The following is a 288,358-nucleotide window of genomic DNA, read 5'->3' on the forward strand; positions in this document are numbered from 1 at the left end:
TAATTAGCGATAGCTCTGAGGTCCATAAATCCTGATTCAGAATACAAACCTGCAATCCCAAGCTGATTTCCTTCAGAATGGATAGGTTTGATCTTCTTGCAGTCCATGGGACTTTAATGAGCACAGCGAGAGAACAAAGAATCCGTTCCTAGAAATGAAGCTGCTCCCAATTAAGGGTGCCACCTACTTACCCCTTGTCACCCACGTCACTTCCACGTCCTGCAACCTGATCTTGCAGCCACTCTGCTTTGTGCACTGCCACCTTACCTACTCTTCTTGACCTTGGGCTGAGCGGTTGGCGCTTTCCAGCAACAGTGAGTCTGTTAACTCTCTCTCTCTCTCTCTCTCTCTCTCTCTCTCTCTCTCTCTCTCTCTCTCTCAGTGCTTCTCCTTCTAGCTGTTCCCCATCCAGTACTTCCCAGCTTCTGCCTTCTGAACTATGCCCCTCTGCAAACCACTGTTCCAAATCTATACTGTCCCACTGCTCCTGGGAAGATCCCGATCAGGAGCAGAGGGAGGGGGAAGCTCCCACCATTCCTCCTCAGTGCAGCCCTCCTTAGCCCCCTGACACCCAGAAAACTTCCATTCCTGCTACCCCCATTTTTGTGTGTGTGTGGGGGGGTGTATTTCACTCCAGTGCTAATTTGGCACCACCTTTGCCAAGAATCCAAGTGGAAGGGTAGCAATGCCTTTAAATTACTGTGCCACAACATACTACACAGAGCAAAGACCCGACTCACTGTAAGATGACTCCGTCTCTTCTTTCAAATTGACTCTACAATGCCAACCCCCCCCCCACCTTTTCTTTTGCCAATAACTTTGTCTCTTATACTGCCAAGGTACTTGAAGGATATCTCTCTGTGTGTATCCCCCACCCTTTCCAATTCTTTCCATCCATCATAGTGTCTCTGCTCTCAATATTTCCAAGGGTATTAAAAAAATGGACCCTCAACCCCCCCCCCCCCCCACAAAATGCTGTTTGGCCTTTCCTGCCTAATTGATTTGACCTACAGGTGATGGTGCATTAGCATATTCATCGGACCTCTTAAGCCGAGAGGGTTTGGGAGGCGAACAGAGGAGCCCACTTTGAGAAGAACGAGTATTGACACCAGGAGCTCAGCGCGTCCTAGCCTGCCAATACCGAGGGCAGTTTTAGGTGATGCCAAATGTGACCAACTCAATCAACTCGACAGAAAAATGAATAATTTCATAATGCGAATCGATACGTGAAGTGTGTGTGCGTGCGTGCACACACACAAAAGCTCCAGTTTTCTTTTGCTTCCCCCATTTTCACTTTGTCACTATGAGCAAGACAGACAGAGGATTGAATTCAAGCCCAAAATGGAGACAGCGGACCTGGGCATGATTAAAGAATGGGTGTGTGGGTGTGGGTTTATGGCATGATGGTGGAGAAACAAGCTATGCATAAACATGAAATATGGACTTACCCTAGGAAACTGAAAAAGGGAGTGATTAGAAAATCAGAAAGCAAAAGGATTTCATGCAATCAGTAGGAGAGGCCCATCTAGCGAATAATGATATGAGAAGCTTTTTAAGCAAATCTTTTAAAATGAAAAGGTTCTCTCTCTCTCTCTCTCTCTCTCTCTCTCTCTCTCTCTCTCTCTCTCTCACACACACACACACACACACACACACAGAGAGAGAGAGAGTAGAGAGAGAGGAGAGAGAGAGAGAGAGAGAGATTCTTTCTAAGAGAGTACCTAAAATTCTACCAGTAAATATGGAGGCTGTGCTTATGACCTGCACTAAGCATATATTCATACGCTTGAAAATTAGCAGTGTAAGCAAGCATACCGGGCATCAACAAGACATTTTATTGCATTTCTTCTTCTGTCACACAAAAGGAAGGAACAACTCTCTGAAGATGGAGCCTGCTGCTATAAAATCGAGGAATAGGAACACATTCTTGAAGCTGAACAAGGGATAGCTCAGCTGGCAGAGCACGAGACTCCTAATCTCAGGGTCGTGGGTTCGAGCCCCACGTTCAGCAAAAGATTCCTGCATTGCAGGGGGTTGGACTAGATGACCCCCCCCCCGGGTCCCTTCTATGAAATGTGGCATTCTGCTGAGGGTGCTGAGAAGAAAAAGGAAGGCACATCCTGAAAGACTTATGTAAAAACCTGTACGTTCCAGCTCTCTGCTCCCTCCCTGCCTCAAGCATACCAGAAGAAAACTTTTCAGCGTTTGTTTACATGATAGCATGGAAGATCCAACAATTGCTTTGGGGAAGCAATTAACTTTTTATAGGTTTCCACTAAGATTTTACATTTTTTAATGGTCTATTTAGTGTTTGTGAGTGTGTGTTCTTAAAGAGAGGCAAAAAAAAAAATTTAGAGAGTTAAAATGTTCATAATGCAACAACGGTATAGCATGCATCAAAATTACGAGGAGCAGGCTGTTCCTTGCAAGAAGGAAGGGAGAAGAAAATAAATTAAAGTGAGCAACGCAAGTACTTTCAACCTTCAGTTTAATTTCTGGACTCCCGCCAGTTTGTGTCATCATTTGTTGTGTTAAAAGAAGAGCTTTTTTTTTCTTTCTTTCAAAAAAAGCAAGGAAACAAATAATACAAAATAATAGCACCTAAAGGTTACTGTATATAATCCCTCCTTATCTTTTTCGGCTATATGTTTTCCTTGCAGGGTTCTGAATATGGACCTCCTCTGTCATCTCCACTCACTCCGACCGGCAGCCCTAGTACAAGGCTGGAGAGCCTTTTCCCAGCCTGTGGGTCAGATCTCCACCTCCCCCAACGAGCCATTCTGACAGGTGTTATTTTAGGTATTTGGGGTCCAAGCCATCTAGGGCTTTGTACGCTGGGCCTGGCAATGAACTGGTAGCCTGTGCAAAGTTTTCAGGACCAGCGACTCAATACACCATACATTTCCCTCTTTCCCTTGAAAGTGGGGGTGGTAGCTGACCTGAGGATTGAACTTGCAATGTGGCATTACACCCTAGATGTTTGCAAAAAAAATTTTTTGCCCACGATCAAGATAGAGATCACGTTGCAAACAAGTAGAGATTGCCAAACGCTATTTGGCAGCAATGCGAAACCAGAAGCCTCACTTTGCTCAGTCAACAACACTTTATGTAAGATGTTACTTTAATTTTTTCTTCCTTTTTTAAAGTAAGTCTCCTCCCCCCATTTTTTTGTAATATTAATTGTATAGGCGAGGCTTTCTTGACAAATGCTTTCTCCCTTTCCCCATTAATTTAATAATTAAAAAGTAAAGGTAAAGAACCCCTGACAATTAAGTCCAGCCGCGAACGACTCTGGGGTTGCGGCGCTCATCTCGCTTTACTGGCCAAGGGAGCCAATGTTTGTCCGCAGACAGTTTTTCCAGGTCATGTGGCCAGCATGACTAAGCCGCTTCTGGTGAAACAAGAGCAGTGCACAGAAACGCCGTTTGCCTTCCCGCCGGAGTGGTACCTATTTATCTACTTGCACTTTGACGTGCTTTCGAACTGCTAGGTTGGCGGGAGCTGGGACTGAGCAACGGGAGCTCACTCCATCGCAGGGATTCGAACCACCGACCTTCTGATCAGCAAGCCCTTGGCTCAGTGGTTTAGACCACAGCGCCACCCGCGTCCCCTCCCAATTTAGTAATTGCATCTTACCTATGAACTGAGACATCTTTTCTCCCTTCTGTAATTCCTAAGAGATATTTTATCAACAAAGACAGACCGAGAGACCCGGCAGATAAAAAAGGACAATGTGTGAATTAAAATAAGCGAGTCAAGAGCACAGCACGAACTAAATCATGTTCCCCTACCTTTCATATTTCAATTGCTCCTTAAGATCAGGAAGAGGGTACAGCCTGCTCTCAGCAGCTGTGAAGACACCCCCTTCCTTCTCTCTCTCACACACCGATTAACTCTTCTGGCACATCAATAAGGGCAACAGGGTGGCTGAAGAAGTCAACCGAAGCTCATTCATTCAAGGCTGGTGCTTGCTTTGGGAATGTACCCAAGTTTCATCTTTTCTTCCTACCACATCCATCGATCATGAGGACAATGTTCACATAGCACACGACAAAGGACACAGTTCATTGCCGCAAGATATCATGGGGCCTTTGAAAAAGGATTAGACCTCACAGTTGTCCTTCAGATTCTGCTGACCTCTCTCGCCCATCGGTCGCAGCCGCCCTGGCCAGTGGTTAGAAATAAATAATGGATGTTCTAGTTCAGCAACATATGGAAGCAGTTGTCGGCGTCTGCCTGTCTCAAGAGACAATGGAGTGCGCCAGTGTGTATGGAGGTCCTGGGCTGCCCAGATGATAAGACACACCCCCAGCCTCACTGATGTGGTGCAAAGGAAAGCAGAGCAAGATGTTTGGCACCAGCTTGGCTGCAGGAATTACAGGAAGGAGGCATAGAAGGTGCCATCCAACAGTCTTAGGGACAGCGACTCCACTCTGGATTTGTGTAGGGTTTACTCCTTAGCCTTTTCTCTCTCCAGAAGATGTAGGACCAGAGTTTTCCTTTTCCTATATGGGCTACCTTTCCCGGTTGATGAGCCTTATCTGCCCCTCACTTCCCTCTACAATACACGTAGTAACTGCCTTCTTGACCGGTGGACCCACTATTGGTCTTGTCCGCTCAATCTGCTGAAGCCTGTCTTCGCATACAGGGGAAGTCCTTAGCTCACAGAGGGTTTGAGTCCCATTGGCTACCCTCCCCTGGTTTAGCTGGCCAATCACAAGCTGTTCCGGGGGTGTGGCTGCTGTCACATTCTGACATCCTCTAGGAGCTCAGGTGAGAAGTGAGTGAGTGAATGCTCGACATGGCTTGTGGCCTGCATAAAGAATACCTGCTTCACCAAGCTGTTAATCATAGAATTGTAGAGTTGGACGGGACCACGAGGGTCATCTAAGTCCAACCCCCTGCAATGCAGGAATCTTTCACCCAACGTAGGGCTTGAACCCATGACCCTGAGATTAAGGGCTTTGTTATCCACCAACTGGGCTATCTGGCACATGCTGAGGTGGAGAACCTTTTTCAGCTGGGTGGCAGGATTCACAGCAGGCCAACCTTCTGGGGGGGCCAAAAGTGGGCAGGTCCTGAGGGAAAGGCAAAAGCGAAAGAACCTTTTATTGGAGCCAGTGTGGTGTAGTGGTTAAGAGCAGTGGAATCGTAATCTGGTGAACCGGGTTCGTGTCTCCGCTCCTCCACATGCAGCTGCTGGGTGACCTTGGGCCAGTCACACTTCTCTGAAGTCTCTCAGACCCACTCACCTCATAGAATGTTTGTTGTTGGGGAGGAAGGGAAAGGAGAATGTGAGCCGCTTTGACACTCCTTAGTGTAGTGATTAAGCGGGATATCAAATCCAAATTCTTCTTCTTCTTCTTCTTCTTCTTCTTCTTCTTCTTCTTCTTCTTCTTCTTCTTCTTCTTCTTCTTCTTTTATTGGTTCCCACCCCTTTCCCCCACTGCACCTTACTCGATCCATTTTATTATTGCTTCCCATCCCTTCTCCCTCATTTGGCCATCGGTTGGGGATGATGGGAGCTGTCATTCAAAATACCTGGAAGGCCCCAGCCTGGGGACGGCTGGCTGGAGTCTCCAGAGTTTGCAAGCCCAGAGCTCTCAGGGACACAAAGGAGAAAGGCCAGTGAATGGGCGGCAGAGTTCAAAGCGCCAACAAAGGGAGCCCCTCACAATGACTAACTGCAATCTATTATCTCCACGGAATTAATGCCCATTCATGGGTGGGGATAAATGATATCCTGTCACCGAAGCATTTTGCTGAGAAATTCATTGTGCTCTTGCCATGCGGCGAGGCTGGTGCCAAAATCCACACACTGGGATTCCGCCGGGCAGAGAACATGGATCTCAGCAAAGTGCCGAGTCAAAACCTTGGTGCTGGATGTTGACAGAGGTCGCTGAGTTTCCCACAGTATCGGCCCCGGAGAGACCCTGCAAGGGAGCGAAGGGGAAGCAAGGTGAGCGATGGCAAGATGGGAGCAGGCTTTGCGCGCATGTGGAATGACGTCATGCAGATGAGTCACCCGTCGCCTATAAAAGAAACTATACAAAACGACAAAAAGGCAGAAGTTGGCAGCCTGAGAGAAAAGTCCTGCAGGGAGTGGGATAAAGGCTGAGGAAATTCCTTTGCTTGGTGCTCAAGTAGAGGGGCTGAAGCAGAGATTCCTAAACATGGGCACAGCATAAGTTAATAATAATAATAATAATAATAATAATAATAATAATAATAATAATAATAATAATCCCTGCTCATATTGTTTAGGAGATTGAAGGGATACTGGGGTCAGGGCTTGCTGTAGGTTTGTGCTCATTCTAGGTAAGATCCTCCACGCCTTTGTGTCCCCCTTGCAATGGGTGATGAACAGCTTTAGCTATCCTCTTCATCTCCTGATCACCATCACTATCACCACTGCCTCCAAGGAGCTCAAAGGAGTGCACATGCTTCTCCTCCCCACTCTTTATTTGACCCTCATAAGAACCCTGCAAGGTAGGTCAGGGAGAGAGAGAGAGAGAGAGAGAGAGAGAGAGAGAGAGAGAGAGAGAGAGAGACTGGCTCAAGGTCACCCAGTGAGCTTCATGGGGATTTGAACTCAGTCTCCCAGACCGTGGTCTTGTCGCTCTCACTGCCACACAACACTTTCTCTCTGTTCTCCATCCTCCATCATATAGATGGGCAGTGTCCTGGGCACGCTCCCCTGACCCATGTTAGTGGCACCAGGATTCTGGAAGATTTATGAGAATGTAAAGAGGAGCCCAAGGCCTATCTAGTCCAACATCCTGTTCTCACAGTGGCAAACCAGAAGCCTATGGGAAGCCTACAAGTAGGACCTAAGTTAATAGCACTCTCCTCACTTGCAATCCCCAGCAGCTAGTATTCAGAAGCACTGCTGCCTCCAACAGTGGAGGCAGAAAAATAGCTGTCTTGGCTAGTAGCCATTGATCTATGAATGAAACATATTGGGCAGCAACAATGTTCCTTGGTCTATGTCTCTCCACACACTGTCAGGTACGGCTAGTGCCTCTTTGAAGAGGTTCATGGCAACAGCAACTGCATGTGGAAACAGAAACACTCCCACATCACCAAGATGTGACCCTGCTCTTCCTGGGACATAGCCTGGGAAACAGGTGAGGTCACACACAGTGGCATAGCAAGGTTAGGTGGTACCCGGTGTGGAAAATTTCTTGTCACCCCCTCCCACACACACATTTTTAAAAAAGAAATATTATTATTTTGCCTGCAAAAATGGTTTGACTTTACTTCTTCTTTTTTGCGGAGCCAAAGATGTGGAGCTTTTTTGGGGGGGGGGGAGCCAGAGTTGTTGAGCTTTTTTGAGAGAGCCAAAGTTGCTGAGCTTTTTTTAGGGATATTGCTGCCCAACAGCTGAGGCGAAAGTGGGAAGCCTGCAGGCACCAAAGCCACAGTGTCTCTCACAGGCATTGACTGCTGCACAGCTTTTTGTCACCCCCCTCAGGGGTCACATCCGAGGTGGACTGCACCCACCTTGCGACGCCTCTGTTCACACACACCGCTGAAATATGTGGATTACTGGAGCTCAGCAAAAGAGTGCTGAATTAGCTCGCCCTGTCTCCAGTGGGTTTAGTTTGTATGTGTCCCTGGGCAGAGATAGATGCATAGCTTGTTAGGTTTTGTATACTGTACATGGAAAGACTGCAGCTCCGTGCTAAATCAACTGTTGTCCGGTCCAATGGAAGCATTTCAAAAGAGCCTGCTAGAATTCACAAGCAAAGCAAATTCCCCCCCAGAAGAGCATTCGTAGGGAAATGCATGGATCCAAGGAGATGGGTGGACATAGAATCATAGATTTATAGAGCTGGAAGGGGAACCCTGAGGGCCATCTAGTCCAACCTCCTGAAATGCAGGAATATGCAACTGACCCATACAGGGATTGAACCTGCAATCAGCCCACTGTTAGGCACAACCCAGTGATTCATTGTGAAGGATCCACGCACAATGGCCCACTAACTCAACTACTTCAGATGCCTCCACTCTAGAGGAGACCCACTCTATGAGCCCATTGAACATACCTTACTAGAGTGTCATGGGACTGAGCCAGGCCGTATTGACTGCAGAGGCAATGTCTGAAATGATCCTGAGGCAGGACAAGACCAGCATATGCCATATTTACTTGAATCTAATGCTCACCTTTTTTGGCGAAACTATGTTGCGAAAACTAAGGTGCGCATTGTGTTCGATGGCACATTAGACTCGAGTAAAGATGGCAGTCGCTACTGTACAGCGCCTAGCATCCTGTGGGCGCTACATAAATATTAAAGATTCATTATTAATCATTAGCATCCTTATTCTCATTGTCCGTGGTGCTGGTGGTAGCGAGTCCCTAGAATCGGTTACTTGGTGTCATGCTTCTCCCCACTCCCACCCCTCCTTTAATCAAAATAAAGAGGGGAGAAACCCATTAAGTGTGAAATGCAGAAGTACATTTCGGAGACAGCCTCCCAGTGCCAAAATCAAATGAAGCAAGGTCATTTAGAGTCTTCCGAAACCGGTGAGATTATTTATGAAAAAAGCCAGGCACTACACTTGCCGCACCTCCTGCTCTCAATGGAGCTCATCATTCAGAGCTGTTGAGCAGTTGGGAACAATTACAGAGGATAAACCGAATGAAATATGTTACGCCGTGAATGTGTCAAGATTCTGACCGGTGGAATTTACATACATGAATAAATATTGAATGCTGCTTAGAATAGAGGCTGGGGGCAGAGCCTTGGTGGTGGGCAAGCAGCAATGCAAAAATAATTGCTGCCTTTATTACCCGTTACTGGCTTTAATAGCATGAAAGAGAAAGGGGGAGAGAGAGGTTGGAATAGTCAAGCCTGGGAGGCAAATTAGAGGATGCATCTCTCTGTTACCTGATCCAAATATTAACAGCTTTCCCCTTAGCATTCTGCTGAATGGAGAGGACAAAGCAGGTATGATACATCCAAGGGAATCTAAATCTTGTCCACACCAGTCAAATTACATATATATGATTTTTGGGAAGGTGGTCAATGGTTGGGGCAGATCTACGATGAAACTAACGAAGCTCAAGCTTCAGAAACCCTAACCCCGGAGTGGCCCCATAAGTAACTTTATTCCACATTGCTTTAAATAAAATGGGTCTAGTTGTTGTTGTTGTTCAGTCATTCAGTCGTGTCCGACTCTTCGTGACCCCATGGACCAGAGTATGCCAGGCACGCCTATCCTTCACTGCCTCTCGCAGTTTGGTCAAACTCATGCTCTGTCAGGAATGCTTTGATGGTGTTTCCTGCTTGGCAGGGGGTTGGACTGGATGGCCCTTGTGGTCTCTTCCAACTCTATGATTCTTCTTCTTCTTCTTCTTCTTCTTCTTCTTCTTCTTCTTCTTCTTCTTCTTCTATGAATGGAAAAGAGGAATGGTTTGAGTACATGCGAGAATAGAGAGAGACCGAAAGGGAGAAAGTGGCCACTTTAAATAATGGCAGAAGTTTGAGTTAAGTGAGGGTAGAGGGACACTTAAAGAGAAAATGCGCCTTTAAAAAATGGCAGAGGGATGGAGAGCAACATTTCATTAACAAAGGTGGAGACATATTGTTTCATTTTGGGGTTGTTTTATAAACCTTCCAACACTGGAAATGGTATTAATTACAGCATCTGGACATGCAATAGTTTGTAGGAAAAATATGGCCCATTCTGAAATCCTGTGCTAATGATATATGTCTCTGAATATCAGTTCTTGGGAATTGCAGGCGGGGCGAGTTCTGTTGTGCTCAGGTCCTTGCTTGTGGGGCATCCCATTAGGGCATCTGGTTGGCCACTAAGAAAACAGGATGCTGATCCGTTGGGCTATTGGCCTGATCCAGCAAGCTCTTCTTAAGTTCTTACGTCCAACCATTTATAATTTTGGAAACCTCTGTGCCTTGTGCCCTATTAGAACACAACGCCCAAATACTATAGCCTTTCCTTCAATTCCTTGGCGGTTTGGTTGCTATCGAGTGTGGGTTTGACCCCCCTTTGAAATAAGTTCCATTGAAATGAACAGGACTTGTTGTTCAGTCATTCAGTCGTGTCCGACTCTTCGTGACCCCATGGACCAGAGTACGCCAGGCACGCCTATCCTTCACTGCCTCTCGCAGTTTGGCCAAACACATGTTAGTAGCTTCAAGAACACTGTCCAACCATCTCATCCTCTGTCGTCCCCTTCTCCTTGTGCCCTCCATCTTTCCAAACATCAGGGTCTTTTCTAGGGAGTCTTCTCTTCTCATGAGGTGGCCAAAGTACTGGAGCCTCAACTTCAGGATCTGTCCTTCTAGTGAGCACTCAGGGCTGATTTCTTTGAGAATGGATACCGTAGGTTTGATCTTCTTGCAGTCCACTTCCCGGTAAATTTGCTTAGTGCTGGGAGTCTGTAGAAAGGCAGCATGGGATATCTCCTTAGTCACTCCTCCCACAGCTGTATTGTTTAGGAGGGAAGTGTGAACACTTGAACAAGGTAAAGAGAGCTTCTTGCATTTGACCAGGGGAGCCATTAGGCTCACCCACCAACTTCATTTAGCCCTTTGCAAGCTCATATCTGCCATTTTCTTGCTTACTGCCAGCTTCCTCCCATTTAAACAGTGTTACCCTTGTAGACTCAGCCGGGAAGAAGGTGGAGGCAAAACTAAAACTCCTTGGTTGTGTCTGACATTAGCTCTTGCGCCACCTAGTGTTGGCCTCCCTGCCTTGCAATGGGTGCCAGACTACGGATAAACGGTCTTCAGTTTAGCTCTGTGCAAATAACTAAAAAACCAGAGAGAAACAGGGTCATCCTTGCTGGTCCTGCATCCAATCTTTGCATGTCAATTATTTTAGCTTTCTAGTAATCTGCACAGGTTGTGGGAACATTTTGGAATTTTTTTTTTAATCCCAATTTACTTCCCCTTTTTCTCCTGCCGTAAAAGAATTTCCACACACTTCACACTATTGCAGCCTAGAGCTCTTGCTTATGCCCATTGAGTGGAAGTACAGTGGTACCTTTGGTTACGTACTTAATTCGTTCCGGAGGTCCGTTCTTAACCTAAAACTGTTCTTAACCTGAAGCAAAGTTCTTAACCTGAAGCGTTATTTCTGGGTTAGCGGAGTATGTAACCTGAAGTGTATGTAACCTGAGGTACCATGTTACTCTTGGAGAAAGCTTATTATGTAACACAGCTAAAAAGCTGATGAGTGTCCCCACGTGTTTTGACGTATATACTGCTCTGGTGAAGCAAGACCTTGGCCCCACCCAGCAGAATAAAAATTAAAAAATCAGGCCCAATACAATTATTTATAGAATTTGGCTGATGCAATGAGGTGTTTTCGTTCTCCCCCCCCCTTTTCCTTTTGGCAGAAAAATATATATTGATTTGTAAGTATAGCTTTGATATCAATTAGTCTCAAAACAAGAGACAGGCAGTCACTTTGCATGGGGTGATTTAATTAAAAAATGCCGTATTTGGTCAGAAGAGCGTTCTAAGCATAAAATTGCTTTTCCCCTTTTGGGTCAGTTTCTTCGCATGCTTGTGTAATGGAACTAAACGAGAAGTCGCCTTGAAGAATATTTAAGTTTGGCTTTAAAATGTCCATTATAAACAAGCGGCGACTTCTGGGCAGTAATGAGCCTGGCCGTTTTATGGCCGCATCTGCCAAACTACAAGGACAAAATGAAACAAGACAGGAGAGATATGTGAACAGATTACTTCCTGTGTTTAGTCTTACCTTCCTAAAAGGAACTATGAGCTACCCTTTGCAAAATGCCATTCATAGCTGCTGCTACTTGTGATAAGTAAGAATCACGTCAGATCAGGCAAGGGAGCTTTTGTAAGATGGAAGAAAGCTGGCCCACGTGCATTTTCAGGCAATAACTGTGTCACAAATATTGTGGACTAGAAACCTTGGAGGACTTGACTGCAGGCCTGGTAAACCTACATGGTGCACTCAAATCTTCATCTGGAGTGCTTGCCCTGAACTGATTTTGAAGTGCAGGTATACAAAGATAGAAGAATGGGTGGCAAATCCTTCAAACCCTTTTCTTGAGTTTATATTTTCTTGAGTTTATATCTTATAGCTGCTGTGCTTTTGATGGGCATGTGTGTCCCGCCCCCCCCCCTGCCCCAAGCAGCTGACAGCTATCAATATGTTTGCAGCTTTGCACAAGCCCTTTCCCCCTGCAAAATTCCAGAAACACCTGTGAGCCCCCAGAACAAAGGACAGCTCTTTTTAACCTAGCACAAGTGAGAACTTTGTGGAAATTGGGTCTGCGGGCGTCATTACTGCGCAATTAGCAACTCCCTGCGATAGCAAATAAAACACAAGGCAGACAGTAGCAGCCTGTGTGTGAGGAAGTGCTTGGAGGAATCAATGTAAATACTAGCATGGCCATGCCAGGGTTGGGTCAAGAATATATGCAACAGGAGAAGGTTTTTGAGAGTCTATCAACCCTCCCATACTCTTTCTGCTTGCAGCAGTGTGTGAAGTGGTAAGGATTTTCATTGATTATCAGTGGTTTAGCTCTTCCTACTTTGGTAGGGAGAATGATACCCCATCCTTATTATCTTTGCCCCTCTCTCCCTTCCAGCCACTGTTTCTCCTCTTCCTTGTCCCACCCCCCATCCAAAACGTACATTGTAAGCTCCTTGGGGTGCAGGCCTGTGCTTCGGTGACATTGCACCGCAAATCCCCATTTACACAGACGATGCTACAGAAAGAATATATAATAGCAGTATCCTTAGGGGAGGAATGTGGCTTGCATGCAAAAGTCCCCAGGTTCGATCTTCAGCATCTCCAGCTAAACAAGGAACTCAGATGACAAGGAAGGCTTCTGCTGAAGACCTTAAGAGGTACCTGCAAGTCAGAGTAGGCTATACTGGCCTGACTTGCTGTTAAGGCACCTTCCCCTAACAAGTGAGACAAGATCAGCATACTATGTGCTTCGTGTATATTCTGCATCCTCTGGTTGAAATCATGATGCATTTATTTTTATTTCAAAGCACAGGTGTTTATGTGTTTCTTTTAAAATGGAATCCAACTTATCTTTAAGCTGTAGGCTGGGGAGGGAAATGGGTTGCAATTTTTGGGTGTGCATTGTCCATGAATACTTTATTGGTTCCAAACTTAGAAAAGAGTTTGACAACGCAGATTCCCTAATACATGCATCTGGGCTTTGTGTCAAAGTCAGCTTTGGAGTGTATAATTTATTCCAGGTCTTCCTATGATCAGAGAGAGATGAAGGAGGTATCAAATTAAAACACAGAACATGCAGATAGTTTGTGTTCCGGGTTTTTGCTTTGTTGCCAATTTACCTCTGAAACCAGACAAATTCAACAAAAGGAGGAGGAGGAGGAGGAGGATCCCAGACCCAGATGTGAACAAAAGCTGAAGACTTTGAAACTTCCATATCTACTTAATTGTAAAATGTCTGACTTCGGTTGGCTGGAATGGGATGTCTCAGGTGCTGAGGTGTCATGGAATGCTTACGAACACCCCAACTTCTTCCAGGGGTTTGTCAAAAACACAATCAGGACACACTAGGGATAGGCAGGGTTGTACTCTGTCAGTGAAAATGGGTTCAATAAAGAAGCAGGCATTGTTAAAGGGGTTGGTCAGTTCTCTCGCATTGCGTGAGTGTGGATGCTGTGTGTACAGTATGTGGACTGTGTATGAGTAAAATGTGCTTTGTTTCAGCATCATGGATGGAGGAACGTGTGAAAGCGAGGAGGGGATGGAGACACAGAAAGCCATATGTGAATTTATGTGATTCTCTGGTTGGGTGGCCAGGTGAGTATATTCACATACACTAAAACAATCTAATCCAGCTAAGCCTCAAGATTCATTTGTATGTTTACAAGATACTGCTGAGCTCCTGATATCACCATTATATTCATTATATTAAAATGCAGCATGCAAAAGGCACCTAACAGAACCAGACAATGAGTAGCTGATAGTTAATTATGGGGAAATTGTGGGGGCTCGGCTCAGCTGACTTTTAAATTCTTTTTCGCTGCTAGATCCAGAGGCTTGTTTTATGGATTCCAATAAATCTGCCATTGGGGAGGAACATAAAAAGAACATTGCCATCCGAGCTGATCTTCAGGGTTATTCTTTAAATATATATATATATAAAGAAGAAAAACGTTTAAGCATAAAAGATCTCTCTCTCTTTTAAAAATTGTTAGTAAGTAGGCTGATCTGTTTATATGGTTTTCAATACAACTAAACAGCTTGCCATTTAAACAAGTTCAATCAACTGTGGAAATTGACATTTTTCACCGTAAAAATCAGACTTCATCCTAGCATGATATTAAATATTAAGGATTCGGTTAAAAGGACAGTATACATTTCAGAAAACCGCCTGCAGAGAGAAGGGAGGGAGGGAGCTGGATGCCAAGTCTCTCCCATTCACAACTTTCTGTGGGGAAGCTGGTTGCTGAAACCCTCTAGCACTATAGAAGCTACACTCTGTATTTATTTCCAGACAGTGAACTATAGTCGGCCCCCCAAGCAAGTGCACAGGCTTTGCAATAGCCTAGGAAGCCATACAGCAATTTGTTCAGGGTTGCCAGCTCTCCAACTGGCCCCTGCAGCTGCGTCTTTTAACAGCACCTTGCAGGCCAGTGATATTTATCTCTGTGGTGTGCAAGCTCTTCCTGTTGGTTTCTGTGCAACAGCCTGCGCCTAAAAGCACAAGAGCAGGGTTTTCAGGGCTAGTTGGCAACCCTGCCTTCTGCCTGGGATGCACGAATCTGACCATTTCAGTTTGTCTTCCTTTCTAATCGTTCCAATCTGAGAATCATAGAACCGTAGAGTTGGAAAGGATGACCCAATGCAGGAATCTCAGCTAAAGCATCCATGACAGATGGCCATCCGACCTCTGCTGAAAAACCTCCAAGGAAGGAGAGTCCACAAACTCCCAAGGGAAACCGTTCCACTGTTGGACTTGTCTCGGCAGGAGGGGGACGCGCCCGTGACTCCTCATCAGTTCAACTCAACTCTGCCTCTTGGCCTCCTCCACCTCAGCTTCTGCCTCTGATTCTGGACTTCTCTCTGCCATAGATTCTCCTCGCTCACTAAGCCCTTGTACCCCTTCAGCTTCCAACACCTCCTCTCCCCAGTCTTCTCCCTCTGACCCCCTCATTGTTGGTCCACCACCGCTCCCCAATCTTTGAGCCTCCTTCAATTGGTGATTCCTCCCACCATTCCTCTGCGTCCAACCAGTCCCTGACCCTTGCGATAGAGTGGGCCGGAGCTCAGCTCTGATATCATTTTTTCACAGCAGAAACACTGACATCATCTCCAGGAATGGTATTGCCACTGTAATAAACTGGGCAGGGTTTGTGTGTGTATGTGTGTGATTTGTACCTGGCAAGACCCGTGTCAGGCTACGCTGGATGACATGGAAGTGCTAGTTCTTCACATCAAATACATTTGAGACTAGTCTTCCCCAACCTGCAACGCTCCAGGAATTTTGGTCTACAACTCGTATCAGCAAATGGAGCCCCTTCCAATAAGTTTGATCTGCTGCAGCTAATGGAAGATTCCAACTTGTGCAGGATAATAGGACCCTGACAGTAGCCACTAAATCTACCTGTCCAGAGGAGGGCAACCAAAATGGTCAAAGGCCTGGAAACGATGCCTTATGAGGAACGGCTTAGGGAGCTGGGTATGTTTAGCCTGGAGAAGAGAAGGTTAAGGGTTGATATGATAGCCATGTTCAAATATATCAAAGGATGTCATATAGAGGAGGGAGAAAGGTTGTTTTCTGCTGCTCCAGAGAAGCGGACACGGGGCAATGGATTCAAACTACAAGAAAGAAGATTCCACCTAAACATTAGGAAGAACTTCCTGACAGTAAGAGCTGTCCGACAGTGGAATTTGCTGCCAAGGAGTGTGGTGGAGTCTCCTTCTTTGGAGGTCTTTAAGCGGAGGCTTGACAGCCATCTGTCAGGAATGCTTTGATGGTGTTTCCTGCTTGGCAGGGGGTTGGACTGGATGGCCCTTGTGGTCTCTTCCAACTCTATGATTCTATTATTCTATTCTATTCTATTCTATTCTATGATTCTATGATCAGTAAGGAGCCCAGCCTGTTGCTTCGCATAGCAGGAGTGGTTATTCCCTTCATATGCAGATTTTTGTGGGAACGCAGGCTGGGCACTCAAAAAAGCACAACTTCAGGAAATGCAGCAAAAAGGAATGGCAGCTCCTCCCCCTCCTGGAAAAGAACTGCCTTGGATGAGGAACCTGTAACTCTCCAAAACGTTGCTGGACTACAACTCCCATCATCCCTGACCTTCGACCGTGCTGGCTTTGGGGCTGATTGGAGTCCAACAACAGCTGGAGGGTCATAAGTTTTCCCCACCCCGACCTTGTGCAAATGCCCCATAAGGCTAAAACAAAAATCCTGTGCCCTGGCTGCAGCTGAGTGCTGCTCCCCGCCATGCAGTCTTGATGCGATGTCAGCACCTCAGGGTGCTGATCGATTATGAACAAGATAGTTAATTGATTAAAAAGAAAATGGAAGGGGAAGCTTATCCTTTGTCATCTTCCCTCTCCTATTCCCGCACACACCTTAAAGACACATGGTAATAATACTATTTGGTTGATTTCCCACACACCCTGCCCTCTCAGAACCTTATCCCTGAAATCATCCTGTGAAGCATGACACAATTTTGTTCCTGCAGTTGGAAAAGAAGTTCTTCCTTATATACCGCAGACAAAAAAAAGGCCTGTTTTCTTCACGGATCAACACCCATGACATGTTCCCTGAGCCAACATGGCCCCATTGTGTGAAAATATTTTCTTATGAATAGGGCCTGGCAAAGCCCTGGGCCGGAGGCTGACTGGGCTGCTTAGGAGAGACAATAGAGCAGCACAAAGGCGAGGCATAGGCCGAAGGAACTGGTCTGCCTTCTTGGAGTGGGGAGGCGGGGGGGGGGGGAGTGACAGCTCTTAAAAACCCAAGCCCTGGAAAGCTGCCGTCCATGGCCTGTTCAATCCATACAGGGCAGATAAAAAGACAGCACTTCTTCAGCACCATACAGGACAGATAAAAAGACAGCACTTCTTCACGTTAAACTTTGGAACTCACTGCTGCAGGAGGCAGGGACGGCCACCGACTTGAATGGCTTTAAAAGAGGGGTAGACAAATTTGCGGAGGAGATGGCTATCGATGGCTACTAGCCACAATGGCTATGCTCTGCCCCCACAGTTGGAGGCAGAGATGCTTCTCAATACCAGCTGCTGGAAGCCGCAGGAGGGGAGAGTTGCTCATGTCCTCAGGTCTTGCTTGCTGGTTTCCCCACACGCAGCTGGTAGGCCACTGAGAGAACAGGGTGCTGGACTACTTGGACCATTGACCTGATCCTGCAGGCTCTTCTTATGTCCTTATGGGAGAGACAGGGCTGTCTCCGGATCTGAGGGGGCTGCAAGCCCTCTACAGGCCCAGGTCACATTTTAATTTCCCGGAATGCCCCTGACATCAGGCCACATGGATACAATGCATACATATCACTTCCATAGTCATGACTTTCCACCCCTCCAAGAGTCCTGGGAGATGGAGTTTGTTAAGGGAGCTGAGAGTTTTCAGGAGACCCTCCTCTTCCCCTCTCAGAATTACAGTCCCCAGGGAGGGGATTCGTGGTTCAACCATTTTGGGAATTGCGCTCTCCGCATTCTTAACAAATGACAATTCCCAGGATTCTTTGGGAAGAGTGTTGAAGTGGTATAAGAGCGCTTTGAATGTATGCTGTTCATGTGGCCTGACAATACGTTGGGAGATTCTGAGTAATTAAAATGGCAGTTTCCATAACCACACTGTGGAGGTGTGGTGGTGGTGGAAACCATTTAAATCCCCCACAATGCACCAGGATGGTGTTGCATTGAGGGGAATCAAGACAGGGGCTTCCAGGCCCAGGCACCCAGGACAAGCTACAACATCAGGCCCTGACTGGGTGCCACCACCTGAGGAATCATGCCAGGCTGATGGGTAGAGTCCTAAGCAGGCCTGGTCTGTCTTAGGCCTCAGCCTAGGAAAAGAACTGTGGGGACACACACAAAGAGAACGAACCATTGTGTATTCTCTGAAAGTCTACATAAATATTCACCAGCTACTAAACTTGTCCTTCCAACGGACCCCCGAAGACCCAGGTGGGCCTCTCACAGTACCATAGAAGCAGGTGCAAAAAGGCAGCTTTTGGGAATACATAATATATATTTTTCAACACATCTCCACAAAGGGAATACCATGCATGAATTCCCTGGAGGCGCTATTCATTATTTCCTCTCTTTTTTCAAACATAGGCAGCATTATTATTGTTGTTTTTACAGAGATGTCAAAACGAACAGGCTGTATCCTTCGGATCCTTGTAAAATCTGTTAACACTTCAAAAGACATTTATGGTTTCATTTCAAAAAAAGGTGGCCTAATAGAGGTGGCATTTTATATTCTAATAAGTCGAGCTTGCGATACAGCTGGGAAGGAAACCAATGTCGAGCTAAAGTCGCATCTGAATTCTAACTAGGCCAGGTAGCTCGCAGACTTCAGAGAGAGAGAGAGAGAGAGAGAATCTGGTCTGTCACAGCAAGTATACTTAAAATGTGCTTACGGATTTAAAAACATAAATGTTTTCAGGTGTCCTTAATGTTTTAGATATGTTTCAATCGCATATGTTATTGCTTTGTTGTTTATTGTTGTTTGCCACCCCAGGAAGGAAGAGTGGGATAGAAAATTAATACAACAACAACAACAACAACGTGGGAAAGTTCATTGTTCTCTATTTGGGTCTTCACATCCTGAACCTCGATGCCCAAGAAGTAAGATATGAGGGTCCTGGGAGAGGGTGCAGAGGTCAGCTCACTTTTTGTATGTAGAAAGCCACCTTGAGAGGGTTGTATTATTATTATTATTATTATTATTATTATTATTATTATTATTAGGGTTTTCTTCATGCAAAGCAGATGCTCTCTCACTGAGCCGCAGCCCTTCCCCTTCTCTCATTCCTGGTCAGCCACCACTAGTTCATATCCTTGCCCAATGCATCACAAACTACCAGTAAGTTCCCATTCCCAAGAAAGTGAGGTCCTGGAAATGGAGAGAGAGAGAGAGAGAGAGAGAGAGAGAGAGAGAGAGAGAGATGGAAACTGTCATTTGACAAAGACACATGGGAGCAAAAGCAGCAAAGCAGGCTGGGAAGTGCTGGGACTACACATTCATTCGGGCCTACTAAAGTTATTCAGGCCTAACTGCTGAGTCACTCTGACATGTGACTCATTCTCCTTAAAAGTAGCAGCCATTTTCTCTCTGTGTTCTCAGTAAGATTTCAGTCTGTCTGTCTGCCTCATTTGTGAGCAGAGTCAGCATGTAATCTCAGTCTGTGGCAGTTTGGAATAGTTTGGAACCATGTTGTTTATGAAGTTTACTTTAACTCAGTAAAGCTCTTATTCTTTCATTGCGCAACAAAAACTCCTCGTGAGGAGACCCTCCCCAGAGCCTGAAGAGATTTTTAAGGCTTTTTTAAAAAAATATTGGTTCCAAAATGGTGCAAGAGAGCTGCCACTGAACTACTCTGCTCAACAGCTGTTGGACGAAAAGCCGTATTGCAGGACACACTTCCCTGCCCTTTCTGGCGCAAAGATACGGTATGGGCTGACTTCATTCGCACTTTTGCTGTACCTCTGCAATTCCTCCAAGCCTGTTGTTATCTCCCTTAGAATCATAGACCAGTGTTTTTCAACCTTTTTTGGGCAAAGGCACACTTGTTTCATGAAAATAATCACGAGGCACACCACCATTAGAAAATGTTAAAAAAATTAACTCTGTGCCTATATTGACTATATATAAAGTAATTCTCTTGAATTTTTCAATTTTTCCCACGGCACACCAGGCAACATCTCGCGGCACACTAGTGTGCCGCGGAACAGTGGTTGAAAAACACTGTCATAGACTTCTGGAGTTGGAAGGGACATTAAGGGTTATCTAGTCCAACCCTCTGCAATGCAGGAATCCTGCCGCAACCAGCTCTGGGTGGGCTCGAACCACCAACCTTCTGGTTAACAGCCAGACGCACTGACCCACTGCGCCACAGGAAGGCAGGTTCTGTGAGTGGATTATGCCATTTTGTCTTCAAAAGGATAGGCTCTTAGAGGATGAGTTTGTGATTAGCACGTAGGATGGAGAAGAAATATTTAATAGCGGCCTTTTCTTCTGAGTATTCACTTTATAAGCCTTTTGGTAATACGCAGATTTATTCAAATGTAATTGATGAATAAATAGGCAGCAGGTTAATCAAGGGGATATGTTTACAACCGACTGGGAGCTACAGTTTTTTTTTTTTTTTTAAATTCTTTTAAATCCACTCCCTTTCCACAGTGCTGTTTTATAACGGACTGACTTGTGAGAACCTTCTGCAACCCACATGGAATCATTTGTGTAGCATTACATCTCCTGTCAAACTGCTGTATTCCTGGTCCTTTGATGGGCTTTCATCTTCCTCCAGCGAGGGAGTGTAAACAGTGCAAAATGCTGCAGTTTGCAATATGAGCCTTGGAAGGGCTGACCATTGAGAAAGCAAGGGACTCCCGTCTGTTATTTAAAGTCTCCAGCAGCTCCCTGGATACAAAAAGCAACACCACAGTGATGGCCATTTGGCTCTTCCTTTTGGCATTGCGATCTTGTCGTAAAACGTATTGAAAAACTCTGGCACGCCTGGCTTTCTCTCTGTTTTCCTGTCTAGACTGGACAAACACACACACACACACACACACACACAGAGAGAGAGAGAGAGAGAGAGAGAGGGAGGGAGGGAGGGAGAGCTGTCTTATTCCACACCAGACCACTGGTCCATCTAACACCATGTCATCCAGACCAAATGTAAAATTCACCCTTGTACAACTAAACTAGCCCCTCTCTATACTCTGTAATAGAAAAAATCTGCCCTTATTCCCTTATGGGTTATACAAGAGGACTTGTAATTTCTGCCCTCCCTTCCTCAGGTGGGCAGGGTTTGCGGCACCGGGCACAGACGCCTGGCCAGGTTCACGCCCCCAACTCAGGTGGGCCCTTGGGCCAGCCCCTGGACAAGGACGACAAAGGACAGTGGCTGGGGGTGGGGTCAAGGGGCCAGGTAAAAGCGGTGGAGCTGCCCAGCCACCCCCCTTTTGGTTTTTCTCTCCTGCAGGTTCAGGAACGTCCAGGATCCAGGAGCGTCGCCAGGAATTCAGGTAGGTAGCGACATCCCTGGATCGGAGCCCCCAGGATAAGGCCGCTTGGCGGCTGAAGTGATGCTGGCGGCGCATGAGGGCACAGGGCCCTGCTGCTGCCCCTTGTCGTTGGGGCCTCCTGCTGGGTCTGGTGGGCGGCGGGAGCCCCGGGATCAGATCACTTGGCGGCCGAAATGGATGCCGGCCGAAATGGATGTCCTTTGCAGGTTCTCCATTGGTAGGAATAAAAAACAGAGGCTAACCAGAGAAGATTGAGAAGCAAAGCAGCTAGTAAGCTTGATCTTTATTGAAGCTGTTGCAACAACAGTGTTTTTCAGGGGAAAAGACCCAGAACAAAGCAAGCATGCTCTTATAAAGATATTTCAAAATCCCTCCTGGAGTCTAGCCCACCCCCAGAAACAGCATCCAATCACAGAAGAGGTGTAACCCAAGACCACTCCCCCCCATACATCAGAGCTACATCACAAATTGGGGAGGGTCAGAGGAGGTAACTTGGGAATTTTCCACACCTGTGCAATCTTTCCTTGAGCCTCCTAGACACACATTTCTGCAAAACGAAAGGATTCCTCCCTGGCCGGTAGGGCTAATGGCTGAGGGAAATGGCCCATCCTCAGGCAGAGACTTCTCACCTCCTCCCTGCAGATGAAAACACTTGGCCAGCTAGAAGTCAAAATGGAGTGAGGCCTGTCTTTCTGTGCTGTTTTCAGACATGTGGCCTTATTTGTTTGGTAAATTAATAACAATTATATATATGAAAGACCTTGAAATTCTTACAACACCTCCATCCAGCAAATTGAGTTCGAGGACACCTTCTAACCAGACAACTCACCTGTGGTGTGAAGCAAAGGGCAGTGAGGTATGCAGTGGCGTAGCGTGGGGGGTGCAGGGGGTGCCGGCCGCACCGGCCGCAACATCTGGGGGGCGCTCGCTCGCGCTCGCACTGCCGTGCGGTAGCGAAACTTAGCCGCTTCTGAACGCCGCCTCTCCTCCCCCCGCCTGTGCAACATCCGCTTTGCTCCCCGCTGAGTTCGGTGGGAGGTGGGGGGTGGCAGCGGAGATGTTGTTACATCCTCCGTGACACCCGCAGGCTTTTGGGATCGGCAGCAGGGCGCGGAGTGGTGGAGAAAGCAGCATCCCCGCTGCATTCTCCACCCCTCGCCCTGTGTGCCGATCCCAAAAGCAGGCTTTTGGGATCGGCGACAGGGCGCAGGGTAGAGAAATCAGCGGGGATGCAGCTTTCTCCACCCCTCGCCCTGTGTGCTGATCTCAAAAGCAGGCTTTTGGGATCGGCAGCAGGGTGCAGGGTAGAGAAATCAGCGGGGATGCAGCTTTCTCACCCCTGCTCCCCAGCTCCCTTCAAAGCAAGTGGGGATAAGCCCTCTGAAGGGGTGTGTGGGCCCCTTCAGAGCGGCTCATCCCCGCTTTTTTTAAAGGGAGAAGGGGAGAAGGGGGGCGCATTCTCCCTTCAAAGCAAGCGGGGATGAGCCTTCTGAGCGGCTTATCCCCGTTTTTTTAAAGGGAGCCGGGGAGAAGGGGTGAGCGTTCACCGCTTGTCCCCAGCTCCCTTCAAAGCAAGCGGGGATGAGCTGTTCTGAAGGGGTGCGTGGCCCCTTCAGAGCGGCTTATCCCCGTTTTTTTAAAGGGAGCCGGGGAGAAGGGGTGAGCGTTCACCCCTTGTCCCCAGCTCCCTTCAAAGCAAGCGGGGATGAGCTGTTCTGAAGGGGTGCGTGGCGCCCCTTCAGATCGGCTTATCCCTGCTTTTTTTAAAAGGGAGCCGGGGAGAAGGGGTGAGCCTCCTTCGCTCCCCCTCCCAGCTAAAATCCACGGGTTAGGGGGCGCAAATTACTTGCCTTGCCCCGGGTGCTGACAGCCCACGCTATGCCACTGGAGGTATGTGGCTTAAGGGAGTCCTCAGGGCCAGATAAAGTGGATGTGAGGGCCTGAGGTTCTCCTGGACCACAGATGAGCAACACCCAGCTTTCTTCCGCATCCTTCTATCCTATCCAAGTCCCTGCCTTTTGGCTAATTTCCACCTTATTTCTTTTGGATTCGTCTCCCTTCTTTCTATATCATTTTGGAACAAATAGGAAGGAGCAGCATTTGGGGGGGGGGTTAAAAGATAAATTGATGCTTGCAATTCTGGATTTGATGTGTTCTGGTTAGTCTTTATTCTGGATTAATCTAGAAGATTTGTGTATTGGCGGCTTACCTGCACTGACCTTTCCTCCGCTCTTCCCAGGCATGGCCCTATGCTTTACAGCTCCATTGTGATGAGATCCTGCACTACAAAATTAGCCACTACCTCGCTGTAGCTATGCATGGCTTATTTCACTCGCCAATTCAGGTTGACACAGCAATAAAGGAATTTGCTGTGAACTGTTTTTTAGATGAAGTCTATATTTTCCTGTAGTTACTCTATCCTTCATATGCAATTGCATACTTTGAAAGGTGTAGTGGCACTCTCTTTCAATCCATTTACCCCCACCCCCACACACCCCACCACCCCCGCCATTCCTTTCCAGGGTGATAATCAGCTCTATAATGACCTGGGAAGTTTGCTATACCAAGACTGTAATTGTGAAGAAATACAAATCGATGCAGGTCTAATCTAAGTTAAACTGAGTTTTAGAGATTAATCAAATCTTAATTACAGGCCAGTTCACACATCCATAGTTATCACGAAATTCATTGATTGCTCTTTCATGCCGGCCCAATAAACTGGGCATCACATTTTAGTATTAATATCATTAAATGCTGCATGCTTGTAATCTTTCGAGTGACAAGTTTATTGCAGTTAGAGAGCACGGCGCAATAACATTAATTAGAGCAAATGTTGGGATTCTGATACCATCACCTACAACTGCACAATTATCTTATCTCACAAATATTCTGGGAGTACCGTAGCCTGTTTCACACTGGCTGATAGCACCCTCACACAGTGTTTGTCCCCTGCAAAAGCACCCCCCATCCACCCACCAGTTCCATTCTCCTAGAATTTCACAGAAAACTACCACAAATCTATACTTGCTAAAGACCTGTGGCTAAAGATCTTTCTGTATTTTCTCTCTGCAAAATTCACCCACTGACCATCTTCCTTGATTTCAGACACTCAAACAGCCACAAAGTCTCTCTACGCCCCCAGTGCTCTATTCCATCACAACCATCACACTGCGCAAGGCAAGCATTTACATGGCATCCACAGTGTGTGTGGTGTTTTAAAAAGGACAAGAATCTCTGCCCCAAGCAGCTTGCAATTTAAGATCAGCACAGGTGGTCCTCCAACGCTTACTGAGCCCTGCCACCATATGCTTGCACTCTCTCTCTCTCATACTTTTGTACATGACAATTGGGCATCTCTTTTTTTAAAAACCTGATTGAGAAGGATCTCAATCTCTGTTAAAGAGTAAGAGGCTTGGAGGTTCATCATTGCATTTCTGCCATCAGCTATGTATTAGTGGGGGGGTTGTGTAACTACACACCAATTTGTAGGTTCCCCCAAGCAGACGCGGTGTTAGGGTGGTGTGACTGGTGGCTCCAGGAGCCACGCTGCAGGGGATGCCAAAACAATGTTGTAGAACAGAGCAAGAGAGGCATGTGTGTGCGTGTGCGTGTGTGTCGAATTTTAGCATCGCACAGAGCACATCTGAAATTTGAGAGCCCAAAGTTCGCCACTGACCCAAGCTGTCAAAAGCCTGAAGATGAATGTTTGTGTGCAGCTCAAGAAATCTTGCTGTAGTATTGCAAACATCAGAAACTGGTGCATGCTGATTTTTCCTCTTGTTTCATGAGCAGTCTGTCCGTCCCTATTTCACACTCACATGGTGAAATAAATTGTGTGAACTGGTGGCACATGGATTCAGCTGGCAGCAATTCCCGTCCTTGCAGTGCCTGGAATAAGTGTTGTCACACTCATGGAAACTGCGGCCAGCTGAACTGGTTTGCCACCATCTTACATAATCTCTCTTTACAAAGGGAAGAATGAGCAGGGCCAGAGGATGATGATGATCATGATGATCATGATGAACTAAAATTCTACACTGCCCTTCACCCAAGGATCACAGGGCTGGTTGCAGTATAAAACACAAAGAATACACAACATAATAACAAACAAAACAATGCACGCACACCCCCCCCCATTAAGACCTTCAGGGGCCCTAAACAACATGGGAAAGGTTATGTGCTCCCTCATATGTAGTTCAAAATAAAACCAATACTAAACTATAAAGTTTTACTGGTTACTTTTCATCCGGCCTCTTACCTTGGTTATCTACGTGGTTATCTATATATATACATGGGGCTACCTTTGAAGGTGACCCAGAAACTGCAATTAATCCAGAATGCGGCAGCTAGAATGGTGACTGGGAGTGGCCGCCAGGACCACATAACACCGGTCCTTGAGAGATCTACATTGGCTCCCAGTACGTTTCCGAGCACAATTCAAAGTGTTGGTGCTGACCTTTAAAGCCCTAAACGGCCTCGGTTCTGTATACCTGAAGGAGCGTCTCCACCCCCATCGTTCAGCCCGGACACTGAGATCCAGCGCCGAGGGCCTTCTGGCAGTTTCCTCATTGCGAGAAGCGAGGTTGCAGGGAACCAGGCAGAGGGCCTTGGTAGTGGCGCCCGCCCTGTGGAATGCCCTCCCATCAGAGGTCAAAGAGTTAAGCAACTTCTTGACATTCAGAAAATACCTGAAGGCAGCCCTGTTTAGGGAAGTTTTTAATCTGTGACATTTTAATGAATTTTAATATTTGTTGGAAGCCGCCCAGAGTGGCTTGGGGGACCTAGCCAGATGGGCGGGGCAATAATAATAATAATAATAATAATAATAATAATAATAATAATAATAATCTGAAGTTTTAAAAACCAATTGCACAGCATACACTATATATCTATATTTGAAAGGAAAACGAATCAAGTACATATAACTCAGAAGAATATATCATTAATAACACGTAGATTTGTTGCAACACATGCCAGAATCTGATTTTCTCGCATTTTTAAAAATCTAGTAGTAGGATACTCCCTTCTTTGCTTCTTCTTTTTTTTTAAAAAAAATATCAAATGCCAAATTCTTTTTTTTTATCACTGTGTGTGTTTTGCTGGTGCCCTAGGCACATGTGTGAGATGTGGCTGGCGCTGTGGTCTAAACCACTGACCCTAGGGCTTGCTGATCAGAAGGTCGGTGATTCGAATCCCCGCAACGGGTTGAGCTCCCGTTGCTTGGTCCCAGCTCCTGCCAACCTAGCAGTTCGAAAGCACGTCAAAGTGCAAGTAGCTAAATAGTTACCGCTCTGGTGGGAAAGTAAACGGCGTGTTTCCGTGTGCTGCTCTGGTTTTGCCAGAAGTGGCTTAGTCGTGCTGGCCACATGACCTGGAAACTGTCTGTGAACAAACGTCGGTTTCCTTGGCCAGTAAAGCGAGATGAGGGCCGCAACCCCAGAGTCGTTTGCGACTGGACTTAACTGTCAGGGGTCCTTTACCTTTACCTTTAACCTAGGCACATGTGTAGTCTGCCTAGATTGGGTGATCCAGCACTGAGCACATGTGTAGAAGAGGGTGGGTTGCATCTCCTCATAGGGCAGGCAGAAGAAACATTCTATGTGAATCAGTCTTAACTTTTCCAACTAAGAGTATCATGCCCAGGCTGCTATATAGCTGACCCCTGGTTATTCAAAGAACGACAACAAAGAAAAACATCAGCATTTTCTCCTTTCTTTTGGCAATTTTCCAGCACTTATTGTGACAGATTATTCATTGACATTGCCATCACTTGCCATCAGTTAGCACAACTGTGATGTATTGTTGTTCTCATTGTCGTGAGACACTTGAACACCCTTTTGGGGGGGAGGGGGGGACAGAAGTAAGTGAAGATGACGCCTGTGATCTCACTACATGTTCAAGTGGATTACAGAGCAATGTAAGCACAGCAAACTGCATACATGTGCAGTCACCACACGTGACAATTGACATGCAGGTTACGTGCTAATTCGTACAAGGCGCTGCTGGTACGAAAATGGCCCTCGCTTGCTTTCATGTTGCTCACTCTGCAAGTTTGTTAATGATAAGCGTGATGAATTTTGCAAAAGGTCAGGTACAAGTTAATTGATATCAGAACTGACAAAACAGAGCTTTGAAACATCAAAGCTCTCCCTCTTAACACGCAGCTCCTGGGATGTGATATGAAGGGGTGCAAAAATGTTGCAATATTACATCTAGGGTTTTTTTTTTTAGCTTTAAGCTGCTATGTGGCTCAGAGTTGAGCCACTTGCCTCAGTCAAACTCTTGCCACGTACAATTACTCAGGCACAACAGGTAGTGAGACCAGGATGGGGTTTGGGTATCTCCATCGGGTTCAAAAGATGCATCCTGCTGCTTCAGCGAACCCCAAATCAGCAGAAAAGTTCCTGAAGGAGCGTCTCCACCCCCATCATTCAGCCTGGACAGTGAGGTCCAGATCCGAGGGCCTTCTGGCGATTCCCTCATTGCGAGAAGCAAGGTTGCAGGGAACCAGGCAGAGGGCCTTCTTGGTAGTGGCACGCGCCCTGTGGAATGCCCTCCCATCAGATGTCAAAGAAATAAACAACTATCGGACTTTTAGAAGCCATCTGAAGGCAGTTTAGGGAAGTTTTTGATGTTTGATCGGGTTTTTAATATTCTGTTGGGAGCAGCCCAGAGTGGCTGGAGAAACCCAGCCAAATGGGCGGGGTATAAATAATAATAATAATAATAATAATAATAATAATTATTATTATTATTATTACTACTACTACTACTACTACTACTTCAGAAGTCGATTAATACTGGAGAGACCTGGGTTTTGCTTTGTTATAGCCATTTGAACCCCACCCATCAAATTCTCAGATCGGCTTACAAAAAGCACATAAACAACTAATAAGGAGCATCAGGAAGGTTTTGGGCATCACACGGCAAGACAGGAGTCTCAAACAAAGATGTGCTCTCCAAGTCCACATGCCCAGCATGTTTGCACTCCTGTCTCAGCGAGGTCTACGCTGCCTTGGTCCTGTCCATGGGATTGAAAACGGCAGGATCCCCAAGGATGTGCTCCATGGGGAGCTGGCTTCAGACACCAGGACCGTTGGCAGACCAACTCTGTGGTACAAAGGTTTCTGCAAGCAGGACACGAAGCCCGGCCATGTGGGAATCCCTTGAAGATGACCGAAGTGCCTGGAGGCAGACATTCAGGTTGCGCATCCATAGCAGTGACCAGAGAATGAATGACCACTGGGAGGAGCGCAGACAGAACACGCCTTCATCTGTGGAGGGTGCAGAAAGCAGGAATGCTTGCTTGTGAATCTATCATGCAAGGTTGGCAACCTGGCAAACCCCCACCAGCACCATTGCTGGACGGGTACGACCCTCTCTCACCCTCAGTTTCCCGTTTGCAATATGGAAATAGTAGCAGTAACACGAGGATGAAGTGACTAAAGCTTGTAAAGCATGCAATATTCATTAGAACCGTAGAAGTGCTCTTCCCTGGGTCCCTAAACTGGGAGTTAAATTAAAGTAGGAAGCTGACTACAGAAACAAATAGCAATAACGGATATGATTTATTGGGCTGGTGCCCATTCACCTGCCAATTGGATCTTGGGCTCTGCATTAAAAACAACAACAACAACAATGCAAATGTATGGTTATGTTCATGATTATGTGCAGATTTATGTTTCAGGGCACTGCGTCGACAATATCTCCCTTAATGCATATAAATGTCATACTGACGGTTGTTCAAAATCAATTCCATATGTCCAGTTGATGTTTACTTAATTGTTTGGCGGCAAGGTTATCTTCCTGCTGGCCACAATCCAGAGAACATCGCAACTTAGTCTATGCAGAGCTGATTGCTGTGAGCACAGGGAGCCCAATTCAACCGGGGGGGGGGGGTCGAATTCCTCTGGGAGCATCTGATGGGGTTCTCTTTATCTTGGCTATTCAGCAGATTTCCTAGCACAACATACCGTATTTTTCTGTGTATAACACACACCCCCCCCGTGTGTAAGACAACCCCTATTTTTTGGGATTCCCGATTAAGGAAATGGGGAAATTGCCCAGAGTTGTTAAGCTTTTTTGGGGGGGGATTGCCCAGAGTTCTTGAACTTTTTTGGGGGGATTGCCGACAATCGCTCACCCACCTGACTGCTGCTGCCAATCACATGCCTTGACAAAGCAAACAATCCTATGCCCGCTTGCCGCCAGCAGCCACCAATCACCCAACCAATTGCCGCAGCAGCAGCCAATCGCCAGATGGCCTTGCCACAGCCACAAATCACCTGCCCAATCGCTGATGACAATCTCCTGCTCGCGGATGCCACCAATCACCAATCTGCACTATCTGTGTGTAAGACGACCCCCAATTTTTTTCAAGCTGCGTCTTGCCTTGTCAGACTACTTGTCCATCCAGTCAAGGGGGCTGCAAACCCTTTTCAGCCTGAGGGCCACATTCCTTTCTGCACAGCCTTCCAAGGGCCACATGCCAGTAGCCGGGGGGGCAGAGTGGGGTGTAAAGCGGGGTCATTGAGCAGTGTGGGGCGTGTTTGGGGGAGAGTTCAGAGGGCCAGGTAGGGCAGACTGGAGGGCTACATGAGACTCTTAATCTCAGGGCTGTGGGTTCGAGCCCCACGCTGGGCAAAAGATTCCTGTATTGCAGGGGATTGGACTAGATGACCCTCGTGGTCCCTTCCAACTCTATACAGTTCTATGATTTGGCCACTGGGCCTGAGGTGCTGTACCCTTGATCTAGTTCAATAGTTCCCTGTGGAACGCAGTCCCATCAGAGGTCAAGGAGATAAATCACTATACAACTTTTAGAAGGCATCTAAAGGCAGCCCTGTCTGATGTTTTATTATGTTTTTATATTTGTTGGAAACCCAGTCAGATGGGTGGGATACAAACAACAACAACATTTAGGCCTACTCCAGCATCTCAAACAGAGGGTATTTCCCACCACTGGGGTCCTGATTCTTTTTTTTTCTTAATCTGGAAAGTGCAAGATAATCAAATGATAAACAAGGAAGAGAGCAAATCAGGGCAAATGTTCCTTGTCCTGTGCACCCTGCAAACAAATCAAAATAAAGTCAGGGCACCCCACCCGCACTGCACATTTAAAGCACCATCATAAAGCTTTAAAAAGAGTCATGGCTTCCCCCAAGGATTCCTGGGAACTGGAGTTTGTCAGGGTGCCACAATTGTCAGAGTGGTTTAACAACCAATTCCTCTTCCCAAATACAGTAACTCATTTTTCAGTTCTTTGCACAAATTTCCCCTCTCTCCCTGCCTGGATAAAAGTATACACCACTCCTTTTTTTAGTTCTTCACTCTGGGAAGTGTAGGTAGTTCTCTAACGGGAATAAATGTCTCCTAACAACTCCTTAGGGACACAGGTGGCACTGTGGTCTAAGCCACAGAGCCTAGGGCTTGCCGATCCGAAGGTCGGCGGTTCAAATCCCCACGACGGGGTGAGCTCCTGATGTTTGGTCCCTGCTCCTGCCAACCTAGCAGTTCAAAAGCACATCAAAGTACAAGTAGATAAATAGGTACCGCTCCGGTGGTAAGGTAAACGGCGTTTCTGTGCGCTGCTCTGGTTCACCAGAAGCAGCTTAGTTATGCTGGCCACATGACCCGGAAGCTGTACGCTGGCTCCCTCAGCCAGTAAAGCGAGATGAGCGCTGCAACCCCAGGATGAATCAGCAGGTCATCGGAAAAGCTTCTTACCTATTGCTGAGTGTCCAGTTCACTTTGAAGTTTGAACACCCCAGGAACAGTGCCTCTCTCCAAAACATTTGTCTTCATTTTCATATACTGCAGTGTCCCTATGGTGTCCAGTGAACAATTCCTTTCCTTCAGCTAGGAAAGGCAGATTTCTTCTGCGAAGAGCTAAATTAAGCCCAACACATGACATTTATTATGTATTAAACCAAAGCCCCGTGATTATTAAAAGCATATTTATTTGAAGATTAACTACAGGTTGGAGTAGTTTTACCCCAGCGAGAAAACAGTACTAATGATCAGAAGACTAATTAGCCACATTTATATTACAAGTGATGATCTAATTTTTGAAAACAACATCTTAAAATAGAGAGTTCATCAAAACAAATGCGAATGTTGGTTCCCAAGTTTCCAGTTTTAGCTTCCTACGCAGTGAGGTTGCCGCAAAGGAGCAATTTATTCGCCATTACAGTAAAGCAAAAAATGGATGTCCCAAAGAATTGTTTTGGGCACAATTAAGCAGGCACAACAAATGGAAGAGAGGCAAGAACATGACTGCTGGGCAAGAAGGCTTCACTATTAACTTTTGCAGAGGTTCCCATCCATCCAATGCAGTTCTCTCGGAAGAACTGCCAGGCGGATTATGCCACATAATGATATTTCATTATATTTATTGATTAGGTTTATAGTGTTATAGGACTGGGGCTGAATGTCCTTTGGGGGTGCCTCCCAACCCTGTTGTGTAAGATTTGAGAGAGAGAGAGTATATTTGTGTCATACTAGTTCCTTTTCTAAAGTAGATACCTGTACCCTGAGATTCTCTTTGCATAACTAAAGAGTTGGCAGAGTAAAGGTGATTTGTTGCCATGGGAGCACGTAGCTGGAGAACCTTCTGGAAGGTGAGCAGAAGGAGGCTACCTCCAGTCTGCCAGTATTTTGCAGGAGAGATTCAAGCTCATTATATTCCTTCAATTAAAGCGGATTATAGCGCTACATCATCCTAGCGTAACCACTTTAAAAATAATCAGACTTTTTGCAGTTTGGAAAGTGATGGGGAAATGTATTTAAAAGTATGGGGCAGACAAATCACTAGTGGGAAGATGTGTAAACACCCCACAAATGTATCATGATGAATTCATGTATGCAAAATGCTGTGGCTAGATTGTTGATTGCAGGGTTGAGCATTTTCACCAAACCCTTGCTAAGCTGCTGTCAGTCAAGGTAAAGGTAAAGGACCCCTGACAGTTAAGTCCAGTTGCAGACAACTCTGGGGTTGCGGCATTCATCTTGCTTTACAGGCCGAGGGAGCTGGCGTTTGTCCGCAGAGTTTTTCCGGGTCATGTGGCCAGCATGACTAAGCTGCTTCTGGCGCAATGGAACACTGAAACCAGAGCAGCGCACGGAAATGCCGTTTACCTTCCCACCAGAGTGGTACCTATTTATCTACTTGCACTTTGATGTGCTTTCAAACTGCTAGGTTGGCAGGAGCAGGGACCAAGCAATGGAAGCTCACCCGGTTGCAGGGATTCGAACCTCTGACCTTCTGATCAGCAAGCCCAAGAGGCTCAGTGGTTTAGACCACAGCGCCACCCGCATCCCTTAACAATGCCTTAGTGACATATAAAGTGGCCCTTTTTGCTCTGGCAGGAAAAGAGTGGGGAGAAGGAACGGGATAAAATTGTTGAAAATTGTAAAGGGGATTCGGAGGCTAAAACTGAAACTCAGGCAGTGTAGCCGTGTTGGTCTCCTTGTTATCAGTTATCTCGCAACATGTGGTCAGTGTTTTAATTTGCAGCTGTTTGAGTTGTATTTTAAACTGTGTGGTTTTTGTCATGGCTTTTGGCTAGTACAATAAGTTTACTGATGAGGAGCAGCCTCCTGAAAAATACACTGTCCCTCAAAGCAGCTTCCATCCGATTTGAAAACGTAAGCTGCAGTTCAGGCGATGGGTGCGCAACTTCAGGCATCAATTGCACATGTACAGACAGCACATGAGCAGATTATGGCTTTATTCAATAGGAGCTTGCGGGTATTCCGGTGTGGGGGAACCTACCAGATAATGTGAGGGGGAAACTAATTAGGTAATGGTGTGGACAGCAAATAAAACACAGCACGGCAAAGGAAAACAACCTTCCTGTATTTTAAGCTGCAAATGTGTACATGCTTTTATCCCCTATACCAGGGTTCAGCAAATTCTTTCAGCAGGGGGCCGGTCCACTGTCCCTCAGACCCTGGAGGGGGGCTGGATTATATTTTTTTTGGGGGGGGGAATGAACGAGGGACGATAAGTGGTGCGCAAAAGGGCTCCAGAGATGGGCTGCTTTAAATAGGCTGGCCGGTTCAGTAAAACACCCGAAGCCCTTTTACTGGGAAATTTCAAGAGAAGATAGAATCGTGTTTATGTACGCCACAACAGCAGCAAGGATTTTACTGGCAAAGAATTGGAAGACAGAAGAAATACCTACGATTCAAGATTGGCAGATGAAAATGATGGATTATATGGAGCTCGTTGAATTGACCGGGAAACTCCGAAACCAGGTGGACAACGCGGTGGAGAAAGATTGGACTAAATTGAAAGTATATTTGAAAAAATATGTTAAAATAAGTATTTAAATGCAGACAGGTAGAAATAGGTAGGCTACAGATATAGAAGTTAGATTAGATTTAGTAATAGAGGAAGTAATGATAAGGTAATTAAAATAAGATAAGTTGATTAGAGTGTGTGAGGGAGAGGGAAGAAAATAGCGCAGCCCGATCCACGTGGTGATTCCCGGACTGTCTGTATGCCAGATCAAAAAAGGCAATTGGGCTGAAATCGGCCCCCGGGCCTTAGCTTGCTGACCCATGCCCTATACCACACAGCCTTTCTGATCAGGCTATGCTCAGGATAATTTCCAACTTTTTTTTTTTTTTTTGATTCCCCTGTAAAATTAAATTGGCAAGCGATTGCCAGAGCATCGATAGATTGTAATGGATTATAGATTGGTATCATGGTACGCAATGTGTATACTTTATTTCCATTACCCTGCTTTAAACATTGGTATTTGAAAGCGGGCGCTCACTCAAATGCCAAAGTGTGCTCATGCTTCCTTGATATCATAGATCATTTGCAAACGCCAGAGCCTCTTTGATCTCTCTGAATGCCCAGCTAGAACTTAAAAAGGAAATTAAATGCAGAGCTCAATTTTTCATTAAGTTGTCGCCCACTGTTTTACTGTTATGACTCTTCAGATCAGCCTCTTCTAACAGGTGGACAAACAGAATGTTAATACGCCGTTATCCGTGGAATTATAAAAGCTGCACAGAAAACAAAATTGTTCTACTCTTGTGGCACCCTTTTTAATTAGCCGCCGTAACCCTGCAACCCATAAACAATTTCAGCCATGAGATTTAATAATGGGGACTACTCTGGATCTTCTACACAAACGTGAGAGAATGTGTGGATGGTTTCTACCATGCTTACTTATCTGTAAATATCCCTAGTCCTGCCAGCTTCCAGATTCTGGGCAAGGGGAAAGATACATGCCATGTTGTGCTATCTTTATATACTGCTTTTTGGCTACACAGCACTTATCCTGACCCTGCAAATGATTGCATTGCACATGCAGTGGAGATGAGCTTCAACAATGCGTAAGAGTGAACTGGACAGGGCTTGTGAAATGCTCCATGGTATAAGACTATAGGGTATCGTAAGCGCACACCCGTTTTCATCTAATAAATGCTGGTGATGGAGGCAGCATTGTAAGGTTGCTGAACGTTCCTTAGCAGAGATCCCTCACTCTTTCCACAGAAATGTAAGGAGGGTTCACGCCTCCCGCTGGTATCTGTGTACAAGAGGACAATCTGTGTACACACACAATTGAATGTGGTTACACTCCTTCACACAAGCACTCAGGCACGCTGTAGAGTAGGCTCGTACCTGCATTCAGTGTAACTTGGGAACAAGCTTGTCATTCCTTATGTTTCCTTGAATGGGATTAGTGACGGAGGTTAGGTTACGTGCCCAGACTTTATTGAGACTTCCTTCCGACTGGTTTGCGGAGAGGCTATAAGACAACGAGCGCTCGTCCTTCACTCACCCTAATTTGCTTGTGGTGTGTTTATAGGCGTTTCCGTTAATCATCCACCCACTCCATACTTTTCAATGTGTTTCCCTATCACTTTCCTAACTGCAAAAAGTCAATTTCTTCTTTGATGTGGAGTTGTTGCACTAGGGTGACTGAACACTTGAATCCACCTTTGTTACACAAACTTAAGTTTCCCAGTATGCCCTTGAGTCCCTCATGTAAAATAATGACAGAGGCCCCCTTTGTTTATTGCAATACTCTGAAAAATCTACTCCTTCCCTGGTAATGCAATCAATGTCTGGAATAGGGATATAAAATCTTCACTGTTCTCCACCGCCACATAATTTGGGTGTATGTGTGTTTCAAGGTGAATATGAACAACACGAATTGCGATTCTGGTGTATAATTGCGATTCTTGTACTCGTGTATATATATTGGGTATGCTTGTTTTGCCCATTTCCCCTCCCAATGCAATTCTCCTCCATTTGTAGTCTGCGGAAGATGGTCGCTGTGGAATTATGGCTGTGAAGATGTGCATTCTTGTTAATAGCAATGGTTGGAAATGATTGTTAGCTGAGCAGAAGGCCTTATTGATTTGAAGTGACATATGGCAAAGATGTATAATGACTCACTTTTTTTTTTGGCTGCTAATTTGAGATCTAAGGAGGGAGGGAGGGAATCTTCTACAGGTGATCCACAGACAATTCTTTCTATTCTCATGTGCCCTTGAAGTATTGGAAAGTGACTCTTATCAGCTTTGCAAAGGCAAGTCGCCTTAGCAGCAGGAGGAATTCTATCCGGAGCTGCCCGTGTTTGCTATTGAGCAACAACAACAAAATCTTTCACTGAGGAACTTCAAATTATTTCCCAAGATTAAGCTTGCAATCCTATGCACACATTCCTTGGAGCAAGTGCCACTGAATACAATAGACCTTCCTTCTCAGTAAACACATATGGACTTGCGTAGCACAGAAAGCAAACAAGCACCTACCTGGTGACTTCAGTGTGCAGCCCCATCCTGGGGCATGTTGACTTGGAAGTCCCATCCTGTTCAGTGGAACACAATCCTAAGCAAGTGTGCATGCAACTGCATCCTTAATTCTAAAAGCCAGGTATTTATGGAAGCTGAGTCTTCTTTCATTTTGGAGAACTTAAAAAGGTGGCAGCATGAATTGATATTCCCATTCCATTCCTCCATACAATTTCCATGCAACAATTAAACTTCCTGGTACATAATTAAGCATCCTGAGAATTTCAACTTCAGTTTGAAAAAGCAAGCTTCTAGTCCTCATCACAGGGGTGGGGGGTCTCAGACCCAGGGGCTGAATATCTGGGCCAAAGGGAGGGGTGGGGACTGCCAGCCAGGCCCCTGTTCCTTTTCAGGTCCCCTGATCAGGCTGAGCCAGCAAAGCTGTTGTACCATCTCTGGCCATTAAAGTGGTGGCACTGCAGCACAGCAGAGATTATTCTGGAACCTTCTCCTGTCAGAGAATGGCTGTGATGGGGCAGAGAGAAAGATACCTGAGGCACTGATCTGAGATTTCCCAGTGCCTTACCCCCCAAGTTCTTGAAATAACTTGTAGAGCCTATGCAAAAAGCTAAATAACTAAATTACACCATCGCTTTGTTTTTCTCTAAGAAAACAAAAATGTATTTAAAGGGTAGACTCCTGGGTCATGGTTATATTTTCAAGGGGATGCAAGAAAGGATGATAAATCAGAGTTGTGGCATGTTGAAACATTGCCTTTGAGGTGCACCAACCCTCCTCAAATTCTCTCTCTCTCTCTCACCACCTAGCTTGAAAAGGGCCACCACGTATCATTTACACATTTATATTACCCGTGATTCACCCCAAGGTCCCTAGGTGGGTTATAACATTAAAGTGCAGTATTAAAAAGCAATGTAAACAACTTATAATCGTGGTGGGCTGTAAAAACATACACCTCAAGTGTTACAAACCAGGGTAAAGAGGTGCATCTTCAGCATTCTCCAGAAGCTGTATAATGAAGTTGCCAGACACACCTCTGTGGAGCGTTTTGCAGCTTAGGGGCCACCACAGAGAAGGCCCTTTCCTGGGCTGCCAACCCCACCAAGCCTCTGAAGGTGGAGCAACTATCAGGAGGGGCCCTTCTGCTGCATCTCAGGTCTTGAGAGGGTCTATAAGGACCTGAGTCATTTATGGCTTTTGTTGTTTAGTCGTGTCCGACTCTTCATGACCCCATGGACCAGAGCATGCCAGGCACTCCTGTCTTCCACTGCCTCCCGCAGTTTGGCCAAACTCATGCCAGTCGCTTCAAGAACACTGTCCAACCATCTCGTCCTCTGTCGTCCCCTTCTCCTTGTGCCCTCCATCTTTCCCAACATCAGGGTCTTTTCCAGGGAGTCTTCTCTTCTCATGAGGTGGCCAAAGTATTGGAGCCACAGCTTCAGGACCTGTCCTTCCAGTGAGCACTCAGGGCTGATTTCCTTCAGAATGGAAGGCTTTTAAGCACCTTCAACCCACCCCCTTACTCTCCATTGCTTAGGATGCACCATGCTGTGCTTGGCATGTGCTGTGAGTTTGGGGTGCGGTGGGGTGGATGACATCCAATGGAGGCTGATTTATCATTTTTAATCAAAAATGGATTGCGGCGTAATAAATCCTAACGAAGCACTTCCCCGCTTTGGGGTGAGGTGAGGTGGGAGGGTCAGCGTATATATCAACGGCAGGAGCTGCACTCGTGTCCAAAGAGGAAAGGGAGGGAGGGCTTATTGCAAATTCATCTGGCAGTTCTGGCTTCCAGACGCAAAGCATGGAAGAATCAAACTATAAACTGTTGGGGAGACTTTTAAGAATATAAGGAGAGGCTGGCAGGGTCAGAGCAAAAGCTCACCTAGTCCTGTTTTCACAGCAGCCAAGCAGAAGACTAAAGGAATCCCTGAAGAAGAAGAGAAGTCTCTCTACTTGTGCTCCCCGGCAACTGGAATCCAGATGTTTACTGCCTCTGATGCTGGAGGTAATATACAACCAACATGACTAGTAGCCTTATAGGCCATTCAAGCTGAGAGACATCGCTACATATTTTGAATTCCACATTCTAACTTGGGTGCACTGTGTGAGAAGCACTTCCTTTGGTCTGTCCTGAATCTTCCAACTTCCAGCTTCCCTGGGTGACCTCTTGGTTTTTACTATTATGAGAGAGACAGATAGAAGAGTGTCTCTGTATCCACTCCTGCAGTGCCATGCAATATTTTATACATCTCTATCAGGCCCAGACATCTTACCTGCCTTTTTTCCCCCTAAAGAGTTTCAAATGCAATCATTCCTCATGGTCGGGGTAGGGTTGCTCCATCCCCTTAATCACTCAGCTCCAGAATGTCCTTTTTGAGGTGCCTGAACTGTACATAAGCCCACTTGCACCACAGACTTGTGCAATGGCATTATGATACTGGGAGGTTCCCCCCCCCCCCCACAAATCCCTGCAGAGCCCAGTGAGGCCAGTGGTATAGCAGTTTTCGGCTCGCCTGGGGTTGCAGCCTGGTGCAAAAACTATCTAGTCACCTACAACTCATGCGGGCAACCTGTTGGCTGAATGTGGCATCTGGCTGTTCGAAGGGTGGCCTGCCACACGGCGAGGAGCCCCACCTACCTTTCCTCAGTGCTCAACTGATCATCCTGCAAAGCGGCATGGGGCGGCCATTTTGACTGTATCCGTGGACCTGAAGCTTTAATCTGTGTTCTCCTCCTCACCCTGGCCCCATAAATCCTAATGCAGCCAATATTATTATTTCAATAGTTTTATTGGGTTTTCAAGAATAAGTAAATACATATGCAGAGGACGTTATCTGTTGAATGAAGTACAGTGGTACCTTGGTTTTCGAACTTAATCCGTTCCGGGAGTCCGTTTGACTCCCGAAACCGTTCGAAAACCAAGACGCAGCTTCCGATTGGCTGCAGCAGCTTCCTGCACTCAAGTGGAAACTGCGTCAGACGTTCGGCTTCCGAAAAACGTCCGCAAACCGGAACACTTACTTCCGGGCTCACGGCGTTTGGGAGCCAATTTGTTTGGGAGCCAAGCCATTTGAGTACCAAGGTACCACTGTATGCTGATGCAATGGCATCACACTATTAGAATCATAGAATCATAGAGTTGGAAGAGACCACAAGGGCCATCCAGTCCAAATCCCTGCCAAGACTTCCCTTACTCTGCAAACAAAAATATGCAGAACCATGATAACAAATAAACTAACTGAAACGAAACTAGATCCCCTCTTACCTCTCCAGCCAATCAACAGACCCTTTTGGTTCCAATCATCATAAGAATATCCCGCAGTAATATATGTATTTACACTCTACCTTTCCAAAGCTGGGATTCAAGGAGGCTTACGACATTTGAAAGCAACGTTCTAAAACAAAAAGTGATAAACACAAACTAGCTAAAGACAGTAATTCAATGCAGCAGAACACATTTACAACCAGTGCCGCAGGAAGGGCGGGGCGTAGGGGGCGGGGTGCCCTGGGTTCCAGGGGAGGGGGGGTGACACTTGGCGGCCCCTCCCCAAACCGAGCCCTGCTGCCTGGCACCCGTCTGTACTGCTTTACGGATGGACGGGGCAGCCCCACGACCCACCGCTCGCTCGGCGGCTTGCCCGGTCGCCATGGGAGCAGCAGCGCCAGCCCAGATGGACTGGGCATGTGCGGCATTTCCACGCATGCGCAGTCCGGCCGACGTCGTGACTCCGTGCTGCCGCCCCGGGCAGCCAAAAGGCTTCCTCCGCCGCTGTTTACAACTAGCTCTCAAAATGCTGTTTGCCCTGAGAGCAGCCCAGAGGTCAAGCACTGTCTGCCCCTTGGTTTAGGATGAGAAAGAGGGAGCCAGTCTAACCTCTCTTAGGAAGGAATCCCACCATCTGGGAGCAGCCACAGGTGTCGATAGGTCCCAGAGATTGCTGTCCTTTCACTGTTAATAGCCAGTGCGGCAAAAATGGGCCATCCCCCCCAAAATGGGGGAAGGCGGGGAAGCAAAGGCATTGGAGTAAAAGCTTATTAACGTGTTTCAGGCGTATCAGGTCCTTCATCCTGGAGTTTCCAAATAGTTCAGTCTCTTGCTACGTGGTCTCCACCTATACCGGTACTAGTAGGGAAATGGCAACCATTTAATGAAAGACTGAACTTCTGTATCTTCTGAAACTCCCCGATAAAAGGCCTGAGAGGTCAGAAATGCATTGGATATTGAACCTTTTCTCTACGCTCCTATTCCTGCTTCCCCACTCCAGCTATTAATGCAGAGAACTGAGTATGGAGACAATGATCCCAGCTGCATCAGGAATGATGGGGAGGTAAAAATGTGTGGGTCTACCCTGCCCACTGGCATGTGGCCCTTGCTCATTCACTGCCCTGCCATGTGTGGCCCCCTCAAGGGCAGAAATGCCGCTTACTGCTGTATTAAGGTATATAGCTAAAAAAAAAGGGGGGGGGGTGAAGATGAAAAACCAGCTTTGCTTTTTGCCTTTCTGGCAATTGGCTCGAAAACAAAAAACCAGTCAGGCAGGTTTCCCCCTGGTTGGTTGGCAACCCTAGTTACGGTATACAGCCTTTGAGTTCCTTAACAGACCTACGATTCTCTTCTTGCAAAGCTCTGTTTCTCTTGCCAGTGAAGGAAATACAACAACCCTCCCCTTTCCCGCAAATTCATTTTAAGCAGCTCATATTAAAAAAAACAACGCATTAAAGCACGCAGAATAATAAACATAACTGCGCGAGAACTACCAGTGCCCGTGGGAAAATTCAAAATATTGGATTATAAAGCACAATAATGTTCGTTTCACATATTCTTCATACAAACGAGCAAATCTTGTTAGTTACCCCAGAAATGCAAAGGCGGCGACTGCGAAGGATAATTTGAGAGATGGAGATAAAGTGCGTGTGAGGAGGTGGAGGAGGGAATGGATAAACGACGCCTCCTGCTTGCCTGCCATTCAATTTGGCAATGAACACGGTTTAATATTTTAACTGCTGTAATGGTCTACAGAGCTGAGGAAAAATGCATTAATTACTATGGGAGATCTCTCTCCTCCCCCCACCCCTGTACAAAGAATCTAATTAAGAAGGGAAAAATTAAAAACAGGGAGAAGTAGATGGTGCCATTAAAGATGTAGGACTTTGAATAGCTTCTAGACTTGAAGGATGTTGCTGCCTCAGAGATGGGCAATCCACAAGTCTCCAGAGGAGACACTGAAACGGTGCCCCATGCCAGATGAGTGGGCTCTCTCTTCACCCCAATTTTTCCCAGGCTCTGCAGTTTTCAATTCCCCCAAATGGCTCCTTCCTTTTCACCACAACACCCAGCCGATCACATCCCTCCAGCAATCTCAGCTCTCTTCCCTGGGCCCTCTTATTGAGTCCTCAGGACCACATTTCCCAAACCTTGTCAGGGAGCTCAGCTCACACATCCAGCCCACTGGAGTCTTTGACAAGCTATTCGGACAACCACAGGTGTTTTCCTGCTGCCTGCCATAAATGTAGCGCGTACACACATCTCTAGCTAGGCAGGGATGCAAAGAGAAAACAGAGAGACCAGGAAGGGCCACATCTCAGAAGCCGATGGGAAAACGAAACACATTGCAGCCTCTCAGATGTCATATCTAGGAACATACCAGTAGTTGCCTTATTCCGAGTCGGGGCATTGCTCCCCTTAGCTCAGTAGTGTCTACACCAACTGGCAGCAGCTCCCTGGGGTATCAGACAGGGGTCTCTTCCAGCCCTGTGGGGATATGCTGGGTATTGAACCTGCAGCTTTCTGCATGCGAAGCAGGAGATCTACCACTGAGCTATGGCACTTCCAGGGCAATGATGATGATGATGATGATTTTATTTATATGCCGCTCATCTGACTAGGTTTCCCTAACCACTCTGGGCGGCTCCCAGCAAAAAATAAAAACGCCATAAAACATCAAACGTTATAAACTTCCCTATACAGGGCTGCCTTCAGGTGTCTTCATGCAGATAACTCAAGTCGTCTAAAGGTTGCATAGTTATTTATCAACTTGAGATCTGACAGGAGGGTGTTCCACAGGGCGGGTGCCACTACCGAGAAGGCCCTCTGCCTGGTTCCCTGCAGCTTGACTTCTCTCAGTGAGGGAGCCGCCAGAAGGCCCTCGGAGCTGGACCTCAGTATCTAGGCTGGACAATGGGGGTTGGAGACGCTCCTTCAGGTATACAGCGCCGTTTAGTAGATAAGTTTACTAATTGTTGTTTTTACTACATCTACGTAAATGGCCACACTTAAACATTATGCAAACGTCAAACCCAAATAAAGTCAGTGCTGAGGTATAGATGTAACTGAGCCAGCCACGTTTGGCTGTTCAGGTGCCTTCACCCTGGTGTGAGATTGTGCGAGTGGACTTTGTCTGATTTTGACACAAGAGCAGCCACCAAGAACACAAAGAGGGCACAGATTTGCACGCGCTAATTCATATGTATAGGTGCACATTTAGAAATAATTACTAACGTTTAAATAGAACTACGAGACACCTCCCCAAAGAACGCAATGAACTGGTGGCCTGTTTGCATACTCAAGTCTGCTGCCCAGCTGCTAACTGTTGATGAGCATCTAAGACCCCTGCTCTCCTTTCTTATTCACTTGATTCCATTTATGCATCCCACAAAATATCTTGAAGCAATTCCACAAGAAAAAACACTAATAATACCGATAATAATAATAATAATAATAATAATAATAATAATAATAATAATAATAATTTATTACTTATACCCCACCCATCCGGCCAGGCCTCCCCAGCCACTCTGGGCGGCTTCCAACAGAATATTAAAAACACGATAAAGGGCCATTCCATGAAAAATGAGCCAGATAAGAATGCTACATGAGCGCTGGACTTTGGTGAGGAAGATTCCAAACGTGCAGTCTAACCATTTTTTTGAAAGCTAAAGACAAAAGAAGTTTATTTTATTGACCTTCTTTTCAAAAGTCCACCCACGTAGTCTTCACAGAAGTGTTCAAGTTAAAAGTTTTCTGATGATTGTCCCACCCGTGACAGCATTTTTTCCTTAATTTTGTATCGTTAAATTTCTTAAACTTAATTCCTGATTGCATAGTTGTAACCAATAAACATTGATTTAAACAGATATGCTGAGTTTATCATTGATTCACCTCCCAACTCACAGAGTTTTTTCCATAAATCAAACTTATCTCAAGCTCCATGTCCTTTTTTTGTCCCACCCGTGACAACACTTTTAACATTTAATAAAATTGTCAAAAATATCCATATAAATAATAAAAAATTAGTAAAATGTTCAGTATCTTATTAAGAACATAGTTTAAATTTTGGTTGTTAATTTTTATGTATATTTACATTGTTACACATGTGTGAATACCAAAAAACATGGTCAAAGTGTCCCACCCGTGACAATGAAATGGCCCTAAAACATCAAACATTAAAAACTTCCCTAAACAGGGCTGCCTTCAGATGTCTTCTAAAAGTCAGATAGTTGCTTATTTCCTTGACATCTGATGGGAGGGTGTTCCACAGGGTGGGCGCCACCACCAAGAAGGCCCTCTGCAATTCCATGTATACAAACAATTCCAAATCCAGTATAGATATAGACTGGGATCTCCACTTAAAAGGTTTCCGTGTGGGTTTTTTTAATCTTTAAAGTAGACTTGGCAGTACACTTTATCCTTAAAGTAGACATGCAGCTCTTGCATTTCACCTCTCTCTATGCTAAGGAGCATCCATCAAAACACACTGGCTACTTCCTGACATTTTACACAGCTCCATTTTTTCTCCTTCTCCACCTTGCACCTTTATCTTATCTTAGGTCGGAGGGCTGCAGGTTACCTGTGCAGAGAGAATCCTCTTTGTCCCACTCAGAGAATTCTTCCCCCATAGAAGTGAAGCACCATTCAAGAGCCCTTTTTACAATCCTTAATGACTGTTTCCTCTCCCTCCCTAAGCAAACATTCGCTCTTGGGGAATGCCAGCTCCAACTGCCACATCTCATTATTAAAAATCTTTTAAATATACATTAATGAGCAATATCTTTCTTTCCTCCTTTCTCCGCCCCCCTAATCAGATAGAAACTAAAAAGAAGAAGAAATAAACCAATCTGGATTCTTCTGAACAATGCCACAGAGTTTTAGCGCTTCCTTTGGTGGTCGTCCTGAACTGCTTACACAAATGTCACAGGTTGGAACACACCTGATGCACATTTTATTTGCAGACCTCTCAAAGCGCTTGCTCTTTGGGGAGCTCAAAGTGTCCAGTCCAAGATACAATCTCACCAGTTATCCTTTCATCAACCAGCCTACAAGTTTGTGTGTGTGTGTGTAGAACCCTATCCCCCCCATCCTATTGTGGAAAGAAGTAATCCTTAGATAGGTGTGAGACAGAGGAAGCCGGTCCTTGGTGACTTGTGACACTGATTAAATATTGGGGGAGACTCAAGTATCAAAGGAGATCTGTCTGGGCTTTTGCAATTTATACTTGCTCTTTATCTGCCCCCCAAGTGTGAAATTTTTCAGGTCCTTCTCAAAGTGATGGGGACCTTTTTTATTGCTCTACCAAGAAAGACTTTGTTTCTCTGACTGCCTCTGAAGCAGACAATTGGGTACAGACTACAGTTAACTGGTGATCTGTGATTTTCATGTGAATTGTATATATTTGCAGTGTGCTGACTTTTTCGGGCCAGTTAAAGCCACACAGGATGCCTGCCTTATGTAAGGTCAGAGTTATTCCCATCTAGAGTATTTGACATATTGTCTGTTTCGGGGGTGGTGGACTTCTTGCTGCCATTTTTAGTTTGATGATTTGCGTTTTAATGGTTGAAATGTTGCTACTTTTACATTTGTAAGCTGCTTTGAGCAACTCATCTGCAGAAGGGAAAAGCAAGGTATAGTTTTTCTTAAATAAATGACTGTAACATTTCCGTCATATAAATATTAGCTTCCCCCTCTTTAAAAAACAAAACAAAACAAAATTCAATATTACCAGGCAAAGTGATTGGATTTCGTTGTGTTTCAAAGCAAGGATGTGTTTATTTTTCCTGCCTTGGTGATGAAACTGGGTGGGAATCTACAGATACAGAGCAACTTTGGTTCCTGTTGATCACTGGCTTTGAGGCCAAAAGAAATGTGGCAGAGATCCTTGACTGGGGCTCTTGACAACATTTCCTTTGATTAAAAGCAGATTTGGGCAGGGAGTCTGGGCTGGGGAGGCTTTTTAACTCCTTCCCTTCCTGCCATTTCCCTGATAGATTTTCCTTCTGTTTCCCAAGCTGTTTTAGCCACAGAGGGGAAGAAATAAAAGTATAATGTGTTGGGGTTTGTTTTTTGTTTTTTAAAAAAAACAGCTGTAAAAAACGGTATCTGTTTCAAGTGGTTTTTAATTGATGTCTTCTTAGTGGACATGCTTTTTTAAAAATGCTTTGTACTAACTGAACCATGTGATTGCTGCTTATTTTTATGTTAGAAACTGAGATACGAAAGCTAGGAGCTAAATGGCACCTTAAACCTAGGTTATGGGTGCCGCAATGGAGTGTTTAGGTGTGCTTTATAACAAGAATACAAAGCTGAAAATGAATGAACTGCAGCTTAAGTCTTATGTTCATTTTTCACATGGTCTAGTCCTCACCTTAAGACTGCAAAAAAAAGCCTACTTCCCCTGCCTGCCCCCCTAATATTCTTATGAGGGTCCTTTCTCCAGTCTTCAGAGAGTGGCTGGAAGTGGGGAGACAGAAAAAGGTCCTCTTTTCCTTCCAGCAGTGGCAGTTATAATCTGAAATCTTAGGCGCAGTATTGTGCCCAGAGCTTGCATTAATGAAATTCCCCGTCGCAAAATGCGCCTAGAACAATGGGAGTTTCGGATGCTGAGGAGTACCTCTGGTGGGGGTCACCTAGTGCTCCTTCTAGGGTGGTTTGTCTACTTTTGGTCTCCACCCTGCACTCAGCTCTCACCTGTGGCTCCTGGAAGCTGTCAGCACATGACAGTGACCACACTCCAGGAATGGCTTTGACTGGCCGGTTAAACCAGTTAAAGGTAGCTGATGGGACTCAAACCCTCAGTGAGTTAGGGACTTCCTCTACATGTGAAGACAGGCTCAGGCAGATTGAGCGAACGAGACCAATAGTGGGTCCATCAGTCAAGAAGACAGTTTCTGCAGGTGCTGTAGAGGGAAGTGAGCGGCAGATGGGGCTCATCCACATGGGAAGGGAGCCCGTCTGGGAGAAGGAAGACACTGATCCTAAACCTCTGCTGCTTTTTGGGATACCTTCAGGAGAAGAAAAGTCTAAGGAGTCAGTAAACCCTACACAAATCCAGGGTGGAGTCAGTTGGAAGGAGGCGTGTGCAAGACTCCTGCAGTGCGAAACGTCTTGCTCTGCTTTCCTTTGGACCACATCAGTGAGGTCTGGGCAGCCCAGGGCCTCCATGTACACTGTCCAGGCTTGTGCCCTGGGGAGGTCGCTTGGGTGCTGCTAACGCAGCAGTTTGATTTCACCTCCGGAGGCACACTCCATTGTTTCTTGAAACAGATGGATTCCAAGAACAACAGACATACCCTGCCGTTTTTTCAACATGGAACCCAAGGCCACCGTCATGTGCCACCCAAGAGATTCTCCCAACTAGGCACCAACCAGACCCTGGCCTGCTTAGCTTTGGCAAAGAAGTAGTGCTCACATGGGCCTTTGCATCGTACCTTTGGGAAATTTTCAGTGCCGGGTTGAATGCTCGGCATCCGCAGGTATGGTTGGTAGAGAACCTCTGGAGAGCCACACTGCCCAGCAGTGTGTTGAGGGATGCCTCCAGATTGTCCCTATTTTGCAGAAAGGGTTCAAGGGATTCAGCAAATTAAGGTTTCCGACATTAAAATGGATTACAGTGCTCTGCTACCTTATAATGGTTCTCAAACTTGGGACTCCAGCTGATGTTGGACTACAACTCCCATCAACCCTTATCACTGGCCCTGCTAGCTAGGCACGATGGGAGTTGTAGTCCAACAACAGCTGGAAACCCAAGTTTGAGAAACACTGTGAGCACAGCCATTTAAAAATAATAATCAGACTTACCGTATTCACTGGAATGTAATGTGCACACCTTTTTTGGCCAAATTACAATGTGAAAATTAGGGTGTGCATTAGATTTGATGGCACCAGCAAATACCTTTTTGGTTTCAAGGTTTTGAAAGCTGAGGTGTGCATTAGATTCGATGGCACATTAGATTCGCGTAAGTATGGTAATAATCAGACTTTTTGCAGTTAGGAAAGTGATAGGCAATTGCGCCAAAAGGTGTGGGATGGATAAATGATTAATCATAAGAGGCGTAAACAACCTACAAGCATATCCGGAAGAATGCAGGGCTGAGATTCATTGTCGTACAGCCACCGCACAAACAAATCGGAAAAAATGCTCCATGAAGACCAGATATAATCTAACCTCCACGTAAGCTTTTCAGCAAGAATGAATGCTCAAGGATGAACGATCAAGAAAAGGTCATATGGGTGTGGCTTGACGTAGGCAGCAGCCTATGTTCAAGGTATATAATACCCAAGTCCAAACATGTGAGAATCTCACAAACACCTCTCCCTCTCTGAGGCAAGAAATATACAACCATGATAAATTAAACAATTTGCTGCCCTTTTCCTGACATTCAGCATCAGCTGCTGGAGGTGTTTGCCTCACTCAGCCAGCAGCCCACACCCCTTCTTTTTACACCAGCACCACTGCATTATAACCAACCAAGTGTTCTCCGCTTTCAGAAAGACGCCCTCAGTGGCTGTTCCACAACTGTGGACCTCTTCTCTTCCCGAACAGGCATCAGACCCTGAACCTAGATCAGGGCAGCCAAACTTCTTGTGCCAAGTGGGCTGCAGGAGTCCTTCAACACAGAACCCAGGGTCTTGTCGTGAGGGGGAGGGAGCGAGGCCAAAATCTGATGGCCCCCCACCACTGCCTTCTCAAAGCCAGCTAAGCGAGGGTCCTGGAGCTCTCTAACCTCATTCCCAAAACTGGGAAAGTGCTAACTAGGCTTTGAGAAGGAGGCAGGAGGACTCTAGGACCTTTTCAGAGCCCTCACACCTCCTTCCCCAAGCCCAGCACCTTGCTTACTTGGCTTCTGGAAGGCAGAGCGAGGGCTGCAGGGAATGTGTGTGTCAAATGTTGCTTAGGTCCACAAAAAAGGGCTTGAGGGCCACATGCGGCCCTCGGGCTGTGCGTTGGACCACCCTGACCTAGATGCTTCCTAGAAGAGCCTTCAGACTTTTGAATTTGAGCTGGGCATCCTTCAAGAGCCGGGGTGAAGCAGGCAAACATGGAATCATTCTAGATAGATAGATATTTATTACGGCCATTGGCCCATCACGCACAATTTTTCAACCAACATATGACATACAACATATGTATACTTAGCCTTTCTACTTAGAACTTCGAAGGGACTTTAAAGTAACAGACTAAGCAATAAAATTTACAACATAAAACATCACCCCTATTTATAAAATTATAAAACTATAAAAACTATAAAAAATTATAAAAACATCAATTAAAGTAACACATAATTACATCCTGAGTCATGATTTAAGAGGAATGTCCAATCCGCCCAGAAGTCCGTTTTTCTTCTTTTGGGATAGGACGGTGATCAGAAATCTGGCAACCGTAAGTGATCTTGGAGGGTCTTCATCATTCAGTAGGTATCTCAGTTTGGCTTCGTTCGAGTCATCGGCAATTCCCTTTAAATATGGAGCAAGAAACTTACTCCTGGACGATGAGTGAAGAGCACAATCAAAGATTATGTGGAATCGTTCTAAATTCAACTGGATGTTTCGTTTCTGTTCCATGCTTCGTTTTATTTGTTGCTACCAACTTTGAGAAGAGTGGAGGTGCACAGGGGCAAGCTGCAAGTTATACACAGGTGCTTGTGTTAAAGGAGGCACGACTTTTGAAAACAATAAAACAGCCTCAGGAAGATAAGAAGGTAGGAAGATTCCTGCAGACCAGTGGACCATCTACTCCAGCACCCTGTTCTCACACAGTGGCCAACCAGATGGCTGTGGGAAACCAGCAAGCTAGCAGAACTCTCCTGCAATTTGCAGTTACTAGTATTAAGAGGAAGGCTTCCTCAGACTGTGGAGACAGAGCATAGCTGGTAGCCACTGATGGATAGCCTTATCTTCCATGCATTTGCCTAATCCTCTTTCAAAGCCATCTAACTTGGTGGTCATCATTGCCTCTTGTGGGAGAGAATTCCAAAGTTTAACTATTTGTTGTCCTTTCTTTTGCCTACCTCAAATCTTGCAGACATTCAAGCTCCATTGAATACTACTGTTACAGTATTATTGGAGAGGGCTGAAAACCTAATCTCTGTCCGCTTTCCTCACACCATGCATAATTTTTATACACCTCATCATTTTTTCTAAGCAAAGTTGCTCCTTCCCTATCGATCCAGCTGCATTTTCTTTCTGTGTGGTGCCAGATGCCTGTTTCTAAGGATAGGCATGCAACTTGGATGAGAAGGAGATGGAATAAACAATCTGGAGCTGGGAAAAGGTCTGGCGGGGAAGGGTGAAGTACCATCCGCTAGAAACTGCCTCCTCCCAGGGCAACGTTTTATTTTATTTTTGAAGCCGGAGCTTCATTATATATGTTTGCCAGGTCAAATGTAATTTGCCTGTTACTAAATGGCACAGAACTTCAGCTTAAGGGCAGTAGTGGAAATGAGCTTTCTGATAGAGAGGAGAGATCTTACCAAAAGAAAAATCACCTGGTTTCTGAACAAAAAAAAATTGATAATTTTTCGCACATACCCTGCAAAGGCTAACGGTGAGGAAATAAGATGCCCTTGGGTTGTATGCTTGAACATACACGATTGGAAAGGATGGTCTTTTCTAGGTTTCCCAGAATGCATTATCAAAGGCCTCCGGGGCATATCTCTCCCTCACCTCCCTGCGTTCATTAATACAGTCCACACCCTGCCTTATCAATGCCAAAGCTCCTGTAGATTAAATCATCCGGCCTGCACCCAATTTACACTCAATTTAGCATTCTGTCAGGGGCCAGTCCAGGGGCCTTCACCAGGAGGGTACCAGGGAATATTCAGGATTTGGGTTCACGCCTTACATTTTGAGACAAGGGCGGCCTCGCATTAGGTCAACTCCAAGCAATTCTTATAAGCGCACCATTCCAAACGTCAAAGCGTGCGCGCAACAACAAACGCGTGCCAGCACTCGTGTGCACGACACTCAAGTAAGCGGCTCCGAGGGTCGTTCTGGCCTCGCAGGGGCAAATCCCGGATTGCTTCTCTTCGTTACATGGGAATCAGTTACCTGAAGACCGAGTCGCGCGCAGGAGAGGGGGAAACACACTCGCTCGAGCTTCGCGCGCTGCCTGACAAGCCGGTCTCCTTCGCCTCCCACCCTTGCCTCTCCTCCCGAGCCCTGCCCCCTCGGTGCGCCTTGACAAACAGGCGCCCTCCCCCAGTCATCGGCTAAGCATCCTCCAAGACCCTTCCTTGGTCCCGCCTCTCTCCCCCCCCCCGATTCCCTCCCCTTCTCTCTCTTTGTATCAAACATCCGGGTTTCCCCTAGCTGGCTCCTTGTGTGCGTGTGCGCGCGTGTCTGTGTACATACACATACTGTATACCTAGATCCATCTCTCATAATTCTCATATTATATATATATATGCATGCATGCACACAAACACTCCCCCGCCCATCATCTCTCCAATTCAGATCCCCCCCCATTGCAGAAGCCATTTTGGAATCGACTCAGGGTTTTGTTTTGTTTTCTGCGAGCAGGGAGGGAGGGAAGGGGTAATGTATATATGCGCGTGTGTGAGTGTGTGTGCGCGCACCGGCAGGCGGGCGCGCGCCTCTGTACATGGCAACTGCAGCGCCAACCTCCTCTCCCCCACCACCACCTCCTCCTCCTCCTCCTGCTCCGGCTGTGGCGCGCGCGCTGCCAGCCCCCTTCCCCGAGCGCCAAAGCCAACGAGCGATGCCTCAGAGCGGACCTCGCTACCCGCCAGTCCTCAGCGCCCCTAGCAGAAGCGGCGGTGCCAGCAGAAGCGGCGGCGGCGGCGGCTCCTCTCCTCGCTCTCTCGGCACCACCGATAACCACAGCCCCGCCACAGCCGGCTCCTCCGCTCTCCCTTCGTCTCCTTGCGCGGCAGCGGAGTCTCTCTTTTGCTCGGTGGCTTCTCATTGCAAAGTTTGCTCCGGTGCCGCTGCTACCGCCTCCTCGCTCTTTCCCTCTGAGAGAGGTGGCCGGACTTGGGCTGTGCGCTCTTCTCTCTCGCGCGCGCTTGCGCCTCTGCGAGGGGAGATTTCCTTGAATTTTCTTCTTTAAAAACAAAAAGAGAGAGGACAATTCCGCGAAGGAGAGGGGGTCTCTCTCGGTCTCTCTCCTGTTCATGTCGTGCCCCCTCCCCCTCCTTGGATGTCTTATCGGCCCCCCTGCTGGTACTGCTGAAAAAAAGGCCGGCGAGGGCTTCTTGGGGAGAGGTCGCCGAGGGAAGCCTTGCGCGCCTGCCTGGCTCTCCGAGCAGCGCCACAACCGCCACCCCACGGTCGCTCCGGCGAGGAAACTCTTGGCCAGCTTTATTTCGGGGTTGGCCCTGGTGGGGGACGCCTGTAGCCCTGCGCCCCCGAACCGGACAGGAGCAGAAGCCACCTGTCTGGAGGATTTTCTCTCGTTTTGAATCGTCTCTCTTTCTCTCGGACTTCGGATACGTTGTTGGAAACTGTGAAGGATTTAATCTCCGGTGTCGTTGTGTTGTTGTTTTTTTTAAATTATTGTCGTTCTTAAGAAGGAGCCTTTTCTATTTTTATTTTTAAAAAAAGCCTATATCTATATCTTATCTATTTTTAAAGAAAAGATCCCATCTTTCTCTCCCCCCCCCCCCGTATCCCGTTCATTTCTTCTCGCCCCTCATTTTACGCGCTCCCTCCTCCTTGCTGAGGAGGAGTAAACAATAGCCACGAGGAGAAAAAGGAATATGATGGTTTCGTGGTTAACTTTCGCCTTCCTGTGGGGGACTTTCTGCACACGTAAGTAACGAAAAAGTTTGGGGTGGGCACTTCGATTTTGTCCCTACCCCCTTAAAAAAATTAAAAGGCTTGCAAACATTAATGGCGTTTAAAGGAACAAATACACAGGAAGCGTTTATTTTTTAAAAACACGTGAAGTGGGGGAAACATAAGAGTTAATCCTGTTAGGCTTTAAAAAGGGGGGGGAGAACGACAAAACTTTGCATTTGGTGGCAATCGTGTGGTGTTTTGGTGTTTTTTCTCTTTTGCTTTCTAGCCTCTCCTTCCTTTCTCTCGCCGCGTGTTTTAATTGCAAGTCGCGAAGGAGGGGTCTTTTGCTCAGCTTGATATTGATCAGAAAGGTGGATAATTATTGTTATCATTTTTTAAAAGGGTGCTTGCTGAAATGCTCGGTGTCTGGAGGCGTGCATTTGGAAACAAATATAATAGTTGACATCAGTTGGAAAAGGAGGCATTTGGGGCGGAGAATAAAACGTGCCGAGTTTTCCCTTCGCCTCGAGTGCCATGTGTGTTTTCACCCCGGGGAAATTTTTTTCTCCCTGGGTGAAAACACACATACACACGACACTCCAGGCCTTGGATTTTTACTATTTCTCTATAGTCTTGTGGTCTCTTTTCCCCGTTTGATTTTAAACTTGATCCCTTTAAAGCCTCCTTTCCCACACCCCATTAGCTTTCCTCTTGTTTCGGAAGTTCCCTTGGGGTAGATTTTAAAAGGCACCTTTGAATATTGTGCTTTAACAGGTTTGAAAGGCTGCCCACGTTTAAATCCAACCCCCTTTCTCACCTGCCTCTTCGTGAAATGTTGTGATTCCTCAAGGTTTCGGGGGCTGCCTTTTTGCAAAGATGGTTTATATTATTCTTGCTGTGATTGTGTTAGTGTACTGCAAAAAAGGGGTGAGCCTCCTTTTTAAACTAACTGCAAAACACCAGGAGGTAAGTTAATTGAATTTTGGAGAGGGTGGGGACGAGAGAACATATTGTACCGCCCCTCTCGTGTTTGCCCCCTTTGTGATACTTTAAACTTTCGCTTTTATCTGGTAGCCGTTTTTTTATTATTTAAACCCTGCCTACTACTAGCATGTCACGATGAAAGTTACAAATGTAAACAATCGGAGGAAGAAGTGAGGAGAGGCTTGGAGGGCCTTTCCCCCCACTCAAGAGTGACTGTCCCAAAGGAATTTATTTATATTGCCTTGTGCTTGGCTCCTGGCTTTTTCTTTTCTTAAATTCTCTTGCTTTTGTTGGGTGCATGTGTGTGCGCGCAACTTCATTTACATTCGTGCCAGCCTGAGCGTTGTCTGGCTTCTTAATTACTTTTTTTACACTCCCCTCCCCCCCCCTCCGTGGGGGTGGGAGGTGAGGTGGAGAGAGCTCGGTTTAAAAAAGGGGAGCGCAAAGGGGGGACGGGAATGTGTATTGTAGTCCCGAGCAATGGATGTTTCGCAGCCCAGGGCTGCAACTTTTGTGCCAGACCCTCTCTCTTGTTATGGAAATGCAGCCTTATTGTGGCCACCACATTGATCCGCAGTAAATCTGCTTTTCTCTTCCCGCCTCCCATCCCCAGCCTTTCCTCTCCTGGAGGAGGGAGGAGGTGGTGATGATGGTGGTGGTGGGTTTCGAGGTGGCGAGGGAGGGAGGAGGGGGTTGCGCCCTTTTTCTTTTCTTCCTCTCCTTCCTCTCGGAGACATGGCTGGCTCCTCGCCTTGCTTTTGTTGTGCCTCCTTGTTTTGATGGCATTAGGAGGTGGGGGAGGGGTCTGGAGAGAGAGAGAGAGAGAAAATCTCGCCCCTGATTTTTTATTTTTTGGTGGTGGTGGTGGGGAGAGTGGTGGGGGGGGGGCTGGCTCTGTGGAGAAACGTGGACGGCGATTGCCGCCCCCATCGACGACAACGCAGCGCGCGCACAATACGCGCACACCCGCACCAATCTCGTGGCCACGGAATAATAACAGGCGCTGACGTAACTGCCCGGCCCCATAGCAAGCAGCATGGCGCGGAGGGATAGATTTGTATCTTTTAAAGCAGCAGTAGCAGCAGCTCGCATTCCCCTCTCCAGCCCCACTTTCCCACACTAGGACGCTTCCACCGCCAGCCCCATTCTTGCCAGCGTAAGGAAAGGGGGGCTAATTCGCACATCACGCGTTTGGTGGGGGCGACGGACCCGTAGCTTTTGCCCCCCCCCAACTTGTTTGCCTGCAGCACCTCCCTTGCTAGCTCCCTCCCTCCCCGCGTTGCTCTCTTTTTAAGGTTCCTCCTGTGTAGTAACTTGTCACGCTCTACACCAAGCATGGAGAAGAGTAGGCAATTTTTTTATTTTATTTTTGCTGCTCCGGGTCTATTGTATAATAAAGATCGCAGCAGCAGCAGCAGCAGCAAAGGCTTCTGGTTTTAAACCGGGTGTGTTGCAGCTGTTGTTCCCCATCTCTCTCTCTCTCTTTTTACACACCGCGTGCAGCCTGAAGATGAAGGGGACTCATTCAGACACCTCCTTTCTTCTCATTTGAGGTTGTGTTTAAATCATATCTAAGCAAAGTGAGAAAGAGAGAGAGAGAGAGGAGCGAAGAAGCCCTGCATTGGAACAGAACCGTCTCCCTCCCTCCCTACCCCTCCCATTTGCATTTAACCATTTTCTCCCTCTCGTTTTCCGAAAGACAATGATTCCCTGCCTTTGTGGGTTTGTTTTGGAATGTGCTGTGAAATCCTGGGGAGGGGTTAAAACCAGCAAAGTGGTGGCGGCGGCGGCGGCAGTGGCTGTTCCTTGGATGGTGTTCCTTTGTTCAGGGTACCTATTATATATTCACTGTCACAGGCTTCTCTCTTTCTCCCCGTTTTTTGTGTGCTGTATTGTAAACAGCGATAGCTCTTATTTCCCCCCCCCCTTCCCCCTGCCTGGTTCTCAAACACCCGCCCCACTCCTTCAATCAAACTGAAAGGGGAGAAGGAGGGTGCCTTTACACACACACACACACACACACACACACACACAATAAACGACAACCCCTGATATGTGGCAGTGATCAAAGCAACAACGCATCTGTCTAACAGGGTTGTGCATTTCCATAGATCTTTGTCCCCCTGTGTGAAGGGGTCCTTTTTCCACAGGAGCTCTCTGTGCAGTCAAGATATTTCTGGAAGGAGCAGGGTAGCTTTGGACAACAATGCTAGGGATGTGTGCTTATGTTTCTACTCACGAAATTCAGCCTGCTTGTAACCATACACCGCTCTGCTGGTTGGAAGCAGGGTTTTTGTATACAGGAGCAATTTTTAGACGATTTGTTTCTCCCTGCGTACGTATTTATTTCGTTTTCTTGTTAGCTGTAGTCCTGTGTGCTTATTTGCAGATAAGAGGGGTTGCGGCTCTACTGCTTTGTTGTTTAAAACATAACCGGGAATACAGTAGTACACAACACTTGCACTCCTAGCGGGGATCAAATTGAAAGTTGCCTTTTTAGCCTGCAATCCTGTACGCACTTACCTGGGAGTGAGTCCCGTTGACCTCGCCGTCCAAAACCACTTGGCGGTTTGCTTCGAGGGAATTGCTTTTATTGACTTTTAGGAAGTGTAATTTAAAAGGAAAAAAGGAATCGCGGGCTTCGTTTGTATTGTGAGAATCTTTCCAGGGTGGCCAGTTGAATCGGCGAGTGACGTACATCTGTTTTTATGAATGGCCTTGGCTGTCTCTTTTTTAATTAAAAAGTATGGTATATGTGTTTTTGATTTGGAACAGGCCTGCCTTCTAGCCCTCTAGAAGACGCAGTTAATAAAACTAAGCTGAAGCTGTTGGTACTGATGAAAACTCAGCACCAAAATTCTACTGTAGTTTGTCGGAAGATTAGGTGAATGGTGTATTTTTTTGTACTGTGAGAAAAAGAGTGGGCTATTTAAAAGCAGCTTGACCTCAGCTGCATGTGTTGGGGTGATTTCTAGTAATAACTTGCTACAAATAGTGAAACATGACAGTCTGTCACTTTTTGAAAAGTAGCAGCAGCAAAAACACTGTTGTGTACTTTGAATTTTTTTTTTTTAGTATCTGAAGATATGTTGATGAAAACATTATGTTCATGCCTCGTGTTTTGTTTGCAAATTTCCCTGCAGCCCAAATGTTCAGACATTGTGTTCATCTCCACCCCCCACCCCCAATAAAGCCCCATGATATAAATACGGTTTGTAGAAAAAGGAATTCTGTCGTACACATATTGCTGAAGTGTTGCAAAACTTAAGGTATATATTTATTTGATAAATATTTCATTACACAACAAAGAATTGAATTCCAAACAGGTAAGTCCACTCTTTTCCCCAGAGCTCTGCATTTGTCCTCTTGTGGTTGAAGGAAGGAAGGAATGAGACGGTCTTCATTAGCTTGCTAATTAAACACAATGAAGTGCTGTACCAAGGTTAATGGTGCTGGTCTTTAAAAACACAACATTCCTGAACTAGTGTCCAGGATCCTATTAACAAAAATCTATTGTTAGATATAGATTATGCCACTCTAAATATCAGGACTCTTGACTGGTCACAATGTTTACAGTGAAAGGATGGTTTTATGCACACATAACATTAAGGCTGCAATCCTGAGCACATTTGCTAAGCGGGTCATGATATAACTTAGTCTTAGAGCATGTTCTATACACCTCATGTAAATGAGATGGATTTAGAAAGGATGAAGCATTCATGGAAGGGGGGTCTATCAATGAAAGTTAAGCATTACATTTATACTAATAGTATATTTAAGATACCACGTTTCAGGTGAACCTCACAAATCAGCTTGTTTTGAAAAAAGTTAACACAATAAGCATAGATTAAAACTAGAAATGAAACAGCAATGACTAGCTATAATGAAAAGAAAGCTTTTTTGAAAGTAGAATAACAGAATTGATTGTAGAGTTGGAAGGGAACATGAGGGTCATCTAGTCCAACTCCCTGCAATGCAGGAATATTTTGCCCAACGTGGGACTCGAACCCATAGCTCTGAGTCTCATTCTGTAGCTATCGTGCACAGGAAGGCCCCCCCCCCATTTATGCTTGGGTTACGTTCCGAGGCACCTTTCGCGTTGGTGAAATTGCGTATCATTGAAGCAGCCGTTGGAAAAACCTGCAAACACCCTCAAAATCTATGGAAACCCCAGGAAAACCCTGCTTCGTGGGTTGGTCAGCACCCGAGGAAGATGACAATGCTTTGCGTTTGGGTGCCACCTCTTTTAAAAAAATCCTAACTCTAATAAACCTCCCCCCCCAAAAAAAACCCCTCAAAAAAGCTCATATAAATTAAGACCAACAAAATATTTTTAAAACTATCCAAAAACCTGCAAAAAAAAACCTCTAGAAAACTCGTGTACACTGTATGTCTTTCCCAGAAACTCCTGCTGAAAAACCTCCTCCAAGCTTTGCCAAATCCGAAGACAGTTGCTCTCTCGCAACCTCCTTGCTCAAACTCTGTGCAAGCGCTCTTGGGATTTCAATTGCAAAGGCTGATGGGATTGCTAGGCGCTGATTTTGCACCTTTCCTGACCTTTCTGTGCTCTTCTGGAGCTGTTCTGGAAGATTCAGCTCAATGCACGTATACTACGTATGTATACAATACACATATGTATATTGAACGTGCATGAACGGGGGCGGGGGCTACCTGTACTGAATCAGACCATTGGTCCATCTAGCTCACTACTCTACACCAGGCACCCCCAAACTCGGCCCTCCAGCTGTTTGGGGACTGACTACAGTTCCCATCATCCCTGACCACTGGTCCTGTTAGCTAGGGATGATGGGAGTTGTAGTCCCAAAACAGCTGTAGGGCCGAGTTTGGGGATGCTTGCTCTACACTTGACTGCCGCCAGCTCTCCAGCTTTTAAGAAAAGACACGCTCCCAAGCCCTACCTGGAAATGCTGGGGATTGAACCTGGGACCTTGTGCATGCTCTACCCATCATGACAAGATTGTCCTCTGATAGCCCTGTGGGGATTGTGGGAGGAAGAGGCCTCCTGAGCTGGAGACAGATGGTGGAGGTAGATGGTGGGCAACTCCCTGGGCTGTTCTGTCCCTCTCTCTTTCTCCAACCCTCAGGGCAAGATGATTTCTGAGTAGCTCTATGATACCTGTTTTGGGGGAGGGAAAAGCCAACCCAACCTGAGCTTCCATCTAAATGAAACCTCCGTGTGCAAAAACAGAATACCCCTGACTTTCAGATGCTGGGGACAAACACCAGGGTGGGGGGCAGTGGGGGGGCACCACCTATATGCCCTGCAAGTGAGCTTCCAGAGGGGGGTGGGTGTATACACCTGACCACTTCTGGAAACAGAATGCTTTTGTTTTGATCTTGCTACAGAGTTCTTATGTCAGCGTTGCTGTGTTTAATTTATCTGCACTTAAATATATATATAAAAGTCGAAATCTGCAGCTAGGGGGGAAATGAAGCTGGGGCGGCAAGGTAGAACTGAAATTAGCCTTAAGTGCAGACCATAAATATGGTTGGAGATTAATAATAATTAATAATAATAATAATAATAATAATGCAAAACACCTAGATGAATGTAGTAAAGTGACATGACATGCAGACAGAAGCACCAACAGCATTCCAATGCTCAGTGAAAGCAAAATGTCCTAAGCTTAAAAAAAATGCTTACATTGGTTCTTAAAAACCTGGGAAAACAGAAATGATTTCTCCTGGTACCTAAATGATAGTAAGGACCCAGTGGGATATGCTCTTGTCCAGTGCACCCAATGCGCCTGATGGAACCTCAAATGGTGTAATAAAGACCTCGTGGATTGTTACGGAAGAAGGTAGTCCATAAAATATCTGGGTCCTAAGCTGTGTAGGGTTTTTAATGATTATCTTAAGCCCTGCATATGCGGCTACTGCTTGCTGAGTACATGCTTTTGCTTTCTAGGGCTGGGCGATGTTGTGTTTCAGCATCGTGGTGTATCGCCAGCCAAACATGCCATGTTGAATAAGGCTGCTTGGCCCCAGCCAGCGAGACGTCGGGTGAAACTGCCGCAGCTCTCTCATTGTGGGAGCTGAGGCGCTTTCACCCCAGTGTCTCGTGGGCTGTGGTCAATGCAGCTGGCCCCAGCCTGCTGCTCAGCCGGGGGGGGGGGGCAGTAAGGCTCCTCCCCCCAGCTGAGTGAGCCCTAAGTCCCCTGCTGCTTGGCTGGAGCAGCAAGGACCTTGGTGCTCCTTGGCAAAGCTCCCTCTGTCTTTGCACGTGTGGGGGGCGGGCAGGCGGGCGAGCTACCTTGCCTGCTTGCCCCCCACTCCCCAAAGACGGACCAAGCGGCAGTAGCCAAGCGCATGGAGCCTGTCAGGCTGCCTTCGCCTTTTCCCGTGTGGGTGCGCTGTCTCTTTCCTCCAGTGGGGGGTCGATCACCCCAGGAGGAACGACGCAGCCCACCCTCCTGGGCAGAGTCTGCAAGGCGCGGGGTGCAAAGCCACCATTTCTGCGCCTTGCGGAGAGGGGCTGCAGGAGGCTGCTGGCGATCGCTGGGCCCGCCAGCAGCATCAAGGAGCCCCTACACCGCCTGGCTGTCTTACACCGGGAGGGAGAAAAGGCGGAGGCTGCCAAGCGGGGCAGGTTGGGGGCTCTGTAAAACTGCTTGGGTGAAGTGAGGGCAGCAGTGCGCTCCTCAGCCAAGCAGTTTAAAGAAGCAGAGGAAGGAACAAGCTGATTCAGCTTGCCCGGGCAGAGTGCAGTGGCGTTTTCACCAGCGATGTACCGCTGAGTGAAGCTGTCATTGCAGTCTGCCCCTACATACCTGTCCTGAGCGATATATTGCCAAGGCACAGGCAAACTCGGCACTCCAGATGTTTTGGGACTACAACTCCCATCACCCCTGGCTAACAGGACCAGTGGTCAGGGATAATGGGAATTGTAGTCCCAAAACATCTGGAGGGCCGAGTTTGCCTGTGCCTGGCATAGTGCTTTCATTCAGTGGTGAGGAGCTCTCCCCCCCCCCACACTTTTGAAATGAAAATTTGTTTACTTCCATTGCTCAGATGCATTTTGACAAGCCCCCCCCTCTTTTCTCTCCATCTCCCTTCCCACCGCTTTCTCCTCTCAATAGTGAAAAGGAAAACCCTCTTGTCGGTTTTACATTGTTAGGTGTGCAGCACCACAACGCACAAGCTCCATGCCCTCTCACTCTCTCCAGATAAACATTTAATGGAAATTTCCTCTATTGCTGTGTTATATTTAGAACTCTTATCTTGCTCCATCCTAAAAAGGTCAGGGCTAGAAGCATATACTGTGTGTTGTAACACACAGGCTGCATTTGCACATAAAACCGAGCCACAGTTTCTTCAGCGAACAGTCTCGCAGGTGATCAAGCAAGCCATGGCTTGTTTCTCCAATGCTTGATTTCTGCCCCACACCCCACAAAGCTGTTCTTGCCTTGTGCCTCTGCCTTAGGAGAGTATCTGAGGTGGGTTGGCCAAGTAGACCATGGTTAAGCAAGGCTTTTGGGTTTGGGCAGAACACCAGGCCATAGTTAAAGCAAGCCTCGTTTCGTAAGCCAACAAACCATGGCTTCACATCATGGTGTTGCTAGAAAACAAACCACAGTCTACTGAGCAGGGTTCAGATGTTCAGCAAATCACGCTTTGGCTATAAAACCCGTTATGTGTGAATCAGACCACACACACAAACGTAGCAAGGGGTACAAACGGATACCTGTTTACTGAGATGTGATTCCCACTGAGCTCAATGGGACATGCTCACAGGGTTGGCTGGTGGAGAATTGCAGTCCAAGAGCCCTACAAGTTTGATCAGCACAACTTGCCAAGAGCAGATAATAAGTTCTATGCAAGTGTGTCCTGGGACACATTAAAGACTTACGGATATATGCTCGATGGCAGGGGGTTGGCTTGGGAAGTGAGCACCTTGCCTCATTGTCTAGTGGTCAGGGATATTATATTTGTAGGGTCTATGCATACAGGCCTTGGACAACCCATAATATCTTAACAGGCAAAACTCTTGCTGGACCTTCGAGTTTTAATGATATTTATTTAAACAAATCCGTTGATCTTTCAGTTTATTTAACTTCAGAAACCACCTCTTTAAGAATTGTGCAACAATTCACACATTGGCAAAGAGACAGCTGTTGGCGTGTGTGTGTGTTTTCAAAATCCTCATTGTGAAGTGGATTTTGTTTGGGGGAGCCTGCTTCAAAGTCTGTTCTTGCCTTTGTTTGCTCATTTAGCTGAACGAGTTGGTATTTTGAGTCCTTGGTCAGCTGCACAGAACAGTGTGAGCATCATTCAAAGCACATTTTGCTCCTCAAAGAATTCGGGCCCTGTAGTTTTTTAAGGGTTGCTGGGAATTACGAGGAGTAAGCAATGCACAGAATGCTTTGAGGGGTAAAAATCACATTTGACTATGTTTTAAAGGTATACAGTGGTACCTGAGGTTGCGGAAATGATCCGTTCCGGGGTGCCATTCGCACCCCGGAAAGTCCGCAACCCAAACGGCGATATCGCGCATGCGCGGAAGCTCAATATCACACTTCTGCGGGGGTGGCGAAACCCGGAAGTATGCCGCGTTCGTAACACGAAAAAACACAACCCGCAGCTGTCGTACCCTGAGGTATGACTGTAGTTTATATATATGCAGCAGTCATTAAGAGCTGTTTCAGCTCAGTAAGAGCTGGTTGAATTTATTTACTAAAATTTGTATGCTTTATTTCTTTCAAAGAGCTCAAGATAGTGTCCATGATTAATTCTACCACCACCCCTCTCATGCGTGCACACATACAATTTTATCCTCCCTACAGCCCTGTTAGTTTGATTAGGCAGGGAGACAGTGGCTGGACCAACATTACTGAGTGTGGTCCATACCTGAATTTGAACCTGGGTGTCCCCAGTCCTAGTCCAGCACTCTATAATAACTGCACCACACCTTTGTTCTCAAGTTTTGCAAACCTCCTGCTAATCCAAATGGTCTACTTGCATAAATGTGAGCTCTCTGCCTCTCTTCCATGAATTGCAAAAACGTAAGTTGATCTTCCCCCGCCCCCAATAAAAGATCTGGTTAGAAGTTGTTCTGATTTTACACAGCTCAGATGGAATAGACCAGTTGCGCACAGTTTCTTGCAAAAATCAGCCCTGCTATTCCACTGGAACTGAGTCCTGAATGTGCAATTGTTTTCAGGATGTGCGTACTGTTAACTCGGCCTGGTACCCTTCTGCTGTCTGGAGTTTTTAATGGGGCATTTTCCTTGCTACATTTGTGACTCCTCCATATTTCTGGAATGTGCTATGATGGGATTAAGCCCCTTTGTCCTTTTGAGCTTTGCTGGAATAGTTTATTATGCCACCTCAAACAACAGTAGCATATGATTATGTGCACATAGCGAGGTTATGTTAAGATACTCCCTGTAACCATTTGTACAAACTCCCACCTTTGTGTGTGTGTGTGATATTGACTCTCTTCTCTGGTGACAAATGGCAGGAAAGGGAGAAAAGATTGAAAACACATGTGGTGTGTTCCTGCTTTGCAAATGCTAGAGCGGTGAATACGGTAATAACATCCAGATTTGCTGTAAACCGTAATCCTATATAATAATTGCTCTTGCAGCAAGAGTTAAAGGCTTGCAGTGGTTGAAATACTGATCCATTTAGGTCAGACGGTTTGTGAATGAGCTTAATATATACACTAATAATAAGTGGGAAGTTCAGGCAGTGAATCTGGGCAGGTGCCATGAGTTTAGTGTGAGAGGGAAGGAATCTTAAGACCCTGTACATACTCTCACCTGTCACTAAGTCCCATTGAATTCACTGGGACTTGTTTCCGAATAGACTCCAGACAGGCATAAGGGTTTGCACCATTAGGCTCACATGTTCTCATGTGTTCCTTTCCTGGGATCTCCCTGAACCTGATAAACACAATTCTCAGCAGAGTTAGATTTTGCTTTCATCTCAGGAAGAGGCTGGGCAGCGGCAACGAGCTGGAGATTCCTTCTTAAAAGAACCTTGCTGTGTGCACATGATCATACACTACTGTTGTTTGAGGTGGCATAGTAAACTATTCCGGCAAAGCTCAAAGCGACACAGCGGCTTATTCAGGAGCAGCCCATGTGCTTAAGAAAGCACCCCTCTTTTTCCTGAATCTCCATTGGTTATGAAGCAGAAGTTAGCTTCTCGCATGCAGCATCCAAAATTTGCCAGGCGCATTTTGAACCTGACTATCGGCCACTTGCGACCAAGTGAAGATGCTTGGGCACCAAGGTTGTACCTGACATCTCCACCATCTGGAGGGTGCATGCCTTGGATCTTGGCTGTTTTCACACACGGGCAACACATCCTGCAGTATTCTATCTGTTATATTTTATCTGCGCAATCAGAAAGAATGTCAGGAACCAAAAAGTTGTATCGGAAAAAACACGACTTTTGAGCCATCTGGCCCCAAAAATGGCAACTAGGCGTTCCGTTTTGTCGACTGTAACCCTGGTTTAAGGAGCCATATGGTGCCTAGCTTATTATATATCTGAGTTTCTAGCACACATGTAAATTGCATTTTGTTTGGCTTTGTGTTGTTTTTAAGCTTACTTTTGGAATTTCCTTTCTTCCCGCTCCCAGTTCCTTTGTTTCAGCATCCTCAATGGGTTCTAGGCAAAGTTGCATTCAGATAGAGAGCTAGAACTTCTGCAGAGCCACCTTGTTATGAGCCAGATCAAAAGGGCATCTAGCCATGCTTACCTTGGGATGCGGGTGGCGCTGTGGGTTAAACCACTGAGCCTAGGGCTTGCCGATCAAAAGGTTGGCAGTTCGAATCCCCGCGACGGGGTGAGCTCCCGTTGCTCGGTCCCTGCTCCTGCCCACCTAGCAGTTCGAAAGCACGAAGTACAAGTAGATAAATAGGTACTGCTCCGGCGGGAAGGTAAACGCCGTTTCCGTGCACTGCTCTGGTTTTGCCAGAAGCGGCTTAGTCATGCTGGCCACATGACCTGGAAGCTGTACGCCTGCTCCCTCGGCCAGTAACGCGAGATGAGCGCCGCAACCCCAGAGTCGTCCGCGACTGGAGCTAATGGTCAGGTGTCCCTTTACCTTTACCTTGACTGACAGCAGCTTAGCAAGGGCTTGGGGAAAATGCCCAACTCTGCAATGCTTTTCTGCATAAGGAACTCGGGACTTAATCTAGTACCTTTCTGTGCAGAGCGTGTATTTTTGCACTGGAGCTGTGCCACTGCATCCTTGTCTCAAGCACAGGTATTATTTATTAATGGCATTACTTCTAACACTCAGAAATGACTCCTAAGGAGGAATGTATTTTTGCACCTCTGTGCAAAGTAATATTTAATCATTTCCTGGCTTGACAGCGGTAGCGTGCTCTCCTACTGCGAGTGGGAATTGATTCTCCAGAGAGGTATAACTGTACAAAAGACAGCTTAAACTCAAGTGTATTGTCTCAACTGGCAGCAGCTCTACAAAGTTTTCCCCAGTCCTCTTATTCATTGCAGGGTTCTTTTTGCCATTTCATTATCTATTGCAGGGTTCTTTTTGCCTGTACAGCATGTATAGCTTTACACTGACTATACAGAGAATGTAAAAATAAACAAAGAAAAAAATATTTTTTTTTTCCCTTGATGCCTTTTAGTAACAAAGAGCCAATAATAATAATAATAATATTTATTATTTGTACCCCGCCCATCTGGCTGGATTTCCCCAGCCACTCTGGGCGGCTTCCAACAGAAACCAAATACAACAATATCAAACATTAAAAACTTCCCTAAAAAGGGCTGCCTTCAGGTTTTTTCTGAATGTCAGGTAGTTGTTTATTTCCCTGACCTGTGATGGGAGGGCGTTCCACAGGGCGGGCGCCACTACCGAGAAGGCCCTCTGCCTGGTTCCCTGTAGTTTTGCTTCTCGCAGTGAGGGAACAGACAGAAGGCCCTCGGCGCTGGATCTCAGTGTCCGGGCTGAATGATGGGGGTGGAGACGCTCCTTCAGGTATACAGGACCGAGGCCGTTTAGGGCTTTAAAGGTCAGCACCAACACTTTGAATTGTGCTCGGAAACGTACTGGGAGCCAATGCAGATCTCTCAGGACCGGTGTTATGTGGTCTCGGCGGCCACTCCCAGTCACCAGTCTAGCTGCCGCATTTTGGATTAATTGCAGTTTCCGGGTCACCTTCAAAGGCAGCCCCACATAGAGCGCATTGCAGTAGTCCAAGCGGGAGATAACCAGAGCATGCACCACTTTGGTGAGACAGTCCGCGGGCAGGTAGGGTCTCAGCCTGCGTACCAGGTGGAGCTGGTAGACAGCTGCCCTGGATACAGAATTAACCTGCGCTTCCATGGACAGCTGTGAGTCCAAAATGACTCCCAGGCTGCGCACCTGGTCCTTCAGGGGCACAGTTACCCCATTCAGGACCAGGGAATCCTCCACACCTGCCCTCCTCCTGTCCCCCAAGAACAGTACTTCTGTCTTGTCAGGATTCAACCTCAATCTGTTAGCCGCCATCCATCCTCCAACCGCCTCCAGGCACTCACACAGGACCTTCACGGCCTTCACTGGTTCTGATTTGAAAGAGAGGTAGAGCTGGGTATCATCCGCATACTGATGAACACCCAGCCAAAACGTTGTTGCAAAAATAGCATGCAATTTTTTCATCTGTGCTTAAATGTACCCTGCATTGCCTATTCCATAGCAGAGGTATCTGCCTTAGCAATATAATGCAGATCTCAATCGTGGTTGCACATTATATGATGTATAATGGTTGTAGCCACACTTTTTTTTTTTTTTTACCCTGGCCTTGCCTATTCTTGTGAATGAATTTTAAAAACTTTTTAAATAAAATAAATCTGAATTTTTGAAGGTGTCGCAACCTCCGCAGCAGACGAAAGGGCAGACGATAAATTTATCCATAATCATACTTGATCTGTTTTTAATGTTCCGTTTAAAAAGGTAGGAGAGGCTCTCTTTCTTTATTTTTTTATTGGAAGGCTCACATCACTTATGAAACTGCAAACTGTATCTCTTAAAATAAGCGTTCTTGCAATTGTAGCTTCTTCCTAGAGCACATGCATTTTCTGTGTTGTTGTTGTTGTTATGAAATGAGAACAAGTGCCTTCTGATCTGAGGAGGAGAAGGGGGTGTTTTTTGTGTGTGCAGAACTTCTGACAATGGGTTCTTCAGCTTTGCTTCTCACCCTCAGCTCCGCTTGCTGCCAATACTGCTTTTTTGATCATTTGGACAGCGACGCCCTGTGTGTAGAAGGAGGAGGATCTCAAGGCCCTTCTTGAATAGAGAAACCAAATACGCCGTTATTAAAGTTGCAAAGATGCCACGGTGTTGGTGTCAGATACAGGTTGCCAGCTTTTGAGTATTCTGTAATCAAATACGCAAAGCGTTTGCTATATTGCCCCCCCATCCGCACTCCCTGTTTTTGGAGAGAACAGTACTACCGTACTTCCTTTCAAAACAGTTGCAAAAATTGTCGGGGTAAAGTTTGAGCACTAGCTAGGAAGTGCCGAACCTGTGAGCATTGAACACGGTCGCCAAAATTCACAATTGCAATCGAAAGAACGCAGCAGCAAGTCTGACCCAGGAGGGATAAAAATTAACTGTGGTACCTCTGGTTGCGAACGGGATCCGTTCCGGTGGCCCGTTCGCAGCATGAAAAGCCCGCAACCTGAAGCGCCGTATCTGCGCATGTGCGCGGCGCAATTTGGCGTTTGCACATGCGCAAAGCGCAATTTCGTGTTTCTGCACATGCGCAAAAGCAATTTAGTGTTTCTGCACATGCGCAAAGCGCAATTTAGTGTTTCTGCACATGTGCGCACGCCAAAACCTGGAAATAACCCGTGTGGTGTAGTGGTTAAGAGTAGTAGACTTGTAATCTGGTGAACCGGGTTCGCGTCTCCACTCCTCCGCATGCAGCTGCTGGGTGACTTTGGGCTAGTCACACTTCTTTGAAGTCTCTCAGCCCCACTCACCTCACAGAGTGTTTGTTGTGGGGGAGGAAGGGAAAGGAGAATGTTAGCCGCTTTGAGACTCCTTCGGGTAGTGATAAAGCGGGATATCAAATCCAAACTCCTCCTCCTCCTCCTCCTCCTCCTCCTCCTCCTCCTCCTCCTCCTCCTCTTCTTCTTCTTCTTCTTCCTCTTCAAGGCTTGGCACGTTTGCATCCTGAAAACGCGCAACCTGAAGTAAGTGCAACCCGAGGTACGACTGTATCTTTCTTTCAAAAAGTACTGATTTTATTTACTACCTTGATATTATCGCCTTTTCCTCCCAAGGAGCTCAAGGTGATGTTTGTGGTTCTCACCCACCCACCTCTTTTAACCCCACAACAACCCTGTGAGGTAGGCGAGGCTGAGAGATGGTCACCCATTGAGCTTCATGGCTGAGCGGAGATTTGAACCCTGGGCTCCTGAGGTCATGGTCCAGCAGCCCTAACTATGATTCTGGCGTAAAGGAATCATGTTCTTCAGTGTTCTAACAGATGGTGATCCTTGCAGATAAACTCCCAAGGTTGCTGCTTTGCGTGTAGAAGAAGAAAAACAGTACAATACGCAGCCTTTTAATGCACACAATCGCAGTGACTCAGCCCTAAAAGGAATATCGTTACCAGGGACATATTTTATAGGATCATAGAATTGATCTCAGGGTTGTGGGTTCGGGTCCCATGTTGGGCAAAATATTCCTGCGTTCACAGGGGGTTGGACTAGATGGCTCTCATGGTCCTTTCCACCTCTGCGTGCGATTCTATGATCCTATATACCGGTACTTATTCTTCCTGGCCAACTTTGTAGTAGGGGCTGCCATTACCCAGGAAAGAGATCTTAGGTTTATGGTAGATAATTTATACGGAAACGTTAATTCACTCTGTGGAGGCAGGGAGAAAGTGCTGGTCTTTTATTAGGAACAAAACGGGACGCTGTATCAAATAACAAGACATTAAAACAAAAGCAGTAAACTGAAAGTCAACGCAGCCGGCAGTTAAAACACGAAAAGGCAGCATGAAATCACCAGCCCAAATACCAAGAAAAAACAAAACAAAAACAAATTGTCAAGGATAGGGCCATATGCACTTCCTGGGGGAGGGACTTCAACGGTGCGGGACCACCAATGAGAAGGCCCCGTTGCTGGCACTCACCAATCCAGCGATCCTTCTTGTCGCAAGGCCATTTTCAGAACCTGCCTAGGTTGTTATGAGCGTGGGCGGCCTTTCAGGTAACTTTCTCCTGCAGCATTTCTGCTTTAAAGGTCAGCATTGTTATTTCAATATTGCAAATGGTGGGGCTTATGCTGCGGGATAACGGCTCTGCTCAGCACACACCTGTTTGTTTCTTTATCAGACACGCACTTGCGTTGCAACCAGAGTCCGCCACGCGATGCAAAAGACAAACAAACCCAAAGTAGCAAAGGTAAAATAAAAAAGCAGTAAAGATATGAATGACTTTTTAAAAAAATAAAAAAACACATGCTGGGTGCTTGTGAGGTGTGAATTATGGATTTTCCAGCTCACATATGTAGTAAATTCACAGTAAAAGCTCATCTATGTGGCTGCAGTTTCAAAACTCAGCAGTTTGACAGTCATTTCAGGATTATGACTTTGCTCAGAATGGGTGGTAGATTGATTGGGATCTACTGGTACCACTCCATATGATTTGCTCTAGATACACCAGTATTCTCGTCCCTAATTGCTTAACAATAACAGCAACAACAAAAAAGGAGACTTTCTCTTTCCTAAAAATTGGCTGCTGAAACACAGCTTGGGTGGAAACCAGGAGCAGATTCTTAACTGGAAACAAATTCCCGGACTTAGCATGTGCTCAGAGGTACTCTTTTATTTCTAAACCGCTATTTTTTTCTGACTGGCGGATTTTGGATTCCCCCCCCCCTTAGCAAAATACTAAGTAGATCCTGCAAGTGTGAGGTTTTGTTCACCTCTGCTGTAAACAGAACAGTAGTCATGTTTCATCCAGCTCAAGTTGGATTGAAGGGGGATAAGGATACGCCTGTATGCATTCAGACCCGGTTTAAAAAAACAACAACAACACACCACAGGGTGACAGTAGTTTCCTTGGATGCGTGTGGTGCAGCCGTCAAGAGTGACCAGGAGAGACCAAGGTTCAAATCACACACTTAGCCATGAAGCTCACCTTGCTGTCAGTCTAACCTACCTCGCAGGGTTGTTGTGAAGATGAATTAAGGAGGAGGAGAAACATGTACACCCCACCCTGAGCTCCTTGGAAGGAAGGTGGGGACATAAATGTGATGGATGGATGGATGGATGGATGGAATATTCAAATTGGGGAAGATGCTCTCCCCCCCCCCCCGCCCGCCATCAACAATGGTAGGCAGCTTGTGTCCTGCAGATTATGGAACTTCTCTCCTGTCCACCAAATGCACACCGTTGGTGACCCCATTGTGTTTTCCTTTGTGCCCCCCCCACTTCCTCTGTTAGCAGAAGGGATCCAGTTGTTATGGCAAATGTATCATAGGGCATTGTTTATTTACTTTGACTATTTGCACCCTGCTGTCCCAACTATCAAAAGACCAGCTCGCAAAAAAAGTAAAACAATTGAAACACCAAGGGAGTGTTTAAAACAGCAACAATGTCCAGAGCAAACATGGCCTCACAAGCTTCTGTCTCTTCTCCTGTTTCTCTCTTTCCTTATATAACAACAACAACAACAACAACAACAACACCAATTTATTACTTATACCCAGCCCATCTGGATGGGTTTCTCCAGCCACTCTGGGCAGCTTCCAGCAAGAGATTAAAAATACATTAAAACATCAGTCATTAAATCTTCCCTAAACAGGGCTGCTTTCCGATATCTTCTAAACGTCAGGTCGCTGTTTATTTCTTTGACATCTGATGGGAGGGCGTGCCACAGGGCGGGCGCCACCACCGAAAAGGCCCTCTGCCGTGTTCCCTGTAACTTCGCTTCTCGCAGTGAGGGAACCGTCAAAAGGCCCTCAGAGTTGGACCTCAGTGAACGATGGGGAAGGAGACGCTACTTCAGGTATACTGGACTGAGGCCGTTAAGGGCTTTAAAGGTCAGCACCAACACTTTGAATTGTGCTCGGAGATGTACTTATGCTCCATAGACACAGCAAACCCAGAAGTATGAGTTGCTAAAGCCTTGGGCCGTAGAGCAGGGGTAGGCAACCTAAGGCCCGTGGGCCGGATGTGGCCCAATCGCCTTCTAAATGCAGCCTGCGGACGGTCCGGGAATCAGCGTGTTTTTACATGAGTAGAATGTGTCCTTTTATTTAAAATGTATTTCTGGGTTATTTGTCTGACATAGGAATTCGTTCATTTATTTATTTTTCAAAATATAGTCCGGCCCACCACATGGTCTGAGGGATGGTGGAACGGCCCACGGCTCAAAAAGGTTGCTGACCCCTGCCGTAGAGGCTGGTGCATTTGGGCAAATGTGGGGGGGGACACTGCTCCACCAACCTTTGCCTGCCCTCAGCTAGCCCCCACCTGCCTGCCTGTCAGGGCGTAGTGGTGCTTCCCATGAGTAATGACTCGACTCCCGATCTGTATATTTACATTGCTTTATTATTATGTACAAGTCAGAGCTAAAGCTCTAGCGTCCATTCAGTCACTTTCAGATTCCTCCAAAACAGTAGTTGGGGAACCCCAAATCTCCTCCTCTCTTCCTTCCGTTTTGGCTGCTCAGGTGGCGTTTGGGCTCTCTAGAGTCTGACTGCCCCTCCACCAGGCTGCCCTGTTCCCGCTCCTTGCTGTTGAACTCTCCAGGCTTTGCTCGGAAACCTCAGCATCCGAGACCCCTCTCTGCTGACCCCTGGTGGTCCCCTGACACTGCCCACCTACTTACAACTAGTCCTGGCGGGGATGGCACTGCCTGCCAGCTTCTTCTCCTTATTATCAAGGTTGCCCCTGAATTACGGTACTTGGCTTTGCCTCTCACCTGTTCTGGCTCCACCTGTCACTGATTCTGCTTACAGTGGGTCTCTCTGGCTTCCATCCTACAAGTCCAGATAGGCACCATCCACTGCCGGTCTTGCGCAGAACCAAAAAACCCCCAGGCACCTAGTTGCCCGGGCTTTCGAAACACTTCTGTGGTTTCTCGAGAATCCCAAATTAATTTCCCATCCCATGGCTGCATTAGCTGCTGTGTTCCCTTCTTCTGCGGTAGCCTAAGATCAAAACCATGCCTGCTCTTAACCTCTATCAAATCAATGTGTCTTTAAAGATCTCTGTGCAGAAAATGCAAATGAGTTAAGAGCTCCAGTGTTGTTGGTTTTTTTAAAAAAACCCAATAGGGGCGGACTTAGAAATTCAGTTGTTCAGGCTTCTTTCTGAGGGGGGTCAGGAAGAAAAGGTGTCTCAAGTTGCAGTTAATTGCAGACACTGGACGGCGTTTTGCTTTAGTAAAATCTGAGCCTGAAATGGATTTGCTTTGTCCGAGCCTGAAATGGATTTACATACACATCAGTCTATGTAAAAAAAACAAAAACAAAAAACTGGCTTTTTTGGGTGGGGTGGGGTGGGGGGGAATGAAGGGCAGGGTCTGGAATGCCTCCTCTTCCCAAACCATGAATTCTTGCAGCCGAGACAACACATGTTCTCAAGTCAATATGCCAGTATTTTTGATTGCTCACACATCTGTTTGGCAGCGCCAGCAGTTCTTGAAACTTTCCAAAAACATCTTGCGGTTGCTTGGTAATAACAATAATCTGCTATAATATACTAATTGTACCCTTCCCTCCCCGCTCTCCCCACTTTTTTGACATTTCCCTTTTTTGGTTGAAAACAGCAATCACGCAGAAATACAGTTCGGTTGGGTGTAGGAGTTCCATTTGCGATTTTAAGACGGCAATTCCATTTATTTTAAGTTCACCTTTCCTTTCCAGGTATGATGGGTATATACTTATGAACATATGGCCTTTGGGGAAGGACTGTAACCCGGTGGCAGAGCAACTGTGCTTTACCTACAGAAGGTCCCAGGTTCAACCCCCAAGCTGAAATTCAAGAGAGACGCTTCCAGTCACTGCAGTTTTGAGCTAAATGCACCCTCGGTTTGACAGCTTTCTGTGTTCGTATGAATGAGGCCATCGGTCAGCCTAGCGCAATCCGGTCAGCTCTTCAGTAGAAGAGCTTATTCATTGCATTTAAATTCCACATTTTCCTCCATGGTTCACCCTGCTTCTCAGTTAACCTCTACAACAACCCTGTGAGGTAGGTTATGAGGCTGCGAGTGGCCCTACCTAGATCACCCAGTGAGCTTCATGGCTGAGTGGGGATTTGAACCCTGATCTCCCAGGTCCTAGCCCGACACTCTAACCACTACACCACACTGGCTTCCTAGAGTTCTTCTGCTATGGAGCAGCTCTATAAATCAAGTAGGTAAATAAATATGGGGTAAGAAAAATGTCAGAGGAGGATCTGAAATATTTTCCTTGAACCTTGAGTTTGTTTTATTTGATGTTTTAATGTGTGGTAAACCGCTTCAAGGTTTTTTCTTTAAAATATAAATTGGTATAGAAATGAAATCAATAATAATAGTAATAAACGTAAAAGATAAAGGACCCCTGGATGGTAAAGTCCAGTCCAAGGCGACTATGGGGTGTGGTGTTGTTCTTGCTTTCAGCTCAAGGGAGCTGGCATTTGTCCACAGACAGCTTTCCAGGTCATGTGGCCAGCAGGACTAAACTGCTTCTGGTGCAGCGAAACATCGTGATGGAAACCAGAGCACACGGAAACATAGTTTACCTGCCCGCCTCAGTGGTACCTATTCATCTACTTGCGCTGGTGTGCTTTCGAAGTGCTAGCACTTTTTCAGCAGGGGGCCGGTCCACTGTCCCTCAGACCTTGTGGGGGGCCGGACTATATTTTGGGGGGGGGGGAAAATGAACGAATTCCTATGCCCCACAAATAACCCAGAGATGCATTTTAAATAAAAGCACACATTCTGCTCATGTAAAAACACCAGGCAGGCCCCACAAATAACCCAGAGATGCATTTTAAATAATAGGACACATTCTACTCATATAAAAACATGCTGATTCCCGGACCGTCCACGGGCCGCATTTAGAAGGCGATTGGGCCGCATCCAGCCCCCGGGCCTTAGTTTGGGGACCCCTGTGCTAGGGAGTGGGTGGCTCTGTGGTCTAAACCACTGAGCCTGTTGGGCTTGCCGATCAGAAGGTCGGTGGTTCGAATCCGCACGATGGGGTGTGCTCCCATTGCTCTGTCCTAGCTTCGGCCAACAATAAGAGCACTAATACTAACAACAGGAAGCCTCACAGAGGGGGGAATTGGCGCCTATACATTCCATTGTGGTGGCTGTAACCTCAGTTTAAGGTGCCATTTGACGATTAGCTTACATGTTGATGAGTTTCTAACACTGCCTAGGAATCTTTAAACGGGCTCATGATTGGGACCTGTACTGTACCATTGAGCTATGGCCCCTTAGAAAGCCTTGTGTATGAAGTTCTTAGGCAAAGCAAAAGACCACTTTCCTGCTCTGGAGATAAGAAGGAACAAACTTGCATAAGGTTCCTGGAGAGAGCAAGTTTTTCAGCAGAATTTTGTTGTGGGAAAAGGCTTGGCCACTTGGAACTGACAGGACTGTGGTCTGTTGGTCTCGTTCCATAAAAAGTACCGGTAGCTGTACATCTTCAGCGTACGCTTAATTAAACCTGGCGAGTACGAATGCAAGAGGCAGGCGTTTAGAAATGCATTTATTATACAGGTCCGCTCATCGAGAGACTCGTGATAGTTTGTGGCGCCTCGATGAGCCAGCGTGGGTGGTATATCTGGATTGTTGCTGTGTAATGTATGAAGTGGCCTTTCATTAATCTGCTTGTGTGCTTGGATAGGCACCTTCCTGGCTCAGAGAGGCTCACCAGGTCAGAGAGTGAGATGTCAAAACTCTGCATGTGTTCACGGGTGCTCATCCTTTGGCTCCCTGGAGCCCGTGTGGATTTCTTGTAAGCAGGGCGCTATTTCGGAGGCTTAGAATTAACCGCCGCAAAGCGTTTGATTTACATTTTAGAAACGTATGCGGCTCTTTGTCGCGAGACTGTGGAAATGTGGAAGGGTGGAAGTGTAACTAAAGTGAATGCTTGCTGAGTCAAATAAAAGGCGCATTCATTACCAGGGAGCAAAATACCCGGGTTCAGTGCAAATCATGGATTGGTAATGCATGTGTTTTTCTATACTGGTAAAAGAAAAAGGTACGTCTGATAAAGGGCAAACTGTTCAGTTTTATGCATGTTCAGCAGTAAGCACTACTGTGTTTAATGTTAAAGGTAAAGGGACCCCTGGCCATCAGGTCCAGTCGTGTCCGACTCTGGGGTTGCGGCGTTCATCTCGCTCTATAGGCCGAGGGAGCCGGCGTTTGTCCGCAGACAGCTTCTGGGTCATGTGGCCAGCACGACAAAGCCGCTTTCTAGCGAACCAGAGCAGTGCACGGAAACGCCGTTTACCTTCCCGCCGGAGCGGTCCCTATTTATCTACTTGCACTTTGACGTGCTTTCGAACTGCTAGGTGGGCAGGAGCTGGGGCCAAGCAACGGGAGCTCACCCCGTGGCAGGGATTCGAACCGCCGACCTTCTGATCAGCAAGCCCTAGACTCTGTAGTATAACCCACAGCGCCACCTGGGTCCCGTGTTTAATGTTGCTCACTGCCAATTAAGGATTGCAGTGCTCATGTGCTCATCTGCCTTTTCCGATTGACAAGGATGTGCCAGCAAAGAGTGAGCAAACCTGAATGAATTGGTGGTGAAAGAATAAAAACCGAGGAGAGAGAGAGATGGTTGGAGTGTTTTTATGCAAACTTTTTTCCCCTTAAAAAAGAAAAAAAGGCGAGATACCCTCACTTATTTATTTGCAGGTGGCATTACTGAAGTGTAAAACTCTTCAAAGCTAACGTTTGACAAACCAAAGTTAGCTAAAAATAGCTCTTCTAAATATGAAAGCTAGTTGAAAACTCCCGAGTTGCACTAGAGTCATTTTACAGCTATTGTTGGTAGAATTTCAGAGTTCCAAGATTGGAACGTGAATGGCTTTCTGTTAGAGCTAGCAGCTGTTCTCTGCCCATTGGGATCTACTGTTTGCCTACCCAACTCTTAATAATTAAACAAAAGCATTATTTCATAGCAACTCCTGTTGAAGATTGTTCTCAGTTCATTTCCTATCTAGACATTTCAGGCTTCCAGCAGCCTCATTCTAAAAGGCATTTATTTAAAAGGTGGTTTCATTTAATTCACTAGATCTTAGCAGGAGATAAGTATGCATAGGATTCTAGCCTAAGCCTCTTAAATTCACAAGAGTTAGCAAGCTAGATTTTAATATTTTTTAGAACCTTTTCCATAGGATGAAATCAGTGTTATTGGGGGTTTTCAGACTATATATATGTATATTATGTATATGTATAAACTAAGTCTTGTAATAAAATCAAGCAAAAGAACATGAATTAACAAAAATTACAAGTTAGAATGAAAAGCAGCAAGGTCACCCCCCCCAAAAAAACCTTCATTTGTATGTTTAAAAAACATTAAAAGGCCACATGGAATAAGAATGTTTTCACTGCCATCACAAAGACCATCAGGGTTGAGCCTTGTCTCACATCCCCTTGGGAGACAATTCTGCAACTGGGGTGCAGTCACTGAAAAGGCCCTGTTTTGCACTCCTGTAAGACGAACCTTTTCTGGTAGTGGGTCATAGAATCATAGAATTGTAGAAAGGGAAGGGACTCCAAAGGTCATCTACTCAAACCACCAACCATCTGGTTAACAGCCAGACACATTGACCCACGCAGCAGGGTCTTCTGTTACTTTGTCATTAAGACTGCAATTATAAACAAACTTAACTCTGAGTAGGATTGTGCTGTAAGCTAAGGGCAACGCCCCCCCTTCCCCAATTCAGTAGCTGTAGGTAAACATGCAGGGAGATTAATTTAATTGGTCTGTCAAACCAGTTAAAATGGCTTTATAATAACTTGGTTAACTCTGGCTTTTAGCTAACCCATTGAATAGCAAATTGTAAATTCACATCATTTTCAGGCTGCAGTTTCCTGAACTGCCATTTGAATGCTTCTGAAGGAAAGAGGCGGTTTTTCCCCTAAGCTTTCTTCAAAAACTTTGAAACAAGCAAGTTCAGCGACTGTCAGAACTGTGGAGAATGCCGACTTTTCCCTCTCTTTCTTGCAAGCAGCCTTCCCCAGTGTGTTTGTCCCCAAGATAAATTTCAGAGTGTCAGTATTGTGGGAAAAGCCAACATTTCTGCTCTTGTCTCAGAAACAAACTTTCCTTGATGTGCCCTCATAATGTTTCGGAACACAACTTTCAGCCATCCAGCCTGCATGCGCAGTGGTCAGGGCTGATGGAAGCTGCGGTCGAAAACACCTGGAGAGACCCAGGGTTGGGGAAGCCTGCTCTGGAAAGTTGAGTGGGTACAGTCAAGGATGTGGGAACATAACTCTTGATGCACGTAACTCATAGAAGACGTTTTGTGCTCTTAACTCTCCTTTTTCAAAATACCATCACAAGCACAGATCCCCCCCCCACTTTTTTTTGTTACCAGTGCTTCACATAACAAGATCCTGGTTTGTGATTGCAAATGCTCGGAATAAAATGCATTGCCCCTTCACTGCGTATCCAAATTCTCTCCTGGCTGAGCTCTGTCTATATCTGTCCTCTCTTTCTTTCCCAGACTCTAATAATAATAATAATAATAATAATAATAATAATAATAATAATAATAATAATAAATCTTAATAATACTCTTAATTGGTGGCAGTGAAAAGTGTGTGTGTGTGCGCGCACGCACACACGCACACACACACATACACACACACACACACACACACACTTTCAAAATGCCTTATCTCAAATATGTTATTTGCTCAGACTTTAAACCTAGATACAGGAATGTTTCTGAAGGAGAAAGAAACCATTTATTTCAGCCCCCAAATTCCAGCAAGCTTTAGAAACACTGTCAGGGGTAATTGCAGCCTTCTCTGTATTTCTATGGAGAAGATTTTCAGTTAACGGGGGCGGGGGGGGGCTTTCTTTGCTCTGATGGAGTGTCACTCTGGTTTATTCTTCCCTCTTGTACAGAGACAAACAGCTCTCAAGTAATCACCTGAGAGGTGTAAAATTTGGCTGATGTGTGTTTAAATCCCTGCAACCTGCTAGCTGCTCATGTTGCAGGGATGTGAAATTGGGATATAATGGCTTTGTTCAGCCCCGCTGTCTCTCTCCTCCCTCATTTCACTCCACTTCCACTTCTGTGTGGTGTGTGTACATTAAGCTGTTGCTCTCCGCTGGCTTTGAAAAGCTGCTGGCTTTGGATTGCAATGAATGTGTGCACCTGCGCCCCACATGCTTGGACTGCGGTGCAATGTTAGGTGGGCTGTGGAGCGCTAAGTGAAGGACCCACCAAGTGCTGCTGCAAGCCCTTGGTCCACTCCCCAAAAATTGGAGGCAGAAAATTGCTTTCACTAATTTTAATACTGCATTTTTACAGTGTTGCAACCCGCCCCGGGGACCTCATGGTGTGGGGAGGGTAACAAATGCAGTCAGTAATAACACGGAGGGAAGGGGTGCAGCTACAACCCCCTCTCTTGCAGCTCCCACTCATCAGCCCATTATTTTCCTGTAATCCCAGGAAGTGTAAGGGGTTCTCCTTGTTGCTGACCTCTGCCCCCCTCCTGCAGATCTCCTTGCAGATACCACCAGACTGTGCTTAAAGCAGGCAGGCCACACAAAATGTGCTACTGTCTCCCCTTCCTTCTGCAGCATAAATGCATGTGCGCAACAGCCATAGCTCTGTCAAACCTATGGGAGCTCCAGGTGTCCTCTATAGACAGAAAGGCATGTCATGACCCACCTTTCCTACTTGAATTGTTGAGGCCTGGTTCACCTATGCCAGATTCACGTTGGGCCTTCCAGCCATAGCTGTCAACCTTTCCCTTTTTTGCGGGAAATTCCCTTATTATAGCAGTGGGAAAAAGCAGGGAGGGTTGACAGCTATGCCTTCCGGGTGTTGTCGGGACTCCCTCCTGTCAGTCCCAGCTTGCATGGCCAGTGGCCAAGGTTGATGGGAGAGCTGTGCAGTGGTACCTTGGGTGACAGACGCTTCAGGTTACAGACGCTTCAGGTTACAGACTCTGCTAACCCAGAAATAGTACCTCGGGTTAAGAACTTTGCTTCAGGATAAGAACAGAAATCGTGCTCTGGCGGCACAGCGGCAGCGGGAGGCCCCATTAGCTAAAGTGGTACCTCAGGTTAAGAACAGTTTCAGGTTAAGAACGGACCTCCGGAACAAATTAAGTTCTTAACCCGAGGTACCACTGAAGTCTTCTAGCAATGTCTGAGGAGCACCACTTTTGACTACCTCTGACCTGTGCAAACAGAAGATTGCTGCAGCGGTTCTGGTAATTACTCACCATGCCGTTGACAGCTGGAAACAAGAACTGGTTGCACTGGGATGGGAGAACTGTTGGCACTGCGCTGTGAGCCGATTGTCATGACCAGCTTCTAGGCAGTTGCATTATTGCTTTATTGCGCAAACCGGGCTGAAGCATTAAACTGGGCCACACTTTGACAGTGTGGTCGTTTTCCCTAAACCTCCCTCCCACCCTAAAAGAATCCCTAAAAGCAAATGGGCCTTTTTAAGGCAGAGCACCGAACAGTTTGGGCTGTACGCTTATTCACTTCATTTGGAAAGAAAAGCCTTAGCGATGTTGTAACCGTAGGTGCTCCGAACGGCTTTGCGGGCAAGGCACCCATAGATATGCCCTAGATACAGATTTCAATGTCACAGGCAAAGATTGGAGTTTGCTAACAGAGATGACCTTTGATATTCTGTGCTTCAGCTCTGCAACTAAGCCGGAGAAACAATTCAGTTCCTTTCTAACGCAAGGTTTTCATAGGCCGGACACTGTTTTTAAACACAACAGGCCAAATGCTTTTGTGACTCTCTGTAGGTCTGGGTGCTCCCCCCCCCGGAAATAAATGAGAAATCCACAACCCACCCTGTAGATAAAAGTCCTGGGTTTCAACTGGGTTCAGAGCTGTCTTTAAAAAAGGAAAGGAAGAAGAGAGGAGAGCTTGGCCTTGTGCAACTGCGTCATAAAGACAGGAGAAATTTCACTTGTTAAAATTCTCTCTTCACTGCCACAATGAAACCTCGTTAAACGGGGAAGTTTTGCAACCCTAGATCATCTGTGTCAAGTGCTAGAAAGCGCAAGTGGTTTTTTGCTTATGGGGTGAAGAAAGCAAACTAGTCTGGTCAGGTCTGCACAGCGCCTCCCCCCCCCCAAAAAAAAAAATTGGAGAAGAAGGTACATAGTAGGCACTGTAAAGGGAGTGAAATGTCCTTGAAGCAGCAACCCTGCAGGGTTTCAGGGTAGCAGAAAGGCTGGAGTGATGTATGGTGGTGAAGGAAGAGGACAGCAGGCACTAGGTTTTTAAAAACTTATTATTTAATGTGTATACAGTGATACCTCAGGTTAAGAACTCCATTCGTCATGGAGGTCCGTTCTTAACCTGAGGTACCACTTTAGCTAATGGGGCCTCCCGCTGCCGCCGCCACGCAATTTCTGTTCTCATCCTGAAGCAAAGTTCTTAACCCAAGGCACTATTTCTGGGTTAGCTGAGTCTGTAACCTGAAGCGTCTGTCACCCGAGGTACCACTGTACTGCCCTTCATCCAAAGATCTTGGGGCTGTTCACAACATAAATAAAATAAAAGCACAAAATACATAATAAAAAAAGAACAGAACAAACCAGTAATCCCCCCCTCCTACAAACACATTTAAAGGACTTAGAATGTTAATCAGCCCAACGACTGGTTGAAAAGGAACGTTTTCACCTGGTACCTAAAGATTTATAATGGAGGCACCAGGCGAGTCTCTCTGGGGAGAGCATTCCACAAATGGGGAGCCACCGCAGAAGAGGCCCATTCTTGTGTTGCCACCCTCTGGACCTCTCAAACTGTGTTGAAAATTTTGCTTCTTAGCAATGTCCCAATCTTTTCCTCCAGGAGACATTTTGGGTGTCCTCTCATCAATAATCAGGCAGCTCTCCATAGCTAGATAGATATTAGCTGCAACATGTATAGCGTTGGTGGAAGAAAATTCTAATGCAGATATCCTGATAGGTCCCCTCCCCCAATTATTAATCAACTTGTGCCGTAACCAGCTCAGCATGAGCTTCTCTCCTTCCTTCCTTCCTTCCTTCCTTCCTTCCTTCCTTCCTTCCTTCCTTCCTTCCTTCTCTCTCCAAGACAACTTGCTTGTTAGACCAAACATAATTTCTGCGGTATCTGGAAATCCTAAAAATTAAAACACTAACCTCTTAAAACATATTCCATGTACACCTAAATTTCTCTCAGGGGGCCGCTTTTGGAATTGGAAAAATATTGGACTTGGCTGAAGCTGATGCTTTGAGAATTATTTTATAGGTTTCTGATATTAGAAAGCCTTCGTCCTAACATGATAAGTTGTGGGTTTTTAATGGAGCTTTGGAAGGCCTGCTGGCATACTTGGTTCCCCACCCCCACCCCTACTTGGCTGTGGCTGTGCTTATTTGAGCTGTCTTGCTGCCATATTGCAGCTGGTATGTCTTATTATTTGTGATAGTGGATTGCATCCTGAAAAAGAAGAAGTCACTTGATCCTAGGCATGCTTGTTCTGAAGAAACCAGTGGGGCCTGCGACAGTGTATAGGTATGTGTAAGACTGACCCTTAATTAGGTTATGAAGGAGCCACGCATTTGTCCAGATGTAGCAAACTTTACAGGCATATGCCAAACCCAACATAGGAGTCCCTGAAATCCCTTTCCTATCTGTAAATGAAGGCAAAACTCAATATTGCAAGACTCTCAAGGCTGCCACCCTGAACGGCAGCCCCACAATAGAGTTCTTGCCCTCCTTCCCATCACACATAGTACAACTTAGTATTACTTTACTCTGTGCATTCCTCTGTTCCCAGTCCATATCATTGGCTACTGCTAAGAACAACAAAGGAAGCTGCTTTATTTTGAGCTAGCCCATTAGTTGGGGTCTACCACTGTGAATGCCAAAAAAAATACAGTCGCCAGCCTCTCGTATGTCAAGCGCCCTCTCCCTGTATCTAGCACACAACCTCTTCTTGCCTAAATTTATTCTGCTCTTTTTTTCATGCCACTCCTCCTTCACCTACCCGTTTTTTCATGACCCTGTTTTTCAGTCTCCTGCCTATTCTGCACTCTTCCTTCGGACTCCTTTCCCTTGGGCTCCCTGACCCTTTGCTTTCCTGCTTTCCTGGGATCTCTTTCCCTCCCTCAGGCAGGCCCTACAAAGGCACTCCCTCATGTTTCAAGTCTTGCATGGTTGGGATTGAAAAAACTTCCATCCGACGACAACCTCCCCTTCCCCCAGAGAAAGAGGACTGCAAGCATTCCAGCTGCTTTCCTCCCTGAGCAGTTGGAATGTTGGTCGAACGACATTCTGTGCCATCACGCCAGCTCAGCCAATCGGTGCCCAGAAGTGTCACATGCTCAATGACAAGATGCATCTGTATTCCGAAATGAAATTCAAATGTGGCTGCTCTGACAAATGCACGCGTTCTTGTTTCCAGCTGGGCAAACATTTCCCAGCACAACTGCATTCTGATAACACCTTTGTTTACTTCTGTAGCCCACAAGGATACTTTTATAAATCTCCTGTCCAGGAGCTGCAGTTTTAATTGCTAAGCCAGCCACATTAGGAAGGGCGGAAACGGGTCTTGCGAGATGCAATTTGGCCTCCCTGCTGGATGTAGTTTTTTAGAAGCTCAAAATTAATTGGGCAGCTTCTGTGTCATCTCCTAACTGGCATTCTTTGTTTCTCCCTCCTTTTAAAGTTTGATTACTAACTGCATGCATTGCTTTACATTAGAAGACAGTAAGGAGCAGCCTCCGAAGGACAAAGGTCATGCTATTTTATTTTGCAGCCAAACAGTTCTCACGTACATGAAATGACCTTTGTGTCTTGGAGAGAAAATAATTCCTTACTTGAAAAATAAGGTAGCTGTCGGTCATTCCTCTGATTTGCTTCGCGGCTCCAAGCCAGGCTTTTCGAGGTGTTCCTGCAACAAAGAGGTCTTTGGAGGTTAACAACGAACTGTTGAGGGCCTAGCGCTCTTAAATTGAGTCTTATGTGGCTCAGGCAGGTGTTTTGCCTGGGCACTCTACTTAAAGCCTACATAAACTCCTCTCACCTCAGGGAGTGCCAGGCAAGGAGTGAAGAGCCACAATGAGCAATTTCATTGGCCCCCTTCTCCATGTACAGCGGTACCTTGGTTTGCAACCGTTTTGGATTACAACTGGACATCCAGAACGGATTATGGTTGTAAACCAAGGCACATACGCTTCAGGTTACATACTCGGCTAACCCAGAAATAACGCTTCAGGTTAAGAACTTTGCTTCAGGATAAGAACAGAAATCATGCTCTGGCGGCACGGCGGCAGCGGGAGGCCCCATTAGCTAAAGTGGTGCTTCAGGTTAAGAACAGTTTCACGTTAAGAACGGACCTCCGGAACGAATTAAGTACGTAACCAGAGGTACCACTGTATATGAATATGCATTAAGAACAGGTTGTTTTAAAAAGCACTTGCTGTCAGTGTAGCAAACTCAAAGCACCTTGCATTATAATAGATACATGCCTTAATTGCATACTTTATTTAAGTAGTGTAAGTTAATTGTACTCTGTTCAGGAGATTGATTCTTGCACAGCATCTATACAATATTGAATATAAGCTCCTTCATCTTGGAGATTCCCAGACTTCTTACTAAAAGGACTTGCTAGCAGAATTCAATCACCCGACTTTGGAATCCTATCAGTTAGGACTTTGGGGTGAAATTAGTGCTGCCGCTATTTGATTTCTTTAGGGATTTATTGCAGCTTAACTTTTGAACTTTGTGGTTTTTAAAGCCAGGTTGCTCTGAATGGGATTTCTATAAGTATTATATTTTGTTATGCACCACCTCAACAAGTTTGCGGGGAGGAAATTGATAAATCTTCCTCCTTCCTGCACAGAAAAAATAGCCTGGTAAAGAAAACTTGTTTTCCCATCCCCTTTGCATTTACCTCCCAACAAGAAGTGCTTAGAGGTACATAGAATAATGTAAAATCTGAGCTACGTAAAACCTTGTTGTGCAATTCTTTTACTTTTAAAAAAGTATTTTAAAAGATTTAATTTATTGTTCTTAATATTCAGAGGTGATTTATGCAGTATTGCACGGTTGTATTTGATACGCCATGACTTCTGCAGATATTATTATAAATGCAATTGTAATATTTTTAAATAAACCATCAAATCACATCAACCACTTAAAAATTCCTACAAATGCTAAGAGGAAAAAAAACGGTAATAATTTTTGCAGGTTTGCTCTGCAAGTCTATGCATTCATACGTCCGACTTGCTGGATTGAATGGGACTTATTTCTTGGTGAGCATGAATAGGACTACAGCCTTAAACCCTGTTGAATTTAAACTATAAACAATTTTAAAGAGAAACCAGCATTGTCTAGGCTAGGAAAGTCTTTTTGAAAACCAAGGAGGTGCTTTTACCTTCCTGTGCCAAAATCGGGGATGGGGGATGAAGCCAGATGAGACAGGGTGCTCACCAACCTTTGCCAGCATGGTCCTGCCTGCTGGCTTGGGCTGCTGATGGGAACCCTATTAAGGAGTTCAGCAGATTGGCAAAGGCCGCCTGTTGCAGTTTGTGAAACTTTCGGGGTTGGAACCTTGTGAACCTGGAGGTATTTCTCTCCTCTGGTTTGGAGCTGAGAGTTTTTGGGACAGGAACCAAGGCTTCTGGTTTACGCCCAGCTCTCTCAAGCATGCTTTTGGCCATGCCACCGAATTGTGGGGATTGAGTCTCCTGCGCCGCTGTGGAATGCATCACCCACGCCTTGCCTTCCACTCTTAACAGGCAGAACTTGACGAAGCCGAGCAGCTGCAGCGTCTGCCTGCAGAGATGTTTGCTACCAAACGTTGCCGTTTAATTGCATGCATTTAATACAGATATTAAAAAGTCTGGCTCTGGGCTGTTTTGAATATTCTCGTTTTTCAGGCGGATTGGGGGGCGGGGGGGCAGGTTGTCGGTCGGGTCTGCTCGTCCTCAGCTCTTCATCAGAAAAGTTGGTGGCGGCGTTACGATTTCTTCATTTTGGTTGCAGCAACACAACTCTGCAGGACATAAACTGAAACCAGTGGGGCTCTCCTTTCCAGTCCAACTAATGCATTTAATTCCCACAAAACAATTCCTTCTGTATGGCCATCTTCTGTCTCTGTTGCTCCTTTTATCCTCACTTGTTTTGTTTGCTCTTTTACTGTTTGTTCCACAGGAGCGATAAGACTTCGGTTTCATAAAAGGCTAGCTTACAATCTGGTTATCAGAGCTGTGGGTTGCTTTGTTTTCATTTTTAAAATAAAAGTAGTTCCGGCCTTCTTTACACCTTCTATCAACTTCAGAGGGGGGGGGGAGAGAGAGAGAGAGAGAATGCGGCCCTCAGGCCTTTCTCCCAGGCCCTTGGGCCTCTCTCTAGGCCACGCCTCCTCCCCAGGCTACACCTGTTAAAATTGTCTTGCTGCAAGTCCTCCTCAAGTGCTGCTTTTATTTTTTATTAGTTTTCAATTGCAATCCAATAATAGCCTCATTATAACAATACCAGTTCCTCAAGCGCTGCTTTTGCCTGTCTGAAATGTGCTCCTGAACTGTGATAATACCCTGAATGGAGAAGAGTGTGTAGAACGTTTCGCGTGGCTGGAATGTTGCTTGTAACTTTTACATGGCTAGAATGCATTAGAATAAATCAAAAGTACAGAAACGCGAAGTTCCCATTAGATCCATTGTTAATATTTCTGAACTTAATGCCACCTAACATCAGCGTTAGAAATTAGCCAGGCGCCAGGTGAATTTTGCGACTGGCACGGGCCCAATCGCAACCACGTGGAGATCTCCGGATGCCAGGCTGGCGACTGGGGAAAGCAAAATGCCACTTAGAGAAGGATCTGAAATATTTTCCTTGACGTTCGGATTTGTTTTGTTCTGGATTGTTTTATTTGGTGTTTTATGTAAGCCGCTTTGAGATTTGTTCTTTGAAATATAAAGGAGCACACAACAACACTCACCAGGGGGAAAATGGCGCCTAGACATTTCATTATGGTGACCGTAACCTAGGTTTAAGGTGCCATTTGGCAATTAGATTATATATCTTGAGTTTCTAACACTGCCTAACATGAAGAAAGAACATAAGGAATTTACATCCTATTTGTTAACAGCTACAAAAACGTTAATGCCGCAAAAATGGAAAGTTACATTACTCGTGTTTTTGGTGTTTTTTTTTAAAAGAAGCAGCTTAATAAAGTTTGGGATTTAGCTATAATAATAGCTTATCTAATATATTATTCTTTCTCTCTCTTCAGTCTGCTACTTCACAGAGTTGTTGTAAAGCTAAAAAGGGTACCATTCCAAGCAAAATAAGCCTGTCCAAAGTATAAGGTGCCTAATACAGTAGTATTTATATAGTAGCATCCCAGCCACTTGACGTACATTATTTTTGCTGTAATGCTTACAACAGCCCTGTAAGGTAGGATCAGTACTATTAGCTTCGTGTTGCAAATGGGGTGGGGTGGGCACATAAGGCGGTCAAGAGTGATTTGAAGGGGGGGGTGCAAGAGAGATTTTTGTGGAGGAAAGTCTTAAAAAAAGCTTTCTTTCCTGATGCACATTTTGGTTCCCAGGAACTGAATTCTTGAGGGTGGTATGTGTGTTAGTAGTGAGATACCTTACTACAGAGAGTAAAAGAATCTGAATGGAAGGGTTAGGGCACCAGTTCTCCAGTCAGGATTGTTGTTAACACAGAGCATTGTGTTAAATGTAGTCTCTGCACCCTTTGTGCATTGTGCAGTTTATGACATTCCACAGAAGCATCTTTCCAACATTCCATTTTTTAAAAAAATATAATTGACCTAGTATTTATTTCCAAGGCACCCTGCTGTCTACTGTTTTCCAGGCAGTGGCCCAGAACAGCCTCCAAGCCAGGAGCCCCTCCATGCCAACAAAGGGAGAGGGCAGGAGGAGTGCGCAAGGCAGCTCAGCTAGCGGAAAGCCAGCTCTTAACTGCAACTTGTTGCAGATAAGGGAATTCTCAAATACAGGCATAGCCGTGGGGGTGAAGGATCCCCCAGGATCCAGGACTTGAGTTGGAGAGATTTGTGAACATGATCATTTTGGTGAGGGTGCTGTTACTGTGCAGCGCAGACATGCACACACACACACACACACACACACACGAACGAATCTCTCCCACGAAACACTTGTTTTGCATTAAACCAATAAGGAATTCATCATAACGATATCAAGCCAGCCCGTTTCCTTGCGGTTTGGCGAAGAACGTTTAAGACACCCAACTTCAGGATGTACAGGCACACTTCCATGTTCTGGTTCGACTTGCCGCACTTCTCTCCCAGAAGATTAACCCTTTTTTCTTTCGTTCGTTCGCTCGTTCTCTCAAGCATTGCCACTATGCAGTGTTTCAAATATTGCCCGTAATGCCAGCAAAAAAAATTAAAAAATACAGTGCTAGGAAAAGCAAGGCAAGATCACGTAAGCTCAAGTACTAGGCCCATACAGGGGTATAAGAAGCCAATCCTAACAGGAACTCCCTAAGTGTACATGGAGAATTTAATTCTCCCGAGCTCTGTGGCCATGCCTCTCCCCCCCCCCCCCAACTGCTCTTCTCTCTGCCTCCTAGACTAAATCAGCTGTACTACAACTCAAGCCATACACACAAGGGAACGCACAAAAAAGTTGTGGTATAGTGGTGATGCCCATGAAACATCAGGAAGAAGTTTCTGATAATAAGAGCCATTCAACAGTGGAAGTCTTCCTCAGAGGTTTTTAAGCAGGCATCGGATGGCCACCTGCCGTATGATCTAGTTGAGATTGCAGCACTGCGGGGGTTGGGCTAGATGACCCCACGGGGTCCCTTCCAACTCTACATTTCTATGATTCTGTGATTCTCCTGTGTGCCATCTCCCACCCTGCCGTTGACTCATTGGTTGCACCCCAAGACGGCTGCTTAATTCCGTTCGCTTTGCTGGTGTCTGTAGCTCTAACTGTCTAACCGTAGCCTTTCCTCATTACTCGGCCTGGAAAATTCTCCTGGTTTTCCGAAGGAATACAGCTGCTGTGTCTTGGAGAGGTGAGGGCACCTGGCTGTGGGGTCTTGCAGTATCTGATAAGCCGTGCTTGAGGCAAAATAAGAGATGGGGAGCGGGTGTTCTGCGCTTGTAGGGGGTGGGGTGGGGAGGAATCCGCACTAAAATTTAGCCAAGAAAAGCTAAGTTCTGCAGTAAAATTTTATTAATAATTTACGAAGCGTTTCTACGCATCTCTTTTCCTCCCAGAAAAGGAGCCAGCATGGTGGTTTACAAAAAATGCAATTGTGAAGTGTGCTCAAAGCCAGCAGAGAACAGATAAAAGCAAAATGATACTGAGATAAAATTAGGACCTGTTCAAAACCAGGCAGAACTAACCGTTCTTAGCTAGCCATTTAAAGAACAAAAGAGGAGGAGGCCTCCATTTTCTTCCTTGAGAGCAGCTTCTACGATTGGGGTGCTGCCACTGAAAAGGCCCCGTCCTATGGCCCCCAAGCAGTAGCACCTCCCTTGGTTTCAGCATGTTGAGCATGCCCTCCAAAGACTGCCATAAATCAGGTGTGGGGAAACCTCTGGCCCTCCAGATGTTGCTGAACCACAACTCCCAACAGCAGGATTCCCCCCCCCCCAAATGTGCATGAGATCACAGCACCGAAATCACATGAGATCACAGCGTCCAAAATGGCTGGTATTCCCTCTTGCGAGAAAACGGGACGTCCCGGTTTTTCTGGGATACTTGTAGGGTATGAAATCTGTTCTGAGAACCTCATGTAAGCCGGTCTCTGAAAGAAGAGCGGAGTGTAAAACGAAAAAGCAAACAGATACGGTATATATATTTCTTTATTTATTTCATCAAGTTTATAATCAGCCCTTCACCAAATAGTCCCAGGGCGGAGATACCTGGCATTAAAGATCAGATAATGAAAAACCAAGCAATACTATGGAATTATTACTACAATAAAACACGCTGCATCAATACACTGCTAAAACAGGCGGCCAAGACGACAGCATGTTAAGTAAAAAAAAAACCCATGCCTGGTGTCTTTCTCTGTGTATGTTTTAGTTCAGTAGCTAAGCACATGAACCGGAAGTAAGTCGTAAGAACATTGGAAGAGATCAAAGGACCTGCTTAGCCCAGCATCCTCTTTCCAGCAGCAGCCAACTAGACGCCTATAGGAAGTTCACTCGCAGGACCAGCAGCAGGGTGTGAGTTGGGGGTTGCTGCTGTTGTGCTGGGGTGATTCACCAGCTTGGTGGAAGCAGCTGCAGGTGTGCACATGGCGCCCGCTGCTGCCAACCCAGAGCACCAACACCCCTGGCCTGCACCATCCCAGTCCCAGCATGCGGAGGGACATCACAGTCTACCTCACTGTGAACGGGGATCGCTGTGAGGTCCACAAGACCTTGGGCATTGGTTCAGAACCTGCGGATTCTGATTGGAGAAATCAGGAGTGGTCCTCAACTTTATCCTCTGATGAGTCCGAAGACAGAAGGAAGCAAGGGGGATGAATACTTTTGGGGCAAACAAACAAATGTGGATGAAACTCTAGACAGAAAGGAAGACACTATCAGATTTTCTAAAGAGGATGCCACATACAAGAGCAGGACAGAGAGCTTCATTCGCACCTATAATGTGCCGAAACTATGGACTCATACCTTAAACCTTCATATGTGGTCTCATTTGAAATTTCCATGTAAGATAATATATAGGGGAAGAAAGGGTCCGGCACAACAATACTGGAAAGTCACAGCAGAATGCAGATGTTGCAGGTCACAGTTCGTACAGAAGGACCCATAATGTAATGCTTTTACAAGGGGTTGCTTCATGGATAATCATCCACCCAACCTGGAAAGATGGTTGTCTGGAGCAGCAAGAGAGCACTGTTAAAAAAATGGCAAATGAAAAGATGCCAGCAGTTGGTCTTCATCACCAATAAGCAGATGCCACTTTGATGTTTGGTGATCATGAACCTAGTCATCTGCCTGCTACAAATGTCCTGTGAGTGGTAAAGTACAAAGATCTGAAGGGAACGTACCTGCACAAATATTTGCTGTCGTACTTGCAAAGCACATTCTGCCATCTGAGGGTATTATACTGCAGGTGTCATATGATTACCTTTGTGTAAGATGAGCTCCCGTTGCTCGGTCCCAGCTCCTGCCCACCTAGCAGTTCGAAAGCACGTCAAAGTGCAAGTAGATAAATAGGTACCGCTCTGGCGGGAAGGTAAACGGCGTTTCCGTGCGCTGCTCTGGTTTCGCCAGAAGCGGCTTAGTCATGCTAGCCACATTACCAGGGAAAACCGTCTGCGGACAAACTCCGGCTCCCTCGGCCTATAGAGCGAAATGAGCGCCGCAACCCCAGAATCATCTGCGACTGGACCTAACGGTCAGGGGTCCCTTTACCTTTAAGATATCACAGCTCAGCTGGTTTGGCACCAGTTTGGAGTGAATCAGAGAATGCCGGATTTGTGAGTGTTAACTATGAATGAATCCTAGTTTGATTCAGTTACTCAGTTTGGGTATAGTGCAAAACAAGTGCAAAAACTTGAGCACCAAGTTTGGAGAGGATCCCAGATTTCGGAGATCGTAGTTAATGAAGCTCCTTCCGCGGGAGTTTTTAAGCAGAGGTTGTATGGCCACCTGTCACGAACCCTTTAGTTGAGATTCCTTGCATTGCAGGGGGTTGGACTAGAAGACTCTCAGGATCCCTTCAAACATTAGAATTCTATTATTCTTTTTGTCTGCAAACTCTCCCCCTACTGCTTTTCTCTGCCAGGAAAGCCACCTTCAGTATTGGGGTGGGGGTGGGGAGCAGCTTGGGAATCCCAAGTGTCTGATAAATGGTTAGTTCTGTCCTCAGGGAATGGTGTACATTAAACAACTGCTGACCTGGTAGCTGAAGAAAAACAGTGGTTTGCAGTGCAGTCCCATGGAGTGAGCTCTGCGGCAGAGGGAGGGGAGGGGTGAGGGCCACATTCCCCCCCCCCTGAGCAACCTTCCAAGGGCCACATGCTAGTGGTGGGTAGAATACATCCCAGCCACACGAAATTCGGGAGCTTCTTCACAAATACACACCCTTCCATCCAGGGAAACAAGAAGCATTGTCAAGGTTGAAGGAAGCATCAGTCAGGCAAAAGGACTTTGCGGAGGGATGCAGCCTGAGTTCTGTAGACTTCTGCAGGGCTCTTTGGTTGGTCTTATCTCAAAAGAGTTATGCACAGCTCTCACAGCTTGCATATACTTCCGCGCTGGCAGGGCTCAGTTTTGCACTTTGCTTCCCGAGCACCTCCAGATTGGAGAGGGAGCCAAACTTTTTAGCATCGCGTTCACAAATGGCAGAGTTTGTTACTTATTTTTCAATAGCGGCCTGTTGTCTGTGGGGGCACGATGGGTCTGTGTCGACCAGGCACTCAACAATAATGCATGTATCGAGGTTTGGCATTTGGTGTTGGGTGTTTCTCTCCCCCCGCCTGCCGCCCCCCCCCCCTGCCAAACTTTGTAATCGGACACCCAGCTGCTCCAACCTCAAACTGCATGCAGCGATTTTTAGCGGTTCAAGCAAGTGTTGAGGAACGCATTGTGGTGCTTTGTTACTTTGCAGCGCACAAGGTTTAAAGCCTCCGGTTAAAATAAAGGTTCTGGACCCCGGGGGGGGGGGGGGAGAGAAGAAAAAAAGCTTTTATGCAGACCTTTAAAAATCTTGTGGCGAGATTAATGCAACAAATCAGTGCTTGTTTGTTGGCTGGCAAGATCTGTGGACTAGGGAAACAAACAACCGAAAAAGATAGATCAATCCTCTTCTGGCTGCAGCTGTTTTGCATCCTTTACACAATTCTGCCTGCACAAAACACCACACATTGAAAGAAGCTATATGGCTTGTTTTACAACCGCCTTCACCCCGCCTTCTCTTCTCACATAACCCTGGGAAACAGACAACGAAATTGGGGACAGGACTTCTGAAGAAACTTGTATTTTTCCTCCCCTGTCCTCTTAGCATATACTGTTACCTCTTTTGCTTTTACGGATAGCTTTATGGATGGAGAGCCAGTGTGGTGTAGTGGTTAAGAGCGGTAGACTCGTAATCTGGTGAACCGGGTTCGCGTCTCCGCTCCTCCGCATGCAGCTGCTGGGTGACCTTGGGCCAGTCACACTTCTCTGAAGTCTCTCAGCCCCACTCACCTCACAGAGTGTTTGTTTTTGGGGAGGAAGGGAAAGGAGAATGTTAGCCGCTTTGAGACTCCTTCGGGTAGTGAAAAGCGGGATATCAAATCCAAACTCTTCTTCTTCTTCCAAGCATGGGCTATAAGTAGTGTTAGAAACTCGCCAGGTGCGTTTTGCGACTGGCGAGGGCCCAATTGCAGCCATGTGGAGATCTCTGGATGCCAGGCTGGCAATTGACATCTCCATCTGGCTGGCCCCTCCAGCTTTCTGAAGCAGGTAAGCAGAATATTTTTTTTAAAATTGCATTTATATCCCACCTTCTTCTCCAAGAAGTACATGGTTCACCCCACTCCTCATTTAACCTCTGCAACAATCCTATGAGGTAGGTTATGAGGCTGCGACTGGCCCTACCCAGGTCACCCAGGGAGCTTCATGGCTGAGTGGGGATTTGAACCCTGATCTCCCAGGTCCTAGTCGGACACTCTTAACCACTACAGCACCATGGCTTCCTAGAGATCTTCTGCTATGGGGCAGCTATATAAAGTAGGTAGGTAGGTAAAAAAAATAAATGGAAAGCAAAATGTCACTTAGAGAAGGATCTGAAATATTTTCATTGAAGCCCAAATTTGTTTTCTTCTGGATTGTTTCATTTGATGTTTTATTGTGTGAGTAAACCACTTCGAGCTTTTTTTCTTTAATGTGTAAAGTGAAATGAAATTAATAACAATAACAACAATAACAATTCCCATGGGGGGGGGGAGAATGGCGCCTAGATATTCTGTTTTGGCGACCGTAACCCAGGTTTAAGGTGCCATTTGGTGAATAGCTTTCATATCTGAGTTTCTAACACTGGATGTGGTGAGCCTTTTCACACATTGTGAAGGCTCTACACTCATCAGGGAGCCGCCGCAGCTCAGCTGGAACTCCCTAAGGAGTGCAGCTGTGCAAGCAAGGTATGTGTTTGCAGGCACACATTTTGTGCATTCACACATTACATTTTAAGGCATTTTTAGTGCCTACACCGACAGTGGCTCTTCAGGCTTTTAGGCAACTGTCTTTCTCAGCTGACCTGGCGATGCCAGAGATTGAACCTGGGACCTCCTGCGCACAAAGCACGCACTGGACCAGCGAGCTACAGCTGCTTCTGTTTTAGATTAGCCACATCTCCAAACCCAGACAAACTTGGGTTAATCTTAACTATGGTTTATTGAAACAAGCCAGCTTCTTCAAACCATAGCTTCAGAAGCTAGCTTGTTCCAACAAACTATAGTCAACACTGACCGTTAACAGTTTGGACGCAACGCTATACTGCGGTTAATCTAAAACGGAAGTGGAAACTTCCAGTTTCCTTGTTGGCATGAGCCCATGACTCGCCTACCGCCATCCTCATCACTATAAACCATGGTTTAGTGTTAGGTGAAAACTGGGCCAGTTTGCAGAGTTGGCCAAACTCATGTTAGTAGCTTCGAGAACACTGTCCAACCATCTCATCCTCTGTCGTCCCCTTCTCCTTGTGCCCTCCATCTTTCCCAACATCAGGGTCTTTTCCAGGGAGTCTTCTCTTCTCATGAGGTGGCCAAAGTACTGGAGCCTCAACTTCAGGATCTGTCCTTCTAGTGAGCACTCAGGGCCGATTTCCTTGAGAATGGATAGGTTTGATCTTCTTGCAGTCCATGGGACTCTCAAGAGTCTCCTCCAGCACCATAATACTAACATGAGTTTGGCCAAACTGTGGGAGGCAGTGAAGGATAGGCGTGCCTGGCATGCTCTGGTCCATGGGGTCACGAAGAGTCAGACACGACTGAACGACTGAACAACAACAAGGCCACAAACCTTAGATTCCCCTGGTACCTTTACATTTCCATGGAATGTGGAGAGGAGCCAGCAGTGGCTTCTCCTGCCAGCTTCCCCTATGGTCCCTTTGTCTATCCTTCGCCCGTGTCACATTTGTGACACCTGGAGTCCCTCCTTCCTACAGTGAGCAGGCAGAGAAAGAGGGAATAGGAAGTAAAGCCTGCATGCGCCTCATCTCCAGACTGGCGGGCAAATTTGCAGAGAAGGACTCAAGTACTGACTTGGCAACTTATGAATGAGCGAAGATAGCAAGGGAGTGTGTCTCCGTTCCTTGTTTTAATAGATAAGGGGTAGTTACCTCAGGCCAACCTTTTCAGGCTCCTCTGTAAATAAGGGAAATTAAGTTCTACATGCTTTGATCCTTTCCTTCCGTGCAGGGTACTCCCGTTTTACATGGTGGCGTGGCGAAAACTCTGCTTGCGGTAAAGGTTATCGTGGTGACTGGTGTGATAATTTGAAGTAGTTTTGGAGTTTGCAACACCCCCCCCCCCCCCGGAGCAGAGGGTCTCTTTTTCAGTCTCTTTCGTGCTTTGGAAATTGCATTATCTGCCCCCAGTTCCAAACATCTGTAAGATTGCATGAAATAAAGAAGCGTGGAGTTACTGAAGCGCTTTCAATGTGAGCAAGTTAAGAAAAAAGTTTAGTAGACACCACCCTCCTTTTTAAAACTGCGCGGTTAGCCCTCGCCAGTTCGGGTCACTCTGGTTTGTAAACATATAGTGAAGGGTGGGAAAGAAGAAAAATTAGAGGAGGGTTCTTGGTCATTTTTTTAATTCAGCGAATAACCAAGTCTGACCCCCAACCCTCCTTCCATATTGCAGTCGGTTAATTCCCATGTGCATTAATCCATCTGCACTAAGGAGCCTCTGCAGTTTGGCTTTCTGTGTTCAAGCTGGATTTTTAAGTCAAGCTGTGCTAGCGAAGCTGGTGTGTGTGTGTGTGTGTGTGTGTGTGTGTGTGTGTGAGCTTAAAAATAAATAAATAAAGATGAAGCAAACATACAGATGTTTGTATGTATGTATATATGTATGTATGTCATTGTATAATTTAGGCTGGCCATTCCGCAAACACTCCCAGGTATGACAGCATAATTGAAAACACATAACTACTGTACTTTTCTGTGTATTTTGGGGGATTCAAATTTAAGAAAAAGGTGGGGGTAGGTGGCATAGAGTTGAGCTTTTTTGGGGGGAGGATTGCCCAGAGTTGTTGAGCTTTTTTGCGGAGGATTACCAAGGGTTGTTGAGCTTTTTTATAGGGGGGATCGCCGAAAGTCGCTCACCACACGCATCGCAAAATCCGCCTCTCGTCTGTCCCTGCGCCGGCAGAAGCTGCCAATCGCCCGCCCAATTGCCGCAGCATCAGCCAATCAACACCAGACATTGGCGCAGCAACCAATGACACGCACAATGGCCGCTGACAGCCGGGGCAACAACCAATCAAACGTCCACCCTATTCACTACCCATGTGTAAGACGGACTCCCGTTTTTCTGCATGGTTTTAAAAGAAAAAAACCTAGTCTTATACACGGGAAAGTACGGTAAATAGTACATGTGCATGCCAAAAACAGCAACGACAACCCTGCCCTAAGTAGAATAGACAGTGAAAGTTTTAATAGAAGTAACTTCATGCGTGTGTTGTTGTGGTATAGCATTTGAAACTTGTATATTTTCATTAGAGTTTCGAATAACACCGGGAAAGAAGGACTGGGTTCCATGGGGAGGCCGAGGCTTGTTGTGCACACATGCCAGCCTGAAAACTATAAGCGGCAGCTGTGGCGAAGCTGCCTTGTGGTGCTAACATGGCATGAGTTTTACCTTCTTTGCCACCAAGGCTTTCGGGGGATTTTGGTTTGAACGATAGCTTAGGTTCCCAGCTTGGTTGTCATCGCATACGCTATCCAATGCAATCCTGAATTCTTACTTATCCATTCTCTTTTCGCAATCATGTACCACTTTTCTGCCAGTGCTCCAAAGGCAGTTTTCAGTTTCAAAAAAATAATGGCTTGAAGTCTTTAGCAGAAGCTATATGAAGGAACAGGGTGGGAAGAGGAAAGTACGGTAAGCTCTTTTCATAGTTATGTTGTTAGGCTCCGTGGTACCGGTACCCAGGTGAATTGGCCATTGCAGGAGTCAGGTCTGTTCTGGGAAGGGAGGAAGGAGCCTTTTGGTTCCAAGCAGGCGGATGGAGAGGCCTTGTTGTCCCTAGATGTAGCCAGGAGCTGCGTCTGCAGTCCAGAGCATGCCACAAATCTGAGCTTGCTTCCAAGATTTTTTCCCAACACCTCCCCTGTGTTACCGCTAGGTATCCTTTCCCCTTTGTGCCACTTGTTTTATTTCTAAATGGGCCATGCTTGTACGAGTCTGAATGGCATAGCATGCGGGGCCTGATCCGGATTGCGGCCTGTGGGCATTGCTTTTACGCAGCTAATGAATAATGCATTGCTTTCCATCTGGAGATGTATTGTTAATTTCCTTTGTTTAATAGTATCATTGATTACATTGGCGGCTCCAGTTCTGAAAGCTGCTTGTGCTCCCCCTGCTGGTTCGCCGTTTGCGTGCAACGCATTCTGTGTACATCAGGATAAGCGGCCTTCGGAATATCCCAGCAAACTCATCTGGTGGGCTTTATCCTGCTCCTTGCAGCAAGTTGTGTTTTTTTGTTTTCTTTAGAAAAGGTATTGCTTTTATGGAAGAGAACTAAAAAGGGGGCTTCTGGGTTTGAGGCAAAGAAGAACGTCTGGTTGTTGGAAATCAAACCAACTTGTCTCTATCATCTTGCAAGCTTTCTGTGTTGAAAATTCCCTACAACCAGTGCATTAGCACAGTTTTGCCTTGTGGCTTTTCCAGTGTTTGCAGTGTAGAGTCATATTTACATAGCAAACATTCTCGCTTCGTGCCAATCTGCATGTCACTTACGAAAGCTTGTTTTCTTTTTTAAACTTTCGTACAGATTTTTTTTAACGGGACCCGTTCGCTGGGAACTTGCAGACAGAAGCAGCTGGGCCCCTCACTCCCCCCCCCCCAAAAAAAAGAAGAAAAGGGGGTGGGGGATGGCCAAACACCTGCTGCTCTACAACAGGATAATAAACATTTGCATTAAAATGGAGGTGCTTCACTCACCCCCCCTTCAGTTCTCCCTTCTTCCTTTTGAGGAGAACAGTTGTGTATGGAAGCATTCTGCTGGGAAAGAAAGAGGTTGGGGAGGGGGCACGGAATGGGGGGGGGAGGGAGGGGAGGAAGGAAGCTGTATGGTGAAAAGCATTTTCAAAACCGTGGCAGGATGGGGGGGCAGTTTGTTGCTGGGATTTATAGAGCAGTGGAGAAATGCAATTTAAATTTCAAATTGGGCTGGAGTTTTCACAGTTGCCATGTCAATAGATCAGGCTCCTCAAAAACAGAATGTAAGCAGAGTTTATGCAGAGCCACAGGGGCTGCATTGACTGAGTAGGCCTCGGTTTTTTTTGTTCCCTTTTCTGCCAGTGGTAGGTCAACACTTGGTGCAATGAAAACAATCAACTTGCCAGCAGAGGCGAAGTTAGCAAACTTGTCTTTGCAGCCTCTTTTTTTTGGGGGGGGGGTTGTTCTGTTTCCTGGTGCTAGCAGCTCTCCAGGTTCACAGGCAGGAGAGAGTATTTCCCATCACCTTTATACCTAAACCTTTTTTTAGCTGGAGGTGAGAGCGGTCTAACCGGAGATTTTCTCCATCCCTCCCTGAACTGGAAGCATCCTTGGGATGGTTGCTGCCTTTGTGGCACATGGACTTCCCTGCTGTAATGCAGAGCTCCAGAGCATGAAAGAGTGAAGTGCCTGGCGAATCTCTGGAAGGGAGTGGAGCTAGCAGGATTTCAAGACAAAAGCTTGATCCCTTTCCTATAGCTGCTAGTCATCAACCCAATAGCAGCTGTAGGAGTGGGGGAGCGATGCCCACCTCGCCTCCTGTTACCCCCATTGATGCTGAGTGCCAGGACAGTGTGGAAAGGGGAGAGGCGTTGGCGAAGTCAGTGCGGTGCAGCTGCACCAGGAGGAGTGCAGGATGGGCTCCGGTGATGGGTTTGCACTGCACTGACCCAGCTGCCGCTCATCCCCTGCCTTCTTGGCGTGCAGCAGCAACGTGTGTGAACCAGAGGTCAGGTGAGAACCAATGACAGAAACTCAGATATATAAGCTAGTCGCCAAATGGCACCTTAAACCTAGGTTACTGTCAGCACAATAGGCTGTCTAGGTGCAATTTTCCCTCAGTTGAGTTGGTCATCATTTTTTGTTTCATTTCTGTACCACTTTATATTTTTAAAGGAAAAACCTCGAAGCGGTTTGCAACACATTCAAACATCAAATAAAACAATCTAGGACAAATTCTGAGGCGGGAGGAAATCCCTGTTTTTTGGGGGTGAAGGGCTAAAATGTTGAGCATTTTTCAGGGGAGCCAGAGTTGTTGAGCTTCTTTGGGGGGGAGCCAGTGATCTACCAATGATCTACCACAGACGTCCAGTGATCTACCAGTAGATCACGATCTACCTGTTGGACATGCCTGGTCTATACAGCTCAGGTTTGTGTACTCTTTCTTCAGAGTTTCAGGTAGAGATTTCTCCCAGCCCTACTTGGAGATAGCAGGAATTGAATCTGGGACCTTGCAAAGCAGATGTTCTACCACCGAGTTAATGTTTTGGGGAATGCATGGGCAGCCACCAACTCGCATCTCTCTCAAACACCTTCCCAGTAATTTTTGGTGGAAAAAGTATTTATTAGATGTTCTGCCCCCCATGTTCAGTGTTCCCCTTGCCTGGCCTCCTAGTTCATTGACTGCTGTTTTAAGGGATGGGCAGATAGGCTTTTCGTGGTGGCCTCATGGAATGTGGCACCCAGAGCTGTGTGATAAGATTGTCATATCATTGAATACAGGTGTTGAAACAACATTGTGATAAGTGTTTCAACAAGGCAATATACCAGGTGAACAAAATGGGGAGATTTACCGGTAATAGCTTCCTAGGGAGTAGCTCAGCTGAACCATACTTTACAGATACCTTGCAGATAATTTGCAGGCACCCCTGAAAACTCCTCTTCTGCCCCACACATTCACCGCACCAGTGAAAAAAAGAGAGGGAAGAGTTTTTATTTTTTATTTTGTGGTAGTGTTTATGTTGTTGGTTCCCCCTAAATAACTTTCCTTCATATTAAAAAGGAAGGGTTTTTTTAAAAATTTTAAAGGAGACTATCTTCTTGCTTGCCCGCCCTCCCTCCCTCCCTTTGATAAAAAGGTAGAGATTGGTGGGATGAGGGCTTTTTGGGGGGCGGGGTTTTGGGGGTGGGGATGGAGGGAAGAAGATTTAGCTGGCTGCCTTATGCTGAAATGGGAGGATGGGTACTGTGTGGGAATGGTGGGGAGGGTGTTTTTCAGTAAGCAGTGCAAGCAAATGTGTGTCTACTCACAAGCAAGCCCTACTGAATTCAATGAGGCTTACTCCCAGGAAAGTAGAAGTAAGTTTAGTTCAACTCGGTGGGGGCTTATGCATGCATAGATTGGACCTCTAAGTTGGACCTCTGAGTGGGGGAGCAGGTGCAACTTGACCAATAAATCACTTAAACTTCTCTTAAATTAGTTGAAAATATATTAAATGTATTATACGAAACATTATTTTTATTAAATCTACTGCTTCCTTACATTTAAAGGCCCTCCACCACCGCGGGGAGCCTTTTGAAGGCCCCCAGCTGCTGCGGGGAGGTACGGCGGGACCCTCTGTTGCCACGGAGAGGCCCAGAAAGAGGCTCGCTGCCTCCACAGATAATATACATATATCATGATATATCGAGATATCGCGATGTTCTGCTGGTGATATATCGTAATGTTGAAAACCAGATATCGCCCAGCCCTAGTGGCAGCCACATGTCTCCCCATAAATGTGTGGTTTAGTTCTTCTTGTTTTGAAAACCTGCACTATGCAAAAAAGGCTGTCATTTAGCTACTTGCCTCGTTGTCTGTGGTTTATACAAATGCCTTCCAAATGAACAAAGATTCCAAGTGAGCAAAGTGCAGCCCCAAAGCACTGGCTTTTTTGTGTACACACACGGCTGCGCTATGACAGCTGCACCTATGACTATTTCCGTCTTTCCAGCCTTGACATTATGAAGTGAGATTGAATCGGAAACAAAAGACCACGTACAGTACTTGGTTTCCATAGCACAATTTGTTAAACTGAGGGCTGTACTGTGGCGTGGCGTGTGGTGCTTTTCTCAGTTTCCATTCTAGTTTTATTTTAAGTTGTGTGTGTGTGTGTGTGTGTGTGTGTGGTTACCATGCTTTCCCTTTAGAGTTCAGAGAACACATTCATATCCATTTAAAAACATCAAAAGACCAAAGTGCAGGAATTAAAAGGACAGGTGCAACAGAATAAAAGATTATACCAGCAGCACCGTGTTTAAAAAAAACAGCACACTCATTGCCACCACTGCAGAAGCGATCAGCATTAAAAAGGACCACTAGCAAGAGAGCTGGACCATCAAGAAGGCTGATCGCCGAAGAATTGATGCTTTTGAGTTATGGTGCTGGAGGAGACTCTTGAGAGTCCCATGGACTGCAAGAAGATCAAACCTATCCATTCTCAAGGAAATCGGCCCTGAGTGCTCACTAGAAGGACAGATCCTGAAGTAGAGGCTCCAGTACTTTGGCCACCTCATGAGAAGGGAAGACTCCCTGGAAAAGACCCTGATGTTGGGAAAGATGGAGGGAACAAGGAGAAGGGGACGACAGAGGATGAGATGGTTGGACAGTGTTCTCGAAGCTACTAACATGAATTTGGCCAAACTGCGGGAGGCAGTGAAGGATAGGCGTGCCTGGCGTGCTCTGGTCCATGGGGTCACGAAGAGTCGGACACGACTGAACAACAAAAGCAAGAGAAATTGAAGCAAGGCTGGCAAACATACTATTCAAAAAAGAAGGAAGGCCTTTGGCCACGAGAGAGGGGGAGAAAGACTAGCCTCCCACAGAAAGGTGCTTCAGATCCTAGGCGTGGCTACTGACAAGCTCCTCTCTTTAGTAGTTCCAGCTAGTTCTAGTTCCCAGAATTACCGAGGATTAAACCTGGGACATTCTGCGTGCAAAGCAGATGTACCACTCAGTTGCGACTAGGAAAGTGAAGGAGTTGCACACTTGGCTTTCAACGTAGCCCAGTGCTTTGGTGTGTTTGCAATAGTGCTCATTCCCTTTTTGTTTGCTTCCAGGGGGGGGGGGACCCCAGTTGCTATTAACATGGAAAATGAGTGCTAAACCTGTGCTCGATCCTGCTATATGTCGAGAGGTTGCTCAAGCATAATGCAGAAGTTAACAGTTAGGGGAACATTCGGCAAACCGAATAAGCCGCTGTGTGAATGCAGCCAGGGTCATGAGGATAAAACAGGCAAGACCCTGATTGTTTCTCTTGTGTTCGTTTACGCTGCCTTCCAACATTTATACCCCACTTTCCTGTAAAATATTCAAGGGGACTTACGATCAGAACTAAGGCGTTGTACAAAATAACGAACACAATTTACCAGTAAAAGCAACAAGATTAATAACAAAATAACCTAAGAAAGGGGCAGTAGTGGTATGAAAGAAGTTAAATATAGTGGTGTTTGAAAGCTTATCAAACTGAAACGAAACAGTCTCTAAAAGGGAGCAATCAAAGAGCCAGGTGGACTCTTCCTTAGGATGCTATTCCATATAATCTGGGGGCCACAACTGATAAGGCTATGTCTTGGGCACTGCCCTATTTCTGATTACATAACCCTGAGCTCTTTGGTCAAAGGGCAAGATACAACTTGGGGGTGTACACACACAGAGAGAGAGAGAGAGAGAGAGAGAGACAGACAGACAGACAGACAGACAGACTGTGAGTTGTTTCGGTAAATTTTAGACCTTCTGTTTTTTCACAAGTTACTACTAAAATGCCAAAGCAAAATCTGTGCATTAGGGGTGAGCAACGAGGGGCTATTTGGGCCAAACATACACCCCCCACCCCCCACTTGAGTGTTACATGGCCTCTCAGTTTCAACCTTAGAACCAAAGTGGTTAAATTATTGCAATGGGTCGCCCTTGCAATTGGTCCGGAAGCTGTAGCTGGTGCAGAATGTGGCAGCGTTTGACACCACCGACAAACACCCTTGCTGGTGGGATTTGCACTGGCTCCCAGTCTGCTGCTGGGTGTTGGTACTATTGTATGAGGCCCTACACAGCTCAGGACCGGGTTACCTGGGAGACTGCCTTATCCCTTATGAACGCGATAGGTCACTGCGGTCTTTGGGCGATCACCAGCCCCAGAGATATCAGAAGCCTGCTCCGAGGTAACTCTTAGCAAGAGATATGAGAGGTGCTGCACTTTGCAGAAACAATTGAAGACTCTTTTTTTATCTGACAATCTTTCCCAGTTGAATGAACGGGCCTCTACCATGGGTGTCTACTTTTGTGTATTGCTTTTTAATTTGTTTGCTTTGCTTTTCCGTATTGTTGTTCCTTTTAACTGTTTTTAAGCTGTTCTTGTTGTGATTTGTGCATGGAAGCTGTGTGGAGAACAGGGCATTTGGGGCAAAGGAACTTTGGAAGGGTGTGCTGAGGCCCTGGGCCACCATCCAATCTCTTCTCAAAGTGGCCTGTTGGACTACTAGAACCTGGGAGAGCAGGGTTCGAATCCCTACTCAGCTCACCATCTGTTAGCCTAAACTACCTCACAGGTTGGTTGGGAGGTTGAAATGGAGAGGACGAGAACCATGCACAGTGCCTTGAGATATCCTCAGAAGATAAAGGTGGCATATAAATGTAATAAATAGTTTTAAGAAAATAAATTATTCGGCTTCATAGAGTTGTCTGCAGCTTTTGAGCCATATCAGATATAGCCAAGTTGGGAATTGTGTGTGTGTGTGTGTGTGTACATGCATGCATGTGTTGTGAAGGTAGAAATGTCATATTGTGTTGCTTTGTAGAGACTTAGTGCCCACTAATCCTACCCTGGGAATTCTGGAAGCCTGTATTAGTGCCACTCTGAAGCGTGGCAGAGCATGCCTCTCCGCTTTTAGATTTCATTCATTCTATTTATGCCTCGCATGTGCGCCACGGTTCTAAAAATAGACCTTTTAATTTAAGTGTGGCCTACCAGCAGAAGCAGAGATAGAGCTGTCGTTTCAGAGATGTTGCATCCGGGATTTTGCAGCCCTTTCCTTCCTTGCCCCCCCCCACTCCTCGCTGCTCCCCCTCCCCATATTCTTCATGAATCACCTGTTTGACTTCATCATGCAGCTAGCGTACTCTCAGCCATATTTTTAAACAACTTAACGCTGGCTTCCTCCTGCTGAGCTTTCTCAGTGGATATATAAATCTGAAGCCCTTTCTCGACTGGTGTTTAAGGAGCAACCCTGCGTAATTGAAATCCACATTTCCCTTGCACAGGATATATTTTTGGATCTGGCATTTCCTAGCTTGGTAGCTTCATAGGCACAGCCATTTCTCGATTTGTTTGCCTGATCAAGCCTTTATAAAGCTACGTTAAGAGCAGGGCACTGAAAAGCACAGAGGAATTGCTAAGAGTCAACCCTGAATGGAATTTATTTTTAAAAATTGCCTAGGTGATCTTCTCCCTCCTCCTCCTCCTCCTCCTCCTCCTCCTCCTCCTCCTCGCTCAGTGCAGAACTGGCTCATAACAATCTGGTCATTGAACCTGGGGCAGGGAAAGGTTTGGTGAGGTCTAGGGGCCACTGGACTGGTCCCATCACCTCCTGGCAAGTAGAAGGGGAAGAAATGGAGGCAGTGAGAGATTTCACTTTCTTGGGCTCCATGATCACTGCAGATGGTGACAGCAGTCACGAAATTAGAAGACGCCTGCTTCTTGGGAGAAAAGCAATGACAAACCTAGACAGCATCTTAAAAAGTAGAGGCATCACCTTGCCAACAAAGGTCCGTATAGTTAAAGCTATGGTTTTCCCAGTAGTAATGTACGGAAGTGAGAGCTGGACCATAAAGAAGGCTGATCGCCGAAGAATTGATGCTTTTGAATTATGGTGCTGGAGGACACTCTTGAGAGTCCCATGGACTGCAAGAAGATCAAACCTATCCATTCTCAAAGAAATCAGCCCTGAGTGCTCACTAGAAGGACAGATCCTGAAGTTGAGGCTCCAGTACTTTGGCCACCTCATGAGAAGAGAAGACTCCCTGGAAAAGACCCTGATGTTGGGAAAGATGGAGGGCACAAGGAGAAGGGGACGACAGAGGATGAGATGGTTGGACAGTGTTCTCGAAGCTACTAACATGAGTTTGGCCAAACTGCGAGAGGCAGTGAAGGATAGGCGTGCCTGGCGTGCTCTGGTCCATGGGGTCACGAAGAGTCGGACACGACTGAACGACTGAACAACAACAACAGGGGCCACTGGGCGCTTTGGTGAGGTGTACACCTCTGACATGGGGGTGGGAGGAAAGGCCGGGGGGGGGGGAGAGAATTGCAAAAGGTTGGAAGGATCCACATGGAGCAGGCTCTGCAACCTTTTCTGTGCTCCCCGTTCCAACCTCTGATGCTGGGATTTGGGCGGTTGTTGACATTTGTTGACCATGTGTTTGCACTTAACTTTGCCCTGCCTACCTGTCAAAGTTGGCTTGTGCAGTGGGAGCCGAAAAGACTCCCCCACCTCTCTCACAATGGGTTTCTACCGCTGTTAGAAACTGAGATATGAAGGCTAGGAGCCAATTGTCACCTTAAACCTAGGCTTCCGTCACCGCGATCTGCACACTGGTCAAGAGTTTCCCAGCCCTGCAGAACAGGGAACAAATGTGGCAGCTTCTGTTTCAGCAACCAGTGCTGAAATCAGCCCACTCTGGTGACATCTCAAAAGGTATAACATGCACCACTCTCCGTAGTGTGCTATAAGGCAGCCAGGTGCCTTTTTAAAATATATATATATAATCTGGAGTGTGCACCCACAGGGGGGAATAATCTGACTCCCAGCACTGCATTTAGTCAAGCTGCTGCTAATTAAGGTAGTGAAGAAAGTACCCTCAGCTCTTAAAATCCAATTGCTTACAGACCTTTATGGTTGCAAATCCGTAAGCCTGACCTTCCCTTCGAAACGGAATGAGCAAGCTTTGGTTTCACCTAGACAGGTGTTCCCTGTACAGCGTGAAAGCTAATTAAATCATATCTGCAGCTTGAAAGCTAATTAAGCCTTTATTCCCTATTATAACAGATAATTACAATGCACAATAGGAAATGACTTGTAAGGTGTTCTTTTGGAAGCATTCACACTTTATAGAAAATGGGTGGAGAGGGAGTACGAGTTAGAAAACAGAAGCTCTCTCTGTTGGCTAAGCAATGTTAAGTTATATTCAGGAATTCTGGATATACAGTGGTAACCCAAAATTTGTCACCAAGAGCTGCTGCTGCTTTGTTGCCTCTACAAATAATCCAGGAGTAACTGTGCTTATCTTTCATAATTTTGTTAATGATAGGGAGGAGCACTTTCACATGAAGTTGGGAAACGGCAAATCAGGGTTTGCTACAAGAGGGATAAACCTTTGGCAGAAAACTTTTGAAACTCAGTGCCTGCTTGGGAAAAAAATATGTTGTAAAACACAAGGGGATGTGGAAGGGAACATTTTCATTACCTGAACTCCCTGCATGTTTGAAAGCTAGCGTAGCAGGTAGAAGGCTTCTCTGTTAGCGTTCTATCTTCTGCGTGCAGGGAGACTTATTTTTATTTTGACATAACTAGAGAGCATTCAGACATACAATTCCATTCCCATCTTCCTGCGTTCTGAAAGCTGACAACTAAATCGGCAGATGCTCTGATTTGCTCAGTCTCCCCGCCCCCCCCCACCTGTAAGGGTTATAGCACCCTCTCCATTTAGAAAGTCTGATCTCCTTTTTAGATCCCCACGTTCAGAGGGCTTCTGTCTCAGGGCAAGCCTCTCTTGATGCAATTTTTTAAATGTGCTTTAATGGCACAATCACACTTTGATTATTGTTGATGCCTGTAATTAAAAGAACCCCCCCCCCCGCATTATTTTTCTGAAATCCTGTAACTTTTTATACCAACAATGTTCTGGGGGGCATCTTTTCGGTCCAGTTTTCCCCACCCCGCCATTAGAGCTCAATGGGCCCCTCCAGACTCCCTTGTGATGTGGTAAAATTGGGGGAACACCACAGAACAGCTCATAAATTGGAACAAAGTGTGGATGCATGGTCCAATATAAACCCACCCCAATAAAATGTTGCAGCATAAAGAAACTCAACCATACCCCCCCCCAAAAAAAACCCACAGCAATCTGGAGAAGCTCTTAAAAATAACCCCTGGGTGGGGTGGGGTGGGGGATGCTGTGAGGAAGGAAGCAAATATTCGGCTGTGCCGTTGCAGCAGCCCGCACCACATCGATTCTTGCACTCCTGAGCTACAAACTTCTGCCAGCCGCGCTTGCTAAATGCTCCCTACGTCTCTTCCCCCCCCCCCTTTATAATGTGGGGCATCCTCTGTGGACATTTTTCCTTTCTTTTTTTTTCTTTTTTTTGCTGCTTCGGTCTCGTTTTTTACATGTGTCATGCTGTTCATGCAAGGCAATAACATAAACAGAATAATTGTGCGCGAGTGTGCTGCGCACACGCATTAGTCAAATCTGTGGTTCTGTGGCTGAACTGCGGCTGGTTTCTTGCCAGCAGCTATAAATAGCATTGTGTACGGAGAAAAAAGCTCTTGAATGAGGGTGAGCAGCAGGAAAGGAAAACCCCTTTTGGTTTCCAGCTGGCTGGCTGCCAAACAGCGGGTTTGCTTCTGCAGATGAGTGTTTTTGAGGTAGTGTGGGAAGGAGCGAGGGAGATGGTCTTTCTTTGGTTTGTTAGATAGCACCAGGGGTGTGTGTTTGTGTGCCTTTCCGCTCTGTGTGGGTCCCTCTTTCTCTCGCACACCCCCCCTTTTTTTAAAAATAACGATGGCCTTAGCGTAATAGCTGTGTGATTCGCTGTTGGCGACAAAGAGGGGGTGGGGAGCTGGAAAAAAAGCGAAAGCAGTTGTATATGCTAAGATACTATTAATAGACCCCAAATAATGAAAGCAAGCAGCCCCCTGATCCTTGCATTTTTATGGTGGGGCTAACTCAACAAAGGTTTGCAGAAAGCCAAGTGAAAATTGCCTTCAGGCAAACAGGCAGAGTAGATTCACTGGGGGTGGGAAAAAGGGCTCTGTTTTTGTTTTGAGGCTATTGATAGGCTGGAGAAGAAGAGTGCTCATGTGTTTGGGCAGGCTGGCTAGTAAGGGGTGTGTGTGTGTAAGTGTAAGGTTGACACATGATGTGTCTTAGGCTATGTGCACACCAACCATATATTCAAAACACATTTAGCACCCCCCCCCAAAAAAATCCTGGGAACTGTAGTCTCTCCCCACCCCTGTTGTTGGCATTCCTCTGTCTCTCCTCCAGGGGGGGAAGTCAAACCACTGTGTTAGCAGCACCCAAGTGACCTCCCCAAGGTGCAAGCCTGGGCAGTGCGTATGGAGGTCCTGGACTGCCCAGGAGAGCAGATGGCGCTGTGGTCTAAACCACTGAGCTTCTTGGGCTCGCTGATCCAAAAATCGATGGTTCGAATCCGTGCGACGGGGTGAGCTCCCGTTGCTCTGTCCCAGCTCCTGCCAATCTAGCAGTTTGAAAGCACGCCAGCTCAAGTAGATAAATAGGTACTGCTGTGGCAGGAGGGGGAATGGCGTTTCTGTGTGTTCTGGCTTCCGTCACAGTGTCCTGCTGTTGCGCCAGAAGCAGTTTAGTCCTGCTGGCCACATGACCTAGAAAGCTGTCTGTGGACAAACGCCGGCTCCCTTGGCCTGAAGCGAGATGAGCGCTGCAACCCCATAGTCGCCTTTGAGTGGACTTAACCATCCAGGGGTTCTTTACCTTTTACGTTTTTACCCTGGGCTGCCCAGACCACAATACCGCCCCACCCCCAGGGCATTTCTGATGTGGTCCAAAGGAAAGCAGAGCAAAACATTTTGCACCAGCTTGGCTGCTAGAAGGAGGTGTGCAAGGCACCATCCAACTGTCTTAGGGACTCCACTCTGGATTTGTGTAAAGTTTTAGCCTTTTCTTTCCCGGAAGTTATCCTGCAAGGCAGTGGAGGTACAGGATCAGAGTCTTCCTTCTCCTCGATGGGCTACCTTCCCAGGTGGACGAGCTCCCCCAGCCCCTCACTTCCCTCTACGGCACATGCAGAAAACGCCTTCTTGACCGATGGACCCACTGTTGGTCTCGTCCCCTCAATCCTCCGGAGCCTGTCTTCGCATGCAGGAGAAGACCCTAACTCACTGAGAATTTGAGACCCAGCAGCTCTGCTCACCTGGTTTAGCAGGGCCAGTTGAAGTCGTTTTCCGGGGTGCGGCCGCTGTCACTCGCTGACAGCTTCTAGGATCTACAAGTGAGGGCTGAGTGCAGGATGGGGACTAAAGGCAGACAAATTACTCCAGAAGGAGCACAATGTGTCCCCCACCAAAGGCACTCCCCTAACACCCCATGTGCCCCCTGCCCCAAAAGCTGCAATTACCAGAGAGATCTGTGTTGGAAATGGAAGGTTTCATTGGTTCACCCTGGGTTCGAGATCACATCCACACCATGCATTTAAAACACTCTTATGATGCCACTTTAATTCATGACCACAAACGCAGCCCCCAAAAGGGAGATTTAACAGATTCATGGCTATTGACGGCTACTAGTCATGTTGGCTATTTGCAAGATGCTTTTGAATCCCACTTGTTGGGGAACAATAGCAGGAGAGGGCTGTTGCCCTCATGTCTTGCTTATGGGATTCCCATAGGCATCTTGTAAGGACACTGAGACGAGGAGGAGGCATTCCTTCTAGCTTTACATAGAGCCCACTGTGAGCTCTTGGACCCCCAAGTGAGCTCAGCCACCTCCGTCATCCAACCAAAAGTCGTAAAAGAAGATTTTGCCGCAGAGGTGACACCAGGAACCAGAGAATCCTGACTACATTTATTAATGGTGTATGCATGCCAGGGCCAGTCCAAGACATGTTGCCACCCGAGGCAGATCCCAAAATTCCCTTCCGCCAGGGAAGAAGGGGGCCAAGGAAGACTTACATCAGGAACAAGATGGTGGGGGAGAGAAAGATCTACATCAGGATCTGCCACCCCTGTGGATATTGCCACCTGAGGCAGCCGCCTCACCTGCCTCACGGCTGAGCCGGCCCTGATGCGCGCACAAGCAAGCAGTTTGTATGTATTCCTAAATTGCCACTAGCAACAAGAAGTGGGCTTGGGGTTAGCTGGTCTTGTTTCCAGCTCTGGAGCCAGAATTACTCCTATTCCAGGACTGCGAGTCCCCACACCAGTTGCGCTGGGTCGCTGGGCCATCTCTGCTAAGGGCCTGGGCCTCAGTGGTTCAATAATATTATCAAGAAAACCACCGATAGGAGACCATGCTAATTGCTCTGACTCACAGTGTTGTTGTTCAGTCGTTCAGTCGTGTCCGACTCTTCGTGACCCCATGGACCAGAGCACGCCAGGCACGCCTATCCTTCACTGCCTCTCGCAGTTTGGCCAAACTCATGTTAGTAGCTTCAAGAACACTGTCCAACCATCTCATCCTCTGTCGTCCCCTTCTCCTTGTGCCCTCCATCTTTCCCAGCATCAGGGTCTTTTCTAGGGATTCTTCTCTTCTCATGAGGTGGCCAAAGTACTGGAGCCTCAACTTCAGGATCTGTCCTTCTAGTGAGTACTCAGGGCTGATTTCTTTGAGAATGGATAGGTTTGATCTTCTTGCAGTCCATGGGACTCTCAAGAGTCTCCTCCAGCACCATAATTCAAAAGCATCAATTCTACGGCGATCAGCCTTCTTTATGGTCCAGCTCTCACTTCCGTACATTACTACTGGGAAAAACATAGCTTTAACTATACGGACCTTTGTCGGCAAGGTGATGTCTTTGCTTTTTAAGATGCTGTCTAGGTTTGTCATTGCTTTTCTCCCAAGAAGCAGGCGTCTTCTAATTTCGTGACTGCTGTCACCATCTGCAGTGATCATGGAACCCAAGAAAGTGAAATCTCTCACTGCCTCCATTTCTTCCCCTTCTATTTGCCAGGAGGTGATGGGACCAGTGGCCATGATCTTAGTTTTTTTGATGTTGAGCTTCAGACCATATTTTGCGCTCTCCCCTTTCACCCTCATTAAAAGGTTCTTTAATCCTTCCTCACTTTCTGCCATCAAGGTAGTATCATCAGCATATCTAAGGTTGTTGATATTTTTTCCGGCAATCTTAATTCCGGTTGGGGATTCATCCAGTCCAGCCTTTCGCATGATGAATTCTGCATATAAGTTAAATAAGCAGGGAGACAATATACAGCCTTGTTGTACGCCTTGCCCAATTTTGAACCAATCAGTTGTTCCATATCCAGTTCTAACTGTAGCTTCTTGTCCCACATAGAGATTTCTCAGGAGACAAATGAGGTGATCCGGCACTCCCATTTCTTTAAGAACTTGCCATAGTTTGCTGTGGTCGACACAGTCAAATGCTTTTGCATAATCAATGAAGCAGAAGTAGATGTTTTTCTGGAACTCTCTGGCTTTCTCCATAATCCAGCGCATGTTTGCAATTTGGTCTCTGGTTCCTCTGCCCCTTCGAAATCCAGCTTGCACTTCTGGGAGTTCTCGGTCCACATACTGCTTAAGCCTGCCTTGTAGAATTTTAAGCATAACCTTGCTAGCGTGTGAAATGAGTGCAATTGTGCGGTAGTTGGAGCATTCTTTGGCACTGCCCTTCTTTGGGATTGGGATGTAGACTGATCTTCTCCAATCCTCTGGCCACTGCTGAGTTTTCCAAACTTGCTGGCATATTGAGTGCAGCACCTTAACAGCATCCTCTTTTAAAATTTTAAATAGTTCAGCTGGAATATCATCACTTCCACTGGCCTTGTTGTTAGCAAGGCTTTCTAAGGCCCATTTGACTTCACTCTCCAGGATGTCTGGCTCAAGGTCAGCAACCACATTACCTGGGGTGTATCAGACCTCCATATCTTTCTGGTATAATTCCTCTGTGTATTCTTGCCACCTCTTCTTGATGTCTTCTGCTTCTGTTAGGTCCTTTCCACTTTTGTCCTTAATTGTGGTAATCTTTGTACGAAATGTTCCTTTCATATCTCCAATTTTCTTGAATAAATCTCTGGTTTTTCCCCTTCTGTTATTTTCCTCTATTTCTTTGCATTGTTCGTTTAGAAAGGCCCTCTTGTCTCTCCTTGCTATTCTTTGGAAATCTGCATTCAATTTCCTGTATCTTTCACGATCTCCTTCGCATTTTGCTTGTCTTCTCTCCCCCGCTATTTGTAAGGCCTCATTGGACAGACTAAGGCCTCATTGGACAGCCATTGGACAGCCAATGGACTCACAGTAGCCACATAATTTCTTTGAACCACTTCGCATGACAGAAGTTTCATCTTTGTGGCCAAAGCTCTCTCTCAGTGTGTGCATATCTAATTACCCTTTTAAGATTTCTAATGGGAACATAGTTATGTTGGGGTGGTTTTTTTATTTTTTTGCAACCATTTTAAAATTCTTAAAAAGGACTATTTTTGTGTGTGTCAGCTTTCTGCCCAGTTTTGGAAATGCTACTTTTATCACCTGAATATCTCTTTAATGTTTGTGGGGAGGGTGGGAAGAAGGAAAGGAAGATTAACAGGCTTCTGACATATTTTAGGTACGAAACCTGTGAAACATGAGCCATGTGACGATTCTTTTCAACTATTTTAATGGCTGATGCTCCTTTGATCTTGGGCACAACAAAAGTGGTTGCTTGGGGGGTGGGGGGCAGTAACAGCAGCTCAGAGTTATTTATTTGTTTATTTTTGGTTTTTAAGTATTCCCTTTTAGCCAAAAATAAATACATCTTCAGCAGCAGCAATCAAAACAAGATGAGACTAGGATCTTCACCCAAAACACATTTTCTGTGCTGATATACCAGTTCCATCTAGGACAGTGTTTTTCAACCTTTTTTGGGCAAAGGCACACTTGTTTCATGAAAAAAATCACGAGGCACACCACCATTAGAAAATGTTAAAAAATTTAACTCTGTGCCTATATTGACTATATATAAAGTAATTTTCCAATTTTTCCCACGGCACACCAGGCAACATCTGCACACTAGTGTGCCGCGGAACAGTGGTTGAAAAACACTGATCTAGGAAATACCCGTATAAATCCTGCAGCCCCCACCAATCACATATGGCAGAGTCATCAGGGACCCGGTTTTGCCCAGGACTGTAGAAAACAGGGAGTTTGTCAAAATAACCCTCAGGGCCAAATGTGTCTGGATGGAGACCTGAAGAGTACTGGCTTTCCTTGCTCAGGGCAATGGCCTGAAGACCTGGATTCGGGAGGTATTGCTCTGCTTCAGGAAGTTTTGAACCCAAGGGCCACATTCCCTTATAGGCAACGTTGCGAGGGCCACATGCCAGTTGTGGGTGGGGCCAGAGGCTAGAGTGGGCGGGGCAAGCAGTGTAAACATTATTCTCCTTATCTCCCATCCAGGCAAGAAAGAGGCATTATCAGATTTAAAGGGCACGATCCAGACTGCTTTGGGGTGCAAAGCCGGGGCCAGTGAAGGGTGTGGAGAGTTTGAGGACCGGGTGGAGAGGCGTGGAGCCAGGCTGCCTTTGGTCCTCCTCCTCCTAAGCTTATGCAGGACTAGATTTTATAACAGAGAAGTGGCACATTCTGGTAGCTCACAAAGGGAGGATGGCCTGCAAAAGCTGAATGCAGCCAACCAGCCGGGGGCTTTGAGGGTTCGGTCAGGGAGGTAACCTCAAGATCTGAGGCCGGCTGGATCAAGCCATGCACATTCTGCATTACAGAGGGGTTGGACCTGATGACCCTTGGGATCCTTCCAACTCTGTGATTCTACAATCAAATCTAGCAAATGATGTGTATCCTCTCTCTCTCTCTGCTATTCTGCTTCTTAATATTACTGTCAGTTTGTGTTGTTTGTTGTGTTATTTTATCATTATATAAAATGTGTGCGTTGCTGAAACCTCTAGGCATCCTGCAACACACACAAAAAAACCCACAAGAAAATGCAGAAGTCAGTATACATAATTACATCTCAAGCAACCACGTCCCTCTGTTAAACAAAACCATGTCTTTGTAAAAAAAAAAGAACACGTTTCATCTACTTTTGCCCTGCACTCTGGGATGCCCCTCCCTCTGCCATAAACAAAGCTTGGCCCTTCAGTTTTTGCAGATGTCTCGTAAAGATGCTTCTTCTTCCCCTAGGCTTTCCCTGACCCGTGAGATCCGGACCCTCTTTTTAATAATACTGTTTTTCTGGTTTTCAACATGGTTCTTCTGTTTTTATCGTATTGTTTTAATGCAGCATTTCTGCATAGTGCTTAGAGATTTTTAAAATATTAAGCAGTTTAGAAATGCAAACAGAGAAATCCCTAGAACTATTTCCGCTGTGAGAAGTAATAAACCACTAAAAAGTAATAAAAGCCTTGGGATGGGGAGAGAAGTGTATTTTTGCAGGGGCCAAAAGTTGTTGTTGTTGTTGTTTTTTGCATAGAGGGTGCCAGATGAACTTCCCTTCCTAGGGAACCCTGTGCTGTGAGTCCCTGCTCCCCACTGCGGCTTCCTGTTGCATGTTCAACCAGCAACCCCCCCCCCAAAAAAGATAGCTGTTTTCCCTTCCCACATGTGAATAAGCTCCATACCTTCCAACACGACACGGTGCAAATCTGGGGTGCCATCTTCTAAGTCCATACTCCTGCACGAGTCAAGTGACCTGTGTGACATCATGCCCCCCAAAGTGTTTTTAGGGGGACACAGCGCCCCTGTGCAAGATTGCTGCCCCAAACCCCATTGGGGGACAGTGCATCTTGTATGGCACCCCAAAAATTGTGTCTTGGGGGAAAATGTGCAGCTCGAAATTGTGTGAGATTGCAGTGGTTATTTTGGGCTCTTGCAAGAAAAAAATGAGAAGGCCCATTTTTTGGGGGGGCAGTTGATGGGTATGAAGCCCGTGGGGGGGGGGGACACACTCGAGAGTTTCCAATGTGCAAGTTATATCTGTGACTGTTACGCGATAGCTGGATTGGTCTGAAGCAGCCATTGGTCCCAGAATGGAAATTCCCTCTGTGAAATTCCACGGCGTGATAAAAGGTCGCCTGAGCCCCTTTTTACGCCCCGAGTAAAGGTCACGACTTGCACCCAGGGCAGGCCTTGCTCTTGTTTGGAGATCGGAGCTGGCGAGCCAGAGTGTGGGCGTGGGAAGCCCAGAGGCCAGCACCAGGGCTGGGCTCCCTCCTCTCTCGAGAACAAAATCAATGATGGATAGCCGTGACAAGTATAAATGAATGGAGGCGAAAGATCAAATGCCAGGGTGACATGGTGGCAGAAGGTTAAAGGGGGGAAAGGAACTGGAACGGAGAAATGTCACCCTCCTGCACCTTATAAATAAAGGTTTCTGCACTCTTAGGTGGGCCTGGGTTCATCTTAACCCTTTCACGACAGGCTGGCTTGAGAGACGCTATTTTAGTGTTCCTTGGCTGAGCAACTCTGCTGTTTACATTCATGGAATTCACACTCAATGGAACAGAGTTCTTCCTGCCTCCTTTCCCCCCCTATGCAACCACTTGTGGTCTGTGGTTCCTGCCTCTCTCTCTCCCCCCCCCACCCCCTGTTCTCTTTTTTGGGGTTGGGGATGTGGTTCCTAAGATGGCCAGCGACCTGGGATGCAAAATGAGTCCATCCTTAGTGGGGCAGGGCAGGGGGGAACCGTTACCGCAATGGGGATCCGCCATAATCTTTTGTCTTTTTTTCTTTCCATCACATAATTGGGTTTCTGGCGAATTAATCACTGCACTTGGATACCTTTATATAGGGGCGAAAACTGAACGGTAGATTGGCTGCCCTCCACCAATGCTGGCGTGACATGGGTGCCGGGAGCTCCCCCCCCCTCCCCACAGGAGATGGATGGTGATCTTTGCTGCAAGGCAGAGGAAATGATGGTTCCTGCACCGGGGCCTTTTGTTCTGCTTCAGAATAACCCCTGACATGGACTTCTCCTCTTTCCTTGAATTTAACCTTTCTTGAACCAGCTAAAGCTGGACCACCTGCCGTCTCCCAGCCATTAGGCGCAGGGGCGAGGGCAGAGGTCAAGCCGAGCCTTTGCAGTTGGATTTAGCTTAAGGAAAGAATTAACAGCATTGCACAGCTGTGGCATTGTGGCCATTAACTAGCTGAATGTAATTAGTTCAGGGAATGGCCTTCAGGCAAAACCAGAGAGAGAGGGAGCACTTGGCTGTCTTGATGTGCGCACATGCACACATTGTAGACCGCATGCTGGAGATCTTTGGAAGTGTGGCTTCATTACAGTGTGTGTGTGTGTGTGTGTGTGTGTGTGTGTGTGTATGCACACACACACACATACATAAGGAATCAGGGATAGGAGAGAAATGATTCTCAAACCAATAAATGAATGGAAATTCAGCTATCCTTTGAAATTTGCACTTAGAACATGGGTAGGCAAACTTAAGGCCCGGGGGCTGGATCTGGCCCCATCGCCTTCTAAATCTGGCCCGTGTTTTTACATGAGTAGAATGTGTCCTTTTATTTAAAATGCATCTCTGGGTTATTTGTGGGGCATATGAATTCATTCACCCCCCCCCCCAAATATAGTCTGCCCCCCCCAAGGTCTGAGGGACAGTGGACCGACCCCCTGCTGAAAAAGTTTGCTGACCCCTGACTTAGAATCATAGAATTTTAGAGTTGGTACCACAAAAGTGTCATCTAGTCCACCCCCCTGCATTGCAGGAATCTTTTGTCCAATGTGGGATTTGAACCCATGCCCCCGAGACTCATGTTCTAACAACTGATTAATTCTCTTAACAACTGATTAATTCTCTAAACAAAAACCACATAGAAAAATGGGTACATTTCAGGGAGGGGGCCGTTGCACACACACAAATAATATTAGCTGAAATAATGTACACAAATTGATTCTCATATTTAATATTTTATTGATTTACTGATGGAAAAAGTGCAAACATCACCAGCACCACCAAAAGAAAGCAGAATTAAAAATGTTAAACCAGCTCAGTCAGTAGAACATGAGACTCTTAATCTCAGGGTCTCGGGTGAGCCCCCTTGGACTAGATGACCCTCGCGGTCCCTTCCAACTCTACAATTGTATGATCTCATAAAGTGTCAGAGCTTGGAAGGACAAAAATACAAAATGGCCTTGCTGGCCAGAGTGAGACCCATGCTTGGGACAACTTTGACCCGCAGGCTGGAGATACCCCCCCCCCCCGTGCTCCATGTACACTTGCAGAATAATAGATCTGTAGAGTGAGAGGGGACCCCCAAAAGTCATCTAGCTTAACCCTCCGCAATGCAGGCATCCTGCCTACAACCACCCAGTTGTAGTTGGAAAAGAGGAGTGAGCAAAAGACCACTCCAAAAAGGTGGAGAGAGATGGGCAACAAAGATAGGGACTTAAAGAGAAACAAGGGCTGGAATGGTTGGGGCAAAGTCCTGGGGTTTTTAATGGAATTCGGGGATGGGAAGGAAGGGAAGCGTTCTGTGCCTGAGAGGAGGGGCCGCTGTTCAGTGGTGGAGCATGCGCTTTCTGTGCAGAATGCCTGGGGATCAACGTCTACCATGTAGCAGGTGATTGATGGGACAGGCTGTGCATGAAACCTTGGAGGGCCACTGTCAGTCAAAGGGGGCGCCACATGGACAAATGGACAGAACTTTCTATGGCCCAAGTAACTTGAGAGGTGAATAATTGTGGCAGTGAATTTTTGGATAGTAGTGAGAAAGGTCTGAGTTGTGAAGGCCAAAGACAAGGAGGAAGCTTGCAGTGGTCAAAACAGGCGTTGGACAGAGTATGAACCAGGGTTTTGACCGAGTGGATGGAGAGGAATGGGTAGATTCTTAAAAGTTGCCTTTTGATGTTCTCTCCTCCCCCCCCCCGTCTCCTTCAAACACATACACACATTTTCTTTTGTTATGCACAGAAAGAATATATTTCTCCTCTTCCTCTTCCTCTTTCTCTTTCTCCTCCTCCTCCTCCTCCTTCACCACCTAAGGCAACGATGGCGACTCCAACTCCTATCGGCCACAGCAAACCTGGGCAGTGTTAAGGGATGAAGGCACCTGGAGTCTTAACACCTGGAGAGACCTTTGTTCCTGAACAAAGGAGTGCTATTGTGTGGGGAGTTTTTTGGTGTGTGTTTGTGTGTCAGTTTATCTGCTTTCTTTAACACCCAGCAGCAAAACACAAGCACCATGATCTAGTAGGCAGTGTCCGTAACTCCCATTGTTTTAGGCGCATTTTGCGACAGGGAATTTCATTAGCGCAAAGAGTTCATTAGCTCTGGACGCAGTACTGCGCCTAAGATTTCAGATGAAAACGGCAAAGTGGAAGGAAAGGGGGACCTTTTTCTGCCTCCCCACTTCCAGCTACTCTCTGAAGACCCTCTGAAGAATATTATGGGGGTGGGCAGGGGAAGGACTAGACTATGTGAAAAATGAACATAATAGTTCATTCATTTTCAGCTTTGTATTATTGTTATGAAAAAAAGTGTGCCTAGACATTCTGTTGTTGTGCCCATAACCTAGGATTAAGGTGCCACTTAGCTCCTAGCCCGCACAGTGTGGTATAGTGGTTTAGAGCGGTAGACTCGTAATCTGGTGAACTGGGTTTGCGTCTCCGCTCCTCCACATGCAGCTGCTGGGTGACCTTGTGCCAGTCACGCTTCTTTGAAGTCTCTCAGCCCCACTCACCTCACAGAGTGTTTGTTGTTGGGGAGGAAGGGAAAGGAGAATGTGAGCCGCTTTGAGACTCCTTCGGGTAGTGATAAAGCAGGATATCAAATCCAAACTCTTCTTCTTCTTATAAACACACAAACTCATTAGCAATACTTAACATACATTCAACAACTTGTCACGGAGTTCCTTGTTTTCCATCAAGACGAACAAATTGTACAGGAAAGCTGCTCTGAGTTGCAGCCTGTCATATATTTCATGCATTGGATGTCTTGACTAGTACACCTTTCCTGCTTCCAGTAAGTTAAAGTGTGTGTGTGTGTGTGTGTGTTTTAAAAGTTTGTGCTGATTCCCTTGCCCTGAGCTCGTAGGTTTCAATCATGCTCCTCTTTCAGCTTGTCATCACTTTCTTCCTGTTGTGTTTGGAAAGCAGGCAAAAGTAGCTCAGCTCGGCTGCTCGATCGGCCAAGGAAAACACTCGAGTTTGCAGGCGCTATGACAGGGAACGGAGTGCGCGTAATGTAGGGCGCCAGCTTGCTTGGGGTTTTTGAGTGAATTGGCCACGACTTGCTGCAACCAGGGCAGCATGCAGGGAGAAGTGGCGGGCATCTGGACAGGCTCTGTGTGACTTGATAAGCTGCTGCTTCTTTTCCTAAAAAGTAAATAAATTAAGTGTTCCGTGTCGGAGGCAGCAGCTATGAATTTTCAACAGAAGCAGCAGACCCTTAAAAAAAAAGAAAGATTCATCTGTTTAAAAGAGTGGTGGTAGACTTAAGATCAGAGACCTTTAAAACAATGTCCTTCAGTTGCAAGCATGGAATAGGAAGGTAATGGTAAAGTAAATGCGGTTATTATATTGCAGCATGCTAGAAACAATAGAAAGGATATTTAGTGGTTTTTCTAAATGGCCGTAAGGTGCCAGGAAGGCTAAACTAGGGGATCGTGGCAGAATGGCCCAGGCGCCTTACTCTTCCGTGCCACTTGGGGCAGCTGACAGGAAGAGGAAATTGCCGGTCTTGCTCTCCACAGCGCCACAAAACGATATAGTGGCAGGGAAGAAGACTGCAGGTGATCTGGCGAACCAGTAGGGCTAATTGGCGGCGAATTGTTTTTGGCAGCTGGAGACTCAAGTTTGGGAAGCCCTGCCTTAGGGTAATGGTCTAAAGCAGGGGTCAAGCAGACTTTTTCAGCAGGGGGCCGGTCCACTGTCCCTCAGACCTTGTGGGGGGCCCAGACTATATTTTGGAGAAAAAATATATGAATGAATTCCTATGCCCCACAAATAACCCAGAGATGCATTTTAAATACAAGGACACATTCTACTCATGTAAAAACACCAGGCAGGCCCCACAAATAACCCAGAGATGCATTTTAAATAAAAGGACACATTCCACTCATGTAAAAACACGCTGATTCCCGGACCATCCGCGGGCCGCATTTAGAAGGCGATTGGGCCACATCCGGCCCCCAGGCCTTAGTTTGGGGACCCCTGGTCTAAAGGCACATCAGACAACCATCTGGCTGAAGCTAAGCAGGTATGGTTCTGGTCAATGCCTTCCTCTGGTTCCATGATGGAGAAAATGATGTACACAAATGTTAGAAGGCATAGAGCAGGTTTCTGTTTTCCTAAGAATGCAGAAACAAAGCATCAGAATCGCACCATCTTTCTGATCATGATAGGTCAGGTGCAGGAGAATTTCCTGGTGCTCTTTCCCCTCTTGTAGTTCCTTTCCCCTCTTGTAGTTCCTCTGTCCTCTCTCATTTCTATTCACCCTCCCTTTTTCTTAAGCACCCATTCACTTGGGTCGCCCAAGAGTCAGGAGAAGCCCTGAACATATTCGCAGAGTTTTCTTTCCTCACAGGAAGGGTTCCCAGTCTGAATCCACTGCTGAAACCTCCTTAGATCAGTCCATTGGGTGAGGGAGAAAACAGCATGTAGGAGAGAAGGATGTGTCAGTGTATCAGTTCATGCTCCAGCACATCAACATTGCAAAACCCATTTTATGCAAGGTTGAAATTTGGGGTGGTGGTGTAACTTTTCAAATAATTATTTCCGCCTTAAAGCTGGCATCAAAGTTGTGGTTCAGAGCAAAACATCAGGGCAAGGGTCTGAGTTTGGCACTCTTGTCAAATGTTATTTTTTGAAACTGCAGAAATAATGCCATTCCTTTGTTTTACCTTGAACGCATTTTCACAATTTCTTCCTCCTCCAGGGATTCTTGGGAGTCTTTTCATAGGGGGGTGAGTGGAGGGAGAGAGAGGAGAAAAGGGCAAACTTTGATGAACCGAGAAATGCCATTGCTTGGATTGAGTAAGGGTCACTGATTTTCTTAACTTTTTTGGGGGGGTGGGGAGAATATTTGGAGTATGTCTGAGCAGATGGTTGTTTCTTTCCTTCCTGGCTTTTCCCTCTCTCCTCATGGATCTGAGCTGTCTTTTCCACTAATATCTCCCAGATGTGTGGGGAGAATTCAGTGGAAAATTGACAAGAAAAGATGGGCATAGCTCACAAAAAGACCCTTCTGCTAAGGTTTACAATCTTTCAATGCAATCTCAGTGTAGTGTGGTTTATTCCGAACATTGATTTGCACAATCAAGCCATATTCTGTATATTTATATTCTTTAAAAAAATCACACACATGGGGCATATTTGCATTTCCCATTTAACTTGTGATGTAATTTGTACCCTAATTTACATCCTAATTCATAAGTTGCTTGCTTGCTTATTTATTTATTTATTTATTTATTCAATGTCAAAATACTCTTACCGTAGGCTAAAAACAACAACCAAACCACTCCAGCAACACTAAACACTGGTAAAATCTTTTCAGCAGCAAATCCTCATCCAAAAGCCCCACTGAGCTGGAAAAATAAAAGTCTTCATAAAAGGTAAGGGTACCCCTGACAGTTATAAGGGATGCGGGTGGCGCTGTGGGTTAAACCACAGAGCCTAGGGCTTGCTGATCAGAAGGTCGGCGGTTCGAATCCTTGCCAAGGGGTGAGCTCCCGTTGCTCAGTCCCAGCTCCTGCCCACCTAGCAGTTTGAAAGCACGTCAAAGTGCAAGTAGATAAATAGGTACCGCTCCGGCGGGAAGGAAAGCACGTCAAAGTGCAAGTAGATAAATTGGTACCGCTCCGGCAGGAAGGTAAACGGTGTTTCCATGCGGAAGCGACTACCTCGGCCAGTAAAATGAGATGAGCGCCGCAACCCCAGAGTCGTCTGTGACTGGACCTAATGGTCAGGGGTCCCTTTACCTTTACACCTGACTGTTAGGTCCAGTCACGGACGACTCTGGGGTTGTGTGCTCATCTCTCTTTATAGGCTGAGGGAGCTGGTGTTTGTCCGCAGACAGCTTCTGGGTCATGTGGCCAGCATGACTAAGCCACTTCTGGCGAACCAAAGCAGCGCACGGAAACACCATTTACCTTCCTGCCAGAGTGGTACCTATTTATCTACCTGCACTTTGACATGCTTTGGAACTGCTAGGTTGGTAGGAGCTGGGACTGAACAATGGGATCTCACCCCGTTGCGGGGATTTGAACCGCCAACCTTCCGATCAGCAAGCCCTAGTCTCCCGCGTCCCAAAACTTCCTTAAAGTCCCTATACGTCTGCCATGAGCTCTTTTCCTCACTGTTAGAGTTGCTCCTTGCTGGAGTGTCCCTGATTCTGGAGCTCACAACAGGGTCTTTCTGCAGCTGCGTCTATTATTGGTGATGGTGCTGATCTACAAGCATTATTTCAGTTTTCAGAAATGTAACCAGGTTAATTTGTGGAACCAAAAAGCAAGAATCTTGTGGCACCTTTGTTGTTGTTTAGTTGTGTCCGACTCTTCGTGACCCCATGGACCAGAGCATGCCAGGCACTCCTGTCTTCCACTGCGTCCCGCAGTTTGGTCAGTTTGTGGCACCTTAAAGACTAGCATATATATATATATATATTATGGCATCAGGTTTTGTGGACCTCAGTCCAGTTCATCAGCTATGGCCCATGATACATTCAAGTCTTTAAGGTGCCACAACGTTTATTCAGGCTCATGAGCTCAGCTGACTGGCTGATCTGCTTTTTAAAGAATGCCTGAATTGTTGGGAACAAGTTGCTGATGAAAGAGTTCTCCTGAATTGGCAACAAGGCTTTTCTCTTGCACAGGAGCTTCTGCTGTACTTGCCTAATTGCCCCCAGTGAAGTGGCCAAGCAGAATCACCTGCAAATTTAACAATCCTATTACTAGGGTAGGCAGAGACACAATCACACGTGTACAGAGTGTAAAGGAATGGGCACACATCCCTGTGGTGCTCCTGTATTAGTACTGATCATGTTGGAGGTATAGGGGCCCAACTGGACCCTCTGGGGGCGATCTGACAGAAAGTCCAATATCCACCTGCAGAGTGATGGCGGGAGCCCCAAACCTCCCAATTTAGACCCCAGACGTCGCGGTAAGATGGTGTTAAATGCCAAGCTAAAATCTACGCAAAGCAATTTGTTCTGTTACGTTGACCCTACCTATATTCCTAGAGCAGTCTCCCCCCTTTGCAGATCTTAGAATCCTAGAGTTGGAAGAGGGACCACAAGGCTCATCTGGTCCAATGCCCCCCTCCCTCCCCCGCAATGCAGGAACCTTTTGTCCAACGTGGGGCTCAAACCCACGGATGTGGGAAGCATTTTCCTTCATCTGTTTCTATCTGCAGTTTAGTGTACTTTGAAGCTGCTGTTGACATAATTCAGCCTTGCCCAGATGAAATTTCTAGTTTGCACCTGATTCATTATCAGAAAATTATCCACAGCCAGAGAGAAGTGAAGAGCTTGGATTTACTGTGACATTTTACAAGGCCAGCATCTGAAGCAACACTTAATGATTAAGTGAACCACGTCCCCTACCTGAACCATGTGCTACGCAGAGCGAGAGAGCTCTCCTCTCTTAAAGTGCATGTTTAGCTGCCTCTCTCTTCGGAGCAAAGCTTGTGTTCTCCCTGTTGCGACAGAGGCGGAGAATTCCCCCGCCTCACAATTTTGCACTTCTGAGCTCTTGAGCAAGAGCTGAAGACCCATCTTGGAAGTAACGTAACAGGCTACGTCATGGGTTGGTAAGATGGAGATGGCGCACCAGATTCTCTTCCAGTGGAACCCCGGGTTACGCACGTGATCCGTTCCAGGCCGCCGTGCGTAACGCGGGCATGCGTATCCCGAACGCATGAAAAGAAAACCCGGAAGTAGCGTGACTTGAGCGCTTCTGCGCATGCGCGAATTGCGCAGAAGCGTTCTGCGCATCCGGGGGTTGCGCGCTCCCCGGAAACAGTTGCGGGCGTTCTTAACTCGAACATCGGGGTGTGCGTAACCCGGGGTTCCACTGTAGCTGGAGCTCACGCGAAGTTCTGAACTGGAGGCACTGAGATGTCTTCGTTAACTTATTCAGAGAATCATAGAATTCTAGAGTTGGAAGGGACCCCTGAGAGTCATCTAGACCAACCCCCTGCAATGCAGGAATCTCGGCCAAAGCACTCAGGACAGATAGCCATCCAACCTCTGCTTAAAATCCTCCAAGGAAGGATTATTTAAATTTTCAGTTACAGGTGGGTAGCCGTGTTGGTCTGCCATAGTCAAAACAAAATCGAAAATTCTTTCTAGTAGCACCTTAGAGACCAACTGAGTTTGTTCCTGGTATGAGCTTTCGTGTGCAGGCACACTTCTTCAGATCTGAAGAAGTGTGCATGCACACGAAAGCTCATACCAGGAACAAACTCAGTTGGTCTCTAAGGTGCTACTAGAAAGAATTTTCGATTTTATTTAAATTTTGTTATATTTTGTAATACATGTTGTGAGCTGCCTTGAGCATAGGGTACTAGGGAGAAGAGGCATACCTATGAATGCTGACGGTGAGAATGTGTTAGGGCTGTGCACTGATCGAATTGTTTTCATTGATTACTCATCCTGCTTAAAGTGACTGCATATTACCAAAACCTCAAAGAAGGGCCACCGAGACCACATAACACCGGTCTCGAAAGACCTACATTGGCTCCCAGTACGTTTCGGAGCACAATTCAAAGTGTTGGTGCTGAACTTTAAAAACCTAAACGGCCTCGGTCCAGGATACATGAAGGAGCATCTCCACCCCCATCGTTCTGCCCGGACACTGAGGTCCAGCTCTGAGGGCCTTCTGACGGTTCCCTCACTATGAGAAGCCAAGTTACAGGGAACCAGGCAGAGGGCCTTCTTAGTAGTGGCACCCGTCCTGTGGAACGCCCTCCCACCAGATGTCAAAGAAACAAACAACTATCAGACTTTTAGAAGACATCTGAAGGCAGCCCTGTTTAGGGAAGCTTTTAATATTGGATGAATCATTTTATTTTAATATTCTGCTGCAAGCCGCCCAGAGTGGCTGAGGAAACCCAGCCAGATGGGCGGGGTATAAATATTATTATTATTATTATTATTATTATTATTATTATTATAGATGATGTACGATACAACGAAGAAAACCAGTCACTGTTTTTGAAAGAATGTCACGTTTCAAATACACTATTGGCATATTGTTTTCACCTCCATTTCCCATTTCAGCAACAAGCAAGAAGCTGCAGATAAATAAAAGATGGGGTGCCCTAAATTGTTAACCCTTACTAATTAAAACCTGCCAACACTAATTAAAATTGGCACCTGTTGGTTAACCAGCTAAAGGTTTAATATTGCAGCCTGAGTGTGGCATGCCCCTCCCTCTTAGAAACAAAATGTGATCATCTCAAAATCTTTCCTGGCACGAGGAGCAAAATAGTTCCGAGGAACGGGTCGTTTTGAGCACAGAAATGGCTAAGTTGGAGGAAAGGCCACCAAAGCTCAGCGGCAGATCATCTGGCTTGCATGCAAAAGCTCCCGGGTTCGATCCCAGGCACCCCTACCTACATAGAGCTGCCTTGCCATTCAGTATCAGCAATACTGAACCAGAGGGACCGGGGGCCTCACCCTGTATTAAGGCAACTTGCTTTGTTTCTAATATGCAAGGTGGGAAATCGCGCCTTCCCATCCCCATCATCACCATCATCATCATCATCATCACTGCTGCTCCATAGAGGCAGTCAGGGTCCTGGAGGCTGCTTTCAGTTCTTGGTTGTTGTTATTTTTCCAAATCTGAGAAAAGATACGCACAGCTGTTGGTAACATGTAGTGTAGCCCTTGCTCAAGGGGCCAAGGACTGTTCTCCAGGGGGGGGCGGGGGGGGGCGATGCATGCCGTTGCACTCAGTTAATATCTTTTGAAAGTTGCGCAAGTGGGATCTCTCAGCCCGGCTGAAGGAAGGCATAAGACATAATTTTTTTAAGACTTTGATGGTGATATAAATGCAGAGTGAAAGCAGCTCAGCTCCCAAACAGGACTTTTTCCCTGTTCTGATATCCGCAGGGATCATGCAATGTTTTTTTTTTAAAAAAAATAAAAACAACCCCCCCCCCCAAAAAAAAATTAAATCCGCTTCAGCTTGGAAATGTGTGAATAACTATCAAGTGGGATCTCTTTGAACTTTCCCACTCGAGACGATGCTAAACCACTATTAATAATTAAAACAGCCATACACTGTGCAAGTATTTAAAAGACAAGTGTCCTTCCTGAAGGCTTGTAATCTATTTTAGTAGACGGTTTGTGGAAAGCTGTGCTGTACACGGAGTTTGAGGAATTGATTGTTCCCGACGGCCGAAGGGTTTGATGCTGGAACCAAGAATGTTGAAATATAGGTCTGGGGTCTATAATAATATATAATTTAAAAAAAAACACAACTTTATACCCCACCTATCTAAAAAAATATTTCTAGGGGCCGGGCTTTTCCATTTCAAATTATAAAAATGCAGAGAGTCGCTGCATTTCTGGGGCACTGTGGGGATGAGGGCCTACCTTCTTTAAGGGTGAGTTTGGGGGTGTAAGGTGTTTTCCTAGCGTTGGGTTTTCCTAGCACTCAGTGGGGAGGTTGGAGACTAACCACTTTTCAGGAAGCAACAAGTGGCTGATGTCTTGGGCAAGGGCTTAATTTCGCAGCTGTGGACAACAGGCCCTGTGTGAATGCGGACAAGGGTCAGGTTCAGGGTCCTTGTATTAATTTCAGGTTCATGGTCCTTGTATTAAGTTGACGAGTCCGTTAACAACTCAGGTCCCAGAGACCAGGATTCCCAGAGCGGTTTAACGATCCTCAGGTACTTTTCTTCCGGGAACTCTGGGAATTGCAGCTATTGTGAGGGTCTAGCATGAGGGTCTCCCGACAGCTCCTAGCACCCTTAACAAACTACAGTCCCCAGGATTCTCGCTGAGTATTATAGCGCTTTGAATGCATACTGCCCATGGGGCCTGAGCCTTCCAGTTCATTTTAATCGTGGATCCCTTAAACAAATCAGGCTAAAATGAATTCCCCAGGATAACTGAACCAGCCCCTCAGAGAGTTTGAAAAGGCCTGGATTTCCCCTAGGAAAGAAAACAGTGGCTTAACTGTGGAAAGATGCCTGCTCATAGCATCCGCGTAGCCCCAGCAACTGTCTAGCATGACAGGGTTGAAGCCGTGAAGGGGATTAATTGGCAGTGTCTTGGCCGGGGACACCAAGCGCACGAGGGGAGAGAGTCTCCAGTTAATGACACGGCTAAACTAGCAAGGTTAAACGCCGTATCTGGTATCGGGGCCCTGCTCTAAACCCGGTTGCCTTTTGCCATAAAGCAGCGCTGCATTTCTTGAGTCAAGTGCTTTACTCTCACTCACTTTAAATCATAGAATTGTAGAGTTGGAACGGGTCCCGAGGGTCATCTAGTCCAACCCCCTTCAATGCAGGAATCTCAACTCAAGCATCCCTGACAGATGGACATCCAACCTCTGCTTAAAAACCTACAAGGAATGAGAGTCTGTTCCACTGTCAAACCCTCCTTCTGAGGGAGTCTGTACCACTAGCAAACAGATACCAAGTTCTTCTGATGTTCAGTCAAAATCTCCTTTCTTGTAGCTTGAAGCCATTGGTTTGGGTCCTACCCTCCACGGCAGGAGATAACAAATATGCTCCCTCCTCCATGAGACAACCCTTTAGATACTTGAAGATGGCTCTCATATCTCCTCTCAGTCTCCTCTTTTCCAGGCTAAACATCCCCAGCTCCCTCAACCATTCCTCATAAGGCTTCCTTTCCAGACCCTTAATCATCTTGGTTGTCCTCCCCGACGCCCGTTCCAGCTTGTCAGCAACCTTCTTAAAATTGTAGTGCCCAGAAACGGACGCAGTATTCCAGGTGTGGCCTGACCAAAGCAGAATAGAGCGGTCCTATTACTTCCCTTGACCTGGACACTGTACTTCTGTTCATGCTTTGGAGAGCACCCTGCGAATGGGGTGGTTCTGCCCACTTTTACTCTGACAGCAGCGTCTGTTTACCTTGCCCTGCCCTCCTAACTGTGGGCCCAGTCATAGCTCCCAGGTGTCCCTGGATGGGAAGAGTTGATTTAAAGTAGGGGCATAATGCCCTCTAGATGTTTTGAACTCCAGTTCCCATAGGGAGCTGCCTTATACTAATCTAGCTCAGTAATAGCAGCGGCTCCCCAGGGTTTCAGACCAGAGGTCTCCTCCCAGACCTACCTGGGACCCCTTTTGCATGCAGAGCAGATTCTTTAGCACTCAGCTGCGGACCATCAGTCGCAACCAACCCATGGTCTATGGTCAAGGTTGATGGAAGTTGTCCTCCAGCACCACAGGTTTTCAGGGTGATGGTGGCTGTGCTTGTGGGGTTGTGTTTTTTTTTGCCACCGGAGTCTCCCCTACCACTTTTGCAAACGCTGTTAAGTAACAGTTTGAAACTTTCGGCAAATAGCACGTGTGAAATCTGCACGTGTGCTTCTTTTTGTGTCACCTGAAGCTAGAAATACAGCTACTGGAAGCTTGGGGAGGCAAATGGATTCCATTTCTGGAATCCGAGGGAGGGTTTAGTGTGCAGACTCTGCAGGGGGGCGGGGGTGGGGGGGGCGGAACAAGCCTGGAAGTCCTTGGCTGAAAGTTTGCTTCAGCCATGAACTCAGTAGATGGCCTGAGGTTAGGGACATGAATTTCTCAACTTCAACCCAGCTGCCTTCACCTCCGACACAGGGGATAATACTGATGCAAGAAATACCAACATAGCGAAGTGCTTTGCACAGCTCTAAGAACACGGTGCAGATTTTTATTGGGTTTTTATTAGGTGTTATTTATTAGGTTTTCGCAGGACGATGCCTTTTGTGCAAAACTTGCATTGTCAAGGCTTTATTTGAAGGCATTAACGAACTGCAAATCTATTAACATCACTTCAGGACAGAAAGGGTGATTCTCTCATTATAATATAGATGGGCTTATTCTCTCTCTCTCTCTCTCTCTCTCACACACACACACACACACACACACTATTTTTTTTTTAATGTAAAAAATGCGTAATCTGGCCTGTTCCCTTGGCATAGGGCAGGGCATAAATTTAAACGAATAAAGGGATACCTTGATGCTTACAGTCCTCTGCTGCATTAGATAGTTTGGACAGGGGCTTGAATAAGAGATCCATCTCCATTAGTGTGTTCCCGTTTCAAAAAGGCAAGTTAATGATGGGTGACCGACCTATTGTGAAGCCAGTTCTGTGGCCCCCTTTTCTTCTTCTTCTTCCAGGGATGGTGCTCAGTGTGTGGAATTTGGAGAAGGGCCGCCATGCATATGGCTCAGAGGATTAGCCTGTTCATGCATGCCCAGAACACTGGCAGCAGATGGCCAATTCAGCTTTTTGTCTAGCGTTTTGCGTGAGTGAGTGCGTGTTTGTGTGTGACATCTTATCACAGATTTGCTGCCTTTTGTCCTTGGTTAACTGCAGTGCATTATCAAAGTTCACAAAAGCCAGCTGGAAAGCACACAGCCCTAGCTGTCGATGCTGAGTGCATGTGTGAGAAATATATTGGTCCAATAAGTTGCCGTGTGGAGTCAAAAGTTGCATTGGAATGAGAGTGGTGTTTGTTTTTAAAGCACGTTGCCAACGAGAGATATATCTGGTTAGTGTATAATCTGGGGGTGGGGACGCTGTCCAGCTGAGGTCATGTTGCACAGGGGTGGGTCTCCCCCCCCCCCCCAGTATTGTTTTACATGCTGCCCAGCTACTTTGGTGCTGCACACACTTGAGTGGCTCTTCAGAGTTTCACACATCTGGACAAAATGAACGGCTTTGATTAATTGGAGACGTCCTCGTTTAATCACAGCTCTCCAAAAGAGAGGTTTGAAGATACTTGCGTCCACCCAAACGGGGCCTTCATATCTCTTAAGAGAAAAATAATAGGGAATTTTGTTGGGAGCCGGTTTTAGGAGAATGCTCACTAAGGCAGTGTTTTTCAACCACTGTTCCGCGGCACACTAGTGTGCCGCGAGATGTTGCCTGGTGTGCCGTGGGAAAATTACTTTATGTATAGTCAATATAGGCACAGAGTTAAATTTTTTAACATTTTCTAATGGTGGTGTGCCTCGTGATTTTTTTCATGAAACAAGTGTGCCTTTGCCCAAAAAAGGTTGAAAAACACTGCACTAAGGCTCAGTTGCCCAGTGGCACGCAGAGCAAGATCTAAGCCGCTGAATAGTTTTACTTTATTTATTAAATTTGTATGAAACCCTCCACCCAAAGACCACAGGGCGGTTCACAACATAAATATACAAAACGAGAACACAAAAATACACAACAGAAATGCAAAAACAAACCAATAACCCCCACCTCCCACAATCACATTTTAAAGGCCCCAGATTGTTTAATCAGCCAAAGTCCTGACTGTAGAAAAAGGTTTTCACCTGGCACCTAAAGATACGCAACAGAGGCCCCAACCAGGTGAGCCTCCCTGAGGGGAGCATTCCACATACAGGGAGCCACCGCAAGAAAGGCCCTGTTCTCTTGTTGACCAGCCTAAGGAGGCATGAATAGGAGAAAGTGATTCTTCAGTTCCCAAACTGTTCAGGGCTTTAAAAGATAAAAACCACCCGCTTCCATTAAGCCCAAGAATGCATGCCAGCCTGTTAGAATGTGGACGTTAGCTCCACAGAAGCGACAGCTTTCCACGGTGCAAAAACCAGAGAATTAGCAAAAGGGGGGAATATAGCTTAGGGCAGTGGTGGGAACCCCATAGTCCTCTAGATGTTGAACTACAATTCCCATGGCCATGCTGGCTGGTGGCTGATGGGAGTTGGAGTCCAAGGACACCTGAGGGGGCCACAGGCTGCAAGCTAAAAGCTTCCAGGAAAAGGCAGGTTACATGGAGAAACTTGAATATAGAAAGGCAGCGCCGCTATGCGTTCTGGGAGGCGTTCCAGGAATAAGGACAGAGGCCAAGTTGTTTAAGAGAGGAGGAGGCTTTCTGACAGCCGGTGATGGAGGAGCTGGGTTATGTACACACCGTGTATTTAAAGCAGATCCCGAAAGATCCTGGGAACTGTAGTTTGTTGAGGGTGCTTGGAACCATAGCTCTGCAGGGGAGTAAACTACAACCCCCAGCAATGTTATTTCAATGTATGGTGTGAAATAAGGGTGGAACAGACGCACTTTTACGAAATAAAGGGAGTCATCCAAGTCACCAACCTGCTTTCCGACAACACCAATACTATTGTGACAGGAACAATTCCTGGAAGCTCTTTATTGGCGTGGGTTGTTTTTTTTCTTTTGGGGGGGCTAACATTCCTTTGTGGGGTCATTCAAAAACAATGGCTTTTTACTAGGGGAGAAGCTAATTCTTCAGTCTTTTGCTGCCAGCGGGATGGGTAGGTGGGGGGGATGGCAGGATTTTCCACTGGAATGCGAAAGCTGGAAGTCCCCAGTGTCTCTATTTTAGTGTGTTTGCCTCTTTAGCCCCCCTGGAAGAATTTCAGGAATGCCTTGGCTTCCTTTCGGTCCCCTTGAGGCACCAGTGTGTCCTGACAAAAGCTAGACCTTGCCTCGCTTCCTGACTCTCCGTGGCCCTTTTACTCACTCCTCCTGTTTTTCTTTTCGTCCAAGGCTAGTTTCACATCAGGGTCCGGTGGTGTGCGTTTGGGGAAGGTTGGTAAGTGTCGAGAAAGAAAAGAAAAAAGCCCATGGGATGATTTAAAGCCACTTTTAGGATGGTGAAATTGCCATCTTAAAAGGAAAGCAGGTTAAGGAAAGGTGCTCTCCGGTGCTACAAATTTTTAAGCAGTTCCCAGGAGATTCAAGTGTTTTGAATGAAGGGAAACTTCAAAAACGGCAGGACATGCTTCTTTCTTTCTTTCTTTCTTTCTTTCTTTTTTTCTTTCTTTCTTTCTCCCATGCTAAGGTCAAGAGCCCCCTAATCAACACTTATGCTGCAAACAGGCAAGAGTTTGTAAACAGCATTCCGCAGCCCCACTTGCCAAGAGTGCTCCATCACCCCCTGGTGGAAGGAGTACATCGCTCACTGCCACACGGAGCTGCAGAACGCTTGGGCAGGGCGAGGCAAGGCCACCCCAGGCGGCAGGATCCACGGGGGGGGGGCAGCAGATCCCGGCATAGAGCATAGAATTGTAGAGTTGGAAGGGGACCCTGGGGGTCTCCTCTAGCCCAGCCCCCTCTGCAATGCAGGAATCTCAACCATAAAAGACGTTGGAGTTCTTATTGCCAAATACAGTAAAAAGAATCCAAATAAGAACTCTGGCCAAAAGTTTTAACCAAACAACATACGTTTACTCGTAAGTAAATCCAAATGTAATATCAGTTCTGTAAAGAATTACAGTTTTAAATCAAAAGTAGTTTCATATTGGAAATTTTCCTTAAGAGCCTTTTAGAAATTGATGTCAGAGCTTCTCCGATGAGTGTCAGATGTAAACCAGGGATACCAGACAGGGCCCCGTTTCGGCATGGATGCCTTCTTCAGCTTGTTTTATATGATAGAAGTGTACGAAATGTATATGCTGTCTATTTCTTTGATTCCTAAAGAGGATATAGCGTCTTAGAAGAAGTTTTCCTGTGTTTTCTAGCGTTAGAAAACATATACATATACATTTCGTACACTTACAGAATTGATATTACATTTGGATTTACTTACGAGTAAACGTATGTTGTTTGGTTAAAACTTTTGGCCAGAGTTCTTATTTGGAATCTCAACCATAGCACCCAGGACAGATGGTTCACCCTACCTCTGCTTTAAAACCTCTTCCTGCTCTCACACAGAAGATGGAACAAGCTTGCTTTCTCCAGCTCCGGGGGGGGGGGGGTAGGACCCCTGAGCCGATGGATCCAAGTTACAAGAAAGGAGATTTTGACTGAGCAATCAGGAAGAGCTTTCTGACAAGTAAGAGCTGTTAAGTCAGTGGAACGGACTCCCTTAGGAGGTGGCAGACTCTCCTTCCTCGGAGGTTTTGGAGCAGAGTTTGGGTGGCCTTCTGCCATGGATGCTTTAGAGCAGGGGTGGCCAACTCCCAAGAGACTGCGATCTACTCACAGAGTTAAAAACTGGCAGTGATCTACCCCCTTTTATGGGGCTCAGGTCAAAAGTTATTGAGCTTTTTCAGGAAGGAGGAAGGCCCATTCTGGGTGGGTTTGGGTCAAAGTTGTTGAGTTTTTTCAAGGAGGAGGTAAAATGTTGATCTTTTTTTAGGGGAGCCACAGTTGTTCAGCTTCTTTGAGGGAGCCAGTGATCTACTGCAGACATCCAGTGATCTACCGGTAGATCACGATCTACCTGTTGGACATGCCTGTTTTAGAGTTTTGAACTGCAGCTGGGGACCCCTATGTTCCAACCGGCTGCTCTCCAATCCTAATCCTCCTTGCTCTCCAAGCCTAATCCTCCTCTCTCCATAACCTACCTCACAGGGTTGTTTTGAGAAATGGAGTGTCTGAAGGAGAGCAGGCACCCGGTCCTGAGCTCTTGGGGGGGGGGGGAGGAAGGGCAGAATAAAAATGTCAGCAAACAATTCCCTTCGTTGATGCTTTTGGGGGGGGGGGTCTGCATTCAGTTGCTTTGACGGTGTTTCCTCCCTGCAGCCTTGGCGTTTGACAACGATGGGCCAATATGTGTGACTTGGAGCAAAACGATAATGAAATTGAGAATGGTGTCTTTCTCACTCTTGAAACCTTTAGCAGTTTCCCAAGTTGTGTTTGCAACACGGAAGCAGGGCAGCTCCTCCCCACATGACCCTCCCCCCTGCCCAAATACTGTATTCAAGATCCTTACTGATCAGCTGTTTCCGCAGGAGGGTCATGTGGGGGGGGGATGGTGGAGGGTGAGGGGCAAGTTCTGTACATCCACCCTCCAAAGTGTGTTGCTTGTGGGCCCTGTAGCCACAGCTAACAAAGCCGTTGCACACTTTTGTGCCTCTCTGCTAACAACGATTCCACCCAGGCATTTCAAGATGGTACATCTGGCTTTTAAAAATAAACAATAACAGTAATCTGCTGGCTTTGTGGTTAGTAGTGGTGGTCAGAAGCCCTGATCCTGCCTTCCCTGGAGCCTTAGGCTGTGCGCACACTCATACCTTTAAAGCCGTGTTAGAAATTAGCCAGGCGCGTTTTGTTACTGGCATGGGTCCAATCGCAACTATGATGAGATTTCTGGGCACCAGGTTGACGACCACAGTTTAAAAACCGGCCTCAGCCCATGATTAATAGCATTTCTACTGTGTGTGCATACTGGGACAAGTGAAATGTTCTAAGAGTCAAGCAATGTACTGTAGCTGAGATCGTAGAATCGTAGAATCATAGAATTGTAGCATTGGAAGGAACCCCGGGGTCACCTAGTCGAAGCCCTTGGCAAATAGACATTCTGTTGTGGCGACTGCAACCTAGATTAAGGTGCCATTTGACACCAGCATATATATCTTGAGTTTCTAACGCTTTGCTTTAAAGCATCTTCTTTCCTGCAAAGAATTCTGGGCACTGTAGTTTGCTAAGGTTTAAAACAAAACAAAACAAAAACTCTTTGCCAAGGCATGGGGTCCCTTGCAATAAGGCAGTTTTCTTCCATGGTATCTTTGGAATATTTCCCCAGCGGATCTTGATGATGCATGGGAGGCCTTATAACAACGTTTTACACAATCTGCCTTGGCAACCCAGAGATAATAACGTCCAGTTTTATTTCCCTTCTCTGCTTCAACCTGCCAAGAAGGCTGCCAACTTTTGAGCTTTGATTTCTCAGGTGGAACAGGGCGCAAAGAAAGGAAAACAAGCACAGCTTCATTCTTAGGGGGCATAGTTTTTGCCCGGTACTTGACCTTCTGGACTTCATCTTCTTCCTACATGCATTACATCGTCCCTCCACCCCCACCACCAAATTACCACCAAATTGAATTTGGAATGGTGGTATTTGAAAATGTCAAGGAGAATCAATAAGGAAGCTCTGGAGGGGGCTCAGTCTTGGTAGACTCAGCACATTTCAGAGCAGATCTGAAACTTCTTCCCTGATGAGTCTCTTTAGTGGTTCTGCATATGGCTGTTGAACTGGGGCACCCCTGCTCAGATCACATAAGGCAGTAAGTTTCACAAACATCTGAGAGGTGAAGTGGCAGGGCTCTGAGGAGTTGTGGTGAAGGGAGAGGGTCGGGGGGCTGACCCAGGAAAGGGGACCAGCGATTTCTGGGGTTCGGTGCCGCAAAGGTGGGGCACACAGGATGTGTCAGAAGCGTTGGAAGGGGCTGTTCAGGTGAGGGGGGCTGCGGTCGAATCCCTGCTGTCTCCCAAGAACCAGAGGGGAAGAGCAGTGACTGCTTCTGTGTAGGAGAAGAACTTTCTTGGCTGGGAGTACTTTGGACATGAGGCGTAGTTGACTCTCACAGCCGAAAAGGCTAACTGTTGGGGCATGTGAGAGCAACAGTTGCCCGTGTTTCTCTATGAGACACTGATCTTGGCACATGTCTGATTTGAAGGAGGTAAAACTATCACGACAATTCATGCAGGGATACAATGGGCAGCCTCCTTTGAAGCGGGTGGCGCTGTGGTGTAAACCACTGAGCCTAGAGCTTGCCAATCGGAAGGTCGGCGGTTCAAATCCCCGCAAGCTCCCCATGCTCAGTCCCTGCTCCTGCCAACCTAGCAGTTCGAAAGCACGTCAAAGTGCAAGTAGATAAATAGGTACCGCTCCGGCGGGAAGGTAAACTGCATTTCCATGCGCTGCTCTGGTTTCGCCAGAAGCAGCTTAGTCATGCTGGCCACATGAACCGGAAGCTGTATTCTGGCTCCATTGGCCAATAAAGCCATTTGAGTGCTGCAACCCCAGAATCGTTCGCAAGCCCTTTTCATAAAAAATAAGTCTTGAGATCGTTCAAAGAAATAGAATCGTCACTTCATCCTCCCACCAGTGTGAGCTAGTTATAATGTGTCCTTTTAAACACATTCTCTGCATCTCAAGGCCTGCCTTTTATTAGCAGCTTGGGAAAAAGAAATGTAATAAAGGTCTTATTCCTTTTGAATAATTTTCCTTATCTCCAATTTCTTTATCTCATTCTATGCCCTTTTAAAATGTGGGGTGTTTTTTTGAGGGGGGAGGGTTATTGGGTTGGTTTTTTAAATTTTGATTATATATTTTGTGGTTTTATATTTTGATTTTGTTCTGTGAACCGCCCTGAGACCTCCGGGTATAGGGCGGGATATAAAACGAATGAACGTATGAAGCTGAAAAGGGGAGGGAGAAAGGAGTTTTGCCACAAAACCACACTGTGCGCGGAAGCTTAAGGCACAAAAAAACGATTGCCAGGTAATTACCCTTAACCCTTTCTGAGAGGTGCACCCTTTCTTAAAGAAAGCGTGTTAAAACCTTGGATATGCAAGTAAATAAATAAATCCCAGTTAATTATGTGTTTCGTGAAACAACAATGTACAAAGCAAGAGGAGACACTTCTCAACAGCAAAGGTATCGTTACCTTCGTAAAAACCTTTTTTATTCTTCTCGGGTAGGATGCTGATGGCATCCTTGCTCATGTTGACATGGCGATAGTATCACGGAATTGTCAGGTTGGTGGAGGGACCACGAGGGTCTTCTAGTCCAACCCCTTTGCAATGCAGGAATCTTTTGCCCAATGTGGGGTCTGAACCCACGGCCCTGGAGCCATTTCCCTGCTACCAGTGCTGGCCCAGGGCATTGTGCATCCTGACGCAGAGCCCAAATGGTGCTGTGCTTCTGCTAGGGCCAGCTTATTATTATTATTATTATTATTATTATTATTATTATTATTATTATTATTTTAAAAAAAGTTTTGCTGTACCTTTCAGACACCAGCTGATGCCTTCACCTGTCACTTCCTCATGGCCAGCTTTTGCTACTGCAAACCATGATCACATGCCAGGATTAACTGAATATATAGGTACAAGCTTGCATCTGAGTTACTGCGAGACAGAGGGGCTGGGGAAGCCCTAGCAGAAACTATGATGGTCAGCCAGTTTTAATGATAGCAAATTTGTGTCCGTTGTCTCAGTTGAAAGGTCCTATTTTACAATTTGTGAGTACTGAGGCTCAGAGATATACAACTTGGCTCATGTATCAGCCAAGTTACGGTAAGTGTGTGAGACCAAAGCCTTCTCCTTGCTGTTGTTGCTAGCATTCCAAAATTGGGAGTTAGACTACTTAGCCGATCAACCAAAAGATCCTGATCTGCTTTCTGCCCGCCCTGGGTGTAGGCTGTGCCTTGGAAAATGCAGAAAACAGGAAGGTTGTCAGAGGCTGGGGGGGGGGGGCGGTACATTAGCACCTCGGAAAGCTCTTCTCTACTTTCCCTATGATGAGCTGCAAGAGAATAAATAATGCAAGGCGAGGAGATAGATGCAAATTTGTGTAGTTTTCACGGGCTGCAGGTTTCTGCCTCTCTTGACAGCACACTTGGGGTTTCGTGGCTCAGGATTCTGAATTTTAGCTCAGGTTTATATATAGATCTAATGAACATCCTCCGAATCAAAGAAAAGGATTTCTGCTGTATTGACTGAAGGGGTGGTGAATTCTGGGCCTGTGGATTCTGTGGATTCAGGGCCTGTGGATTCTGACCCCGCTGCAGCTTTTTCAGACATCAAACACATTTTAAAAGGTTGCATTTCGGTGGCAGAGAATCTTGATTTGCATGCAGAAGGTCTCAGCGTCAGTTCTGGGCACCTATATTCTCTGCCTTGAAAACCCTGCAGAGCCACTGCCAGTCAGCATAGAATACTGAGCTTAGGTGCACATTGGTCTCACTCAGTAGAAGGTAGCATTCTGTGCTCCTAAATCTCCAGCAGTCTTTTGCATGGCTTCCCAAGCACACGTGAGCTTTGACCTGCTACCCTGACTCCTGAACATCTGACAGCAGGATGGCCTCTCCTTTTGACTGAAGGACAAAGTGGGATAATATCACGGTTGCCAGATGTCTGATTAAGGAAGCTGTAGTTGCTGCTTTTTAATCCCCCCGAATAGCACAGCTGCAAACAGCATAATGGGTACTGTTTGCCAGAGAATATTACAGCCCCATTGAACTTGCATCATAAATATGCAGTTTTCTACCGTATTACGGTTTTGAATTTGGATTTGGCAACATGGGTTTGCTAGATAGACCGGGGACCAGTTTGAATGTTGCTATATAAAACCTTTCTTTAAAAATCATGATGGGAGCAGCCATCCCAAGGAGAATGTCAAGCAATTAAACAACAACAACAACAACCCAGGAATTTCAAAGCCACACACTCTTTCTTGTCCCACATCTATTTGAAGTTGGATAATCTCTGCAAACATTTTTGTCAATCTGGGTCTCTGTAGCACTCAGCCAATCCTAGTCCAAGCTCTCAACGAAGTGCATTCTTTGTAGCTAGCCTGGAAAACAATGCAGTCGCTAATTTGAGCACATTGGTTTTTAATTTAATATTAGTGGTAAGAAAGAGCAATGGAGGAGTGTGTGTGTGTGTGTGTGTGTCTGTCTATACTACCTACTTTTTGCTTAATCATTTGCAGTTGTTGTTTTTTGTGACCAGGGGAGGAGAAATGGTGGGTGGCCTCTGTGTGCTGCAGCTTTCAACATTTGTGTGTTACTGGAACTGTAAGGTTTGTGCGTGTTTCTAGGTTTGAGATAAGTGCTGAGGTTTTGCATTCCTTTTTTTCCTTCAGATTGAAAAAACAATGCAGTGTGTATGTTTGTTAGGCTGCTGTGAAACTGCTGGGCAGCAGGATCTTCTGTTGTGGTGAATGTAGTATGTGCAGTTTGTACAAAGGACACCTTACTAAATGCATACGGAAGAGGCTTGTGCTATTTATTTCTGAAGCTTATAGTTCCTCATCATGTTTCCTCTGTACAATGGTACCTCTGTTTAAGAACAGTTTGGTTTAAGAACAATTTGGTTTACAAACTCCACAAAACCAGAAATAGTGTCTTCGTTTGAGAACTTTATCTCGGTCTATGAACGGAATCCGAATGGTGGAAGGGCACCTGTGGCAGGAAACCTCATTAGGGAAAGCACGCCTCGGTTTAAGAACGGTTTTGGTTTAAAAATGGACTTCCAGAACGGATTAAGTTCATAAACCAAGGTACCACTGTAGTAGGAAGCTGTGGTGGGCGGGGAGGAGTTGGTGGTGTCAATAGTTAAACCCCTTAGGCTTCATCACACTTTGGTTGGGCAGAATGTTGCCTGTACATTTTCCTTCTCAGTAAGCCAATTGGTAAGTCTTCATACCTAAAAAAACAAAACAAAAAAACCTAGCACCCCAGAGGACCCGGAGGCATAACTTAAACATCCTCCAGTGTGGTGTAGTGGTTAAGAGCGGTGGACTCATAATCTGGTGAACCAGGTTTGCTTCCCCGCTCCTCCATATACAGCTGCTGGGTGACCTTGGGCTAGTCACACTTCTCTGAAGTCTCTCAGCCCCACTCACCTCACAGAGTGTTTGTTGTGGGGGAGGAAGGGAAAGGAGAATGTGAGCCGCTTTGAGACTCCTTCGGGTAGTGATAAAGCAGGATACCAAATCCAAACTCATATCTTCTTCCTCTCTGTCACTGGCTCCTTGTGTGGTGTTGGGTACGATGCTTTGGTATCCTTGCAATCCAAGGGGCAGCCAGCTAGCCATGGCTTATAGCAGAGATGAAACAATAGCCAAGCGTCACTGTAGAAAATGTATTATTCCGTAAGTGTTCAAGGATTACAAAAAAAATTATGAATCAAATGAAGCAAACTTTAGCCCCCAGTAGCTCACGCCATAATAAATTTGTTAGCCTTTAGCATGCCAGTATGGCTGTCTTGTCCCTCTTGCTAAGCATGTGGTAGTGATGGAACATACCCGGGCGCTGTTGTCATTAAGCGACGTCCATTTTGCTTCTCCCCTGCAGGGCCAGGCCATGCTGAGGCCGAGACCCGGGAATGCATCTATTACAATGCCAACTGGGAACTGGAAAAGACCAACCAGAGCGGAGTGGAGCGCTGTGAAGGGGAGAAGGACAAACGCCTCCATTGCTACGCCTCCTGGAGAAACAACTCCGGCTCCATCGAACTGGTGAAGAAAGGGTGCTGGCTTGACGACTTCAACTGCTACGACAGGTGAGAGGGCACAGGCAGAACCAGGGAGCAGCAGCACACTCCTCGCTCCTTCTGGCATGTGTGCCTGGTTGTCTCTTGCCCCCCAGTCCATGGAGCTTGGAGCTTCAGCCATGAAGTCGCTCAGGCTGGGAGCTTCGTTTATAGCAGCTGGAAGCTCCACGCCAAGGTTGGAGAGCCATCTCTCTCTCTTTTCATCCGGAGGGCCACGTGTCAGCGCTGGGCGGGGCCAGAGGCAAAAGTGGGCGGAGCAATGGATGCAAATTTTGCCATCCATCCTACACAACCACTTGAGTTTTCAGAGTGGCTGAAGCACTTTTTTATCCAGTGCTATTTTTCTAGAAAGAAAAATGAACACCTCCCTTATTCTCTTATAATGGCAATGGCGCCCACCTGAGAAGTGCCGGCACTGAGTTCTGGCGAGAGAAAAAAAGCCCTAGTAGTATCCATTGAAATGGACTGGTTTTTTTAAAAAAATAAAATTTTAAAATACCTTTTTATTCGCTAATAATTTAAACAACAAAAGACAACAAAAATACCAGCTGACACCTGCAATTCTTACCATATTAACTGCAACTTGACAATTCCGTTCATTCCATTCACAGTTAGTTAATTTCCAAATATACACACAAACCCCATCTCAGCTGGAGAGTACAGCCATACGTGTCCACTCAGAAATAAGCCACAATGACTTTAAAAAGAATTATTGCTAGATAAGAGTATTTAGGGTTGTAGTCTTCAGTCTGTTCCTGCTGACATCTTGAGGCAGAGCCATGGCTGAGTGGTTGATCACCTGCTTTGCAAGCACTAGGTCCCAGGTTCAACCCCCAGCTTGTCCAGGTAAGGCTGGGAATTTCCTCTGCCTGAATCCTGGCAAAGCCCCTGCCAGTCCGTGTAGGCAATAGTGAGCTCGATGGACCAATGGTCTAACTCTGTATAAGGCAGTTCCCTCTGTTCCTGCAGTTTCTCATATCTTCCTAGGGCTTGAGCGTTCTCTTCCCCTGCCCTGCTTCCCCCCCCCCCCTGTAATTTATTCATTTCCTATTTCTGCATTGCATCTGTTAGCCGGCGATGTTGCTCTCAACCCCATCCCGCACGTCCCTTCTTCTTTTTTTTATCTTCCTAATTTAGTTTATGTTCCTTGTCATTTCTTTGCCTTGCTCAGCCTTCTGAATTGCTGTTCGGCAGTTAGCAGATCAGCCATGCTGCTACACGATCTCCCTCTTGGAGTCTTTTTCTCTTCCTGTTCCTACAGAAACCAGATTTCTCCAGTTGGCATTACTACTCTCAGGCTTCTTATGGTGCATTAACCTTTTCCCACTGCCCCTTCCTCTTCCCAATCTTGTAGGGTATGGTGGTGGGATGGCTCTTTCCTTCTCATCTTTTGGCCGGTATAATGTCCTTTATTTCCCTCACCTCTCCAGCCAGCCCCCATCTCAAGCTTTGCGCTGCTGCCAATTTCTTGGTCACCTTTAATTTATGGGTTGCTGTGATAGGTGGTCTTTTTTTTTTTTATTCGTGTAGTGCACCTAGTATATGAATTGCTTCTATAAATGGGAATAAATTATGATGGCGATGAGTAATCTTAACGCCAGCGTCTACTGTTGCCCCTCCTGCTTGGCATACCCTCCTCTAAAAGGAATCTCAGGAGAATGGGGGTGGGGGGCAGGGAGAACATGAAAGCCTCCAGATGTTGCTGGACTCCAACTCCCATCAGCCCTATGCAGCATGGCCAGTGGGCAGGGATCATGGGAGCTGTAGTCAAGCAACGTCTGAAAGAGCCACGGTTTCCTCATCCCTCTTAATAAATGACCCAAGCTCCTCCCCTCTATACAGGGGCGTACTTTGCTAACATGCCTTGAGCAAGGACAACATTTGGTGCACCCCCTTAGATATTTCTTATTTTTACAATAACTATTATTGACTCTTTATTTTGCGCCCCTTTAGCTCGGCACCCTGTGCAGGGGAACTGCCCGCATCGCCTTAAATCCGGCGCTGCTTGATGATATCACTTCCTGTTTACTGGCCTCTCCCCGCCCTTGCAAAAAAAGCCCAATTTGCCATGTAGCTGGTGAGCCTTATACTAAAGTAGCTGCGGTTAGTTTACTAGCCTGCCCCATCAAATTATCCCATGCTTGAAAACCAGCGGAAAGTTCGCAAAGCACCTGGAGACTGGGGACCGGAAAGGGTTGTGATAGAGGAGGGAAGGAATACTCCCCATCTTTTTCAGCAACAAGGAGCAGTTTTGTTATACGTGACTGCAGGCCTGTTAAAGCCCATCTTTTCAACTCCTTTAATTTGGTGTATCTACATGTAAGATCGAACATTTAAAGGCCTGCTTTTCCTCGTAGTTGTGAAATCCAGGAGGCTATGGAGCTTCTGGGTGTTTTCACACAGTAAATGCTCGATAATTTCTGGCGTGCCCTGAGAAATGTTCTGTACAATTAGGTGGAGAGAGCAGCGCGTTCTTTCGAGGGCCGCGTGCTGCAGAAAAGGAGAACTTAGTCATTCGGAGCTGCCTGCTGGAGCAGAAAAGCACACTTAGCCAGGGTGATAATGGCCCTGCTTTTAGAGCGGCTGTTTTCATTCTGCCTTCCCAGTGCACCCGTTCACACATACACATGCATTGTATCTTGTCCCTTGATTACTCAAGTTTTTCCTTACCGTCAGCCAAAGGCTTTGCAAGACTTCTGAAATGGATCAAGGGCTTTCTCCCCGGGCCAGTATTGTATTAGGATGTGCTTCTAACAATAAACAATAACTGAAAGTGGAGGACTAATAGAGCAGAAACAATTCCTAGGAACCCCCGAAGCCACCCTACGCAGGGTCAGTAAAGACACTGGTCTATCTAGCTTAGTACTGTCTACACTGACTGGTAGCAGTTTCTCAGGGTTTTCGACAGGGAATCGTTTCCCAGCCCTACCTGGAGGTGCTGGGAATAGAACCTGAGAACCTCCTGGATGCAAAGCAGATTATCTGCCAGTGAGCTACCCAGAGTTTGCCCTCTCCCTTTGGGAAGTGGCGCAGACTGAGCCCTGAGGAAAAGGTGGACAATGAGAATGGGAGGAAGATAGGTGGGATGAACATTTAATGATTATAGAATCATAGGATTGTAGAGTTGAAAGGGACCCCCGAGGCTTGTCTAGTCCTTTGTTGTTGTTCAGTCGTTCAGTCGTGTCCGACTCTTCGTGACCCCATGGACCAGAGCATGCCAGGCACGCCTATCCTTCACTGCCTCTCGCAGTTTGGCCAAACTCATGTTAGTAGCTTCGAGAACACTGTCCAATCATCTCGTCCTCTGCCATCCCCTTCTCCTTGTGCTCTCAATCTTTCCCAACATCAGGGTCTTTTCCAGGGAGTCTTCTCTTCTCATGAGGTGGCCAAAGTACTGGAGCCTCAACTTCAGGATCTGTCCTTCTAGTGAGCACTCAGGGCCGATTTCCTTGAGAATGGATAGGTTTTATCTTCTTGCAGTCCATGGGACTCTCAAGAGTCTCCTCCAGCACCATAATTCAAAAGCATCAATTCTTCGGCGATCATCCTTCTTTATGGTCCAGCTCTCACTTCCGTACATTACTACTGGGAAAACCATAGCTTTAACTATACGGACCTTTGTCGGCAAGGCGATGTCTTTGCTTTTTAAGATGCTGTCTAGGTTTGTCATTGCTTTTCTCCCAAGAAGCAGGCGTCTTCTAATTTCGTGACTGCTGTCACCATCTGCAGTGATCATGGAACCCAAGAAAGTGAAATCTCTCACTGCCTCCATTTCTTCCCCTTCTATTTGCCAGGAGGTGATGGGACCAGTGGCCATGATCTTAGTTTTTTTGATGTTGAGCTGCAATGCAGGAATCCCAGCTAAAGCATCCATGGGAGATGGCCATCCAGCTTCTGCTTTAAAAACCTCCAAGGAAGGAGCGTTCACCACCTCCCGAGGGAGCACCATGCTACTGTCAAACAGCTCTTGCTGTCAGAAAGTTCTTCCTGATGTTTAGTCAAAATCTCCTTTCTTGTAACTTGAAGCCATTGGTTTGGAAGCCATCGGTTTGGATGCCGTTGGTTCTCCTGCTTCCAGAGCAGAAGAAAACAAGCTTGCTCCATCCTTCATGTGGCAGCTCATCAGATATTTGAAGATGGCTACCATATCTCCTCTTTTCCATGTTAAATATACCCAGCTCCTTCAACCATTCCTCATACGGCTTGGCTTCCAGACCCTTGATCATCTTGGTCGCCTGCCTCTGCACACATCATAGTTTAATTAAATAAAATAATAGTTAGGGGTCGATCTCGGCACCTTTTGCGTTCAAGTCAGATGCTTTGCCACTATGCTACGTTCCATATAACCCAGGCTTCTTCAAACTCTGCCCTCCAGATGTTTTGAGACTACAATTCCCATCATCCCTGACCACTGGTCCTGCTAGCTAGGGATCATGGGAGATGTAGGCCAAAAACATCTGGAGGGCCGAGTTTGAGGAAGCCTGATATAATCAGTAGCCACTGACTGAATCCTCTTTGGAAGTTATAAAAAAATAAACAAGGGGAAAATTATTTTTAAAAAGAACAGAGGGCACTGCAGGGAAATTTGTTGGCATATAGCTTCCGTTACAGACAGCTTGAGGTAGTTACCCAAGGTTTCTGTTTTCTTGTCTTCATTTTCCCTTTCCATCAGTTCAGAGCTCCTGGAGCCAACTGCAATTTCTACGTGAGGCATTGGCCACAAGTGTGAGCAGCTATTTGTGCAAATGAATTGACGGGCATAACTTATAAATGAGCTCAGAGCTTGCTGCCTGATAAGCTGCAGCTCACTGCTCGATAGCATCACACAGGAAGCAGTTGCCACAAATCATTCTCCCTTATCACATTGGCTCAGATCATCGCTTGACCAGGGGAAGCAGGTCAGACTGCTGCAGAAGAAGGAAAAATCTGTGGTTCGGAAACATCGTAAAGTAATTTTTGCTTCCCTGGAGGGTTTAGTCTATACACTTCAAAAGCAACCATTGATAAGTGGAAGAGTTGGTGCAGTCTTGTAAGTAGCAGCTAGAGATAGGACATCCCTGGTCCAGAATTGTGAGTTCAGTCCGTGAGCTAGCTGCATAGTCTTGGTCAGGCTGTTGCCTTCTCGCTCTCACGCCTATTTTGTAATATGGGGAAAGTGTGGTGTTTAATTCACAGGGTTATCCCCACAAAAGTGACCTGCCAAGCCCTTTGTCCTATAGCAAAATAACAAATTGTAGGTTTGCAGTGGTGAACGACCCACTCACCCACATTTTCTCCCTTGAGTATTCAAACTCAAATGCTTTGTCAAACTCAAATGCATCACACACAACACAATTGTGCTAATAGCAAATACTAATTTGTTGCAGGATGGAGGAAATAATGGAAGGAGGATACAGACAAGTTCATTCTCTTACATTAAAAAAACAAAAACAAAAAACTATTCTGTAGACCAGGGGTCAGCAACCTTTTTCAGCTGTGGGCCTGTCCACCGTCCCTCAGACCATGTGGGGGCCGGACTATATGGGGAGGGGGAATGAATGAATTCTTATGCCCTACAAATAACCCAGAGGTGCATTTTAAATAAAAGGACACATTCTACTGATGTAAAAACACGCTGATTCCCAGACCGTCCACAGGCCGCATTTAGAAGGCAATTTGGCCGCATCCGGCCCACGGGCCTTAGGTTGCCTACCCCTGCTTTAGACTATTTGGCCCTTAGAGCTTAAGGGGAAAGTAAACAACTCACACTCCACTTTAGTTTTGATTTTTTCCCTTAGACTTTTAAATCCTATTTTATAGTTCAGCACAACAGCTTTGAACTATCCAAATGCTGAAGTTTCCGAGGGTGGATGAACTTGAATTGAACTGTGAACTGAACATGAACTGAACTAGTTCACTTTGAAAAGGGGCGACCGCAAAGTGGAACTTGTTCCTTTGGGGACCTGTTGAACTCGAGAACGAGATCGGGTTCCTTTGAAAAATGGGAATTTTCCGAGCTTTGGGGGCAAACATAATTTGTAGCACAATAATTTGAAGCGGAGCGTGGCAACCGCCTTCATACAGGTGCGGTTTAATTGTGGCAATGCTGTGCTTGCAGGCATTTGCTGGCATCATTTACAGGTGGATTTGGTGCAATCTGCCACAAGAGAGAAGGCATTTAGTTCGTCGCCAGCCAAGTTCCCCCTGTAAATTATTGCTTTTAAAAAAAAAAAGCAAGCAAACCCCCAATCTGCTGCTCATAGTGTCTTAACTTTGGGAAATGTTCTAATGGCACCATGAAAGAAGCCGTTAAACAGTGATGGCCGTCTCATGTCCCTTACCCCTCTGCACACGCCTCTGGGGGGAAAACATGGTGGCAGCTGGCATTTTTGGGTAGCTTAGCTCTGGCCTTTCATCTCATAATACATTGCTGCCGTGGCTCTGTGTGTGGTGTTGAAAAGGTCCCTTGTCCCTTCTGCCTGTTTCCTTTGAAATACAAGAGGGAAGCAACGTGTGGGCATGTATATGTTCTCAAAGCGTAAGGATATCGGAGCTAAACTTGTATATTAAAGTTATACCTTTAAGAGTTTTAACTCGCCCTTCTGCAAAGTTCCTGTGCGCGTAAAGGGCTCTTGAGATCTCATGCGGCGAGCTTCCTGCCTCCTTATAACAAAAGGTTCGGTGGATTGGCAAAATACAGCAGAAAGCCGGCATTAAATAGGATAAAGACAATACATTGTGCACCTTTCTCCTGAGGGCAATGTAAGAATTCACTGACTTTTATCTTATTTTCTTTTGTGTTGTCTTGCTGTATATATTTATATATATAGGCAGGAATGTGTGGCCACAGAAGAGAGCCCACAAGTGTTTTTCTGCTGCTGCGAGGGAAACTACTGCAATGAAAAGTTCACTCACTTACCCGAAGTTACTGGCCCAGAAGGTGAGGCTTTTGTTTATCAAGAACAAAACTCTTTGTATTGGAAGCTGACTTCAGTGGGTTTCTGCTAACCTTGAATTCCTGGCTTGGCAATTGAACACCGAACCTAATTAGAGCAGTGGCATTTCATATTGCAAAGTCGAGGAGTTCTCAAAATTTTTAAGTTTCTACAGAATGCGGCTTAGTTGTTTCCTGGTCTTCCAGGTGAAGTGAATTGCACACTAATCTCTCTCCACCCGTGAAGCAAAAGAAATGTACTCCTTTTCTCTCGCAGGATTTCTGGGGTGCATCACTGCAGGCAGAACGTTTACACAGATTTAACTAAGTATCTCAATTAGCTCTTGTCCAAATGGCAGCTGGCATGGTGAGTGGTGGTGCTGAGGAAGATAGGAAGCTGTTGTATATTTATATCTGTTGATTCATCTACTCAGCATGGTCTACTCTCACTCCCAGGGGGCAGCCCAGTGTTTCAGGCAGGGGTCTTTCCCAGCCCTACCTGGAGATGCCGGGGATTGAACCTGCGACCTTCTGCTTTCCAGGCAGATGTTTTACGGCCCTCCCCCAGTGCAGAGGCTAGACTTTCAAACCCAGAACCAGCTGGCCCAAATAATCAGGTGGCTTAAAACAAACAAGAATTCAAAGCCAGAATCTCTGTTAAAATCCAAAACTAGGCCAAGCGGTATAAAGCGAGCAAGGCCACGAACAGAAAGCTAGAGCATGGTGCATTGTGATATTTTTTTTTCCTTTTGAAATAATGCTTTTAGTTAAGAGTAACATGTGGTGACAAAGCCAGCCTAATTGAAATGCAGGAGGAAAAAAAATTCTTTTCTTCCTTCGTTTTTTTTGCTGAATCAGATTGGGGGGTAAACAAACGAGTCAGTAATGCCATTTCCCCCTGCATTGATATTGCATGGATGGGTGCAGTAGTGTTCAGACCATTTGTGAGCAACACATTATAGTCCTTTTGAAGTGCATTTAAAAAAAAAAAAAGTTGCCAAGGTGAAACTTTGCATTAGCAGCACCCTTAAACTTGGGAGACTCGGGGCACTTAAACTCATCTAGCAATGTAACTATGAAAAACAGCAAGAACAAAAGCACTTATCTGTATACAAGATAAAGGCCAGTACTGATGCAGACTCGGGTAAAAAAAAAACTTCACTTAAAAGATTGGTGGGGAAAGGAAGCCCTTACAGCACACACCAGAAAGTGAACAGAGAGAGAGAATGCCTGTCTGAGATGTAATGGGAAGGAGTCACCAAAGAGGCGTCCTGATGAGATTGTATCTACAAGAAGGCCCTCTCCTAGAGAGTAGAGTGATCAATTTCACATATGAAGGGCAAGACGATCTTTTGGGTATCCTGGTCCCAGGCAGTATAATGCTTCTTTGTACACTGGTACCAGCACCTTGAGAGGGACACGGGTGGTGCTGTGGGTTAAACCACAGAGCCTAGGGCTTGCCGATCAGAAGGTTGGCGGTTCGAATCCCTACGACGGGGTGAGCTCCCATTGCTCGGTCCCAGCTCCTGCCAACCTAGCAGTTCAAAAGCATGTCAAGGTGCAAGTAGATAAATAGGTACCGCTCCAGCGGGAACGTAAACGACGTTTCCGTGCGCTGCTCTGGTTCGCCAGAAGCGGCTTAGTCATGCTGGCCACATGACCCAGAAGCTATACGCCGGCTCCCTCAGCCAGTAAAGCGAGATGAGCGCTGCAACCGCAGAGTCGTCCGCGACTGGACCTAATGGTCAGGGGTTATTTACCTTTACCAGCACCTTGAACCTAGTCAGGTGGTTAATTGGAACCTATTCCCAACTGAAAGCTTAGTCGTGATGGCTGCATTCTGCCTGCACTGTTGGTGACGGCATGCCACTGGATAATAGTTGATGGGGATCAGAGGCAGGGAGAGAGCTGTTGTGCTCAGGTCCTGCTGGTGGGCTCCCCAGAGGCATCTGGTTGGCCACGGAGGACAGAATGCCGGGCACAGCCGGCTCTGCCATTAAGCAGACTGAGGAGGAGGCCTCAGGCAAGAGAAGCACCTAAGGTGGGTGCCCCGTGGGCGCCCTGCTGCCGCCAGCATCAGCTAAATCACACCCAAAATCATACCCAAAATTGCTCAGATCGGGCGCGATCTCTCCCAAAATTGCAGGAGTGTGGGCAGAGAAGCAGTGCTGGTGGTAGGAGGTATGGTGGGAGGGACAGGACAGGGGGAAGTGACACTTCTGCTTTCTCCTCAGGTGGCAAAGCAGGACGTGCCACCCCCGATCCTGCACTAGGATGGGCCATTGGCCTGATGTAGCAGGACTCTTTTAATCTTCTCTAACTTGAGGTAATGGTGTGTAGCGACTGGAAGGGGCGATGCAAAACATTTGCATGTTGAGGGTTGCATGCAGAAATCAACCACGGCATTTGTGCCACAATCAGACCTGAGGAGTTTGATATAGGCCCACGTATGGCCACGAATCTTCTCAAGGCATTGATGGGGCTGGAAGTGTCCCATGAACTCAAGGATCTCGATTTGGGCACCACGGATACTCAAAACACGTAAAGAGAACTGCCCAGCGCTTACTGCTAGCTTGACCTCCCCTTGTCTTGCATGTAACCACGCTCCAAGGTCTGAAGACATCGAGGCCCACATTGGTGAAAGGTGGTTCACTGCACAAAAGCAGGTCAGAGCAGTATACTCCTAGTAGCAGCAGAATCGGTGCCTCGGGATCCAGATTGGGAATCTGATTGGCAATCGATCTAAGATGAGGGTGGTGGTGGAGTGCAACAACCTGTGCGGCTGCTGCCTCATCTCCTTTGTGAGGGTTACTTCATCTGCAATACGTGTTGTTCTGGATGGATAAGACGATCTGTTGGCATAAGAGTGGGAGTGAGAGCTCCCTGTCAGCGAGGAGCGGCGAGAACAAGGAGTGTTTGTGCTGTGAGGAGTGGCGTCCTGAAGTGACTACTGACGAACTTGCGATGGAGCTGGAGCAAGACCTTGACAGTAGAGAAGACTGGGCCGCTGTCTTGAGAATGCGGCTTTGGTTCATCAGCTGCCTTGTCAGCCTCTGTGAGAAGCACTGTTTCTTGTTCCTTAATGCGCTTCTCCAAAGCGTTCATGGCTTCATGGAAAGTGGAGTCCCTCTGGCCGTTCACCTGCTTGAAATACTGCCACTCATCATAGCTATGCCAAAATGGCAGAGAGTCAATCTGTGTAAGATGTCCATTGCACCAGGTGTTTGGCCAAGCGGGTCCTCTGGTGAGGCATATTCTCCAGGAGTGTCGCACCATCAGTCTCCAGAATGTCTTTCTCCAACCTCTCCCAGGCTCTTGTCAAGCCACCTTAGCTGATTTGCCTTCTGTTCCTCTAAGGTAGCTCTCATATCGGGGGTCAGCTTCCTAAGTCTCTTTTGACCTGAAGACCCTGGGTCACCATTAGTTGTATCAGAAGCTGCTTCCTGTCTCACCCCCTGTTTGGTTGTGTTTTCAGAATGGTCTCCCCTTTTCTTTAAGAATCTGGTTCAAATGCACTTGAAATTGGAAAGCTGCAGCACCATATCCCAACACTAAATGAGGTGTGGCTTTCTCTAGAAGGTTTTATTCCTGTAATCTTTCAGTTTAGCTGTTTGAGAAGGTGCATGGGTTTTGCAATGGAAAAGTGGGCTTTGCAGTGGAGAATTAGCACTTCAATGGAATTGCAATGGAGAAGGCTTGCTGGGTGAGGAGAGTTACTGAGTTGCTTAAGTTTGCAGAGAGTTGCTAGGAAAAGCAGGATGCACTTTTCTTCAATGCAGAGGGTAGGGAAAATCCCAGGGCTAGCGAGCTTGCAGGCAAATACTTTGAGAACCTTGTTTGCATTTGTAAATTGCTCTGGGAGACCCAACAGGGCTGGTTTCACATGCACAAAGGGAAGGCTGATTTGTAAAACCACTTTCAGTTGCAAATTCTTGTTAGAGAGAAAGAGAGCGCATCATTCATTCATTCATTCGTCCTTACTGTTCTGTCTGGAGATTTCTCTCTCTTTGTGGATACAGCCGTACCTCGTGTTGCGTTCGCTGCAGGTTGCGAACGGCGGGTTATGAACGCGGCAAACCTGGAAGTGTTTACTTCCGGGTTTCACCGCGCATGCGCAGAAGCGTTCTGCACAGGTCGCGCATGCGCAGAAGTGCGACATCGCGCTTCCGCGCATGCGCGATATTGCCGCTCGGGTTGCGGACTTTTCGGGGTGTGCGAATGGCACCCCGGAACGGATCATGCCCGCAACCCAAGGTAGTATTAACAAAACTCCACAAAGCTCTCATACATAGATTTATTGAAGATAATCAAGGCACATGTAGAAATATTGCTCACATTCCATTAGGCTGTTCTATGGCTCTGAATGAAGATGATTACAGTTGAAGCTTTTTCATGAAGTTCTCTGTGGAGCTGTGTAAGGACAAAGTGAGTTCGCCCTTCTTCTTGGGCTTTGCCATAACTAGGCTGCCACTAGATTACAAAGGAGGAAGGGAGGCTTCTTCCCGCTCTGGCCAGAGCCAATAGGAGGGAGGTATTTTCCTGCTCTCTGGCAGAGCCAATAGAAAGTAGACTATTGCTGTGCCTACATTTCCCAACTTGCCTTGGGGTCTCAAAAGGGGGGGAAAGGCACTATCTTTTCTTAAAGGGGCAGCATTGTTATTCCTTCAATCTAATACTAATACACAGATTTGCTATCACTAAATAACTGACCCCTGTGAGTGCAGAACAGGCAGGGTGGGGGGGGGGGAGAGTGAGGGAAAACAAGAGAACAAAGAGGTGCATAAATCAAAATGCAATGTAACAAACTCCCATACAGTCTTATGTAAATTGATTTAGTGTTATTATCCTATTACGCATGCAGATATGTATAACCTATTACATTCTGTATAAACTCAAATCTCCACTCAGCCATACGTGACCGTGAAGGCAGTCGCTGTCTCTCAGACTGGCCAACCTCACAGGGTTGTTTTGGGGGGGGGGTATAAACGCAATAAACAAATTAAAATAAACTAAGAACCAAAATCCAACCAGGATGATGGAATTCTGCCTTGGGATGCTAGAGCGAACGGTCATTTGGTTGCCTTAAGAGGCAAGACAATTCTTACTGTGTCTGGGATCCTTACTGTTTCTCCCCTCCTCTTCCTCCAGTGGTCTATGAGCCTCCGCCGCCAAGCCTCTCGCTGCTCAACATCCTGGTTTACTCTCTGCTTCCCATCATTGCCCTCTCCATCGCCATTCTCCTTGCCTTCTGGATGTACCGCCACCGCAAGCCCCCCTACGGGCACGTCGACATCAGTGAGGTAGGCGAGAAGCAAGGGGCACCTGGGAAACTAATGGTGGTTTCAGGCGGCTAAGCATTTGCAGAAACTGCTTCTGCAAATGGGGTTTAGAAAGGGGGAACTGGGCAGATAAACGGGAGAGAAGCTTCCTGCGCAGCAGCCGATTCTCCTGCGCAACAGCAGGTTCTTGCTGTGGAATCTGTGGCGCGACAGTCTTCAGCCACGTGGTTTTCTTTCCCATCGTGCAACAGCTAGTTGCTGTTGCACCATCTGTTGGGTAAGTACCTTTAGTACTGTACTTGCCTTTCCCCTTGCGCAGCGGTGTTTTGCCTGCGCAATAAGTATGCTGCAAAGTGCCTTTAACTTAACGCAATCCCATGAATACAGGCTGTCTACCTCCTGAGGACCAGCTGCTGGGGGGAAACAAGAGAAGGAAACTCTCCCTTTGAGCACTGTTTGTGAGCTTCCCAGAGGTGTCTTAACTGGCTACTACTTGGCTGGATGATGGATTAAACCAGGGGTCCCCAAACTAAGGCCCCGGGGGCCAGATGCGGCCCGATCCCCTTCTAAATCCGGCCCGCGTGGGAATCAGCATGTTTTTACATTAGTAGAATGTGTGCTTTTATTTAAAATGCATCTCTGGGTTATTTGTGGGGAATAGGAATTTGTTCATTCCCCCCCAAAAAAAATATAGTCCGGCCCCCCACAAGGTCTGAGGGACAGTGGACCAGCCCCCTGCTGAAAAAGTTTGCTGACCCCTGGATTAAACGGACCTTTCCATCCAGTTTGTTCTGGGTTTTTTTTTAAAAAAAAACAACAACACACAAAATGGCCCCCTGTATTCTGTTGCAAACATAATTGGGGAAGGCATGGTGGTTAAGGTATGGCCAAGAAAAAATGCCATAGTCACCACAAAACAACCTTGAATATTTCATACAGAATACTTTTTTTACTTTTTTTACTTTTTAAAAGTTCTGTGACTGTTGGGTGAAAAGTTGCTTGAGTTTGCATTGGCCTAATTTTCCTGTTGAATTAACACTTTTAGTTAGGATAATGCATGGTGCTAAAGCCAGTCAACTGAAATGCTGGAAGTGGGTGGTGGAAATATTTATTTTATTTCTTTTCATTGTTTTCTTTACTGAACCAGACCTTGGAGGTTCAGAAACAAGTCAGTGCCATTCCTTAGCATTGAAAATGTACGGATGGAGACATAAGGCCACTGAGAACGACACATTATTCCTTTTAAAATGCATTGTGATAAAACTTACCAAGGTCGTACTTTGCATTAGTAGAGCCTTTACAGTTTGGAGACTTGGGCAATTTACATTTGTAGCTTTTAAAAACAACCACGTGTTAAACGTAGGCATGCAACAATATCTGCAAGTGTGTCTCATATGGGTACATTCACCATGGGGCTGAGATTGGCTGCAGCTTCCCCATTCAATGTACCCGCAGTGGCAACAACCTGGGTTTGCTTCTACATAACGTGCAAAACAACCTTTGAGGTAAATAGCAGATGTAAGGAATGGTGTCGAGTAAGACAGAAGTGGTGGCCTACTTTCTCAAGGAGGGGAGCAGGAAAGGCAGGTAAAGTCCTGAGTAAGCTTCCTGGGAAAAGGAAGAAGAGTTTGGATTTGATATCCCGCTTTATCACTACCCGAAGGAGTCTCAAAGCGGCTAACATTCTCCTTTCCCTTCCTCCCCCACAACAAACCCTCTGTGAGGTGAGTGGGGCTGAGAGACTTCAAAGAAGTGTGACTAACCCAAGGTCACCCAGCAGCTGCATGTGGAAGAGCGGGGACGTGAACTCGGTTCACCAGATTATGAGTTCACCGCTCTTAACCACTACACCACACTGGCTCTCAGAGCTCCCCGCCTACATTTATGTCACCAGGCCCAGGCTGGAAGACCTAAGAGATGCTTCTTCCGGTTTGAAATGAGAAGACTGCCTGTAGGATCCTGGGGGAGGCACCTGCCAAGCCAGCATTAGTCCATTAGTTCGTTCTATACCTCAACCGCCCTGGGTTAGGGAAAAGGCACGATGGAGCTCACACCCAAATTTGGGTCATACCTGAAACAAAAATGTCCCCAACTTTCAACTTGTCTATCTGTATCATCCCCCACATCTTGTTTGCAGGACCCGAGTCTGCCACCCCCTTCTCCGTTGGTTGGACTTAAACCCTTGCAGCTGTTGGAGATCAAGGCTAGGGGCCGTTTCGGCTGCGTCTGGAAAGCTCAGCTGATGAATGACTACGTGGCAGTCAAAATCTTCCCCATACAGGTGAGTGTACCTGCCGTTCAGAATTACTTGCTTCCCAATGGCTGCTCGGAGCAGGGAGTCCAGATATATTATCATTGGATTGTAGAGTTGGAAGGGACCACGAGGGTCATCCCCCTGCGATGCAGGAACCTTTTCTTACCCGCCTCTCGCTGGTATGGTAACTGATTTTTAACTGGAGCCCCGTTTTTAATTGAGCGACCATTTGTAGGGTCAGAAATACTGGCACACCTGGAGACCGTATGGGCTGTTTCAGACTTCAAGCCAAGTGTTCGGAAACCTGTGGCTCCCCAGATGCTATTTTTCTCCAACTCCCATCAGCTCCAGCCACACGGCCAATGGCCAGGGCATGATGGGAGTTGTAGTCCAACACCATATGGAGGTCCAGAGGTTCTGTTAGTCCCGTATTCCTTCTCCTTTGGGTTTGTTTGCTGCTGCTTTGTTTCTTGATGTAGACCAATGATCACTGACCATAGATCATAGTCTCACTGGAGTTAGAAGGGACCTTGAGAATCATCCAGTCCAACCCCTTGCAATTTCAGGAATATTCAGCTATCCCATACAGAGATCAAACCTGCAACCTTGGTGCTATTAGCACCACACTCTAACCAACTGAGCTATCCCCCAATATACTCTGGGTTTATTTTGCATTGTACGCTGCCACGAGCAATTATAATTGAGAGACAGAATATAAAAGCACTGTGGGTTGGTGGAGAATTAAAAGTCACATTAAAAAGATATTGGGATATGAAATTCCCACTATGTCAGTGGTTCCTGAACTTTCGCCCTTTGGGGCCGCTTGAAAATCACTGAGGGTCTTAGTGGACCATTAGATGGTTTTTCTGCCTGTATTGCAGCTAGATGCTGTATGGTTTTAAATTGTATTTTTATTGCTTCTTTTATTTCTTATGTATTGTGCTTCATACCATTCAAATTCCAGTGCAGTAAAATGCAATACAAGAAATAAAAGATGCAATTAGAAATCAGTATGAACAATATAATGCTTTGGATCTGTCGTCTCCTGTCTTCAACCACAAATCTGCAGAGACACCATGGAGCGCCTGAATGAAGGACTACAGTGGGGAACGCTCCCCCCCCCCGGGAACATCTAGTGTTCTTTTTGCTAAGTTATGTGGGTGGATTGGTCAGTGAGACCAGACCACAGCGAGATGGTCTCTTACATGCAGGCTGCACACAGAATACTTTGTGAGAAAATGTGGAGACTGACTAGCACGCAGGTGTGGAAACTATAGGAATCTGGTTGGTGCCAGCAGCAAGTTGCCAGTTTTTTTTTATTATTATATACGGGTCTGATCTGGGTAAAACTCAGTGACTGTGGCAGGATTCTCTGTTGCTACGTAATACAGTGTCTATTGAATGTCATCCTCCTTGAGCTACATAGATTTAAATCAGTAAGAAAATGGCTAAGGTGCATAGAAGAGGGGGTGCCCTTGGAGCTGGGAGGTCTACCCCATAAGCCAGCCTTTCTCAACCTTGGGTCCCCAGATGTTTTTGGCCTACAACTCCCATCATCCCTGACCACTAGTCCTGCTACCTAGAGATGATGGGAGTTGTAGGCCAAAAACATCTGGGGACCCAAGGTTGAGAAAGGCTGCCATAAGCAAATGTAGAACTCCTTGAACTCTTGGGCCTTCAGGTTGGCTATATCTGCTGCGGGAAAGGGGGCGGCATTTGGCATCCTGGCTGGACACAAACGTTCAAGGGCCCCCACTGCATTTATCTCTACCTGCTATTTATGAGCTGGGCTGATAACCACACATTGACACCTGCAGGCCACTTTAGCTTGAGTTCAGATGTTACATATTCTGTTTTGGTAATGATATGAAAGATATGACGCGGGTGGCGCTGTGGTCTAAACCACAGAGCCTAGGGCTTGCCGATCAGAAGGTTGGCGGTTCGAATCCCCGCGGAGGGGTGAGCTCCTGTTGCTCAATCCCTGCTCCTGCCAACCTAGCAGTTTGAAAGCACGTCAAAGTGCAAGTAGATAAATAGGTACCGCTCCAGCAGGAAGGTAAACACCGTTTCCATGCGCTGCTCTGGTTTGCCAGAAGCTGCTTAGTCATGCTGGCCACATAACCCGGAAGCTGTACGCCTGCTCCCTTGGCCAGTAAAGCGAGATGAGCGTTGCAACCCCAGAGTTGTTCACGACTGGACCTAATGGTCAGGGGTCCCTTTACCCTTTACCTTTTATGAAAGATCCTTGCTCCGCAGTACACAAAAGGTCTCGGAACAGATCTTGTGGCAGAGCCAAACTAGACAACGCTCCGTTCTTTCAATAAGCAGTTGTGTGAATGGGGTTTTAAGAAGTAAATAGCAGCTGCCCCCCCTCTTCCCCCAGTTCAGATAGAGACCCTGACTGGTGGGGTGGTGCCATGGAATTTTTGCAGGTACCCCCCCCCCCAATGCTTGCTGCTTGCATTTATGCCAACGGGGGATTTTCTACCCATGCAAAGAGCGATCGCAGGCTGGGTGGGAACCTCCCATGCTTGCTCTTACCTTTTAAAAAGTCACCTGTGCAATGGTTAATTGCAAAAGTGGCGTATCATCTCCACTGTGGTTCCATTATAAATCTGAGCCAATCAAGTGTTTTGTGATTATCGGAGGTGGCTCTGTTTTAATAAAACTTTGGGAGACCTCAAGGCATTCCACCCACACAAACACCCCCCAATTTTTTGTGTGTGTATTAAAGCTTTTGCCCAGGGCTGAAACCAAATAGCCTATTCTAAATTGCTGTTTGTACCTAGAAAATCAGTGACTCATTTATCTAAGAACACCACTTACCTCCTGCATAATTAGCATTGTTTTCTTGGTTGTTTCTTTTTGTTTTGTTTTTTTTCTAAACGGACACGCCTCTGAAATGTCCACACTTCTTTTTCTGTTCTGGAAACAGAACGGAACAGTGTGCCACGTTGGCGCTGTAGAGAAAGTACTTGGTGATGAGTCATTGGTGCCCTTTTTGCTCCTTCCTCTTAAGTCAGAAAACTGCAGTCGGCCTTAGCTTGACAATGTGTGAATCAGGAAACTCCGATTCACAGCTTCCAAAGGAGACACTTGAGAGTAATCTTACAAATCCTGGCTTGCTTAGAAGCCATTAACCATAGTTCTAAGCTTGCATGCCACAGGAAACACTGGTTAACTGTGGCTTATTAGTTTGTTTCCCCACTTGTGCGAAGGATGCCTACAGTTTGTGGGCATCCAAGTCTTTAAAGAGTTGCAAGCAAAGCTATGTTCTGCTTATGCAACAAACTTCTGCTTGTGCAACAGAACCTCCTCACCCCACACCCCTCAAAGTCTGATCCAGAAGGTTGGGGAAATGCCCAGAGTGGATTTGGTAGGGGCCGGTGGAGAGAATAAGAGAAAATCCTGTTGGACAGGTGGAACTCTTATTTACGCAGCATTGGAAGCACTGCTAAGCCAGAATTTGATCGTGTGCACCATTGCCAGTTTTGGTGATGTCGAAGAAGTCAATACATTGTTTGCCCATCGCTGATTGGAGGATGAAACCAGATTAACGGGGAGAGAGGTGTGGAAGGAGATTTATGGGTCTGCATACAGGTTTTAGATGCCTGCTTAAGTTGCCTTGGTGCACAATTTTCAGATGTTCTCATGTCTAGAATTATGGGACAGAGAAGCATGTATACACCTACAAGTTGGCTGCAGGCCTACCGATACTTTCCGTTCTACCAGTTTAATCCCCTGTGGTGTTCACCAAATAATTTTGAGAGCAGGATGAAGATGCTGAGAATTCTCTACCAGGGAACCCTACTTCTCTTTCCCCACAGAAGTAAAATTCCCAAGGATCCCCATGACTGAGGGAATGATTGTTGAACCAGTTCTTAAATCTGCAGTTTGGCTGCATTCTGAGAAATCTTTAAACACTGTCCCTTATTCTTTTTAATCCTCCACAATTTGTTTGCCATCGTGGATTTAAAGAAGATTTTAATGTCATGTGTTCCAAGCCAGCTCTGACTAACTAGTTGGATATCCTGCCCTAATCCAGATTAGAAAGCTGTAACTGTTAAGATTACACACAAAAGGTTTAAATCTGGTTAATGTCTATCTAGTCCTTGTTCTTTTCTGTGCTGCTTTTGAAAACCTTTAGCTAAGCTTCATTTGACATTTCCTTGCTTCTCCCCCTTTCTCTTTGACACAGCGGATAGGTGGGAAATGTCGGATAACAGAACTTTCATTTTAAAACTCTATACGTTTCCTAGTTAAGTGAAACTGCGAAATTTCTCCAGCTGGAGTTTTGTAGGAATAGTTGCATTATTTAAATAGAGCTTGTGTGTGCGTTTTGCCAAAGAAGGTATCCTAGGTGATGTACAATGGCATGGTGTGCACATAAAGCCAAATCGTGGTTTGTTCAACCAAAGTCAAGGTTTGTTTGGATATCTGACCCACCCCTTCAGCCTAATCATGGTTTCTTTTCTATCAACAAATAACAAGCTGAAGTCAAGGTTTGTTGTTGGCTCATGAACTATGGCTTGTTTAGCTTTTAACTCTGGTTTGGTCTGAACCCAGCAACCTTTCTTAACCATTGGTTGTTTGGCCACCCCGTCCCAGATACTTGCAAGGCCACAGAGGCAGAAGGCTCTAAGAGCAGCTGGAAAACAAGCCGAGCTTTGGAGAAAGGAGTCACAGCTTGTTCATTCACATGTAAAACGAACCATGGCTTTCTGTTATGTGCAAACACACGTGCAGCCTCTCCTCTCTTAGTTTTTTGTACCAATGTAATTTTAGCTGCATAATTGCAAAGGGTGAAGCATCAGTTAAGGCTGACACTAGAAAGCTACGCCCATGAAGCTTAAATGGAGACTTGGGAGAAGGGACTGAATTGGAATAGTGTGGCAACAAACAAGTTTTAAAATTCTTCCTTCTCCTGGGGAGATTACCCTGCCTGCAAGAAAGCAATATAAGTCTCTTCCCATTCCAACTCCTTCCATATACTAGGTCAGACTCTCCATCTAGCTCCAATGCTGTTGACTGGCAGCATGTCCAAAATGCTTCAATAGTCATAGGTGAATATACACAGGCACAATCATATGTTTGGCTGAGGGGTGTATGGATCATACTTTGCTGTTGAAACCAACCTCTGAACAAGCCACTTCTTAAGAGCCCTTGTGCAAACGCTCCTAGAGTTCTGCGCCGAGTGGGGAAGAGCACTAAGAATCTCTTAACAGGGACTTCTCAGCACCTTACTGAACTTTTAATTCCCAGGATTTTTGTACGACATTTGCAGCTGCATAGCTTCACGATTGCCCATTCCACATGGCACCACCACCAGCGTTTATCTTTCTTTTTCTCCGCCTTACCCACAGGATAAACAATCGTGGCAGAGCGAGAGGGAGATTTTCACCACCCCAGGCATGAAGCACGAAAACCTTTTGCAGTTCATCGCAGCAGAGAAGCGGGGAGCAAACTTGGAGGCAGAGCTGTGGCTGATCACAGCTTACCATGACAAGGTAACAGATGTGTGACTGTGTTGTCATCTTGATAGCTGCAGGAAGACCTGAAGCAAACTGAAGGGGAAGCAGCTACACACACACACACACACACACACCTCCCTTTGTAGGGGGAGCCAAGAGATGAGGCAGGTTTTAAAAGCCCACACACCCTCCCAGAAGCAGGGCAAAACAAAGAGAAGGGAAAGCGATGGGATAAACAGTGAGGAAGGAGTTTAGTGTCAGATCCTACACCTCCTTCCTTTATTCACCAATTCATTCAAAGACCTTTACCAGTGCTTCCACCTCCTGAGAGATGGTGGGATTACCTAGAAGGGAATTAAGAGGCAAGGGGGCAGAAGGGGGACCGCTGGAGGTGCAAACTGCCACCACATTTGGAAATAATAATAATATAATAATAATAATAATTTATTATTTGTACCCCGCCCATCTGGCTGGGTCTCCCCAGCCACTCTGGGCGGCTTCCACCAAACATTAGAATACATTTAAAATATCACAGTATAAAAACTTCCCTAAACAGGGCTGCCTTCAGGAAAATCTGGTGTCACCGGATTTTGGTTCATCACTTTTATAGAATTAAAGGGACCCCGGACCATTAGGTCCAGTTGCGGCCAACTCTGGGGTTGCGGCGCTCATCTCACTTTATTGGCTGAAGGAGCTGGTGTACTATTTCTGGGTCATGTGGCCAGCATGACTAAGCTGCTTCTGGCAAACCAGAGCAGCGCACGGAAACACCATTTACCTTCCCGCCGGAGTGGTACCTATTTATCTACTTGCACTTTGACGTGCTTTCAAACTGCTAGGTTGGCAGGAGCTGCGACTGAGCGATGGGAGCTCACCCTGTCACAGGCATTCGAACCGCCGACCTTCTGATCGGCAAGCCCTAGGCTCTGTGGTTTAACCCACAGCGCCACCCACACCCCTCCTTTTGTAGAATTAATAAAACTAAATAGTTTTAATTGCACTTTGAATAAATGTGAAATTGATGGTTACTGTTTTGAATTCCATTGCGTTACTATGCTCCTTGGTGGGTTGTGCAAACCCCCCCGTTCTGATTAATGCTTTTTATAGGGTAGGGTAGGTGGCACTGGAAATGAGATTATGGAACCAAGGGTGTGGCTGCTTCTCTGTATGGTTGGAACCTGGTATGTACACACCAGCCACAACATCACACGTGGGAACGACAGTGGGGGCTCCCTTGCCGTTCTTATACAAACATCACCAGGTCCTGCTATTTTGCCACAGTTAAGGTTGCTTAGCCCAGAGGGTATTTTTTTGTGGGTTTCTTATGTCCGCTGCCCAGACATACCTCTGCTTTTAGAGAAAAAGAGAGAGGGGTTTTCTGCTCAGGATGCGACCTAAGGTTGTCGAGTTGTTTTCTCAGAAGCTGGAAATCAATAGGGGCTTTTCAGACAATTTGGTGCCATGCTGCCTAATGGTTTCTGCAGCCACAGCAGGTGCTGTGATTCTCCAGTGGTTTGACTTCACCCCCGGAGGCGCACTCCATTGTCTCTGAATAATGGCAAATTGTTTAAATATTATGAACTGAATGATCCTCATCACTATCGAGCTGCAATAAGGGTCTTTGAGCAGCCGGGTTGGGGTTGGGGAAGGGAATCCTTGCTACACATCATGTTCTGATTCTTCCAGGGCTCTTTGACCGACTACCTGAAAGGGAACATTGTCAGCTGGAACGAACTCTGCCATATAGCAGAAACCATGGCTCGCGGACTCTCTTACCTGCATGAAGATGTACCTTGGTGTAAAGGAGAAGGACATAAACCTGCTATAGCTCACAGGTACGTGAGTGGGGTTTTTTGGTTTTTTTTTTAAATGTAGGCAATTGTGCCACAAATCAAAGGGTGTGTACTTTGTATGCAGAAGGTCCCCTGTTTCAGCTGTGTTCAACAACCACCTCATCTGCAGTAGAGCACAAGTCTGAAGGGGAGCCTTCTTCCTCAATCTCATGCCCCCTTGCTGATTTTTCATATAGCTCCCATCAGTCTCAACCAACATGGCTGTACCATTTTTAACACACCCATTTTTATTTTTATTTTGCTGGAGGGCACCAGGTTGGGAAAGGCTGATTTATACAAATTTGCCTACCAGGTTATGCTCCTCGGGGACCAAGCAATGGTTAAGTATAACATTGCGCCTGTTTCATGAGCTGCAATGATGGAAGAGAGGGAGAGAGCAATGGGAAGCCATCTAACAAACGCAAAACCTCCCTGCCGCCTGCCAATTTAAAGCCACAGAGGGAATAAATGAGTCATTGTAGTGCCGGTGAATAGAGAGTTGTCTTTGGATTCAAGAAGACCCTGGTTCAAGTTCTTTCCCCTACTTTGAACAAGTTTCTTTTAGCAAACGTGGGGCCTGTTTTTGTTGTTGCCATTATTAACCTCGGGCATCGGGACAGTGTTATGCGGTGGTTTATATAAGGAGCGTGCCCTCATAATACATTGTCAGGTCAAGGAAGACGTTTCGCTCAAGTCTTATTAACATGTTTGTGTGGGAAGGAGCCGCTCTCAGTTCTGAAGCAGAGAGAGAGAGAGAGAGAGAGAAAGAGAGGGAGAGGGAGAAAGAGTTGTGTGTGTTGGGGAGGCACAAAGGAAGAAGAGAGAGAGAAGCACTTCTATCCAGCAAGCCCTGTGCCTTACAGTACAAAGAAAAGAGACACAACTCTCGGCGTGTGACCAGACCAGCCTGAGTTTACTTACATAAGTGTAAACCCAGCTAGGTGTACTATCCAAGCACAGTGAAATTCTTAGTGGACGAGAGGGGGGAATGATACGGGTGTGCGGCAAGGATTCGAAATGCGCATTTGCTCACTGATCGTGCTGCATCTCCTTCCTCCATGTTGCTCAGGATAAAATGGAGGCATCTCATTTTATCCTCACAACAGCCCTGTGAGGCGAGTTAGGCAGAGAGATGGTGACACACACGTACTGCTGAGGAGTAGCCAACGTGGGGCCGCCCAGTGTCGTCGTGCTAAGGCATAAGGGCTTTTGCGCCCAAGAATCTACTTCATCAGTTGTTAACGGTCAGGGATGGGGGCCAAATTACCTTCTGGGCAAGCTTCCGAGGGCAACATCCCAGCCCTGCTATAGGCAAAAGTAGGCAGAAGAGCAAATGCAAATTTTAGCTCTGGTCAACAGTCTAGTTTCTACGTGCCCCCTCTGTCTTCTACCCAGAGGCATTATCAGAGCTCAAGAGCCAATCCAGCCAGGCAAAGATACTTGGGGTGCCAAGTTGGGCCAGTGAGGAGGGTGGCCTGGGGGGGGGGGAGAGAGTTCTGAGGGCCGGATAATGAGGCGTGGAGGGCCCACATTCAGTCTCCAGGGGTTTCCCACAGATCATGTAGAATCTGGACCACGGAAGCTTACGCTGCAGTAACATTCAGGAGCCCCAAGTCTTCCTGTCAGGGCCACTGCAGCAGACTTAACACGGCTCCCCCTCTGAAAATCCAAACCGGCGCCAGAACCGTTTGGCATGGCCTCAGCTCAGAGGCTTTCAGACTGTGTGTGGAAGCTTCTCAGAGGTTCCTCATTTAGGGTACCTGCAATGCCAGAGGAGCTCTGTGGAAGATGGCTTTTCCGTACCATTGCCAGCCTCCCTGTGCAAAGGGGGTGTTGGGGGGCTCTCTAGGGTGCACTGTCAGTTGATATGGTTGGTGGCGTTGTGTGTGCACATGTGGGGGTGCACGCATGCCTAGAATTCTCTGCAGCATGGCCGTGCTTTCATGGCAGATACATAGGGATAATGTCCATGCAGAGAGGATTCCTTGAAGGGAGAAAGTCTAGCTTTCTAAGTGCTGCACTGCCCCCTGACGGTACTTTATTGCACACACTTAAATTGCCGGCAAGAGAACAGAATTTGATTTCATAGAATTGTAGCGTTGGAAGGGACTCCCAGGGTCATCTGGTCCAACCCCCTGCTGTGCAGGATGAGGTTTCCGTTTTCGTAAGCAACTGCCCCCTCTTTGAATCAATACTGGGGTGTTCTTCCTTCCTTCCACTAAAGTTCTCCCACCTTTCTGTTATTGCCTCTAAACAAAAGCAAGCGGCTTCCATTCACAATTAGCAATCACTTTAAAAGTTCATTGGGACATGATGTCTTTTGGAGATGGGTGTCAGGGTTACCCGGAACAAATTTCAGCAGACCCAACTGGCTAGGCCAGATGTCTTATTCTGCTGTGCAATTAACTCTGACCTTATTCATAGCCTTTCACACATTGCGTTGACGCTCACGTGCCTCAAGGGCAGCTCTAGGAACACAGGGAGTTGTCATAGACAAAGCCAAGCCATTGGTCCATCTACTTAAGCGTTGAGTCCTGGCAGCAGTTCTCGAGGGTTTCCCTGCCCTGCTTGCTGGGTATCAAAACTGGAGCCATTCTGCATGTGTTCAGCCACTGAGATTATTGCATTTTCCTTTGTCAAAGCTGGCCAGAGAAGCTGGAGGATTTCTGAGATGGCAACACACTGGTCACCCCTCATGAAGGTTACATGGGCATTTTGTTTTGTTTAATCCTAAACAAATAAAAGAGAAGCATCGATTGTCGTCATCAGTGGCTCTTTCTCTCCAGAGATTTCATCCGTTTTAGTTTCTTAAAACAGGGGAGGCATTCAGCTGAATCTTCACTGAGAGCCAGTGTGGTGTAGTGGTTAAGAGCAGTAGACTCGTAATCTGGGGAACCAGGTTCGCGTCTCCACTCCTCCACATGCAGCTGCTGGGTGACCTTGGGCTAGTCACACTTCTCTGAAGTCTCTCAGCCCCACTCACCTCACAGAGTGTTTGTTGTGGGGGAGGAAGGGAAAGGAGAATGTGAGCCGCTTTGAGACTCCTTCGGGTAGTGAAAAGCGGGATATCAAATCCAAACTCTTCTTCTTCTTCTTCTTCTTCTTCTTCTTCACTCAGCGGAGACCTGTTGAAATAAATGCACATGACTTAATTAGGCCCATTCATTTATGTTGTGAACAGCCCTGAGATAACAACAACAACAACAGTAATAATAATAATAATAATAATAATAATAATAATAATAATAATAATAATAATTTTAAAAAACCAACAACCTCCTGATGTTGTTAGACCACAATACCCATCTCTCTTGACCACGCTGTTGATGCAGAAGACAACACATTGGCTGCCCCTGTTACAAGTAGGATAAATAGCATTCTGTCAAAATATTGCTCGCCAATTTCAGTGCTCAGCAGCGGTTCAGCCACCTCTTTTTCCTCCAGCTGGGCCACTGGAATCTGTGGTGCCAGTTGTATCATACCTCCAGTGTTTAGGATGTGAGGAAGATCTTTCTCTCAGAAGAAGAGAGAATTGCGAGAGGATGCCGTTCCCCTGCAGGGCATTGTGTACCCTGGGAACTCACTGAACTCTCCTCCTCTCTCCGATGCGGTGTCTCTCTCCGTAACGTATTCTGACAGGAGATTTCGGGAAAACAATTGTCTCTGCCCTCGTTAATTATGTCGCTGGGCCCCGCGGTCCGACTGGCAGGGTTACCACAGTGAATTGAATTGATGGCAGGAGAATTATAACGCCAGACACACATGGGCTTGCCATCTGCTGCCTAAGGTCTGTAATTTAATTATATTCACCCACATCCCTTCTTCTTCTTAACGCACGCTGAAAATGTTAGAAAGTTCAGGAATGACTTAATTGCCAGGGCTTTTGAACTTACAGGGTAGGGTAAGGACAAAATGTGAGGGAGCCAGGGCAACAGTGACGGTTCCAGTACCTAACTCAGCTCTCCGGAAAGGGGCTGGCTGAGGAGTCTAGAGGACATAAAAACAGAAATGGGTTTCAGAAGCTTATCATGTCTTTGTTTATTTATTGAATTTCCATCCCTCCCCTCCTCCCGAAAGAGCCCAGAGCGGCAAGCAGATGTAACATATAATACAAAAACAAAACAAACGTTCCAAAATAGGTTTTTTTTAATATAAAAAGTTACAATTAAAAACATCTAAAAACAGTTAGTCTTAAAGCAGTTAAATACACTCTTCCATCCAACAATCTTATGGTTGCCTGGAACATAATTATTCAGTCGCCAAATCCTTGGATAAACAGGAATGGTTTCAAATTCCTCCTGAAGGTTGATGATGGAGACAGATGCAGTTCCGAGACAGGGCATTCCACCTCCGGGGAACCACCAGTGAAAAGGCCATGTTGGGTGGGAGGGAGGCTGTACCAACTGGGTAGGATGTGCTGGTCTCCAGGTTGGCCTTATTTTACTTGCTGGTCTTTCCGTTAATGAAAAACAAGGTCAAACCCACTACTCATGCTCACATCCGTAGCAGAACTCACATAGGCTATGGACGAGTCAATATTTCACCCGGAACTGCCTATTTCAGAGTGGTGGTATCTGTGATCTTAATTCCCTTCTCCATTTGCCCCACCCCCTTGCAGGGACTTCAAGAGCAAAAACGTATTGCTGAAGAATGACTTGACAGCCGTGCTAGCAGACTTTGGGTTGGCTGTACGGTTTGAACCTGGGAAACCTCCAGGAGACACCCACGGACAGGTAACGCAAAAGTGTCTGCTTGCGCTACCTCCCTTAGCAACACTTCTCAGTGCGTGCAACAGCATTTCCTCGGTACAAGAAATTGTAACATTTGGGGGGGGGGACAAGATGTAGTAATTGTCAGACAAATAGGCGCACTTAGTTGTCCCCTTTACTATGGCTTGACTGCTGGGAAAACTACATTTCCATGCGATCACATCATTGGTCTCGGGATCCACCTGCGCTGTCCAGCAGAGTCCCTGGACTACACGTGCAGGAGAATCCGGTGGTAAATTTCTGAACTGTCAGAACCACAAAAGATGTATGTGTGTGTTTATATATTATATTTAAGAATCCCAACTCCCTGCAAGGAGAATACTAAGCACAGCAGTGAGTAGGTTGCCCTGGGACCTTTCTCTGTGACATGTTTGTTGTTTTGCTTGCACGTTCTTTAATGTGGCCAAACATTTGAAATTGGCTGGCGTAGTGCGGGCCACTCTTCCGCCTCATTCTGCTGCAGATGCTAAGAGCTCCCGTGGCTCAGCCCAGTCAAAATACAGCTAGCAAATTGCACAAACTAGAAGCTGATATTTGATGCGCAGGATACACTAAGACTATTCAACAGTTTTTTGTTTGGGATGTGCAGATGGAGAGAGCGCTGCCTCACCATTCAGCTCTGTACTGATACACACACACACACACACACACACACACACACACAGTATGGGTCATCCCCCCCCCCCCACTGTATTCCCGGTAGCGTTGAATGTGGAGAATGCTTTATGACCAGATTCATGATGATAATGGCACTCAAGTTGGAAGGGGGAAGGAAATAGGGTATGGGAAAGTCTTGCTCCTCCACCTACTTCTGCAAATGATGACTACCATACTTTTCTGTGTATAAGACTAATTTTTTTTAAAGAAGAACCATGCAAAAAAAAGAATGGTGTTGTCTTATACATGGGTAGTGAATAGGGTGAACGTTTGATTGGTTGCTGCTGCGTCTGTTAGTGGCAGCTTCCGGCGAGGGGACAGACGGGAGGCGGATTTTGTGATGTGTGCGGGTGAGCAATTTACAGCAATTCCCCTCCCCCCTCCCAAAAGCTCAACAACCCTGTGTAATCTCCCCCCATTTTCTGAAATTTGAGTCCTCGGAAATAGGGGGCGTCTTATCCATGGGGGACATCTTATAGATGGTATAAATTGAAGAAAGAAGAAAAATCCCCGCAGTTTTAAGGGCGGGGGTTCTGTATTTGCCACCCTTCGGTCTCAGTGGCTGATTCCTCTTTCTGACTCAGGTGGGAACAAGAAGATACATGGCTCCCGAGGTGTTAGAGGGAGCGATAAACTTCCAGAGAGACGCCTTCCTCAGAATAGACATGTATGCCATGGGGCTAGTCTTGTGGGAGCTGGTCTCCAGGTGCAAAGCAGTTGATGGTGAGTATCACGGTCTCTATTGTGTATACAGCTTTGGGGTTACTCCCACTGTCTCTGGTTTCCAGGAAATTCTGGGAGTGCCTTTGCCCAACTGGAATGTTGCCAGCAGAATGGGGACCCCCTTAGTCACCTCACTGCTTTTAAAGTCCCCCCCCAAACAATCAGGCGGTATATAAACTTCTATGAAATAGTAAATATCAGATTCTATCTGTCTGACATTAACCCAGAAGTAACTCTTGAGTTTTCGTCAATAGCATCTCTTAGAGTGGTGAGTGGCACTATTTAGCGTGAAGAAATCCCAATGAAAATCCTCGTTGTTATATATTTTACGTGACTGTATATAGTTGCATATATTTTAAAATTTTATATGTGGATGTTTTATCATGGCCTATACTTGTAATGCCTAATAAAGGTTTGGCGAAGTAAGAAATGGTAAATAATAATAATAATAATAATAATAATAATAATAATAATAATAATACCTAAGATCTTGGAGAAAATTCCCATATGAATGCACAGCCCTATGGCAGATAACACTTTCTGCATATAGTTATGTATTGGGGTTACACAAGAATTTTACAATATTGCACTCTTCTTGAGAGCCAGAAATGTAGAAGTAATCAAAAGGGTTGCAAACTTTGTACTGCCTGCTGCAAAAGGTCAATTTAGAGACCACTAGAAACTCGAAATGAGAAGTAATTTTTGTTTCTGCTATCTGTGCAGTCACACACATGGGCTCTGTGTCTGCATACGCAACATTTAGGAACTTTCTTGATTTAATTTAAGGATCGCCAGAGATTATAAGTAATTGTTGTTTTTAGAGAACGGCCTGTTTTCTCCTTATCTGTTTAATTCTAGGCTTTCAGTTCTGATAGTATGCTACTAAATTTACTCAAACCAGAATTAGGTAAAGGACCCCTGACAATTAAGTCAAGTCATGAACGACTCTGGGGTTGCGGCCCTCATCTCACTTTACTGGCCGAGGGAGCCGGCGTTTGTCCGCAGACAGTTTTTCTGGGTCATGTGGCCAGCATGACTAAGCCGTTTCTGGCAAACCAGAGCAGCATACGGAAACGCCGTTTACCTTCCCGCCGGAGCGGTACCTATTTACCTACTTGCACTTTGCCGTGCTTTCAAACTGCTAGGTTGGCAGGAGCTGGAACCGAGCAACGGGAGCTCATCCGGTCACAGGGATTCGAACCGCCAACCTTCTGATCGGCAAGCCCTAGGCTCAGTGGTTTAGACCACAGCGCCACCCACGTCCCGCACCAGAATTAAATTAATCCGGAATTACTCACATGCAAACTGAATAGATTAATTGATCAGTCACCTAAAATTTACGTGATTAATTAACAATATTTCTTTAATCAGTTGGAAAGCACTTGTTCAGGCATACTGGGTCCTTTTGAGCCTTCTGAGTTCATTGACCTATTTTATTCCTATTCGTTTTAAGAGATGATAATAGGATTGAACGCTTGGTTTAACCTTCAATATGTTTTATTGTCTTTTGTGGTATTGTACCTTTGCTTTAATTACTGACTGTAAGGACACTTGGAGTGCTAGACGGCTGAAAAATAAGCTCTGAATCTAAATACATAAAGGGAACAGTCTGTTCTGTACCAAGGGAAGAAAGAACAAAATCGAAAATTCTTTCTAGTAGCACCTTAGAGACCAACTGAGTTTGTTCCTGGTATGAGCTTTCGTGTGCATGCACACTTCTTCAGATACCTCACAAAGAAACTGGCACAGATACAGACAGACATCTCCTTTCTAACCAAATGCAAAAACCTGGACATCATCGAAAATTCTTTCTAGTAGCACCTTAGAGACCAACTGAGTTTGTTCCTGGTATGAGCTTTCGTGTGCATGCACACGAAAGCTCATACCAGGAACAAACTCAGTTGGTCTCTAAGGTGCTACTAGAAAGAATTTTCGATTTTGTTTTGACTATGGCAGACCAACACGGCTACCCACCTGTAAAGGGAAGAAAGGTACCTCTTTGGGCTAGTGGCTGCATTTAGACATGATGCTCCTAATTAGTGCTATGGGAATGAGACTGGGTGAGTCCTGGGCTTGTACACTTCCCTCTTCTCTTTCAGGGCCATGAGGATGAGAATGGAAACTTTTGCTTTAGTTTTCTGCTAAAGGCAGTTATTTGTGCCAGCCCAGACAAACGGTACATACTAAAACTATGGTTTGGGGAAACCAAGCCAGCTTAAAAGCATATTTAATGAACCCAGACTTGTTCCCCTAAATCAGTTGGTGTCAAATCATCCCTGACCATGGTGGTTGGGGTTGATGGGCACTGGATTCCGAACAACATCCAGTGAGCAGCATAAGAACCAACTTCTAGAAGCTGAGGTCCCTTCAGCACCTGCTAATAAAATATTTGAGGGGGACAGGACCCCCAAAAGTTGATGGGCATGGCCAGGCCCAGATTTAGGTTTGATGAGGCCCTAAGCTGCTAATGGGGCCGTTTATATGTCCAGCTATCCTTTGTCAACAACAAATTGTTGCTGTTTTTTGTGTTGAATATATGCTATATGGTAACCTATGGACCTAATAGGTATCTAAAGCCATTTGCACATGCAGAATGTATGCACCCCATATATATATAGAAATGAGCAAACTAGTGATATTTTAGGGAGGAGGCCCATTACTTACATCATAGGAGCCTACAACACAAAACACTGTTGTATGTAGGTTTTATTTTACTTTATTTTTTATTTTATATATATATATATATATATATATATATATATATATATATATATATATATGATTTTCAAAGGTAGTACAGTGTCTCTCTCGTATTTTTCCATATAACATTTTTTTCTATTTTGTAAATGTACATGGTTTTTTTTTCCTTTACATTTTTTTTGGGACCCCCAAGAGAGTGGGACCCTAAGCTATAGCTTGTTTAGCTTATACATAAATCCAACACTGGGCATTGCCATTCAGATGGTGTGCTCTGCCTTGTGGTTGATTTTCTGGGGTGGGGCTTACCTCCCCCCCCATATTTTATTTAAGTTGGCACCCCTGGTGGGCAGCCAATTTGGAGATGGTGCTCTATATGACAGTTAATCGCAACCCCAGTTCCCTCTCCAGACAAAGCAGTTGAAAGTGGAAGTCTAATGCTTTGCTTTGGAACAGAAATAGTTGGGGCCTTATAAGTTAATGCTCTAACAATCAAGTGACCACGTATGACTGTTTTGGAATATGATCCGTGAATGAAGAAAATATTTAAGCTTTCTGCAGGATAGTTCATAGGGATATGGGGTCTACCGCAGGTACCTCTTACCAGGATGCCTGAAAATTCAGGCTTTTTCAAAATCTGATAGGGATTGACCTGACTCACATCTTCTGGGATGCAGCTGTCAAATGGATTTTGCACTTTCCTGAAAGCAACAACACCATTTTTGGCTCAGAGGTGCCCATTTTGAAAGAAAGTACATTTAAATATGCAGCTTGAGAAAAATATATTTGAAAATACATATTTAAGTTCAGGGCTGTGTGTGTGTGTGTGTGTGTGTGTGTGTATAAAGTTAGTGTGGAAGCAGGATGGAATACAAATGGACACATACAAGAACGGCACTAGGGTAAATATACTGGTCCATCTACTCCGAACTCTTAATGCAGTTATTGGATAGGTGAGCAAAGCCAGCTTCAAGAGCAAATAAACACCTTTTAAAAAATGCACTGATAAATTACACACAGGTCCCGCTTTCCAAACACAATAAAATCCCAGGAAATAGTTTTGTCAACCGAGCATTCGTATAACAAGATGACGGATTTCCATTATTTCCCATGGGAACATTTCCAACCTGTGATTTGTCCTTTCTACTCCCCCCACCCCACATCCCTGCTTCCCACTTGAAACTGCTGCAGCCAATCAGCAAAAGCCAAAAAAGGGGGGAAACACTGATGTGTCCAATCTCTCCCCCTCCCTCCATGATTTCTACATAAAATAGCTGCCGCCTACCAGCAAAACAAGTAAAGAAGTGGGCAAACTCTGGCTGTTTGGAGATCTGAGCCAGCCATTCATGTACTGAAGTTTGGGTATAATTCTTTGGGTAACAGATTTTGGATAACTAGAATTCTGATAGTGGGACTTGCATGTATGTGTGAAATGTGATCTTTGCCACTTTCTGGTGTTGCTGTGGAGACGTAGGCAGTGTAAATGCCCCTGCTTACTGTTCATCCAGTTCACTTCCATGATGTTAGCCATAATCCATATTCATCCTGTATCTACGGTATCCTGTTACTTCTTATGAAATATTATGTTTTGATGTGGTGTTCCCCTCCCCCCCAACCCTCCAGCTTTGATCCAAACTGAGAAAAAGTGAACAACTCAGCTCTGTTTTAAGCTGATAATGTGTACACAACCATAGGTCACCCTGAATTAGAGCTTTCTGTCTCTTCCAAGGAGCTCTGCTATATAATGATGTTCTCCTTCCTATTCAAACTCAGGTCCAGTAGATGAGTACATGCTGCCTTTCGAAGAGGAGATCGGTCAGCATCCATCACTCGAGGACTTACAGGAAGTGGTGGTTCACAAGAAGATACGCCCTGCATTCAAGGATCACTGGCTTAAACACCCCGTATGTCCTTTCTCATTAATACTGTTTAAATCCCTTCTCTAGCAACTAGGTTCAAAAAGTACGATGTTGTAGAGCAGGAAGCCCCATTCAGGTCAATCACAAGTTTTTGACTTGCAGCATTAAAAAAAAGACAAAACGCTCTAGATTAAAATTTGGTGGGGTTTATTATTACTACCGGTAGTGGTAGTATTAGTACTGCCAACCTAGCAGTTCAAACAGCACGCCAGGGCAAGTAGATAAAAAGGTACCGCTGCGGTGGGAAGGTAAACGGCGTTTCCGTGCGCTCTGGTTTCCATCATGGTGTCCGCTTGTGCCAGAAGCGGTTCAATCCTGCTGGCCACATGACCCTGAAAGCTGTCTGTGGACAAACGCCTGCTCCCTTGGCCTGAAAGCGAGATGAGCGCCACAACCCCATAGTCACCTTTGACTGGACTAACCGCCCAGGGGTCCTTGACCTTTACCTTTAGTATTAGTATCGGTATTACTATTAGCATTGCCTTAATTTGCAGTGGTTCTGAGTAGCTGCTAGGAGTGCAGTGAGAGAAGCAAGGAGAAGAGAAAGGGAGATTAGCAGGTCATCCTGGTTTCTCTAGATGGATTTAAAAGAAGAAAACCTATTTCAAATTATAATGTGGCTTGAATTCGAGGAACCTTGAACTAGTTCCAAGCACTGTGCAGAGATTTGGATCTGTGTTTTCTTTTTACATCAGCTTTCTTCATTGCATTTATGTTCTAATCGGAGGGGACTTTCAAAAGCAGATTGTGATGTAATGTGATGTGGGTGGCAGTCCTGTTTGTCTATACACAAACACACACAAACCCTCTCTCGTCTCTGTCTCTCTCTCTCTCTCCTCAGCTTTTATGTATTTTATTATCTGTTTAAAAGCATCTTTATAGCATTTAACATTTTAAAAAATAATATAGAAACAAACACAGATAAGAGCAGGGGAAAGAACATATATGAAAGAAACACCATGAAAGTGATTGAAACAGAAATTGAGGGTTCAGAGATGTAAAATCAGGTCTAATCGTTTGGGTCAGGGAGAGGCATTCTCAAGCCTCTGTCTACATAGAAAGTTATTTGGGCCTTGGCATAAGTGACCAGTTTTTCTGAGGAGTTGATTTTGTGTAGACCCAGGAAACCTACCGTATATACCCGAGTATAAGCCGACCCGAATATAAACCGAGGCACCTAATTTTCCTACAAAAACCTGGGAAAGCTTATTGACTCGAGTATAAGCCGGTTCACCTTTGCCGCTGTGGAGGAGGAGGAGGAATGAGCAGCCCGAAAGCAACCCTTTGGGCTGCTCCTTCCTCTTCTTCCTTTGCCAAGTTTGCATTTATGCGAGCAGTTCAGGAATGGAACAAGCTGCCTGGGGAGAGTAAAGAACCGCCGTTCTTGTACGCTTCTTAAGGAATGGTTGACTGGGGAGAGCGGGTGGCGGCACGAGCGGAGAGAAAGGGCTTCTTTCTCACCACCCCCACCGCCTGTCTCACTTGAGTATAAACCGAGGGCAGCTTTTTCAGCACAAAAAATGTGCTGAAAAACTAGGCTTATACTCAAGTATATATGGTACTTTATGTTGTTGTTGCTGCTGCTGCTGTTATTTTAAAGCCATTTCTGGGTTTTGGTCCAATTAATATACAGATGCAGTTCCTTAGAACACTTCTGCGCATCCATTTAGACAAGGAAAATAAAAGAGAGCTAAACTAATGACAGGGGCGAACGGTGCATCTCGGGTGCCCAGGTCGGCAAACGGGAGGCACCCCTGGGGACGGGGCTTCGCCCTGCAGTGCACCCCTCCCCTCTGCTGCTCCATCTGCCCAGCAGCAGGAAGGGAGAGAGCGCGCAGGCCAGCCAAGCCGAGCCGAGCCTGGCACCGGCAAAAACCTCACTCGGCACAGCGGGGCTCGGCTCACTTGCCCAGCCGGCACGCGCACTCTCCCTTCCTGCTGCTGCTGGGTGGAGCAGTGGAGGGGAGGGATGGGTGGGCCAGCAGCGAGGGGTGTCAGCGTGACGCCACCTCGCTGCTGGCCCGCCCCTCCCCTCTGCTGCCCCATCCGCCCAGCAGCAGGAAGGGAGAGCACGCGCAGGCCAAGCGAGGCTGCTCCACCCCATGGCCCATCTGGGCCCGCCGACAGGGTGGGGTGGGGTGGGGCCAGCCCAAGTGTCACCCCCTCCCCTGGAACCCGGGGAGGACTGCCCCCTCCACGCTCCGCCCCTGACTAATGAAATAAATTCCCCAGACTGGTAGATTGGGTTGGTTGAAAAAATAGTATCTGTAGAACATGCCACAAAGGCCTAGATCTTGAAGCAGTAAGCCTGTGTCTGAGCTGTCAGTTCTTTTGACTACAGATTGGACCGGGAAGACAAGAAGTCAGCCCTGCCAGCATCGCAGTGCCTTGAACTCCTGGCCAGTTTACCTGAAATACTGCCTGTCTGTATTTAGACTTGTTAGATCACTTAGGTCATCCAACTTATTGGCAGCACCACATAGTGCCTTCCAAGGTATTTTAGACTACAACTCCCATCTGACTGTTGGCCAAGATGACTGGGGCTTATGGGAGTTGTAGTTCAAAACTTCTGGAGGGCACCACCTTGGCTGCCATTGCACCATGGACCGTTGTTTGGAGATGACTTGGGTTCGGGCCTTTTCTTTCGGGGCACTTCACTTCAGGATGCTGTTTTTTTCTCTGCTGCATAGGATGCTCTTGTCTGTTTTTAGACATCTCTTTATCCACTCTGGCTTTCCTTGACCACTGAATCCGATCATTGAAGCCGGACTCCACAAATTTGACTCATAATAGTTTTGTATTGTTCTTTTACATATTGCAAACCACTTGGAGGTTTTCCTTCAAGTGTTAAGTTGGTGATCAATGTTCCAAAATGAGTAAATCACAATATATAAATGTGATATGGTTCGCCTTTCATAAACACAAAGAAATCAGTGCCAGTTTTATCCCAGCTTGAGGAAGCAGCACCCAGCAGCGGCCAGGCGGGGTCAGCAGTGGTGGGAAGGGAAGTGGGATTCTATGCTTAATGCTCTTCCTATTAGCTAAACACCCCTGTCCTCTTACCCTCTGTATCCAGGGTTTGGCACAGCTTTGTGTCACGATAGAAGAATGCTGGGACCACGACGCAGAGGCACGCCTCTCGGCAGGTTGCGTGGAGGAGCGGCTTTCTCAGATACGCAAATCAGTAAACGGCACTACCTCGGACTGCCTCGTTTCCATTGTGACCTCTGTCACTAACGTGGACTTGTTGCCCAAAGAGTCAAGTATCTAAAGCCTGGTTCACGGTTTTTGTTTTTTTCTTTTCTTTTTTGTGGTCTTTCCAGACTCACTGGATTTTTAAAAAGAAAGAAGTTAAACACACACACATTTACACACACACACACACACACACACACACACAATGAATGCAGCTGCTATTTTAATCTTGACTTTTTATTGTTGTTATTATTATTATTGTTATTATTATTGTCGTTGGTGTTTTTATTATTATTATTATTATTTTGACTGGATCAATTTTACCAGCACATTGCTCTACTGTATTAAAACGAGGAGAAAAAGAAAAAGAGGACATCTCAGCAAGCATTCAGGTGCCGACTAATGAATGCAGATAAAGGTGCAGGTACCTCAAGACCTCAATGGACTCGCTTTGTTCCCCCCCCCTTTTTTTAAATAATAATTCCTGTTTTCTGGGTTTTCTCTTTTGTCCGGTCTGTTTTCTCTACGCGAGGCATCGGCGATACCAAGCAAACAAACCTACCCATCTGCAAGGACATGCTGCAAGCTTAAAAAGACTGTTACATAAGATCACACCTCATAACAAGACTCTCACACCCTGCGACTTTTTCTTTTTCTGTTGTTCCTTTTCTATTTTTGACAGTGAGCTTAAAAAAGAAAAAAAATAAGAAGGAAAAAAATAAGAAAAAAAAAGCAGACGTGTCTTTTACGGGTGTAACGGGTGTCGCCGTAATGTGGGGGGGGGGTGAGGGGGGAGGCGGGGAGTTGGAGAGGAGCCGAGAAGAAGAATGCTCACTCTTTTTGATGGTATAGAATCGAAAGGGAAAAGTTTTAGTATTGGGACTCGGGAGAGAAGAGAGAGACGTTGAACTCTGGCAGCATTTTGGAGAAACACCTGCTTAGGGAGCTACTTCTCAGGTAAACAGTTCATGAGAGGAAGGGGCAAGTTTTGAGGCAAGAGTATTAAAACTGCTGCGGAGCACGGAGAAAGTTGGGTCACAGCGAATCACCGGCGGAATTGGGTTCTTTCATTATCTCAGGCTTCTGTGGTATTTAAAGAAAGGAAAAAGAAAACCCCTATAATCTTTTAAAAAAAAAAGTTCAGAGAATGCGGTCTTGGGGCTGAATTGCTGCGTTGGGCAAATTTCCCATGCGGCGTCTGATTGGAGCAATGTTTGGAATTTCAAATAAAAATACAAGGGGAAACAAAACGTGTAAGCTAAAAAAGAGTGTTAATGCCTGCAACCAGTTCTTAGCGTGTGATGCAGAAGGCTCTGATCGGAAACTGATTTCCTTACAAATCCCACTGAGCAATAGGCCTTACTTCCAAGTAAATGTGCTTGAGAACCATCACTAGTGAAATTCTTAAAGGTTCTGGATTTCAGCCGTTATATCCTGATGCATCCACATTTCCTAGGAAATGTGCTTAATTCAGGGGGTTGGCCAATGTGGTGCACCCCCCCCCCCCAGCGGTCAGGGATGATGGGATATATGGAGATAACTATGTTGTCTACTCTTGTCTTGGAGAACATCTGTGTGACAGATTTAAACCCATTCCAAATATTTTTAGCTTCTTTTGGTATCTCCAATGAAATTTTCGGGGCAAGGTGTGTGGTTCTGTGTGATTCTATTTTATTTTAAGCGTTAATGCCTCCCAACACTTATATTTCCCAGACTTCTTTAATGGAAGCCAGGACACTTAAAACCACTTTGAAATGGGATTTCTGGCTCAGCTGTATTTGCAGCCTAGTGTAGCTGATCATTTGTACTTTCTCAGCCCCGATCCTAAGCATATTGGTATACATTGCTCGGAAGTAAGTTCCATTGTCCCATTGGGGCCTGTCACACCCAGGCCAAGGTTCGTCATCGGTTGACAACCTCCAAGTTGGTTCTTCTTGGTTCTTCATTCTCTGAACTCTGTCACCCAACTCTTTCATCTTAACAGTGGTGCGTATTTTCAATACAGCTGATTCTATTTATGCCATAAACTCGCTCTAATCAGTGAATGTTCCTAATGCTGCTGATTCAACATCTAAATATTTTTTTAACTTGCAAACCATGCAATGATTTTTTAAAAGAAAGAAAAATTAGAACACACATACGCATTACGTGGCTTCCGAGGTTTAAACTGAAAAAAAAAGTTTTGAAAAAACTTCACGACCACAGATCACCTCAAACCAGAAATACCTCAGAATTTTCTACTTGTATGAGTTTTATTATATATTTTGTTAGTTGTGTTGTCTTGTAGTATGTATATTTTAATGTAAGTTGGCTTTTATGACAAGGGAGTTTTAAAAAAAGTTTTTAAAAAAGTTAAAAAAAGTTCCAAAATATTTTAGGAAGTGCTACCATTTTTTTTGATTTTTTTTTATAAAGCACCATTGTAAATAAGTGTAAACGGTTTTAGAATAACTGCCTATAAAAAGGTTTCTGGGCATTATTCATTGTTCTTTGCAAAGGCTGTTTCCATTCTCTTACTTTTTGGAGGGCAGTGGGGAGCACAAGCTGTTTTAGTGAAAGATCAGTGCATCTTTTCATTTTGTTCTCATGAAATTTTAACTTTTTCCTCTGGCTACAACATCAATCTGCAAAAGATAGTTGTTTTATTTACACTCACTACCTGCCACAGGACGATAATAGTACTAAAAATTAGCTTTGAATATGTTCTTGTGGGCTCTTAATTCCCAGCCCATTTTTGCCAAGGCAGTTTCACTACCTTTAGTTAGACTATTCCAAAAAATAAAAATAAAATTATTGGATGGATTTGATGAGGCAGATGTCCTGCAAAGGATTGCTCTTCCCTGTCCCCCATAAAAACAGTACAGAGTTGTTTTTGACATTGCCTAGGAAAGAGCAAGTGTTTGATACCAGGTGCAATTCAAAGGGGGAGGATGCATTTCCATTGCTGGGGGTTGGGCATTGCACCCCTTGCCTTGGGGGAACAACCGAGGTCCAGAAGAGTGTGAAGCAGCAGCAGTCTCTCCCTCTCCCTCTTTTGAACATCCAAACCAGTTTTAGACTCAACAGTGCTTAAACATGCATCTTTCACATCATTACTAAATTTTAGTTACTTGGAAGTAAACTCCACTGAAACCAGTGTGATTTACTTTTAAGGATCAAATGTATTCAGAGTTGAGTATGCACCTATTTAATTTTTAAAATATGGGAGATGGCTGTACATGACAAATGCAGACACCTTCCTTGATGTTTAGGTTGCCCCCACCCATAATTCTTAAAGGCTATCATGTCTGAGCCTAACTCTGAATACTAATGGTTAAAACATGAGAATCGTTTTATTGGCTGAAATACTACAAGAGGTTAAGGCACATCTAACTTTTTAATGCAAAGCCTTTCCCCATTTATTCTTTTTCACTGTGTTTCTATATTGAATTTAACTACACTTATTTGATTCACAAACCTGACTTGGGATTTGCTCTGTAAATTCAGAACACAAGAGTGTGCTAGAGATTGGGGTAGCCAGGCGCATGTTAAGTTTGCTCTCCTTCATGGAGCAAAATGAGGAGAGGGCTGCACAATTTGTGTGACCCACCAGGCATTGTGGCTTGTGTAGTGTTTTAACAACCCCTTCCTTTTGCTATCCCCAAGAAGGCAGGGTGAGAGCTAAGCGCTTGGAAGGTCCCAACCTTGAACTGGTTGGACTGAATTTGGTCACATGTAAAACAAGCTCAAACTGGGACAACATAACAGTTTGTGTAAAAGACCCAAAGTAACTTTATCTTTGTGATTGATGTTGTAAAGAGGAATGGCAGAAGCTTCGGAGAGGATGAAGTGGAATAACAACAATTGAGCTTAAATACACCTCGAACCTATATAACTTCTTCAATGTGAGATTTAACGATCCAGGTTGTTAATGGTGGTGGAGAAAGGTGTGTGCTGTCTTTTAATTATTGTTAAGAACTGCTGCTTTGGATTTCCTTTTTTATTTTCTTGCAGTGTTATTTATGTAATGGCTAAAACAGGCTTGGTTTACAGCAGTTGCTTTTCTCTTCTTTAGAAGCAAACACGCAAAATTCCAGTTTCTTTAAGAAGCTTTAAAGTATTTATTGAAAGTGCCATATGAGTTTTATAGCCTACTAGACAACGACTTCAACCTTCCCTTTATGTGAAGGGAGAAGTATGTCCACACCTCCCACTCTCAGTTGCATTAACATGTTTTACTGCAGGGCGCACAATTTTTTTTGACCAAAATTAACTCTTTCATACCTATTGATGGCATCTCTCTGCTTGCAGCTCCTTACAGATCATTTTGTCACTGGCTGGTTAAGCAAAACTTTGTGGCCAGCTATAAAAATGCCTATTGCTCGCAAACACCCTGTCTTGTGTCCTTCGTTCCTAGCACATCAGCTACCTCGCTAGCAATATAACATCGTTTGTGTCTGATAGATGAGTTTAATGAAGTGATAGTAAATATTTTAGCATCAATATGATGCAGCTTTCTCAGTTGGTTTGATCAAAGCTTTCTTTCACTGTGAAAGAGTTCACAGAATCCCCAGTAGTATCTTTTAAGTCTTCCTGGCCCTCAGCTGGCTCTGTACACCTGATTTAAAGCTGCTTCTTGATATAGCAATAAAGTAGTTCACCACTGGTACATAAGAGTAAATTCTTCCCCAATACGATTTTGGTTTAAGTCCAAACCTGCTGCCAACATTAAATCAACCCTTTGTGGTCATTCTAAACTACTTTGGTTCCTGAAATACTATTATTGCACTGCAATCCTATACATGTCTGCTAAGAAGTAAGTTCATTTGAGTTCATTGGGGCTTACTCCCTGGTGAGTGGGAATAGGATTGCAGACTGGACCTTATTCAGTTTCCTAAATCTTCCCACTTCACACAGAGGGAAATCCTACAGGGGTTAAATTAATTAGGGTGCAGCCTTCATTCTTCAGTAACCAATATCAAAATCCCCTGTGCAAGATTGTTTTCACCCCTAATCTAGATCTTTGCAGCATTAGCACTGCGTTATCAGCCCACAATGCATTAAAGGAATCATAATTGTGCTTATATTTTAAAACATGGCTATTCTGCTAGGCTTCTAAATGTCACTCCTTGATAAGTACTTGTGTATGCTTATTTAAGAATATTAAAATAGTGTTTTCTTTGTTCCCTTTTGAAATTTGTTAATATGAAAGTGATGCCTTTTTTTCAAAATTGGCAGCTATAAACCAAAACAAGTACGTCTTTCTGGTTTAGAATAGCAGAACACTTGGCGATTTTTCTGCCTGTGGTAGCAATTGTAATATGCTACAGTAGGTGCTGTGGGCTTTTAATAAAGGTGAGGAATCCAAACTTTCTAAAGGGTGTTCATACAATATAAAAGCACGATCATAGCGCTGTTGCAGTATTGTCCTACTAATGTTTTTAGAGTTAAGAAACAAAAGTACAGCACTATGAGTTTTGCTTCTTGATTATTTCAATATGCTGTCTATTTTAAAATGTTTATATAGAGGGGAAGTGACCTTTGAATACACACATACACACCTGAAGAATGAAAACTGCACTGTTTGAAAAAAATATTTCATACTACAAATTATTTTGTAAAACATAATGGGTGACATTCAACATTAATCAGAGTAGACTCAATGAAATTAATGGACTTAAGTCTGTTTCAGTAGTGTGCTCTTGAGTATGGCTAATGTCAGGTATTGCCCAATGTTTCTGCAAGAAAAATGGAAAACAAGAATCCTGTGCAGTCACAGCAGAAAATAAGCCAGATATAAAACTAGCTAGAGAAAAGGTGGCCTGAATTCATGACTTGTCAACTTACTTTGTGGACTTCACTATGTATTCCTCTTTTATATAATCCCTTTTGCGAAAACAGAAACAAAACCCCACACTTTGACTTATTTCATGGCCTCCTTAAGATTCTACCACCACTACAACAACAAAAATATTTGTGTAGCCTTCATACAAATTCCTTATGGAAAACACACATTTTGATGCATTTTGTGATAATTTGGGTGGCCTTATCAAGCATTTATGAAAACCACAGTAAATCAGATTTCTGCTCCATAACATGCCAACAGTTCTGTTTATAGTGACAAAAGTACCAGTGACAATATGATCTGTAAAGAGATGTTCTGTCGGCATTCCTTTGGCAATGGTAGTTCTTCCCATCTTGCTGAAATGCACTGATTAATATTTGCAAATCAAATTTCTCCAGGTTATAAAAGTTAGCCTTTTGCTTTCCGTAACGAAAGCAATGGGCAGTGTAAAAGAGCTTTCTGTTTCATCTTTTGACAGTAGCAATGGGGCACTGCCAAGTTTCCCATAGTAAACAGATGGTGAAATAATAGTTTCAAAAGAGCTAAAATGCCTTTTGCTTCCTCAGCATCCCAATGCAAAGTTAACACTTCACAAACTAGTAACCATGGGTATGAGATCAAGGGCACCCTACAGGCACACGTGCTCCCACTACTTATTTCCTCCACAAATTCCATTGTTCCTTTCCTTTTCAGTATATTATAGTGTTTTGTTAACGCTAACAATGGTTAGCTTGAGAACAGAATTTGCAACCAAGGTTTAAAGTTTATAGGCAAACCCAGTTTAAAGCTAACCTTGGCTAGCCTTAACTGACATGCTACACACAGCCATTAACTCTAAAAAGAGAAGGGATGAATTGTTGAGAAGAAAGAGAGCAAGTGTGCACACCAGGTGCTTCCAAATTCTTAATCAAAAGATTGAGAAATATACTTAGACAACATGGCTGAGATAGAATATCCCTGAGTTTTTCATTCCAAGGATGCTGATTTCATGACTCCGGATACCTGAAGTTGTTGAACCAAGCATCTTCTATTTAAGCTTGGAATTTCAGGGTGAAACTGATAACCTTGCTCAAAATCTTAGGTTACTTTGAGGGCCTGGAGCAGCTTGGAAGCTAATCCAGTATCTGGCTAGCAAAGAGCCCACACACAGCAAGGTCAATCACATGATCCTTTTCCATCAGATTGTTGGCTGGCTTGGAAAGCAGCAGGGTGGGGGTGACACAAGGTTTTCCTGTCGCCTATTACCATGATGAAAAATGAGTTTCATGTGCCATTTTTATGACTGACAGCTTATCCCCTGCAGTCTTCATGGTGCTGAACTTACTACTGTAGCTCAGCAAAGTGCTTAAACCACAGAGTGTCATGTTCTAAAATACAAATTGTGAATGTGTTTTCAGAAGCCTCCTTATACATACTTCTGGTGCTCAGGCTGCTGCCAGAATTTAACAAAGAATCATAGGCCCATCACTTGGTAGTCAAATTTAGGATCCATTGATCTGACATTTACACACATAAAAAGTTTCCAAGTAATTGTCTAAAAACCTGGTCAGTATGTTCTGTTTCTTACACTCCCCCCCTTTTAATTTTTTTTTAAAAAAACAGATTTTGGACAGAGTTCTTCCTTTTGTATTAGGATACAACTGTGGAAACATTTTTAGCTCTTCATTTCCGAAGATTAAAGCTATTACTTTGTGCCTTCATTTATTTTCATGCAAAGCAACTGCTGTAAGTTCTTTTTAACCCCCCCCCAATCAGGATGTCACGGGGGGGGGGACGACGACTGCTTTTCATTATCCAATTGTTTCTGGATGCAATCTGTGATCCAGGTATTTCAAGAACCAGTTACCTCAAACTTCTCATCATAACAGTGTTGCTTTCTGGAATCTTCTTTGTACTGCAAGATTGTAACATACGCAGACAAGGAACCATGCTACACACAAGTGTTATATAAATTATATAATTTATATGCAGAAAGGAAAAAAATGGAAATGGATCCCTAATGATTGCAGCTTACATTTCATTTTAGAAGCTTGTGGTTCCTTTCCCCACGCCCAGTTAAACCAAAAGGGCTTTTTTTTGTCAAGCTCTAATTGTGTTGGATGTATGTACAGCAAGAGGGTGTTATGAACAAGTGCTTCCTTTCCTTGATTTCTACTGTGTTCAGTGTTTTATTGGGAGATATTTCCTGGTTATCTGGTCAAAGTTACTTGTAACATCTGACATGGCGGATAGGTGCCACCGGTTATCATGAAATTCCAAAGGGGTACAACTTGGACAGAGCACAGGGCGATCCATATTGAGCCCTTCAGTAGAGACTGATCTTCTCCAAATATGAGCACTACAATTTTCTCTGGAATGGAAATCTATAGCATTATTTTCACTGATCTTGGTTTTTTGGGATGGAGGGTAGGGGAAATGGTTTTGGGTTTGTTTTTTTAATCTGTTCAGTCTTACAATTTTTATTCCTGGTCATTGAGACACATGCTGTTTTACCAATATAAGAGAGACCTTCCTATTAAAATTGAGATTCGTGGCAGGTTGGAGATTTTTTTTTTTTTGCCTCCACCAACGCCTTTCGAAACTATCAGTGTCAAACATTTGTGAAGCTTTTAGTTGGTACAGAGGGAGGAGAGAGTGAACTACCTGTCCCCTCCGAAACTTCCTATGAAGTTAAGTTTTGTCATATAAGAAGATCATGATGCTTTGATACTGCAAAAGGGTGGTTACTGCAGATTTTAAAACATGCTTCTCGGTCTCCAGTTCTATGCCCCTACATTTGCACAAAGCCAGGGCATGCCTTTTGCCAATCTACCACCATTTGAATATCAGAACTGAAGCCTACAGTCTTTCACCTGTGAATACTTGTCACATTTTGTCCTTAAGTTTGGTGAATTTCCTACTGTAAAGTTGACTTAAGTACAGTTTGTCAGTTCTTGTGGAAAGAGCTTTCTGCATTGTTTATACCATTAGATGCTTATAGTAAACATCATAGGATAGAACAAAATTCGAAAGGGAGGGGGCACAAAAAATGAAACACACTTTGTCTTTTTTTAAAAAAACAACCATTGTTCGTTTTATTAACTAAATGGTATGCTTTATTCAAGGAAATAAAGTCCTAAAACTAGTCTAGCATAGTGAAATGTGTGTATCAGTTTTATGATGAATAGTTATGTCTTATTAAGCTGTGTTACTTAACTTGTACATAGAAGGCATACAGAGGAGTTTGCAGAAACCAGTTACCGCAAGATTTCCAATTTGAATTCTTGGCAAACTTCAGAAATGAGAATTAAGTAACTAGTTTAGGAAATTGATAAATGCAGAAAGCTCTACCAGATGGTGAAATAATTAAAATGACTATTGGTCCTGGCTCAAATTCCAATGTACTGTTTGTATACCAAGATACGTGAAACGTAAATGTTGTAGGTTATATTTCACTTTTGTAGCTTAAAATAAAAAAGTAGACCAGAGATAGCTTGTACTACTGACTTAACAAAATTTATATTAAAGTATCCACACACAGAGAGAGAGAGAAAGTATACAGAGAGTTGAGCTCATTGCTGTAACCCCTTTTGGATTGTGCTGATTTTATATATATATTATATATAAAAATAAATAAATAAATAAATATAGATATACATATGTAAGATGGCCTAAAGAAGACATCCGCTGTATGCAGTTATGAAATGGAAATGTTTTGAAACATTGTATCATAATTCATAAATTTGCAATGGATCTTTGTTCCTTTTTTACTGTGGTATTTTAGAAACGAGTCTCATGTTTGAAATTAGATCTGCCAAGTTTGGGTATTGCTGCTTCAGCTAAGTTCAGGGTGCCTGAATAAACCAGTATGAATGTAGTATTTTTGCCCTGTGTGAAGCAGCTCCACTCCAACAAATAGGAGGAAAAAACCTAGAAAGAACTATTTCAAATTTATCTTTTTTTGTATATTAAAATAAACAATAAATTACAAATATTCTGTGTTGGTGATTTGTAGGGATTTTTTTTTTATCAGGGCATATGCCGTGGCTATTTGCTGACCATGGCTCCTCAGAAGTAAACCACATTGAATTCTATGGAGCTTATTCCCAAGTAACTAGGATTAGGGTTGCAGCCTGACAGTAACCTGGGTGGTTATTGGGTTGGTGTTTTTATTTTGATTACATTTTTTGTGGTTTTATATTTTGATTTTATTCTGTGAACCACCCTGAGACCTTCGGGTATAGGGTGGTATATGAATTCAATGAATGAATGAATCATTAGCTTGCAAGTCTCCTCCAGGACTCCGCTTTAAACTATTACAACTGCAGACTTTGTGACTTTCACACCATGCCAGCTTTCCCCTCATCCTCATTCAGTCTGATGAAGGAATCTAAAGAACTTTCCATATTGACCTTCCTAAAGAGAAGTCACAGAGCATCTGCCTTGGAACCCCTTTGTGCCGCAGTGGGTTATTTTATTCAGTGCTTTTCTTCTTACTCATATTGAAATACTGCCCCTCAATGAGGCCAAACTAAGATTCACAACATGTTTAGGGGTATGCGTACCCATGCATCCCCCCAGAAAAAAGCACTGATTTTATTTATTCAAAGCATTTGAACCTGCTTCTTCTGCCAAAAAGGCTCTACAATTCTTAAACGTTCTACAAAGTACACATACTGTTAATGCAGAGCGCTTGCCAGACTGGTTGGGCCTTGTGGCTGCTGGCAGGTCCAGCTCAAGACATTTTGGCACCTGAGGCAAACCACAAAATGGCACTTCCTCTGTCAGGGAAGAGGAGGCGAGTGAAATTGTGCATCAGGAACAAGGGTGACAGGACAGCAGCAGTGCCTCCAATTCACCAACAAGCCACTGCAGAGGTGGCAGATCCAAAAAACAAAGTGCCTTTCAATTGCATCTACTATCCCAATCTCACAGGCAATGTGTGATGTCTCCTAGTCACTGTCCGCAAACTGCTATTCTAGATCATACATTCTTAAACTTTGCAGTAAGCAACAACATCCAGAAGTGTGCTCCTTTAGAGTCTTCTCTGGTAGGCAAGGTAGCTGTGTTCATTGTTTTTGCTGCAACGCACACCACCTCAAGCTCCTTGGAGAAAAAAGCTGGGATAAAGAAATGCTGATCCTCACACAATTCAGGAGAGCCAAAGATAATTAATGCAACTGGAGAAAAAGCTTCTGGAACGGTAGCCGTAAGTCAATGCTCCGTAGGAGATTTCTACTCACTTGCTCATCAAATCTGGTGGAGGAGATTATGTTGAAGCTCACGAGAAGGTCCATGTTACTGGGAAGAAATTGAAGCGGCTTCTGGAAAGAGTCTCAAGCAATTTAAAGGTCTCACATGGAAAGCCGGACACAAGTGCATTTCTGCAGGATGTGGATGAGCTGTCCTCAGTGACCAGAGAAACCTTGCACATCTAAAAACAAGGCTGGTGGAAGGAACACATTGGAGACTTGAAAGCGGTACTGATATTAGAGGGGAGGACAGGGGTGGTGCCACCCCTCCTCCTTCTCCACCTGATTTTGGCTATATATCTCATTGGTAATAGGCCAAGGAGCCAATGGTTGCTGAGCTGTGTAACGGATTAGCCCTAAAATAGAACATTCATTACACTCTGGCTTAGTAAGAGTTAATCCACCTCCAACTTAACTGACAGCGTGTCCTTTAGGGGCAGGACGGGAACATTTTTGGCAGTTGGAAGGGGAGAGAGTGGGGAGCGTAGAGTGGAAAGAAAGAAGAAAGGTGTGGGGCCAGGATAGTGGGTGTTTTTGGTTAGGATTAGGATAACTTGAAGTAAAAGTTTGATGGAATTGATGTATAAATGCAACTAAGATTGTAAGTTTATGAATCTTTAAAAACTATGTTTGCAAAAAAAATAAAATTCATCCTTGTTGTGCCAAGAAAAATGGTCTTAGTTGTTCTAGCAGTGTATCAAAACTCAAAGAGGTGAAGACTCAAGAGAGGGTAAAACTTGCCAAAGGAAAAAGAGGATAGTTTGTGTCTTAGAGTCACACCCAAGGGTCAAGGGGGGTGAAAACCTAGAGTGCCACAAATTTGCCAGGGTGATAAGGCAAACAGTGGGGATCCATGCTTCTCAGGGAGGCCCTTTACTGTAGTTAAGAGGTTGTTCATTCAAATAGCCTTGATGGGTTATGATAATAGGCCACTAAAGCTGGAATTAGGCTCTCATTTCTAAGAAGTTCAGAAATATAGAGCTGTTTAAAATAAGGACGGAAGGATTTCGTCTTGGACTTCCTTCGTCTTTCAAATTTATTAAAATTTTAAATTTGTTTCTAATTTATTGAAAGCGTCGGGGATTCGTCGCAAGCTGCGCCCACCATTGTGAGGGCTGAGGGGGTGATGGTGAGGCCTCCCCAGCTGCTACCATTGTCTGTTGACTGATGCCACACACAAAAAAAAGGCAGGTGAGTGGGTATAAACGTTGGCCAAGGCAAAAGTCAAGGCAGTTGCCCTCCCAAGAGAGAAATAGGCAGCAGCAGTGGCACTCGGCTCTAGTGGTCTCCTGCCCCGTGGTGGCAAGCTGGCAGAGGGAAGAAGGCAATCGCCCGGCGCTGAAATACTGTGGAGCAAGGAGAAGGCAAGTTCAATGTTTACTTGCTGGTGGGATCGCTACTTGAAGGCAGCTGATATTCAGCTCTGAAGCAGGCAGTCGTCTGGCAATGGACCTGGCGAGGCTGCAGGTGGTGGATGGTTGCCAGAAGTTTGCATTCAGGCTAGTGGATGCCGCGAGGCTACGCTGGCCGAGGTGGATGAAAGCTGGTTTGGAAGCCTTGTTTGTTAACAGCCAGCCAAACAGAGGGAAGCCACCCAACAGCAGTGGGTGAATGTCCCTAGGCAGAAGCTGGTGGAGTTTGCATTTGCATTTAAATTATGTCAATGGATGCCCTAGGCAAGCAGAAACCAGTGGAAGTGTCTGGGTGGACGCTGTCAGATGGTGGCCATCCCACTCACCTGTTTGCCTTTACCTTTCAGGGATGTCTGGAGTCGGCAAGCTTTCCCCCGAGACCAGCCGTGAAAGTCATGAAGAGAACCGCAGGACATTCATATCTCCAACAGTGAAATGAATGTGAAATACTGGCAGTGAGCAATTGACAAGGCCATGGCCATAACTGAGGGAAGGAGCTTTGAAGGGAGACTGCAGGCGGACATCTGCTGGATTGCAAGTGATGGAGTCTGTTCTCTCCACTCACCACTGTGGCTGTGAATTTCAGGACATCACATCATCAATCTGATGAAACAAGCTGTGCTTCATGGAAGCTTATATACCATAATGCAGGAGCAAGACGAGCTGTTTGACAATAATGAGGGGAGGAATCATTAGGCCACATTCGCATGATCCTTTAAACAGGCAGGGCTTCCCCCCATGGATTCTGGGAACTGTAGGTGGTTAAGGGGATGGAGAGTTGTTAGGAGACCCCTGTTCCCCTCTGTGGCATTTGCCCTTATGCTGGTGATGTCATCCCAGTATGAGAGTGAAAGAGTTAACTGACTGCCCAATGAGAACCAAGGGGGCGGAGTCAGCTAGGTTAAGATTAAGCACTGAGGTTTTTTAGTCAGTCAGACTGGAGTCAGAGAAGGAGTTCAGTGAGGAGTTAAGTCTGTGGGTTGGTTTAGTCTTGTGTGAGAGTGAGAGAATTTGTTAAGAGGAGTCAGTCAGGCAGTTGAGATAATCAGGCAGAAGGTATTAGGAAGGTATAGGCCGGTATAGGAACTAAAGTTAAGATACTGACAGGATACTATCTGAGAAACCATAAGATTGTTAATGTTTTGAGAAAAACTTGTTTTTTGGTTCACTTTTAAAAACTGACTGGACTCAGTGATTTACCAGGGAGTACCTGGTTGGTGGCAGTGGGAAAGAGGGACTGTGGTGGCACAGGGATCAATAGAACATTAAACGTCTGGGGACCCTGTGTGAACGCCACACCCTTCTAGAGCTACAATTCCCAGAGTTCCCATGCAAGACAGATGGGTGGTTAAACCACTCAGGAAACTGTAGCTCTGGGAGGGGAACAGGGGGGTCTCCTAATAACTCTCAGTGCCCTTTTCAAACTATAGCTCCCAGAATTCTTTAGGGTAAGAAGCCATAAGTGTTTAAAGCAGCTTCATGGCACTTTAAACGAATGGTGTGGATGTGGCCCTGGCCTCCCTCAACTCACTGCCTCTTAGGAATCGAAAGGATTTCCCCATTTGGTCCTTTTTAACAGCTTCAAATCTCTCAGGAACAGGAAGAAGACAGACTTTATATCTCATGCCATTTTGGGTGGTTTCTGCTTGATTGTTGAGATCATATGACAATTTCAACTGGAAAACTAATAAACATTATTTTTATAAGAACCTTTGAATGCCTTTTAAATGTGTTTCACAGCACTGAGAATGATGTGTTCACTTGAAAGCAATGCCCTTAGATCACAGAATCATAGAATTGTAGAAGTTAGAAGGGACTACGAGGGTCTTCGAGTCCAACCCCCTACAGGAATCTTTTGCCCAACATGGGGCTCGAAGGACAAGAGATGTTGGTCTTTGCTCTTGGCTGGGTTTCAGAGGTAGCGATTTGGAGAGTGAGGATGTACAAGCTCAGCTGGTGAGAGATGCTCCCAGGTTGTCCTTGCCGCACTCCAAAGGGCTGGGACCTGCCTCCTTCACATTCAGCTTCCTAAGGCCACCCACACGACACCCACCTCCTAAAGAAGAGAAGTACAGAGTCTCATGTGCCTTCCATTTCAGAAGAAGCTTCTCGAAGGAATATTTCCTCCCTTACGGGTGACGGCTGACCTCTCCCTTCTGTTTTAGTGGATCCTGGAAAAACAAAACACCATGGGTAAAATTATCTGTGCTGGATTGTTGATATTCTTCTGTACAGTATATCAGATATATTCTTCTGTAAGTTCATTGGAATGTTAAATAAATTTATCCCAACAACACAAATAATAATATTATTTTTTATACCCCGCCCTTCCCAGCCAAAAAAAACGGGCTCAGGGCGGCTAACACCAATTAAAATCACAGCAAAAAACATAAACACAATCAATTTAAAATAACAGATTAAAATACAAATTTAAAATTCAATTAAAACTGCGGTCTCAATTTCAAAATAACCCACCAATAAAAGAATGAAGCATAAATATTAAACAGAAACCAACCCAAAGGCCAGGTGGAACAGCTCCGTCTTGCAGACCCTGCGGAAAGATGCCAAATCCCGCAGGGCCCTGGTCTCTTGTGATAGACTGTTCCACCAAGTTGGGGCCAATTAACAAGTGCCCCCCCCCCCAAAAAATGTAAGGCTATCATATCTCTTCTCACCCTCTTATTTTCTAGGCTCAACATACCCAGCTCCTTCAACCGTTCCTCATCAGGCTTGGTTTCCAGACCCTTGACCATCTTGGTCGCCCTCCTCTGCACACCTTCCAGCTTGTCAACACCCTTCTTAAAATGTGGCGCCCACCCAGAACAGGAACACAATATTATTCCAGGTGTGTCCTTTGTGGGACGGGACACATTTTACTGCAGTAAATAAGTTTATGGACTCTTTCTTCAACCCGTCTCACTTGTATTTGATAGGACAAGTGAGGATAGCAGTTTTTTGCCCTGCTTCAGGACGGCGGCGCCTGTTGGCCAGTTTGGCTTTCGCGCGCTTTTTCCTCCCCTCACGAGGCGGAGCAAAGAGAAGCTGACTGAGGCGCAGGCGGAGGCGGAGAGGCTCCTTTCTCTCCCTCAGACCCGCTTACATGGCCGGGTCGCTGAGTGGCCGCCTCGCCCGGAGCCGCTTCTTCGGCGGCTTCGTCTGCGGGGCGGCGCTGGGAGCCGCGGCCTCTGCGCTGACTGCCCGCAAACTTCTCGGGGAGCCCCCACTCCCACCCGCGTCCCTGCAGAGCTCCGTGCCCGCCGCCGCCTCGGCAAAACAGCAACCGCCGCTGCCGCCGCCTCAGGAGGGTAAGCGAGCGAGTGCGCAGGCGCTCTTCGGTCACGGCGGTCGGAGCAATGGCTGAGGGCGCCCGTTGGCGACGCGCGGCTGAGGGGGAAAGTGGGGCCTGCTGTACTGAGGACAGCCCTCAGCGGCGGGTCTGCGCCCTCAGAGCTTTCCATTAAAGAGCATTATATAAAAAAGGAGATCGGAGAGGAATATTGCTGTTATAATGCTTACATCTTTTTTTAAAAAAAAAATACTGTAAAAGGATTTCTCTGGAATACCCAACAGCTAATTTTGACAGTTTCGGGATAATTTGGAGAGTTTTCTGTTTTCCCGCCGAGCACCGGTTTGGGTAGCATTTGGGCGCCATGTTAAAAAAAACAACTAAAAAAAAACTTCTGGTGTTAATGACGTTTTTGCTGTTGATTTTTCTCCAGCTTTTCCCTGTTGTTTTGCTGGTACTTATCTTTTACCTTATTGTTGATCTGGCGCAGTTTCAAATTAAATAGGAATATGGGAAGGTGCCTTGCACTGAATCGGGACCGTTGCGCCATCCAGTTCAGTATTGCCTACACGGACTGGCAGAGGCTCCCCAGGGTTTCAGGCAGATGCCATTGGGGAATGAACCAGGAATAACTTGGAGACAGCTTGTCTTCTACCAGGGTTTCCAAAACTTGGGTCTCCAGCTGCTTTTTGGACTACAGTTCCCATTATACCTGACCACTGGTTCTGCCAGCTAGGGATGATGGGAGTTGTAGTCCAAAAACAGCTGGAGACCCAAGTTTGGAAACCCTGTGTGACTGAGCTGATTATCACCCTTCCCCAAGATCAGACCAAAGGCTCATTTAGCCCAGCATACTGTTTTCTACAGTGGCCAGCGGTTGAAAATGAAATGTTCACATTTCCTCAAATGCTTACATTTCCCTTCAACACTTAAATATCATTTTTTAAAGAAAAAAATCAGTTTATCTAGATTCCACTTTTAAATGGGACTCCTGGTGGTCTCCCATTCATATCTATCCATCTTTAGTTAAAATTTCCCTCTCTAGCCACTAAAACCCTATTAGCGATTTCTAAAGAAAAAAAGTATTGCACAAATTTACAGTGAATTTGCCTTTTATTAATATGGCATTTTAGGCCCTTAGGAATCATGCTAGTTTCATTTTACAACACGATCTGAAAAAATTGAGCAAAAGAGAACAAAGTGTTGGTTTCTTTTATCTATTGCTTTCTGTTTATAACAATTTGTGTTGAAATAAGTTGTTCTAAACATTTGTTCGCTTTTGTTTCTGCAAAAGTAGCATGTTTTTTAATGCAAACAACTGGTTGGTTTTTTTTACAATGGCACAAAAAATCGAACCAAACAACCTGTGGTTTTTTCCTGAATTGTTAAATATAAACTGAATTAAAAATAACATCTGCCTCTTTTCTCCCTGTATACATTGAAAATCAATCAGCACTGTATTGAGAAAGTGGTTTTGTCTGGCTGTATCACACCAGCAGTAAATTGCTAGCAATGACATATTTTTCATTTTATGGTGGCTTTAAGTGTATTTGTATAACTGTTATCAAAAAAATCAATCTGAAGTGGTGGGCGAAAGGTTACAAGTACACAATAAGCCCACATCACTTCTCAACCCAACAACGTTTTAAAATGTTTTGTGATTTGAAAGTAAAAAGGATAGAATGTTTTTAATTGTGTGGTAAGTGAAGTAGGCTCTTATCAACCTCCCTTTCAAATTCTCTGTTGATGGGTGATGACTGGGTGGGTCCTATCTCTTTTTGTGGCAGGATTCCTCTGCTGTTAGAACACAAGACCTTGTCACATCAGACCAAAAGTCAATCCAGCCCATTATTCTGCTTCCATCAGTAGCCCCCCACATGCCTCTGGATAAGACGGCGTGGTGTAGTGGTTAGAGTATCAGCCTTGAACTAGGGAGGTCCAGGTTCAATTTCCAGTTAAATTATTATTTATTTTATCTTGAAACATGTATAAACCATGTATAAACGGTGTTTCCGTGCGCTGCTCTGGTTCGCCAGAAGCGGCTTAGTCATGCTGGCCACATGACCCGGAAGCTGTACACCGGCTCCCTTGGCCAGTAAAGCGAGATGAGTGCTGCAACACCAGAGTAGTCCGCGACTGGACCTAATGGTCAAGGGTCCCTTTACCTTTACCTTTACAAGCCATTTAACATTTCAAAAACCACAAAACATTGTACAAAAGTTCAGAACAATAGTACATAATAAAATAACACAAACCAACATGTTGTTCAGTCGTTCAGTCGTGTCCGACTCTTCGTGACCCCATGGACCAGAGCACGCCAGGCACCCCATCCTCCACTGCCTCCCGCAGTTTGGCCAAACCAAACCAACATAGTATACTATAAATTGTCGCTTGCAGACAAATATGGGAAGGCCTGGGTAAAAATTAAAGCTTTAAGCATGTGTTGACAGCACATGGTGCAGTACTTAGTGCATACCTTATTTCCAGGGCAAAGTTGTTCCAGATAGTAGGATCCGCTACATTAAAGGCTCTGCATTGGGTAATCAAGATGGATCGCTAGAACTTACCACACCGTTAGGAGGGCCATTGGGGAAAGGTTCTTGAACGGGTGATTGCAGACCAGATCCTGGTGCTCTTGGAAGAAACTGATTTGTTAATCCATTTCAATTGGGGTTTAGGCTTTTGTTATTATGGTATGTATTTTTGTGTTTTTATATTATAAACTGCCATATGGAAATATAATAAATAATATTAATGATAATTAGATTATCACAGTGACCAGGCAAGAAGCTCACTGGATGGTCATGGACTAGAGATGTTACTTTTCTCTCAGCATAACCTACCTCACAGGGTTGTTGTGAGGATTAAAACTGGTGAATTTTTAATCACTCGACTGTACTGAATGCATAGCTCCTGGTGGATACAATCCATGAGTCTGAGCTATGAGGGACAACTAACAGAGACTTCCTTAATGGTCTTAGTCAGGGGTCAGCAAACTTTTTCAGCAGGGGTCCAATCCACTGTCCCTCAGACCTTGTGGGGGCCGGACTATATTTTGGGAGGGGGGAATGAACGAATTCCTATGCCCCACAAATAACCCAGAGATGCATTTTAAATATAAGCACACATTCTACTCATGTAAAAACACTCTGATTCTCGGACCGTCCGCGGGCTGGATTTAGAAGGTGATTGGGCTGGATCAGGCCCCCCAGGCCTTAGTTTGCCTACCCATGGTCTTAGTGATCAGGGAATTGAGAAGCCAGACAATCCTGAAGGTACTCTGGATCCCAGTTGTTAATGGCCTTAAAAAAATTGATACAAGAAACTTGAACTTGGTCCAGTAACATAAGGGTAGCTAGTGCAAGCTGATAATCATTTGTGTTACTTGCTGGCAGCGGTCTGCCTCCATCAGCAGTCGAGCTGCAGTATTTTGTACCAACTGGAGCACAGTAACCTGGCCCATGTTTACCCCTACATAGAGCGCATTGCAATAATATTGGCACCATCCATGTATGTGGTGCTTTGCATGGAAAGAGAGGTTAGCCTCATACACTTGAAACTACCAGAAATTTTGTAAGACTTGGGTAAATTCTCAGTTGTTAATGGGATTCTTAGGTATTTGATGCCTTTCTGGCTACTCTTCAGTGGGAGAAAACAAACCCCACATGTTCTGGCCTTAAAACTCTTTATTTCTCTCTTAGAACCCATAACAGAGACTGTGTTGGAAAAGTATGGATTTCCTGCAGCTGGAACACAGATCAGATATTACACCAATCATGCATTATCTTATGATCAGGCAAAACGAGTGCCTAGGTGGGTGATTGAACATATTTCCAAACATAAGACTTTGGGTAAGTGAACTCTTGTGTGCATTTGTTCATTGCTTGTAATTAATTTACTTGTGGGTTAGAAGCAGTTCACTGGCTGTGCATGAGTAATAGAACCTTTATTTGAGAGTAAGCTTCATTGAGCATAGTGGAGCTTCTGAGTAAAAAATGCATAGGATTCTTCTGTCAGGTGGGTAAATTACGTTGTCCACATACACAATCTTTCAATAGGCAACAATCTCAGTCTTGTAAAGAGCACAATATTTCATAGATGTGGTTGGCAGAAGTGGCTGCGCAGCAGGTACAAAAGAGTTTGCCTCCATGGATCAGGACATGAGGTAACTGAACCTCACTGCCTGCTAGAAGCCAAGCTCAGCCAAAATTTATAGATTCTGAAGAAAGCATATGTGAGCATGAAGGTGCTTCTTGCTAGCCCAGAAATATTATTTTCATCTATGGGTGAGACTTCAAATTGATACAGTAGGTGCAAGATAGTGGGTGTCTGTGGAATTTAAGAGCATATCCTATGGATGTCTACTAGTTTTGGTGCAAGCTTGAAGGCATTTTAGTCAATGTAAGTGACCCCTTCTTTTTGTTTATCATTGATATGGACTTGTTCAGTCAATGAGGCTTTCATTTCCATGTGATTCCTGCCCTTTCTACATCCTCTTCCCTTTGTGACCCTTAAACATGTGGATCTATGCAGGCAGTGTAGGGTTTGTGCCTAGGGGCATCAGCGTGATTGGCAAAGTGCAAATGACGTGTGTAGGAGTAGAGAACTCATCTGAGGTTTACCAGGTTTCTCGGTGAGAAACATCAGTAATAGAAGACAATCTTCTCTGAAAGACAGCTCACCTACTGGTTTTTCCTTGCAATGCAGAGTTTCATGGGACTCTTGAATGCACACTGACAGCTCATACATGATAATAATGGAGATCAATAAGCTTTGAAAGTGCTCCATGTGAACAGACTGTATTCTAGGATATTGTTCAGGATTGCTGTTTATTGCAGTTTTGTCAGTTGCATTTAGTATAGTGTTGTTTTTTTTTAAGAAAAGGTTTGCTGAACAACTTGTTTTTGTTCCTCAGGCAATGCAGACAGAAAACATTGCAAATTTAGACCAGATCCTAGCATCCCTTCAATATTCACTGCCTTGAATGAAGACTACATTGGGAGTGGCTGGTCACGAGGCCATATGGCACCAGCTGGGGATAACAAATATTCACCAGTAGGACTGCTACTTAATTCTTGTCTTGTTGTTTCTTTGATGGGGAGGGGAAAGAACATTAAAAACAATTTGTACATCATGTTTTCAGCAGAACTAGGCAGTAGTTGAAACATGGGACTGGAACAGAATCCATGGTTCCTAAATCAATGACAGAGCTGTGAAAATGCTTTGAGAGAACTGGAATATATTGCTAACCCAGCCTTCTCCAGTTTGGCGACCAACTGACATGTTAGATTACAACTCACATTAGCCCCAGCTAATATGGTCATTGATTAGAAATGGTGAGAGTACTCCAGAACATCTGTAGACCAACAATTTGGGGAAGACTGTGCTAGCCCATAGTGACCAGGGGGAAGTGAGTAATTTAAAAAGCAGATTGAATTTGAAGGCACCAGTCTTGAAATGTAATACATCAGGTAACAGAATGATGTTGGGGCACTGTTGTTCTGTGTGTAAATGTATTAGAATGTTCCTAGTGGTTCTTGCTGAAAGAGATAAACATTGACATTTGACTGCTTTATTCTGTTTCATTCTAAGCATTTAAGTAGGTCTAGGTATTCATCCAAAATTTAGTTTACAATTCTTTTTTCTTACAGAAGGCTATGGCAGAAACATTTTATCTATCCAACATTGTACCCCAGAACTATCAGAATAATGCTGGATTCTGGAATAGGTAAATTGCTACTAGATTAAATAAGTTCAAGGTAAAATTTTGTTTAGTGATATTTTAAACATTTTTATAAAGTGTCAGCCTAACCTGGAGAGAGGGAGGCAAGGGAAGAAGCACCAAAAATGAAGAAATAATCTAGAAAAACTATGTACAGTAGCTTTCTCTGGGGATGAGCACACATATTGACATTCTGGTGATCTAGCCAGAAAGCTCGTAGTCTGTTTAGGCAAAGAGAGAAATGCTGCCCAGGGCAAGTGGCAGGCGTATTAAGCCTTAGTCCAGGGTTCATATATTTACTTATTGAGATTTATAATATTTCTCTTCCTGAAGGCATACAGTGCACAGCATTTTAAAGCCTACAAATCCAATGGAATGGAATGAAATTCAATTAATTAGACACACACTAGCACAGAAATAGAATTAGCTCGCTTCAAGCAGGGAAAACAGTGTGATAATGGTTTCTGTTAATTTGGTAGCTACTAATGTGGGTGAGTCCAGGAATGGGTCTCCGCCTACTACTCAGTGTAAACAGATACACTCTGACCTCTACTTTCTGAGCATGTTTGAAACGAAGCACTGTTTCTACCAATCAGCTTGAATATAAAAGGTGCAAATAAAGTATTGGCTTTTTAACGTATGGACTCAGCATGCTGCAAACAAAGAATTTCCACTAATAGCTTCCCTAAGGTACAGACCAAACAATAACACAAGCATGTGCAAAGATATATATGAATGGAAGCAAACAAGGCAGAGACCTGATTTGTGATCTGGTTGCCAAGCTAAAGCGCCATATAGGAATAAACTGAAGATTGAAGCTCACATTTGCTCATCATGCTTACCTTAATATATTTAGCTTGGGAAATGTTATCCCATCCCTAAAATGCCCCACTGCCCTTCTCTGTTGTAGGTATGTTTGGAATTCCCCAGCCCTAGGCTAGTCCATATGTTTAAACTATTTTGGCTTAATTTCAGGCTAGAAATGTATTGCCGGGAACTGACTGAAAGATTTGAAGATGTCTGGATTGTTTCTGGACCTTTGACATTACCTCAGATGGATGATGATGGGAAAAAAAGGGTTGTGTATCAGGTAAGCTATTGAACCTAGCCATATAATTGGAACAAAGTCCTCTTTGATTTTGTTGGGGGTTTTCTGCCTTGCAGGTTTTCTTAGGAGTTGAACTGGATGCAGCCTTGCAACTGCATGTGTGAGAAAGGCAATAACAACCAGTGGTAAGGTTGCACGATTTGAGTCCTTATACTGTTGAGTAGTCCTTTTGAATTTGCTTTGTGGTCTCAGCTGATGGATATAAATATGGGATCACGTGCATAGAATAGGTCCTGTGGCCCAAGTAGCAAAATTTAAGTCATGTATTGTGAGGAAGGAGTAGTGACAATTTGTGGGCAGCAAACATTAAGAACTGAGTAAGAACAGTAAGAGGCAATGCAGTGCATGCCATCTCAGCAGGCAGTAGATACAGCACTAGGAATCAAGTGGTGCATTTTTAACAGAGCTGTGGTTACTGTGTGTGAAACAAATCAAAATTATGCATCCAGAAAAGTGAAGTTTTGTGACTTGCTTAATATGATGCAGGTAACCTGGTGAATTCTAGAAATACGAGATTAAAACACGCTTTACATTAAAAAACCAGCATGCATAGATGAATTATTTTAGCTCTGGTTTACAGCCATATCCTCTTCAAGCTCACTTAAATTGTTTTCAGCCAGTGTCTGTGCATTGTTTAAAGTTAACTATTAAATTAAGGCCTTTAGACTATTGTTTTTGTTTTGCCCTTATGGACATGTGATTATTTTTAGATCTCTTAAGCAAAGAGAGGAACTCCCATTGTTTATGGCATTGCTCCTTGCTTGAGTTATGTTACCACTTCTCAGTACCAAAGAAATTAATCTGAAGCTGCAGCTATCTGTTGGCTGAATTTGGTGTGTCTCAAGGTCTGTGCCATCATTTTGTCTGCCTTGGTGAAGCATTTGTTGCAAATACAGATTGATGACCACACTTGATATTTGGGAGACACATTTGCAGAATATAAATGTATGTCTGAAAACGTAAAAGAGAATGCCAACAGGAAGAATCTCTTCTGTGTCACTGGAGAGGCAAGAGCAGGTTTTCCATCTTTGTCCAGAGCAAATCAAAATGACAGCATCTTGCTTTATATACTGCTGTTCTCCGGAGAATGTCAGTTTGGTGACTTTTGTCTGCTAGCAGATCTTTGTTTCCAAATGTCTCTTTTTGCAATCATTTTTCCTCCTACATTTCACTCAGATTGAACCCATATTAAATGCAAAATTTATAATTTTGTCATCCATAATTCCCAGACTCTGGATTCTCCCCTTTATATATGTTTTATATTTCATTGAAAGTCTCTTATTTGAGGGGATTTCATTGCTGAAGTATATGGACAGACTTGGATCTTTTAGTTTTAACCTAACTAAGTGTAATTTAAACAATGAGAATGACTAGATAAATTATGAATAAAACGGAAAATGTTTACAAAAAATAAGAATTCTTTTGCAAACAAGACTGTAAATAGTATCACTCTCACAAATGAATAAATACAGTGCTGCTGTGAGAAACCATATTAGGCAGCATCTCTATACACCAGGTTTGAGGAACCTTTGGCCCTCCAAATGTTACTGAACTACAACTCCCAGCAAGCACAGCTATCATGATGATGGGAGTAGTAGTTCAGCAACATCTGGAGGGCCAAAGGTTCCCCACACCAGCTATATACAGTTTCTTGAGAACAAAGTCCTACAGGACTCAGGCTTACTTCTGACTAGACATGTGTAGAATTGCACCGTTAAATATACTTCTGCCATGAAACACATCCACCAGAAAGCAAGATGGTCAGAGCGATTATTTCTCACATTGACTTTTGGCATATTAAAAACATTATAGGGTGATTTTTATCAGGTTTACTTTGTGAATCTGTTGTTTGGATGCAGCCCACTGTTTATGAGAGCTGTTCAGAGGCTCTTGCTGATGTCTTTAATGTATTAGCTTCAACTGCCTGAAGAAACATTTGCCACCAAAAGTGGCTTTACTGGCTTGGATTTGTTTTGAATAAGCATGGATAAAATCCCTAGTCTCCCCCCCCCCCCCGAGTTGGAGAATACCATGGATTGCCTCCCCCAACAGATTTAAAGTGAACAAAACAAGCCAAATAAAGAACGGAATTTATACAAGCCCTCTAGGCAGGTCATTCTCTTACAGAACTGCCCTTACACTTTAGGAGGGGATTTCCCAACTACAAAGCCTTAAATCTAAATGGCTTGTGAATTAGCTGATTAAGCATACACATTAATTAATGTCTGCCTTGTTATTCAATTATAGCTATTCAGTTATGTTTGCCTTTCACTGTTAATGATGTTGAATTATTCTGTTCACTTTATTTTAAAAATGTGAATAGCATGTGGATAATGGGTTTACAAACCTCCTGTATGATACCTCAGGATTTTTCATTCTGAGGAAGGTCAGATCATCTACATTTTGAACCATTATGCTTCTTTGATGGATTTCTTGGGATGCTGGGGAATCATAGTTTACTAATTATTGATCTGAAAAAGATTTGAGTACAACACTGGGGACAAACCTTTCCCCCTGCCAGCCTTGGCAAGCAGTTGTGGGCTTTTATCAAAAAAATTTAATTGAGTTTTAATGACAAGGGTTTTTTTAAAAAAAATAAAAAAGCCAAAACTTTTTTTCTGTACCTGTCTATCATAAACAGTTGTTTTTAAAGAACTTTGACCAGCTGTTTTCACTGAGGGTTTTTCAGAAGAACTTAATACTATTTTTTCTAAGAAAGAGTTTAGAAGATAGATTCTAGTTAGAAGAAAGGAGATTCAACTAAACGAACTTTCTGATAGTAAGAGCTGTTCAACAGTGGAGATTGTGGACTGTCCTTCCATGGGGTTTTAAAGCAGGACTTGAATGGCCATCAGTCATGGATACTTTAGCTGAGATTCCTGCATTGTAGATGGTAGGAATAGATGACCCTCACGGACCCTTCGGACTCTACAATTCTATGATTTCTCCAGAATTACAGGCATTTTCTCTGCAAATATTCTGTACATTTGGGGGGATGACTATAAAAAGCAACCCTGTATTACTAGTAGCTTTTATAGCATTGTGAGAAAATAAATAAGTGTATCACTAACAGTACCAACTCATAATTTTGCTAAGGAATTTTGTATGCTTAAAAAAAATTATATGCTGATGGGGAACAAGAGAGTGTGATAGACACAGTAGGCAGATTTTCTATTTAATACACAAGATTGGAATGATAAACATCCTTCCAAAAGAATAACAATGTCTGAAGGAGGGATGCAGAATTAATATGAATGCTAATAATATCTCCTAAGAATATGTTATCGTTTTCTCATTAATTTCAAGGACAATTACCTTAAACAATGAAGGCAGGGCACAATACCTTTGTTGCTGCCTAGTGGTACTGTCTACACCTTTTGGGGGGACACAAAAGGATTCAATCATATCCAGGTCAAGAGAGATGTCCTATATTTCATTGGCTTTCATGGTTTTCCTGTTTCGGTACATATGACCAAAGTGGGAGTAAATACTGAAGTAACATCAAGCAGAAGCCCCTTAGGAGTCTAGGTTTCACTTCACGTTAACTTGGAGCTCCCTGAAGTCTCTTCCTGATAGAGCCTTCTGAGATTGAAAAGCTGGGTGTGTGTTTACAGGACAAAAGCAGTAAAATGCACCCAATAACAACAGTAATCCAGAGAGTAATGGAGTAGTGGACACTTCATATTGTTTTAAGACAATTGTAACCAGAAAAATAAATCTGATGAAGAAGCGGATTCTGCACAGCACCCATGTTAGTTCCTTTCTGTAATGGATGTTTATAATAAAGCTCAATTGAACAGGGCAGGCCTGAGGTGATATCTGTTAGAATAATGTTATCTTCAAGAAGATATTTAATAGTCAATGTCATCGCTCAGGTAACAGCTTGGGAAAACCAAACACTTCTTTGGAGACACTGTGCCCAAGGAAGCCACAGGCTTATTCTGAAACCAGAAGGATAGTGTGTCTAGAAATCACCACACAATTATATTGCAGTGAAATGAATTTTTGGACCCCACCTCGTTATTCTGGTCCTAGATAGCTGATTAAAAAATGAGTGTCAATAATGTTGTCTGTGGCTTACTTTGAAAGTTAAGATAATTCCTCTGGTTTATGTGTTTCTAAAAGGCTACAATTCTAAGGTCATCCAATGAACTTGAGTAAAATTTGATTCAGGGCAGACCAGTGGAGCGGTAATGTCTACATCTGTGGTGGTCATCACTGCCACAGAATGTTTTGATGGCCTGTAGCACCAGCAGCTTTAAAAATGTATTAGATCACCCATAGGGGTAGTAGGCTTACAGGGGATTGCTATCTCCATCATGCGTGTGAGCTCCCCTGAAGCACCTGGCTGGCCGCCATTAGAGGCAGAGCACTTTGCTAGATGGCTCTTTAGCCTGATTTGGTATGGCAGTTCTTGTGGCCCAGCCTTGCCTGGAGCTGAACAACATAGTTTGAGGATGAGGTGGAATAAGGTTATTTTTCTGAGCCTGGAGACTTCTACCAAAATTTCAAGGATTCTGAAGTACATTTGGGAAGGAAAGGGTCACTGGGGCACACAGAGTAGTATCTGTGCATGTTGTTTTAATGCATCTGACAACATTGCCTCTGATGCAAGGCGAAGTGTGCAGCGCTGGATAATGTGTGCTGGCAGCTAAGTCTTGATGAAATTTGATTTCTATTGACCGTACCCTGCAGAAATCTCAGGTAATTGCCATCTCTGAGGTAAAGGTCCAGTGATATCCACTAATTTTGTTTACAGTGGCGGCATTGCATTGCCCACTCACTAGAGGGCACTGACTCACAAAGATCTTGATATATTTCTTCTTACACTCTGCCTGTTTATGTTGCCAACAGAGCAAGTATCATTTTTAAAGGTGTATTTCTCTAATAGTTTCTTCAGGTCACTTTCTCTGCTACAGCTGGAGAAGGGTTCTATGACAGCTGTATGTACTGTTGCTAAAAGAACACTTGATCTGGGAAACAGTTGGCAGGCAAAGTTCTACCGTTATGCTTTGTATTACAGTGGTACCTCGGGTTAAGAACTTAATTTGTTCTGGAGGTCCGTTCTTAACCTGAAACTGTTTTTAACCTGAAGCACCACTTTAGCTAATGGGACCTCCCGCTGCTGCTGAGTACGATTTCTGTTCTTATCCTGAAGCAAAGTTCTTAACCTGAAGCGTTATTTCTGGGTTAGCGGAGTCTGTAACCTGAAGCGTCTGTAACCTGAGGTACCACTGTACCAACTTAAGGGAAAGGCTGGGTGAAAATGCATCTTCTAAGTTTTAAGTGGTGGGTTTTTCAGTGACTTTCTGGAAGCATGAAATACTACTTGCCTCTATGACCCATTTGGATTTTTGTATTGGAAAACTTGATACTTTTAGAGAGTTCTATGTATTCCCTGTTCCATAAAAATGAGGCCAGTTTTTGTGCCATAAAACCCCACATTTAGTAAATGGAAGATGTGATGCTAGTCAACCCTATCTATTTGTTTAAGGTGAGGGTTAGCTCACATACTCCCAGAGATACCACTTACATTTTAAAAAGTGAAGAATAAATAGGACTACAGTGTTTAATTGGTAAATTAGTCAATGAAAGTTGTCGTTGATTAATCAAAGGTCACTTATAATTCATAGGACAGCAAATTTAGACTAGTTTTGCTTTTTAAATACAGTACTAATTTTGTTTGGAGAATAACAATAAGATGTTAAAGGTGGTGTTTCCTTCTGACAATTAGAAGTAGTTTTTGTTTATCAAATATTAAAATAATGTCAAGGTTGCAGGTTTGATCCCCATATGGGACAGCTGCATATTCCTGCATTGCAGGCGGTTGGACTAGATGGGTTCCTTCCAACTCTATGATTCTATGATCTATGAAAAGTTATTTTACTTTCGGTATTTCAAAAAAAGCACTTACATTGACATTTGGGTAATATGCTGATTTATCTAAATGTAATCAATAAATAGTTTCAAAGGCAGATGATTATTCAATTGGTTTTTAATCATAGTCAGTGCCTAAATTCCATTGAAATAAATGGGTCTTAGTGCAATCCAGCACAGTTACATTGCTTTGATCTCCTTGGGAACACAGGAAGCTGCCTTATACTGAGTCATACCATTGGTCCATCTAGCTGTTTTTGTTTGTTTGTTTTGTCTATGCTGTCTAGTGATAGGGTTGCCGAGGTTAAGTCTTCCCTTGCCCTACCTGGAGATGCCAGGAATTGAATCTGAGACCTTTTGCATGCAAAGCAGATGCTCTATCACTGAGCTATGGCCCATAAACCTCAACATAATCATGACTAAACATAGGATTGCACTATAATTACTTAACTGCACGCCAACTTTTATTTGGATCATGCCTTGAATGTTAAAACCCCATCATATTGCCAGCATGTATTCCCACCACCAAATGCTAAGTTCATATAAATGTTTTTGTGACACCTACAAGAAGTTCAGATTTGGGTTTGGGTCAAGTCATCTACTGATGCCAGTTTCAGAGTTGTGCAGTAGCCATTGTGAACACAGTTTGTTTTGGGTAATTTATTTTGCTCCCAGGTAAGGTAGAATAGAAGGGACAATGGTTCGTGACATTCAGTCCTATGAATAATGTGGTACCGGTATGTGTCTAGTAAAGTTAGACATTTCGACCAATATTCCAGCTGAAAAACACCATCAAACAAGTCATGAGACCCAGATTTCTGCAGCAATACGAAACCGAGAGAAGCTATTGCACTGGAACATAGTTCCAGGTATACTGATATGCAGACACATTGCTTTTTTCATGTGTTGTAATTAGTCGTTTTGCACACTTACCTGTCATAGCAAATTGGCATTCCCCCTCTCTTTATTGACCTGTTGTAGCTGCTTTCCTTGGGTGGGCTGCAAAATGGGAAGAGTTTCCTCAAAGCAAGTACTAAGGTTGGAACAAAGACCTGACATGCTAATAGCAGGTGATGGGGCTAGCACCCTTCACAGTGAGTGCCCCAGAAATAAATACAGTTTTCTCAGCCACAGGATCTCATAAAATATGATTTAGCAGTGGCTGGTGAATTTGGGACATTTATGTGGGTTAAACATAGACAAAAACAACAAAGCAGCTCATTTTTTCCAGCTTCAAATAAATCACTCACAAGGTCCTAGTGCAATAAATCTTGTTGCTGGTCCCAAAAGGTTCTACTGATGATCATAACTGAACAATGGTGGCTTACTGTACACATTTGGTGTGGCTGGTCCTCCTGTCTTCAAGAGAGAGCATTTCTGGTCAGCCCAGGACAAAGCGTCACTGATAGAACAGACATGCCATCCTGGAGTCAACTAGCAAGGAGACTTCGTTGAAAGCCTAGGTGTCGCCTTACCTTAAATCAATTTGGGTAGAGGTACCGTATATACTTGAGTATAAGTCGACCCAAATATAAGCCGAGGCACCTAATTTCCCTACAAAAATGTGGGAAAGCTTATTGACTCAAGTATAAGCCGGTTCGCCTTTGCCACTGTGGTAGAGGAGGAACGAGCAGCCCAAAGCAGCCCTTCGGGCTGCTCCTTCCTCTTCCTCCTTTGCTGCTGTGGAGCTCACCCCGTCACAGGGTTTCAAACAACCATTCTTCTGATCAGCAAGCCCTAGGGCTCTGTGGTTTAACTCACAGCGCAATGTTCCCTTGTGTTATACAGAGAAGGCTGGGATCCTGTCCTGTTTAAGCAGGAGCCAGGGAAAGTGAGCACCTGTGGGGTTTTAATACTTCCTTAACTGATAGGCTTTCTGCCTTCTGGGGTCTAAAGTTTGCATTTATGTGAGCAGTTCAGGAATGGAACAAGCTGCCAGTGGAGAGTAAAGAACCACCGTTCTTGTACGCTTCTTAAGGAATGGTTGACTTGAGTATAAGCCGAGGGCAGCTTTTAAAGCACAAAATGTGTGCTGAAAAACTAGGCTTATACTCAAGTATATACGGTAATTGTGTTAGATAGATCTGACATAAAGGTATGCCTCTGCTAGCTGTTCCTTTTTATACCAGTCTCAGCAAAATCAGAACAGCGTGATGGCAAGCCACTCTCTATGGTCTCCCACAATACTGAAGTCTTCCAAACTAACCCAGTGGTGTCAACAAATCTATATATAGTAAGTTAGCAGAACAAAATTGATAGAGGTTCAGCAACATGTCCTGTAACTGTGATTATATTGTGAATTAAACCACTTATTTCCCCCCACCCCCTAAGCAATGCCTTGCTCTATTTCCTCATGAACTGTGTTTTTTGGATCCTCTCTTAGTGCTAATGATAGCACCATCTGGTTGCTACTGTGCCCATTTTGTGGAAGGTACTTAGTAGTCCATTTGCAAGACTCTGACGTGGGAGGAAAACCAATTATCTAGACCCATTCTAGATCCATTCTAGTTTCAGGAGGGAATGGGCCTTGGTTGCCCTAATGGATGACCCAGAAGTGGGACAGGGTCTGTGTGACTTCGTTGCTCTTGCTTGATGTCTCAGCGGTTTGTGATACGATTAACCATGGTATCTTCCTAGACCATCTCAGTTACGCTGTGAGGTGTGAGTCATGCTTTGAGGTTATTTAAAAAATGAAAGGTGGTATAAAAATGATTTAAAATAAATAATCTATATACAAAACCAGATTCCATATTTTTTAAATTTTATTATTTTTAAAGACTTTTTTATGTTTGTTTGTTTGTTTGTTTTTGTATTTTGTGACCTGCCATTTTTTGATGAAAGGCTGGATATAAATCGTACAAATGAAACAGTAAATTAGATAGCATGATGGGGGACCAAATTCCACTATGTAATACTGTAGTTTGTTTTTATTTGTGCTAGCTTTTAAATCACAGCAAGTCTTTTGACACTGTAAAAAGGCCACTGCTGTTCTCTGGCCAGACTGTGTCGCTGCTGCAGCAGAAGATGCAAATGGTGACTCTCTCATCATCCCTTGTATGTGAATAGATGATCACAAATCAAAGAAGACATGTGTGCATGAATAGTTTTCAGATGCTTTCTGTTCACTTACCATAAGGGCATATGCTCTCTGTCTGTCTCAGTCAAGCAGCGAGAGAAATGTGTGTCGGATCTAAATTATGGAAATTGATGTGCAAGCTCTTGAATAGAGCACCTACATCTAAAAAGCCACTAGGTGGCACTCGGGCATAAAATATCCAGAGTCCCATGCTTGAACCGCTTCTCAGAATGAAGACATTACTTTCAAACCTATAAAGACATAGCTTATGAACATGCTGATATTTTTTCAGCTTGCTTGGGCTGAGCAATCATGTGGAACAATGCACATTACCTGTCTCAAAAATGCACTATAATCATAAAAGTCTTTTGCAGTGCCGTTCACGTGGTGGGAGTTAGTCTTTTGTTCTTGTTGTTGATTGGTATTTTCGCTCCTTCTGTGCGAGATACTGCTACCTCCCATTACAAATAAGAAAGCACTGCCATAGCTGATCACATAAAAGTACACAGTCCTTAACCACTTTGTTGTGCTCCAGGGGCTCTGATGGATCCTTGTGGATGTTGGAGCTCTGTGCATGAAGGCAGATGCAGTCCATTCCATTTCACCACTGGAGGCAAAACAGGAAGGCGCTGTGCTATGCTGCCCCCCGCCCCAAGCCTCACCTCCTGGGGTCACACAGCAACGACTTCTGGAGAGATCTCGCTGGAAGTTGCAGCAGTAGCTGCACAACTCCACCTGTGGTGGGGTGGAGCACCTGCGGGGGCACTTCCGCGCAAGATATCGCCTCCCAAGGCAGGCTGCTTCACTCCGCCTCATGGGCGAGCGGATCCTACATGCAGAGAGCACCCACTTCTCTCTCATGAGCCGTGGAAGTCCAGGATTCCATGCTGTTCCCAAAACGGGTTCTGTCACTTTGAACAGAACAAGAAAGCTATTATATCCACACAGCTGAGTGCTTTGTGTGTGTCACTCAAGACTTGCTACATGGAATGGAATGAAAGAGGAGGAAGATCAGTTTGAGAATTCCAGGATTTTTAACAAGCATGTCCTTCCAACTGAACAGGGGGTGTGGTCCTCCATTGCCAATGTTCTTCTCCCCTCCCAGCATATATCACCCTTTACATTTATTTATTTATTTATTTACGTCCCGCCCTTCCTTCCAAAAGAGCCCAAGGCAGCAAACACATCTGCACTGGAACAGTACTGGAATATTAAAAATATTCTAAAAACTGTAATAAAACCATTATCTCAACCAGAGATCTCAAGGTTGCCAGGAATAGTTCCTTTCAGCCATCAAATGCCTGGCTAAACAGGAATGTATACAAATTGCTTCTGAAAGTCAATACAGTAATGAGGGAGGCAGACACACCTCGCTAGGTGGGTCTTCCGCAAACAGGGAGCTACCACTGAAAATACCTTGTCACAGTTCAATGCCAGCTGGGCAGCCCTCAGTGATGATACCACCAACATGATGATGGTACCGCTGGTTGTAGCACCTGAGATAGTTGATATTGCACAAATATATACTTCATACTTTCAACATGGAGCCCCTAGTCACATGGAAGCAGTTGTTTTTTGTCTTTTGCTCTACCCTCAGATATGTGCATACATGCTCCAGTGTGCTTTTATGTGCTATTTAAAGCATTTTTACTCCCAGAGTAGCTTTCACATAGAAATGCAGTCCTGTTTTCATGCAGTGACTGTTGTGAAAAAAGTTCCATAAACTGGGTGGAAACCTGCTCTCATATATGTGACTATATTATATAGCATGTGAAACGAGAGTGTGTTGGTCCTAAGTCTGACGTACCAATACTAAAACCATTTTGTTTTTAAGTAATCAACTATGACCTGGAAAACAACTTGTGTGTGTTATGAATGAAAGACATCCATCTTTGGTAAATATTTTCTTTTCCTGCAATCACAGCAAATTTAGCACCTCTTCATTTTGATCAGTTTAATGGCAAATCAGTTGTATAGGGTACAAGAGGAAAATTTTGCAATCAGTGTTCTGAAACAATCTGTGGGGGAAAGACAAACATCATTGTTGATTTATGCAGCATCTGTTTAACCGTCCTGATAAAATGTTTTCCCCAAGCTTGGCAGTACCATTATAAGCCAGTTTTAAACTGGTTTCATTGTCATGGCTCCCTTAAAACCAACTACAATAGACTTGTCAGCTTTCCAGAAGATCAAAGAATCATTTATACTAATAGCAAACATTCTCTGAGAGCAGATATCTATTTAGCCAAAACTACTATATCCATGCACAAGAGTGAGGTATCAGCAGACTCAGGGGAACCCCAAGGTTTGCAGAAGGGGAGACACACACCCCTAAAAAACAGCCCAAAGAAGACTGAGCATGCTCAATGATCTACGTATATGTCATTATGTTTGTATTTTTGTATTTCTGGCTTTGTATTTTTTCTGTTTTGATATTTGCTTGTTTTATTTAGTGTTTGTATAATGCATATGTATAAATAAAGAAAAAAGAAAAAGAAAGAGCATGCTCAATGATCACAAAATGCTGACTGACTGTTGTGTGGGGCGTATGTTAGGATATGGGAAATGGAGGGCAGGGGAGAAGGAAAGGGAATACAGTATCTTGGAAAAGGTGATGGCCCTGAACGGAAAACTCTACATTTTGTCACTTGTCCCTCTTGTTCTTTATAATTGAGACTGCTAATATGTTCCCAGGATACCATAAAAGAAGGCAGGGTCACTGCTATTTAACCAGATTGTGTGTAGGGTAGACATGCCTTCACTGAGAATTTATGGTGCTTTTTATTGTCTTTCTCCAAAATCTGTTCTTGTCTCCTTGTCAGGCTTTTGAGAGATCTCACCAAGAACTCTGTAATAGATTCTTCTTCACCAGGAAATATATATTTTTTGGTCTCTTGTGCTTTTTTGACTCCATTGTGCCTAATTTCCAAATGTTAGAATTGGAGACCATTTCAAATAAATTCTTATGTACTATTACTTCAATATCATTGTTATAATAATCTATTATATTGATTGCCTCTTGTACTATTCACAGATTCCATGGGCTTTGTCTATGGTTTTTAAACTATAGAAGATAGTCATCACGTTTTCCTTTTACCATGTTTAATTTATGTATTTCATGAATGGGAACATTGTCAGTTATTAGCTTGAGTTTATTTTTGCAGCTCTACATGAGAGAACTGCGGCTGGCTTGGAGTCTTCAGTATGGTGTTCCTTTTAATCTGTTTGGCAGCTGCACATTATGTAGAAAATTTTAGTTCTAGATATGGGAGGATTATGGCCTCCTTTCAGATGAGTTTGAGTGATATAATCTCTCTGCTCTGCTGATAGGTAATTGGAAAAGATGATGTGGCTGTACCTTCGCATCTTTACAAAGTGATTCTGGCCCGAAGAAGTGAAACATCCACAGATCCTTTGGTACTTGGGGCCTTCGTGGTACCCAATGACGCTATTGGCTTTGACCACCAGCTGCCGGAATTCCAAGTTGGTATTGAAGACCTGGAGAGAATGTCAGGCCTTGTTTTCTTCCCACAGGTGAATAAAACTAAAGACGTTAGAAATATCTGTGAGGTTGATACTTGTAAGCTGATGAGTTTGGAAGAGTTCACTCTGTACATCACCACTCGGAAGTTGCAGAGCGCAAGGACACTGGAAAGGTTGGGAAAAATCATGTCTGAATTACAGGAAAAGGGAATTGAGCCCGACGAATATCTCTTAAAGGTTTACAAAAAGAAGGAGGAGGAATTAGCAATGCAAAAGTCAACGGAAGCTAGGGAAGGGAGATCTGGTTAATACACACACACACACACTTTAGTGTGCATGTTTTCTCTAAGGAACTGTTGTACAGAGACTGCTACTACTAAGAAGAAAACTTGGACAAGCCTCCCCATTGGTTGTGTGCCTATGCTGAAAGTGCAGCACTTTGCTGAGAAATTAAAACACCTCCTGTGGCACAGATTGGCAATGAGACTTAAGGTCACTCATTTGTGCCCTTTTCTAAATCCATCAGTTGTAAGTTTTATTCAGAATCTCTTCTGGAATACAAGAAAAATAGAAAATGGTCATCTTGGAATATAAGTAGACCTCTCTTAGATATAACTTTCCTTTTCTAACAGGATGCTGTAGAAATGGTATTATATTATTTATATAATTCTTTGCCAGCTGTTTTTTTTAGCCTTTTATTTCTTTTCATTCCTCTAAATCTCTAGAAATGCCACTTGAGAACAAATTCATTTGAAAGTGACTATTTGTGTAAACTGATGATTCAAGAACTGGGGGACGGGGGGCAGTTCCCAAGCAAGTTTTTAATAAACATTTCCCCAAGATTTTGACTCTTGCTTTTATTCTGCACACAACAGGGGGAAAGCCTTCTTAGAGAAAAATGTTATGTGTTTTACTTCAGCTGTCTTTTGACAGCTAAGATCACAGTGTAAATGCTTGCAAGAACTTAATACAGGAGACAGCCAGTTCCTATTGACAGGGTCCTCCTCCTTGATTCCTGTAACAAGCAAGATCGAATTCTGGGCAGTGGCCTTTGCCACCAATGGCTGCTTGTGTTTCTCTGCTTGTATTTGGACACAGCCTGCTATAATTTCAGGTTGCCAGTAAGAGAAGCTTTGCTATGTTGCTAGGTTTGCCCCTGTCTGTGATAGGGCTAGAGTGCATGTAGCCTCGCTATTGCCCTTGCTAACAAATGACACCATAATGGAATAAAAAATGGTAAGCTGCCAACACAGTGCGATCCTTATTTTTTAAACAATATGACTGATCAGATAATTTTAGCTATCAGCTGATAATATGTGGTCAATTGACTGACATGCCAGTTACTATTTAGTAGTATAACCCAGTTACAAATCCTACATTTCATGCCTACATTTTCCTTCTTTGTATAAATTTTCCACTCTTGTCTGGTATATGAAGAGAAAGGGCCCAGATTTAACAAAGGAACCACAATCTAATCTAATCGTGTTTTTCATGTTAAATATATGGATAAACTTTACAGAAGTAGGATGCTAATTGTTACCGCCATTCCATAAAAAACTGCACAAGAGAATTAAAAAAGGATTTGTCTAAGCTAGAACTTCAAATTAGGAGGAGTAAGAGTCATACATGGTAGTGTTTCATGACCAGTTAAATTTCCTTCCTTAAAATACAATTCATCCATCTCATCCTGATACATAAGGAGGCAAGCTGGACTGTTCAAACATGGAACACTTCATTTAAGTCAGCAAATGTAGCTGGGGCTGCTTTACCTTGATATTAAAAAATTCACAATCAAACTTCAATGACTTGAAGTCACAGAAAGAACACTTCCTTGTATTGTTCTTAATAATACTGCCTAACAATAACACAGGTTGCTCTCAGATGATAAAGGACTTGGGTTTCCTCCAGAAACAGCAAAGGAGCAACACAATCTCCAGCAAACAAGCACAGGAAAGCATGGAACTGCTTTTTATTAGAACACGGGCGGCTGACATTTTTCTTCTCAAAGGCTGAATAACCAAAGTGAAAGTGAGTGTAGTAAAAGTGGGCATTGCACTATACTCACAGCAGCGGCCAGCGCGGGAGGGAGGCGGGCGGAGAGGCGGCACGCCGGGGGCGCCGAGGGATCGTTGCACCACGGCGGCCGATCCCTTTAAGACGGCCCTGTCTGGGAGTACCAGATGAGTACCAGAAGCGGCTTAGTCATGCTGGCCACATGACCCGGAAGCTGCCTGTGGACAAACGCCAGCTCCCTTGGCCTATAGAGCGAGATGAGGGCGCAACCCCAGAGTCTTCTGCGACTCTACCTAATGGTCAGGGGTACCTTTACCTGATGACAGCAGCATAGTTGAAGCTAAGCAGGTGTGGATGTGATCAGTCCCTTGGATGGGAAATCACTGGCAGCTCTGTATAAGAGCAAGCAATAAAAATAAACATGGGGGTGTAGGAGGAACACCCCAACACGCCAGATAATTCCAGCTTTTTGATAAGTACAGCAGGCAGTGCATCTTTGTCAAGGCACCCATTCAGAGTTTTCATGTTTCATTAATGGCAAAGGTAAAGAGACCCCTGACCGTTAGGTCCAGTCACAAACGACTCTGGGGTTGCGGCGCTCATCTCACTTTACTGGCCGAGGGGGCTGGCGTACAGCTTCCGGGTCATGTGGCCAGCATGACGAAGCCGCTTCTGGCGAACCAGAGCAGCACACGGAAACGCCATTTACCTTCCCGCCGGAGCAGTACCTATTTATCTACTTGAGCTTTGACATGCTTTCGAACTGCTAGGTTGGCAGGAGCAGGGACTGAACAGCAGGAGCTCACCCCGTCGCGGGGATTCGAACTGCCGACCTTCTGATCAGCAAGCCCTAGACTCTGTAGTTTAGAACACAGCGCCACCCGCGCTGGTATTAGAGTGCAATTTCATAAGCTGCAAAAATTAGAAGACAAGCCTTCCCATTTTGTTTCTACATTTGTCAGACGTTTCTGCTGGCAACCTTCAACAATTGCAACAAAACATGTCTCTCCTGCACCCGTCTCCATAGCCACAGCAGGCACTGTAACTCTCCAGCAGTTTGACTTCACCACCGAAGGCGCCCTCTTCCATTGTCTCCCGAGACAATGCATGCCAACCAGACGTTACCCCAACACCACTGATACTCAATGTTCCAGCAGAATCCTTTGATCCACATGAGAGCAGCAGCAGAAGAAAGTGAAAGCCTAAAACGATTCAGAGCACTTACAAGAGTACATTACACAGCCAGTATGTGATAGCGTGAGGAAATGTGCCCCCATTGCTCCTGTGAATAGCTTCTCCCCTGCACTGTGCCTTGTTTACCACTTGGTTTGTGCCACATTCTCCCGTTGCCCTCCCATGAATTTCACAGAGCAGCTGAGCGGTGCAGGGTTATACAAATGCCTTCTGGTTTCTTAGTCACTGCATCTCCACAAAAACATAATGGAACGTCAACTGCTTGAAAGTAATGCCACTGTCTCTCGCAGCAAAGTATTTTGATACCAAGCTCTAGTTCCCCAGCTGATGAGGAATGCATTCTGAAAGATAGCAACTGTTTGTTTTTAAATTTGTTGTGGTCATTGATTGGAACTGTTGGGATTTGGGGGAGAATTGGGAAGGGTGTAGAGAAGAGTTAGCACTGCATCGTCATTCTGGGAGGCAGTTCTGGGCATCAGGCATCAAGGAGACTGGGTGGAGACAAGAGATCAGGAATCAGGTGGCTGAGGGCATTTATTTATTAAAGTATTCATATCCTGCCTTTACATATGAAAGAAAATGCTCAGGGCAGCTGAGAATATGACATTGAGGCTGCAATCCTTTGCCCAATTAAGCTGAAAGTGAGTGTCATTGAACTCAATGGGATTTACTTCTGAGAAGTCACGTAAAAAAGGGATGGGAAGCTGGATCTGGCTAGTAGGCTGGATGTTCTCCTTCCTCAACTCCCCATGGGCCAGTCATCTGATGTCACAATGACATCAGATGAAGCATTTTCATTTGCCTGCAAGCAGGATTTGAAATCAAACAGTGTGGGCAATGGAAAACATATTTGCACACCCCCCCCAAACCCTGCTTTTGGGCAGGGAGCTGTGCCTTTTCCTACCCTACTCATGGGTGTCATATATGACAGGGATGTGTGACCTGGGGGAAATGGCTTTGTAGGCCGAATTATTCCACAGTGCATATGGTTTGTGCTGATAAATATTCAGAAATGAATACAATATAATACCACTAAAATAAAATTAAAGCAATAGAAAAATCCTGGCATGGACAGAAGTACAGCACGCAGCAGCAGAACACGTGGGATAACTTCACTTTCCAAGGAGTATCTCAGATATTTTCAACTTGCTCTGCTCTATGGAGAAATTCCTCATCTTGCCTGATAGCTTGAAGTGTGGATAGGTGGACCTTGAGTTGATGTATCTTCTCTTCCAGCAAGACAGCCAGTTTGCACTTGCTGTAGGTGTAGTTTCTTACATTCTCAGGCAGTTAGACAACATGGCACAGCTGCAACAGCTCCATCACTGTCCATGTCTCTTGGTTCTATGTATACTGTGACACAGCTTGCTGGGCCTCCCCCTCAAAACACCCTCACAAATGTCCCTGTTTACAAGTCCTGGTCACAAGCTCCCAGAAACGGCAATTTATTAGTGTTTATACTTGCTTTGGAAGCCAAAGAAACATGCTGGGCAGCCACCCTGAGCACTGCTAAAAAGCATATTCTGCTTTCTGCTTTTGCATAAGAGGCTCATTGCATGTTTTAAAACTAGTTTCCGTAGGCATAAACTTGAGGACTGGCATGTATAGTTGTGTGAGAGAGCTTTTTTATTTCTCGAAAGGGAATCTTGAACTTCTCCGTCTATCAAATTCTGTGACAGGCGCAGCACCCCACATTTCTGCAGCAATCCTGTTCAGATGGGAATATGGGAATACCCAGAGGCTTGACTGTAAGTGATGGTGTGTGTGTTGGTTATGTTAAAAAAAAAAACCCCAATCCACACAATTAGTTCCATGTTGGTATTTTTTAGAATTCCTTCTGGCAGTCTTTTGCCCATTTTAACAGAGAGAGTTGGAGTCCTCCACTGAGACTATGGCACCCTTGTGCTGGGGGGTTGTGCAATGGAATACAAGGGTGAATGGATGTGCCATTCTTCTCTGATTATTGTAGCACCATCTCTTTCTTTTGTTTCATCTACTGAGGGTCACTTCCTCTGTTGTTCTCTGTACTACCACTATTACCCTGGAGTCCAGGCATAGCGCTGATAGGCAGGGCCTAGTTTCCACCCTTGGTGCTTCCATTGGGAGCCTACAGGGCGCTACAGAGAGCCAGTGTGGTGTAGTGGTTAAGAGCGGTAGACTCGTTATCTGGGGAACTGGGTTCGCGTCTCCACTCCTCCACATGCAGCTGCTGGGTGACCTTGGGCTAGTCACACTTCTCTGAAGTCTCTCAGCCCCACTCACCTCACAGAGTGTTTGTTGTGGGGGAGGAAGGGAAAGGAGAATGTTAGCCGCTTTGAGACTCCTTCGGGTAGTGAAAAGCGGGATATCAAATCCAAACTCCTCTTCTTCTACCAGACTGGTGCTATTTTCCACTGGGATTCAATCGCTTTTTGCCATAAGGAAAGTGATGGGGAAAGGGGGGGGGCAATACTTGCTTTGATTTAATGTCGTTTAGCCTTCCCATAAAAAAAAAATCAGAGGGAATAGTCAACATCATCTCATCTCCTTGCAAAGAAATCAGGACGATTGCTTGACAAGCACATTGTCGGGAAGCACCAACAGGGAATTTGTCCTAAACCAGACCATTCTTTCGCTCTGCCTTAAAGGAGAGCTTTGCTGGATCAGAAGCAAAGGCTTACCTAGTATAGCATTTTTCCCACTGTGGCCAACCAGATGCCTCAATGGGAGGGCAGGACCTGAGCACAACAACAGCACTCATGTGCCCCAGTACTTGGTCTTGTCAACTTGGAGCCTCGTCAGACACCTTGCAGGCGGCTTCATACAGAGAAGGTGGTCAAGCTCAATTTGGGAGTGTTATTTACATATACAACTTGTTACACCTCATGCCTTCATGACGGTGATACTATTTCTGCCCTGAAACTGATGAAGCGTGGCTGTTGGAAAAGAGATTTGTCGTCACCACGAAGTAAAATGCTCACACCCTAGGCCCAAAACAAAGGGGAAATTACCTGTGTATCTATCCATCGTCCTCCTCGTGGCCTAGTTAGGTGCCAGAAGTCATCCAACAGGTCCTTTCCTCCTTGCTGTCTCCCTCCAGAAGGTCGGCATGAGGCCAGAGCCGGAGGGGAGGCAGAGAAAGTCTTTGCCCCGGTGCCTAGATTCCAAGGACCTTGCAAAGCAGGCAGAAAGATCCCCTGTTCTTGCAGATGGGAGTTGGAACCAGCCACTTGTCTGACCATTCACACACTCTGGGCAGCCCTCTGCCTGAGAAGAGACATGCTTGAAGTTTCTCCCACGGCCACACCCAATAATAGTACAGCACTTTCAAGTGTTGAGTGGGCTTCACACCGATTCTCAAGCTGCAGTCTTCGCAACAGCACCGTAAGCCAATATTACTGTTTCCTATTTTCCAGATTAGACTGAGAGACTGGCCTGTCCAAGGTCACTAAGTGAGTTCACAGCTGATGTGAGATTCAAACTGGGGGAACTTCTTGATTGACAGGTCAGTGTCTGCCATTATACCACACCAGCTCTCAATAGCTTAATAGCCTAAGAAGAACTTTCATGGATCAGGACGGATGTCCACCTAGGATAGCTTCCTGTTTCCCTGCAGTGGCCAACCGAACCAGATGCCCCCAGGAGACCCGCAAGCGAGGCATGGACACTCCCTTAAGAACATAAGAACCTGTTGGATCGGGCCAACTTAGTCCAGCATCCTGTTCTCAAAGTGGCCACCCAGATGCCTGTAGGCAATCCTCAAGCAGGATCCAGTCACAAGAGCTCTTTCGCCATCTCCTCACTCTTGCCCCTTCCCTCGCAACTGGCGTTTAGCAGCATACTGCTCCAGAACTTGTCGATTCCATTTAGCCATCACATAGCAAATAGAATCATCAGCTGTTCAGCTGTATTTAAACAAGTTGCCTGGTCTGATCATTCTTCCTGTGGCAATGTGTGTTGCCTAGCAATAACTGTACATGAGAGAGAGAGAGAGAGCACACACACACACAATATAATATATGAGAAAGTGCTCTGTAGGGGCTTTGACACTGCTGGGGAGACAAGCAGCAATCTTTTGCCATGTTATTTTTGAATGGGCTCCTCCCATAAGTGCACAGGAAAAGCTTCCCGCTCCACGCTGCAAAAGAGTTGCAATCAGCGGGGACGGAGGGAAATGTACCTTCCCTTGATTCAAGTCTGTCTAATCAACCCCACCTACGCATAGTTTTAGCGGTGCCATTTCCTAATAGCAGCCTGCTGCCATAATTAATGGGATACCTGGTGTTCGCTTAAGTTGCAAGGATGTGCAGAACAATGGTTCAAGGTTTTGCCTAAAAATACATGGAGGGTCCACTTGGATGGATTAGGTCAAAGGAGTCAAGGAAGATGTATGTAGGTCTTCTTGTTCTCCTGTTTAGGGACACGGCCTGCTGCGTCTAGGTGCTTTCCCACCTGGGGAGAGGAAAATTAGCAGTTGTAGAACAATCATTGTTTCAAAAGAAGCATGTTGAGAAAGACTTAGTTTTCATTCAAGCTATCTAAGCGCACGCCAGTCTTCAGAGAATGGCAAGTTACAGGTGGGTAGCCGTGTTGGTCTGCCATAGTCAAAACAAAATAAAATAGAAAGTTCTTTCCAGTAGCACCTTAGAGACCAACTAAGTTTGTTCTTGGTATGAGCTTTCGTGTGCATGCACACTTCTTCAGAGAATGGCAAGTCAAGGAAGGCAGCAAGGAAAGTCTAAACATTAAAAATATTTCATAAGTTGGATTTGAGCTATTGCAACCAAATCCAAGGGAAGGAACTGGATTGCAAAGGATTTCTAAACAAATATTTTTGAACACAAGGAGGACTACAAAACACTGTTAGATAGGGGATTTCCCCTTTCCCTCTGGCAGCTGCCTTTTTCGGATGTGTGTGTGATATGCCTTGGAACAAAGCAACCTGCTGTTGCTATAGGCACCATTGAATAATGATCAAGGATGGTGGGATGGAAATACCCAAAGACAAAGGGGAGCTCCAAAACAAATGCAATTTTAATTAACTAAACACAAAGCTGACTAGTCTTTAAGTGATGGAGGGCGGGGAATCTTGCACACACCTATTTTGAGTAGCTATCCTAGTCAACTGCCTACAGTTGCCTACTGAAAAGGGCTGGCCTTATCAGGTTAAAAAATGCAACTTTGACTGATATGCTGAGGATGCAAAATAGAGTTGTGTTATTTGCTGACTGTGAACATCATCTGAATCTTTCCTCATAGCCTTAAGGCACTGTGGGGTTGCTCTGCTTCATTTCTTGTCCAACTATCCAGAAGACAACATGAACTGACCATAGAGGTTGGGATGGAACAAGCTGCATGCATGGTGGTGGTGGTGAACAGGCAGCCTCTATGGTATGCAAAACCAAAGTCATTTTTTTCTAACATGCCTTGTGATAAGAAGAAGAAATATGTTGTAAGGAGTCACAGTGGAATAACGGGGACTTTGCATCTGCCCTGATGCACAACACGCCTCACCAGTGTGGTGTAGTGGTTAAGAGAGGTAGACTCGTAATCTGGTGAACCGGGTTCGCGTCTCCGCTCCTCCACATGCAGCTGCTGGGTGACCTTGGGCTAGTCACACTTCTTTAAAGTCTCTCAGCCCCACTCACCTCACAGAGTGTTTGTTGTGGGAGAGGAAGGGAAAAGAGAATGTTAGCTGCTTTGAGACTCCTTATGGTAGTGATAAAGCAGGGTATCAAATCCAAACTCTTTTTCACTCTTGTCAAATATATTGCAGCCTCTGCTTAGGCAAAGTAACTGCATCACCAGATGTTGGAGATAAGCATTTTGCACGGTTGTTATGCAGAGAATATGTGAATAAATATAAGCCATGAAGCACATTCCCAAATGATTTACTCAAGGGGATGCCCCAGAGAGAATACACCAGAAGCAGCTTTTGTACAGAGTCCTGCCGCAGGGTCCTGTGACTGAAGTGGAGTGGTCTTACAGTCCAGCCCTCAACCTATGAATATGTTTTGCAAAATATGAACATAGGAAGCTACCTTATATGCTTCAGAGCACAGCTAGTTCATTATTGTCTATTGCCCTTTAACGTCCACACTCTGCTCCAGGAAAAACTTAAACTGTTAAGCAGTGAAACTTGTTCACTACATCAATTTGTGAAAACGTACAAGCGTACCAAAAACTTTAAAAGAGTAGCAATTACAAATGCATTGGACAAGTGCAATAGTTCTTCTGGTGGTATTCTAGGCTTTAGTTGTGTTGAATGGACTTCAAGAAAATCCAAAAACATAGCACAGTTCCTTTAATATTTACATCCCTTGGTTATATCAAGTGATTGACCAATGCATATGTCACCCTAGCAAAAGCTTTGGCCAAATGTAAAAGTGGGTGGGGAGTTTTCACGGGGCTCTTGAACTATTTTAGATGGGATGGTACATGCTGACCTTGTTCCTTAGCTTTCTGTTCCAGGCATGAAATAGGTAAGGTACAAGACATGCAGGCTAGCTTTGTTCACTTCCATATAATGGAAGACTTTGAACAAGAGGGTGGCAGACGGACAATGCCCCAAGTTTAACATGTGTAATTTTACCTTTAATCTGTGTAGCAGCTTTCAACACTCTCAGTCTCTTCCTGGGAAGTACTCAAGAGCCAGCTTTTCCAGTAAATGACCAATTTTGCTGAGTCACCGTATGTCATGACAGCATTAAATATTGAAAAATGATATGGTAGAATAGTACCAGCTCATAGACTCACGCCCTGAGAAAACTTCACCACCTAAGATGATAGCGTAGGTCAGTCCTAGTAATTCCGATGTGTCAGAAGGAGTGCTCTGGAAATGTCAAATCTCAAATGATCACAGCCCAGATCACCACATTGCTCGGTTGCTATTCTTGCTGTGACTTATCAAATTAAAAAAAAAAACCACAAACCCCTGTATATATTTTAACACAATACCTTCAATATATCCAAGCTGTGTTACTTCTTACAACTTTTCAATAATTTCAGCAAGTTGTTTCCAGTAAAATAGATTTCTTAACAAAAATCTATCACATATGGGAATTATCTTCTTTTGATGTTTTGGTGATGTTTTTGATATTAGTGTATTGTATCTGGTTACATGCTGCTTTGGGGGCCCTTGAGCCGAAAAGTGGCTTATAAATTAGAATACAAATAATAGATTTTTGTGTGTGTGGCTTTTCTGAGATACCTACAAACATACGTCCATTTTAGTGTAACAATATAACTGTAATGGGTCCGTGCCACTTTAGGAGATGAAATTAGGTTACAGTGCCGATAATTCTCTGCTAGAGATCTCTAACCCCCCCCCAACCCCACACAAAGCTACAGTTTAGCTTCTAAGTCATCTATTGACAATGGGACACAGGTGATGCTGTGGTCTAAACCACTGAGACTCTTGAGCTTGCTGATCGGAAGGTCAGCGGTTCGAATCCCCGCGACGGGCTGAGCTCCTGTTGCTCTGTCCCAGCTCTTGCCAACCTAGCAGTTTGAAAGCATGCCAGTGCAAGTAGATAAATAGGTACCGCTGCGGTGGGAAGGTAAACGGCGTTTCCGTGTGCTCTGGCACTTGTCACGGTCCTCCGTGCGCCAGTAGCGGTTTAGTCATGCTGGTCACATGGCCCGGAAAGCTGTCTGTGGACAAATGCCGGCGCCCTCGGCCTGAAAGCGAGATGAGCGCTGCAACCCCATAATCACCTTTGAATGGACTTAACCGTCCAGGGGTCCTTTACCTTTACCACTGACAATGACCATTTCTGAGTTGTGAAAGAGCCCAGGCATTTACTTGTGTCTTTCTGTGGTTGTTTTTAACATTGACTGACTGTTGATGCACAACCCACAAGTGATCCATTGCACACCAAAGTGAAGCAGAACCATAGAATCCATGCTGCAGCCACATACAGGGGCCACCACCCTGAAGACTGCGTGACATCCAGATAGGAGTCAGCTGTGGGCTGTCCTGGTACCAACACCATCCCTGGTTTTCTCTTTGAAGCTTGAGTGACAGCAGCGAGAGCACGTTTGCTTGGCTGCTGTGCTTGCCGGCACCATTTGGAAGCTGACGGGGCAACAAGAGAGCTTCTTCTGGCTCTGAACTAGGACAGTTTTAGCCTAGGACAATCTCTGAAGGGCACAGATTGTCCCAGGCTGTACTTTTATCATTGCCGTGGGTTAGGTAAATTCTTGCCTAGCTTTCCATTCTGTCACATTTCTAGATTTGTCCAATCTTGCAGTTTTTAAAAACGGAGCAAGTTTGAAGCCTGAGTGTTTGTAGAGGTCAGCTGGCTCATAATTTCTGCTTAGGTTTCACTTGCAGTGTGCAAAGAACCAGTTCCAATGTACTTAATAGTCTTCTGCTGGTGGTCGTGGTTGTTTTTTAAACCATCTGTAAAATGAAAGCTGGTAAACAGGTGCATTGGTTTCCTTCATGCCATCACAAATAGCCGACTGAATTGTTGAGAAAATACCTTGATCTCCCTGATAAGCTGCTATACCTAAACAGCTCACCACACACAGCTACTATGTGAAGCAATTTGAAGCCACCTCTGTGTAGTAGCTATACAATGCATACTGTTGATGAATGAGTATGTAGAGATGGTCTAGCCATCACACTCAGCTCCCCGTTTTGTGTGCCCCATCCTTCACCTCTATTCTTCAGGATAATTCATCTTGTCATGAGTTTCCCTTTATCCAACAGCAGTCACATGTGGGCAGGACTCACCTAATATGTTTAAATGATGGGTGAGCTGGTACGGTGTAGGTGAGCCAGTGTAATGGTGCAGACCCAACTTTGTATCCTCACTGAGTGTTCAGTTCCTGCCCTGTGGCTCAAAACCCTGCCTTACAGGGAGATGCCCAGCAAATCAAGAATGAGGACTTTCAGATGTGCCGGGAAGCTGTCCAGCCATGAGTTAGATTGTGCACAGCAAGACAGATGTTGCTTCAACACTGGCTAGGCTTTAGCTGACCAGCTTTATAGTCTGTGCTGTTGCCCCAACACTTCCTGGTTTGTCATCAGAACCCCCCGTTAGGCCCTGAAACTGGGTGTTGCGGAGGTGAGCATAGAGCAGGGCCAGGAACGGATCTGCTGGATCCTATATTGACCCATTCCCCTGAATGGATGTCTATTCCAGCTCTTCAGATGTGCAAGCATGAATCTGGTGCAGCAATAAAACAGAATAAAACATAACACAAACAAACACCCCGCAACCACTACCACCAGTTTTCTGTCCTGGCTATTGTTTAGGGAAGTTTTTGATGTGTGACATTTTAATGTATTTTAATATTTGTTGGAAGCCACCCAGAGTGGCTGGGGTACAAATAAATTATTATTATTATTATTATTATTATTATTATTATTATTATTATTAGTGCCCATTACTCCCCAGTCACAGTTGGATTGCTCTACTCAACCAAATATTTGCCCTTGTTCTGCCTGGCCCAGTTTCATAAAGGTCTTTACATACAGTTTCATAAAGGTCTTTACAGATTGGCTTGGCCCCGTGATCAATACCAAGGGGAAGACGACACAACGTCTGCACATCTTTTATACATCCCTAGCCAGTGGCGGAGGAAGCCTCTCTGCCGCTTGGGGCGGCGGAGCAGAGGCACCCCCCCTGGGGCAGGGCATCACGACGCGTGGATCGTGACATCACGCCGCAAGTCGGCTTCACTACACATGCCCGGAATTTCCGGGCATGCGTAGTGCATCGGTGAGCCGGCGAGCGAGAGGCGGGTCATGGGGCTGCCCCGGCCGTGCTGCTTTATGGATGGGGCAGCCCCACGACCCACCGCTCGGTCGCCGCAGGAGCAGAAGCGCCAACTTGGATACACCACGCATGCCCAGAATTTCTGGGCATGCGTAGTGCATCCGGGCCGGCGCTGCTGCTCCCGTGGCAAGCCAGCGAGCGAGCGAGCGGCGGTTTGTGAGGCTGCCCCATCCGTCCGTAAAGAAGCATGGATGGGGTGCCAGGCGGGGGAGGGGCCGGGGAGTTTCACCCCCTCCCCTGGAACCCGGGGCGGCCCGCCCCCTATGCCCCGCCCTTCCTACGCCACTGTCCCTAGCAATGTTTAGCGTTTGCTGAACCTGTAAGAGTGAGACGGATTCAACCTGGTTAGCTCTGAACAGAAACTGGAGGAAGCAGGCAGGCAGCTGCTGGTCAGATCTCATACAGCATTTTGCTCCAGATGGATGCATCTGAACAGTGAGACAAAAGAGGAGAGGCTGCCAGCAGTGCAGGGGAACCCCGGGGCAAAATCAAGCAGGTTGACTGGCTAGTTTCGTTCCCTTCCTGTACCGGATTTCTGCTCCACTGAACAAGGTTTTCCACTGAGAAAGCCGGCAGCAAGTGCCCTTTTGTAAATCGGACTGTGGCTGAGATTTCAAAGCAGTAGTTCACATTCTGCACAAGTGGGGGTGGTCATTCAAAAATAAATTGCATAAGTTATGCAAATCAATACAACTTATGCAAATCCATTTCCCCATCCCATATCTTGTGTGTGGGAGACTTCAGGTCACCTGCCCTCCACAAAAACCTGATAGACATGTTAGCCTCTCGGAGTGTATAGTGTGAAAGTGACTGAGGCCGAGGTGTTTCATTCCCACCTGGCAGGTTTTTTGTGTGTTTTTGCAATATGAATGTAGGAACAGCCATGATAGATCAGAACAAAAGCCTCTCTAGTCCAGCATCCTGTCTGCCAGATTCTTCTAGAAAGCACACAAACACGGCATGAAGGCAACTGGTAACTCGCCTGCTGTTGCTACTCTTGCCCATAGCAACTGATACCAAGCAGAATACCACAACTCAACCTGGAGCTTAATTGGATTTATCTTGGTTTGTACCCACTGATCCTCCATTAACCTGTCCAGTCCTCTGTTGGAATTCATCACATACTGGGAACAGACCACCAAAAGGCCAACTAGTTTGACATCTGCCCTTCTCATCAACCCACACCCTCAAGGCCATACTGTCCCCACAGAGGATGTGTGCTGCAGGGAAAAGCAAGTGTGGTATAGTGGTTAAGAGCAGTAGACTCATAATCTGGTGAACCAGGTTTGCATCTCCACTCCTCCACATGCAGCTGCTGGGTGACTTTGGGCTAGTCACACTTCTTTGAAGTCTCTCAGCCCTACTCACCTCAAAGAGTGTTTGTTGTGGTGGAGGAAGGGAAAAGAGAATGCTAACTGCTTTGAGACTCCTTCGGGTAGTGATAAAGTGGGATATCAAATCCAAACTCCTCCTCCTCCTCTTCTACTATGACTTGCATAGAAAAGTTTTTGCAAAATCCCTCTGAAAAAAACAATCAGTCCTAATCAACCCCTTTGTTCTTTAAGCGTCTCTGGAAATTCTAATAGTAAGAGCCTGTGTGAAACAATTCTGAACTAGATGGGCCTTTGGCCTGATCCAGCACACTTCATTTTCATTCTTATGTTCCACCTCAAACTTCACTTTATAATTGTTGTTGTTGTTGTTGTTGTTGTTGTTGTTATGCTTTAGCTAGAATTCCATGACTGGGCAAAATGCCCCTGGTAAATTTTGCTAGCACTACCTGTTACAAATACACCTGCAGACGTCTGGGAAGGATCATGCAACATCATTTCCCAAACCCGTCACATGTTTGTAGAGGTTGCATAAGCACTTCATTGCCGTAAATGTGCAGGATTTGGCAAAGCCTAGTGGGAAAGTGCCCCAGGTTCAAGCCTCATCATTTCCAGTTTACTTATTTATTTACAGAATGAGTGAATCAAGTAGCATATGATAGGAAACACCTCTGCCTGCATTCCTAGAAAGTCACCGTAGTATAGAAAAGGTGGGCCAGTGGTCTAAGGCCATTGTCACCGTTCCTCTAAAAATGAATATGCATGTCTCCAAGGCCCACAGCTAACTGCACTCCTTTAGTACTTCTGGAACACAAGTCTTTGCAGATGATGCGTCTCTTTTTAGTTGCCAAAGACATGAACCATCGGCAAAAAGATGACTGCATGGTGAGACATGAAGAAGACCTTAATCAGGAAAGGAAAAGCACAGAGTTGGAACCCATGCCAGTAAGAACAGAAGAAGGCATACTGCTGCCAAAGACCCATCTACTATAGCACCCTACCTGTTCTCACTGTGGCCAACTAGATGCCCATGGGAAGCCCAAAGGCAGCATTGGAGAGCAAGAGCATCCTCTGCACCCACGATTCCCAGCAACTGGTCTTTAGAGGCAGTGGGGGTAGAATAGGAATAGGAATAATTTATTATTGGCCAATTTATTATACTTGGAATTCGTTTCGGCTACATTGCAATGTAAACATACAGACACTGTTCCTCACACAATACAAAGAAGCAAAGAAACCCCACCCATATTTTACCTCCCCTTAAGCTATACAACTATGAATTTAACAATTTAATGGCACAAGGGAAAAAACTATTCTTGTGCCTGGCCGATTTTGTATATGAAGTCCTGTAGCGACGTCCAGATGGAAGTAAATCAAGCAGATGATGACCGGGATGTGAAGGATCTGCTACAATTCTCTCTGCTCTCTTCCTAACTCGGGTAGCATAAATTGTCTCTATTGAAGGCAAGCTAACACCAATTACCCTTTCTGCAATTCTTACAGCTCGTTGGAGCCTTTTCTTGTCTCTCTTGGAAGCTGTACCGTACCAAGCTCTTATAGAATTACAGAGAACAGTTTCAATGATGCCTCTGTAGAATTGGATCAACACTTCCTGGGACAATTTAAATTTCCTTAGTTGACGCAGGAAATATAGCCTCTGGTGGACCTTTTTAATAATACTATTGATGTTGCTTGACCAATTTAAGTTATAAGAAATTATAGAGCCCAGGAACTTAAAGGACTTAAAGAATAGAGCCATGGTGGCTAGTAGCCAAGGAGAGCCTTATCCTCCTTGGACTTGTCTGAACCTCCTTTATGTCATCCAAGCTGGTGGCCAACACTATCACTTGCAGGACTGAATTCCATAGTTTAACTGTGTACTGCGTGAAGAAGCACATAGTGTTTTGACTCCTGCCACAAGGCTGCTATGTTTCACCAGCGGAGAAGGCAAGAAAAATGGAGCACACCAGCAATTCCACTGATGCATAAGCTTTTTTTATGAGTAGCAAAGCTTTAGACCACTGCCATGATTTTAAAACTTGCCTGATCTCCTTGAGGATTCCTTTTTTCCTCTGGAGGTAAAGCTGTGCCGGCTCTTGCTCTGAAACATCATCAACAACAACAAAGTAACAGCAGCCACCAACCAACTCTTTCTGATAGCCAGCTAATCAATTTGAGTTACTGTACACATTAGTAATGCCTGTCTAATTCTAGTTCAAATTAGGTTTTGGCAGAGAGTGAAGTACAAGACATCCTGTCTTCCTGGAGCGGAGCTGGGATTTACAGCTCCCCGAGGAACGTCGCAAGAGGAAATCCCGTCTCGGCGTGTGTATGCACACACCTTTCCAGTTTGACTCTTCCGCCTTCCCAAAATAAACCCAACCTTGACTAGATACATTAAGTCTTCTTTCTTTTTAAGCAAACAAAACCACAGTGATTGAGGAAAATGCTTCTAAGCTGGCATTTTTATGGTGAAATTCCTCCACCACCTCCCCCCCTTTGAAATGCAGCAGATTTGTATCTCGGGGAATGCTGAGAACTCTGGAACTGTTGATGAGGCTTGAAAGGGCCACAGGCAAGTGAGGTGGGGCTGGGATCGGGCTCTGGGTCAAGGCAAGGCGATCAGATGAGGCAAATTGCTCAAATTTCACAGCCACTTTGGATGCGAGGTCTTCATGAGGCCTGATATGTCCCAAGTGGCTTGTGGGTTTAGCTGACAGCAGCCTAGAGAGAGACCCCTCGATCAGCAAAGCCTAATCTGCCTTGTTTGCAGGACTCAAGGTCTGAAAAATGCATGTTAGGCAATCATGATCTGAGGTAAACACGCATGTACCTGGATGCCATATTACTTTTTTTTTTTTTATAAGAATTTATTGACATTTTTACTTATAACAACATACAACCTTAACCACACCTACATTTATATACATACAAAACAAATACAATTACACATCTTATACAAAAATTGCCATGATTTTTCTTCTTAATTAGACATCTACAAAAAAAAAAAAAATTTCTTTTTCCAATCTTGACAGTTGACTTCCCCTGCCTTTTCACCTTCGAGTTTATATCCATAATCTACTTTTTAACCTCTTCATTTAAAAAAATTAAACTTAATTATATATATAAAGTAAAACATTCATCTTAATCTTCATCTTAGTCTTAATCGTCTTAATCTATAAACTTAAACCTCTTAAAATGACTTCATTTATACTACATCCTCATAAATCCTCACAAATCATCCTCATCAAATCTATCTCTTCTATCCTTTGAACTGCTGCTAATAACATAAAAACTTGAAATATCTCTTTTCATATTCAAACAAATAATAAAACAAACTATTGTTGACAGTGTTCACCCTCCGATTTCAAAATACCATAACAGATTGCTTTAGATTTTACTTAATACTTCACCCCACACCCCCTCTGTCCATTCTTCTTCTCCTGATGGCATCAGCACTGAACTTCCATGCAACTTCCCTCTCCCAACGTCCACAGATCCAGGCACAGTCCAAAGCTCTCCTTGCCACGAGCTCCGAGGTATCCAACTCTCCCTCTCTCAGCTTCTCCGGTTCTTTGTAGCATTCCTTTTCTTCTTGTAAATACCTTAATTCTCTGTCCCTGGCCCCCGAGCTCACACCTCGGGGACTGGATATAGCAATTCTTGACATCGCCTTGGGGCTGCCACCCCCAACAAGCGAATTTCTTCTCCGAAGTAGCTCATTCGTTTCTTCCCATCTTTCCATCAATCCTCTCAGCTCTTTGACAAGATTTCCTTCCAAAGTGTCAAAAGTTTTGTTAGCCTCCTCTGTGGGCAGTTGGTTCCCTTTCAGACCCCCACACAAGACTTTGACTTTTCTGTAAATTAGTTCCACCTTCAAGGCAGTGAGCCTTTGTTCATCTGTTAGTCCAGAGTTCAATACCAGTTCAAGGACGAAACCCAGCATACTGGCAGAGGAGGAGGAAGTGGGTATCATATTTCTTCTCCTGTCTCTTTGTTCGTCGCCATTTTCCTAAGCTGGAGCGCCAACACCGCAACTTTAAATAGAGATATTTTCCGCTAGTTAGCTTCCCAAGAAAAAAGTTTGCCAGTCTCATGTATCGATTTTAGATACTTTATAACCAGTTCTGTGGCAGCAATCCCTCAAATTGGTTAATTTCTTAGGCTCGAAGGGAGGGAGGCAGGCTGCCTTTCTCCTTCCCCCCGGATCGTTCCAAAAACACGATTTCTGCCAAGATTATTTACTCACGACCACCGGGTTCCTTTAGCTCCATTCTTCACAGGTAGAACTTGGACGCTCACCGCGGGCTTTGCCGCCGCATTTGCATCCCGGTTGGGGCATATCCCCGTAAGCCCGGCTCCGTTGTCCCTTCACCCCCACTCCCCCTTTACAGGGGGGTAGGGGAAGGGTTCGGAGCCTCCGCGGGCACAGCCGGGGAGCCCAGGGTGCGGGACGCTCTTCCCGCACCCCAACCGGAGCCGCGCGCTGCGGTAGCGCGGCTCCTAACCCCCGGGATGGATCGGGCGCCTCGCAGCCGAAGCAGCCCCGACCACCCGCTATGGCGTCGCCAGCCGGAAGTCCCTGGATGCCATATTACACAGCCCTACCCAGCCTCCTTTGCTCACCTCTTAGCAGCAGTGAACAACGGGTTCCATCCTCAGCAAGCAGAAGTGACGTAGTGGAACAATATGTATTCCTGCATGGGTTGTAGCTGTTTAAAACACGTGTGTGTGTGTGTGTGTGTGTGTGTGTTAAAGCAAGTGTCTTACTTCCCACGTAGGCAGGAAGAAAGAAGAGCAAAGAACTTGCTGCCAAGGAGTGTGGTGGAGTCTCCTTCTTTGGAGGTCTTTAAGCAGAGGCTTGACAGCCATCTGTCAGGAATGCTTTGATGGTGTTTCCTGCTTGGCAGGGGGTTGGACTGGATGGCCCCTGTGGTCTCTTCCAACTCTATGATTCTATGATTCTAACTGTACTAGACTAGGCAACGCCTTTTTAATCATGAGACTTTTTTTTTTTTTGCACATGGGGGTTTAGTGACACTTGAGTCCTGGTGTAACTATTCTCTATGCAAGCACTACTCCAGGAAGACAGGATGTCTCTATGTTCTCCTGTTCTCTCTGTTGGATAACAGGAATAGGTGGACATAAGTATCTGGGAGGGAGGGGGGAGTGTTATATATAAGGAAATCTGTTAATGGTATATGTTTCTAAATGTGTTTTAAATCACTTGGAGACCTTTGGGTAGCAAGCAACTCACAAGTCTAGTAGTAGTAGTAGTAGTAGTAGTAGTAGTAATAATAATAATAATAATAATAATAATAATAATAATAATAATAAGGCTATGCAAAATAACAAATTCTTTCCAGTAGCACCTTAGAGACCAACTAAGTTTGTTCTTGGTATGAGCTTCTTCAGATACACTGAAACAGAAGTCACCAGATCCTTAAATATAGTGAGGGAGTGGGGAGGGGTATTACTCAGAAGGGTGGTGGGAATGGGTGATCAGCTGTAATAAGGCTATGGTTGAAGCTGTTATTGATGACCTGCTCCCGATGAAGTCTCTCTTAACTGACCAGCTGTGGCTACAATCCCTTTCCACTTATGCAGCTGCGGCATTACAAAGGGAGTCGCTTTAGGGGAGCCGCAAGCCAGGAACTCTTTCCAAACTTGCTGCAAGCATGTTTATTGGTCGATAACTGTTAAGCAAAGCATTGATAGCTGTGGCAACCCTACTAGCATTGTTGAAAAAGCCTTCGCCTTGGGGGCTTGTTTACACGAAACCTTGCCTAGCCATTCCCTTCAGCCTAAGGCTCACTGGCAGCTTGACTTGGCCGCTTCAGCCTTCACAAATAATGTGCTTATTATAGCATATTAAGGAAACAAAATTGATTGAATTGTTTTCTGGAAAACTCCCTTCCCCTGTCCGTCCGTCCCCCTTGCTACGTGGCATTAAAACATGACCAAGAAGAAAGGGGTGGGGGAGGACTTGCATCCGCCCCTCCCCTTAATTGCATCTAAAAACATACGGTGTGCAAAGTCCGAGAAAAGCCTCGCGAAAAGCTTGCAGATTATAGCTCTCGCTGGAGCAACGTTGAGAGGCACAATAGTGCAGGTTTATTGCTGGCACGTTTAACAAAGGAGGGATTAAGGATGGACATTTTGAAAAAAGTCGACAGGGAACCACCTGCCCGAGAGCTGGGAGTATGGGGGAAATATATATTGCTGCCAAAAGGACAGGTAACCATGGAGCTACTCGGCCCGGTCTCATAGCCAGCAGCTTTTGCCACAGGATTGCAGATGTTTGCCTTGCCACAGTAAAGTGAGAGGACCAACTACAGTGTGAGGGTGCTGGTGTCTGCATCAGCGCTGCTTGCTGCAAAGGGTTACACATACGGAGAGGATGAACTGCAGTTTTTATATAAGTTGCTATCTGCTTCAATACTGCTTGTTGCGTCCGTCTTCTCATTGTTCCCTGCACTCCATTCATCCCCATTTACTAGAGACAGTTCCTTTTCTTCTGGGATGAATCCCAGATAAATCACTCCTCCCCTCCCCACACCACTCCCAGTTGTTGCCTCTGGAGAAGTCCTGTTCAATTTTTGTGAGGGCAAACTGTGAGGAGTGCTCCTCTTTGGGTTTCAGCTTTCTCCCCAGATTCCTCTAGAACAAAGATATCTGAGTGAACAGGTACATACTGCATTTAATGCCCAGTCTCAGGTATGTATTCTCGCATGTTCACAAATATTAAGGCGCTATGTAACGCTCACACAGCATTTCACAATTTGACCTGCTGATAGTAGATGGTTGGGTTTCTTTTTCTAGCTCATCTTTAACCCAGTAGTTCTCCAACTTTTTTCTCTGGGTTACACTTTCAAAATAAACATTTGCTTGTGCCACACCGAATTTTTTATTGGCAAGAAATACATTGGCAAACACAACAAGGATTGTCTTTCATTTCACTTGATGTTCTAGCTTTCATTTTGAAAATATGTCTATCCATATTCTGCACATTTTTTAAAATATTATGCTATGCTATGCTATGCTTTACTGAAATGTTTAAATGTTTCTTTGATTGTCCTTAAGGACACGGGTGGCGCTGTGGTCTAAACCACAGAGCCTAGGGCTTGCCGATCAGAAGGTCGGCGGTTCGAATCCCCGCAATGGGGTGAGCTCCCGTTGCTCAGTCCCAGCTCCTGCCAACCTAGCACTTCGAAAGCACATCAAAATGCAAGTAGATAAATAGGTACTGCTCCGGCGGGAAGGTAAACGGTGTTTCCATGCACTGCTCTGGTTTGCCAGAAGTGGCTTAGTCATGCTGGCCACATGACCCGGAAGCTGTACGCCGGCTCCCTCGGCCAGTAAAGCGAGATGAGTGCCGCAACCCCAGAGTCGTTTGCGACTGGACCTAACAGTCAGGGGTCCCTTTACCTTTACCTTTTGGTTATCCTTGAATCTCTCCCCCCCCCCCCACAGTTTCCATCCTCTCCTGCCACCCTTTAAGAACCACTTTTTAAACCTAAAGAACAAGTACCTGCTTTTCTTTTAAAGTCACTGCAGAGTAAATGAATGCAGCAGTCAAAACAGAGCAGCCTTTGCCAACCTGGAGCCCTCCAGATGTTTTGGTCTATCAGTCCCGTCGGCCCCACTTGGAATCTGTTATGTATTGAAGTTCTCACCCTAGGCCACTAGGGGTGTTGTGTATATAGTTTCACTCTGCAGTTCTCACTCAGGTCCGCACATGCAAATGAAGGATTGAGAGTGCCGCTCATGGACTGGGTAGCTAGAGAGAGAGTTGTTACTGTTGCATGTTACTGAGTACTATATAAGCAGGCTGGCTCAGCCCTTCAGTTCAGTTCTGTTCCAGCCTGAGAATAAAGAGAGCTGCTTGGAGAATCACTGTGTCGTCTGCTATGTCCACCCACTATGTGATAGAATCCGTGCACAAACAGCTATGCCCATGCCTGCACACTTGCACACTCACAGACTCGTGACACGGCAGTGCAGCTGTACAACCTGTGTAGGAGGAAGCCTGTGTCTGCTCCTCAAACCAGGACATGCCTGAAGCTCAACACACTAGGCGGGGGAGGGGAGAAGACATTAATTATCCAGCTGTGATTCGATTACTAGAAAGCAGAGGAAATGGGGCTAGCCGCATGTCCATGTATCTGGTATGAAACACTTAATTCAATCAAGGTTTATTAAGCAGCACAGAGGGTGTGGCTGGAAGAGAGGAAGAACAGGCCAGATATGAAAACGGGAGGTGTGCCCACAGCACTGTCCCATGTAAATAAAATAAAATAAAAATCAGACGTGTGTTTTTTAAGAGCACTGCTGACTTCTCAAACATTCGTCTAGACTCTAGAGTCTAGACCCTACGTGCTGCTGGAAAAGTATGGGTCCTTTAAAGTTAGCTCTCATGTCAGCTGTCCCAACAGCCCTAAGCCCTTCTGTCCCTGCTGTTTGGCTAAAAAGGCGAGAAGGGGGAGCAGCCATTAGTAGCAAGGTTAGCAATGCCTTTTCAAGTCCTGGTGAAGCAGAGCAGAATGCAGGGTTGGGGGGGGGGAGCAGACTTGACCAGCAGCCTAGGGTGGAGGGAGGGAGCAAGCAAGAGGGGAAACAGACAGGCAGGATTCCGTGTGGAACAGGAACCCCCCTCCCCAAAGGCCCGGCTTTCAGGACCACAGACAGAGCCCAGGAGCAGATGACTTGCTAAGACAAGAACAGCAGTCTCAACTGAGCCCTTTAATACTCCCTGGCCCCAATGGAGGCTGGTCTGTTAGGGAGAATGGAGCAACCTCATTCTGACCCCAGCCAGCTTCCCACTTGCTGCCCTCCTTATTCACAACTAGCCCAGGAGGTGGCACTGCTTTTTGACTCCCTTCTCCTTCAAACTCAACAGGGAGGCTGGCAGATAGAGTTGGTTGGCTCTGGCTGCCCCTAGTGTCGGTCACCCTGCCAGTGGACACCAGCCATCACTGCCTGGTGCAGACTACTATCCCTCTCTCGCTTTCTGCTTCTTGAAGGCGCAGCAACCCTCTGGCTTGGAGTCTGCCACTCTTGTTGTCACATCTCCAAGATCTTATGCCAGGCGCTCCTTGCCTTGGAGGCTCACAGGGTGGAGTACAAATCCCTTGGGAGTGTGGAAGCTGCCTCCTCAGTGCAACCAGGCTTGGGAGCTGCAGTCTTTATAGGCTCAGGGGGTCTCTGATTGCTCAGCGGTGGGGTTTGAGCCCTGCGCCTCCTCAGTCAGCACCACTGATGCCTCACCCCTCTGGGTCCATGCCCAAGTTCATGCTGGGTGTCAAGGTCTTTGCACAAAGCTAATGTACAATCCATACCCGACCCTAGCATGGCGCTATATGCAAAATACATTCTCTGTTCTTTCTCATTCTCCCTTCCCTTCATTCTCATTCTTTCTCGGGACCTTGCAGTGTGCTCTCGAAACCTAGCATCGCTGTCAAATTCCATCTGCAACAGACTTTATAGAACAAACATTTGGGGTTCCACTAAGACAAACTTGCCAGGATGTACCGTTGCTCTAATCAGATCGGTGTTGCCTATCTGTGATGCTCTGCGGCGGTGAGCAAAATATCCTTGCAGAAGGCTACAAAACCTACAGTGCACCGTGGAATAGTGATGCATGAAAACACCTGGGAGGGGGTGTAATTCAAACGAGCAGGGTGTTAATTAGCAGCACTTCAAGATCCAAAAGCTGTGACTCTGACCTATGAAAAGAGAATTTCACAACAGAATTCCCCTCATTTCCATTTCACACATCCTCCCTAAAAACCTTCTGAAAGCAGCTTGAACATTAGGAGTTTGCATAAAATGTAATAAATATAGAAATAGTTGCCGCACTATCAATCATACATAACTATCTGTTGCTATGACAGTGTTGAAAAAGAAAGTTTAATTTTAAGTTTGTGGCACCAGTGTCTGAACAATCTGTAACCTTCGAACCTTAATTTTCACTGCCTTTCTTTTAATGGAAAAACTGCCATTTTCACAAATTCTGTGTCTTCCTCCCTTCCTCGATTCTCCACACGTAGCCGAGCCAGTTTCAAATTCTGGCCATTTTTAATTCAAATAAAAATTCAAATAATCAACTTCTAAAGCAATCTTCCTTGGGAAAGCCTTTATGCTATAAAGTTTAGGCACTCATTGCTATGTTGCTACGATGGTGTGATTTTAAATGGTTTTTCTATGTGAGTTGAGTTTGTATTTTTGCTTTTATGCTTTGGACACGATCCAATTCATAGTTCAACTGATTTATCCTGGGGGAGATCTAAGCATGTGCTCCAATTCAAACGAAGGAGATTTCAAAGCTTTGGCTGGGGAGGGGTGCTCCCCTCCCCGCACCCATTTTGGCATGCCATTAAAGGCTGGTTTTTTTGGGGGGGGGATACAGATTTTCGGACACGACTGAACAACAACAACACAGATTTTTAAATGAAGGCATATGATAAAAATATGAGAAGAATCTCTCCCAAAGCCTGCAAAATATTTCCAGATATCTTTTTCACGGATGGTCACTCATCACTAAATATAACACAGACATATGCACACACATAATTTATATTTCCCATAAGGTTATGCGGCAAATTATACAGTGTAAGCCTGCCATTCTTTACACACCTACCTGGGAGTCAACAGTTCTTACTGCTGGGGTAGACATGCGTAGGATTGCACACATTTCCCTCCAATTGGTACTGCTTTTAGCTTTGCTAGACCTGCCTATCAAACGAAGGAGGATGGGGTGGTGATGAGTTATTGTCTATTGTAGTGCATTAAACAATTAAGGCAACAAACAGGGGGCTTACTAAAGGAAATTCATCACCTTTCCTTTTATTACCTTGCATTAAGATTCTTTTCTCCCAGATGGATTTTTAACAGTTGTGCTATTTCAAAAGATGAGAGAGCCCCCATTAACAGGTTCCCAGTGCAACAGGACTGCTTTTAAATAACACTGCCATTGCTGTGTACACCAATCATGTTCTTTCTTTTTTCCTTTTCTTGTTAACAGCAGGGCTCCCAGCTAGATAAATGAATGAGCAAAGTTATCAGGTGGGGTTGAGAGACTGTATAACCCCCTTCAGCAGTGACATAGTAGCATGTAAAGATGCTGAGTTTGACAGATGATGATGATGAAGAAGAAGAGGAGGAGGAGCTGGAATTTGAGAGAGGGGAAAAAACACACACCTGTATTTCAAAACATTCTGTTTTTATTATTATAGAAAATAAGAACCCAGATTGCAGTTTTTAAATTTGTGCCTTAAGGTGCACATGCAGTGAACCCTCTTCTCCAGGCTGGGCTGGGAAGAGGGAAAAGGCTCACCCCTATGGCCAACTTGGTAAAGGTAAAGGTAAAGGTACCCCTGACCGTTAGGTCCACTCACGGATGACTCTGAGGTTGTGCCCTCATCTCGTTCTCTAGGCCGAGGGAGCCGGTGTTTGTCCACAGACAGTTTCTGGGTCATGTGGCCAGCATGACTAAGCTTCTTCTGGCAAACCAGAGCAGCGCACAGAAACGCCGTTTACCTTCCAGCCGGAGCAGTACCTATTTATCTACTTGCACTTTTTCGAACTGCTAGGTTGGCAGGAGCAGGGACCAAGCAACGGGAGCTCACCCCGTTGCAGGGATTCGAACCGCCGACCTTCTGATCGGCAAGCCCTAGGCTCTGTGGTTTAGACCACAGCGCCACCCGCGGCCCATGGCCAGCTTGGTAGTGGCTACCAAACTTAGACAGCTTTAATGGGGGGTTAAACATAAATGGAGGGCAAGGCTATCAACAGCAACTAGTAATTGTGGCTGGCTGAATATTACCTCCAGGATTATAGGTATCAGTCACTGTTACTGTCTTGATTTCCTGCTTGTGGGCCTCCCAAAGGCACTTGGCTCGCCACCCTCTGAAAAACAGGATTCTGGACTAGATATGCTTTGCTTATGGTCTTTGTCTGTCCTTCTGGCTGGCTTTCAGCAGTACAGAAAGCCAGCCCTGTCTTCCTAGAGCAGTGTTTTTCAACCACTGTTCCGCGGCACACTAGTGTGCCGCGAGATGTTGCCTGGTGTGCCGTGGGAAAAATTGTGTTTATTTGATTCCTATTCAAGAGAATTACTTTATATATAGTCAATATAGGCACAGAGTTAAATTTTTTAACATTTTCTAATGGTGGTGTGCCTCGTGATTTTTTTCATAAAACAAGTGTGCCCTTGCCCAAAAAAGGTTGAAAAACACTGTCCTAGAGCAACAAAGCAAAGCAAAGTCTCCATTAGGCTCTTATTCTTTGACTCATGCTTTTCTTTTCTGCTCCAAGCTCTTCTCATAAACATAGGTAGGAATCTGGAGCACACAAGCAAAAGCTGGGAAACCGAGTGGGAGCCACAGAGTTGGAGCTCACTGTGTGCTCCTTGTGAGCATCCTGCCTGTTTCACTCTGCCAACAGACAGGGGATAGCATGCGCCGTCTCTTTGAGCTCTCCTTGGCCCCCGATACCCTTTTGAGGACAGAAAACCAAAGTGCACATTTATCAGTTTTTGTTTCCAATCTAGAGCACTTGCCAGATCTGCACATCTATGTCCAAGCCCAGCGGGCCTTGGTGCATCTCCTTTATGCGGCTGTAGGGACATTAACACAGGGACATGAACACGTTTTCCTGGGGATTATTATCTAACATTTACATTAGGATTGCCCTTGAAGTCCACCTCTAGAGCAGAAGCTGCACTTCTTTCCTGGCAAATAAAATATTGGGCAGAGAGAGGAGAAAAAGCATTGAATGATAAAGATTTCAGAACTAGAATTTCCAGAGACAAAATTAGTGGATTCTTGGGTGAATACATTCTCAGGAATAATAGCATTTTGGCCATGCACATGTTTGCCTACACTAACAGCTATGAAGATTGGAACAGGCACGATGCTTAATAGGAGAAAAATGCAATGATGTCTCCATTCAGGGGCGTCTCTTTATTTTCTCCTACCTAAGTGGCTGAGTGCCATTCATTTCCATGGGGAAAAGAAATATGCAATCTCCAGATTGAAATGAACTCAACAACTGCCCTTCTCCATCCAGGTTAAATTGCCCTGCGCTTTTTTTGGACATGTCCTGCTGTTATCACAGTGACTCTCATCACTCTTTCTCTCGTTTCGAAGGAACAACAACAGTGACCATATGGCTCTCCGTATTTCGGAAAACCAGGCAACTCTGTTTCCAAAACCTTTTCCCAACAACAACAGTGAAAGGAAAATAAGAAATAGTGCTAAATAATGTCTGAACAGATTTTATCATTTGCACACCACTCTCCTGGGGTTTTGTTTTTTTGGTGTGTGTACTACATGCTGGCTATCTAAGCTGTTTGATCCTTAGCTTCTGTGTGTGTGACTAGCTCCCCTCCCTTCTCCCCCTTTAAATCCCTACCTGTGCCTGCAGCTGAACAGGAAAGGTCAGTTCCATTTCAAGGCTGTGCAAATAGAGACTGAATCATTTAGCAGTGACTCATGTGAAAATTAACTTGATGCAAATGCTAATTTGACAACCTGAAAATAGGGAGGCTGTTTCAGCCAGATCAAACACGGCTGCAGAAGGGTGAGTATATGAGTGTGTCTGCCCTTCACTCTAGTGGCTGCTGTATGAATCAGGGATTCCCCAAATTGAGTCTTGTTCTTTTCTTTAAACTCACCAGGCCTGGGCAAGCCACTCTCAGCCCCAGACTGCAATCTTCCAGGGTTTGTTGATTTAGTGCATCTCGTTACCTCCTTTCTGCCAATACAATCAAAGTGGTTCGTAGTTTAAACAATAATGGCTTACAATAACAGAGACGTAATACAAAAGGGACGCGGGTGGCACTGTGGTCTAAACCACAGAGCCTAGGGCTTGCTGATCAGAAGGTCGGCGGTTCGAATCCCCGTGATGGGGTGAGCTCCTGTTGCTCGGTCCCTGCTACTGCCCACCTAGCAGTTCGAAAGCACGTCAACGTGCAAATAGATAAATAGGTACTGCTCCGGCTGGAAGGCAAACGGCGTTTCTGTGCGCTGCTCTGGTTTGCCAGAAGCGGCTTAGTCATGCTGGCCACATGACCCAGAAGCTGTATGCCGGCTCCCTCGGCCAGTAAAGCAAGATGAGCGCCGCAACCCCAGAGTCATCCACGACTGGACCTAAATATCGGGGTCCCTTTACCTTTAACGCAAAAGGGGAAAGCAGGGGGCAGACTTTGGTAATCTTTTGTGATAGGGCGCCCTGTGCAAGGCCAAAATTTGGCGTCCCCCAAATGGACCTTCTCAATTATGGATCATCTCAAATTTGCAACCCCTCAGCTCGGCGTCCTGTGTGGTACTGGAGAAAGGGAAGAGGAAAATAAGAAACATTCAAGTACCACAGCTGATGCAGGAAACAGTTCTGGGAGGGAGGAAGACAAATGACAGCTGGTCACTCCACACTGATGGAGGCTTCAGTGTGAAACTGAATCACAATCAATCAAGAAGTTGAATTCTATCCATTTGGGTCTGAATAGAAGAAATGGCTTCCTACCTAGCCCACTGCAGATATTAATTAACTCAGCATTGTCCAGTTGGTTGTTTTAGTTTCCATGTTGTAAAGGGTCACCCTGCTTATTTTGCACACATTCTAACTCTGATTAAAGTGCCATTATCTGCACGTCTTGCATTTCATTTCCTTCAACCCCCACCGCCTACAACTCCACCTCCCCTCTTACAACCATGTGCCTATTATATATGCGTAACTGAGGATTAGTCTGCATGAAGTGCCATAATAAAATGTGTTTGTGTTTAAGGTGTGATAAGACTTTTTGTTGTTTTTACTGCAGTAGACTGGGTGCAGGTAAATATATTTAAACAGGAACAGGTGTGCTGAATGTAAGATGACCAGAATATGGGATCGAGCTTTGAGAGGGCTATCCTGACAGCTCATTCCGGACTAATGGGTGCTGGATGCATTTGAGAGACACCATTATTGCCGTAATTAATAAATCATTGCCACCTTGTATAAAACAAATCTGTTCCAGTCTGTTCTTCTGAGGGTCTGAGATGATGTGTTAACTTTTCCCAGCAGGGCTATGTGTCACACACTCTTTGATACCAAAGTTTGATAGTGAGTTGGAACTGCAGAATAGCATTGCTTTATCCCCATGTTGTGTTGCATACACAGAATCAGCTCCGCATCCTATATATATTTATAGTGGGCCTCAAAAGAATGCTGAGCTATGTGGATTGCTTAACTGGTATATAACTCAAGACAGAACCCTCAACAAAACAAACCAGTCAAGAAGATCAGCCAAGTGACATTTGAAATGCTCTTTCTTGTTGGGTTGCAAATTATGAGCAGAATCAGGAAGACATTTCCTTTGCCAAAATTGGAGCCTCTAAAAAAATAAGTGCAAGTCCTTGCCTGCTTTCAAAGTGATCTCTGAAGGACAGCACGTATTATTTGGATGAAGCTGATTGATTGGTCGCTTCTTACTTTCTTTCTCTGTGTGTGTTTGAAATGTTTTTTGCAACATAGGCAGGGAGGAGGGGAGGGTGTGTGTGTGGAAAGAGAGAGGGAGAGAGAGAGGGGGGGGGAGGAAAACACCGAATGCCCCCTCTCCACAAACTTTGAGATAAGAATAAGCATGATTTGCAAATTTGACCCCATATATATTAAACTGCTTGGGCTCCTGCTTGATTAAAGGGATTTTATTTGATTAAATCTGCATTCATTTGCATGCACGGAGGGAAATTTTGCTTTTAAGGTTGTATATGTAGCAGAACGTACCATCCTGAAAAGTCAGTCTTTCCTGTGTGAGAGAGAGAAAAGGGGAGAGCATGGGCTAAATGAAGATTTTATATGCCTTCTCCTGTAATTGTTTCTAGGCCCAGTTGAAGGTGCTCGGGCTGCTGGTGTTTAATGCCCTAAACAACTCAATACCTCAAATATCTGAGCCTTGTTCCCTACAGACTCTCTTAGGTGTTGGGGGGGGGTGTAGTTCCACCCCCCCCGAAGTTCAGTGTGTGTCTGGTGGCGTGGAAATGGGCATTCTCTGTGGCAGCCCCTACATTGTGGAATTCCTTCCCCTTAGAGGTGTGCCTGGCACCTTCATTACTTAAAACTTAAAACTTAGTTGGTCTCTAAGGTGCTACTGGAAGGATTTTTTTGATTTTTGATTTTGTTTTGACTATGGCAGACCAACACGGCTACCTACCTGTAACTACACTACTTTCTGTGAATGATAAAGACACACCTCTTTACCATAGCCTTTGGTACTTGAGATGTTTGTTTTCAGGACACACCCTGTTCCTGTTCCTGTTCCTGTACAGTGGTACCTTGGTTTAAGAACAGCTTAGTTTATGAACAACTTGGATTAAGAACGCTGCAAACCCAGAAGTAGGTGTTTTGGTTTGTGAACTTTGCCTTAGAATAAGAACATGTTCCGCTTCCTGTTGAGTGTGTTCCGTTTGTAAATTGAGTCCCCCGCTGCTATGGGAAAGCACGCCTTGGTTTAAGAATGCTTTGGTTTAAGAACGGACTTCCGGAACGGATTAAGTTCGTAAACCAAGGTACCACTGTAATTTGTTTTAACTGTTTTTAATTTGGAATTATAAAATTGTTGCAACCTGCACTGGGACCTGCTGGTGAAGGGCAGGTAATAAACACAACAACAACAACAACAACAAAGCAGTTTAGGGCAATTGTCAGTAAGACAAAAGGGTTAAAAATCCCCATCTCTCGTGCTGTGGTCCTGATCCTGCTCACCCCTTGTTCCCGTGATTGCTATTATTACAGGAAAAACGGACCCATAAATGCATTTACACAATTCATGTCATGTGTATTTTAGCCCTCGGTCTGGTGTATATTATGTACAGCTCCTAGCAGCATAGTAGCAGGAAAGGAACGAGAGTATGGTCATTCTAGGGCTACCTTTGACTGTTTATTTCAGGCATTAAAAAGAAGGAGAAAGGGATATGAGCCTTTTACTACAAAATGGTTTGTGGATGGAAGCTTTCCTGCTATGAATGAGCTTCGTTAAAGGTAGTTGTGTTCTTTCTTACAGAAACTTTACTATATGGTGAATGGTGTGCATGGCTGACTAGAGAGAATAAACTCTCAGAGGGCTGAGAGTATGCGCAGCAATTTAAGCAAGTAGAGCACATGGAAATGTAAAGCAGCACCATTTTCCTGAGGAAAGCACGCACGCACGCACGCACGTGCACACACACACACACACACACACGTTCCATAACAAAAATATATGATTTTTTAAAAATCCTTTCATCAAATGCTAAGTGAAAGGCACTGTCAGGGGGGAAATATAGCTTGCTACAATTAACAGTGACATATTTTAATGCTATCCGGAAAAATGAAAGCATGATGAAAGCCATCAAGCATTCAGTTTTAATTGTCTCTGCATTCTCTCACGAGGGTTTTTGCCAAAGGACTAAGCATTAAAAGCTTCCTGGGGTTTCTTTTTAGGATGTAAATGGGACATGTGTCCTGGATAGTGTATCTTCAGCTGAATATGTTTGGAAATTAAAAAAAAGGGGGTGGGGTTATTCACTTACCAAACTTAAGGGTTGCTGTTGTTCAGCGCTAAGCTCCAGGGGTGGAATTCAGGCCGCACTTTGAGGTTCTGGCCAAGGAGAACATGCATCAGGGTTGTTTTTTAATTATTTTGGGTGATGAAATATACTCGGAGTCAAGTGTGAATTTCATGCTCTTTATTCAGCTCATAGTAGTGAGGGATGCAGTTCCCCCAAAAAGTTTGCTTTATATACACTATTTACACAATGGGCCCACGTGATTGGCTAATTCCGGGATACTCCTGTATGCCAATCGGAGTGCGGATTCACTTCCACCTGGAGCTGGATTGGGTGGCTCCTGCGGACCAATCAGACTGCTGCAATCTCAATCCTATTGTTCTGGGACCAATCAGACTGCTGCAATCTCAATCCTATTGTTCTGGGACCAGTCAGACTGCTGCAATCTCAATCCTATTGTTCTAGGACCAATCAGACTGCTGCATTTTGGATCCTATTCAACTCAGTACATAACAGGTGAAAGTGGGCAACTCCCACAAAATTTAGAGGTTCCACTTGCTTCTGAAAGATCTGTCTCACTACACCAGCCCCTTTGCCATTGTGCCCACCAGTACCTCCTATCGTCTCAGTAAGCATCCCCTCAAAAATCCACAGTGCACAATAGACTGCTTGCTCTTCCTGCTCAGCTGCTGTTTGACCTGGCTTGGCCTCTCCTACATTGAACATAGCCCATTAAACATGTCCATATTTGACTGGATGCCAGGACTGAACACCCACTTCCCCTTCTGTTTCTAAACAGAGGGAAAGTGCAAAAAAAAAACTTCTCTGTGCAAGCAAGCACAGAGCACAAGCGAGATGCCTCTCCCTTCACTTATAAGAGGCTTGGTCTCTCTTTCTGCTTATTTAGAAGTGGCAACCATTTTGTGACTGGCACCTACAGCATTTCCTCAAAACTCCAAATGTGCCCAATGGCCCCCAAAGGTTGGTGACCGCTTGCCTTACTGAATTTAGGCTAAGGTTTGAATGGTTGCCCCAAGCAAGTGGAAATCAGAGGTGCTCCACCTCTAACAAGAGAGGTTCCATATTTAGCAGCCGTTGCTTATATCAAATCCATTTTGACCTCATCTGAGCTACTGGCTGTCAGCATACCCTTGTGGTATATCAAATACCGCAAGGTGATCTTTTTCTTCGAACCTTAAGTGTTCTTGGGATGTTCTGAAGCGTGGGAAGGGTTGTTTTCAAAATGTGCAGCTTATCTGGTTCAAAGTACTTGATGTTGCTGAGCAATAGATCCAAAAATTCAGTCACAATTATCCATTCCGAAAAGGTGGGAAAGACCTATACAGATGCCTGACCATTCATCTGCATGTCAACAGGACCTTATAAAATAGCATCATCATTTTTAAAAAAGGCACACGTCTCTAGCAATCTTCCCTCACCCACCTGAACCTGAGGGAAACTACATTGCTTTAATTGCTTTGGTTGCTAAGTAATAGAGGCCTTTCAAGCCTCCTTATGGCAAAGAGGAGGAAAAGTGGAGAGTCCTGTGGAAAATACATCTTGAGGCAATAGTATTAACATAAAGCAAATTAACTGTTGCAGCCATGGCTTGCTTGAGTTTTCCCGAGCAAACCCGAATCCCCTTAGATTAAAACAAAACAAAACACAATAACAATACCAAGGCTTTTTCAGATAACTTTCACAAATGTTTATGAATTCCCTGTTCCTTCTGCTGCGCCCACACATAATTTAGGTTGTTCCATGAGCATCAAAGATGGCTTCCGAGTCTTAACTTGACAGAGTAAAAGTAGCGTCCATCAGGAGCAAAGGAACCAAGTGGAGACACTGAGGCAGAGTTAGCTGGATCTGACTTGGAGAGCTGTCCTCTCTGAATCTCTTGTTAAGGCAGGAGAAGCAAGGAGGCAGCTCCAAGCCCCAGCTGCCTTCCCTATTCTGAAGTTCAAAGCAGTGAATTCCCAACCTTTTTAGCATGGTGGCCCACAAGTCCAAATTTACTTGGTATGATGACCCGTCGATTTATTGAAGCTGAATGTCAGAATATCCAGGGGGAGATAAAAGAACGCGCTTCTTCAGGCAGTGCGTAGTTAAACAACGGAACTTGTTACCACAGGAGGCCGTGATGACCACCAAGCTGACTGACTTTAAAAGAGGATTAGACAAATTTACAGGATAAAGCTATCAGTGGTTATATTCTGCTTCCTCAGTCAGAGACAGTAATGCTTCTGAATACCAGTTGCTGGAAGCTGCAGGAGGGGAGAGTGTGCTCGAATCCTGCTTGTGGGTTTCCCATTTGGCCACTGTGAGAATAGGCCGCTGGGCTAGATGGGGCATTGGCCTGATCCAGCAGGCCCTTCTTATGTTCATATGGTTTTCGGATCACTGGTCTGTGGCAGCTGTCGGTTTCGTGCATTTTAGCCACCTCTTTTATAACCATTACTGGAGACACCCAAGCAAAATATAGACTTAATGCCCCTATTAATGTGGAATTCGTTGAACTGTTTATAATACTTACATAGTTATTCACAGTTTTGTTTACGGGAATGCAAGAACACCAACCACCTGATTGTGGGTTATTGCTTCATAAGCTATAAAAAATGCATTCTAAAAACATTACAGTTACGCAAGCAGTGTTAGATATGAAGAACTTCAAACCGCCTTTGCTTAACTACTGACTAACCCTGGCAGCGAATCCAGTGGTGATTTGCTGGTGGTGCAGGGAGTCATTCTGAATGACTGTCGCGGCTTGTTTCCGATGTGCGAGCTGCGGTGATGGTCACTCAGGGTGGCTCCCTCTGTGAGCAGCTTTGGCTGGGCCACCCTGGATCTGCTTCCAGCTGCCAGACAGGAGTTAACAATGCAAGACTCAAGCCCATCTGCTGTTTGGTTACAAGCATGAAAGCGGTTTTGTCATACATATGCAAACAAAACGAAAAGTCGCGAGAGAGATTCATCATACCAGCTAAGGCTCCCAAGCAGCAACTATTTTGAGTTTACTTCTATAGCCTGTGACACACTTGAAGGTCGTGGCCCACAACTTGGGATCTACTGGCTCGAACTATTCCCCTTTCCCTGAGAGGGAAATGCTAGTGGTTCTGGATGCATCCTTTTCATGATCAGGGTTTGAGACTCAGGGTATTTGATGGCTCTGTACCCTGCTTCCAGAGTACATGGTGTCTAAAACTGAGGCCTCACTTCTCCCTGCACCTTGCTGAAGGCAGACTTGTGAGAGCAAAGCAACAGGACAGGATAGAGAGATCATTCCTCTAAGCCAGGCACGTCCAACAGGTAGATCATGATCTACCTGTAGATCGCTGGATGTCTGTGGTAGATTGCTGATAGATCACTGGCTCCCCCAATGAAGCCCAACAAGTTTGGCTCCCATAAAAAAGCTCAAAACATTTGCCCTTAACCCCCCCCCCAAATGAGGCTCTCCTCCCTAAAAGAAGCCCAGCAACTTTGACCTGAACCCCGAAGAAACAGGCCTTTCTCCTTCCTCAAAAAAGCTCAGTAACTTTGATCTGAACCCCCAAAAAGGGGGTAGATCACTGCCAGTCTTTAACTCTGTGAGTAGATCACAGTCTCTTGGAAGTTGGCCACCCCGGCTCTAAGCAAATGCCTACGAGAGCCATTGCCATTGCCTGTTCCTCTAGAACTGGGATGGGGAAGCTGTGGCCTTTCAGCTGCTGTGGGGACTCCCTGCTCCCATCATTCCTAGCCAGCATGGACAATGGCGGCTCACGGCTACCTCAAGATTAGGGACGCACCCATGTAAAGCCAGTACTACCACGAACCCTTTAGATTTGGCAGGACACGCACGTAAACACATTCCTTGCGCTTATATTTCGATTTCCCAAAACCGCCACCCTTGTTCTGACAGGTGTCCATTTGAGCTAAATCTCAAAACAACTTACCAAAAGGAGGGAGCTGCTGCCACAACACTTAGCGAGGAAAAGCTCTTCTTTCAGACACGCCTGCCCGTATCTCCCATCAGCCAGCACCTTCTCCACACCATTCCAGGCTCAGATAAGTGATGTTCTTATATACCCTGAAGGTCCGTTCGCATGGTGACATGCTGTTCCCCGCAGTCCCATTGAAGGGCTTGATATGACACATTCTGGGACCTGGTGGCAGGCAGAACGCTGGGCGGACACGGGGCGGGGGCTGGAATAGCTGGGCAGCAACTCCCCGATTAGACAATTGATGCGAATCCTTTAGCAGTGTAAAATCCGTTAACAGTGCAAACCCTGCAGCGCTTTAACACCCGGACGAATGAGACGGCCTGTTCCTCCATCCCAGGGGCCCCAAACACCTTTCTTCATATAAAGAAACAGTCAATTCCAGCTGAGTTTGATGATGTCAACCCAAGAAATACTCTGCCTCCTGATTCCCACTGCAAATGTGTCCCTTATTGGGTCAGATCAACACCACAGACTTACCGGTAAAATGATTCAGCAGTCGCTCCACCTGCATTGCAGGGGGTTAGACCAGATCAAGGTTTCCCAAACTTGGGTCTCCAGCTGTTCTTGGACTACAACTCCCATCATCCCTAGCTAGCAGGACCAGTTTTCATGGATGATGGGAATTGTAGTCCTAAAACAGCTGGGAAACCGTGGACTAGATGGAAACGATGACATCGTTGGAAACGATGCCTTATGAGGAACGGCTTAGGGAGCTGGGTATGTTTAGCCTGGAGAAGAGAAGGTTAAGGGGTGATATGATAGCCATGTTCAAATATATAAAAGGATGTCATATAGAGGAGGGTGAAAGGTTGTTTTCTGCTGCTCCAGATAAGCGGACACGGGGCAATGGATTCAAACTACAAGAAAGAAGATTCCACCTAAACATTAGGAAGAACTTCCTGACAGTAAGAGCTGTCTGACAGTGGAATTTGCTGCCAAGGAGTGTGGTGGAGTCTCCTTCTTTGGAGGTCTTTAAGCGGAGGCTTGACAGCCATCTGTCAGGAATGCTTTGATGGTGTTTCCTGCTTGGCAGGGGGTTGGACTGGATGGCCCTTGTGGTCTCTTCCAACTCTAGGATTCTATGATTCTATGATTCTATTCTATGATGATCATTGAGGTGCCCTGAGGCTCCTTCCAACTCTATAATTCTATGATTCCCAGGGAGCTCTGGGAAGTCTGAGAGGAGGCAATAGGAAACCCAAATAATTTTCATTTCCAGGATTGTAGTTGCCGAGATTCTATTACAATTTATAGGATTCTTTCTGGAAAGCTATTGTTTATTTACTTATTTTGTTTGTGCATCACTTCCCACACAAAAGTCTCAAAGCAACTATCAGCAGTAATGAACACAACATAAGTACAATGTGTAAAACTAAGCCAACTTGGTATCTCCTGGCAGGGTGTGGGGCTGGTGGAATGTCCGCTTCCTGAAACCTTGGAGTGCTGCTGCCAGCCAGTGTGGACACTATCAAGGTGGATGGACAAATGGTCTGACTCAGTATAAGGCAGCTTCCTATGTTCTTATGTTCCCTAAGCATAGGAAGTCATTTCAGTGGCAGCTTGTAAATAAACCAAGTCTGTCATGTGTGGCTTCTCCATCCTGAAAATTATTTAAGTGTGTAGACTGGGGTGGGGTATTATGGGCTGTTCTAGGGTCCTGCAAGGATAGCCTTTTACAGCTCAAACCAGCACAGTCAAAAGCCACTCATCCACTCACGTCTTGTATATTAAGCAATTCTCTATGCACAAACCCCTGAGCAATTTCGCACACCTACACAACAATCACAGTCTGGAAAATGGTAGTGTTTTTAAATAGGAATATGATGGTAATGTACTGGGGGGTGGGAGCTTTTAAGTGCTTAACCTCTTGTGCCACGAATGCTCTAGGCATTCAACCAGCCTGCCAGCGCAGCCTTTTTAGCAGGACAAGGGAATCTGTTGCACTCCAATGCCCATCAGCTCCAGCCAGCAGGGCCAGGGGCCAGGGATGATAAGGATTATAGTCTTAACAACTTCTGAAAGGGCACAAGTTTCTCATCCCTGCTCTAGAGAGCAAGGACAGTCTCCAGGTTGTGGTGGCGGTCTGTGTGCTATCAGCTGACTCCCCCAAACAAATAGAGAGACACCAGACTTATAAACCCTTCCTTCTAGCTTAGCCCCTCAGTCTGAGCAAACAGTGCAGACTCTCTTTCCCCTAACACCACGTTGCTTTGTACCCACTCTGCCCTAACTCGCTTTGTTTATCCGATTTGCTTTTGGATCTCCAGCGGCCATGATTTATATTTCCTACCTCTGGTTCACACAAGACTACTTGTGTCGTCCGGGAGAGGACTGTCATTGTGATAACTTCTTTATTATTAGGCTGTCTGTCAGTACGCTCCTTATTACATTTTGATCACCAGTGTTTTGTAATGTGCTTTTAATGTTGTACACCACCTTGGGGTCTTTTGATAAAGGGCAATATATAAATCGAATAAATAAATAACGGATAAATTTAGTTGTGTCAGATCCAGAGTCTGTGGCCACCTGTCACAAACTAGGCCCCAGGCCCATACACATATATACACACACAAGACCCATGTTCTGCATGTATTTGCTTAAAGCTGAACTCAGGGGCGGGGAATCTCAGACTTGGAGGCTGAGTGTGGCCCTTCAGGCCCCTCTGCCTGGCCCTTGAAACTCTCCTCAGGCAGCATCCCCTAAATTGCCTGGTTTTATACCCCCAAGTGTTTCCCCCCCCCCCCGGCTGTAATGTGCCCTTGAATGCCTGCCTGGATGGATGTCAATCTTGAGGCCTGTGAGTTTCCTCGGGACTCGTAAGCAGGAGATAAGCCCCAGCTGCGGCTTCCTGGCTGAATTTCAGCCTAGAGATCCCTATCTAAGGAGGGCTGCTACAGCCCTTTCTCCCAAGGCCCTGGAGGAGCCTGGGTGCTGTTTTCTGCCAGCTAGCAAGGAGAAGAGAAAGCAAGGGAGGCCAGCAAATCTGCCTGCATGCCTCGCCTATCTTGAGGCCTGTGAGTTTTTCCCTGTTTGTTTCTTGTTCTGTTGCTTCTATGGATAAACAGTGGGCGTTTCTTGTTGCAGATGCTGGGGGGGGGAATTCATAGCACTCGATGTGAGAGCCCTTGAGAGTGGGGTGAAAAGGTGGTTAAGTTGCTCAAAAGAGGGGGGTTGGTTTCCACAGAATGGGGCTTTCTTCCTGCGAGAGGGCAATGGGGAGCGAATAGACTGCCATAAGTGAAAAACAGGGTGGGAACGGTTGCCAAGTCCATTAGTTGTTTAAATGTTTAAATGTCATAAGTTTTGTTTTTTCCTACCTATTTGGTTAGACTGGAAATCTAATGCTTTTGACAATGTAGTTTAGCTTGTTTACCTTACGACAGAATTGTTACTTTGGTGTTGGTTGGACCAGTTACTGTAGTCTGATTGTGTGACTTTTGTGTATTGTTTTTCTTGTTACTTTGTTCCCTACTCTGGGCCTTGAAATACTCTGTGAAGAGCAGGCTATAAATACTCTTTAAAAAAAAAAAAGTGCCCATTGGGCTGAATTAGGCTTGCCACCCCCGACTTAACCCACTGAAAAATGACAAGGATGTATCACAGCATGGAACATTGGTTTTCCCGTTGCAAATTGTTGTGCTTACTCACCAATACAGCAATGCAATTTGTTAGAATCCAGGCATAGTACATATGTTTTGAGGAGAAATAGCTTCTTTTAAGAGTATTGTGTTCCTTTTATTTGCTGGCTTCGCGTGAGGCAAATGGTTTGAGCAGTTTTACTCTGAGGAAGGAATCTGGCTGAAAATGTTCCTCCAGGTAAATGAATTGGGAGTCTCTCAACCCACACTTGGTTCTTCTGGGGAATATCCCACAGCCATGTTTAAACTCATTTACATTTTCTTAGGAGTCGGGTACTTTTCTGGCTCCCACGACTCCTGGGAAAACATAAATGACTTTAAACATGGCCACCCTGACACAACCATGGTGCAGCCATTTTGTTGTTTCTGCACATTTCGCTATTGACTGTTCTCAGCCTGCGTCGTTGGAAAAGGCCCTTTTTAAAAAATGCTTGCATGTAAAACGACAATGGAAAAAGAGAAAGCTTTATGCCCTTCCGTTCTTCCTGGGAATTATCGCAAAGAGCGGGAAGATAAAAGTTGCCCAAAAATGGGCATCGAGAATTTGACAACCTGTTCTCCGCCCTCAGTCTCACTTGGGCAGCGATTGAGTTTTCATGTCCTGCTGCTGGCTGGTGAAGTTTTAGCAATGACATACCCAGCTAGGAATCGAATCACTTTGATGCCTTATCTCCCGAGATAAGGTTTTAGTGGCCTGTTTGGTGGCTGTTGTAATGCTACTCTAACAGCTTCTTCTTGAAGTGTCACGGAAGTGCTTTATTGCCTATTGTGAGAATGGAAAAGTTGACACCGTCCGCACCAGCAGATTTTTGCAAGATGGCTGCCAAGGGCCCCCAACAAAATGGCCGCAGCCTGGTCAGTGGAAACTTGTGCTTTTTGTTTCCCCCCTACAATAACTGCCACTGGGGGGTGCTGCTTGAAAAGAAGATGGTCTTCCTGGAAAATCAGATGTTCCCTTTCCATGGAGGTTGAGAAAGGGGTGGGGGAGACAAGCTAGGTCACGGGAATTCACAGTATCAAGGGGGCACATCCCACCCGTCAACCCCAAATATAATGGCTCCTGTCAGAAGACCCGTGGCATACTGCTTCCTACAACTGGAAAGCTTTAACTTTTGTGGCTTTAAGAGCAGAAAGGCATCCATACCGGCTGGGGGAAGGGGGGTTCATCTTTTAAGAAGTGGGTAAAATTAGATATAATGTTATTGCTGCTGTGAAATCATGACCTCTTGAGCTCAAAATAAGAGGCATTTGTCTAGTAAAGCACTCCCGTTGAGAGTTTTTCTTCCCCCACACGCTGAGATTCTGCAAACCTCTGGATAGCAAATGCAGGACAAGGTGGGGGGAAAAGGACAGTTTTCCCTGGCTTAAGAGGCAACGTTTTGTGGGAGCAACATTTTCAGGTGGATTCTACAGCTAGTGCTCGGGATATCCTAAGCAGAGAAAACCTCTAAAAATTCTCACTTTCTCTAAGGAATACTGGCCAAAAAGAACCCCCCCCCCCTTAATGCATCTCACTACCAAGGAAATGTAACAAGCAAATAGAAAGAGGACCTATCCAGTTGACGCTGACACAAAACCCCACACGCACATTATAAAAAAGAAAATAGGTTTCACTCCCCCTCCCCCCCTTTGTTCCTTCTTTTTTCCTTTTCTTCCCCGACCTTATACTATACTCAACACTGTCTCACAACAAATGTAACCGATCTGTAGAAAGAACTTTACAACCTGAAAAAAGAGACAATGCATGTACTTTTGTAAACCAAGAAAATCTTTAATAAAAATTATTGTTTTTTTAAAAAATAATAATAATAAAGAAAAACCCTGTATACACCATGTAAACACCACACATTTAATGCACACACCTCCCCCCCCAAAAAATATTGGGAACTGTAATTTGTTAAAATACAAATACCTCAAAAGCCCACCTTTTCTGTGTTGTCTTTGGCACTCACACACAGCCTTAAATCCCCATACCGTACCACAACTATAATTGGGACTAAATATGGCCTTTCATTGAGTTATGCATAGCAGTCTGCAGCTCACTCCCTTTGTTGTCTCACCTCTGCTGCGTTTTACATTGCTCAGGGCAAGGACTCTGTCCTCTGGTACTTTGTAAAGTGCAATGCACGTTGATTATATTATTGCCGGTATGGGTATTGACTTCTGAGAGTTTGACTTCCTCCATGAATGTAACACGGGGTAGCCAACACGAAGCCTTCCAGGAGTTTTCAGTTTCAGCTCCCACCATCTCTGACCATTGACCAAACTTGCTGGTGCTGGTGGAACTTGTAGGCCACAACATTGTGGGGTTTGGGGTGGCAAAACATAGGCTAACCTTTTAAAACACACACGCGCCTGAGCTTTAAATGCGGAATCGCTAGTAGTTTACATGACACATTCGCTGGGATCTGTGGAAAGACGTCCACAGTGAACAGCTTCAGAGATTGAGATCTTCAACTTGGTATTGGATCAGGACTGGTTCAGCTGAGCTAGCGATTTAGGAATTGCAGGTACATGACGGAAGATTTGCATGTTGTTTTGGCACCACGGCGTGTAGGGAATTGAAAGCAGAGAGCCCAGCCTTCTGTCTCCAGAAGGCAGAGGGCGCCATTTGCCCATGCTTGGTAATTTGAGGATAGCCAGTCAAGCAACCAAGTTAATCCTTTCGGCTCATGAATGCTCTGTGTTTGGGCCAGGAATTAATTGTGAACTGTGAGCTTATTTTGGCGGGGCACAATCTCATGCCCTCCCACATTTTGAAGATGAAAATGGGGGCTGTCTTGTCTTCATGCAACATCCCCCCCACCCTTATCACACTCCCTCCATGAAGAAATTGTTTATTCTGCAGTGACCTGTCCTGCAGCAGCAACAGAAAGAGATCTCAGAAACAGGTGTGGAAGCAAACTAAGCATTAAAAAGCAGCATTTGTGTGCTACAGCCTCCAGGGGCCATTGCATAGATCGGATCTCCCTCTCCATGCACAGAGAAGGAGGTCTTCCTCTCAAATCTACGCCTCTTAGTGTGCCGAAATCTCTGCTGTCTTTGCCATTCTGATGTCAGCTCTCTGCCCTCGGTAAAAGCACAAAGAGAGTATTGAAACTTTGGGACCTGGCAATAATGGAGAAACTAACATGCCATGTTAAGTCACTAAGAGACCCAAAGGCAACAGATTTTCAGCAACTTGGAGTGACCACTTTCTTTTCTGTTAACTGGAAGATAGTGAAACACAAGTATACCCAGATCTGGGACTCATAACTGGTTTGTTTAAATTTGTAATGACAGTCTGGAGTTGGAAGTGCTACTTTTAAGAATAGTGCCCAAGAGGACCTAAAAGTCAGAGAAATGCAAAAGTATAATTTAGAAATTGTTCTCCTCACCTGCATCTGGTATTTGAAGTTACATGTGCGTTTATGCTGGAATATTTAGGAATTTTTTGTTTCTTAGAATAAAACTTTCCTAAAACTTTTAACAATAGTGTGTTCTGCTGGATCCAAAGCCCTTTTGTTCCCCTGACACACCTGGAACAGGAGGAGAAGAGGTTGTCAGCCAGCCCTGGAGCTGGCACACTTATTATCGCTTCCATTGGGAGCAGCAGGCGGGAAAATCCAGGAAAACAAATCATCTGAAGAAAGGTGGAAAAGGGGAAATGTTGGCAGTTTTCCACTAACAGTCGTACCTTGGTTTTTGAACAGCTTAGTTCTCGAACGTTTTGGCTCCCAAACACCGCAACCCCAGAAGTGACTGTTCCAGTTTGCGAACTATTTTTTGGAAGCCGAACGTCCGACAGGGCTTCCGCTGCTTCCGGTTGGCTTCAGGAGCTTCCTGCAGCCAATCAGAAGCCACACTTGGGTTTCTGAACGTTTCGGAAGTCGAAGGGACTTCCGGAACGGATTGCATTCGACTTCCAAGGTTACGACTGTACTTGTTCCTTCTGCCTCAGATTCTCCCTCTCCTGCCCATGTGTGATTGCCCTACCCTGGTATGGTCCAGTCCAAAAGTTAAGCATTTTTCAAATACATTTATTCAAATGGGAAATGGTTTACCCTCAAACTTCACTCTTTTGTGACAGTCGATGGGCTCTGAAAGTGCTTAATTCTGGCTGGAGCTGGCCTTTAATGTTCCACAGTGGGCCTTCATTTTGTTTTATTCTACTTCGTTTCGAAATAGATCTGGTTGTGCTTTTTATAGAAATGGCTGCCACTCAGAACACACTCAAACATTTTATTATCTGGATAAGCAGCTGGGAGAGTGGGAATGGGATGGAAGCTGGTGCAAATATCCACACATTAGCAGCCTTAAAAAAAGAAGGCGGCCAAATACCCCAAACCCAGAATAGCTACAGCAGTTGACTGCAGAGAGGTATGAGAAAATAGGGGCTGTCCTATCTAAATGGGGGGAGTTGGACCATGTGCAAGCTAAGGAAAGAACCAGGGCCAGAGATCTGATGGCTTATTCAGTTGATCTATGATACAGCAGTGTGATGAATTATAAGCATGCTGGATATGCAGCTTCAGAATAGCTGCCATAACTTGGGGTCAGGGGACATGGTAGCTAGACCAGGGTTGGGCAGGCCTTAAGGCTTGCGAGATCCACTTTGCTTTTAACTGGAACACAAAGACCCGCCAGGTGGAGGGCTGGTACAAAAGATATGCACTTAGTACATGACAGCAGGGGTATAAAACTATGCATGTTGTGGATATGGCGAAGTTTTCCTCGCTCTCTTATAATACTGTGAGAGTGGCTGGGGCAACCCAGTCTGATGGGCGTCATATAAATAATGCAATTAGAATCATAGAATCATAGAGTTGGAAGAGACCCCAAGGGCCATCCAGTCCAACCCCCTGCCAAGCAGGAAACACCATCAAAGCATTCCTGACAGATGGCTGTCAAGCCTCCGCTTAAGGACCTCCAAAGAAGGAGATTCCACCACACTCCTTGGCAGCAAATTCCACTGCCGAACAGCTCTCACTGTCAGGAAGTTCTTCCTAATGTTTAGGTGGAATCTTCTTTCTTGTAGTTTGAATCCATTGCTCTGTGTCCGCTTCTCTGGAGCAGCAGAAAACCTTTCACCCTCCTCTATATGACATCCTTTTATATATTTGAACATGGCTATCATATCACCCCTTAACATTCTCTTCTCCAGGCTAAACATACCCAGCTCCCTAAGCCGTTCCTCATAAGGCATTGTTTCCAGGCCTTGGACCATTTTGTTTGCCCTCCTCTGGACACGTTCCAGCTCGTCAGTATCCTTCTTGAACTGTGGTGCCCAGAACTGGACACAGTATTCCAGGTGAGGTCTGACCAGAGCAGAATATAGTGGTACTATTACCTCCCTTGATCTAGACGCTATACTCCTATTGATGCAGCCCAGAATTGCATTGGCTTTTTTAGCTGCTGCATCACACTGTTGACTCATGTCAAGTTTGTGGTCCACCAAGACTCCTAGATCCTTTTCACATGTACTGCTCTCAAGCCAGGTGTCACCCATCCTGTATTTGTGCCTTTCATTTTTTTTTTTGCATTTCTCCCTGTTAAAATTCATCTTGTTTGCTCTGGCCCAGTTCTCTAATCTGTTAAGGTCATTTTGAAGTGTGATCCTGCCCTCTGGGGTATTAGCCACCCCTCCTAATTTGGTGTCATCTGCAAACTTGATCAGGATGCAATTCTAATAATTGCTATTATTACTAGGATCTCGGGACGTGTTGGGAGATTCAGTACAAAAGGAACTAATTCTTCACACAGCCCCTAGTTAAACCGTGGGACTCGCTTCCACAGGAAACAGTGATGGCCACCAACTTGGATGGCCTTAAAAGACGTGTTAGAAGCATCAGTGGAGGATAAAACTATATGTGACTACCAGCAACAAGTGGCTATGTTCCACCTACACTCCCAGAGGCATTAACCCTCTGAAAGCCGGTTGCTGGGAATCGCATGTTAGGAGAGAATGCTGTTGCAGCTGCTGGGGGCTCGGGATTGCTGCTTGTGGGCTTCCCATAGGCATGTGAAGAAGAGAAGAAGAAGAGTTTGGATTTGATATCCCGCTTTATCACTACCCGAAGGAGTCTCAAAGCGGCTAACATTCTCCTTTCCCTTCCTCCCCCACAACAAACACTCTGTGAGGTGAGTGGGGCTGAGAGACTTCAAAGAAGTGTGACTAGCCCAAGGTCACCCAGCAGCTGCATGTGGAGGAGCGGAGACGCGAACCCGGTTCCCCAGATTACAAGTCTACCACTCTTAACCACTACACCACACTGGCTCATGTGGTTGGCTGCTGTGGGGACAGAGTGCTGTGCTAGGATTCTGAACCCAGGAATTTGTACCAAAGCTGAGCATTGCTCGGACCCCTTCCACGCAAGGATCCACTCCTGGTGGGGGTGGGTGGGTTGAGATTCATTTTGTCGCCATTGTTAAAACTTTTGGGAGTCAGACACCCTTGCCAATCTACTTGATTTCAAGATGCCAAGAGACCTACCAGTAGATCCTGGATCTACTGTCTGCCCACCCTGAGTTAGAATGGATGCTTTAGTCGAGCTTCTTGCATTGTTGGGGGGGTTAGGTGACCCTAGGAGTCTCTTCCAACTCTACAAAAAGATAACATTTAAAAAATGATTCTATGAATCTGAAGAGCTACAGGCAAATTTGTTGCAGTTTTCTGTTGCTGCTTTCTTTTTTTCTTTTAAAAAAATCTTGTTAAGCGCCTAGTAATTTTAAAATCTGGTATTAATTAATTGAATTAAAATAATCAAGAGCTTTCTAGGTGATCAGCCTGACCTTTATTTAGCACTAAATGGGATGTGTAAGAGATTCATTAGGATGGATGTTATAAACACATTAATAGAAATTGGAATGCAAAAAAGAAAACCCACATAAGATTTTAGAGGAGCGAGTTCAAAAGTGTGTGCCACATTTTGATTGCACCTGAGATTTCTTGCAACGAACACTCAGCATCTCCAGTTAAAAGGCTCTTGGTGATCCATCCCCACACCTATTTCCTGTTGTGGAGATGGGGGCGTGGTTAATGAAATCAATCCTCCTGGCAAACTGGGAATATCCCCTCCCTCTCCCTAGTTTAGGATATTCCACCATTCGTCAGCAGTTTCTTTAAGTTTACAACTTGTTTAAGTTGTTTTAGTTGTAAACAAGCTTTAATAACAAACTGAGAGAAAACCTTAACAAAATAACATAATGTCTGAGAGAAACTAAAACAGCATCATGAGGCAAGAAAGCAAGAAGAGGCCGTTGGTCCCTCTTAAGTGATGCTCTTAACAGAACACACACTGAAGGGAGGGACTGATTCCGAAGCAAAACACACAAGCCCCACCCACCAGATACCAAGCACTCTACTATTCAAATCAGGGCCCAGTGTTTTTCTTACATTTCCAACCTCATTCATTCATTCACACATGTTCTGTCCCATTGCAGCGTAAATTAAGCACTAATTTTTGCGTTTAGTGCTCAAACCCCATTAACCTGTGATTTAAAAAATAAATAAATCCATATGGAAATTCATTAAATACACATTTTATTATTTGATATGAATGTGTGCTGGTTGCAGAGCTAGTGATTTTCTCTCAGCTACCCAGTGAGTGTCATAGCCAAGCAGGGATTTGAACCCTATTCCAAGTCCACTACATCACACCAGAGCTCTCTCTTCCCCTTCCCTTTGAATAGTTTCCTTGTATTTAAATGCATCATGGAACAGGAATAAGGAGAGTGAAGCAATTGGACCTTATCTCGTCCTCTACCTGTTGCCGAGGCTGCATAGGGCATCCATAGAGAGATGCAGAAGGAGACATGATCTAGCCCATTTTCAGGAAGATTAAGTCCTCTCCTTCGGATTAGTAAGAGGACACCGCTGCAAATGTGTCCGAATTCTGGGAAACGGCCCTGACCAAGAGTCTGTAACAGTATCCTCCTAGCCTCTGAGCCTCTCTCCATCTCCAGTAATCTCTACGTGTAAAATCAATACGGCTGCTGAACCCCATCCATTTGTCATGAGTGTTTGTTTCCTGTGATTTCTTGTCCTCTTGCCAGGTAAGTCCTTGGCTAGCGATGCAGGCCAAGTCCCGCTGCACAAATGTGCCAACATGACTGCCAGACGGCGCAATGCTGGCTCCCGATACAGCCATATCAGAGAGGAAGCTGGCTTGGGATGTTAATTGTGTTTTTCCCCCTCCTAAAGGCCACCCAGTGAATCTTGGGGCACGGTTACATGAAGCTAAGGCTGGAGACAGACGGTCATTTCTAAGAGGCTTGGAAGCTGTTTGAGAGGCCTCGTTTCCCATGGTGTGCAGCGACACATTTATTTTGCCACTCGGCAAACGTGCAAAGTGTGTGCAAATGGTACAAAAGAAAAAGCACCTAACAAGTCAGAGCCAGGAGTGGGGAGGCCACCAGGAAAGGGCCATTGGTGGACCTCTCAGCCAGTAAGAACAGAGGAAACTGCCTTCTTCTGAGTCAAACTGGTCTATCTACCTCTGTATTGTCTACATTGACTGGGAGCGGCTCTCCAGGGTTTCAGGTAGGAGGCTTTCCCAGCCCTACCTGGAGATGCCGGGGATCGATACATGGGTCCTTCTGCATTCATGATAGATGTTCTACCACTGAGCTATGGCCCTTCCTCAAGTCAGAGAAGATGAGGCACTCAGAACGCAAAATGCACTTGCCTGATAACCTGTGCAAACAAACTAATCCATGTGCCAATTGCTTTTTTAAAAAATGTCAGCCCTATACCTTAGGTGGTGTCTTTTCCACTGCTGAACAGCTCTTACTGCCAGCAAGTTCTTCTTGGATGTTTAGCCGGAAACTCCTTTCTTGTAACTTGAAGCCATTGCTTCAAGTGGAACCAGTTTGCAGTGCTCCATCAATCAAACTGGCCTCAACTCGGGATGCATGTATGTGTGTGTCATCGGTTTCCAGGCTAATGGAAGGGATCATATTCAACTACAGTCGCAACTCTGGTTACGATTGCTTCAGGTTGCCTTCGTCACGGGATACGAACATGCCGAACCCGGAAGTACCAGAACGGGTTACTTTCGGGTTCGGCAGTTCGCGCATGCGCAGAAGCGTCAAATCGTGCTTTGCGCATGCGCATAAGCGCTGAATCGTGTTACGCACATGTGCAGATGCGGAGCTTCAGGATCTGCTCTGCTCATGTTGTGAACGGATCCCATTCGCAACCAGAGGTACCACTGTACTGCAGTACACATGAGGCATGATCTGCTCAGAAGTTTCCACACACAAGCGCAGTTATGTGCAGCCACATCCTTCACCTTCTGTTTGCAGTCCAACACAAATATCTGGTCCAATATATTTTGGCACCTGAGGCAAACCACAAAATGTCACCCACTGCCACAAGGGAAGAAGGGTGTTTGTGAATAGCTACATCAGGAACAAGGGTGCAATAACTTTTTAAATCAGGTCAGGACAGGGACGGGGAGACCAGTAGCACGTCCCATTTTCCAAGAGGCCACTGTAGAATAATAATATATAACATATAATATATATTGTTGTTGTTGTTCAGTCGTTCAGTCGTGTCCGACTCTTCGTGACCCCATAGACCAGAGCACTCCAGGCACGCCTATCCTTCACTGCCTCCCGCAGTTTGGCCAAACTCATGTTAGTAGCTTCGAGAACACTGTCCAACCATCTCATCCTCTGTCGTCTCCTTCTCCTTGTGTGCCCTCCATCTTTCCCAACATCAGGGTCTTTTCTAGGGAGTCTTCTCTTCTCATGAGGTGGCCAAAGTACTGGAGCCTCAACTTCAGGATCTGTCCTTCTAGTGAGCACTCAGGGCTGATTTCTTTGAGAATGGATAGGTTTGATCTTCTTGCAGTCCATGGGACTCTCAAGAGTCTCCTCCAGCACCATAATTCAAAAGCATCAATTCTTTGGCGATCACCCTTCTTGATGGTCCAGCTTTCACTTCCATACATTACTACTGGGGAAACCATAGCTTTAACTATACGGACCTTTGTCGGCAAGGTGATGTCTTTGCTTTTTAAGATGCTGTCTAGGTTTGTCATTGCTTTTCTCCCAAGAAACAGACGTCTTCTAATTTCATGACTGCTGTCACCATCTGCAGTGATCATGGAACCCAAGAAAGTGAAATCTCTCACTGCCTCCATTTCTTCCCCTTCTATTTTCTATATATAATTTGTACTCCGCCCATCTGTCTGGGCTGCCCCAGCCACTCTGGGTGGCTTTCAACAGAAGCGCCATAGTGGCAGGGGGAAGCTGATGAGGATCCAGCCTCCAAGGAGCACTTAACAGCTCTTGCTACTACCATGGCAACAGCAGGGGCAATGCCTTCCTTGGAGGCTGGATCTGCTCCCCCTGTGGATCCTTCCGCCTGAGGCAGCCACCTCATCTTGCCTCGTGGATGAGCCAGCCCTGCCTACACAGGCAAATAAAACAGGAGGTGGCCTATCATGGCTGACTGGTGGACTTTGTTCATCCTTGAGTGAAACAGGCATTGCAGGTTTTCACAGCAGCCCCACAAGAACCTACAAAACCTGCTTGTTCAAAGACAGGAGTGGTACTATAGAGAAACAAGTGTTCAAGCGCCTTGAGCAACAATGGTTCTGTCTCCAAAAGTCAATGACTGCCTCCCCTTTTCCCACCTCGCCTTTGCTCTTCAACTCCTGATTCCTCTCTCCCCGACTTGCAATGCAATTGTATTTCAACAAAATCCTCTCTGCAAACAATTAACAATGCTATTTCCTGGGTTGGTGTAATTCCCGCTGTATATTTAACAGAGCATTCGCTTCGGTGAACACTTGTATTGCTTGGAAATCCTTAAGTGTTTTATAATGCACAGTAGGGAAGGCCTGCAAAATTTATGATCCATCAAACCAAATGCACCACATGGGTACCCTAGCTTGTTCAAGTGCTTGACAAAGGTGTGCCACCCGGGGGCTTCTGATGCCTGAAGCAGAGGCCTCACCTGCCTCATGGCTGCGCCAGATCTGCTTCCTTTTAACATGCTCGAAAGCCTTTTTTTCAGGGGGAGAGGGTGGTTTTGTTCCTTCAGCAAAGTGCCCCCTCCTCTGCCTAATCACTACCTATGCTATAGATTTGTAAAATATTTGTGTCATGGTTGTCTTTGACCCTTGTCCAATTTCAGCTGCGCTAGACTCATAAATATCCTTCCTTCCTTCCTTCCTTTCTTTCTTTCTTTCTTTCTTTCTTTCTTTCTTTCTTTCTTTCTCCCTCCCTCCTTCCTCCTTTTCCTTCCCACAGGCAGCCTGCATGAGTCTCATCCTCCCTTGCTTAATAACAGTGAGTCACTATTCATACAACACTAAATTAAGCTGCTAATTAAATATGAGGGTTTTCTTGTTAAGGCTCTAGACACGCTGTACTTAAACAGCACGCTAAATTATTATTTGCTTGCATCTTTCCTCAAAAGCGGGGGGAGGGGGACAACGACTTTTCATTCAGCTTGACTGAACCGAAGACAAGCCCGTGCTTGCAGAGGCACAGATTCCAATTCTCTTTGGGCCTTGAGGTTGTGCCATTTATTTTATTTTTTTTATTTTAAATCCAGATTCTACAGAAGCTGTGGAAGTGATTTGAGTTTGCTGTATAAAAATTGGGCTGGTTATGCCAAGTGCTTGCAGTTTAGGAAAAAAGCAAATGAGGATGGTTCCAAACTCTGCCCCTTTCTTCCTCCCAGAGTCAATTCCAAGATGACGCCTCCCTCACTTCCTTCACAGCCTCGCCTTTTCCATCAAGCCATTGGCATCACCCTCTCACTTTCTTGCCCTACTAGAAAAAAGCCAAAGTTTCTGGAACTTCGATAAGCACACCTCTCTCTTTCTCTTTCTTTCTTTTTCTCTCTCAACCTTACTTTCCTCTGCACAGGAGAGGGCAGGGTTGAATCTAGCTGATAGTCAGAGGAAATACACTGTGTAAGGTAAAGGTAAAGGGACCCCTGACCATTAGGTCCAGTCGTGGACGACTCAGGGGTTGCGGTGCTCATCTCGCTTTATTGGCCGATGGAGCCAGTGTCCAGCTTCTGGGTCATGTGGCCAGCGTGACTAAGCTGCTTCTGGCGAACCAGAGCAGCGCACGGAAACGCTGTTTACCTTCCCGCCGGAGCAGTACCTATTTATCTACTTGCACTTTGATGTGCTTTCAAACTGCTAGGATGGCAGGAGCAGGGACCGAGCAACGGGAGCTCACCCCGTCGCAGGGATTCGAACCACCGACCTTCTGATTGGCAAGCCCTAGGCTCAGTGGTTTATCCCACAGCGCCACCCACATCACTTTGTACTTTCCCATTAATCCCCAAGACTTTGACCTGCTCCCCCCACTCTCTGCCCAGTCCCTGAGAGGCAGCCATGAAACTTGCTCCAACCATGTAAGCTTAGAATCGCTTTTTGTAGCTACGTCACATCGCTAACTTACGTTCAGCTTGTAATCGACTACAATCCCCAAGGCCTGTTTCACATACACGACTTAACAAGTGACAAAAGGGTGACGAGCCTTTTCTGTAGCAGCTCCAGAAGTCTCAAACGAGTTTCCGTGCATTACAACATTGTACCTCCTTGATGAGTTTCGGGAAACCTCCTGATATTTGCTGCTCACTCTTCAATATGGTGTAGCTCAAATTGATTTCTGGCCGTTGTTTGAAGAGGTCGTACCTTGGAAGTCGAACGAAATCTGCTCCGAAAGCCCGTCCGACTTCCAGAACATTCAGAAATCAAAGCACGGCTTCGGATTGGCTGCAGGAAGATCCTACAGCCAACCAGAAGCCATGGAAGCCCCATCGGACATTCGGCTTCCAAAAGAACGTTCAAAAACTGGAACAGTCACTTCCGGGTTTCGATCGTTCGGGAGCCAAAACGTTTGAGAACTAGGCTGTTCGACTTCCAAGGTACGACTGTAGTATGTGTGTTATGTATTGAAGTTCTCACCCTAGGCCACTAGGGGTGTGTGTGTATAGTTCATTCTGTTGCAGTTCTCACTCAGGTCCGCACATGCAAATGAGGGGTTGAAAGTGACGTTCAAGGATTGGGTAACTACAGAAAGTTGTTACTGTTGCTTGTAGCTGAGTTCTATATAAGCAGGCTGCTGAGCCCTTCAGTTCATTCCTGTTGCAGCCTGAGAATAAACAGAGCTGCTTTGGAGAATCACTGTGTCGCCTGCTATGTCCACCCACTATTTAATAAAGTTAGTCTCATTTGCAAGGGTGAAGAGATGCATATTATTTACGGAGCAGCCACAGTGGGTTAATTTGCATGGCAGACATGCTTCAGAAAATTTGAACACTGTTTCAACCATCTGTCTTGCTTGCCTCTTCAAACTTTAGAAAAGCTGCTTACTTATTTTTAGATTTTTTTTTAAAAAAAATTAAAAGCAAAGCATGGATATTTTTGCATTTAGAATATTTAATTTAGAACAACAGAACTTGTGGTCTTCATCCCTGACACAGGAGCACAAGGAGTGCGCTCTCTCTCTCTCTCTCAGCTCAGCTCTTGCAAAGCTTAGCTTACCGCCAACCTTTCAAATGAAACTGAACAGAAGGAAGTCAAACTACTGGAAGGATTCAGATACAAAATTGATTTGTAGGAAACCAGTTGGCAATCCAGTATTTATACCGAATGCTCATTGCTGTGTGCAAGGCAGTTGTCTCCTTGAGCTAAACAGGCCATCCGATTCATTTGCTAGAAGGACAAGCTGTGGCTGGTCTTGTCTTCTTGAATTTTGGTGCTGGGGGGCGGGGGGGGGCAGAGGCATGGAATCTTTTCAAATTTTGCAGTTGAGTAAGCTCTGGCGCATTTGCCATGAACAAGCAGCTGCCAAAGGTGGTGAGGGAGGGGGGAGCTGGGAAGGAGTCTCCACATGAGAGGCTGCCATCTCCATCCTTGCATTTACTACTCCTGTGTAAGTCTGCCAAGTTGCAACCTGGTAATGGATGCTATTGATCTCTGCAAGAGGGGCATCCCTCCATGTTTCTCCAGATTGTGATTCTTTGGCCCATCACCCTCCCTCACCCGCTTAAGTAAGCAGGACTTCCGATGTCCCTCCCAGCAAGCTTTGAGTGCAGAGGCATTCGGGGAACCCCATCTGAGAAAGGAGAGAAGTATAATCAGTGAAGCTTTTCTACCTGCAAGAAGAAGAAGGAGGGGGGGGGAACCACCTGCTTAATTTCTGCAAGTGAGGCTGCTGTTAAGGGCACAGGAACAGTACCAGTTTGAAAAAAGAAAGTTGGCAACTCAAAGTCTGAAACATGGAGGGTGGTGAGAGGGGAATGGGATGAAGAAAATACTTGCATACCAATATTCCATGGGTCAAGGCCTGCTGATAATATTTTTGGCTGATTTGGGGGCAGGGCTGGGCTTTTTAGCCAACCTGCCTTGTACATTTGCTAGTTTGAGAATAGCACAGATGCTTACAAGCCTCTGTTAATCACACAGACATGGTGTTTGGGTTAAGGGGGGGGGGGAAACCCCCACAGACCCCTGAGCTAACCTTTTCTTTCTCAGACAAATGGTCTTTTGTACTGCAGCTGTGTGGTATTTTCCTCCTGCTTTTAAATTGGTTCCTTGATTTCTCTCGTTCCTTCTTTATCTGCTCTCGGAGACTTTTCCTGATTAGAAGAGATTTTGCACTTCACTACTTGATTAAATAATGAATACATTTCTGTTTGATTTGCCGTTGCTTACTTAATTAAATTTCTTTTCAGTGCCCCAATTTTCATTATAATTTCAATTTTGCATTTAATCACTGTGTTGTTCTTTGCTGCCACCTTTCCTAATAGGGGTCTATTCTCCTGTCAGAACGCTCAGCAGAACTCAGATGGGAATTACATGCATATATCAAGGGCAGAAAAACATACCTTCTACTGGTGCAGTTATTTTAGAAGTTAATGAGGGAAGGGAGAACTTAACAGAGGCTGGAGCAATTTTTTTGGTCCACGTGTGTGTCAAAGAAACCTCCATCTAAATAGTCACGGGAAGTAGCACAGAAGTGGCTAGAGCTCTGTATAATTTTGGGGAAGACATTACTTTATAATTTGTGGTGTGTGAATCTTGCAAGCACTAGGGGAATCAGGTCAGGCAAGACCAGAATGATCAGCTGTCCCTAGTTTAGAAGTAAACCATTCCCACTGTTGGGATCCACATTTTAATCCTTCTGGCACTTTGACCTCCTTCTGCTCAGCTTCAACTCTTGTCAGTAGGAGAAACTTTGCAAGAGCTCAGCTGCTAGTAAGCTAAGCTTTGCAAGAGCTCGGCTGCTAGAGCACAGCAAAATTCCTTCCTCTGTGCCAGGAATGGGGAACCTATGTTATGTGGGTCTATAACCAGTCATTCTTAACCCCTGGCCATCCTGGCTGGGACTGATAGGACTTGAAGTCCAACATCATTTAGAGGGCAATAGGTTCTCCATCTGTGGCCTATGCTTTTGGGTTGCATCCCATTCAATGGCCCAGAAGACATTTCCAGTCGATCGTGCCTAAAGTAATTATTTCACCTGCTAATCAGGTGTGTGTAACATGCACACACACACACACACACACACAAACGTGCTTTGTGTTACTCCCCATCTTATGTATCTAGCTAGCAGGGCCAGCAGTGAGGGATGATGGGAATTGTAGTCCAAAAACAGATGGAGACCCAAATTTGGGGAGCCTTGTGTTAGAGGGCACCTCTTTGCTATGTACCATTACAGTCTCTATGAATACGTATCACTTAAAAGTTATCTCCAACATAAACCTTGTGCCAAGTAAGAACCGTGAATGTTAGTTGAGAAATGCTCTCAGTGGCAATTGACTCCAACAATCTCCTGTGGAGACCAATCATAGTTTGAGCGTAAGTTTCATTCACATTTCAAATGTAATATACACTTCTGTGTGAGCTGGCACTTAGTAGCTATATTTGCTCATTTCTTCTTCTTCTTCTTCTAATGGACCCATCTAGCTCAGGCCTACATAACTTGCAACTCAAATGCAGGCCACTGGCCACATACCGTAGCTCCGGGCAACCCGGTGAGGCACACAGGCTCCTTTGCAAAGGGGGCACAAGGGGCACAGGTGCAGATGCATCTCCTTGCCAAGGGAGCGTAGGTATGACTCTGCAAACAGGTTCCAAGCTATCACCAGAATTTTGCATGTAAAATGCTAGGGAATAAAGATTCGAGGCACATTCTTTACATTTAGCCTTACAGTGGTGCCTCGCAAGACGAAATTAATTCGTTCCGCAAGTCGTTTCGCATTGCGAAAAATTCGTCTTGCGAAGCACGGTTTCTCATAGGAATGCATTGAAATTTAATTCCCATAGGAATGCATTGAAATTTTCGTCTTGTGAAGCACGACCATAGAAAAATTCGTCTTGCGAGTCACCTAAAAAATCGCAAAACCCTTTCGTCTAGCGAGTTTTTCGTTGTGCGAGGCATTCGTCTTGCGAGGTACCACTGTACTTGGAATTCATGCTCACTTGAGGATTGCAGAAATGCTCTCTGTGTGGCTTTAATGGGCCTAATTTGGTTGTCATTGAGCAAAGGAAAGTATGCCCAAGGAGACAATGGAAGGAAGCCAATGCCCTGCAGAAGCACCTTTCCCAGCCTGCTGCCTCCCCAGATGCTGCTGGACTACAAATCTCATCACCCCTGACTATTGGCCATGCTGGCTGGGACTGATAAGCGACGGAGTCCAACAACTTCTGGAGGGCCGCAGGTTACCCACTTCTGCAGCAGAGCACCAGCCGCATTACACCATAGCCAATAAGAGGCAGTGTGGTGTAGTGGATAGAGTCTTGGACTTAGGTGAGGGAGGCCTGAGGTTCAAAACCTACCTTAAGCCATGATGCTTAACTGGAGAAGTGTAAGCCACTCAGTCTTTCTCTCTCACACCTACCTCACAGGTCTGTTGTGAAAGCAAAATGGTGGGGTGGGTTCCTGAACGTCACCTTGGAGGTGGGGGGGGTTAAATACAATGTGAAATAGGCACCTGCCATCTAGAATTGATTTTACTCCCACTTTGTTATGGCTTTGCCAGAAGATCCTGAGAATTATAGTTACAGGTAGGTAGCCGTGTTTGAAAGCTCATACCAAGAACAAACTTAGTTGGTCTCTAAGGTGCTACTGGAAGGAATTTTTTATTTTATTTTGTTCTGAGAATTATAGTTTTGGTGTGGCAGACAATTCTATTACAGGTTCCTAGACAACCCAATGACAGTACCCAGCATTCCCTGAGGCAGAGAGATGACCATTAAGCCCATTCAAGCCTTTGGTTTAGCTGGGCCCTAAGGAATACAAGCCCTGCCGAGCAGAAATGAAATGCTCTGGGGGATGTGGGTGTGTCCTATGATTGACAGCCGAGCTCCCCGAGAGGCTCAGATTCCACCCAGCAGAGGGCAGCATCCGCACACCACGTAAGCCGGCAGACAGATCCGGTGTAGGTGTTAATTGAGGCGCAGGCTTTTGATAGCATGCAAGAGCCACCTGTAGGGAATTCCTCCTTAAAAGTCCTTGAGGCAACTAGCTAAATAACGCGGAAGAGAGAAGCCTCTTAACAGGCGCTTTGTTAAACCCACTTCTGCAAATCGAGCAAAATAGGCATAGCTGCCTTTCTGAATAAGGACTCTTTTGCAATTTTTTTTTATTCTTCCCTCTGAGGAGTATGGAAAGGCGACATGCTTGTATATTCTATGCCCTGCTGTTTTGCAGCTCTCTGTGAATCCTTCTCTTCCCCCCCACCCCCGCACTCAGTCTCATATTCTCCAGCTGTTCCTAATTACCAGGGACGGGCTCTCTTCCTTGTTGCCTTCCTCCTGACTCTGTTTTTGCCCTGGAAGAGCATCTTGTTGTTTGAGGGGGCAGGGCACTCTGGGAAGGCGCCCGTTGACGACCTCCACTATCACGGAAGAGGGAACAGACACTTGTTTTCTCCTGCTCTGGAGGGCAGGGCTCGAACCATTGGCTTCAAGTGACAAGGACGGAGATTCCGACGAAACATACAGAACTGAATTGCAGGGGGTTGGACTAGATGACCCTTGGGTCCCTTCCAACTCTGTGATTCTATGACATGGGCTCACTGTAGCTCAGTGGGAGAGCGCCTGCTTTGCAGATGCAGAAAGCACCAGGTTCAGCCATCATCTCCAGGTAGGCCTGGCAACGCCCCCTGCCTGAAACAGGATCAGGTCAATCCAGTGCAGCATCCTTACCTCACACAGTGGCCAACCAGATGCCTGTAGAAAGCACGACCTGAGCACAAGAGCACTCTCCCTTCTTGTGGTTTCCAGTATTCAGAAACATTACTACATCCAACCATGGAGGTGGCGCATAGCCTCATGGCCAGTAGCCATTGGTAGCTTTGCCCATGAAACTGAAAATGCCTCTGCCTTCCACTGATGCCTTCCATGCTCAGCCACAAGGGTGGAGAGCATCAGGCCGAAATGAAGCCCCTGCCCCCCCCAGACATCCTAGCCCTCCAGCATCCTCCCCAAGCAACACCTCTCAGTCACACCTGCTCTCCCTGAGGCCGCACCCTCTTTCCTCAGGCCTCACACCTCACTGGCCCTTCACATCCTTCCAGCAAGTTTTGCCTGACTGGAATGTATCTTTTAAGCCTGACAATGCCTCTCGAATCCAAGTTACAAGAGAGGAGATTCCAACTAAACACCAGGAGGAAATCCTCACGGTAAGAGCTGTTTGCCAGTGGAATGGACTACATCAGAACGTGATGAGCTCTCCTTCCATTGAGACTTTTAAGCAGAGGTTGGATGAGATTCCTGCATTGCTGGGGGTTGAGCTAGATGCCCCCTTTCCCACTGGTCCTGCCCACTGCTGGCATGTGGCCCTTGGAAGGTTGACAAGAAAAGAACACGGCCCTCAGCCCACTGACCTACCACTTTCTTACTGTGTGTCATGGTCTGGCCTATCCCTGTCCCAAAGGGAGAACCCCGCAGGCCGCTTTTGCTCAAATAGCTTCCTTTTCCTGCAGCACAAAATATTTATCACAAAAATGGGAGGAATGAAGCGCCGGCAAAGTCAGAACCCTCCCCCCCGCCCCGGTCTCTGCGTGACCTTCTCTCCCAGGCCTGCTCAGCAAAGCACATTATGAAACGCCAGTGACAATTTCCCTTAAACTGTAATATGCTGTAAATGCATGTTCTAACACACACAATACCCTCTGCGTTTCTGCCGTGGAAAAGTTCATGAGAGTTCAGTTTGGGCAGAATTAGAGGAACACGACCCACTTTGTTGGCATTTTCCGAAGCTGGCTCCTCCACCTTCTGGGAATGAAAGCAGCAGTCCAGTGGTTGCTTCTCAAACACAACATGAATGTGTCTTTAAAAGAAAACACAGACAAATGAAATATAAATGCATTAGGCATACAAAGGCGCAAGACTCCAGTAGGGAGGTGTCTTGACCCTGGGCTCCCAGCAGCCACGTTGTGGATGCCACCTGGGCTGCGACCGAAGCCCTATCACATGGCTCAGTACAGTCAGCTGACCCTAATGGCCAGTCCCTATCCAGCAGGCCCTATAAAACTCCAATCTCAGAGCTTGCACATCTCATGGATCCAGAACGGAACCTGCTGGATCAGCAACATGCCATCAGGGCAGAGTGACGACATGTCATTTATGAATACTTCCTGTGGAGCTTCTCAAAGTCGTTTAACAATAAAATCATACATAGCAATATTTGAACAGTCAAAGCACAGTCAAAGGCTTGTTGGAAAATGAAGGTCCTCAGGAGGCAAGAAAAAAGACAATAGAGATGGTGCCTGTCTAATATGTAACAGGAGGAAGATCCAAAGTGCAGGGTGTTGCTACACTAAAAGCCCAATTCCACTCTAAAGGCACAAGATCAGATATTTTCTGCTTGGCTTGAGAGCATTCCTTGGCAGTTTATAACCGGCATAGGCAAACTCCGGCCCTCCAGAAGTTTGGGACTACAATTCCCATCATCCCTGACCACTGGTCCTGTTAGCTAAGGATGATGGGCATTGTAGTCCCAAACATCTGGAGGGCCGGAGTTTGCCTATGCCTGGTTTATAAGGCTCCACCTTGATTCGCCAGGCACAGCCAGGCTCCATCACCTGGCCCACTGGCTGCCATCTTCCTGCTCCTCAAATTTGCAGATAGGATGGGGGACACTTGGATTACTAGCAGCACATGTGAAAAGGGTCTAGGGGTCTTGGTGGACCACAAGCTTAACATGAGTCAACAGTGTGATGTAGCAGCAAAAAAGCTAATGTTATTCTAGGCTGCATCAACAGAAGTATAGTGTCCAGGTCAAGGGAAGTATTAGTACCACTCTATTCTGCCTTAGTCAGGTGACACTTGGAATACTGTGTCCAATTCTGGGCACCACAATTTAAGAAGGATGTTGACAGGCTGGAATGTGTGCAGAGGAGGGCAAGGAAAATGACCAAGCATCTGGAAAGTAAGCCTTATGAGGAGCGTTTGAAGGAGCTGTGTATGTTTAGCCTGGAAAAGAGGAGACTGAGAGGAGGTATGCTAGCCATCTTCAAATATCTAAGGGCTTTTATATGGAGGAGGGACAAGCTTGTTTTCTCCTGCTCTGGAGGGTAGGACTTGAACCAATGGCTTCAAGTTGCAAGAAAGGAGATTCCGATTAAACATTTGGAAAAACTTTCTGACCGTAAGAGCTGTTCAGCAATGGAACAGACTCCCACGAAAGGTGGTGGACTCTCCTTCCTCAGAGGTTTTTAAGCAGAGGTTGGGTGGCCATCTGTCATGGATGCTTTAGCTGAGATTCCTGCATAGCAGGGGGTTGGACTAGATGACCCTTGGGAATCCCTTCCAATTCTATGTTTCTATGGTACAGCTTTAAATGTATAGTGCAGATGGAGCCCTGGTAACAGCAATAAAACTGTCCGGCTGGCATGTTGTTGTTATTCAGTTGTTTAGTCGTTTCCAGTTCTTCGTGACCCCATGGACCAGAGCACACCAGGCACACCTGTCTTCCACTGCCTCCTGCGGTTTGGCCAAACTCATGCCAGCCACTTTGAGAACACTGTCCAACCATCTCATCCTCTGTCGTCCCCTTCTCCTTGTGCCCTCCATCTTTCCCAACATCAGGGTCTTTTCCAGGGAGTCTTTTCTTCTCATGAGGTGGCCAAAGGATTGGAGTCTCCGGCTGGCATGGTCACCCACCAATGTTTGCTGAGCCTCCTTTTAGAACTTAAGCCCTTGGCCTGACAAAGCAAACAGGGAGTCAAGCCACCGGCACGGATTTACACCCAGGTTACACCACCTCCTTCTCTGGCTGCCAACCCAAAAGGCACTTTCTGCACCTTAATCTCTTCTTACCTGGCCTTGCGGGAGCCGGCTGAATTTTCAAATCATATTTGTTTTAATTGGCTCCTGACTTTTTGTGCCATTTGTTGAATGCACAAAAGAGAACCTAAGAGGGGCATTTGCCGGGGGGAGATGAGGGAAATGAAATTCTATAATGAAAAATCTTGTATATTTAATAATAATTTTTTAAAAGCCTGGGCCAAGCCATTCAGCTAATGGAGAGTGAAGGGTAGAAAGAATGAGAAAATTGCTTTGTCTATGGGCTGTCTTTTATCACTCCCTTTTATTATTCAGCCACTCAGATATTGCTGAAAAGCCTTTCTCTCCCTGAATGCTCTTTCCCCCTTGCTGAGGGGTAGTTTTTCTTGCTTAGCATCTTATCTCCTGCTGGTGCTGTAACCATTAGTGGGCAGAGTCTAACTGCATTTTGTATCCAAGGCAGACACAGAGAACCCTTCAGGTACAGCACTCGCTGAGCTGAGTTCGGGATGGAAAATCTGCCAGTGATAGCTTCTCTTCTCTTTCTCATTTTCCCAATCTTAAATATAGTTTGCTACATCTCAGCATCCATTTGCAATGTATAAAAGGTAAAGGGACCCCTGACCATTAGGTCCAGTCATGGACGACTCTGGGGTTGCAGTGCTCATCTCACTTTATTGCCTGAGGGAGCTGGCGTACAGCTTCCAGGTGATGTGGCCAGCATGACTAAGCCGCTTCTGGCAAACCAGAGCAGTGCACGGAAACGCCGTTTACCTTCCCGCTGGAGTGGTACCTATTTATCTACTTGCACTGACATGCTTTCAAACTGCTAGGATGGCAGGAGCAGGGACCGAGCAACGGGAGCTCACCCCGTCGCAGGGATTCGAACCACCAACCTTCTGACTGGCAAGCCCTAGGCTCAGTGGTTTAACCCACAGCGCCACCCGCATCCTTTTGCAGTGTGTGTGTGTGTGTGTGTGTGTGTAGTCTCCATCAATGGTTGTTATTGAAGAATATTTTAGATTTGGAAGGCCATGATAATAGTTTTGGGTTTGCACGCTTATTTGCGGTATGAAAAGGTGTAAGTACATAAAGGTTTCACAAACCACATAACTAGGAAAAAATTGTATAGACTATGGGATAAATATAAAAACTTATCGGAGACCAAAACACCACTTTGGCTTTCACATTTGGAAGTCATAGCGGTGAAAAAGAAAAAAATATGTTGGAAAGTTGGGTGACTTATAGAAATTTGCCAAGAGAGGGAGGGTGGAGAATTTAAATTTAAAAAGTTTAAGGATTTACCAGGGGTGTTGACAACAGGGTTACAATATTGTCATTTGAATGAAGTACAGTGGTACCCCAGGTTACGTACTTAATCCATTCCGGGTTACACTATGTAACCCAAAAAGGACATAATCCGAAAAATTCGTTCTGCGCATAAAACCCCCCAAAACACGAAAAACCCACAAAAAACGCTCTGCACATGCGCAAATCACGTGCACCAGGTTGCGCTTCCAGGTTAGCAGAGTTCATAACCCAAAAAGTACGCAACCCGGAGCATACGTAACCCGAGGTACAACTGTATTTAAAAAGGATATGAAGCGGGGATTTGGGGAACAACTATAGAGAGAGACCTGTTAAACTGTAATGCTAAAGTGATGTCTTAAATGTATAAGATGTTATTGGAATGGGAGACAAAGGACGAGCAAGTGAAATCTTCATTGCTACAGTAGGCAATAGATATTGGTCATAACATAGAAATGGAAGCATGGGAACGATTATGGAATACTGATATAAAATTTGCAGCAAGTTATGATTTAAGAGAAAATTATAGAAGAAGAAGAAGAAGAGTTTGGATTTGATATCCCGCTTTTTACTACCCGAAGGAGTCTCAAAGCGGCTAACATTCTCCTTTCCCTTCCTCCCCCACAACAAACACTCTGTGAGGTGAGTGGGGCTGAGAGACTTCAGAGAAGTGTGACTAGCCCAAGGTCACCCAGCAGCTGCATGTGGAGGAGCGGAGACGCGAACACGGTTCACCAGATTATGAGTCTACCGCTCTTAACCACTACACAACAGGTACCTAACACCTAGTAGACTGGCAAAAATGTATAAATAAAAATCGAATAAGTGTTGGAAATGTAAAGAGAAAGAAGGTAACTTTCCCCATATGTGGTGGTCTTGTAATAAGGTTAAAGCTTACTGGGAAATGATATATAATGAATCGAAAAAGATGTTTAAGATAACATTTGTAAAAAAAACCCAGAAGATTTTCTCTTTGGAATTATGGGATCAGAACTACCTAAACAGTATAGAATTTTATTTATGTATGCAACCACAGCTGCAAGAATGTTATTTGTAAAAACCTGCAGTTTCAAAAACATATATGAGATATATATGAGAATAGATGAATAAAAGAAAAAGTTAATTTGGAGTATGCAGGAAAGGACGAAAATAAATGCAAAGAAACGCAGGAAGAGAGGGAAGGGAGTCGGAGTCTGAAATGTTAGAATTATGGCTGAATAATTGCTGTAACGCATATAAATTAAAACTATAAATAAAATTATTTTTTAAAGTCTTCATGAAAATTCAGCAGCATTTTAGAGTGCATTTCTCCTAATTTACATGTTTTGGTGTGAATTTTTGCAAGGAATTTCCCACAGTACAACACTTTTTGATATGTTAAGGTAACTAATATTTGGATGTTTATGTACATTCTCCCCTAATAGACTTTTGGGGGGTGGGTCTGGAAAATTGCATTGCAAAATTCAAGGACAGCTATATGTTCAGTTCACAGATTGTTTCAGGATATGCAAAGGAGAGGTAGGTTCTCATTTCAATGTAAACCAAACCAAATTTTGGACCCATTCCTATCGGTCAAGAATGATGGGAGCTGTAGTCTAGCTAGAAAGAGGCAGTGACATAACCTTAAACTTTTTATGTACCTGCGGCAAAACCTGGCTGCTATCTCTCAGCCACTCACCCCCACCACTCTTGACCGAGCTCTTTCACTCCATTTTCGGTGCTGCTACCTGAAGCAATTAATTCACTCTTCTGTATGGTAATGTTGGCTCTGGGCCATGCAATCAAACAAAGAATAACCCAACCGCATTTTGACCTTTGCATGATGTGCCTGCACATTCCTTTCCAAGGAAGTTGCAGCAACATCTCATCCCTGTGCAAAAGATGAAGAGGAGGGACTTGCTGTCTGTGATTTAGGACTTAGGAAATGAATGAGATCACTGGTCTGGCTTGCTTAGAATTGCTTCTGAATGAGCGCCGCAACCCCAGAGTCGTCCGCGACTGGACCTAATGGCCAGGGGTCCCTTTACCCTTTACCTTTACCAGTTACTAGGGATCACTAGTGGGGAGGCGGCTGCTTCGCTTGAGCCCTCATTGCAGTTTCCCCCTACACTTCCGGTTGGTGGCTGTGAGAACACGATGCCGGAATAGTTCAGCCTCTGGCCTGACCCTGCTGAACCCTGATGTTGGGCCACCTCAAACAAGATTTGTGAAAGTTCAGGTTGGAACAACACACACAGGCTTAGCTGCTTTTCGTTCCAGGATAAGGGAGGGTGGCGGTTATTCGCTTCTGTGTTTCTGACCTACATAGGCTTCTCCTTGATTATAATAAACATTCTGCTGAAAAGCCATGATGAATAAACAGAGCTTCACGGAGCCTGAGGTCTGACTCTACCCTGGAGTTTAAATTCTCAGGTTGTAAGCAAATCATTATTCACCAAGGCATTTGCTGGAAGGGTTGACGCTGCAAAATTTTAACCTTTCAAGGACAATTTCCCTTGCATCCCACCTCTTCATAATCTCTCTCTCTCTCTCTTTCCCCACCCTCATTTCTTAAAAAGAAAGGTCAGTATTTCCTGTATGGAGGTTTCTTTGTTTTTTTAGGTTTGAGGGGTATGAAGTGGGTGGGTTCTGAATCCTGCTCACGGGTGGGATTTACGTCTCTGCCATTGGTACAAAACTGAGTATTATGAAAGGCAGTGGTTTGTTGTTGTTGTTTTTGCATAGTAACCGGCGTGTTGTGCAAATAGAGGGAACATTCCCGTTGTGGCGTGCTGTTAAGCCCAAACTCCTTCTAACAGGAAAGCTCCAGGGTGACAAACACATCCTGGAACACATCTTGATGCTAGATATTTGTTAAAACGAGTTGAGATTGAGTGCAAAGAGAACTGAGCCCTGTACAAACAGTACTGTGCTTGGTTTCCACTGAATGTTCCAGAATTCTGCACTAAGGCAGCCCAAATTTTGTGCCAAAAATGCAGAATTCCGCAACCTGTGTATATAAAATTGCATTTCCCTAATTCATTCAGCTGGTCAAGGGGGGAGGGTCAGGGCATGGAACCCCAACTTCTTTAGACGATATGTCACATACCAATTTCAACTCTATATAGCTATTTACAGCAGAATCCTAACATTGTCTACTCAGAAGTAAATCCTATTGAATTCAATGAGGCTCACTCCCTGGTAAGTGGGGTTGGGATTGCAGCTGTAAACTCTGAAATCTTAATTCAACATGCTTATTATTGTGAGAATCTAAAGGTTGATCCATGTATGACTTTACCTCATTTTATCCCCTTGTGGTTTCGACCTTCCAGGGATGGGCAAACCTGTCAGTGTTGGTTCCTCATTTTCCCCATTTTAAGTTCAGTTCTCCACATTACCAAACCAGTTTGTGATTTTCAAAAAATAATCTTTATTTATTTATTTTTAAAGAATCCTTATGTAAATTTGCCTGCAGATTTCTCCTGATATATTTCTCCTAATACTTTTGTATTTTTGTGTGCATTTTTGCTCAATATGCACGCTTTTGAATACTTTCCTTAATATTTGTATTTCCATTAATATAATGCATTTCTCTGTGTTACTTTTACTAATTTACAAGCTTAATTCCAGTATATGCGTGCATATATATATATATATATATGTGTGTGTGTGTGTGTGTGTGTGTGTGTATACACATACATTTCTTGACCAGAGAACTGCATTTCAAAATCCGGAGAAGTGCAAATTTTGAGGCATGCCTGTGGTTCAGTTCACCCATTGCTTCAGGAAGTGCAACTTAGGTAGATTAGTCTTTAAAAGCGAAACTAAATTGAATTTCTCTCCCATACCTACTTACAGAGGCAGACGAATATGGCGTCCATTGAAAAGTGCAATTCATCAGGTGGTACCAGGTTCTACGATACCCTTCCACAAATAGGACACAGAGTATCCTATCTGTGATGCCCATTTTACACCTGCGGATCATCCAGGCATGCACATTTATGTGTGAATTCAGCCTAACATGTTACTCTCGCTCCATCCTTGATGAGAGAGCCATAAGAGCTTTGGATCCCTATGCAATTATTTGCTCAGGAAATCATCTCATTACTTGTCAAATTTCTCCTTGTCTGTTACTTTCACATGAGGCCGACTAGATATGATGATGTTATAATGGTAATTATGCCGGGTTCTGGCTGTGACACAGAATCGTTCACCATTCGTGGAGGATTTCATAGAAGGTAGCTGTCATTTCCACCCTTGCTGAAGAGCAGCAATGATTTGTTGGAGATTGTAGTGGTGTTAGTTCCTTCTGAGAAAGCTTGTTCAGTGCCTTGGGACCTAATCAGCATGACTCAGCCAGACCTTAATGATCTGGAAGTCGACAAATTATTCCAACCACTTGGGTGTCCTACGTGCCCAGTGTCGCCGGCGTGGCTCAGCAGAAACCCTAAATAGTGTGAGAGCACAGCGCCAGGTGGGGCATAATAATTCACTTCTGGCCAACAGCTGCATATTGCAGTTGCAAACTATGGAAGATGCACAGCTTGTGGAAGATGTTTCGACCACCTGCGCGTCAACCAAGACTCTTATATAAACCTATAATGGGTCACTTGGCTGGCAGTAACATCCTCTTGGTGGTTCTTGAGCTAAGACTGCAGAAGAGCCTGTTCCTCTCATCCGGGTCCAATATGTTTTGCTGTGGGACAAGGTGGTGCACAGGTAGGGTTGCCTGCCAAAGGAAAATAATGATCTGGCTTGGAGTGGAGGGTGGGAAAGCTCCCCTCCGTTTTTTTTTTTGGGGGGGGGGGTTCACTCTCGGCTTGTTGCCTGATTTGTGTGTGTGTAAAACACAACCTGGGTCTGGAAGACCATGATTCTGCATTACTCTGCAGTTTGTCCATTTGGAAACAGACGTAGGTGGTCCCAGCAGGGTGGGTATCTATCCACACCTTCCCAGGGATGTGGCAGGTGGGCATGTATACCAAGTTTGCAATCGCCACTTCCTTTTTCACTTACCTGGGGCAGGTGCAGGGAGGAAAACCAAACAAGGGGCATATTTTCACATTTGGATGAGTGAAATACACTAAGGTTACCAGATTTTTTTCAACAAATCCGGGGACACTTTAATTGATTAAATAAATAAATAAATGCTACACGTTTGGGACGTTGATGCTGCAGCGATGGCGGTGGCAGAGGGGCCTTCTTGACCTCAACCACCATGTTTCCCCTTCCTCCAAGGCTTCTATCTCCTTTCTCCATGAGCCTGGGCAGCCTCTGAGTTGCTGGTTCTTCAGTGGTGGTGGTGGGGAAGCGGTGCATGGCGGGTCAGGCATGGAAGGTGGAGAAGGAGGGCTGAGAGCAGCAGCAGCAGCGGCAAAGCTCAGGCAGCGCAATGCCTCCCTTCCCATTGGAGCAGCCCCAATCCCAGTCCTACTTGCCTGCAAGCAGGAGGGGGCGGGGATCCCTCAACTGGGAAGGGAGGCTTCCCGTTGCCTAACTGAGAGACCCCTGCCCCCTCCTGCTTGCACGCAAGCTCTGATAGGCAGCATGAAGCCTCCCTTCACAGCTGAGAGATCCCCACCCCGCTCCTGCTTGCACGTAAGTAGGAGTTGGGAGGCTGCTCCGATAGGCAGCATGAAGCCTCCCTTCACAGCTTAGTTGCTGGGGTCAGGGAAGGTGGAGGCAGCCCGGAAGCTGCATCTTAGAGCCCCTGCACCACCATCACATGGGGACTTCCGAGCAGCCCCTGAAACCAGCCAGAGCCAACTGCTCCGGGCTGCTGAGACTGCCGCTGCTGCGTTTCCCAGGGACATTAGATGAAATCCGGGGACATTCCAGGGATGGAATTTGTCCGGGGACTTATTCGCAAATCTGGGGACTGTCCCCGGGAAATGGGGACATCTGGTAACCCTAAAATACACTCACCCTTGTGGATGGCAGGATCCAGAATCAATCTAGGTTGAAAGCAGCATGTTGAGGATTGCGAAAATCTACATTTTTTGTGTGCTATGAGCAGATTGGTGCGCCCACTGCCTATGACTGAAGCTGCCATCCTATACATACCTATCTGAGCCCAAATTCCATTGAACTCAGTAGGGCTTACTCCTGCGTAAACATGCATAGGATTTCAGACACCTAAATAGTAAAGGTTTTTTGTTTTGTTTTTTGTTTTACAAGCACAGCAGAGTAAAAAAATAAAATCAGTTTCAAATGAGCTGGATGGAGTCCTTTGTTTACTGCATGGCAATCCCTCTGACTTGTAAACGGCATTGGCAGAGAGTTTGAGGCCATTAAGATTCACATTTAATATTTACAAATCCCTATTTATCTCTAAATGCCTTTCTGCCTGTGCTATCAGCACTTGCCTGCCTTGCCTCTGTGCGCGATGCGTTACGTTGCACCCTGATTACGGTTAGGAAAACCTGCAGGCAAAATCTGGCACAGCTTCCGGCACAAAAGTGTGTGCACACTTTCCCAAATCATGTAGGCTACTGCCTTAAAGAGTGCAGAGCTAAATGTATGTATTTTTTTTTCAAATATATGTATGATGTCAGGGAACTGTCCCCGGCGCAGAGCAAGATGGTGGAAGGGCTCTCGGGATGCTACAGAGAGCCCCGGCCCCACCTGACCAGCAGCACCTCCTCTGGCAGCGGAGGGAGCAGCAGGAGACGGAGGGTTGAGGCTCTGGGGATGTCGGAGAGACCTTGCACTCTGCTAACCCCAGGGGCGATGAAGGAGGCACTCAATTTCCGTCGCCCCAAAGGCGTCGAGGGGTGAAACGAAAGGATGGAAGGTGGGGTTTTCGTATACCGAAACTCTTTTGTTGGGGTCAGAACCGGAAGGGGCCATTCCTGGATTCTGCCGACGTTTGATACAGACATGAATTTGTTAGCTCTGCACTGTACATAGTATGCACAATAAAACTACAAAAGGAAAGGTCGGAGTTTTGCCTGGTTACTCATGAGCAACTAACCGAGGACCTTACATATATATAACAGGTTTTCAGCTGAACAGAAGTTTGCAATGTAAAGCAGGGGCAGATCATCTGCTTACGTTGCCATGATGGGTCCTTCTGGGTTTTCCATGAGTCATGAATGCTCTAGTGCCTTGATAGAGAGAAGCTGTTTTCTGTGTGCTTCCCTTATGAGGGGCCACTGCATGTGAAAGGCAGGGATCGGGGGAGGAATTCAATTTTGTTCGCATTTAAAGGCCAGCCTACCAGATTTGCCCTTTCTGAAACAGACCAAAGCATGATTATCCTTTTGAAGAAGAAGAAGAGGAGGAGGAGGAAGAGGAGTAGTTTGGATTTGATATCCTGCTTGATCACTACCTGAAGGAGTCTCAAAGTGGCTAACATTCTCCTTTCCCTTCCTCCTGCACAACAACCACTCTGTGAGGTGAGTGGGGCTGAGAGACTTCAAAGAAGTGTGACTAGCCCAAGGTCGCCCAGCAGCTGCATGTGGAGGAGCGGAGACGCGAACCCGGTTCACCAGATTACAAGTCTACCGTAACCACTACACCACACTGGCTCTCTTTTGACATCCGCATTTCTCTGAATTTTGCAATGCAGTTCTCAAGCCAAGGAATGCATAGGAAAATGAACCTACTGGAGAGTTGTGTGCCTAAAAATGCATGTAATAGTTAACAAACAAAAATGGGTCATTTTAGGGGAAATTGGTTTACAAAAAAAAATGCCTTTATTGGGTAACAATGCATGCAAACATATGTATATTAGAAGCAAATCAGCCTAAAACGCTGATGAACTTTCATGAGGACTTAAAAAGAAAAGTTGCAATGTGATGCGGAAAGGTGGAGGGCTAAACTTAAGATTGCAAAAATGAGAAACGGAGGGAAACCAACATTGATCGATTCAGTTATCCCTAAACATGGTTCAGAGAAGCAGAGTAAGGTTGTGGTTTGGCAGAGTAAGGTTGCAGATGATGAAATTCAGGTGAACTCCAGAATTAACTGGGGTTTTGGCCACTTTGTGATTCCCAGCATGCATGGGCATCTAGAGAAAGAGGATCCTCCCAGCCACCTGGTAAATATGACAGAGGGAACAGTACTGCAGTTTTAGACTCAGGTTTTTATAGGAGCCTCCCTCCTTAGACAGTGAACATAGAGAAGGTTATCTCATACAATAATAGAACCCAGGGCAATCCAATAAAACTGAATGTTGAAAGATTCAGGACAGGCAAAAGAACTACCTTTTCCACAAAGAACATAGCTGATCTATAGAATTTGACCCCAGAATTATTGATTTACATACAGCTTAATGTCAGGGTGACTTCTATGCGCTCCTTCAAGTACGCTGGATCTTAAGTTGTATAGATTTTTAAAACATTAAGGCCAGTACTTCAAATTTGGTCCAGTAATGTGTAGGGTTGAATAATTCTAAGCTGAGGCGTTTGTTTCAATTATGGCTGGGTTGGCTGGTGGGACACCTAGGGGGTATTCTGGAGGGGCACCAGGTTGGGGAAGGCTGCCTTGGGACGACCTCCCTCTTGTTATGCACCCTGAGGCCCCACCAATGCCACTATGTTGTGGGCCCAGTGGTGTGTGTCCTGTTTATTTATTTTTTAGCAAGTTTTTTTATTAAAAAAACAACTACCAAGAGAGAGAGAGAGAGAGAGAGAGAGAGAGAGAGAGAGAGTTCTTTCCCCTGATTGCTCCGCTTGTAATCTTGCTCCAGGAGGGCTTTGTGATATCTGGTATAGAAGGTTATGTGACCTTCAAGTGTGAACAAGCTGATGGAGGCGCAGAGGAAGGGATAAGCCCCTGAAGTGATTCTGCAAGGAATGATTTGGTGACAAGGTGCTGAAAGCAAGGCTGTCAAATTCACAGCTGTCAGGCCATAGGTACTTGGAGATGGGGCTGCAACAAGGGGGGCAGGTAGTCAACACAGGGCCCTCCAGATATTGATAGGCCCCAGTTCCCACCATCCCTGAGTCCATTGGCCTTTCTGGTGGGGCTGGTGAGAGCCCAGCTGACTCCAGCTCCAAAAGCTGAGGCCGCCAAGGAGGCCCAACACCATCTTGTCTGTGAGTCCTGGAAGATCTGCTCTCCCCTGCCTTGCCTCGCCTCTTTCAACCTAGCTTGGGAGGGCTACAAAAGTTGAGGGTGCTGAACAGACTCTTAGGCCGGGACATTGTTTGGGGTGTTTTGTTGGAGTTTTTGTTGTTGCTGTTATTGGTATTATTATTATTTTTGCGTCTTTATTTTTTGATACTACGATTTATGTGGAAAATTATCAGTTTGGTTGTGTACATTTTGACGTGTTTTATTCATTGTTTATGACTCCTATGTTTGCAATGATGTAGATTTTTCCGTGCTGTAAGCTGCCTTTGAGAGCCTGGTTTTAACTAAGGAAAGGTGGCATACAAACAGAACGAAGATGTGGAGCGCCACAGGTCCCCCTGCCACTCCTTGAAAGTAAAAAAACGGCCACATTCACACCATGCGTTTAAAGCACCAGTATACCACCTTAAGCTGTCATGGCTTCCCCCAAAGCATTCTGGGAGTGGTAGTTTGTTGAGGGTGCTGAGAGTTGTTAGGAGGCCCCTATTCCCCTCACAGAGCAACAATTTCCAGAGTGGTTTAATACAGGGAAATCTGCGAATTGTAGCTCTGTGAGGGAAACAGGGGCCTCATAACATGTCTCGTGTCTCAGAACATGTCTCATAACATGTCTCAGCACCCAGAACAAACCAGAGTTCCAATAATTCCATGGGGAAGGCCACAACTGTTTAAAATTGGTAACATTGTGCTTTAAATGTGTGGTGTGAATGTGGCCCACTACACCACACTTATGGATGAACACACTGCAGAGCTGATGTGGACTCGCAATAGAGAGACCGAGTTGTACTGTGGCGCTTACTTGCCTTTGGCCAGCATAGTGTGCCTTGGTGGGAGGTTGGGGCTTGCAACCCCTCCAAAAACCCCACCCCTCTTTGGGTCAGAAAGCTGACAAGATCTGTGGTCGGCTTCTAGATTTCACCTAAATCAAAATTGCACAACAACTTTGGACGTCACTACTTGGGGGAAACCTCGGAGGAATTTCGAGTGGTGTTTTAGTAACAATGTCTAGTGAAGATGTCCAAGGATTTTTTTGGGGGGGAGGGCTCTGTGTAGACCATGGAGGATGAAAGGAAGTAAAAAACCAGCCAGCCAGCAGCTTCTTAGCGGGGCATTCCTGGCAACCACAAGGAGTCAGCGGGCCCAAAGAAATGCCTTGCCTTCTAGATTCAAACTATGTGTGGTTCCTCCTCGCTGGTGCGATTCTTTCTGTTAGTGTTTTTCTTAATGCAGAGCAGTTGTGGAGGCTGTGATCAAGGACAGGAGGAATTCTGGGGAGTAGGGCAGCTCAAATTTATGCTCAAATTCGTGCACGCACGCACGCACACACACACACCAGCAAGGTACATTTCCACCCGTTTATTATCCTTAAAACACACACCAAACAAATATATTGAAAAATTCAGTCTGTTTGTTGATTGTTGGCGTGTAAAATTCCAAGGCGACGTTGAACCTTATATTTTATTCTCACTCATCCTGCTTAAAATACAACAGTAAGCCAGGACAATAGATGTACACAACAATCTTTAAACTGTATTTTTTTTTGTATATGCAAAAATGCTTTTATGAAATTTTATTTCATGTTTACATATGTAGATGAAACTTTACTTTTGCTTTTGAAAACCCTGAAACGAAGAATATCAACCGCATAAAAAAACTAAAAACAGCTGTTCTTGAAACAAAAAGCAATCTTCTTTCCCGCAGTCTTGAGTTAAGGGTCTGGTGGCAGGGGAGGGGCTTGCTTAACCCTTTCCCTCCCTCCTGTTTGCTCAAAACTGGCTCTACCTGCGCAGTTGCTTTTTTTATGTGCCGTTTTCTCACTGTGGAGAGAGATAGAAGCGGGATTGCACCAATTGGCTGGCAGGGAAAGGGTTCAACAAGCCCCTCACTTTCCCTGATGCTGTTCCTCCACTTACTGCCTTGCTTTAAAAATAACAACCACGACCCTTCGAGGGGGAAAAAGTTACATGACCCGATTGTCACATGCCATTTGAGCGCGAGTCCTTTTTGTTTTTTTGTTTTCTTAGCCTCTTTGGTATCACCCAGAGGCACAAGAGCAGTTGGGTATCATGTCTGCCTGTCGTCTGGTCTCCATCAGGGTGTTGGAGCTGATGGCCTGGAAGCTTTGGAAAGTTTTTTTTTTCTTTTCAGTTGGCTGATAAAAAGGGCAGCGAGCATTCTCAGTATTACACGTTCCGGAGCACCAATCTTATCGGCTCCACTTAGGGTGCATTCTATATGTATGCTGCAGGCCAGCAGTCAAGAGTGCCAAGCTGAACTACGTGGAGCAAGATTCCTGGTTGTGCGCAGGCGATGCGTAGCGGGTGGCGAGCGGTTGCTGTATCATGTTGCCGGTCATGGAATCTGTCACATTAGCAGTGGGATGGGGGACCCTTTTTTCAGGGCCATGTTCCCTTCTGGGAAAGCTTCGGGGGGGGGGGGGGGCAAGAGGCAGAAGTGGGCAGAGAAAGGAATGTAGGTTTTACCTTTATGCAGCTGGCAGGTTTCTGCACACAGCCCTCTCAGGCCTCTTGAGAGCCAGTGTGGTGTAGTGGTTAAGAGCGGTAGACTCGTAATCTGGTGAACCAGGTTTGTGTCTCCTCTCCTCCACATGCAGCTGCTGGGTGACCTTGGGCTAGTCACACTTCTCTGAAGTCTCTCAGCCCCACTCACCTCACAGAGTGTTTGTTGTGGGGGAGGAAGGGAAAGGAGAATGTTAGCCGCTTTGACACTCGTTAGGGTAGTGATAAAGCGGGATATCAAATTCAAACTCTTCTTCTTCTTCTTCTTCTTCTTCTTCTTCTTCTTCTTCTTCTTCTTCTTCTGTATCCTGGGAGGCTTTGTCGGAGTTTCAAGGGCACATTCCAACCAAGCCAAAACATTGAAACAGGATGCAAAGTAGGGCAGGGCAGGGTGTGTGTGGCCTGGGGTGGAGTCTCAAGGGCCAGAAAGAAAGCCCCTGAGGGCCACATTTTGGCCTAAAGTTCCACACCCCAGTTTTAGGGACTGTGGAATCTGACTGGCTTCCTCTTCTGTATTCTGAAAAAAAACTCAACCCTTCATTTTAGATGCTTTTCTTCTTCCCTTCCAGCGCAGCCAGTTTATTAAAAAAAATTTTTTTGCAATGCTGCCAAAGCAGGATAAGATGCTCAAGCGTCTTCATCAGAAAGAACACAGAAGGTCTCTGATGTGGCGGTGTCAGAAGGAGCATTTTAATTAATCTGTGCATCTCCTGACTGTAGCCTGATTCATCATCGCAGCTATTAGGCTTGGCTGAATTCATGTGGAAGGACCTGCATTTGTGGCTAATAGCTGGCCCACACAACCCATGGCTACCTAGAGGTCTTGCTCTTGATTTGTTGGGTATGGAACGAGCCTGCAAAAGGAGCTGCTTGCTTTTCCTTTCTAAAGAGACTCTGGTGTTTCCCACTGAAGCTTGCGTCTTATTGTAGAATCTTAGAGTTGGAAGAGTCAGCTGGCCCAACCCAGTTCTCCCAGCCTTTTTCTGGGGGAAGGAGAGAGGACAACCCTCACCTGCAGGCCATCTTAGAATCATAGAATTGTAGTGTTGGAAGGGACCCTGGCGATCATGTAGACCAACCCCCTGCAATGCAATGGGGTCTTTTGCCTGCCCTGCATCTGACACCATATAGTGTGCGGCTGGAGGGAAATAACCTCGCAGGGCCAGAATCGAAGCCCTGGTGGACGTGATTTGGGCAGTGGGATGAAGGTTCCCGCATCCCTGCCTTTGAGAGCAGGACACACACACCCTGCAAAACCCACCCACAAGGAACCTTAGTCAGTAAAACAGGCTTGCTCCCCCCAATGTGCTACAACTGCAACACTTGATTAAAGCTTATGGATTTGGGGCAGGGGGAGAAACACACAAAGTCACATTAAGCAGCCTTTGATGCTGTAGCAGAAATCCATAAAGGCTTTGTAAACGGCTATGGGCTGACGGGATTCATATACGAAGGTAAGTATTGTTTAAAATAGATTGGAGAGAACTGTTCTGTCTCGATGAGCAAAGTGTACCGTGGGGAAACGGCTGTCCAGTGGGATCGATATATTGAAGGTAGAAGCCCAAGCAAAGTGCTTACTGAGAAACACTCCTGATGAAAGGGAAATCTAGGCAGCCATTTCCACCTATGAATAGGCTTTATCTTGCATCTCTCTCTCTCCATAGATATATTTTAAAAATTGCTCGGAACCGTACTTTTAGAGCTCGCATTGATTTGCAAAGTCCCTGAAGCAGATGTATGGAGGGAACTCTTGGGAGATCTTTTGTTGGGGAGCTGCGAGATTCTGATCTTGGGTGGCTCAGTTCAACCTAGCTCAAATTATTACATTATAAAAGGCAAGAGAATAAAGGAAGCAGGGGGTGGGAGGGTGGTGGTGGTGGTGGTGGTGGAGGAGGAGGAGGAGGAGGAGAGAAACACACACACACACAGAGAGAAAGAGAGAGATAGAGACAGAGAGAGAATGGAAGCAGGGCCCACTCCATCAGATCTGCTTAAAGACTAGCTGCCTTTGGCTCTCCACCACCACCAGGAACCAGCCATTCCATAAAGATGTAGCAGAGAGGGAAAAGTGGTCGACGTTTTCCAATGTTACACCATTAAGTTGGATTTGTGGTGCTGCAGAGGGGTTGTTTTGTGCTTGTTGGTGTAGCAATATATATTGAGCGATAGGCCAAGCTTTCCGCAAGCTTCTGCAAAGATATTTAGGATGGTTTGGAGGTCATACACTGAGTGTGCGCACACTACAAGGCAAATCTTAAAAAACAAAACAAAAAGTGGTATAAGCACTGATAACTGGGAAACACTGGCCTGCGAGCACTCCAACTGGCATCATCGGCTTCGAAGAAGCACGAACTCAGGGCGAAAAGGAGAAACGAGCTAAGAGGAAGGTATGTTTGGCGAACCCTCACCGTGATCAACTCTCGCCCAGAAACCTATGTCCCCACTGTGGAGGGATGTGTGGCTCCAGAATTGGCCTCCATAGTCACTTATGGACTCACTGTTAAGACCATTTTCATGGAAGACAATCTTACTTGGCTATGAGTGATCATCAAAGAAGGTAGCAGAGAGGGAGAGAGATGAGAAGCAGGGCCACTCCATCGGTTCAGCTGACTTTGGTTGTCCCTCTCCCTCAACTGTTATCTTGCCCTTACGTCAGGCTGCAGCAGAAGGAGAGGTCCAAGATGGGGTCACCCCACTGACAGGCCAGATCCTTTTGGCTGATCGTTTGCCTAAAATGTCTCCATCCCAGCTTTCAGGGTTTCCCTGAGTCATGGGCTAAGTCAGGTGCACGCACAACTCTTGTAGGACATCTTGGTCCCTCTGTTGGGCACCTCGTGGATGAAGAAGGAGATGCTTCATTTTTTTTTCTTGTACACTGCCTTGAACTCCTTAGGAGGAAATGTGGGGAATAAATGACGACAATGATAAAACCTATTTGTTGTTGTTAATAATAACAATAATAAATAAATAAATAAGAAGTAGAGGCCTGTATTTAATAATTTTTTGTGTAACTTTGTGTAGGGTCATGTATTTAATATTTATACCCTGCCCATCGGGCTGGGTTGCCTCTGCCAAAAAGGAAGAGAGAAATGCAAAGATGAAATAAGTAAAAAAAGTGCACCACTTTCACTTTGTGCTCGGAGCATGATGTGCCCAGTACAAGCCACATCTCAAGGCAAGCAGCCAAAGTTCATGCAAATCTACCCAGGGTCTCCTTTACTGGGCAGTTGGAGTTACCATGACTTTGTTTAGTAAAGAAACAAGAGTGTTGCAATACCCCCTTTCTCTCTCCCCCGCCATGCAGCATTTTCCCAGGATGTTTCAGGCATTGTTGCCATTTTAACACCTGATACGGCTCGTGCTTTATTGCCCTCCCGTTGTCGGAGGGCCAGAGTCGCTGTCTGCTTTGCATTCCCCGGTTCTTCGGCAGCTCCCCGGGATACACTTCCCAACTTCTGGCTCACCTTTCAGAAGCGCCTACAAGGAACGGACAGTAATAAACATGCAGCCTCTTACCCCACAGAGCGACCATCTGATATTTAGGAGTTTAAGAGTTCAAAGAGGATTAAATCATCACTGGCAATGAGAGAGAGAGAGAGAGAGGAGAGGGGGGGAATCCCCCACCATGTTATTGCTTTTCAGATGTGGAATTGGCAGCAGCTGTTCTAATATTTCATGTGCTGAAAATGATGGGAGCTTTGATGGGGAGGTGGTGGTGAAATCGCTCAAGAGTTAGCCTCCTGGCTACAAATGGAGTGGGCTTTTATTCCTTGGGAGAAAGTAGGTGCAGCAGGAAAAGTGTGTGTGTGTGTGTGTAAACAATGTTACATACACAAAATTATGGCTGCTCGCACACCCCTGGGTTTATTCATCTGGAATATCCACCAGTTCCTGGTTCTGTGCTGCAACCATTCATGCATGTTTGCTCCCCCTATCTGAAGCTTCATGAGACACTGGGATGTAGGGAGACCTGCTTCCTAGGCAATGGTTGGTGGTGCCCATTGGGGCTGGTAGGGCAGAAGGCAAGGAGCCGGACAGTAGTTGGCGCCATAGCCAATGGCCAGTAGAACTGGTTAATTCTAGTTTATCTCTGAGTTCTACAAGGGCAAAACTGAGCCCAAGGAGGAGGAAGGTGACAGCCAGTTTTACCCCTTGGACTGGTTGTAAATAACAAGGGAAGACAGCGGCTGTCTGAGGGCCCCATTCATCCTAATGGACAAGCCTCCACTGTTTCTAGTTGCCATAGCACAGCCATCACCTGCTAGATATTATGGGCTATAACTCCCACCAGCCCCATCCAACAAAATTAGAGGGCAACTAGTTGGCAAAGGTTGCCATAGTAACCTGGTAGCGAGCACCAAATCATCCCTTCATCGACATGCTCTATGATACACAAGGAAGCTGGGATCAAAACAAGTTTAAGGACCTATCACAGTACAGAGGGGGCACTTGCATCCCCCCCAAGAAAAACGTTTATTCAATAGCTTCGTATATTACAATAATAAACATCATTATAATATATTACAGTGGTACCTCTGGTTACGTACTTAATTCGTTCTGGAGGTCCGTTCTTAACCTGAAACTGTACTTAACCTGAAGCACCACTTTAGCTAATGGTGCCTCCCGCTGCCACTGCACTGCCGGAGCACGATTTCTGTTCTTATCCTGAAGCAAAGTTCTTAACCTGAAGCGTTATTTCTGGGTTAGCGGAGTCTTTAACCTGAAGCGTCTGTAACCCGAGGTACCACTGTACTTTCGTGCCTCTTATTGTACATCACACTTGTTCGCTAATACAAAATACATTATCCCTCGGAGATAATAATAATAAAAAAGAGAAACAAACAGACACCTCCATAACGTAAAATGGGGGGGGGGAGGGGGGAGACGCTAACCTGAACAAACATAATGAAAAAGGAAAAAGAAGAGAAAAAAATTAAAATTTACAAAAAACTAAACTAAATCATATTTCCAGATGGGGCACTTTCAAAGGATCTGGGGGGGGGGGGGAAATCTGCAACTAGAGAAATGTTCAGATATTAACCTCATTTCCCTACAACTCAGAAGGGCACACATTGTGTGTGTGTGTGTGTGTGTTTACATGTGTATAGCATAAATTAGTACATTTTTATTTTCACAATGCATCTCATTCCCAAAGTACTAAAATATTCAGAATCCCAAATAAGCCTGAGTTGGCTGGCAAGCTTCAGTGTAAACTACAAACCTAGTACAAAACTGGAGTATTTTCCAAAATGTGAAACTTTTTGGGCACTTTTAATTCATCGCATCTGTAGGTGCTTCCTCATGGGAGTATAAACTTTAAAAGGGGGGTGGGGTTTGCTGGAGACAGGTGTTTTTTGTTTGTTTGTTTTTTAAACTTATTGGATATTCACCCGAAAGAGAAAACCTGAATTAATCCCTCCATAAATACCCCTCTGGAAGCACCATGTAGTAGTAGTAGTAGTAGTAGTAGTAGAAGAAGAAGAAGAGTTTGGATTTGATATCCCGCTTTTCACTACCTGAAGGTGTCTCAAAGCGGCTAACATTCTCCTTTCCCTTCCTCCCCCACAACAAACACTCTGTGAGGTGAGTGGGGCTGAGAGACTTCAAAGAAGTGTGACTAGCCCAAGGTCACCCAGCAGCTGCATGTGGAGGAGCGGGGACGCGAACCCGGTTC

The 288,358-nt window shown here is 45.4% G+C and overlaps 2 protein-coding genes across 2 annotated transcripts; both read left to right on the forward strand.

Annotated features, from left to right (window-relative positions):
- Window positions 1-51,901: 51,901 nt before the first annotated feature.
- ACVR2B (activin A receptor type 2B) lies at window positions 51,902-174,206 on the forward strand. The gene is made up of 11 exons (XM_033165203.1): window positions 51,902-52,048; window positions 138,172-138,379; window positions 145,180-145,289; window positions 150,432-150,583; window positions 152,700-152,843; window positions 158,180-158,323; window positions 159,974-160,122; window positions 164,738-164,852; window positions 166,130-166,268; window positions 170,739-170,869; window positions 173,961-174,206. The coding sequence occupies exons 1-11, from the start codon at window positions 51,997-51,999 to the stop codon at window positions 174,153-174,155; spliced, it is 1,539 nt and encodes a 512-aa protein (XP_033021094.1). The 5' UTR covers window positions 51,902-51,996; the 3' UTR covers window positions 174,156-174,206.
- A 15,410-nt stretch (window positions 174,207-189,616) lies between these two features.
- On the forward strand, window positions 189,617-209,770 carry EXOG (exo/endonuclease G). The gene is made up of 6 exons (XM_033165279.1): window positions 189,617-189,851; window positions 193,534-193,683; window positions 194,748-194,887; window positions 195,484-195,560; window positions 196,530-196,644; window positions 208,946-209,770. The coding sequence occupies exons 1-6, from the start codon at window positions 189,647-189,649 to the stop codon at window positions 209,405-209,407; spliced, it is 1,149 nt and encodes a 382-aa protein (XP_033021170.1). The 5' UTR covers window positions 189,617-189,646; the 3' UTR covers window positions 209,408-209,770.
- Window positions 209,771-288,358: the final 78,588 nt, after the last annotated feature.

Source organism: Lacerta agilis, chromosome 12 (assembly GCF_009819535.1).
Source record: "Lacerta agilis isolate rLacAgi1 chromosome 12, rLacAgi1.pri, whole genome shotgun sequence".
Classification (NCBI taxonomy): Eukaryota; Metazoa; Chordata; class Lepidosauria; order Squamata; family Lacertidae; genus Lacerta; species Lacerta agilis.

What these genes read in the sequence shown, in the direction of transcription:
- ACVR2B (XM_033165203.1), top strand. Translation starts at nt 51,997, where the DNA reads ATGATGGTTTCGTGGTTAACTTTCGCCTTCCTGTGGGGGACTTTCTGC. An exon ending in TCACAGCTTACCATGACAAG is followed by an intron (nt 158,324 to 159,973) that starts GTAACAGATGTG and finishes TGATTCTTCCAG; the next exon opens with GGCTCTTTGACCGACTACCT. An exon ending in AAACCTGCTATAGCTCACAG is followed by an intron (nt 160,123 to 164,737) that starts GTACGTGAGTGG and finishes ACCCCCTTGCAG; the next exon opens with GGACTTCAAGAGCAAAAACG.
- EXOG (XM_033165279.1), top strand. Translation starts at nt 189,647, where the DNA reads ATGGCCGGGTCGCTGAGTGGCCGCCTCGCCCGGAGCCGCTTCTTCGGC. An exon ending in GCTGCCGCCGCCTCAGGAGG is followed by an intron (nt 189,852 to 193,533) that starts GTAAGCGAGCGA and finishes TTTCTCTCTTAG; the next exon opens with AACCCATAACAGAGACTGTG. An exon ending in GGGATAACAAATATTCACCA is followed by an intron (nt 194,888 to 195,483) that starts GTAGGACTGCTA and finishes TTTTTCTTACAG; the next exon opens with AAGGCTATGGCAGAAACATT.